The sequence below is a fragment of the Quercus lobata genome, chromosome 5, assembly GCF_001633185.2.
Source record: "Quercus lobata isolate SW786 chromosome 5, ValleyOak3.0 Primary Assembly, whole genome shotgun sequence".
NCBI lineage: Eukaryota > Viridiplantae > Streptophyta > Magnoliopsida > Fagales > Fagaceae > Quercus > Quercus lobata.
In genome coordinates this window covers 18,727,369-19,015,726 of record NC_044908.1, presented here as the reverse complement: position 1 = coordinate 19,015,726, position 288,358 = coordinate 18,727,369, and the positions used below count along the sequence as shown (strand labels likewise).

The following is a 288,358-nucleotide window of genomic DNA, read 5'->3' as shown; positions in this document are numbered from 1 at the left end:
GGACTTGGGTTCTGTTTAACACTTATTGAAAATCGTTTCGTGATTAATTTCTCCCAAGTCTGTGATCCGAGGAGCCATGCAGGACTTGGGTTCTGTTTAACACTTATTGAAAATCGCTGTACAGTAACACGGCGTCAAGTATGGTGTCTTTCATTAATAACAGTACCTTTTCAGGTTATTTACATTCCATGGACGTGGTACTACATGTTCGTCCAAGTCTTCCAAAAAGTATGCCCCAGTGCCGGCTACGGAAGTGATACGGTATGGGCCCTCCCAGTTTGATCCAAGCTTTCCCCATGCAGGGTTCCTCGCGGTGCCCAAGACTTTCCTCAGCACTAGATCCCCGGGTGTTAAGGGCCTTGACTTCACCTTGGCGTCGTAGCCCTGTTTGAGCTTTTGCTGATAATAAACTAGGTGAACCATCGCATTTTCCCTTTTTTCTTCGAGGAGATCCAGGCTTTTTTCCAGAAGGCTGTTATTAGCAATGGGGTTGAAGGCAGTAGTCCTCTGGGTTGGGAAGTTTATCTCCAGTGGGATGACAGCCTCGGCTCCGTAGGTCAATGAAAAGGGGGTTTCTCCTGTGGACTTGCGAGGCGTGGTGCGGTATGTCCACAAGACGTGGGCTAACTCTTCAACCCACCTCCCTTTCGCGTCGTCCAACCTCTTCTTCAGTCCATTCACTATGGTTTTGTTGATGGCTTCCGCCTGTCCATTACCCTGTGGGTAGGCCGGTGTGGAGTATCGGTTGATAATTCCCAGCTCATTGCAGTATTCTCTAAAGGCTTTGCTGTCAAATTGGAGGCCGTTGTCCGAGATCAGGGTGTGCGGGGTCCCGAACCTAGTGATAATATTTTTCCAAACAAATTTCTTGACATCGACGTCCCTGATGTTTGCCAGCGCCTTAGCTTCGACCCACTTTGTGAAGTAATCGGTGCCTACGAGAAGAAATTTCTTGTTCCCAACCGCTTTGGAAACGACCCTAGTATGTCTAGGCCCCATTGTGCGAATGGCCAAGGGTTGGACAACGGGTTAAGTTCTCCGCCCGGCTGATGTATGTTCGGGGCGAACCTTTGGCATTGGTCGCACTTCTTCACATATTCCAGAGCCTCTTTATGCATGCTCGGCCACCAGTAACCCAGCGTCATGGCCCTGTGGGAGAGGGACCTGCCCCCCGTATGGCTTCCACAAATCCCTTCATGTAACTCCTCCAGGATGAGTTCCGTAGCCCCTGGGTGCACACACAGCAAGTATGGCCCCGAGAACGAGCGTCTGTAAAGTTTGGAGTCCTCGGACAACCAGAATCGAGAAGCTTTCCTCCTGATTTTGTCAGCCTCAACCTTATCGTCCGGTAAGGTGTCATGCTTTAAGAACAGCACCAGAGGGTCCATCCAGCTAGGTCCTGCCCCGACGTTGTGTACCCGAATACCGTTGGCCTCCTCTGTTGTTGGGCGGCAGAGATCTTCAACTAAAATAACCCGCAGAAGGGGCAGAGCCGAGGAGGTGGCCAGTGTTGCGAGAGAATCAGCATGAGTGTTCCCACTCCTAGGTACATGTGTTAAACAGAAGTCATCGAAATGGGTCTGTATGTGTTTAACCCGAGCAAGGTACCCTTGCATTCTTTCATCCTTCGCCTCCAATTCCCCATTTACTTATCCCACAATGAGTCTTAAATCCGAGAACATGCTTGCGCATTTTTCACCCAATTTCCGGATCATCGACATCCCCTCCAACAGTGCCTCATACTCGGCTTCGTTATTCGTGGCCGAGAATTCGAGCCTCAACGACTTTTCTATGGTTATCCCTTCGGGAGAGACTAGAACGAGCCCCACCCCTGAGCCCCTTTGGTTTGCTGCACCATCGATGTGTGCTCTCCATCTATTGTGCTCATGCTGAGAGACCGTGCTGACCAGTTTCCCATCAGCACTTGGTGACCTTGACATTTCCATCCCTTCTAGGGTGGGCTCTGCAAATTCAGCTACTAGATCGGTGAGGACCTGACCTTTTATGGCGGTGCGAGGCATGTATCTAATGTCGAAGGCGCCCAGGATTGTTCCCCACTTAGCTATTCTACCTGTGTAGTCGGCGCTGCGGAGGACTGATTTCAGTGGAAGTTGAGTTAGCACAACTACTGTATGTGCCTGAAAATAGTGGGGGAGCTTTTGCGTGGCTTGTACGACGGCCAATATAGCTTTTTCGAGGGGGAGATACCGAGCCTCTGCCTCCTGCAGCGATTTGCTTACGTAATACACGGGTCGCTGCGTGCCGTTGTCTTCTCGAATTAGCACTAAGCTTACCGCATGAGAGGCTACTGCGATGTATGCGAACAACACCTCGTCGGCATCGGGACTGGACATGATCGGTGGTCGGGCGAGGTATTCCTTGAGCTGTTGGAAAGCTAAAGCACACTCTTCAGTCCACTCGAAGCCCTTCCACTTGTGCAATAGGAGGAAAAAAGGCTTGCATCTATCCGCTGAGCGGGAGATGAAACGGTTTAAAGCAGCTATCATGCCGGTAAGCTTCTGGACCTCTTTAGGATTCCGAGGAGGCTGCAAGCTATGAATGGCTTTTATTTGGTCAGGGTTAACTTCAATTCCTTGGTGGGTCACCATATAGCCCAAGAACTTTCCTGATCCCACCCCAAATGAACATTTGGATGCGTTCAGTCGTAGTTTGTACTTTCTCAGAATTCGAAACACTTCATCGAGATCTTTGATGTGGTCGGCCACCAATTTGCTCTTTACTACCATGTCATCTATATACACTTCAATGGTTTTACCCATCTGCTGTTCAAACATCCTAGTCATCATCCTCTAATAGGTCGACCCGGCATTCTTCAGGCCAAAGGGCATCACCTTATAATGATAGTTGCCAACTGGGGTGACAAAAGCGGTTTTTTCTTGGTCTTTGGCAGCTAGGGATATCTGATGGTAGCCCTGGAATGCGTCCAAAAAACTCATTCGGGGGTGTCTGACAGTCGCATCTACCAATCGGTCTATCCGCGGCATTGGGAAAGGATCCTTCGAGCAGGCCTTGTTTAAGTCCGTGAAGTCTACGCAAACCCGCCATTTCCCGCTCTTCTTCTTTACCACGACTGTGTTTGCTAACCATTCGGGGTAGAATACTTCCTTGATAGCCCCAGCTTTCTTCAATTTTGCGACCTCTTCTCTCACAGCGTCTGCATGTTCTTTTGACGGCCGCCGAGGAGGTTGCTTCTTTGGTGTTATAGCCGGGTTAACATTAAGGTGATGGCATATGAGATCTGAGTCAACCCCAGGGGCTTCATAGGGATCCTAGGCGAATACGTCCTCATTCCGTCGAAGAAAATCAACTAGCGCTAACTTCTCCTGTGCTGGTAATTCCGAGCCAATCTGAAAAAACTTCTCAGGGTCTGATCCGACAAGTATTTTCTCCAGCTCCTCACAGTTCACCTCCATGTCCGGTCCTCCACTACCCGCAGTTTGGACCGGGGTCATTGATTGCTATAAGCCGCTCTCGACTGGAGTAGAAGGTTCCCTATTTGGTCGTTGTGAGATTGCCGACACCATGCATTGCCTAGCCATTCCCTGATTCCCTATTATTTCTTTAACTTGACCTCCTGACGGATACTTCACTTTTTGGTGCAAGGTTGATGACACAGCCCCCAGTGCATGAAGCCACGGCCGGGCCATAATAGTTGTGTAGGGGGAGTATGCATCTACGACAATGAAGTTCACCTCTACCATGTCCGAGTCTGTTTGCACAAGCAGCCTAATCATGCCTTTCGAGATGATGATCTTTCCTTCAAAGCTGACCAGAGGGGAATCGTATGGCGACAGGTCTTCTGGCTTCAAGTTCAACCCCTTATACAAATCGGGGTACATTACCTCCACGGCGCTGCCCTGATCAACTAACACCCTTTTCACGTCATAACCTCCTATTCTGAGCGTAACGACTAGGGCATCGTCATGGGGTTGAAGGGTTCCTTGCTTGTCTTCCTCCATGAACCCGATCAATGGCGTGACACTCACTTTGGCTCTCTTGGATTCCCTTTCGTCTGGCTCAGTCGGGAACCTGCCCACTGACATTACTCTGAAAGGGCTAGAACCGGTCCTCCCAGGTGCAGCAAGAATGACATTGATTGTGCCAATGGGTGGCCTCAATGTGCCTTGTTTGGTTTCGACATTCGACTGTTCAGGGCGGTGCAATAGATGCCTCAACTTTCCTTCTCGGACAAGCCGATCCAAATGGTTCTTCAGATTCCTGCAATCGTCGGTGGTATGATTGGGCTCCTGATGGTACGCACAGTACAGATTCTGATTGCGTTTTGAGGGGTCGCCTGCCATCCTGTTCGGCCACTGAAAGAAGGGTTCGCACTTCACCTTCTCCAAGATCTTGTGCAATGGTTCTCGGAACACAGCGTGGACTGCCTGAGCCCCAGTAGGTCCGGGCTGTTCCACGTAGTCTCTTCTCGGCCTGTTACTGCTGTTAAACGGTCCGACCTGAAGTCCCTCCTCTCCTGAGGGACAACCTTCGCTTTACCCTTCCCCATCTGCTGGTCCTCCTCGACCCTTTTGTACTTGTTTATTCTGTCCATGAGTTGGCGCACGCTGGTGACTGGCTTCCCAGTGAGGGACTTTCTTAAGCCATGCTCCGTCGGCAGGCCCCTTTTGAATGTACTAATGGCGATGTCATCATAATTTCCTTTTATCTCATTGTACATTTCCCAGTATCTGTCCGAGTAGGCTTTCAGCGTTTCTCCTTCCCGCATGGACAAGGATAAGAGGGAATCGAAGGGTCGAGGGACTCTAATGCTGGTGATGAAGCGGGAACCAAAAGCCTGCGTCAGCTGTTTAAAGGAATCTATGGAATTCGGCTGGAGGGCATCAAACCATCTCATCGCCATGGGTCCCAAGCTGGATGGAAACACCTTACACGTTAGCGTCTCATCCCTGGAGTGGACGGCCATCCTCTGGTTGAATTGGCTTACATGTTCCACTAGGTTAGTTTGACCATTGTATATGGCAAACGTTGGTTGATTGAACCGTCGAGGAAGCACTGCCCTCTCTATTCTACGCGTGAATGGCGATTGGAAGATGTGATCCAGGGCCTTGCTCATGGCATCATTGGCCAAGCCTTGGTAAGACGGGCTTTTGTGGCCACGTTTGCGAGGCCGCTCTTCCTCATAGGAAAAAGTCTCGCTCAGAGGGGTTCTTGACCTTCGCCTGTATTCGCCATCTCTATCACTACTAGTGTCCGAGCCAGGTGAAGGACGTTTTCGCTGCGCTCGACGCAGCTTCTTCTTCAAATCATCAATCTCTTGTTGTAGAGCCTTTCACTCATTCTGCTTGTGGGATGCATGATCTTTCCCTTTTGAGCGGCTCCTACTCGTGTGAGAGGTGTTCACACTGCCCTCTCGTTGATTATCTTGGTCCTTCTCTCGTTCGAGATTCAAAAAGTTGTCCTGTCGTTGAGATTCTGCACGTTCGGTTTGGCGCGGACCTGATCCTTCCATCTCTTACTGTTTCACTTGTTGAGACACCAGTTCTTCCCACAGACGGCGCCAATTGTAGGGACGGTTTTTGGGGCCCAGGCCCAGCAAGTAAGTGGTTCTGGCCCAAAAGTCCCAAGACAATGAATTTGTAGAGAGTGGGTTACAGAGCTAGGACTAGACGAAGTGAACGTCAGTTAGATGTATGCCATGCAATACGTTGAACGTGAGAATATTCCATTTACGTTTAATAAGATATCGGTCCGAGGAGACGTATAAGTGCACCTCTTGCTTTGTTTACAGACTATAGAGTTCTTTAACCTTTCTCTCTCTCTTTTTTTCTTAATTCTCCGATCCCCTCTTCTTGGGGATTTCCTTCTCTTATATAGCCTCCTTGAATTGATAAGGACCTTACACTTGTTAGCCATCTGGACCTTCACTTGAGTGCCTGTCCCATCGGACATCTCCCTTATCCTTCTGTGAGTTGCACTGGCTAATGTAACACTGTTCGCCTGCCTTCTCCACATTAATGCGGCTGAAAAGGTAGCTCCCTTGCATTTAATGCGGCAGCTGTGGTTGCCTCCTGGACGCCTAACATTCTCCTCTTGTTCGAGATGGTTCCTTACTGTGTGTAGGGTGTACGTTGGACTCCCATCTAGCGTGTCCAAGGAGGCGCTCCTCCTCGGACGCCCCCTTAAATAAGTCCGGCCCAACAGGATTGGGCTGGAAATCTTCTGGCCCCGTTTTCCCTTCTTGTCATGGCTGGACTCCGCGCAGGGCCCAAAGCCCACTATTGGTTTGTAAATTTCACCCCTACATTAAGTAATAATTTTTTTTTTCTCAATGAGTTATAGAGAGATTTGTAGTTGCAAATGTTTTGGTACTTGATAAATTTTGTATTTTTATTCTAAATTTATAAGTGATTCTTAAAGAAATTTAAAATACTTTGTTATTAATATAAATAAAAGGGGAGGGTGTTAAAGGCTCAAGAAAGGGAAGTGAGTCCTATTCCTAAAGAGCCCCACTAATTTAGGGACCATTAAAACAAGTACAGAATGCCAATTTGGTTGACAGTTCAACAACAATTTTAAAAAAAAAAAAAAAAATTTCAGATGAGTTAAAATTTTAAACTCCATCTAATAAATTAATTGGACATTAAAAAAACGAAAAAAAAAAAGAATGAAAAACCAAATTTAATTTTCTATTTTCATTTATATCATAAAACAAATGTTTCTTGTTTAACTTCCGGAATTTCTTTATCCTATTCCTAAAGATAGTGATAAATGGAAGGAAATTTTTTTTTTTTAAATAATAATAATAAATAGCGAATAAATTGATTAGCCATTAGTTTTAGGTACCAAGGCCATCTAAAATTAACCCACCAAATTATCTTGATTATTTTTTTATGGGTCATGCTAACGAGTGCTCTTAGGACAATCGTTAATAATCCATTTTAAGAAAGTTTTGACATCACTTTTATGAGAAATGAAAAAAACTATCAAAATATTAATTTTTTTTTTCCCATAATAACTTTCTTTAAATGGATTGTTAAGTAGTGCCTTAAGGGAATCCATTAGCATTTCCATTTTTTTATTTATTATTTTTTATTAGTTTAACCCCTTTATCTTTCTTTGCTTCTCAACTTGGAATCAAAATCTTCTCCCTCTAGCTGGGTTTGGATTGCGATGAAAAGGAAAAAAATGCGTGTTTGTGTTTTTTCTGTGGGTACCGTGCACTGTTCACGGGAGCCGCAAGTACGGATTTCAGCAAATTTTTCTTTAAAATTGGGTTTCACAGAACTATTCACACATTTAAAAATTATTTTATTACAGTGTTTTTCAGTTTTTAGCAATAAGCGGTATCCAAACAAACCCTCTGTCTATAACCAAATTTTCGCAATTTCTATGTACCAATATTTATATATTATATATTTCTCTCTCTAGCACACCTACATTTTGTACATCATATTAAACATGACATGTAAGACAAATATCTGTGGCTAGTGTTTGTTAATACTATCATAACAACGACCCAAGATTTGTGTTCACACCCAACTGTCTTTTTCCATCAAACTTATGAAACATGCCTAAATAAACAAACAAACTCTTTTTTTTTTTTTTTGAAACTGAACTTGGATATTTCATTAACCTGAAATTGGCTTACAACAAAGGCCCAAAGAGAGGCAGATACATGGAAGACAAATCCAAATTTAACATTTAGCCCTATCCACTAGAAGAACCCTCTGAATCATTGGGGGCTCTAAACCTCTCCACTGTTGAGATATTCCAGTTGCCTTAGCAGCTTGTGCCAAATCATGTGCTGCCTTGTTGTATTCCCTTTTCAGGTGCCTCACTTTCCAACTCTTAAAGGAACGCAGAAGCTCTAGAGAACCTTGAACGATCGGACCCAGCTCTCCATTACAATTGCCTGCACTAATGGCTTCAACCACCATGACTGAATCGGACTCGATAATCACTTGGAGAAGCTCCAACTCCTTTGCCAAGCGGATTCCTTCCACTACAGCAAGTGCTTCCGTGACATCTGCAACATAAGCTCCAATCAAGACTTTGCTACCCGTAGCAATCACCAAGCCCCTGCTATCTCGGATAACCACACCCCCACAGAACATACTCCTCTCCCCCGCAGTAGCACCATCAACATTTATTTTATAGTATTCAGGCGGGGGAGCCACCCAACCCACATCAGGTGGTTGTTGTTTCAAAATGCAACACGCAACAGCATCTCTATAATCATCATAGGTGCACTTTGCAATGTTCCAAATCTGGGAGGGGGAAAAGCCACCTGACTCATGAACCACCTTATTCCGGTTATGCCAAGCAGACTAGGCAGTTGCAAAGAAGGTTTCCAGGTCCTGTGGGGTACCTGCATCCAGAATTTCCAATGCTAAATCCACCAAGTTGATGTTCCTCCCCAATAGGTTCACCGAGCAAGTATGCCAATTCCACCAAACCCCCCTAAGCTTATCACAGTGTATTAGAGCATGGCTAGTGCTTTCAAAGGCTTTCTCACAAAGGGGACACTTGGCTTCAATATTCAGTGCACGCTTAGCCAAATTAAGCTTAGTAGGCAGTCCGTCCATGCAAGCTTTCCAAGAAAAAATTCTGATCTTGGTAGGGAGCCTTAGCTGCCACATTTTCTTCCACAAGCGAGTCCTGTAGTCACTAGTTGAGCACTCCCCAGCCTCAAATTTTTCTACAAGGGGAAGAGCAACATAGTATGCACTCTTGACAGTGAAAACACCACGCTTATTCGCCATCCACATAATACTAGCTTCCGGTAGACTGTAGCTAAGGGGCATGTTCAGAATGGTTTCAGCTTAAAAGGGGAGGAAAAACCTCATCACTTTGTCCACCTTCTAGCACCTTGTATCCTCGTCAATTAGTGATGATACCATTGGAAAATCTTCAATATCTTGTTGGGGGAAGCAGATTTTGTGGGTGGTTGGGGTAGGCAACCACCTATCTTCCCATATGTGAATCATTTTACCATTGCCTACCCGCTATCTTGTACCCCTCTTAACTACTGCTAAGCTATTGTATATGCTCCGCCACGCATAAGAAGGATTGCAACCAAGCTTTGCTCCTAAGATATCACTGTAGGGAAAGTACTTAGCTTTGTATATTCTTGCGATCAGGGAATGAGGATTCGTGAGGATTCGCCATGCTTGCTTAGATAACATTGCTAGATTGAATGCTTGTAAGTTACGAAAGCCCATACCCCCTTGTGCTTTTGGTTTACACATTTTTCCCTAACTAACCATAGCCATTTTAGCTTCTTGATCTCTTTGCCCCCACCAAAAATTCCTTTCCATCCTTTCCAAGTCCTCACATAACTCTTTTGGGAGTTGAAAACAACTCATGGTATAAGTAGGTATAGCCTGTGTAACCGCTTTGATTAAAATCTCCTTCCCTCCCATTGAGAGCATTTTTTCCTTCCATCCGGAGAGTTTTTTCCCCACCTTCTCTTTTATTTCTACAAAGACTTGATTCTTCAACTTGCCAATTACTGATGGGAGGCCGAGATACTTCCCTCACCTTGAGTCTTGCATTGGTCCCAAGGTGCCCAGGACCTCATTTCTGGTTTCAAGAGAGGTATTGTGGCTAAAGGTCACTGAGGACTTCTCTGTGTTGATTTTTTGCCCTGGAGCTGCCTCATAGAGATCAAGGATTTCCAAAAGCTTGCTAACTTCCCTCCTATCAGCCTTGCAAAAAAGCAGGCTGTCATCCGCAAAAAATAAATGTGTGACACTAGGGCAGCCCCTGCATATGGAGACACCATTGAGCTTTTGTCTGTTACTAGCATCATCTATAAGGGCAGAAAAGGCTTCCGTACAGAGGAGAAACAAATAGGGGGAGAGGGGATTCCCCTGTCTTAGTCCCCTAGTTGGAGAGATGTTGCCATGAGCCTCCCCATTAATTAGAATAGAGTATGAGACAGTTGTAATACATTTCAACACCCATCCAATCCATTTTTCATGAAAACCCATCCTCCTCATTACCTTTTCTATAAAATCCCATTCGACCCGATCATAGGCCTTGCTCATATCTAGCTTAACCGCCATATAGCCATTATTTCCACTCTTCTTATGCTCCAAGTGATGCATTAGCTTGAAAGCAACAAGCACGTTGTCAGTGATTAGTCTCTCTGAGAGGAAGGCGCTTTGATTTTCAGAGATTATTTGGGGCAGCACAATTTTGAGGCGGTTGGCCAGCACTTTAGATAGCAGTTTGTAAGCTACATTACAGAGACTGATGGGACGAAAATATTTCATTCTATTAGGCATTTTCACTTTAGGAACAAAAGTTATGTAAGTGTTATTGATATCAGTTATATATGCATTCGAGTTAAGTACATTTAACACCATATTAGCAACATCAAGGCCTACAATATCCCAATATTTCTGATAAAATAAAGCTGACATACTATCTGGGCCAGGCGCTTTGGTCGGGTGCATTTGTCCTAAAGCTGTTCTGACTTCCTTGACAGTGAACTCCTGAGTAAGTGTAGCGTTTATTTCCGTGGTCACTTTGGTAGGGATCAGGTCAGTTACCTCCTCCACACGTGTTGAGTGAGTGGAAGTGTAGATATCTTCAAAGTAGTTAATTGTTGTCCTGATTATACTCTCCTTACTTTCACACCATGCACCTTCATCATTCCACAAACCGACTACTGTATTCTTGTGCCTTCTCTCTGAAGCATGATGATGAAAGTAATTTGTATTACGATCACCTTCCCCCAACCATTGCACCCTTGACCTTTGTTGCCACCACAACTCCTCATCATCCAACAAGGTATTAATTTCCTTCCTTAACCTATTGATTTCAGCCCCATTTTGCCCTGCCGTATCCTTTTTGGGTAGCTCACTTAGAGTAGCTTGCTTTTCTTTTATCTTTCTCGGAATCTGACCAGAGGCAGACTTACCCCACTTAGACAAAGAGTTTGCACAATTCTTAAGACCAGTACTGAAGCTGCTTGGATCATGGAGGTTCGTATTTGCCCTCCATACCTCTTCAATCAACTCCTTACAATCAGACCGTTTGGCCCAAATAGCTTCAAAAAAGAATCTACGTTTTCCATGCCCATGAGAGCTGTTTGAATCGGTAAGAAGGATAGGACAATGATCAGACGTTGTATCTTCTAGATGCTGCACTCTTACTCTTGGGAAGTGCTCTAACCAATCCTGAGTAGCTAAAGCCCTATCCAGCCTCAAATAAATTCTGTTATTCCCCTCTTGTTGGTTACACTAGGTAAAATTAAAACCAGAATAACCCAAATCTATAAATTCGCACTTATTGACAATGTCTCTGAAAGCTTCTATCTAATGTTGTGGCCTTGAAGCTCCTCCCAACTTTTCTTCTTGAGAGAGGATTTCATTGAAGTCACCAAAACAAAGCCAAGGCAGCCGAAATTGACTATTCAGCGTGTTCAGGAACCGCCAAGATTCTTTCCTCTAATGTGTTTCAGGATGACCATAAAAGCCTGTTATCCTCCATTTGAAACCAAAAGCTTCCTCTGTTACTACTACATCGATATGGTACTTCGAATAACTCTTAATCTCTAGATTGACTTCTTTCCTCCAAAACATGGCCAATTCGCCTCCTCTCCCTTGTCTTTGAACATAGAAACCATTAACAAAACCCAATTTCAGCTTTACCTTCTTCATACCAGCAATCTTCTTTTTTGTTTCCATTAAGAAGATCACCTCGGGATCCCAGCGCTGCACCAGATTGTGTAGCGCTCCAACTGACCGGGGGGTCCCAAGCCCCCGACAGTTCCAGCATAAGGCCATCATGGCTCTCGGCGGTGCTGCTCAGCAACCACCACCATTTCCTTAGTGTTTTGCTCATACTTCTTCTTAGTCTTCCTGTTTTCCTCCGCTTCTAATTTCTCCAGCTCTCCAACTCTCTTAATACCAACTATTCTTTCCTGGCCCGTCATAATCACATCAACTAGACCTTTCTCCCTTGCAAGCTTTTTTAAATTTCCTTCGGCCTTGGGTTTTATATTTTTCTTAGAGCCCACGTCCAAGTAGCCCTCCTCTTCATGTGCCGAAACTTCTATAATAGACTTAACTGGGCTTGTGACTTCAGGCTCCTCAAGCCCATTTCTTGCTTTAAAGCCCACCACTAAGTGCCCATCTTTTGACGTGTTATCCTTATTGTGAAGTTTTTTAAAATTCAAACTCTTCCTAGTGGGTCGTGAAGCTTCTTCCTTCTCTGTAATTGCCGAGCTTACCTCAGTATTGTCACATCCACTCAGGCGACTAGCTGTCTAACTCCCTAATCTGTCATCATCGCCTACGTCACCCCAGGACCCCTGCTTTTTTGCTGCCTTGCCCCCTTCATGCTTTTTGCTTCCGTCACATTCCTCAAACCTTGCTTTCTCCGCCGTCGCCGGTGGAATATTGGTTCGTCCGCTCTCATTGCTCGATGGTCGGCGCTCTTCCCTTCCCGGTTTTGTTATATTCTGACCTCCCTTGTATCCTCCAGCAACTCTAATCCAGTCACCATATTGATATTCTGTCACCTGCCTCATCTCCATGGCCACGCAGTGCCTATCATCATGGCCAAGCCTACCACAAATGTAGCACACCATAGGAAGCCTTTCGTATTTGAAAGTAACCCACAACTTCTCCCCTTCCGTACCCATCAAGGTAGCCTCCTCTGCGAAGAGGTTTGTCCAGAGGTAACTCAGCCCTAACCCTCATGTACTTAGCTTGATCAGCTTGCCAAGATCTTTTGTCTACCTCCAGAAAAATGCCTATCCTATTCCCAATATCTCTTGCAGTATCCTCTGTCATCAGCTCAAATGGGACACCCCATACTTGAACCCAAAAAGGTGAGTGTGAGAACACTATATTTGCAGCTGACATACCTTTTTTCCATCTGCACAGCAAGAGAAGATTGTTAGCAAAATTCCACGGGCCGTTCTTCTCCACCCACTCCATTTGATATCTAGAACTGAACTTGAACTGGAGAATATCATTCCCAACATCTACTATCCTTAAATCAGATCCTATTTTCCAAGCAGATCTTAAGGTGCTTTTTAGAGCACGTTGATTTTGCTGTCGGTTTGATAAAAGCTTACCAAACTGACTAAGATGACACTCCTCTAGCAGATCGGCTCTACTATAAGCTGAAATCTGGATGCTCTCTTCTTCTTCTTTGGTTAACTGCGAGTTCTGTAAACCATCTAATATAGCTTGTTCCATGACTAACGCTCAGTACTTGACCATATTCAGACAAACACTTCTGAATAGCCAAAGAGAAAACCCCACAACTTAAAAGCTATGGGAGAAAGACGCACTCACATGAGAGAGGTAAAGCTCCTACAGGGGAGAGAAAAGTCAGTCAACTTACCGCAATTACTTAATAGAAACAGAAACCAAAGACAACATCAAAACGTTACTGTTCTGTTGTTCCACCCTGGTTCAATGCTTTTTGTAACGGTCTCTTTTTGGTAAACCCTCTCTCTCTCTCTATCTAGAATCAGCATAAACTGAAAAGGGTCTTCCTTACTTTTTGTTTTTATTGGATTATATTTTGTTAGTTTGAAATGGGTTTTATATATGTTCTTGTTTCTTGGAATGTATAATCTATTTCTTTTGTCTATTATTAGCATAAGCTAAAATTAGTTCTTAAATTTGATGTTTATATTTCTTTCTTATCCTATTTGGGTCTAACCTGTTTTTTATTGTTCTTATTGGATTATTTTGGTGTTAATTGGAAATGGATGGTAGAGATGTTGTTGCTGGGTATGCATAATCTTTTTATTTATCTGTGATTAGCATGAACTGAAATTAGTTGTGTGTAAATTTGATTTTTGTTTTTATCCTTTCTGGGTCTAACTTGTATTGGTTTTAAGGAATCTTTCTAATTTTGGTCCTTGAATTTAACATAAACTAGTAAGGTTTTTTACTAAATTTGATATTTTTTATTCATTAATGGTTTAGTAATATGGGTCACATGGATTTTCTTGATTTGGGTATGTGGACTAATCTGACATAGGTCATATGGTTTTGTTTTGAGCATATAGATGGATGATGATGAAGAAGAGGACCTGTGATCTCTGTGTTTGTGTGGGGATTCATGAATTTAGCTATAGGTAGAGGTTTTTGAATGATGATGGTGAAAGAGCAGAGGGATATAAAACCTCTTTTATTGAAGTTTGGAGTAGCTTTAGCCATCTCTTTTGCTGGATTTTTCTACTCTCGCCTCAGAACCAAAATGATCAAACGTTAATGTTTTGATTATAATGCCCATCTTACTAGATCATGGGAGTGAAGTTTATTTAAAAGGTGGACGAGCTTGGCATAAAGATGATCTTCATGCCATAAAAACAACATCCAGAGGTTGGCATAAAGTTAATTTAATTAATTTCTTGTGTGTGTAATATTGTTTGATTGGGGGAGAATCTGTTGATGAAATTGCTCAGTCTGGATGTTGATAAAGCCAAGTGTTTGCATACTATATGAATAAAAGGCGCCAAAGGACAGTATTTTAAAAAATTACACCAATGACAACAACAAAATCACCACAGGGGCATTTGCTTTAAAAAACAAAAATCGTGTGATTGAATACTTCTACTGGCTATCTAAAATATGAAATATCTTAAAATTAGTTTCTGTATGACATTAACAATAGAATCAGTTTTTATAATTAACAAACAAACACATAAATCTATAAGAAATCTCAGTTTACAATAACATTCAAATTATTTTTGGAAGAACTTAAGTATATGCCATTTAAAATTTTGAACACATCACTAGAGATCTTGATAAACCATACTTGTCCTACACTCATACTTGATCGCCATGACATATATGGCTGATCTAAGAGACTAGCACATTAAGACTGAAAATTTTGACACCAGACCATTATTCTTACAAAAATTTTTTATTGAAAAATCTGCAAATGTCAACTCAAACTGCTAAAAACTATAATTAGTTTTTACATTAGACTTGCTGCTGATAAAGATGTCCAGCACGCTAAAAGCATAATGTGTTACCCTCATTGTGCTGCATATGAATAGTTCTGCATTTTTTTTCCAGTAATTCATTGTGTTTTTAATTCCCTCGTTTTTTTTTTTTTTTTGGGTAGAAAGTGGAATTTCATTAAAACTAAACAGAGAAAACAGATTCAGTACACTGCCTCTAGCAGTACAGCCCACGGCAATCAGCCTCCAAAATAGAAAAAAGATCCACAGGTGGATTAGCAAAAAACTCAAAATCAGAATCTAACATGAGGCCTAATTTAGCAAGCCAATCAGCACTCCTGTTTGCTTCCCTATATATGTGTCTGATGCTCATTTGAGGGATTTGAGTAGCTAAAAACCTGCAGTCATCCATAATTGAAGACACAACAGTGTTGGCTCTAGCTTGATGATTGAAAACATCCACAATAGCTCTAACATCAAGTTCAATAATCACAGCTTGGACATTCATTTGTTGACATAAAAGTAGGCCATCTCGAAGGGCCCAAAGCTCGGCAGTGAAGCTGTTTGTTGTACCAATTCTTCTAGCAACACCCCCCATCCAGTTGCCATTTGCATCTCGTAAGAGTCCTCCACCACCAGCTAATCCCGGATTCCCCATGGATGAGCCATCAGTGTTTAGTTTGAGCTAGCCACAACAAGGTTTATCCCATCAGTGTCCTAAAATCAATAATGTTTTACCTAATTTTTTTAGTTGAAAACCTGAGTTCTGTAAAAAAATTCAAATCAAATTAAATGATAAACAACCCAATTATAAGACACATAACTACAGAGGAGAAAACTAAATTGGGAGCGCATCTATTATGGAAGGACAAAATTCTCCCCCAATCCATATGTGGCAATCCAATGACAATCCACGTACACTTTTATTCACATTACTTTTTTTTTTTTTTTTTTTGATGTGATTTATTCACATGACTTATTTACTAGTCATGTGACTTATTTAATTCAATTAATGAGTTACGAGATTAAATAACACCAATTCGGGCGCTAAAAGCATAGATGATGAAACGAACATCATCCATGAATGGGCCCAATTTTTAGGCAAAAGACAATGCCGACCTTGTAAAGAAGGTCACTTGCCAACTGGGTTTCCTAGTCCTTTGAAGTTCAAGGGTAATGATCTCCGGACTCCAGGGCAGGTAGTCCCACGATTCAAATGCCTATATACATCTTGGAGATGTGGGGGCATTCTTTAAGTGTTTTTTTTTTTTTTTTCCTTTCTTTTCAATAATTAATAAATTCTTTTAGATGCATTTTATGTTTTGGATTTTTTAGAGGGAGAAATTTTGGAACTTGATGTGATATTGTTTTTCTTTTTTAATTTGAATCATGGGTTTGTTAGGTTTTGGGCCATAAATTGTTTGTTTCATTTTTTTTTCTTTTCCTTGTTTTATAATTTTTGGAAATATGGTTTTTGTGTTTTAAATATTAGAAAAAGAAAGTATGTATTTTAACCTAGCTCCGATTTTTTTTCCTTCTTTTCTTTTTAATTTTGAATCATGGTTTTTGTTGACTTTTGAATCCTTAAAGTGTTTGTTTAACATTTTTTTTAATCTTTGATCTGTACATTTTTTTTTTGGGATAAATATTGTTGTATTTTAGATAATAAGAAAAGGTGATTATGTTTGGTAACAGTTTTTGTTTTCTATTTTCAAAAACTTATTTTTGGAAATATAAAGAAAAAACAATTTCTTGTATTTTTGAAATAAAAAACATGTTTGGTTAGCTGAAATTAAAAAGATAGTTTTTAAAAAAAAAAATAGAAAATATTAAAATATATTGTTACTAGGATTTGAACTCTAATGCTAACTCATTAAATGAGACAGGTTCATTAAATTAAATGCGTGTTTTCATTGACTTTTGAAAATTAGAAATTGAAACAGCCTTTTGCATGTTTTCAGTTTCCTTCACAAATTGAGTTTTGAGAACAGTTTTTGTTTTCTGTCCATTTTAAGTTGCCAAACAAGTTATTTAGTCTCAAAAATAGAAATTTTTTTTTGAAAACAAAAAATAGGGGAAAAAACAATTACCAAATGGAAAAAACAATTACCAAACATACCCTTAGATTTCGGTGTATTGTTTTTTCTTTCTATTTGGTTTAAATCCTGGTATTATTGGGGTTTAGGCTTTTAGCCCTTGAAAGTATCTGCCAAAAGTTTTATAGTTCAACTAATACTTTCTAATGTTTTCAACGAACACATATAGGGTTCAACTCTTTCCTATCCATTGATGTAATCATCAAATTATATTAACTATCAAATTGTCTAACTTTATACAAATGAATGAAGAATATGTAAGACCTTGTTCAAGCAAATTAAGTACTTTCATTTGGTCTCTTAAAATTAACATTTTACAATTTGAGATCTTAAGTGCAGGTAAAATTAAAATTTGAAAGTTTTAGCTAAAAAATAACTACTCTTCAAGATCTTAAGCAATACATGCGTTTTAAATCCTACAACCCCAACTATTAAATTATAAAAAAATAAAAATAGAATGCAAGGGTTTGGAATAAAGTTTGAACATCAATAAACAAATTTAAGGCTTTTTTTTTTTATTTTTTTTATTTTTTTAAGAATAATTTTAAGGCTTTTATAGTTATGGGCCTTAGGGCTACCTTGATCAATCCTTAAGAAAAAATTAATAGTAAGTTTAATGCAATTGGGAAGCTAGTTCTTTGTAAACTTCTCACAAGACTTTGAATTATTGCTTACCATTTCCCCATAAACTCATCATTTTTCCTTCCCTCTCAAAATTTCTAGACAAAGTTGTGGTGAAAAATAAGTTTGTGAACCTATATTTTATTTATAAATTTTTTGTACATTGTGGGTCTAAATGAAGCTCTGCGTAGTGGGACTTTCGCGTAGAACACATCATTGAATTAGATAGTCAAGAACAGGATTGATGCAATTGCTCTCAAGAAAGTTCGAAAAAGAACCATTCAATTTCAACCGTTGAATAAAATAAGAGAAAATTATAAGTGAAAATAGTAAAATTTTTGTTTGAGAGAGAATTGGGGTAATTGATTGAGACTTCTTGATAGTCTTTGTAGACTTTTTGAATTTTAATTTCTCCATCGCCAAGCGTACGTTGTCCTAAGAAAAACCAACCTGGAGAAATTGTTAGCCCTCCTGGGTGGACAAATGAGGTGGTCCTCAAATAGCACCCAATTATAAATACATGCCAACTATTAAAAAAAATGACTCAGCATATTTAGTCATCAAACCAAACCGGATGAACCAAATTATCTAACCCAAATACATTTTGGTTCTAACTTCTAAACTAATCTATTTCTAAAACCCAAATCTCAGATGCTTTCTCTCTGTAAGATTGAAAATCTAGAGAGGTCTTTCTCTCTCAAAACTCTAGATTAGCTTTCTTCTTCCTCTCCACAACTACCATTCTCTCTCAGATGCTGCACGAGATGATGTCAGAGACTTTAGACAATGTGAACACATCAGGCTTTAGACTACCAACAAGTAGCAACAAATATCAAATAATCTAGCTCCACTGCTGCTAGAACTAATTATGAAAGCTGCAAAGACTGAAGAGGTTAGACATGTGATATTAATTACCCCATAAATAATAGGGAGCGGACCTTAATACAACAAACAAAAATACACAAGAGTCTTTTTTAATGTCTGATTAATGTACATCCTTAAAGTACTCATTAATCATCTATTTTTGGAAACATTTTAAGGGGAATAGAAAAAAAATGTCAAAAAAGTTGGTAACTTTTTTATTTTTCCATAAAAAGTTTAAAATAATTAAAAAAGAGAGAATTCTGATCTTAGATTTTGCAAAAGTGAGAGGGAGAGTTTTTGAGAGACATTAAGAGATGTTCTCTTTATGTTAAGGTCGTATTTTATGTAATTGGTTAATCCTTTGACAAAATGCACTGTACTTGTAATTGGATAGATCTAAGATGGGTTTAATACATCAAAAATTATGTTGTTCAAAACATATCAACTGTTCGTATTAAAAGACATGAAGATTAATCTAAGAAACAAGTAAAAAAAAAACTGTTCACTAAGTTTCAACAAATAGCTCAACAGATGCATGCTATTGAGACTTAATGTAAAACTTGATAGATAGCTCGACAGCAGCTCGATCTATCAAGAATTACGATTTTCAGTTTTCCAGATCTAAAATCCGGCCCAAGCTTGTGTATTTGTTTAGGGTTTTTTTTCTCACAACGCTAGACATATGTAAGGCTTATTTTAAGAGCCATCATATACGGATATAGAGACCTAGAGATTTATTTTCTTTGTGAGAAGCTACTGCATTTGTACGCCATAGGGTTTTGTAACCAAGTGCTTCCTAATCTTCATTGTTAATGAAGTGAAGAACTTTGCAGCCAACAACATCGTTCAATGTTGCTAGAGTGATCCATGCAAAGCGTTAGTCACAAATTGGAGATTTGTGCATCAAGGAAAAGAAGGCTACTACAAGATCAAGTTCAATATGGTATTGAAGTAAAGGTTCAATTGTAGGTTGGTATTTTAGAATAGGCCAGGGTAGTGGTAAGATTCCTTATACTTGTAACCGCTTAATTGTTGATTAGTGTATTCTTAGGATTGGTGAACTTAAAATCACTCTGTGGGGTTTTTGCCTTGTGAGAGGTTTTCTCCATTTGTCAACAAATCACCATGTCAATTTAATTTTCGTTGCATTTAGTTTATTTGGTGATTTGTTAGTGCTTTCACGATTTGCATGCAATTAAACCTAATAAATCAACTTGGGTAATTGAATTAATTAACTGGGGTCAAGCTATTTTAACCCAACACTTTAGAATTGAGATGATGAGTTTTTGAGTTTGGTTGGGATTGATGTAAAAAGAAAAAAGAAAAAGAATGTCAAATTACAATTTACCCACTTGTGGTTTGGCTGAAATTTAAGTTGCCTATCTGTGGTTTGAAATTTGACACTTTAGCCACCTAAGGTTAGCTCAATTAGAGTTCCGTGACCCACTTCTGTTAAAAATAAGGTTAAATATATAATTTTGCACCACTTTTATGTCTCTCTCCTCCAAAAACACAAAAAACATAAGAATACAAAATCAAATAAGATCAAAAAAAATCTAGCAGAACACTTGCATCATGATTTAGAATCTAATTGGATCTAGATTGTTCGTTTTTTGCACTCAATAATTCACTTGCCACAAAAATTAAAAAATTTGATAAGACACAAGGCGCAAAATTGAACTCTAATTAAAATTCAATTTAGAATCTAATTGAATTTAAACTCTTTAATTTTAGCACCTAATAATTCACTTAATACACAAATCTAAAAAATTAGCTGAGATATGTGGCGTAAAATTAGACTCCAATTTAGAATTTAATTTGATTTTCACTCAGCTTTGGCTATATATATATAGATAATTCCCGTGTAATGCATGGCTTGATGAGGATTCATATTTAAGCTAAAAAAATTTAAAATAATTAAAACTAAATTATTAAATAAATAGTAATAATAAATTATACTAAAATAAAAGCGTGTCTTGTGTAAGATTTAAGTTTACAAATTTTTTTATAATAGTCTTCTATTTTGAATAGAATTTTAATTTATTTTAAATTATTGTTAAAACATGCAACTTGAGGGAAAAAATCAAAATAAAAAATATGATTATTTTTAAATTTTATCCCTTAGTCAAAACGTGAGTTTCTTTAAGAAAGAAAACGTGGGTTTTTGTGTGAGATTTAAATTTATAAATTTTTTATAAAAGACTTTTAGTTTGAATAGAATTTAAATGATAAAATTTTACCTACTTTAAATAGTTTTTAAATATTATCCCTTAATTGAGGAAATATATCCTAACAAAAGATATATAATTAATTTATTGAATGTATATAAGTTTTAAAAATTTTGGTAATAGGCTTTTAGTTGGAGTAGAATTTAAATTTCTAAAATTTAGATGATAAAGCTTTATCTAAATTAAATTATTGTTAAATCTTACCCTTAGTTACTACCGCACACCCTTGGTGCGATGGTCACTCCATAAGTATAAGTGCTTGTGGGGTGTGGGGGATAAGCGTCGGGGTTCAAGTTTCCAGAAGGGAGTTTCACACACATATATATTTAGATTAGACTAAAGTAGAAATTCTATCTTATATCAAAAAAAAAAAAAAAAAATCTTACCCTTAGTTAAGAGCTTTGTAGCTTAATATACTAATAAAAATAATTCAGATCTTCTAGAGTTCCTAGGATACTCTACCAGGTAGAGTTTTTTAAATCTCCACCATTCTTTTAAAAATAAATGGCTAAGATGTCACCATATCATTAATCCATTAATAAATCCCTAAATTTATCTTTCAAAAAAAAAAAAAGAAAAAAAAAAAAAAAAAAAAAAAAAAAAAAAAAAAAAAAACTCCTATTAACGTTAAACTACCAAGCTGCAAAAACTCAAAATTCATCAATGCTTAAGCACTCCTATTTGAATCCAGATTCTCCAAAGTTTATCTCTTCAAAATTAAATCGTATGTGGATAGTTGTTAAGCACTTGTTGCTTTGATCAACTTGGCTCTCAAGAATCCACCTTAAAAAAAATAATAATAATAAAATAAAATAAAATTATGGTTACAGTTCCATCTCTTGATTTCAAGAGAAGGGAAAATGAATCAAAAGCCCCCACATATGGGTTTCTTTCCTCTTTTGACAAACAGCCATGGATGATTTGATTTTACTTATATGGTTTATTTGCTCTTCCAATAAACATACATGGATGATTTGATTTTGCCCTTGATTCAAGTAGGACTGTAGGAGAGCTTTTGTTTTTGAAGATTTAAATAAAATAAAATAAAAAAAAAGAAAAAGAAAAAAGAAGAAGGAGATTTTATTAGACTCGTATAGTAGTCCTACATGGATAGTAGTACTTTTTTCTTTTCTTTTCTCCCATTTTTTTTTTTTTTTTTGAAAGACAAATTTAAGAATGTAATGGATTGATGATGTGGTATAATCTCAACCATTTATTTTTAAAAGAATGATGGAAATTTAAAAAACTCTACCTGGTAGAGTACGCTAAGAACTCTAAAAGATTTGAATCCTAAAATATTAATTTAATAAGATGCATCTTGAAGAAAAAAAAGTGTGGGTTGTGGGGGATTTAAGTTTAGAATTTTATTTAATAACTTTTAGTTTGAATATAATTTAAATTAGTTTTAAATTATTGTTAAAGTTTTGAAATTTTTGATAATAGACTTTTAGTTTGAATAGAATTTAAATTTGTTTTAAATTATTGTTAAATCTTATTTCATTGTCAAAACGTGAGCTACTTTTATTTTTTTTAATAAAATTAATTTACTAATTAGTGAGAGTAGTCACTTGACCCAACCCTGACTTCTAAACTCAACTTTCATTATACTTGAAGAAAAAAAAACAAAAACAAAAACGTGGTGTAAGAACGCAATTCGGATCCTAAGCCCAAATGATAAAAGGATTTAGATCCAAAAGGCCCAGTACAATGAATTTGTAGAGAGTTGGTTGAAAAACTAAATTCTAATGAGTTGGATGACAGTTACAATGGATCCAGATGACAACAAATTGAAAGTAGATTGGATTTATCTAAGGAAAATTGTCCTCGGCATAGTCCGAGGAGATCAGTTCTTGTATATATCACTTGAAGTTGGTTACAAATATAGCTCTAATTGCTACAGTGTTTCTTTCTCAATTCTCCGATCCCTTTCTCTCAAGGTATCTCTTCTATTTTATACTATCTTCCCCTTTCATCTCTACCCTCCACGTGCAGATCAGATTGTTGGTGTTGATCCTTGTCCCATCAGCACCTTCCTGAAGTCTTTGGGTAGTAGCTGTAAGGCTGAAAACTACTATTCAGGTATCACTTCCTCATTAATGCAACCAGAGAGTTAACTGCAGAGCATTCAATGCGGTGGGTTGCAGCTTTCCCTTAGATACTTCATAGCTTTCCTCTGTCCTGTTCCTTCCTGATACTTATCCTCTTTCATAGAATGGTTTGGAACATTGCTCTTGATGGCAAACCACATTTTCTGACCTCGTCTTTGTTCAGTCGATGTAACATTCCTCCTCGGACCGCCCTTTAAGGTGATCATGATTAGACTTCACCTCTTCACTTACTAACATGGATTCCTATGAAAGTGTTTAATCGTCTTCGGATTACTTGCTGTCCTTGAATTGGGCCCCTGGCCCAATATATACATAGATAGGGGCCCTTGGGCCTTTCACCCCTACACGTGGGTTTTGTAGGATTTAAGTTTAGAATTTTTTGCTAATAGACTTTTAGTTTGAATATAATTTAAATTTGTTTTAATTTATTGTTCAATCTTATTTTAAATTATTGTTAAATCTTATATCCTTTAGTCAAAATGTGAATTGTTTTTTTTATATATAATTAATTTACTAATTAGTAAGAGTAGTCATTTAACCTAACCACGGTTTCTAAGTCCAAAATTTATTATACTTCAAGAAAAAAACAAAAACGTGAGTTGGGTAAATTTAAGTTTAGAAAATTTTAATAATAGACTTTTAGTTTGAATAGAATTTAATTTTTTTATAAATTATTTTAAAATATTATCCTTCAGTCAAAACGTGAGTTTTTTTTATTTTATATATATATAAAATTAATTTACTAATTAGTGACGGTAGCGATTTGACACAATCTCGACTTCTAAACCCAACTTTTTTTTATATAGTATTATATGTAAGACAAAGTCACATTATATGCTCCTTAAAACTTTAAAAACATTCTTAGTAATATATAAAATTTTACACACACACACACACACACACACACACATATATATATATATATATATTATAGATTGAGCTCCCAAAAATCCCAAAATTTGAGCTAAACCAATAATGACCACAATTTTTTTTTTTTTAAGGGAACAATAATGACCACTTAAAAATGAATATTAATCCCACATTGGAAAAAGAGTGTGAGTTAAAGAGGTTTAAAGTATATGCTGTGTATCCAAGAGTTAGGCCCTTTTGGATATACACCACTATAAGTTTCTTTAATAAACCATCTCCTCTCTTCCCGTGTGTGTGTTAAAAATACTTAGTATTCTAAAATAAAAAAAATTAAGTAATTAATCTTGTAGTCACGTAAAATATAATTGGCTTACTTGGTCCATTATAAATAGAAAGTTCTACTCCTTTCTTAATCCAAAAAAGGGCTTTCGACAATATAATCTTTTTTACTTTCTGTGGGGTCAGAGAATTTATGACCCCGGTCCATTTTATATTAAGGCCCATGGCCTGGGCCGAGGAGAGATATTGCCGAGGGCGCACAATGGAAGTCCAGAACGGCCTAAGGATATGGCCGAGGACGATCTTGTGCTCGGCATCTCATAGTGCCCCTAAAAGAAAGGGCGAGCACAGTGCAGGAGTGGCCCGAGTAAAAAGCTGCCAATACTGCAATAAAGCATTTTGCACCTGACAGGACCATACTCTTCAGCTTTACAACTACCCCCAACCACTTTGGGTATGGGCTGATGGGACAAGTATCAGTCCTGGAAAGTCGAACCTACACGTGGACATTGGATGAGGGGTACAGGCTAATATAAAGGGAGAAGTAAGCAATCCAAAAGGAGGTGGCTGGGAAAAAGGCTAAGGACCAGAGCCTCCCAGGCCGTACCGAGGAGAGAGACTTCTCGAGAGAACATGGATTATTTCCGTATGAACACCACGACCAACCATCGTCCAGTAACCAAGGCCTAGCCTTACAAACCCACGCTCTACAAATTATATTGTTTGGGCCCTTAACGTACGAACCCAATATCATTTTGGGGTCGTTACGAATTGAGTCCTTACACTTTCTTATGAGGAGTGATTTTGCTTTAATATTTAAGTTATTTAAAATTCTTAGCAAATTTATTGGTAATGTTTTGGCTGGATGACACGCATCATAGTATTATTTTAAAATTAGCCTCATCACATCAGATTATTTTTTAATTTCAGGTTTAGTGTCATAATGTTTAAAAGTGAGACAAAAATAGTGTCCTAGTTTTTAGGATCTTTCTTTGTGTGAAAGTTGATAAAATTTTGAAATTTGAGTTTAAAATTAAAAGTAGTAGTTCAGATTGTAGAAGATAAAAAAAATAGTAAAAATAAAAACTCAAAACATAGAAATTTTTTTTAAAATAGTAAATTACTCTTTTAACCAGTTTGTGTTTTCAAATTTAAGATTATAGTATTTAACTAAAAAATAGGGGTATTTTAGAGAGTTTAAGAATTTGTGTAAGGATATTTTAATACATAAAATGTTGGAATCCAAATATAGAATTCTATTATTATTATTTTTTTGAGCAGATCGAAGGGGAATCCTGTTATTTTTTATTTTTGAGAAGTGGGAATCCTGTTAATGTTATTAATATTATAGACTAGTTAAAAACCATTGCGTTACACATATTTAATCATAGACTTAAAACAGATAATTTTTTTGACAGTATTTGATTGGAATAGAGTTGTTTGGGTCATGAAACGGTTCACCTGGAGAAAAAGGGAATGAACATCCATTTGCAGCTAGATATCATTTTTGCCACAACTTATATGTAGAGTAGTCCCTTTCAATGAATTAATGGGAAAAATTCGAGATAATGTAATCGCAAAGATCTATAGAATTGCCAATATGCTACCAAAAAAAGAAATAGAAATGACAATAACTTTCATGGAAAAGGACTACTTCAAATAGCAACTTTGTGCCATCCTCATTAGTTTATTCATATCTTGTTCGTCATCCTTTGCGTTCGATCTAAACTGAGAAATTCATCCTCACCTAAGGACAAGGACTGCATCTTTATAAATCAAGCAAGAAGTACTGCACGGGCTTTTACACCACAAAGTAACAAACTGGTCTCTTTTAGTTTGTTGTAGTTATTTTTATCCAATTTCTTTCCATTAATTGCAAAAAGAAAGACATGGCTGAGGCCCTAGTGGGAAAAGCAATTCTGAATGCAACCCGTCGCGTGTTGTTTGACAGATTGGCATCTCGAGAGGTTCTGGACTTCATCCGGGGAAGAAAAGTCTCTGATACACTGCTAAAGAAGTTGGAGACGTCTTGTCTTTCCCTTAACGCAGTGCTCAATGATGCAGAGGAAAAAGAAATCACTAACCCAGCTGTGAAAAAGTGGCTTGATGAGCTCAAAGATGCTGTCTATGATGCAGAGGACCTTTTGGATGAGATTGCTACAAAAGCTTTGCAGTGCCAGTTGGAAGCTAAGAGTAAGGTACATAATTTTATCTCTACTTCATTTAATTGGACTGGGATGAAACTAGAATCAAACATAGAAAAAGTCCTAGATAGGCTGGAATCTCTAGTTACACAAACAAATGTTATAGGCCTGAGAGCAGGTGTTGAAGGGAAATCTTCCCAAAGAGTTCCCACAACTTCTCTACTCAAAGAAACTAGAATTTATGGTAGGGATGATGATAAAGAGCCAATAGTCAACTTGTTAATCTCAAATGATGCAAAAACCAATGACCACCCGTGTGATTCCCATAGTGGGCATGGGTGGGATTGGCAAGACCACCCTTGCTCGACTTATCTACAATGATCAAAGAATCACTGAACATTTTCGCCTTAGATATTGGGTTTGTGTTTCTGAAGAATTTGATGTGCTTAAGATCACAAAATTAATTCTTGAGGCTGTCACTTTACAAATATGTGACACTACAGACTTTAATATGATTCAAACAACATTGAAGGAGAGTTTGATAGGAAAAAAGTTTTTACTAGTTCTTACAGGTCATTCAGCACATGGACAGCTGCTCTTGGATTTGCTCAATGAGGCTGCTGCCATATGAGCTGAGCTTGCTGCCACTAGAGGTGCCAGCTCCACCCTTGGATCAGCCATGATTGCCCTTTGGCAATACGCTACAAAAAGGGGAGTGCATAGTGATAGGGGGAGATAACTTTTTTTTTTTTTTGGTATGGAGAGTTCTTTTATGGAGATGTATATTTTTTTTTTATGTATGTATTTTATTTCTTTTATTTTAGTTTTTGTTTCACAAACTTTGATACATTATGATTATATTGTGATGTTTATACATTATATGATGGTTATTCTTTATAATATATGTCTTTTATTTTATGTTTTGTGAAATCAAGAATTTCTATTTTGGTTTACTTGTATATTTCACACATGCATTTATGCTTTGTTTAGTGTTTTAGGAATTTACAGATTGATTCATTCAAAACTACTGTCTACACTTGCAACTGATAGGTATGTATGTTTTTAGACCCCTGTAAAATAGATTGTTTAACCTAATTAATTAACCAAGTGAATACTTAGATTTATTATTCAGGTCTAGGTTAAAACAAAACAATCAAATCATGTAAAGCAACGGATAATTAAATAACACAACAATATGATGACCTAGGAAAACCAAATCGGTAAAAAACTTAGGGAGAATTTAATCTAGCTATCCTTAAGGTAAAATAGATTCACTATGAAAGAATTGAAGTTTGTATAATAGAACTTAGACCACTAACATCCTATTGCTACCTCGAGTAGAAAACTTACTATCAAGATCTCATGATAGCTCTGAGTTCACGGACTACTTCTTTCCTTGGCTTTTGTAACACAAGCACCCACACTTGTGATAAAAAACACAAACTCTCCTGTTTGTGACTCCAATACCACTCTTGAAAGTTTAGATTATCAGCACCTTCGATGACTAGAGAAGGCAGCAACTTCTACAATATCGGATCTTGAGATTTTTCAAGGAATAACACCGGTAGAAGATATGAGAGAGCTTTTTGGGTACAAAACCCTAGATACAAAAGAAGCACACTCTTCTCTCTCTGAAAAGTATTATAAAAACGTGCTTAGGGTTTCCTTTATATACTAGTAGTGTTTTACTTGAAACCCAATACGTTTAAATAGAGTTTGGGCTGAAATAGAATTCTGCAGATACGTGTTTCGATCGATCGAACCAGGCAATTCTTCTTTCTTCTTTCTACAGCTTGCTTGTTCTTGGATCTTGACTTGAATCACCTTGAACATTGTCTAATAATACCTATAGACTCTAGGATCTATATCTAGACAAGTTGTGTTCACGATTTGCCAATTGTTCTAAACTTTTAGAACCTAACAATCTCCCCCTTTGGTAATTTGTGACAAAACTTACATACAAAATGAAATGCTCAAATACAAGAACAACCCAATACAATAAAATGCCCAAATACAACAAAAATTCTAATCTAAGACTCCTAACCTAGAAGTTACAAGAAGAGGTAGAATGTCTTAATCAAAATGTACCTGTCTTTCCTGAAACACTCAAAAGAACACATCACCGCATGTGTGGAAAGAAAGACATATAAACAATAATATAAAACACAATATAAAAACAAAAGTAGATTCTAACTCTCCCCCTAAGTTAGATACATCAAAAAGTTTTTATATTCTCCTCCTTTCAAAAACAATTTTATCTCTCCCTAAACAAAACATTTTAAAAACTTTTTTAAACAGGATTCCCACATTTCATCTATTTCTCCCCATTATTGTTACGTAATGACAAAAACAACTCAAATAAAGAGTAAACAGAAAACATACGCAATAAAAGTTAAGAGAAAATAGAGAATTAAGGAAATAAATGAATCCAGTTCTATAAAGAATAGAGGTAACTCCCCCTATGAAGAGCAATAACTCCCTTTAAGAACAACAAAGGTTAAAAAAAAAAAAACTTTTCTCCCCTTATAAAAATAGGAAAAACAAAACAAATTTTGGAAAAAAACAGTTTTGGGGAAAATTTAGGAGGTGGGGAAAATAAAGATGCACAAACCAGACTTAAAAACTAAGTTAAGGATACACATAAGGAAAAATATTATCTCTTTCAATAAATGCAAACTTGACACTATGTGGCCCATAAACAGAAGGTGTTTGAACTCAAATCAAGTAGAGAAAATATTTGCACATTGATTATCTATCATATCTCTTAAGAAAAATATTTTCTGCAGTTCACACATAAAAATAGCATATACTAAAAAGTACATAACTCAAAAATTAATCAATTAATTTTTAGATCAAGTTGAGTACCCAATTTAGCAAAGTGTATCATGTTATGTGTGAAAATAATGAGAGATATGACTGCAAAACTGCAAGATGGATACAGAAAACAATGCAATACATGTAAATCCTAACACATAAATGATGCATGAAAAAAAAAATTTGGTCAAAAACTTAAAAACTGAAAATTTTCCAGTTTCAATCGATCGAGCATCGATCGAGTATCGATCGAGCATCGATCGAGTATCGATCGAGTTAGGCAGATTCAAACCAAAATTTTAATTACAATTTCGATCAGTTGAGAAACAGCTTCGATTGATCGAAAATCTGGAAAACTTAAATTTTTGAAAAGCAGAGCAATTTTATGCAGAAACTCCTCAAAGAACAGTATTTCATGAATGAAATGCATGAGTATGAGTTTAAAAGATTTTCAAAAACACTTGAATTCAACCCAGATCTTCCAAAAACAAGTTTTTCCAACTAATTTGTCCTCAAAACTCAAACATCAAACACATTTTGCATTAAAATCAAGGAACATATAATATTGGATGGCCAAAACAAATTCACACATAATATCATGTACTAAGTTTAGCAAATAATAACTTGTGCAGTGTGTGCAACTAGCAATAGCTTGAGATACATGTGAGGTGATATGTAGATAGTAAACAATCACAGTGTCAACAAAATTCATCACATAAGTTTGAAAGTGATTATCACCTAAAGATTTACATCATATAACTCTCACATCTCCTAGAAAACAAGCTTGCAATCATGTAATTTTTTTTTTTTTTTTTTTTTTGCCTCACAATGTACACACCAATTTTATTTATTTGTGTCATCTTTATTATAGCCTAATAATGTACACACCAATTTTATTATTAATCCGAGGCTACATCTTATGTTCTTTTTGTGCATGTGCTATACTTTTTCGAGCACAAAATCTTATGATATGCACTAAGGTGTTCATGATTGGCTAGTAAATAGTGGTGAGATTGTTATTTATGCATTTCTCATCAAGTTCAAGTCCTAACAATAAAAAACATGTGACTTCAAAATCAAGATCATGTGATAAAAAATTATAAACAATTCTCACACAACATGCACTACATAACTAAAACTAGCAAAGTGTAATAAGATACGCTCATCCAAGCTAAACAAGGTACACAAGCATGTTATGTAAAGATAATAGGGCAACCTTGATTACAAATCCATGATATGTAATACAAAACACAAAAATCTTTTTGGTTTTAAAAAAGTTTTATAACCAAAAACAAAAAGCACACATTATGCTAAATGAACAATGCAAAGCTATGCATGATAGTGTTTAACTAAGCTATAGAGGGTATACAAACAAAAAATATCAATTTCTTAATTAACCTACGAGTACATATACAAACTAGTACATACTCATACAAAATCATAAATAGCTTAACACTTATATAACACATACTATTCAAGTTTCTCTACAATGTCAAGCATGTTCTAAATCAAGAGAGAGATCTTATAACTCATGTAACCCTCAAAACAAATAAAACTAGACACAAAATAAAATATTTTTGTCTTTTTGAAAATTTTTAGTGTTTAAAAAAAAAAAAAAAAACCAAACAAACAAACAAAACAAAACATATCCATAAACAATTGAAAGAATTAAATCATGGACAAATAAAAAACACTCACCTTAGAGAATCTTTTCTCATCCATATAGCACGAGATTTCGGCTTTATAGGTGAAAATCCACGTGAAGCAGGGTGTATTTGAGGGATTACACCAATCTTCTTTGAAAGACTGAAATCCTGCAAATTCCTTTCACAAGCCTCAAAAAGATCGACTGAAACAATAGTGTCCTTTTTATTCAAAACATCACAATCAAAAACAGTAAGACACTTAAAATTATCCATGATAACAGGGATCAAAGATCAACTCTAGGTATAATAACCTAAATCAAGAGCTAACCCGCTCTGATACCACTTGTACATTTTTAGACCCCTGTAAAATAGATTTTTTAACCTAATTAATTAACCAAATGAATACTTAGGTTTATTATTCAGATCTAGGTTAAAACAAAACAATCATATCATGTAAAGTAGCGGAAAATTAAATAACACAACGATATGATGACTCAAGAAAACTAAATCGATAAAAAACCTGAGGAGAATTTAATCTAGCTATCCTCAAAGTAAAACAGATCCACTATGAAAGAATTGAAGTTTGTACAATAGAACTTAAACCATTAACTTCCTATTGCTACCTTGAGTAGAATACTTACTACCAAAACCCCATGATAGCTTCGAGTTCATTGACTACTTCTTTCCTTGGCCTTTGCAACACAAGCACCCACACTTGTGATAAAAAACACAAACTCTCATGTTTGTGACTCCAAGACCACTCTTGAAAGTTTAGATCATCAACACCTTTGATGACTAGAGAAGGCAACAACTTCTACAACATCGGATCTTGAGATTCTTCAAGGAATAACACCAGTAGAAGATATGAGAGAACTTTTTGGGTACAAAACCCTAGATACAAAAGAGGCACACTCTTCTCTCTTTGAAAATCCTTATAAAAACATGCTTAGGGTTTCCTTTATATAATAGTAGTGTTTTACTTGAAACCCAATACATTTAAGTAGAGTTTGGGCTGAAATAAAATTCTGCAGATACGTGTTTCGATCGGTCAAGCTTGTCTTTTGATCTATCGAACCAGGCAGTTCTGAATTCTTCTTTCTATAGCTTGCTTGTTCTTGGATCTTGACTTGAGTCATCTTGAGCATTGTCTAATAATACCTATAGACTCTAGGATCTATATCTAGACAATTTTGTATTCACAATTTGTCAATTGTTCTAAACTTTTAGAACCTAACAAGGTAGTAGTTAGTTTGAATTGTATTTTGGGCAACAATGTGTAATTGGGCTGTTTTCACTTTGAGCATTTTATTTACTTGTAATGAGTTTTGTCACGGATTGCCAAAGGGGGAGTTTGTTAGGTTCTAAGAGTTTAGGAGCTAAATATATTAGAACAACATCTTGTATTGTATTGGCAAACCATGATCAAAACTATGAGTCTAGATTTAGGCATAATCAATGTTTATTTAAGTGTAAGTTTGAATCGAGTAATTGCAGTAATTTACTGTGCAAATCTGCAAGGCTTGATTGATCAAGAATTAGGTTCGATCGATTGAAAATCACAGATCCAGAAATTCTGCAGAAACTTCAAACGTAACCCAAGCCCACGAAATGTGTAGAGTTAAGTGTTTTACTCCAAGTGTAAAAGGAAAAACCCTAACTACACTTTAGTAGTCTCTGAATAGTTGTGTGTTTGCTCTATTGTGAGATTTGAGAGGTGTTTACCTTAAAACACACAAAAAGCTCTACCAAGATCAAGATTTAGTGGTGATTCGGTTGCTACATAAAGAACCTTTAAAGAACAACAAAACCTTTGAGTGGAGGCTCAAAGTCACAAGTAGGAGAACTTATGGTTGCAGCAGATTCAAGAAAGAAGTAGTCCGTGGACTCGGAGCTAGCACGTGGCCATGGTACTAAGTTTTCTACTTGAGGTAGCAATAAGATGTTAGTGGTTTAAGTTTTATTGTAAAATTTCAATTCTTTCATAGTGGATCGGTTTTTACCTTGATGATAGGTAGGTTAAATCCTCCTCAGGTTTTTTTTTACTGATTTAGTTTTCCTGGGTGATCAGTTCTTTGTGTTCTTTATTCTTCCGCTTTATGAATGTTTAACCTTGATTTTAATAAGTGAATTGTTAATCAACTTGACTTAGTAAAATAAGTTAAACATATTGTGTTAAGGGGTCTAAAAACTAACAAAAACAACATTGCTTTCTTCTACCTAACTAATAAACTTTTGTGCTATTTCTTTTGATATCATTTTTTTTATAAAAAATTTCATGCATTTTTTATTACTACTCCAACTCTTTTTTTTTTTTTTTTTTTTTTTTTTTTTTTTTTTTTTTTTTTTTTCTGAAACTCATCCAGTAACTATTCTCGTGCATCGCACGAGTTAGTAACTAATTTTTCATAAAGTAAAATCATTCTATCTAACTAACTTGCATAATATAATTTGAACTATAATATAGTAATTACAAGTATTGATTTTTAATGGGTAAAATTTTCTCATAATTTTTATTATATATATAAAAATTGAGTTAGTTAAATAGCTCTTAATTTTATTATTTCATAAGACCTCCAAAAGATGGTAAGGGTAAAGCAGACACGTGTTTTACTTCCCCCCCCCCCCCAAAAAAAAAAAAAAAAACTAATGAGAAAGCAAGAATAGATAAGCCAACAGACTCAAAAGATAGGAAAGCAGACAAAATACAGTGTTTTTAACCTTTTTCCACCAACTTGCATCAAAAGCAGACGAAACACTTTCCTCTACATCGAAAGCAAACAATGGCAAAGTGTTTCTCTCCATTATTGAAGCTTAAAGCAATGGCCCGGCATATATACCTGGTACAGGATATACCACCTCCTTGTTATGATAGTTGTATATGAAAGCAACTGTATATGAAAGTTGCAGTCTTTCATCAGCTCTTTTTTTTTTTTTTTTTTTTCAAAAGAAACAAACATTTCTCTCCTCGACTAAAGCTGAAATTAAATTGAGTGGGTCAGACATGCCCGAATTCTATAGATGACAGATGGAGTTTAAATTTTTTGTCTCATTCCACCTACTTCACTTTATGCTCAACAAATAAAAATTTGTCACATATCTATTTATTTAATTAAATTCTTATTTTATGTCTGTATATTATTTCAGTTACCTAAATTAGATAAATAAAGAAAATGAAAATGGTAAATTGTAAAATACACCCTTAAAGTTTAAGGGTGTTTGAATTTTACATTATAAAGTTTTTTTTTTGGGTAAACATAAAGTTTCAAATTTTGAATTTTACAACTTGATATTTTATACTTTTTGAATTGTTAGTCCCCCATCCATTTGTTGCTGATGTGTCCGTTAAGTGACACATTAGCTAGCCATATATATTTCATTGGCCCAATGAAAATATGACACGTCATCTTAATTATTTCATATAAATTAAATAAATATTAAAATTTATGGAAAATAAAAAAATTTTGTTCTAAAATTTTAAAAATTGCATAAACATAAATTTTTTTTTATATAAAAAATCACAGAATAACAGATCTAAAACACACAAAAATGAAAAATATACAAACTCCCATCGTACAAATAAACTATTACAAATCCACAAAACTTCAAAACACTAAAAAAAAAAAAAAAACTTTAGGGCATGTTTGATAACTATTTTTTCCCCTTATTTTTTGTTTCCAAAAACAATTTTCTATTTTTAAGACTAAAAAACTTGTTTGGTAATCCAAAATTCGCAGAAAACAAAAACTGTTATTAAAACTCAATTTGTGAAGGAAATTAAAAAATGTAAAAAACTGTTTTCAGTTTTTAGTTTTCAAAAATCAATAGAAACACGCGTTTAATTTAATGAATCTATCTCATTTAATAAGTTAGCAATAGAGTTCAAATCCTAGTAACAACATATTTTAGTATTTTTTTTCCCTCAAAGAATTGTTTTTTTAATTTTAACTAACCAAACATATTTTTGATTTAAAAAATACAAGAACTTTTTTTTTTCTTTATACTCCCAAAACAAGTTTTTGAAAATTGAAAACAAAAACTGTTACCAAATGTAACCTTAATCTTTCATTATATTTTCTTTTCTCTCACTCGCACTCTGTTTCCTCTCTCTTTCATACTCTGCCCCTCTCAAAATTGGCTCAAACCTGAATGGAAGTGGGTTATTCTTTTCAATCTAGTCGGTCTCAGATCCGAGTGATTTCTTCAACTGGGTATTTTTGTGGGTGGTTTCAGATCGAAGAAGGGTTTGGTTTAGTGGTGTTGTTTTGTTATGGGTCGGGTAGGCTTGATTTACTTTTGAAGATGGCATAGGAGCCATGGGAAAGAAAACCCAGATAGAGAGAGACCCAAAGAATGATTTGAGAATTTTTCTAATGGTAACGATGCATCTCTTGCTCAAATAGGGCGGCAATGATTCATCTCATTCTTTCTTACCCTTTCATTTTCTGGGCTTCTTAATGAAGCTGGAGAATTTGGTTTTAAAATTTTTTAAACAAAATAATATTGTTCTTACCCAACAACGCACACATTAAAAACCCACAAAAAAAAAAAAAAAAAAAATCCCTTAGCAACTAAGAAGCAGCAAAGTCAAAGGCCAGAGCTACTACACATAACCAGCAGCAAAGCCGCCCCTAAATCTAAGGTCTGACTCCGTCCTTGAACACACCCACAAATTCATTTGTTTTTCTTAAGAAACAGATACGAAAATAAGCACAAACCCATAAAATTCATCAGCAACCTAAAATTGGTTGATTAAACTTAATTTTTTTTTAGTTTTACTATTGGTAATTTTTGTTGTTGGATTAATTTTTTTGGGCTTGTATATTTTGTTTTAAATTTTAAATCTATAAATTTTTTATAGTCTTTAAAATTAGGAAAATGCTAGAGTTACAAACTTTGCCCATAATTGCTGATATGATGAGTGGTTATTGGTAAGTAAAAAAATAATATAAGTGGTGGGTCCAAATGCGAACCAATAAGAATTTACTACCTTAACAGTTTGTAAAATGTTGTAAAAATTTTTGTGACTATAATAATACTCTTAAGAGAATCAATGATATTGTTAAGGGGAGCAAAGTGTAATCGTATAAAAACAAAATTGCTAAAATTAATACCCATATATAATAATAATTATAATATTTATAATAAAAAAAAATTTGGGCCGTCCAACAGTGGCTCCGTCCATGGTTCTAAGTGGGTACAAGTAGAGCATAAGACTTATAAATCAAGTGGTATGATTGAAGTTATGAAGATTATTCAAGCTTCAGTGCAAAAAAGACAAAACATAAAGTCTAGATACATAGCTCGACAACTCTTGATCTATTAAGATTTAATGAATCGCAATACTTACCTTGATACCTCTCAATCTATCGAAAAATGTAGATTTCAACTATTTAGATATGTTTTTGGCCAATGATAACCAAAGCCTTCTGGGGTTTCGTGCCTAAGGTTTTCAAAGATATAAAAGACTTATTTTATAGTCGTCATCATATAGAAAGATAGACACAGAGACATATACAGTTATACACACTCTTGTGAAGTTGTTGCGACTTTTGTGTGCCTTAGGGTTATGTACCAAGCAGCTTTCAAATCTATAAGCGTGGATTGAAGAACTTTGCATCTAACAACAAATCTCAAGTTGCTGGTGTTAGTCACGTACTGGGAGTTATGCAAAGGAAAGAAGCCTTTTACAAGATCAAGTCCAATTCGGGATTGGAGCAAAGGTTCAACTGTAGGTTGATATTTTGGGATAGGGTGGGCAATGGTAAGATTCTTTATATTTGTAATCACTTATTCTAGATTAGTGGATTATTGGGAATGATGATTTGAAATTCACCCGATAGGATTTTTGACTTATGAAAATTTTCTCCATTTGTTAACAAATCGCCATGTCAAATTTAATTTTCGTTGCATTTGTTTTAGATTGGTTTAGAAACCTAGAAGCAGCATATTTGACCACTATTCAAATCTACTGACATTTTTTAACACTAACATTTTTCTACTTGAACTTACCCTTCACGTCAAAGGAAACAGAATAACAAACTCCACTAACTTACATTATATACATAGTGTTTTGTCAAATGCATACCATAGGTTACATTATTTAGAATAAAATACTCATACTTGTAATTAAATTTTTTTTTTTGACAAAGTCTGTAAAACTTATTTAGGATCGGTTTAAAAAGGGCTTATTTTATTAAAATTAAAATTTTCTTGTTAATAATACTATAAATAAAGGTAAATTTTTTTTTAAAAACTAAATAAAGATAAAAATTAATTAAAACAGTACCGTAAAATTCATAAATAATATCAAAAGATATAATTAAACACATAATTAATATAAAAAATAAACTAAATAATAAAATAAACTAAAATTTTAATTTATATACAAATCTACACTTAATTACTTGTGAAATTTTTATTTTTTCTCTCTCCTCGACCTTTAATAACAAAGCTGGGGCCTGAGCGGACCTTCCCTATCACCTATTCACCTCCACGTTAGAGGTTTGCAGAGACAGAAGGACAAAAACACACTCCACCGACATAACTTGTAAGAAACTTATTTATCGATGTGACAATGAGACCTGACAACTATTTTATCTTTTTCCATCCCGACAATATACACTCCACCGACAATATATATTATAGGGTGAGATTAGGCCATATATTAAATATCTATTTAAGAAATTTAAAAAAAAAATTGAAAAAATTATAAAAAAAAAGTCAGAATCTTTGGAAGACAGGACCACAGAGATTGGGGGGATCTCCAACGAAGAATGGATAACTCTTTGGAAGAGGAAACCTCCAGCAATATCACACCTCACCTCCACGTTAAATGCTCTTTACTTACTGTTAAAGAAAAGACTCTTAAACAGTACTCCTCAAGCTAACACTACCTTTTCACACTTTCGGCAGGACACAAAGGAGGAAATATCTCATCCAAAACTCTGAAATCCAACACCTGGATGGTCAAGATGTAATGGGAGAAGGTATTTAAATAGAATTTCCCCATTGAATTAGGAGAGGATGAAAATCTGTAAACAAGAGAGAGAAAGACAGAATTGTAAGAGCATCTGTAGCAGATGTTCTAAATATTATGTAATTTTACCACATCAAATACTTACTTTATTATTTTACCACATTATTTTACAACATCCCATTTATCAAATGTTCTATAATTCAATTTTATACATTAAAATAATATTTACTACCTATTAAAATAATATTTTCTACCGATCAACATAACCAACAGCTCTCTGCCAACAACCAACAGCCACCACCACACAACCCCCACATCCTCCGCAACCAAAAACACAACTCAAAGCAAACCCCAGCCAAACCCCAACCCAAACAAATTCCAGCCAAAACCCAACCCAAACAAATCCAGCGCTGCCGCAACAAACAAACCCCGACAAACCCACCGCCTCCACACCCTCACCCACAACCACTTCTAAACCCAAACCCATCAAACAAACAAACTCAAGTAACCACCTAACCCATCAGACCCCAACCAACCTATTAACAAACAATTCAAGTACTTCCTTGAAGAGCCTCGTGTAAAGTGCTTCCTCTAAGTACTTCTTCGACCTCTTCGCCACGCTCTTTGAACGCCCCAGATGTTGAAGAAGCGCCATTGTTCTTGCTTCTTGCAAAATGGCCTCCCTTTCCCAAGTCTCCGATTCCGAACTAGCAAGTAGCAAGTGTGGGTTTTTGTTGGGTTTTACTGAAAGTGGATCGAGCGCTGCCGCAACAAACAAACCCCGACAAACCCACCGCCTCCACACCCTCACCCACAACCACTTCTAAACCCAAACCCATCAAACAAACAAACTCAAGTAACCACCCAACCCATCAGACCCCAACCAACCCATTAACAAACAATTCAAGTAACCCACAACCCATAGCCCACCAACACCAAATCGGAAGCCCCACCACCACCACCTCAAACACAAACCCCAACAAACCCACCGCCTCCACACCCTCACCCACACCCACTTCTAAACCCAAAACCTTCATAACCCAGACTCCAAACCCACTATCTTCATCGCCGTCACCGTCATCGTCGACCCACACAACAGACCCACACCGACATCGCCGACCCATAGCCTAGCCCATCCGAACCCACCCACCTCCATCGGAACCGAACCCATCAAACCACAGCCAAAAAAAAAAAAAAGAAACAGAAAAACCATTGTTAGAGAGAGATCGGCGTCGGCGTGGAAGTGATCGTCGGCGTGGGCGTCGGCGTGGGTGTGAAAGAGCAGTGAGGATTGGGGTGAGAGAGAGAGGAGAGGATTGGGTTTGAGAAAGCTGAGACCGACGGAGAGATGAGAGAGAGAGAAATAAACAATCAATAAATATTATACCACATTTGTTCCGTACCGTGGCAAATTTGTCACGGTACTGTTCAATGTTGCAAAAAATATAACATATCCCACATCTGATAATTGGGCTTAAAATGAGTTTGGTGTGGGATATGTGCCAAAAATATTTAGCACATATCCCACATCTACTGTAGGTGCTCTAACCTAGTCAAACTTTTTAGAGCCTTATAAATACAAGTGTTGAACCGCGTACTGAGTCCGAAGTACACTTCCAATGCCATTATCATTTATGTCATAGTGAGACGAATCTCTCTTTTCCTGTGTCCCGCAAGATTAATTGATAATAGGACTCTACCTCTACAAAATCCTTTGTATTGGACCCAATCCCAAATTTTGGGCTCTTACATGACTCTTTTTCTTTTTTTGGCTGAAAGTTACATGACTCATTTTATTTCACTTTCAAAATTATTCTATATCGTATTTTGTCTTATATTTTAGGCTTAATTTTGGCATTGATTATTAACATGTTGGACTTATTAGCATTTTTTGTCGCCTCCTATTGCCGTCATTTCCTCATTTATTTTACCCAGCTAGCTTCCCTCTCTTCTCTAGAGCCCAAACAAAACGAAGGGAAGCCACCATTAAAATCAAATCCCCCCGGGGGGGGGGGGAATTGAAATCACCATTAAAATACCATACTAACCGAAATAAAACCCACAAATACTAAAACAAATAAGCCCGTAGAAAGTACAGACAAAACCACAGATCTTGAAAGAAGAAATAAAGAAAGAGAAAGAAACAAGATGAAGTTGAGAGAATAAAGAGGCGAGGAAAGAAAGAAGAAGAAGCTGGAGAAAAAAAAGGCGTGAAGAAGAAAGAGAGAAGAAGAGAAAGAAAGAAAGACAAAAGGAAATTAAACAAAGAAAGAGGATGAAGCTGGAGAAAAAAAGGCGTGAAGAAAAAATAGAAAAGAAAAAGACAGAAAAAGGAAAAAGCTAGAGAAAAAAAGGTGTAAAGAAATAAGAGAAAAGAAAAAGGAAGAAAGAGCAAAGAGGAAAGAAGAGAAAAAAAATATTAAAAGAAAGAAAGAGGAAGATGCTGAAGAAAAAGAGGCTCTTTCTTTGGAGGTCACGAGTTTTGAGTAATGAGGAAAAACTGTGATATGACTTATGAGTGATGATTTTTAGTGAGATATAGTGGACCCCATGCATGTGAAAAAGAGGACTCGTGTATTGATGCATGGTATATTTTTCCGAAGCACGGGAGGTCTATTTTTCCGAAGAAAGTGAAAAAGAAGAGCTACCCGTGACTTTTGACTGTGACAAGTCTTTCCACACATGTGAAAAAAGAAAACTCAGCATTAACGCATGGAATATTTTTCAAGGGAGTTAATATTATGTTGGAGGTCTGTATCGATTTGGTAAGTGATACGATATATTTTAGATATTGGTCAATATTTGTATATTATTTTGAATTTATTATTATTTTTTATATTTATAAATAAATAAATAAATATATGTATGTATGTATATATATATTATAATAAATATAAAAGTTTACTATAAAATATTTTCTCAATTTATAACTAATTATTTATGGTTTTAGACTTTAATATTAATTAAAAGAAAAAAACAGAATATAAAAAATAGAAAGCTTAAAAGTTATCATTGCATACTAAGAAAACAAATAATACTAATAAGTTAATGCAAATAAGTTACCATTCTGTCCTAACAAAAATTCAAAAATTACAAAACTTAAAAAAAAAAAAAAATTTGTATCAATCGGTACGGCCGGTACCTACCGGTATTGTACAAAATTGGTCGGTATGATCGGTACACTCGGTATTTAAATCGGTACGAAACATTGATGTTTCGATACTGGTATATATATTGGTACGGTACATACGACCGATACCGATATAGTATTAACTATCTTGATATTTGTCCGGAGTACGAGATCTATTTAAGAAAACGAAAGAAGAGGAAGAAGAGCTAGCGGTGACCCTTAAAAAAAAAAAAAAAGAGCTAGCGGTGACTTTTGTGTGACAAGTCTTGTTATCTCACTAGTGAGTATGCTCAAAAGAGATGACCTTGAAATGCTTATCAATTAAAAAGACAATTATGGAAACACTCCTTTGCATTTGGCCTCCAAGGAAGGGCATCCTAAGGTAGTGAGCATTTTAACATGGGACAAAAGAGTAAGCTTGTAGCCGTTGAATAATGTAGGCAAGACAGCTCTCAATGTTGCTGGGGACTATAGTATTGTGGGGCTTCCCTCATTTCGAGAGGTATGTTAATGTGATCCTTATTCTTCATACAATTACAAATCATGTGACCCTTGATCTAAACCCATTTTCTAGTAGCAAATTTTGTTTTAGACACATTATACAATTATTACAGGGATTTTTCCTGTCCCAACTATTGTCTAGTGCTAGAATTAAACCAAACAACGTTCATTAAATAGAGTCTAAAATCATATTTAGGATCTATTTGAAACCCGTTTATTTTGTTGAAATTGAAATTTTTTTGTTGAAAATACTGTAAATGAAGGTAAAAGTTAGCAAAAATAGTATAATAAGACCCATAAATAGTACCCAAAAATGTAATAAAATCCATAAATAATAATAAAAATAAACTAAATAATAAAATAAGTTAACAAAAATAATTTTTACAAAACGGATACTTAACCCTTATTTAAAAAAAAGAAGGAAAGTGAGAAGAAGAGCTGGCACTAACTTTTTAGTGTGACAAGTCTTGTTAATGGGTCTCACTAATTGTGTCTCCTTTTTCACATGGGAGTATACTCCACACAGGTGAAAAAGATGATTCGCATTGACGCATGGTATATTTTTCCGGAGTACGGGAGGTCTATTTAAGAAAAAGAAAGAATGAAAGAAAGGAACAAAAGGTAGCCGGGACTTTGAGTGTAACAGGTCTTATTATTGGGTCTCACTAGTTGTGTTTTAATACTAAATTGTCATTTAACTCATTAATCAAGAATCAAAGTGCACCATAAGTTTTTTTCATTTCATACTACTCTTTTTTTTTTTTTTGGTTAAAACTCATTCTCAATATATATTTTAAGTAATAAAAGATGAGATTAGAGTAATGAAAATCAAACCAAATAAATGTTATATAGGTGGGGCTCACGATTTTTGAGTAATGAATAAAAACTGAGATAGGAGGGATGATTTCTAGTAAACCACACCCACTAATTGTCTCCTTTTTCACATGGAGTGGGCTCCACACAAGTGAAAAAGAGGACCCATGCATTGCTCCCGGAGGTCTATTTAGGCACGGATTCTAGCGTGGAACCACCCTATTCAGTCGTATACAAAACTGTAATTCACTAGCTAGAGCTTCTTTACTTCTGAAAATCATTAATGGCAAGTAAAATCTCCAGCACCCCCGATGAGATCCCACAGAGAAAGGTGCCAATGGACGATGTTACCATTGATGCTGGAATGAAGAAAGATCTCCCGGAGGTTCATGTAGCTAAAAAGCCATCGGTGATGCCAGTGCCCAAATTTTACCTTCCTCCGAAACCAATGGGGTACATGGCACAAAACGGTAGGCGCGCTGGGTTGCAAATGTCCGATTCTTTTGATGATGATGATGAATTTGATGATGAATTTGATGATGATGATTATTCCGATGATGATGAGTTCTTCACAGCTACAAACATGAATCCAGAATTGTTCAAGGCTTTAAAAGGTGGTAACATTGCTTTCATAGAAAAAGCACGAGATATGGAATCTTGTCACCTCTTCGACACAAGCCCCAAGTTAAATACAATCCTTCATGTTGCAGCAAGCTCGGGCCATGAGAAGGTTGTAAAAGTGATTCTCGAGACCAAAGGGTGCCAACAACTTGTCATGAGAAAGAACTCCGCTGGTGACCTTGCTCTGCATGTTGCTGCAAGTGCTGGGCATCTTCCTATAGTTAAACTTCTGCTTTCAGCATCATACCAGCATCTGGAGGAATCTCAATGTAGTTTCGAACCACTGAAGGAGCAAAACAAGAGAGGGAATACTCCACTGCACTTGGCCTTGATAAACAAGTACCAAGAGGTGACCTTCAAAACCAAGTACAATGAGGTGGCCAGATTCTTGGTTGAGACAGAACCAGTGGTGACCTGTTCTTCGATAAATAAGGAAAACAAGTCTCCTCTATATATGGCGGCCGAAGCAGGAGATGTTGAACTTTTGGAGATCATGTTGAATAAATTCCCTTGCCTGCAAAATGTGGCTGGCAAATCGATTGTGCACCCTACCATTTCTTGTGCCTTTACTACAAAGAACATAGGTAATTTTCTTTCTTCACTAACACTACTTTTTTGTTTATTCTGTTTTTTTAGGATGAGAGATTCAAACCCAAATTTATTTTTAAGAATAGAGCCTAAAGGCTTTTAGCAAACAATATATGGTAAAACCTGCATGTTATATTTATGCCAAGTAGTTAAATGTAAATGTCATATTTGGTACCTTATTATTAACATAATTTATTTTCTTCACTAATACCAAAATTTCAATTCGCTCAATTCAATTATATTCTTCTTATTATTTGTGTACCAGGTATAATAGATACTGTTTTGAGAAAAATGCCACATCTCATCACGAATCAAGATATTACAGGGATGACTCCCCTTTCCCATGCGGCATCAATAGGATTCCTTGACGGGGTTCAGTGCTTATTAGAAAAAGCATCAGACTGCGGATATAAAATGGACCTGAATGGCTTTTTTCCAATTCACACAGCTTCCAAAAAAGGACATATCGAGGTAATTGAATTTTTTCTAAAACAATATCCGGATATGAGTGAGTTGCTCAACCAAAACGGTCAGAACATTTTGCATGTAGCTGCTGTGAGTGGGAAAGCCAAAGCGGTAGCTTATATGCTCAAAAGAGATAACCTTGAAATGCTTATCAATGAAAAAGACAATTATGGAAACACCCCTTTGCATTTGGCCTCCAAGGAAAGGCATCCTAAGGTAGTGAGTATTTTAACATGGGACAAAAGAGTAAGCTTGAAGTCGTTAAATAATGTAAGCAGGACAGCTCTCGACGTTGCTGGTGACTATAGTAATGTGGAGTTTCCCTCATTTCGAGAGGTATGTGATCCTTATTCTTTATACAATTGCAAATCATGTGACCCTTGATCTAAACCCCTTCTCTAGTAGCAAATTTGGCTAGACACATTATACAATTATTACAGGAATTTTTCCTGTCCCAACTATTGTCTAGTGCTAGAATTAAACCAAACAACGTTCATTAGTGTCTTTCTCTTTCTCTTTCTCTCGCTTTTTTTTTTTTTTTTTAATTGTGTGTGTCACATGGTGGTGCCATGCTAGGACACGCCCCCCCCCCCCCCCCAAAAAAAAACAAAGTTTTGAAAAAAAAAAAAAATACTGAAATATGAATTATGAGAATTATTTTAAAAATTTTCAAGGAATATATCTGCTTCCCACCCCCCCAATCCAATAAACAAATATATTTTCTATATATATAAAAAAAAATTGGTGTCTAAACTCAAATTTAGAATTTGGTTCGGATTCGTTTATTTTGTTAAAATTAGAATTTTTTTACTGAATATACAGTAAATAAAGGTAAAAGTACTAAAAGTTAGATGAAATAGATCATAAATTGGATCAAAAAATATAGTGAAACTCTTAAATAGTAGTAAACATAAGTTGAATAGTAAAATAAGTTGGTAAAAATAATTTTTGTGAAACTGTGCATTTAGGAAGTAACGAAAATTATAAATTATTTCACTATTCAGCTTATTTTTACCACTATTAATAAATTCATTGTATTTTTTAATACTATTTATGAGTTTTACTGTACTATTTTAACTAACTTTTACTTTTATATACAAACAATAAATTTTTAATTTTAACAAAATAAACAGCATTCAAAATAAACTCTTAGGGGGTGTTTGGTTTGTGTTTTTAAACAACCATTTTCAGTTTTTAAACAACATTTTACGCATTTCAACACACTTTTTCACCCACACGTATTTCCACAAATATTTTCAAATAACAATTTTCAGTTTTTAAACACATATACCAAACGGCCCTTAACCTTCATTTATACTAAGTTACAATCTTTCTTTTTCTTTTTCTTTTTCTTTTTTTTAGAAGAAACTACGTTATAATCTGATTAGCGATAAATTGATAGAAGTATATATCACTAGATTAAAATAATTGGATCTTCACAACCTTATGATAAATACATAATTATTTTAACAACTATCTCAACAAATAAAAGAAACAATCATTTTCTAATTTTTCCTCCTCCATCTTATAAAACTTCTATGCTTAGTTTGGACTAACTGCAGAAGGAGGCTACGAACAGCAATCCTTGTAACTCTACTTTTTATCCTAATAAAATTACAATAATACGTTACTGCAAACTATTCTACCTGGTTCTCTCTCTCTCTCTCTCTCTCAACTCTAAACTCACTGTGCTAAGGTTAAGTTTGATTTGCTCTTTCTTTTTAGCTGTTTATGATGCAGACAACTGGTCTGCATTGCTCCAATTTCCAAGATACCGTGCACCACGTGTATGGTTAAAATTAAGTTTTCACTTTTCATCAACGAAAGTAGTGGCCAGCTATGACTTTATTTTCTTCTTTATTTCTTATTAAAATAATAAATAATTTTTTGCTGAGAAAAAAATAAATATATTATATTATACAACATAACATTATAATGTATATATAAAAAACTAATATTATTAAACTATAATACATCATATAATATAGAAAAATAATAGTATAGCGTTATTTTTTGGCTAAGCAAATAATTGATCGTTATTTAAAAAAATGTAATTGATTATTTGATTAGATTTTTTTCATATATATTAATATTTGAATAATTATTTATCGACTTTCTAACAAATCTTTAATCTATTAGTATTTTTTTATGAATTAATGATTTTTTTTATCTTAATAATTATATTTAATGAGTTATATAATTTAATTTAAAAACTAGATTTATGGAAAGTTAAAAACTATTAATTCTTTTTTTAAGAAGAAAAACTATTAACTCATTGTTCTAAAGAAAAGAAGAGAATAATCTAAGCAATATACCTTTAGGTTATAATATTGAAACTTCAACTTCTAATGAGCCTTTCCAAATCTCCAAGGATTGAACTCAAAAAAATTATTTTGAATCGATAAATGGTGAGTGTACTTTAATTTGTGTATTAAATATATTTACAATATTGTTTTAGACTATTGTACATAATAGGGATGTACTTAAAATATGTACTGAAAAAAAAATTCTCATTTTTATCTAGCCCTTAAAAGTCAAATCCATTGATCACATAAACATTTGGTATTGGAGAAATTATCATATGACACCGTCAAATATATACAATTACCCCTCAAATTTGTGAGACCTGTATGCTGTCCCACATATCATATATGCAGCTGTTCTCGTACATAATCCTTTCTAGTATTTACAATTTGGACTACATCATATCTGAGAGAGAGAGAAGTGCTATTCATTCCAAGAAATGAACAGTATGATCATAACAAAAAGTTTCTTGTTCACCATGTAGCAATTGACACGGCAAGCCTTGAGATATGCCGGCGCCCCACGAGCTCCTCGAAGCACTACGAGCAAGAACATGCCAATTATGATGCCTCCTTTGAAGCTACACAACGAAGACAAATACAAGGACAGAGCTGGCACTCTCTTGTTGGTTGCAACCCTCGTGGCTACTGTAACCTTTGCAGCGGCTTTCACCGTGCCCGGTGGTTACAACGGCTCTGGAGGTGTGGCAACTTTTCGAGAAAAGCAGATGTTCCAAGTGTTCGTAATTTGCAACACCATAGCTATGTATAGTGCCATTGCTGTTGTTGTCACTCTCATCTGGGCACAACTCGGTGATCTTAACTTGGTTATTGCTGCCTTTAAGTTCGCTGTGCCAATTTTTGGGTTAGCTCTAACAATGGTCTCCGTAGCATTCATGGTAGGTAATTATCTAGTATTAAGAAACCTCAACTGGCTTGCCTATCTAGTTTTAATCATTGGCTCATTCGTCCACCTTACTCTCTTGATACTATTTTCTCCACTTTGTTTTCCCGGTTCCTTACACCATCGTTTTCTTCGCTATCTCCTTTACTACCCATTTTGCCTTTTGATAAAAGTTACTAGGAGTGACACTGATGATAGGAAAGAAGAATAATCTCCTTTACGTATGTTATATGTAGTTTGCCATTGTGTATGCCTTTGGCAATGCATTCCAAAAAGGGGGAGTTGGTGTTTTATGGGGGTTGAAGGTTTTAGGGGTAGAACTTCTATGTTGTTGTTGTTGTTGTTTTTTTTTTTTTGGTCTAGTCTTGATACGCTATGCTTTCATTTGTTTTGAGCTGTGTTGTAACTCTATATTTGGTATCAGACTTATTATGTTATGTTCACTTGCTTTACTGCTTAAATGATTCTATCTTTATATTATTGCATTGTGATACAATTATCATCTCCAATCACCCTTTGAAATTTCATGGTTGCCTTTGCTTCTTGCCTAGTATGATTGCACAAATTTATTATCCCACCTGCATCCATATTAAGGCACATAGCAAACAAAAGCAAACATACAAACACATAATCTTCCATGTAGTTGTTTAATTTCCCTAAACAAATGCCAAGTTAATGTTAGAGTCTCAAATTCAATTAGTAAACACTATGATATACACCTATTCCAAAATTAAACACGCCACCAATTCTACCAATACATGTAACTTTGCATAACTCATGTTTGTGTCCATAACTCACAACTTTCCTGGCCCTAAAACCCATCCCAACAATTTTTAAAAAAACAATCACCACCCAAAAAAATTTTCTATTATTAACAAAATTTTTCCAAAATTTCTATCTAAAAGAAGCTTCCACCATTACCATGTACTAGTGTGTAATCCCGTGTATATACACAGATACATTTAAAAATAATCACAATTACATATATATAATTTAGAATCTAATTACATCTAGGCTCTTCTGTTTTTGTATTCAATAATTTACTTGCCACAAAAATTAAAATATTAGATAAAACACATGCGCAAAATTGAATTCTAATTAAAATTCAATTTAGAATCTAATCGAATTTAAACTTTTTAATTTTTGCACCTAGTAATTCACTTGAAACACAAATTTAAAAATTAGATGAGATACGTGTCACAAAATTAGACTCCAGTTTAGAATTTAATTGGATTTTCTCCTAGTTTTAGCTATATATATATATATATATATATATGACTTGTAAACTTGAATTGTTTTAAGTTATATAAAAAAAAAGCTCATATATATAAAATCATTCAAAAATTATATTTTTTTATAGTTTACTTATGTTGGACTCCTCAATTTTTTCACTAAATTAATTCATTTGACACAAAAATTAAAAAACTTAGATTAGATGGGACACATGGCACAAAATTAAACTCTAATTGAAATCCAATTTTTACATTGAATTAACTCACTTGGCACAAAAATTTAAAAACTTAGATTAGATGGGACACATAGCGTAAAATTAGACTCTAATTTAATTCAAATTTGAAATCTAATTGGATTTTCTCTCAGTTTTATCTATTATTATTATTATTATTATTATTATTATATATATATATATATATAGATTTCCAAATAAGTTCTAACGCAACTTGTAGGCTTACTAATCAACAATTAGCTTGTAAGTATTGGAAATAACAAAATCTACCTATATTATTGAATTCTTTCAACCTAGCAACTATGATAACACATAAATAGTAAGAAATCCCACCTAATTATGCTGCTATTTGAGGGAGTACAGATAGTCATAGATCTTGTGTGACTTCCATGGAGAACTTCTTTAGCATTCTTCAAAATGCTCTTCCAAATTCTTAGATGTGTCTATGACATGAACGTTACTCCAAATAGGTGAGTGAACAAAGCATCATAAACAATATTATTATGAGTAAGACTTGTCATTTTTCTTACATTAGAACAAAATGTGACACATCAAAGAAGTTTTGAGGCTTTGAACAAAGTTAAGCATTTGCGCACCTTCCTTTCATTAGAATTGTACAAAGTAGATTTGGACTTATACATAACAAAGAAGGTACCACATGATCTATTGCTAATACTAAGATCCTTACGTGTGCTCTCTCTTTGTCATTATGCTAATTTGATAGAGTTACCTAAGTCAATTGGAGATTTTAAACATCTACACCATCTAGTTGTCTTTTGCACTAAAATTGAGAGGTTGCCCAACTCTATATGCAAGTTGTGTAATTTACTGACATTGAATCTATCAAGATGTAAATTTCTCGTTATGTTTCTAACACATATGCAAAAGCTCATTAATTTGGGTCATCTTGATATTATTGGAACCAGTATAAAAAGGATGCCAATACAAATAATCAGATTAAAATGTCTTTGGACTTTGACTAAATTTGTTGTCAACAAGAATATTGGATTCCAAATTGGAGAGTTAGGGAAGCTTCCAAATCTCAGAGGAGCCATTTTGATAGCAAAGCTTCAAGATGCGATAAACCCAACAGATGCTTTGTATGCAAAGTTGAAGGCTAAGAGACAGCTTAAGGACCTAACATTGGAGTGGGATGCCGATGATATTATTTCTCAAAGTGAAAGGGACGTAATGAACAATCTCCAACCTCATACAAACTTGAAAAGGCTTGCTATCAACGACTACAGTGGCACAAGCTTTCCTAATTGGGTAGGAGATTATACATTTTCAAATGTTAAAGTTGTTCATCTAAACTCTTGCAGATTTTGCCTCTATTTACCACCACTTGGGCAACTCCCCTCTCTTCAAAACCTCAGCATTGTTGGGTTTGATGAAGTTGTTAAAGTCGGTCCTGATTTCTATGGTGGCAGTTCTTCCACAATAACACCATTTCAATCACTAAAAATATTGAATTTTGAGAGAATGTGAAAGTGGGAGGAATGGTTTTCTTATGAAGGAGGAGCTTTCCCGCGTCTTCAAGAGCTTCGTCTTGAGGATTGTCCCAAACTAAGCAGAAGCCTACCCAAGCACCTTCCTTCTTTAACCACACTTTGGATTCTTAAATGTTTAAAGCTTGGGACTTCTCTCCCAAGGGCTCCTGCCATTTGTGATTTGCGTGAAACCCATTATAATGACATGCTGTTGCAAATGTGAAAGAACACAGAGAAGCTCTAAAACTCACACACCAGACTGTAACAAACACAAGAGGAAGAGAGAAAATCTTCTAACAGAAAATGTAGTTTATCAAGAATCGTTCACAGTAAAATTACAGAGGAGCAATCTCTAATATATACCCAAATACAAGACTGATCTATTCTAACTACTTCACACATGTGCACACGTGTCTGCACTTAAAATAAATAAGGCTAAACGACATCGTGTTGTTGCTTATGGCTATAGTGAAATGACATCATCTGGTGGCTTGCCCTGTTTCTTCTTGACCATTGGAACAGGACTTGAATCATCTTCAAGTTCTTCAAGTACACAACTGCTGCTACTGCTTTCATCCCCCCTCAAACGAAAGGGGAATTTCCACATGAGTTTGGAAGTTAACCAATGAAACCGAGAGGAAGGCAACCCTTTAGTAAAAATATCAACGAGTTGATCATTGGAGGAAATGAATTTCACCAGAAGATCCTTTCTAAGAACTTTCTCACGAACAAAGTGGTAATCCATTTCGATATGCTTGGTACGAGCATGGAAGACAGGATTAGATGCAATAGCCAAAGCACTCACATTATCACACCATAACAAAGGAGGAGTGGAAAGAAATAAGCCCAAATCACGAAGGAGCATCCTAAGCCAAAACAACTCAGCAGCTTTAGAAGCCAATGCTCTATACTCAGCTTCAATGGAAGATCGGGAAACCGTTGACTATTTCTTGGCTGACCAAGTAATAGGACAATTGCCAAAGAAAACCACAATACCAGAAATAGACCTACGATCAACTGGATCACCAGCCCAGTCAGCATCGCAAAAGGCAGATAAGGAAGGAAAACTCGGAGTAAAAGCTAAGCCATAGTGTAAGGTACCCCTAAGATATCTGAGGATATGTTTAGAAGCTTGCAAATGATTCTCTGTAGGCTCACTCATAAATTGACAAGTTTGCTGGATAGCAAAAGACAAGTTAGGCCTTGTAAATGTAAGGTATTGAAGGGCACCTACAAGACTTCTATAAGAAGTAGCATCAGATAAAGAAGGACTATCATGAGGCAGAAGATGTTGATTAGAAGGGCAAGGGGTCTTGCAAGGCTTACAATCAGACATAGCAAACCTGGACAGCAAATCAGTGGCATACTTTGTCTGATGTACAAAAAGACCGGAATCAGTATATTCAATTTGCAGTCCAAGAAAATAATGGAGTAGAACAAGATCCTTAAGATCAAAGGCAGAACTTAAGAGCTGAATAATTGAAGCAGTGAAGACCTTATCATTCCCAGTAAGTATAATATCATCCACATAGAGCAAGAGGAAAACCAAATGACAACCATGCCTATAGATGAATAAATTCCCATCAGCACCAGAGGCAAAGAACCCAACATGAAACAAATGTGAGGTAAACCTCTCAAACCAGGCCCTAGGTGCTTGCTTAAGACCATAGAGAGCCTTGTGAAGGAGACAAACATGATGAGGAAATTGAGGATCAACATAGCCTTGAGGCTGTCTCATATAAACTTCTTCCTTTAAGATGCCATGAAGAAAGGCATTACTCACATCTAGTTGCCGTAACTCCCAACCATTGTTCACAGCCAAAGCCAAAAGAAGCCTCACAGTAGCAGGCTTAACCACAGGGCTGAATGTCTCATCATAATCAAGCCCAAATTGCTGAAGGTAACCTCTAGCCACTAACCTGGCTTTGTACCTAGCAATAGACCCATCAGCATGCCTTTTCAATTTATAAACCCATTTACAAGTGACCACATTCTTGTTAGCAGGCAAGGGAACCAAGGACCAAGTTATCTGTTTCTGAAGAGATTGAAACTCAGAGTCCATGGCAGCCACCCATTGAGAGTGTGTAGCAGCAATAACATAGGAAGGAGGTTCAGTCTGTGTATAATCATGTTAAACTGATAAAACTTTAGGCTTATATATCCCATGTTTAGATCTTGTTACCATAGGATGAGAATTATGAGAGATAGGATTGGAAGAAGAATTAGGAGTAGATTCAAAAGCAGAAGGAACAACAGAAGATGAGATAGGAAGAGAAGAAGCAGCAGGAGCAGAAATAGTGGAAAGGGAAGAAGGAAGACTAGAAGGAGGTGGAGGTGGAACCATAGGAATAGGAGTAGAAGTATGAAGTAAAGAAGGTAACAAAGATGAAGTGAAATCCAAAGAAGTGGAAGAAGGACCAAAATCAGAAGTGGAAAGAGGAATAGATGTAGAGGGAGAACTAACATTATCAGAAGAAGAACCTGATATGGAATTGGGAAACCAAAGAGAGATAGTAGTAGTAAAAGGAGTATTAGGATTAGTAGAAAAAGAGGACTGAGCAAAAGGGAACAAGGATTCATTGAACACAGCATAACAGGCAATGTAAATTTTATTGCAAGTAGGATCAAGACAGATGTAGCCCTTTGACAAAGGAGGGTAACCTAGGAAAATACATTGTTGAGACCTGGGTTGAAGCTTATTTTTATTATAGGGCCTAAGATAGGGATAGTAAGCACAACCAAAAGCCTTAAGGGCTTGAAGAGGAGGTGGTTTAGAGTATAGAAGTTCCCAGGGTGATTTAAAGTTCAGGACAAAAGAAGGTAATCTGTTAATAAGAAAAACAGCAGTGGCAAAAGCATAAGACCAGTAGTTATAGGGTAAATGAGACCTGTAGAGAAGAGTAAGACCTGTTTCAACAATATGCCTATGCTTCCTTTCAGAAACACCATTTTGTGAAGGAGAATGTGGGCAAGAGGTTTGATGTAAAATGCCATTAGAAGAGCAGAAGGCATGAAAAGCAGTGTTGGTATATTCAGAACCATTATCTGTCCTAAGCACTTTAATTTTAGTGGAAAATTGATTCTCAACAAGTGCCTTAAAGTGCTTAAACATAGATAAGACTTCATGTTTATGCTTGAGCAGAAATAACCAAGTAAATCTAGAGTAATCATCCACAAAGATTACATAATAGGCAAAACCAAGAACAAAAGATAAAGGAGCTGGTCCCCATACATCACTATGAACCAAATCAAGCACAGAAGTAGACACAATATGAGATTTATTCAAAGGGTACTTGTGCATCTTAGCACTTATACAATATTCACAAGAAGCGCAACAAGCTTCAATTTGAGACAATGAAACAGATTGAAAGAAAGGTTTAAGAGCAGAATATAAAAGCCTAGAACTAGGATGACCAAGCCTGTAATGCCAAAGCAGAAGAACATCAGACTTGATGGATTGAGAAGCAGACACAGTTGAGGTAGAGTTAAAAGCAGTGGAAGATGAGAGTGAGGAAGATGGTGGAATAGGATAAACACCATCCTTACTCAACCCTTTGTAGAGGATCTTCCCCGAAGGTAAATCCTGAATTAAGAACTTATGAACATCAAAATAACAAAAAGCATTATTTTGGAGACACAACTTATGAACAGACAAAAGATTAGAAGCAAGATCAGGAACTCTAAGTATATTATTAAGCCTAAAGTTATGAGTAGAAGTTTTAAGCTCACCATGACCAACATGTGTGACTGGAAGTTCCTGTCCATTGCCTACTGTAACAGTTTCATTGCCCAAAACAGGTTGTTGATGAAGAGACAGCTGAGACAGATTAGGAGTAACATGGTCTGAACAACCTGTGTCAGTAAGCCAAACATTGCAGCCTTGCACTTGAGAAGAATTAGCTACCATTGAAGCCAACTTAGCTGGTGGATGTCTACCTGGGTATGCAAAGTCCATTCTATGATAACAATCAAGAGTTGAATGACCTCCTTTACCACATATTTGACAATACACCCTATTAGATGAAGGCTGACTTGGAGGTCCTTGAGAACCTTGTGGCTTAAAGTACTGTCCCGGATTACCAGAATTAGTAAATCCTCCATTGTTGTTGGTAAAACTATTATGATTGTTGTAATTTCCTCTTCCACCTCTTCCTCTTTGATTAGAATACCTACCTCCTCTACCTCTTTGATTAGAAAAACCATGATTTTGAGATTGAAAATTCATATTCATAGCCATTGAAGGAGAAGAGCCATTATTAATCCTTTTCTTGATCACTCTCTCCTCTGCATTAACCAAAGTATTCAACTCTTCAACTGACAAAACATCACTCCGAGTCCTAATTGCAGAACTAATGGAATCATACTCTGAGGGCAAACCATCAAGAGCAATGTGAAGAAGTTCTTCATCATCCAAAACAACAGAAACAACAACCAATTTGTCACGAATTTGCTTAATCTTTTGGAAATAACCATCAATTGAATCAATACCTTTCTTCACTGCACTCAGTTCATTTCGAAGACTCATCACATGAGACCTTGAAACTGAGGCAAACCTCTTTTCTAACACCTTCCACACTCCCTTAGCAGATCTTTGCCCAACAGTAAGAGCAAGAATAGAGGGAGACAAAGTAGAATTGATAAAAGTGAACATTGCTTGTTCACGATTCTTCCAAGAAATGAAATTAGGGTTAATCTTAGTAGTGAGATTACTAGAAGAATCCTTCAAAAAACGATCTGGAGTAGCAATTGAATCATCTAGGATATCAATCATTGAGTAAGTTTCAAGAATTACCTCAATTTGATGCTTCCAAACAGTGTAATTGCCATGGTCAAGCTTGACAGTCATCATTGAAGACATATTGGATAAGAGAAGTAACGAGGTATTTGCAGGTAGAGCTATATTAGTCACAGCAGGAGTTGAACCAGAGGTAGAAGATGAAGTCGTGGAAGCCATTGATAAGGATCAATGCTCTGATACCATGAAAGAACACAGAGAAGCTCTAAAACTCACACACCAGACTGTAACAAACACAAGAGGAAGAGAGAAAATCTTCTAACAGAAAATGTTGTTTATCAAGAATCGTTCACAATAAAATTACAGAGGAGCAATCTCTAATATATACCCAAATACAAGACTGATCTATTCTAACTACTTCACACACGTGCACACGTGTCTGCACTTAAAATAAATAAGGCTAAACGACATCGTGTTGTTGCTTATGGCTATAGTGAAACGACATCATCTGGTGGCTTGCCCTGTTTCTTCTTGACCATTGGAATAGGACTTGAATCATCTTCAAGTTCTTCAAGTACACAACTGCTGCTACTGCTTTCAAAATGAATGTATTGCCACCTACATTGCACATGCTCAGAATGGGCGGATTTGATAACTTAAGAGTCTCTGCCAAACCAAATGCAGTCTGGCAACAATTGTCTCTTGATCTTAAATGTGGTAGTCTACCCACTACTAAAAAAGCTTAGTATCTTGAATTGTAGGGAATTACAGTTTCCGACGTACCCATGCTACTCTTCCCTTGAGTCATTGTACATATCCTATAGCTGTAATACCCTCAAGTCATTTCCTTTACACATCTTCCCAAAGCTTCGTGTTCTTCGAATTGAGACTTGTGGCAAAATGGAGCCCCTTTCAGTTTTGGAGGGACATCACCTAATTGATCTGATGTCCTTGAAAATTGAGGATTGTCCTAATTTTGTAGCATTTCCAGCCCCCAATCTCATACGGTTAGTAGTCAATAAATGCCAGCGTCTTAATTCCATGCCTACAAACATGCACAGGCTTCTCCCATCTCTTCAACATTTGGAAATCAGAAATTGTCCACAACTAAAGTCTTTTCCAAAAGGTGGTCTGCCATCCAATCTAGTTCTTTTCAGAATTGATGTTTCGGAAAAACTCTTTGCCACTAGGATGGACTGGGGATTGAAAAGATTGCACTCTTTTACCACATTGATATTATACAATCTTGCTAGTGATTTCCGGGCTGTGGAGTTCTGGAGGAGAATTTACCACCCACAAGTCTTACCACTCTTTTCATTGGCGGATTTCAAAATTTGAGATCATTGGACAACAAGGGACTTCAACACCTTACCTCTCTTCAATAATTGTCGATCGTAAACTGTCCCGAGTTGAAGCACATGCCAAAAGTGGGGTTGCCTGTCTCTATTTATTACCTACGGATATATTCATGCCCTTCTTTCAGTAAACAATGCAAAGAGAAGAAGGGTAAATTCACATTGATGACGATGTTGTTATAAGAGCCAAAAGTGGTGTAGACCAAATCTAACCCCATTTGACGATCAGTTGTTCTGCTTGACCAGCTAAGTTTTAGTCTTTACTCTTCATGTTACTTATGTTTCTTTTAAATTTTAAATTTAGAGACAAATACATTTTTGACAAATAATAAAGAATCTTCTATTATTATTTGAATTTATTTACTAATACTGATAGTTAAAACAATACTATTTAATTTCAACATGAGATTTAACATTTGGTTTCTGTGCCTATTTCCTTTCTTTTTACGGATGTCTACAAGTCCTTTTAATCAATCGTATAATATAATGTCATGAGAAAAAATATTAGAAACTATGAATTTTATATTTCTTACAAAATCATCCAAGTGCAAATGTTGTCGTCAAAATTCTTCACAAGAAAAAGTTGAAGCATTTAAGAAACAAAAGGGAGCATTTTTTTTAAGGCTTTTAATGCTTTGGTCCTACTTTAGAATGTATCTCCTGTTTTCATTTTTTTCATTATTCTTTCTGTTTATCTAAACACACAGGATTTATACAATCACATGGGGAAGGATACATTTACAATCTCATATTCCCCAGTCTAAATTCAAATTACATCATGCTACAAACTGCCTGTGGGTGCAGAATTGCCGGTCTCTTTTACATTTTGTAATTGACAGTGGATGCGAAGCCTCTCCAGACAGCTCAAGAGGCTCAGCATGTCACAGCTCCTTCTGTCCATTTTGACCTCACCAGTATGAGCAGCCCAACTCCCGTTTTTACCATCAAGATTATTAAACTAACAAGACAATGGTCCAGAGGCACAGGGGGGGAAGCTGGCCCAAGATTGCTCAGGTGCTTAAGGCCAATTTGACGCTCTCTCATGTCAAGACCAGCGAGTACTAATACATTTTCTCAAACCAAGGGTGCTCTGTGGTTGTCAGGTTTGTTCAATTGATTTATGTTTCTTGGTATAAAGTATAGACTTTGGGACCTACAATCATGGACTATTTTTAAATCTTTGTGAACTCTTCTATAGATGTACTTAGACACAACATGTTTGAGGTTTCTAAAAAAAGTATATAAATCAATGTTGAGGGAGTTGTTATATGAGCAAAAATGTCCAGACGAAGACAGAACTGTGAATTCCATTCTCAACTAAACAGTTACATTAAGGTACCCTTTTCTTCCCAATTTGCTTACTCTCATTTGATTTTTCTGTTTCTCTTCTTTTAATTGTTTCTTTTGCGAGGTGTAGATAAACATATCTAAAGAAACTGTTAACACTGATAAATAAATAAAAATACACACACACACACATTTTTCGATCTTTGTATACTCAATCGTTCTCAGCAATTTCACAAGTAGATAAATTTGCAGAAGTAAAGAACTCCTCAGGCTTTTTTTTTTTTTTTTTTTTTTTTTTGTGGGGGGGGGGGGGGTGGGGGGGGGTGTGACGGCATTCTTCTACTAAGTCACTCCAGTATTAGATTCTTGTGATTGCTGCAGAATTTCTTAAAGTTGGTCTTTTTTCTTTTTTACGTAAATTCTAGCTGGCAAGTTCTTTGGTTTTGACACTTGAGTTGAGGAGGCTCAATAAGATATCAATGCAGCCCATGTTGAATTGGAAAGCATTGAGAATGGGAGTTGTCAAGTTGATGGGCCACTACAGTGGTAAACTTTATTCTTTTTAATGGCTATTGAAATTTGTTAGTTGATCTGAAATTGTGCTTAATTTTCTAGTGAAATGAGCTTTCATTGAAAAGAGAGCTAAAGATTTCCCTTTGTAATGAACATTGAACCTTCATGGCTAAAAGGGAAACTATTTAGGATTTATCTTTATTCTTTTTCGTTGATTCATGATAGCTATCTAAGCATGGGGATGAGCTTCATAGTTTTGGAGAAGTTTCTTTATCCCCCCTCCCAACAAAAAAAAATCCAGTATTTTGAACTCTTTTCTTACTCGTTATGCGCTATATTTAATTTGCTACTGTTTCTTTGATTTACTATTAATTGATAAGACAAATCTTAGCATCTGAGTAAAAATGTATGTTTGCATTAGTCATTTTGTGAAATAGAAATTCTAAATTCTAAATCTTTTTCCTGCTAATCTGTGCCAATTCCAATCCCCCCTTTCCTTTTCCTATTTAGGTCTTTTAGATTTAATTTCTCACTTTTTTCTGTGGTCTTCTTTAACTCGGCATTCTCAAATGATCATGTTGATCAACCTAGGGTGTTGAATGGGGCATGGCCATCTAGTATTAAGTACCCAGGTCAATCAGTGTTCTCACTAAGGGTTTTTTTTTTTTTTTTGGTGTGGCTGCTCTCTTGCATTTACTCTTCTTAATAAAATCAGCCATTATAAAGAGAAGCAAAGTTTCTTGCATTAGCTTCAGCTAATTCTTGTAGCCGAGATATTTTCAAGCAGGATTACTAGCAAAGTATGCTACTCTTGCTAGCCGAGATGTGGACTATTGCTTGATTCCTGAGTCCCCCTTTTTATCTTGAAGGACCTGGTGGCCTATTTGAATTCATTAAGAAAAGACAGAAAGAAATGGTTATAGTAATGCAGGACAAGGGCTTCTTTCTGAAAGCATGGGCACCAGCAACCAGTAGGATGCTTCTGAAAATAAGTTACTCCAGGATGTGGGTGTATGGATATCTAAAAAGATTAAGGTATGGATTAGTGTTAATTTTTTTCCCCATGCCTTGCAAATTGCAATTGTGAGCATATCAGCTTTGATTTAGAAATGAAACAACTCGAAGAGTCTTATTAGTGTAATGACTTCTAACTTAAGGCTTTGCCAATATCCTTCAATTGTCTTATGGACATGATGCCAAAGAGAGATTTGTAAAGTAAATTCAACTGATTAAGGTGCCCCTTTTCAGTTCGACAAATAGTTAAGCTATTGGCACTACAACATGGTGAATTGGGTGTAACTTCCATTGATTTGATTATAAGAAATAATGTGGGGGTTTATACTTTCTTTTTTGCATTTTCAGAGAAATGCTGTTAATTTCCAGTAACTAGATTGCAAACATAGATAGTTCTTCCATATTAATCATAGGTTTTTGTTGCTAGAATCACTTCACGAAATAGTCGAAATGGAAGAAGATGGCTATAAATCTTAAATATATAGGTTGGTTGATTGAAATAACGTCTTCATGTTTTTTTGTCTCTTCTTGGATATGTCCTTCAATCTGAAGGGAAATAATAAGACATTGTTTGCTTGTAGATCCCACATAAATGATCGGTGCTGTTCCGAGCAATGCATCTGATAATGTGTACTACACCCTCCTTTCACAGTGCCATTCATGGTGCAATGGCAGGGTATATAGGCTTGACAGTTGGCCCTGTTAATGAAGACATGCTTACATACCATTCCATGTAAGTTTTTTATGTTTGGAAAGAAATTGCGTATCTTCCTTTCATCATTTTTAGCTGTCTCTGTGGTCTATATGTATGTGTAGCCCTACTGCATGAATGCAATTTTGAAATTATGCTTGCTACATGATTCGTCTTCACAACGCCCAATTTAACAAAATTCCAGTTTATGATGTCATGTTAATTGAACCGATTTAATAGACCTGTAATAAAATATCCGGCCAAATTTTCCCCTCTTTAAATATAACTTGAGGGAACTTGTAACTTATCAAAAATAAAAAATAAAAAAACAGTGGATTAAGTGAGTGATGTGCTCTTTCAACTGAAGCTAGATCATTATCAGTTTTATTACTTGCAAGTAGCAACTACAGCTGAAACTTTTTTTTTTCTTTTAACTCGTGGACTAGTTTGTTCAAGTGACAAACTTTCCCTGCAGCAGGTGATTGAGACACAGAAGAAGGTTCAAGGTTGTGATAACTGAGAGGATGTGGACAAGGCTTACTAACTTCAACCAATCAGACAATCGACCATAATGATGTCAACAGGGAAAAAAACAAAAAGCCACCCCAACAACGGGTAAGCATAGAGATCCGAAAGATGTCAATGAAGACAAGAGAGGAAGAACCAAAGATCTTGTTACCATTAGTAAATGGGAACAACCATTCAGAAGCCACGATGGATGAGCAGAGTGACTAGCAGCACAATCCAATTTGAGCAACTGCTAATTTGAAGTTATCTATGTCATTGATTGATGGTATCTCTTTTATTTTTATTTTTGCTGCATGTGGATATATAAAAGTGTCACCAATTGAACCCTATACCCAGTTGTGATTCATAAGGTTTTAGCGTGAAATTACCCTACCACAGATGGGGCTAAGGATGCTAGTTAAGTTTACACAATACTTTCATATACATCCACTGTATATTATTCTGAACAATGGTTATGACATTATTATCCGAAGAATATATAAGAAACTTCGGAGCATTTTATAGGCAATAAAAACATTATATTTGTACATAAAATTATACACGTGTCTGCAGCAGGACGCTTCTCCAATATATTATAGACCATTTAGCTAGTTTCTAATAATTTCTTAAATCAAGCTAGGTTGCACCATTGCCTCACATTGACACCGCCAAATAATACCATGTTTAAATCCCATTTCCAACCAAAACTTAAAACCAACATCATGATAAGAGAACAAACGCTAGGTTCACTCAAATCAATGTAATCAAAAGAAGAAAGTGGATTCTGGGAATCACTAATAGCATGAGACTAGAACATCGCAATTGCAACGAGGAGCATTTGAAAACTACAATTTGATAAGGGTGGAGGTGTCAGAGGACATGACAAAGAGATTATTTAATTTAATTACTATTTCTCAACGTCCAAGGATATAATCTGAAACATTGCAAAAAAAAAAGCAAAGAGATTTGTATATAATAGATATATTGCATGAGCATGTATCTATATATTACTAAAAGCTGAAGTGTAACATTTAATATTGTTACGCTCCCATTGAGCCAAGTCAATAGCCATGTCATTATCAATTTTTTTCCAATTTTTTTATACAATTTTTTAACATTTAAAGTGAATTAAAAACTCTATTATATTACAATCAAAATATCATATTTAATTTATCTTATTTTTAATTATTCTTATTTATTATTAAATTTTCAATTCCATTTTATCTTTTCATATCCCCACTACTCTCTACCTTAACTTTCTTCAACCTTTCTCATTTCATTTCAACTTATCATATCCCCACTACTCTCAGTATTAATATTATTCTATCTTTTTATCTTCCTTTATTTTTTACTCTTCTTATTATTATCCTCATGCTATAAAATTGTCATTCTCCCTCTTATTCCATGCATAATTTCTATTTTTCCACACACAAAAGCCCCTCTCTCTCTCTCTCTCTCTCTCTCTCTCTCTCTCTCTCTCTCTATATATATATATATATATATATATATATTTCCTTCAATTTTTGGTATATACATATTTGTTTCAATTTTTGTGTAATACGTTGACCATCAAAACATACTGATGCAGTATTGAAAGCTCCACCAAATGCATCGCAGAAATTAGTTTTAGACTACTAGAAGTCAGTTAGTTTGCCAAAATTGGAATTGATAGGTAATCCAGCTTGATACGATTTAGTTTTATATTTTATGTTTTTATCTTTTTTATTCTCATTGGTTGTTAAATGTTATATTATTGCATTATAAAGAAAGTATATAAAAATATAATATTATTTTATTACATAGCATAACTAAAATAATATGGTGTTTATTGCTATACATTTCATTTTTATTATTTTATTCTCATATTATTTTATTCAACATTTAAATTTAGCAACATCCTCCATATCATAATTATTTATATTTTGTCTCATTTTTAAAAAAAAAAAAATTTAAACGTATAATATTTTATTCAATAAATAAAAATTGTTCTTATAAAGTCTTCCCATGAAATGTTACAATGCATCAATGGAAAAATGAAATACAAAACAAATTTCAATTTAGAAACACTCAATTTAAAAAAAAAAAAAAGAATAAACAATTTTCTTATAAAGTATTCCCATAAAACGTTACAATGCATTAATAGAAAAAGAGAATACAAAACACATGCTATTTTAGAAACACTAAATTTATAATAATAATAACAATATCAAACCAAACATATCATAAAATAATAAACTAATAGTTATGGATGTACTAACTTCATGGCAGCAAAATGGAGTAAAATAAAAATAAAAATAAGCGTTACAATATGCATATTCAGTACATTAGAATTATCATCAAATTTGGGAAAACAAAAGGATGTTAACAAAGAGGGAGAGAAAGAGATTAGTAAAAGAAATCAAACGTCAATTAAATAAATTAATTAGTAACTGTTAATTGGAAAACAAAGAGACCGACGGCTAAAGGAGTAAAAAATTAATTAAAGATGACCTTACGAATGTTATTATAAACTTTACAACGCAAATAAATAAATCGTTAAATTCACTTAATTAAATCATATAATCAACAATTAAATAAAATCATACAAAATTTAAACTTGAAACTAATCAAACTCTAATCTAGAAAATCATATTTATTATCAAAACTAAAAGGAAAAGGTTCTTCAGTAATAATAGAAATATATAAGAAATAAAGATGAAAATTTTCAAAATCTTTTTCTTTGACATTTCATTTAACATTATTTATAAATAATAAAATATATAAAATAAAAAAAAAGTCCTTAAATGCTTATATTCTTCACACACCATGACTTTTAAAATCTAATGAAAGGTTCTAAGAATTTAACTCTCATTTAATACCTCTATTATGAAAATCAACAACCAGTAAAATATGATAATAGTAAGAAACGTTATAAATGAGAACATGAAAAAACTAATTAGCCACTATTATTATGGAATAGATGTCTTTTTTTTATTCATCTAAGAAAATGAAATGTATAGGGTTTATTTATTAAGGTATATGTAAATATTCACGTTAAAAAAATTATGTAAAGGTTTTTTGAAAAAAAAAGTAGATGTAAGGTTTTTATTAACTTAAAAGACAATGAAAAACCAATTTTTAATTACTACAACTGTCGCTACTCTATAAATCACACACAACACTATATTCAATATCATAAACAACATAGTTAGGCCCTTTTGGATATACACCACCACATTCAACTTATAAATTACAACCCAAATCAATCATACAATTATACAATCAAAGCATGAACATGTAACATGTATTACCTTCTGAATTATTGCTTGGAATTTTCACAATTATTGAAAGAGAATCTCCAAATTTAATTTTTAGAAAACATCAAGATAAGGTGAATTTTATTCTTTTTAACTTCCATAGAAAAAAAATATTACACACATTATTTCAACCCTTATGGAAAAGAAGGTTTACATGTAGTATGCAAAACGTGTTTAATTGACTTAGGGAAGTAAAAATTAGTCAACCAACTATGGTAGAATTAAGGTTTCAAATTTTAAATAAAAAAATTCTACAATAATAAAAAAAAATATTTTGTGATAAATATGATTATGAAATGCATTACTTTTCATTAAATTAGTTCAAATTACAAATTAATAATAATAATAATGAGATTACCATAAAAAATAATCACGCGTAACGCGCGGGTTTGTGACTAGTGTTAATAAAAGAAGTCGAAAGAGCACTGCTTACAAAAATACTAGCATATATCATCTCAGCTCTGCTTTCTTCAACTCGCTGATTCAACTCATTTAATTTGGAATGGATTTAAAAAGTTGTAATTTATTTATTTTATTGATTTAATTAACATTTATGACAAATAATAAGTGTCTTTTGAAATAGTTTTAGTAGTAGTTTCTTTACTTTTTTAGTTTAAAAATAATTTAGATAAAAGTAAAATTATATGAAAATAAAATAAAATAAACCAAATAAAGCTTTTATTATTGATTAATAAAATAAACCAAATAATTTTTTTTTTAAAAACCTTAATCCTAATTTTGTGTTCTTTGATGTGGGCTTAAAAGAGGACCAAGTACCAACCCATTTTGGTGCTAATATGAAGCGATGATGGAACAAACATTATCCATGCATGGGCCTAATTTGAAGACAATAGCAATTTTCGGCCCTGTAAGCTGAAGTAGTAACAATGATCCCGGGGCAGAGAGTTAGTAACAATTGAATTCCTTTGTGTTTTTTTGGTTGAATGAATACAGAATACTTTTATTAGACGCAACAATCAAAGCAAAACAATGGGAATTGGGCCTTCACCTATCTTCATATATGGCTTTAACAATGGCAAAAATGGCCCATTAGCATTAATTTTTGAAATATTTAGCAACAGAGCACTGTTTCGGAAATAATTAGGGAAATACCACTTTTTCCGAAAACGCCGCTATAGGGCCTGAAAACGTCACTATAGGGCTTAAAAAACGCCACTATAGGGCCCCTTGAACCTGTTATGGGGACTTATAAAAAATTTTTGCAGGAAAACGCCGCTATAGGGCCCAAAAACGTCACTATAGGGCTTAAAAACGCCACTATAGGGCCCCTTGAATACTGTTATGGTACTTAGAAAAAAATTTTGCATTAAAACGCCGCTATAGGGCCCAAAAACGTCACTATAGGGCTTAAAAACGCCACTATAGGGCCCCTTGAACCTGTTATGGGACTTATAAAAATTTTTTTCAGGAAAACGCCACTATAGGCTCGAAAAAGTGGTACATTGCTATATAGTTCGGAAACAGTGTTTCTGAGCAAATTATTTCCAAAATTGATGGTAATGGGCCATTTTTGCCACAGCACTAAAAAGATTTCAAATGGGTACAGGCCCAAAAATGTTACAAGAGCTTGCCCATTGTGCCCAAAAGAGGGCTGCCATGTTATAATTTCTATTAACAACCTGAGCCTTCCAGCCAACAAAATAGGACTTATGATGACCCACATCAAAAAAAAATTACAATCGCCTAATCGACGAATACAATTTCATGGAAGCCACCCCCCCCCCCCCCCCCCCCCGTTTTTCTTCAAAGCAAAAAAAGAAAGACTTTGAATTTGCCTTTTTTGAGCTTTGCCTAATGCTTTGACTTAATGCAGGAAGATAGATTTCACATTATATCCCGTCAAGTCTTTTTTTTTTTTAAGTGAATTTTTCTAAATTTTAATTAAAAAAGTTATTTTTGAATTCAAATTATATTAAATTTTCTACGTAGGTTCATATACATTAACGAAGAATATATCAGAAATTATTTAAACATCTAAAAAAAAAAAAAAAAAAAAACTTATTCAAACCTAGTACTTTCACATTGGGCTCTTATAATTTTTTATTTAATTGTTTTTATGGAAGGGCTCTTATAATTAACATTTTACAATTTGCTTGTAAAATTAAAATTTGAAAGGGTTTTCCATTGAGATCAGTCGGAAAAAGTAGCTGGCCATGAATATATTATAGTCTTTTCCAATAAACTCTATAGCAAAAAAACTTTCCATCTAAAACTCTGCAGTCAAAACTCTACTTCTAGTGTCAATACCAAACGGACAGAGTGTGACACAAGTGTAAAAAACAAAACAAAAAAGGGTCATTTCTCGAGTCATGCAATTAACAAATGAAACCAAAAATCACACGCATACCATGCATGACACATTTTTTATATATGAAAAGAAAATAGAGAAATAAAATGCCTAATCGGTAGAATCTTGAATTTTAAAACGATTAATGATGCCCCCTATTTTTGATAGACTTACCCCCACAATGATTAGCTTCCCAGTAAGAATGAGGAAGCTCATTATGAGAGTTTTTTTTTTTTTTTTGTGAGAAACATTTTGAGAGTTGAGTCATGACAATTAGTCAATCACTAATAATGCAACTCATATATAATATCATTCGTTAAAGTTGAATTATTGATAATGTATATTGTATAACTGACAACTTCAAAATCTAATACATGTATAAAAGTATGGTTTCACTCAGCTTAATTGCTGTGTAATATGATTAAGAATTGTGCTTATTACACACAAACTATTATGTATAGTTTTACACATATCCATGTTGAGTTTGGTATAAGTATCTTAATTGTGTATGTTGAATTTCTTTTACCATTGTGAACTTGCTTTTTTATAGATTAGATGGTCAAAGTACATAGTTAGTGTCCATGTGTTATTATAATGATCGCAAATGAGAGTGAAAGAGAGAAGTTAACCCGGAGAACAGAGAATCAGTGAATTTTGAATATCTAGTGAAAATCCTTTTGGAATTGCATTTTTGGGAGGAAAAAAGAGAGAGACTAGACTAGACTTGAGAGGCAAAAGAGGAGGCAAAGTGGTTGAGCATCATTTTCTTTTTGATTTTGCCATTTCTTATAACCGATCAAAGCCTATTCCTTTGTGATATATTGTGAAGGCCGGTCCCTCCTATATATGTGATGGATGCCAACCCGTATATAGCTTATGTGTTATGGCATAGAAGGAAAAAATAGTAATAGAAGTGATTGATGAGTGTTGAATCCTACAGAACAACAAATCACTTTCAAGCCAAAATTTAAATAATAATAATAAAAAAAATCAATATTACAATTATATATTATAAATCAGAACATGTTCTTTCACACTGTTCTCTTAAAATTAGCAATTCACAATTTGGGATTGTATTTGTACGTAATTATTGCTTGTAAAATTAAAATTTGAACGGGTTTGCCCTTGAGGTTTGCTGGAAAAAGTACTCATGAACATATTATAGTGTTTTTTAAGAGAGTTTCAACCTATAGCGTTCGTTTCTGATAATAACTTTTTATAATCAGACCAAGACACCAATCAGTTTTTGGTGTAGGCATAGATTGAACTCCAGATCTTTTATTTAACCATAAAAAACTTTACCAATTAAGCTAACTAGAACCTACGAAAATATTCTAGTGTTAGGTGGGACAAAAAAGAAATAAACAAAGGTATATGTAACAGTAAATGCAAGTGGGTAATAAGCTTTTTTGCACATTTTGGGTCTTGAAGATGAGTTTCAATTTGACGTGGCTAAAGCAAAAGACTATTTTCTTACGATTCCATACAAACGGATACGGACAAACAAACATATAGAGTGGGACTTTTCTACTAAACGCATCATTGAATCAGATAGTGGGTATAATGATACTTTAGGTGGGAACTGAATAAAGTCATTTTCTCACTTAGGTAGTGGGCATAATGATAAGTATTTAGAATTATGAGAAATTATTAAGTCCATTGGGGGATTGTTGAAATCGGCTTTCTAGTCCTTCTAACAACTAAAACGCTGCTATTTATACAAATATAACCTAGTGAGTTTTTACTTTTAATTCTTGTGCTGATCAGAATCTAACTCACACATTTGCATAAGTGGCATTATTTCGTTGATTAGGAGGACCATTTCAATAATCCTTCCGATGGACCTAATAATTTCTCCAGAATTAAAGTGACCAATTATTTTTTTAATTTTTTTTTTGAGAAGAAAAGTGACCAATTATTGAAGATTAAATGTAGGTTGTAACTGAAATAAGGAATTGAACCATCTATACCGTCAATTATAGTTGATGATTTATCAAACATGATGATTGCGTTTGGAAACTTAGATGTGGATTTTAAATTAATAGATTTGAAATGCCTTGATTTTAAAGGCATTTCAAATACATTGATTTTAGGAGTTATTTCAAATCCAAGCATTTTGAAAGTTTAAAATCCTTGGTGGATTTGTTAAATCCGAATTATTGATCTTTTTTTAATCACCCAAATTGAAATTCAAATGCCCAAATCATATCATCCAAACACACAGGCGGATATTGTTTTTGTTCTTAAGCTTCATCCAACTCCAAAAGAATATTCATATAAAATTATTGTGGGGTGGTTATAATATGATTTTTGCTAAAGTCAAATTATGTCATTGCTCATGAAGTGGATTGGACCTACTTTAAATCCAACCAATACTAGTCTAAAGTTAGTCATGTAGGCCAGGGATTTTTTTGCCATTTAGCATGATTTTAGCAACTATTTTGTTAGTTGATATGTTTTTGAAATATTTTAGTAAACTAGCATCTTGAGAGGCTCGAGTTTAGTGAGGAAACTCAAGTCTTAGAGATTTGAGTTCAAAGTTGATGTGGAAGAAAAAATCCAGGTGACAAAAATTAAGCTTGCATGGCAATTCCTTTTATTCGAATTATTGGGCTAATAGGAAAGCATTTTTACAGGGTTAAAATAAAGAAATAAACACACTTCAAGTAAAAAATACCAATATAAAGTACTAGCATTAGATGTGTTAAATGCTAACTTTTTTAGCATTTAGCGTACCAAACACCCAAAAACAAGCTACAAAAGAAGTTTCAATTCGCGAATTTCAAATTTTAGTTTTGTTCGCTACTTTCCTTTATTCTCTAATTTGATTCTTGATATTTATCATGTTGCAATCAAATTTGAAACGTATTTTTTTTGAGATAAATTTGAAATGTATTTAAAAAGTCGTAATTAAGTTATTTTCTTCATTTAATTATAATTTAAGACAAATAATAATAAGTGTTTTTTTAATTTTTTTTTGGGGTATTTTTTTTACTTGTTTGGTTTAAAAATAAATTATATAAAAGTAAAATTACATGGAAAAAAAAAAAGATAAAAAGTTATGCACTACTCAGTAAAAATGAAAATACAAAATAAAAGCTATGCTTAATATATATATATATATATATATATATATATATATATATATATAACCACATTCTTCTAAAAATAAACCACAAATTTTGTATGAAAAAAAATTAAAAATTAATCAAACTAACACTAATATATAATCTAATGTGGGGCCAGAGAATTTGTGACCCCAGCCCACTTTACATTAGGGTCCAAGGCCCGAGCCGAGGAGAGGCATTGCCGAGGACATACAATGAAAGTCCAAATAGCCTTGAGACATAACCGAGGATGATTCTGTCCTCGGCATCTCAAAACACTCCTATAAAAAAGGGCAAGAACGGTACAGGAACAGTTTAGGGAAAAACCAAACACATCCACGTTGATGGAGAAATGACCCCTGGACAATTTGGCTACAAAGGACAAAGGAAAGGCTGTCATTACTGCAATTAAATACTCTGCACCTGACAGAGCAATATTTTTCAGTTTTTACAACCACCCCCAACCACTTTAGGTATGGGCTGATGGGACAAGTATCAGTCCTGAAATGCTAAACCTACACGTGGACGTTGGAGGAAGGAAAAAGGCTAGTATAAAAAGGAAAGAGAAGCAATTCAGGTGGGGTGGGGTGGGGTGGGGTGGGGTGGGGGGGGGGAGGGGGGGACAAATCGTCTCCCAAACCGTGGAGCCCTAAAAAAAGAGAATAATAAGAACATGAACCTCCTCGGACGAGGTCTATGGAGCGGAGCCACTCAGGATGTATCGGAAAAAAGTATTGTCAGACATGCCAGGTTCACCCTTGTGCAAATTGCTATAGAAATCATGACAAACCACTGTCCGGTGACCAAGGCCTAGCCTTTCAGCCCACGCTCTACAAATTATATTGTTTGGGCCCTTAACATACGAACCCAAGATCAGTTTGGGATCGTTACGAATTGAGTCCTTACATATAATGTTTTGTACAAGCAATTATCTGAAAACCTACCCATTTGCTTGGTTTTACAAAATAATAATGAGTAATAATCCTTTATGATGATTTTTTTTATTAAATGCAATAAAAATATTGCTTATTATGAAATTTTATATAATTTGTCACAAAGAGAGAGAGAGAGGGAGGCCAAATATCTTGATGATTTTGATTTTGGTTTAGAGCTTCTTAATTTTATGTTATTTGGTGCGGATTTCAAGTTGAACAACCCATTCGCGTAATAATATGCAGAAATGACGAAACGATCATCATCCATGTAAGACATTTTATGTTATCTGGTGCGGGCTTCGGGTAGAACCAACCCATTCGGGTGCTAATATGCAGAGATGATTAAACGATCACCATCCATGAATGGGCCCAATTTTAAGACAAAAGGCAATGCCGACCTTATAAGCTTAGCCACTAAAGAAAGTCCCTTGCCAACTGGGTTTCAAGGGTAATGATCTACGGACTCAAGGGCAGGCAGTCCCACGATTCAAATGCCTGTATACTTTTTACTTTTCAATAATTCGTAAATGAAATTTTGGAACTTAATTTGATTTTTTTTCCCAATTGGAATCATGGTTTTGTTAGGTTTTCGACCATAAAAGTTTTTTTTTTTTTTTCCTCTTGATTTATAAATTTTGGAAATATTGTTTCTGAGTTTTAAAAATTAGAGGAGGAAAGTATGGATTTTAACGTGACTCCGTTTTTGTTTTTTTAATTTTCTTTTTAATTTCTAATCTTGGTTTTGTTGCCTTTTGAATCCTGAAAGTGTTTGTTTCACATTATTTTAATCTTTGATTTATACTTTTTTTTTCAATATGTATTGTTGTGTTTTAGATTATAAAGAGAAAATGTTTAGATGTTGATGTATTGTTTTTCCTTTCTATTTCGTTTAAATCCTAGTATTGTTGGGCTTTAGGTTCTGAAAGTAGTTGTTAAAAACCTTATAGCTTAACTGACATCTCCATTCTCTCTCATTAATGCAATTATCAAATTATTTTAAATTAAAAAAAAAAACTAAAAGTATTTACTTCAATTTGAAATTTTATTTTCTTCAATTGATAAATTTTGTTAGATTTTTTTTTTTTTTTTGATAGGAAAATTTTGTTCGATTTGTTTTCATTGTTTTGGATATGCATAAATATACTGTTAATCTCTAAAGTTTAGTTTATTAACAATTTATTTAGTCCTTAAAATTTAAAGTGGTCGCTTTTAATTCTTTTCACATTGTATCCTATTAAGTCCATTTTTCTATTCATTAAGTTAAGTTTAAATGTCAAATTATTTCTACTTGTCTATGTAGCTTTACGTACATGAGCGAAGAATCTCTTTAAGAGATTGAAGCCCTCTACGATTGACGAATTCCACACATTAGTATAACAGAACTTCTATTTTTGTGACTTTTCCCCTTAAGGATATAACAACTTGATTGCAACGTCGTGTGGTATAAGCTAATTTTGCACTAATAGCTTACCCCAAAACTCCACCAAAAATAACGACATTTCTTTGTCCAACTATTCTATCATTGTTAAATATTGCACTTCAATTGATATATTTATATAGATAATGTATGTTGCTATATATATATATATATATATATATACTAGTATTATGCCCGTGCGATGCACGGCTTAATAAAAAATATTTTGATAATATAATTAAATTTAAAAACAAATAAAAAAATAATTAATTCAAAATTTAAGATTAAAAAATAAATTGTACTTGTACACTTAAAAGAAATTTAATTTTTATTTCTTATTTTGATATTTAAATCATTTGTTTTAGTGTTAATTTTATTCAAATGATTATAAGTTATATTAACCCTAAGCCAGCATATGTATCTATATGTAACATTCTAAATTAATAATAAATAAAAATATAATACTCAAACTTAATGTAACATTCTAACTTACTAATAAATAAATATAACACCCTAACTTAAAGTAATGTTAATTGTATTGTGTTTTATCCTTTAAGAACACACACACACACACACACATATATATATATATATATATATTTTTTTTTTATCATTAAAAAAAAACACATATATCAATATTACACATGAAAAAATAATGAATTCAATAATTGAAACGGTTGAAAACAAAATTAAGCTAAAACCTCAATTCATTAATGAAAAAATATCCAGATTTTTGAAATTAAAAAAAAAAAAAAGGAGTTAAGTGAAGATATACTTACATAGAAATTTGCACGAATGTATTCTCTTGTATCCAATTTCATGTTTGACAGAAAATTTTGCTTTTAATTGAAGAATATAGATTGCATGGCACACGGCACCAAACAAAAGCCATAACAAATTAAATCTATTATAAAATATTGATGTCAACAACAAATGATCAAGTAATAAGAAATTAAAAAATACAAATATATTGCTTGCATATTGACTTCTAAAAAAAACACTAAAAGTTGTGATCAAATATAAAATTTCAGCCTATTTCTAAAACTTATTGATAAAAATCATATTATATATAATAAAAGGCAACAAATACACAAAATCTATTCAATTTGATGAAAGAAAAAAAATTACCTGCAAGGTTGTAGGTAGGGCAAAGAGGAGAAATGAAGAATATAACAAATAATTGTAAAGTACGTAATGAAACTCAAATAATGAAACACCAAAAAATGCTATATATATAGCGAGAATTTTAGGTTGTGAAGAAGATGATATGAACAAAAAGAAGTAGTTTAGTGAAACTCAAATACTTTTTTTTTTTTTATTAGGAAAAAGATGATATAAGATGCAAATTTATCCCCTCAAAAAAAAAAAAAACGTAAAAAAAAATGCAGGAAAAGAAAAATGCATGTTCTATCTTTCTTTTTATTTATTTATTTATTTATATTTTTACCTTTTTTAAAGAAACGTAGGAAAAGGGGATTGATTATACTAACTGAAAAGTGAAAACCAAAATAGAAAATATGGGATGGAATGGATTAAAATATTAAGTGCTTACCAAGTTTGGCCTTCTCAATGAAATGCTTCGGATATAGAATCCAGCCCCATGGATGATGCCATGTGATTGTGTTGTGATTCTTCCGAAATGGGCAAAGCTTAGCACCACCAAAAAAGCATCTAGATGAAAGAATCTCCTTTTTTTTTTTTTTTTTTTTTAAAATTCTATCCTTAAGTAATTCCATTCTATTGATTTTAGGGTTTGTTGATAACATTTTAGATAGACACAATTGTTATAGTTGTAAATCAAATACTACTTTCTTTCATTACTTGATTTGTCATATTTATCCAAAAAATATGTATATATCTATTCTTAAAATCTAAAAATTTATTAAAATTTCTGCAATTTGGTGAAGTGACATGGCGTAACCACGGTGTCTAAGCCCAACTTTTATTATATATAATATATAATATGATATATATATATATATATTTATTTATTTATTTATTGGGGAATGATGCACATAGGCCAATTTATAGACCCGTAGTATTTAATCGAATCCAAATGAATAGAAATTATAACTCATTTATTCAAATAAATGAAATACCTATTATGTTATGATGAGTATTCTAAAATAAAGATTGAAACTGATTCTCAAAAAAATAAATAAATAAATAAAGATTGAAACTAACTTGTAACTCATGCATTCTCATGGACACATTTAAAAATAAAAAAAAAAATTTAATAATAAAAACATACATAATTAATCGAATTATTAGAAAAAAAATAAATGTAATTAGATGCATGTTAAAATTTATGCATAAGTTTAATATTATTTATGATTATTTTTATTCTAATTTTTGGTAAGATAGAATGTGTGGTGAAATTTGTTGAGAAGATATATAATTGGTTTCTTTTAATTAGATTGGACATATGGCCCAAAATTAAACACAAATTGAAATCCAATTTAAAATCTAATTGGATTTAGACTTTTCGATTTTTGCACCTAATAATTCACTTAACACAAAATTTTAAAATTAAATGGGACACATGACAGAAAATTGGACTCCAATTTAAAATTTAATTGGACTTTTTCTAAATTTTGGCTTTAACTATATATAAAGCACTAAATCTCTATTAAAATTTGAAACTCCTACCTTTCATTTATCAACAAAATCCAATACAAATAAACTGTATAATAATAAGAATTTAATAAATTATTTTTAATTAATATTAAAACGCTCCTCCCCTCAAAAAAAAAAAAAAAAAAAATATATATATATATATATATATATATAGTTAAAATGCTCCAATATTGTGCCGGTATATATTATACCAAAACTTAAAAGAGTAGTCTATCGGTTAGATAGAAAGTCTTTTATAATACCTTTTGTTTATTAAATACAAGTGGATTCCATAATGCCAAAACTTAGGATAGTTTATTGGTTAGGTAACAAAACTTTTTCTTTACTTAATGAATGTGGGTGTCGTGATCAGCCAAACAGGGGGAGGAGGAGCTTCAATCATAGTATATATATAGTGCCAAAAATTAGGATAGTTTATTGGTTAGGTAACAAAACTTTATCTTTACTTATTACTTAATGCATGTGGATGTGCTAAAAGAGTAGTCTACCTTCCGGTTAGGTGGAAAATATTTTTATTTATAATACCCTTTGTTTATTAAATACAAGTGGATTCCAAAATTCCAAAACTTAGGATAGTTTATTGGTTAGGTAACTACTTAATACTTAATGCATGGATGCCTTTAGTTTCTTAATAATACCACACGTTCTTGATTCTCAAAAAAAAAAAAAAATGCATGGATGTCCTGATCAGCGAAACAGGGGGAGGAAGAGGAGAAGGAGTTTCAACCATAGTGTTTATATATATATTATATATATATACTAGTCACAAATCTGTGCTACGCAACCGCAAGAGAACCTACTTGTTTATGTGATAGACTAAAATAATTTTATAAAATCTTGAATTGATTATGAAACTACACTATTCCATGAATTGCTCACTTCTGACTCCAATTTGTGTTACAATTTGATGAAGAAACCATAGCTTGAATATGCAATGGCTTACAAAAAATAGAGAATTTGAAGATTCATATGCCTAGAAATTATTGAATATATATGACTACACAATAGAAAAAAAAGAAAAGAAAAAGATTGGTTACCTTCAAAAGAATAATCCAAGACCATAATTGTTGTAAATTAAAAAGTCAAAAACATTAAAGAATCAAATGATTCAAAGCCTACAAATTATAGGGGGAAAAAGACTACACAATATAGAAATATAAGTGAAAGATGTGTTAACCTCAAAAGAATAATCTGTGGCTATAGTCATTGAAATTTTGCCGATAGTTTTAGATATTGCAAAAAAATAAATAAATAAATAATTCAAATGTTAAAACTTTCGAAAGGCCAAAAAATTTTAATGAATATATTTGAAAATTCACTTCCTATAAATTATTGGAACAAATATATATATATATATATATATATATAACTACACTATCGAGAAATATAAGAGAAAAATAAGTTACCTTCAAAAGAATAATCCATGGCATATTCATTGAAATTTACCAAACATGTTTAGATATTGCAAAAACTGAAGCAAAAATTTAGATGTTAAAACTTCCAAAAGGCCAAAAAAAAAAAAAAAAATTAAAGAATCAAAAGATTCAAAGTTTGTAAATTATTGAAACAATTTAAAATATACATGATTACTCAAAAGAGAAATATATGAAAAAGAAAAAGAAAATACATGAATCCAAAAAACAATAAGTTTTTATGGGTCTAAACTTTAAACAATGAAAAAAAATCTTAAATAGGAATAGGCATAGGGTTTGGTGGTTCCTAAAAAACAATAACACAATTTTTTCCCCTCACCTACTAAGATGTGTTCATAGCAACCTTGCAAAAACAAAAGAAAAAAAAAACATGAATAACCATAAAATAATAAACAACATAAATGCAAGGTTTGGTGCTTTATGGTTGTATATTTATAAAGCAGACCAAGCACTAGAATTAGAAAATTCCACATGAAATAAAGAAAAAGATGAAAAGGACGTACGATGGTTGTAATACCCAAGATTGGTACCTAACAAACACCCACTATAGCAAAAGAAAAAGAAAAAGAAAAAGGGAAAGGATGTAGATGTATTGGGTTTTTTTTTTTTTTTAATCCAAATGTGAGTCTCTTTAATAAATCATGATTCTCTCTCATATTGTTGTAGATGCATTAGCAAAAAATGTTATGAACAATTGGGAGCCACAAAATTAAGGATAACCCATGTTTACTAGGCTTTAGACCTGTGGCTCCCAATTGTTCTTAAAATTTTTTGCTAATGCATCTACAACAATTTTTAATTAATATTAAATTGCTCCTCCCCTCAAAAAAAAAAAAACAAAAAATTAATTAAAATGCTCCAATATTGTGCCGGTATATATTATACCAAAACTTAAAGAGTAGTCTATCGGTTAGATAGAAAGTCTTTTATAATACCTTTTTTTTATTAAATACAAGTGGATTCCATAATGCCAAAACTTAGGATAGTTTATTGGTTAGGTAACAAAACTTTTTCTTTACTTATTACTTAATGAATGTGGATGTCGTGATCAGCCAAACAGGGGGAGGAGGAGCTTCAATCATAGTATATATATAGTGCCAAAAATTAGGATAGTTTATTGGTTAGGTAACAAAACTTTATCTTTACTTATTACTTAATGCATGTGGATGTGCTAAAAGAGTAGTCTACCTTCCGGTTAGGTGGAAAATATTTTTATTTATAATACCCTTTGTTTATTAAATACAAGTGGATTCCAAAATTCCAAAACTTAGGATAGTTTATTGGTTAGGTAACAAAGCTTTTTCTTTACTTTATACTTAATGCATGGATGTCCTGATCAGCGAAACAGGGGGAGGAAGAGGAGAAGGAGTTTCAACCATAGTGTTTATATATATATATATACTAGTCATAAATCTGTGCTACGCAAGAGAACCTACTTGTTTATGTGATAGATTAAAATAATTTTATAAAATCTTGAATTGAATATGACACTACACTATTCCATGAATTGCTCATTTCTAACTCCAATTTGTGTTACAATTTGATGAAGAAGCCATAGCTTGAATGTGCAATGGCTTACAAAAAATAGAGAATTTGAAGATTCATATGCCTATAAATTATTGAATATATGTGACTACACAATAGAAAAAAAAATAAAAGATTGGTTACCTTCAAAAGAATAATCCAAGACCATAATTGTTAAAAATTAAAAAATCAAATGATTCAAAGCCTACAAATTATAGGGGGAAAAAGACTACACAACATAGAAATATAAGTGAAAGATGTGTTACTCTCAAAAGAATAATCTGTGGCTATAGTCATTGAAATTTTGCCGATAGTTTTAGATATTGCAAAATAAATAAATAAATAAATAATTCAAATGTTAAAACTTTCGAAAGGCCAAAAAATTTTAATGAATATATTTGAAAATTCACTTCCTATAAATTATTGGAACAAATATATATATATATATATATATATACTATCGAGAAATATAAGTTACTTTCAAAAGAATAATCCATGACATAGTCGTTGAAATTTACCAAACATGTTTAGATATTGCAAAAACTGAAGCAAAAATTTAGATGTTAAAACTAACAAAAGGCCAAAAAAAAAAAAATTAAAGAATCAAAAGAGAAATATACATTGAAATGTGTTCATAGCAACCTTGAAACAATTTAAAATATACATGATCACTCAAAAGAGAAATATAAGAAAAAGAAAATACATGAATCCAAAAAGCAATAAGTTTTTATGGGTCTAAACTTTAAACAATGAAAAAAAATCTTAAACAGGAATAGGCATAGGGTTTGGTGGTTCATGAAAAACAATAACACAATTTTTTTCCCCTCACCTACTAAGATGTGTTCATAGCAACCTAGCAAAAACAAAAGAAAAAAAAAATGAATAACCACAAAATAATAAACAACATAAATGCAAGGTTTGGTGCTTTATGGTTGTATATTTATAAAGCAGACTAAGCACTAGAATTAGAAAATTCCACGTGAAGTAAAGAAAAAGATAAAAAGGACGTACGATGGTTGTAATACACAAGATTGGTACCTAACAAACACCCACTATAGCAAAAGAAAAAGAAAAAGAAAAATAAAAAGGGAAAGGATGCAGATGTATTGGGTTTTTTTTTTTTTAATCCAAATGTGAGTCTCTTTAATAAATCATGATTCTCTCTCATATTGTAGTCTAATTAAAGAAATTAAAAAAAAAAAATTATAATGAGGTGAAATTTGTGAGGCTTACAAAGCCAATGTGTTAAAATTTTAAAAGGTCAAAGACTTCGATTTTATATTGCATATAAAATATAGATAATATGCCAAAACTTAGGATGGTTTAATTGGAATCATGTGTTTGTTAGGTTTTGGACCATAAAAGTTGTTGTTTGGGTTGTTTTTTTTTTATTTTTTTTATATATACCTTGATATATAAATTTTGGAAATTAATATGGTTTCTCTATTTTTAATATTGGAAAAGAAAGTATGGAGTTTTAACTTGACTCTTTTTTTTTTTTTTTACTTCTTTTCTATATAATTTTGAATCTTAGTTTTGTGTTGGGATATGGTCGTGGTGGCGATGAGGGTGGGTTGTGTGGGTCGCAATGGTTTTGTGGCTATTTGTGGTAGTTGGTGAGGTGGGTTTGTGGTGGTTGGTGCGGTGGTTGTTTTTTTTTAATTAGAGTTGCATTGGTTGTGGCGACATTTTTGTGGGTTTATATTTTATATTTTGTTAATTGGTGTTTATATTATTTTAATAGGTAATGTGTTAAAGTAAGAAATGAGATATATGGTATATTGTTAAATGAGATATTAAAATAAATAAAATAGTTATTTTTGGGTGCTGAAAGTTAAATTTTCTAGTACCACAGATGTAAATGCTCTTAGACTATAGAGTATAGATCACATAGAGCCAAATAAATATAAACCAATAACTCTAGTAGTACAAAAATTTCACAACTGTTGATGTGATAAATTGTTAGTAGGTAAAACAATAATACAAGTAATGTTCTTAGATAAAAACTAATAAAAACTTTTCAATTCAACTATTGTAAAAATTGTTGTATGTTTAGTATTACATTTATATTGGTCTCTTAAAATTAGCATTTTGCAATTTTGGATAGTAATTGCTTGTAAATTTAAAATGTGAAAGAGTTTTAGTGGAAAAAAGCAGCTCGTCATGAAGATAGTCTAGCCTTCAGCAATGCATGGTTTTTAAATAAAACTTGATCATGAACATCAAAAAAACAAATTGATGCCTTTTATGGTTATGGCTGCCCAGATCAATTTTGCAGATTGTAATTTATATCCATATATATTAGTTTTTTTTGGTAAACCATATATATTAGTTATTACCATAGAACTTGCAGCTATTGTTCCATCCAACTTTTTAAGAAGTTTGGTAGATGGAACGGTAGATGCAAGTGATTCTTAAAAAAAATAAAGTGCATTGATAGATAATTAATTTTACTCTCCGACAAACAGCAGAAGGTCCTTTGGCTTTTCCTATTACTCTTTTTTTTTTTTTCCTTGCTTCTCTCTCAAGGGCGAGTTCATTATAAAAGCAGGAAAGAAGAATACCAGTACCACCTCTAATTTGCGTTATCTTTTTTCAGTTTCATCTATTATCTATTAAACTTCCGACTCCAACTGCAAGTATGGCCGGGGTTCTAGTTTCTGCTCTCTTGGAGCAGTTGGCTTCAATTGCTGTTGGGGAGGCGGAACAAGAGATAAAGTTGGTCGTGGGTGTTGACCAAGAAGTCCGGAAGCTCGTAGACAATCTCCAAATGATCCAGGCGGTGCTCGAAGATGCTGAGGAAAGACAAATGACCGAAGCAGCTGTGAAGCTTTGGTTAGGAAAGCTCAAAGACACATTCTACCTGATGGACGACGTGTTGGATGAGTGGAACACTGAATTGATCAAAGCAAGGATCCAGGAAGAGGAGAAAGAAGAAGAGATTGCTGAAAGCTCTCATTCTCGGAAGAAGACGAAGGTAAGCTTCTCTATGATCCCTTCCCCTTCATCATGGCTCCGTCCAGTTCATAAACTTAGTATGCGTTACAGCTTTGCTCACGAAATAAAAGACCTGAGTGGAAAGTTAGATGAGCTTTTTAAAGAGAGAGTCGGTTTCGGGTTTGAGTTGAATAGGGGTACTAAAGTAGTTGAGCGACCAACAACTACCTCCCTTGTTGATGTGTCTAAAATTTGCGGTCGTGGTAAGGAAAGGGAGGAGCTAGTGAGCAACCTCTTGGGCAAGGATAGCCAAGAAGAAAAGAGCCCCCATGTCATCTCCTTAATAGGCATGGGAGGTATGGGAAAAACGACTCTTGCCCAACTAGCTTACAATAATGATGATGTGCAGGCCCATTTTGAAATGCGAATATGGGTATGTGTTTCTGATCCTTTTGATCAGATTAGGGTTGCCAAGGCAATTGTTGAATCGATTGTAGGTCAATCCCCTAACATTACCGAATTGCAAAATCTAGTAAATAGAATTTGTTATTTGATAAGAGGAAAGAAGTTTTTTCTTGTCTTAGATGATGTGTGGTCTGAAAAACCCAATGATTGGGAGCCATTCGAACTTGCACTCAGACGTGGGGCTCAAGGTAGTAGAATTTTGATCACCACACGTAAGGAGGGAGTTGCAAAGATGGTAAATAGTGCTTATACCATGAATTTGGAGGTACTGTCTAACGAAGACAGCTGGTTGATATGCAGTCAAATGGCATCTGTTGACAAAGACGATGAGCAACTAGGAAAACTTGGTCGAGAACTAGCAAATAAGTGTAAGGGCTTGCCACTAGCTGCAAAGATTCTAGGGAGTGTCATGGGCAGCCAAAGAAGTAGGCAAAAATGGAAGACTATTTTGGACAGTAATTTATGGGAATTAGATGAAGTTAAAAATGGCATTTTTTTAGGACCATTATTATTTAGTTATAATGAGTTGCCATCAGCAATAAAACAATGCTTCTTGTATTGTGCTAACTTTCCAAAGGATTATCGCTTTTCTAGAAATGAGTTGGTCTACCAATGGATGGCACATGGATATTTGGGCTCAGAATCTAATATGGAGGATATGGGAGAAAAGTACTTTGAAAAATTAGTTATGCACTCCTTCTTCCAAGATTTTGAGAAAGACGACAATGATGATGATAAGATAATAAGATGCAAAATGCATGATATGGTGCATGACTTCGCTCTATTAATGACAAAAAATGAATGCTTCACAATTGATGTTGACAAAGTGTTGGGGATAGATTGGAAAAGTGCTCGCCATTTGACATTAGAATTGAATGAGGAAACACAATTTCCAATATCTATCTATAATGTAAAAAATCTACGGACTCTTTTTCTACGATCTCTTCCTTATTTTGGAAGAATGGTCTTCTCATCTGATTTATTCCAGCATTTGACATGCCTCCGGTCATTGAATTTGAAAGGACCTTCCTTTGAGAAAGTTCCAAATGAAGTGGAAAAATTAAAACATTTAAGATTGCTCAATTTATCAAATTGTTTTAAAATTACAGAATTACCTGAAACGTTGTGTAATTTATGTAATTTACAAACTTTGGATATTAGTGATTGTGGTGAAATTAGGAAATTACCCCAAGGAATGAGTAAATTAATTAAATTAAGACATCTTCTTATTGATGGGTGTGATGGATTGACCGAACCCTTTCCAAAAGGGATTGGAAGATTGAGTTCTCTCAAAACATTAGAGAAATTCAAAATAGGGGGTATAAACCATATTGGGGAATGTAAACTTGGAGAGTTGAAGAATCTAGTCCACCTTAAAGGGTCTCTTGAGATAGGAGGCCTGGAAAACGTAACAGATGTACAAGAGGCTGAAAATGCACAACTAAAAAATAAGATACACCTCCGTAAGTTGAGATTACGGTTTGGTGTGCTAGATAAGAATAGAAGAGGGGAGAATGATGAATTAGTTCTTAATGCGTTGGAGCCACAGCCAGACTTGGAGAGTTTATCGATTCATTACTACAGGGGTACAGGGTATCCTAATTGGGTGATGTCTTTGACCATTTTGAAAAAGCTTGAGCTTGAGTCGTGGGATAAGTTAGAGCAATTGCCTCCTCTGGGGAAGTTGCGTTTCCTCGAATCATTAGATATAAGGCATTCGAATAGTATGAAAAAGGTGGGTGTTGAATTTTTGGGAATAGAATCCAATGGGAAGAAGGATGAGGAGAAGGGATCAACATCATCACTTATCTTATTCCCGAATTTGAAATCTCTCTATTTTTGGGGAATGGAGGAGTGGGAAGAATGGGATGGGATGGGAGAAAGTGGTGTTTCAGAATCAGTTTTAATTATGCCACGTCTTCAGGTTTTGAAAATTCAATATTGCCCAGAGCTAAAGTCACTGCCCAACTACCTTGAGAAAACTTCGTTAAAGGATTTGAGTGTCAATTGTCGAATTTCCAATTGGATGACGTTTGCAACATTATCCGGATTGAAAACACTTAGTCTCTGTCTGAATAACGACGTAGAGCATTTGCCCCCATTGGGGAAGCTGCTGTTGGTCGAACCATTAGATATATAAGGTGGTGCCGGTAGAGTGAAAAAGGTGGGCGTTGAATTTTTGGGAATAGAAGAAGAATCCAACAACAACAACAACGAGAAGGGATGGACATCATCATCTTCTTCTTCTTCGCTTGTCTTATTCCCTAATTTAAAGTCTCTCACATTTGTGGATATGAAAGAGTGGGAAGAATGGGATGGGATTGGAGGAACAATGAGAGAAGAAGAAGCACAAGAAAGTGGTGTTACTATCACTATTATGCCACGTCTTCAGTCTTTGACAATTAATGATTGCCCCAAGCTGAAGTCGCTGCCAGACTTCCTTCCTACAATTCCATTGAAGACACTGACGATCGATTTTAGTCCAATTCTCAGGGAATGTTGCAAAGCAGAGATAGGAGATCAATGGCCCAAGATTTCTCACATACCCAACATCTGGATTAAACCTCGGTACGATTGGGGGCGCTGCAAGCCCCACTGTTAAGGTAACTTCTTTCACCTTGTTCTTCAATATGTTATCTTGTTTTGTGATTATCAGAAAAATAAAATTTTATCTTATTTTATTGTATTTTTATTTTATATGTCTTTTCTTCTTCATACCAATGACAAGAAGACTCTACTTTTTTTAAGTGTTTTCTCTGTGGTAAAATCGAACGGGAAGCATGTTTTGTGCTGGAGAAAATTTGTGCCTATGGATGCATGTTTGGAAACTTATTTTTCATTTTAAAATTGCAGTAAGGCTTGCATTTTGTATCGCATACTGACAAATGAAAGGTCAGCAAGGTATGTGATAATTTGCAACTTATGCAATCTTCTATCTATTAAATTTCTAGAATAAATATTTAGCATGAGGATTTAGCTCATAATTGTTAGCTTTAACGTCGCAGGTTCAAGAGTTTGAATCCGGAGGAGTGCATGTGGTTTTCTTGTCCTTTGGATTGAAGTGTTTCATGCAAATAAAGAGGGAGAGAGTGGAATGTTAGCACTGGGATCAGAGGGAATAAGTAGATAAAAGTCTGTTGTTTGTTTGTCTGTTTATGCCATCCATAGTTGGCTAATTTTGGAATGACAAAGTAAAAGGTGAAGAGTAGAAAAGTGGACCAGTCCAGAAATTCCCCAAATTCTGGAATCAAGGCCGTTCAACTTTTGGTTTAATATGGGCACTTAGATTATAGTTCTCCTACAGGTAACTTCTTGTGTTTTTTTTAGCCCCTTTTTGCTATTGTTGCATTTGCTTCTTTGTACATTTTTAACAACTATAATGTCCAACCTATCAAGGGTTTAGGTATGTTTCACTCTCAGTTAGTCCAGACATAATGCAAAAGTGTTACATGCTCCTGGGGCCTCATTCAATCTGATTTGATTTGGTGATACATGTAATTTTTTAATGGATATCATTGAGTATATTATTTTAAAAGTTTAAAAATCCTATCACATAGCACAGGGTTTTTTTTTTGGGTAAAAATCTCTATTATCAATTCAAAGATAATTAGATAATTTGCATCTTAAGATGAAAGAGAATGGCTCTTTAGGCTCCCAAATAATTTTGCTGATGATCAAGTTTTATAGATACAGGGTAGATGCTTGCATGTTATCAAGTTTTATATCAACATCGTATGTTTTGTTTCTTGTCTCAGAGGCTGAAGTGATTCTTTACATTGAAGAGTGCGAAGTATAAGAGGTGACCACCGGTCAAGAATAAAAAATTACAAATACCTTGGCTTTGTTAGTTGGATAGAAATAGTTGGATACTCTTTTTTGGAGCAACATTCGTGGAATGGTGGAAGTGAATAACATTTTCTTAATAGTCTATTACAACTTCTTTGCTGCCTCAATCTTATCCTCACTCAACAAGTTTCCTCTATGGTTATGGTTTATTTCCTTCATGATAGAGGCAATTACAGAAACACTACACATAGATGTACTCTCTCTCTCTCTCTCTCTCTCTCTCTTTGCTTTTGGCTGAGGCAAATTATAATTTCTTGCCTCTATTCTTTCACTTGTCATTATGCCTTTTCAACTTTCTAATAAAATCAAGAACTGTTTAATCATGCTTCATATACTTCCCCCCCCCCCCCCCTTTTTTTTTTCTGAGTTTGTATTTTTCCCAACTATTACATTTTTTTTTTCAAATGGGTTGTGGTCTTATGTCAGTTCTTTCTCCTAAGCAATTAACCTTTACCTTAAAGATTGAGTAGTTTCAAAGCAGAGAATTTAGTTTTGTAAAAAGACAGTTGGCAGTCATTTTTCCTGATTACAAATTTTGTGAGGAGAAGTACAATAAGAAAGGATATGTGTCCAAAATCCATTGCTTAGATATGACTAATAAAAAAAGAAAAGAAAAATCCGTTGCTAGATATGATTTTTAGTTTTTATCTTTATTTTCATTTTTTAAGGGGTAGTAATTCTAGAAGTTTCACTAGAATTCACGTTTGGTACCACAAAATAACCTCAGTTGCAAAGCTTGACAAAATTTTCTCAGCTCATGCTTTGTGTTTCATTCTCTCATTCCGTCATCTTGTTCTATTGTGCAGGGTGAACTCCAAACTATGTGTCATTTGGGAAAGCACATCTTGCACAAGAGGGAATGGTTATGCAAAAGATTTTGCACCATGATTGGAACATCTCGAGGGGTCAGTTGCATCTCCAAAGCTGTCTGCAGAATTCAGGAGCAGAGCATGTTGCATAATGTTTGACATTAAACTTTAAAACTTGAATTTACATAGTTGTCTTTGCCTTGGGAAACAGCTCCAACTTATATGTTTAGTAATTGTTAACTCTTGCATCTTAGCAGTTGTACTTTCGTGGAGTAGATGGGACTTGGAAAGAACTTCTGTGATATTAATATGAGGTAATGCAATTTGATTCAACAAAAATATTGGTTTGTTGTACTGTGGAGGTGAAATTGGATTATTTTAGGATCCCTGATTTTGTTAGGACTGGGTTGTGTAATATTAAGAGCCTTTTAGCTCAACATCTCATGGTGTTTTCAATGGAGACATCCAGGTTGTAACTATATATATATGAATTTTTGGAATAGAAGAAGAATCCAACAACAACAAGAAGAAGAAGATAGACGACGAGAAGGGATCGACATCATCATCATCTTCTTCTTCGCTTGTCTTATTCCCTAATTTAAAGTCTCTCACATTTGAGAGTTTGAGAGAGTGGGAAGAATGGGATGGGATTGGAGGAACAATGAGAGAAGAAGAAGCACAAGAAAGTGGTGTTACTATCACTATTATGCCACGTCTTCAGTCTTTGAAAATATATTATTGCCCCAAGCTGAAGTCGCTGCCAGACTTCCTTCCTACAATTCCATTGAAGAAACTGATGATCAGTTTTAGTCCAATTCTCAGTGAATGTTGCAAAGCAGAGATAGGAGATCAATGGCCCAAGATTTCTCACATATCCAACATCAGCATTCATTGAAGAACTGTGCGAATAGATGGTCGTCCAATGCAAACTTGAATCTCAGTTCGATTGGGGCTCTGCAAGTCGCATCCATTCAGATAATGTAACTTCTTTCACTTTGTCTTCTTCGTTTTTTACTTTCTTTCTTATTATATCAATTATATATTCTATTTTTCTAGGAAAAGAAAATTAAATTAACAACATTCATTGATAAATTCATCAGATTTGTGATTAAATAGTTCAATTTCATTTGCCCACTAATACTATTCACAAAATTACAAAAATGTGTTGGAGATTTTACTACTGTGTCTTAATTATTTTCATAATCCCTTGTTCTTCATTATGTTGTCTTGTTTTATGATTATCAAAAAAAAAAAAAAGTTACCTTTGTTTATTGTATTTTTATTTTATATGGTTTTTCTTCTTCATTACCAATGACAAGAAGACTCTTCTTTGTTGAAGTGTTTTCTCTGTGGTAAAATCCTCATGCTTTATTTTCTAGGCCTTATTAAACCAGAAATCAAACGACAAGCATATTTTGTGCTGGAGAAAATTTGCGCGTATGGATGCATGTTTGTAAAACACCCACAAAAGAAAGGCTTGCAGTTTGTATCACATACTGACAAATGAAAGGTCAGCAAGGTATGTGATATTTTGCAACTTATGCAATCTTCTATCAATTAAATTTCTAGAATAAATATTTAGCATGAGGATTTAGCTCATAATCATCAGCTTTAACATTGCAGGTTAAAGAGTTTGAATCCTGAGGAGTGCATGTGGTTTTCTTGTCCTTTAGATTGAAGTGTTTCGTGCAAATAAAGAGGGAGAGAGTGGGATGTTAGCACTGGGATAAGAGGGAATAACTAGATAGAAGTTTGTTGTTTGTTTGTCTGTTAATGCCATCCATGGTTGGATAATTTTGGAATGACAATGTAAAAGGCGAAGAGTAGTAGACTGGACCAGTTCAAAAATTCCCCAAATTCTGGAATCAAGGCCATTCAACTTTTTGTTTAATATGGGCACTTTGATTATAGGTCTCCTACAGGTAACTTCTTGTTTTTTTTCAGCCCCTTTTTGCTATTGTTGCATTTGCTTCTTTGTACATTTTTAACAACTATAATGTCCAACCTATCAAGGGTCTAGGTATGTTTCACTCTCATTTAGTCCAGACATAATGCAAAAGTGTTACATGCTCCTCGGGCCTCATTTAATCTGATTTGATTTGGTGATACATGTACTTTTTAATGGATGTCATTGAGTATATTATTTTAAAAGTTTTAAAATCCTAGCACATAGCACAGGTCTTTTTTTTGGGTAAAAATCTCTATTATCAATTCAAAGATAATTAGATAATTTGCATCTTTTATCTATATTTTAATTTTAAGATGAAAGAGAATGGCTCTTTAGGCTCCCAAATAATTTTGCTGATGATCAAGTTTTATAGATACAGGGTAGATGCTTGCATGTTATCAAGTTTTATATCAATATCGTATGTTTTGTTTCTTGTCTCAGAGGCTGAAGTGATTCTTTACATAGAAGAGTGCGATGTATAAGAGGTGACCACTGGTCAAGAAGAAAAAATTACAAATACCTTGGCTTTGTTAGTTGGATGGAAAGAGTTGGATACTCTTTTTTGGAGCAACATTCGTGGAACGGTGGAAGTGAATAACATTTTCTTAATAGTCTATTACAACTTCTTTGCTGCCTCAATCTTATCCTCACTCAACAAGTTTCCTCTATGGTTATGGTTTATTTCCTTCATGAGATAGGTAATTATAGAAACACTACACATAGATGTACTCTCTCTCTCTCTCTCTCTCTCTCTCTCTCTCGGCTGAGGCAAATTATAATTTCTTGCCTCTATTCTTTCACTTGTCATTATATCTTTTATCACACATTCATACATGGGGGCTTTCAACTTTCTAATAAAATCAAGAACTGTTTAATCATGCTTCATAACCCCCCCCCCCCTCTTTTTTTTCTAAGTTTGTATTTTTCCCAACTGTTACATTTTTTTTTTTTCAAATGGGTTGTGGTCTTATGTCAATTCTTTCTCCTAAGCAATTAACCTTTACTTTAAATATTGAGTAGTTTCAAAGCAGAGAATTTAGTTTTGTAAAAAGACAGTTGGCCGTCATTTTTTCTGATTACAAATTTTGTGAGGAAAAGTGCAATAAGAAAGGATATGTGTCCAAAATCCATTGCTAGATATGCTTTTTAGTTTTTATCTTTTATTTTCATTTTTTGAGGGGTAGTAATTCTAGAAGTTTCACTAGAATTCACGTTTGGTACCACAAAATAATCTCAGTTGCAAAGCTTGACAAAATTTTCTCAGCTCATGCTTTGTGTTTCATTCTACCATTCCGTCATTTTGTTTTATTGTGCAGGGTGAACTCCAAACTATGTGTCATTTGGGAAAGCACATCTTGCACAAGAGGGAATGGTCATGCGAAAGATTTTGGCACCATGATTGGAACATCTTGAGGGGTTAGTTGCATCTCCAAAGCTGTCTGCAGAATTCAGGAGCAGAGCATGTTGCAAAATGTTTAACATTAAACTTTAAGATTTGAATTTACATAGTAGTCTTTGCCTTGGTAAACAGCTCCAATTTATATGATTAGTAATTGTTAACTCTTGCATCTTAGCAGTTGTACTTTCGTGGAGTAGATGGGACTTGGAAACAACTTCTGTGATATTAATATGAGGTAATGCAATTTGATTCAACACAAATATTGGTTTGTTGTACTGTGGAGGTGAAATTGGATTATTTTAGGATCCCTGATTTTGTTAGGACTGGGTTGTGCAATATTAAGAGCCTTTAAGCTCAACATCTTATAGTGCTTCCAATGAAGACATCCAGGTTGTAACTATATATATATATATATATATATATAGTAATACTAAGAAGCTTTTGCAAAATGATAAGTAAAAATTTGAAACTTGTGTAAAAGAGCACTCTTCTTTGCAGGAAACTAGAAGGTGTGCTCTCAAAGTTGTTATGGATGGACTTCCTAAAACCATTGATAAAGACATATTGGAAGTCTGGGATGCTTTGAATAATTTGTGGTGGGTTTTAGATCACATCGACCTTATCTCCTAATGAAATCATATGTTTTAATCTCATATAATCAAAATCTGGTTGCCACTCATAATTCAGGCCACAGAAAAAGGTCCTTGCTGTTTACATACCATAAACGAGGCTTATTAAGCCTGTGTTTGAAGTTCTATACATAGAGAATGGTGTTGTGCACTACAGGTAGGCTTTGTACACATCTTTTTACTAGAAGTTCCTAGTTTTTGAATGTTCCGAAGTGATAATGATCTAAAAGATTGGCTTTTTCCAAATGCTTCATTGTAGTCTTAGCATTGTCTGATTTCTTCCTCTTATCAGCCTTACTTTGAAGGTCTGTATTTTGTTTCTTTAGTAAAGTAGATAAATTTTCCCATATGAGGACCAACTAGATTCTTGAATGGACAGTGTTTTCTACTAGATTCTTATGACTTTTTGGTCTTTACTGCCTCAATCCCATCATGTCTTTCACTCCTGGAGTTTCCTCATTAATTTTGGTTTATTTCCTTCATGATATAGATGATTACAGAATGCTGAAGATAAATGTACTTTGTAACTACTCCCTCTCCCTCCATTTCTGGTTGAGGCAAAGTGTGATTTCTCTTCCCTCTTTCTCTTTTCACCTCTTTTTGGAGCCATAGCTCTCTTGTTTGATCACACATTTATTTACTAGGTACTTCCAGCTTTTCAAACAATCAAAATAGTTAAAAATGCTCCATAAATTTTCCTTTATTTCTTGTATGAGTTAGTTGATTGATTTAGTTTCTAAGCATAAAATTAAGACTGTTGAAAAGCCAATTGGACATCAATATTTTGTATTATAAAATTTAAATAATAAAGGGGGCAATGAGGAAAGATAAAGAGACCAAAACAATACGTAGTTTCTTAGACACCATTTTGGTGGCTATGATTTTAGAATTTGCACTTGAATGCACAGTTAGTACCACAATGGCAACAACAAAAACAAGAACAATTCAAAGGCTTAGAATGCACAATTATAAGTACAAAATAATTTATGTGAATGCACAATTATAAGTACAAAATAATTTATGTGGCAATCTTTAAAAATGATTTTTTTTTTTTGATAAGTAAGAAAGATGTTTATTAAAAAAACTGCTTTATGCAAAGTAGCACAAAGCAAAAGAAAGATTACAAAAAAGGAAAGAAAAGCAGAAACATAAAGGAAAAACTAATTACAAAGAAAAAGAGAGCTAAGGAACAACAAGAGAGAATCACTAGATGTTATTATTTTTCTTTTATTTATAATTCATTTTGTCTTATTTATTATGCAAGGTGAACTTGAAACAATGTTCCTCATGGAAGAAAATCTTGTGCAAGAGGGAAACGTCATGCAAAAGGTTAAATTTTTTTTGTAGCACCATAATCTGGACATCACATGGCTTAGTGACACCTCCAAAGTAGTTTAACCATTCAGGCCCAGGGAATATACTAAATATATATTGTTTGCCATAGATAGCTTTATAATTTCATTTTCATAGTTGTCATTAACTTGGCAACTCCAGTTTATATGTTCAGTGGTTATTGATCTATGCATTCCAACCAGTTGCACTTGCTTGGAGTAAATGGAACTTGAAGAGGGACTCTATGATCTATGTGGTAATGAATTCGGGTTAGCGCAAATATTGGCTTTCTTGTTGCAGAGGTAAAATTGGATTCATTTTATGATCCCTTATTCTGAGAGGCATGGGCTATGCAATGGAACATTACTAAGTTGCTGTGAAAATGATAATTTACAAATGTGTAACTTGCATAAAAGAGTATCCTTCTCTGTAGGAAACTAGAAGGCGTGCATTCAAAAATATTGTGGCTGGAGCCCCATAAAACGTTGATAGTGGAACTCTGGTAATCATACGCTTTGTTTAACCTGTGCATTGTGAGTCTGATCTTATCTCCTGATGCATATAATTTAATCTCAAAATTGTCTCAAGTTGGTTATTAATCCTGATTCAGGTTACAAAGTCTTTTGGTTCTGACACTCACATGGATGAGGCCTAACATGCTGTATTGATGCCCATGTTTGAAGTTGTAAGCATTCAGAAGGATTTGCACACTGCAGTGGTGAGCTTTACCTTTATCTTATAACTAGAAGTTCCTAGTTCATGATTGTTTATATTGATGGTCCAAAAGATTGGCTTCCAGTCTTGTGCTTTGTAGCCTTAACATACTCTGATTTCTCTCATTTGATAGACTTACCTTGATAATTTGATTTTTGTTCCCTTGAATTCAGCATATTTTGAGAAAGGGACTCGATGGGGCATTTTGTCATATAAATTTGCAAGCAATGTTATCCTGTGTATTTGTGGCTAGAGAATTCAAGGTAGTGAGGGATATATTGAAAGCTTTTTTCATTGATCAATGTCGTTTTTGTAATCCTTTTACAATACACTAAATTTAAATTTTTTAATTTGCTCTTACAGTCTGAGTGTCCACAAATTTTACAATTAGCCACTTATTTGCATATACGTGAAATTAAAGGCCATAAAGTGCAGGCTGTGGTATTGTGTAACTCATTCAACATATAGGTAACTATTTATCCTTATTCTTCTTTATCATCTTGCCTTTTTCATATTATCTAAGAACTTAAACAATAAAATTTGTAATTATAATTTCCATTTTTCTTATTATAACCAACACATTGCTCAATATTATTATACTATGTTATTGTAGGGGATTAAGAGGACTAGTTGCTACCTTATTTTCCAATGCTCAACTCCAGCCAGATTAAAACTCTTCCTTTTCTGCCATTGGGAATGGCATAATTTTCTGAATCTTGCACGTTTTGTATACTTACACCAAATACTTGTGATTTTCTTTTGGTGTTAAATCCACTAAAATTTTCATAGCAACGATGGTCTTACATCCAATGTTGGGAAAATTTATCATGATGTTCAATATGGTTTAAAAAACAGTTAATTGTGAAAGCACCTGATTGATTGTTCAATGGAGTTTACAAGTGCTTAAACGTTGGAATTATTCTCATATTCTTTACACTTAATAAAATTTGGAGTGGTGAATTTCATCAAAATTCACTTCTGGTTCACACTTTCACAAGAATGATTTTATAGTCAGTTAATCCACCAATACCATAACCTACAAATCAAAGGGTGATTAAGAGGATTTACCATTATTGTGAATTAATAAAATGATCTTGGTATTAAAGCTAAGGTTTCCATGGAGTTGTCTAAATGCGCCTTAGTTTGGATATTTTCGTTTATTGGCTTTGCTTATGAGTATTTTTAACAATTTTTTCCCGTTATTACATCTTTGGCTGTGCAGTCTTAAACATTTGATGAAGCACATTTTAAATTGGTGGGAATTAATAAGCAACGATGTACCTCAGAAAGCCATTTCTTACATTCTGGTACAAGTACAGTTGATTGATAAAGCTCTACACAGTCAAATGACAGATCTCCAAAGGGCAAAATGGAAAATCTCTATGCTTGATTTGTAGACACAACAGTGTTGGTTGATGAAGCTCCATTAACATATCATAGGCGCATCAATGTAGCATGTCATGGAGTTCAAGAAACAATATTGTGAAGCAGTGGCACACAGCACACCAAGGAATTTATGACCAGTGAACTCAGTTTTTCAATTTCGAGCCTAGAATTTGCATCCAACATTTACATGTAATTCCAGATTTTTGAACCTTTTGTGTGCTGTGACTTGTGTATAGCCATGAAGCTTTCGGGAGTATGCATTTTTTTTTCCCATCATCCTCCTTTGACATGCATGTGATGCTACTAATGGAAATTTTTTTGTAAACTTGCTTTCATCTGGATTGTTGATGGTGTCCAATATGGTTCTGGTTTTACTGCGGTGAACTATTTAATGTTCAGTCCCTACTGCTATGATTGGAAATCAAGTAGGAGATCAAATTAAATTAGCTTTGGTATTTGGTGGGCGATCAATTCCAAGTAAAACTGGAACATCACTAACCTTAGATTCTATCAGCTACAATGTATGTTTTAGATGCCATCAACTACAATGCATGTTTTAGATGCCATCAACTACAATGCATGTTTTAGGTGCCTCACTGTGTTAAGGTTAAGTTTGATTTGTTCTTTCTTTTTGTCCCCTTATCTTTTCTCTTTAGCTGTTCATGATGCAGACAACTGGTCTGCATTGCTCCAATTTCCAAGATACCGTGCACCACGTATATGGTTAAATTTAAGTTTTCATCAACGAAAGTAGTGGTCAGCTATGACTTTATTTTCTTCTTTATTTCTTATTAAAATAATAAATAATTTTTTGCTGAGAAAAAAATAAATATATTATATTATACTACATAACATTATAATGTATATAAAAAACTAATATTATTAAACTATAATACATCATATAATATAGAAAAATAATAGTATAGCGTTATTTTTTGGCTAAGCAAATAATTGATCGTTATTTAAAAAATAAAATAAAATGTAATTGAATATTTGATTAGATTTTTTCATATATATTAAGATTTGAATAATTATTTGTCAACTTTCTAACAAATCTTTAATCTATTAGTATTTTTTTATGAATTAATGATTTTTTATCTTAATAATTATATTTAATGAGTTATATAATTTAATTTAAAAACTAGATTTATGGAAAGTTAAAAACTATTAATTCTTTTTTTAAGAAGAAAAACTATTAACTCATTGTTCTAAAGAAAAGAAGAGAATAATCTAAAAGCAATATACCTTTAGGTTATAATATTGAAACTTCAACCTCTAAATGAGCTTTTCCAAATCTCCAAGGATTGAACTCAAAAAAATTATTTTGAATCGATAAATGGTGAGTGTACTTCAACTTGTGTATTAAATATATTTACAATATTGTTTTAGACTATTGTACATAATAGGGATGTACTTAAAATATGTACTGAAAAAAAAAAAAAAAATCTCATTTTTATCTAGCTCTTAAAAGTCAAATTCCTAACTCCGCCATCGATCACATCAACATTTGGTATTGGAGAAAATATCATACGATACCGTCAAATATATACAATTACCCCTCAAATTTGTGAGACCTATATGCTGTCCCACATATCATATATGCTGTTGTTCTCGGAAATAATCCTTGCTAGTATTTACAATCTGGACTACATTATACTCTAGAGATAGAGAGAGAGAGAGAGAGAGAGCGAGAGAGACAGAGAGAGACAGAGAGAGAGAGAGAGGTTTTATTCATTCCAAGAAATGAACAGTATGATCATAACAAAAAGTTTCTTGTTCACCATGTAGCAATTGACACGGCAAGCCTTGAGATATGCCGGCGCCCCACGAGCTCCTCGAAGCACTTCGAGCAAGAACATGCCAATTATGATGCCTCCTTTGAAGCTACACAACGAAGACAAATACAAGGACAGAGTTGGCACTCTCTTGTTGGTTGCAACCCTCGTGGCTACTGTAACCTTTGCAACGGCTTTCACCGTGCCCGGTGGTTACAACGGCTCTGGAGGTGTGGCAACTTTTCTAGAAAAGAAGATGTTCCAATTGTTCGTAATTTGCAACACCATAGCTATGTATAGTGCCATTGCTGTTGTTGTCACTCTCATCTGGGCACAACTCGGTGATCTTAACTTGGTTATTGCTGCCTTTAAGTTCGCTGTGCCAATTTTTGGGTTAGCTCTAACAATGGTCTCCGTAGCATTCATGGTAGGCAATTATCTAGTATTAAGAAACCTCAACTGGCTTGCCTATCTAGTTTTAATCATTGGCTCATTCGTCCACCTTACTCTCTTGACACTATTTTCTCCACTTTGTTTTCCCAGTTCCTTACACCATCGTTTTCTTCGCTACATCCTTTACTAACCATTTTGCCTTTTGATAAAAGTTACTAGGAGTGACACTGATGATAGGAAAGAAGAATAATCTCCTTTACGTATGTTATATGTAGTTTGCCAATGTGTATGCCTTTGGCAATGCATTCCAAAAAGGGGGGAGTTGGTGTTTTATGGGCTTGAAGATTTTAGGGGTAGAACTTCTATGTTGTTGTTGTTGTCTTTTTTTTTTCTTTTTTCTTTTTTTTTTTTTTTTTTTTTTTTTTTTTTTTTTTTTGGTCTAGTCTTGATACGCTATGCTTTCATTTGTTTTGAGCTGTGTTGTAACTCTATATTTGGTATCAGACTTATTATGTTATGTTCACTTGCTTTACTGCTTAAATGATTCTATCTTTATATTATTGCATTGTGATACAATTATCATCTCCAATCACCCTTTGAAATTTCATGGTTGCCTTTGCTTCTTGCCTAGTATGATTGCACAAATTTATTATCCCACCTGCATCCATATTAAGGCACATAGCAAACAAAAGCAAACATACAAACACATAATCTTCCATGTAGTTGTTTAATTTCCCTAAACAAATGCCAAGTTAATGTTAGAGTCTCAAATTCAATTAGTAAACACTATGATATACACCTATTCCAAAATTAAACACACCACCAATTCTACCAATACATGTAACTCTGCATAACTCATGTTTGTGTCCATAACTCACAACTTTCCTGGCCCTAAAACCCATCCCAACAATTTTTTTAAAAACAATCACCACCCAAAAAAAATTTCTATTATTAACAAAATTTTTCCATAATTTCTATCTAAAAGAAGCTTCCACCATTACCATGTACTAGTGTGTAATCCTGTGCATATACACGGATACATTTAAAAATAATCACAATTACATATATATAATTTAGAATCTAATTACATCTAGGCTCTTCTGTTTTTGTATTCAATAATTTACTTGCCACAAAAATTAAAATATTAGATAAAACACATGCGCGAAATTGAATTCCAATTAAAATTCAATTTAGAATCTAATTGAATTTAGACTTTTTAATTTTTGCACCTAGTAATTCATTTGGAACACAAATTTAAAAATTAGATGAGATACGTGCCACAAAATTAGACTCCGATTTAGAATTTAATTGGATTTTCTCTTAGTTTTAGCTATATATATATATATATATATGACTTGTAAACTTGAATTGTTTTTAGTTATATAAAAAAAAGCTCATATATATAAAATCATTCAAAAATTATATTTTTTATGGTTTACTTATATTGGACTCCTCAATTTTTTCACTAAATTAATTCATTTGACACAAAAATTAAAAAAATTAGATTAGATGGGACACATGGCACAAAATTAAACTCTAATTAAAATCCAATTTTTACATTGAATTAACTCACTTGGTACACAAATTTAAAAACTTAGATTAGATGGGACACATAGCGTAAAATTATACTCTAATTTAATTCAAATTTGAAATCTAATTGAATTTTCTCTCAGTTTTATCTATTATTATATATATAGATTTCCAAATAAGTTCTAACGCAACTTGTAGGCTTACTAATCAACAATTAGCTTGAAAGTATTGGAAATAACAAAATCTGCCTATATTATTGAATTCTTTCAACCTAGCAACTATGATAACACATAAATAATAAGAAATCCTACCTAATTATGCTGCTATTTGAGGGAGTACAAATAGTCATAGATCTTGTGTGACTTCCATGGAGAACTTCTTTAGCATTCTTCAAAATGCTCTTCCAAATTCTTAGATGTGTCTATAACATGAACGTTACTCTAAATAGGTGAGTGAACAAAGCATCATAAACAATATTATTATGAGTAAGACTTGTCATTTTTCTTACATTAGAACAAAATGTGACACATCAAAGAAGTTTTGAGGCTTTGAACAAAGTTAAGCATTTACGCACCTTCCTTTCATTAGAATTGTACAAAGTAGATTTGGACTTATACATAACAAAGAAGGTACCACATGATCTATTGCTAATACTAAGATCCTTACGTGTGCTCTCTCTTTGTCATTATGCTAATTTGACAGAGTTACCTAAGTCAATTGGAGATTTTAAATATCTACGCCATCTAGATGTCTTTTGCACTAAAATTGAGAGGTTCACTACAAAAAAAAGGTCCTCTGGCCGCGTTTTTAAAACGCGGCTATATGTCAAAAAAACGTGGCTATAGTCTATAGCCGCGTTTTTTTAGGCCGCGCTTTCTAATGTGACCTAAAACCTGTGACTATAGGACTAATGGTCCTATGGCCGCACTTTTTAACCGCGACCCAAGCCTAGGTCCTATAGCCCGGTTTAAAACGCGGCCTAAAGGTCTGGTCTTAAGCCGCGTTTTAAACACGGCCTAAGGTTGTGGTCTTGGGCCGCGTTTTAAATGCGGCCCAAGGTTTAACCTTAGGCCATGTTTAAAATGCGACCTAAGACCAGACCCTTAGGCTGCGTTTAAAAAGTGCGGCCATAGCTCCCTTGGTGACGGCCTCTTAGACATCTTTTAGCCGCATTTAAAACGAGGCTATAGGTGATAGCCGCATTTTTAAAATGTGGCTACAGGACATATTTTTAGCCGCGTTTTTAAACGCGGCTATAGACCTTTTTTTTTTTTTTTTTTCCTAGCCTAGATGGCTTAAGGACCTCCACACCTGAGTTTAAGTTATGTGGAAAATCTATTATACTAGTACAATCACCACAAACCAGGTCCTCATTATACAGTTTTAATCTTGCATTAATCTCACATTTACTAAAAAAACTCTGAAAGTACATACATAGTAATATCTCTTGCAAAGATAAAATGCAAGAGAGGAGGGCAATTAACTCACAATGCACTTAATTTAGATAAAATTTGTGGTGAGGACTATAAAATTTGACGTACCAAGTTTCTTAATTCAAGTTTCTTGATTAGTATCTAATCCATCCTACATGGCAGATGTTAGGCATATATTTTGCTACAACATAGTCTACAAATGCATAATTAAGATTTTGGACAATTCTCTCTACCTACTAATAGAGAAAGAGGGATCTAAGGAGCTTCCTAGACCTAATCTCTGATGATTTCATGTCATGAAAATGCCATGAGAGCATGGAGAAACATATTATCAAGACCCACTGGCAAATGGACCCCAATTTGTAAATCATGTTTGTCATTATTTTTCCATTCAAACGTTATGATTAAACAAGTAGCATTTACGAGAGCATTGTAAAGAAGACGGTCATGCTAGATTTGTAGACACTTTATACTAAAAGTAGTCCACTAGATATGTGTCCCTAGAAAACAGAGGTTGAAAAATTATTTCAAGACATTTCAAGCATGTAATAAATGGTATTCATATCCAGTATTTTTCACTCTTTTATGGTGCAAACATCATATCTACTCAAACCCATAACAATTTAAGATTTACGAAATGGATAGTTAAAAAGAGGACAATTAAATGGCCCAAAAGAAAATTGAACTTAATCACTCATTTGATCCTTCAAGCAGCAACACCCTTAAGCTCTCCCTAACCCTTCCCCATTAATTCCCCCATGTGATACAATTTACAATTAAAAGAAAAGAAAGAAATTGTGCTATTCCATCAATATATCTTATTACTTATCAAAAAAAAAATAAAGAAACTAAATTTTGGATTTCATGGAAAAGGAAATTGGACTACTACCTTCGACATTGCCGTATCTGCTCACAATGGGGATCAAGTGTGTCCTGTATGAGTAGAAATATTATGTGATGTTAGTGACATGGGGATCAAGTGTGTCTTGTATGAGTTACTTGATTATATGGTTTTAACTAAACAAATAGAAGTTGAACCAATGTATCTTATTAAATGATTGGTCATATATAAAGAATAGAATGTACATTCAATTGATCATGTATATCGTGTGCCAAGTGCCAACCTGTAGATGCATTCAATGCATTAACAGGTCGTAAGAAAACTAAATAATTGATTTATTAGTCCAAGTAAAATTTCTATTCAGAAAAAAAAAAATCCATGATATTATTTCATTATCCATGATAAATTGAGCCATCTCAATTCAATGCTCTTTTGTAAAAAAAAAAAATGTAATGCCACAAAACCCCATCTACTAAACATGATTACTGAGTCATAGCAGTAATACAAAAGCTCCAAATTTCAAGAATTGGAGAATTGGAAAACACTAGTACATTTAGTAGTCTACATAACATCAAACCGCAAACTTAGCCAAACATAGGTGAAGACAACCGGACCAAGGTATCCAACCTGAACTCTAATTGCAAAAAAAAATTGTACTAAAAAAATTATCCACTGAACTTTGTCTAATAACTTTCCAGCATTTCAGTTCAATCGCACAAAAAAAAAAAAAAAAAAGTAAAAATAGGAGCAGCAATAACAGATTGTATAGCAACAGTGTAATAATTATTATAGTATAATAGTAGCCCATAAATTGAATGCTAGTGGTACCCCTCAGCAGCAAGTGATCATATATATCCTAGCAACCTCCTATGGCAATAAATCTGAGTTGTTAATCTAAAAAACATGTAAGAACAACATAAATGAGCTAAAAGCCCAATAAATACTAGTAATTCATACACTACCATCAGGTTCAGGTATAACAAAATGTCACAGGTTTCAAATGAAGCAAGAGGCAAAATAGAATAACAATAGTTGATGAGTAATAAATGTGATTAGTATCATATAAACAATATAATAAGTAATTTTCTTAATTACTTTTTTTGTATATTAGTTGATATATTAGTTTATAAAACTTATGTAGTTAAACTTGTAATATTTCAAGCATCACTCTATTTGCTAACCAGTTAACGCACATCATTATTTTTCTTCACTATAACTATGTAATGATGAGATCCCACTAGCTATAAACTCATGTGTAATTTTGCATTAGTTGCTCAAAAGATGTAAAGGCTAAAAGTTGATGGCACCCTCATCAAAATAGTCCCCACTAGCTAATGTTTAAACGTGTTCTATGGCCGCATGTTTAAAACGCGGCTTTAGTCTATGCTAGAGCCGCATTTTAAAAATGCAGCCACAGTTAAGGAAAAAAAAAAAATTTTTGCCAAAAAATAAAATACGGAGGTCCTTAGGCCGCGTTTTTAGCTCAAAAAAACACGGCCTAAGAACCTGTCTATGGCCCCGTTTTTATGAAACGCGGCTTTAGTCTATCTTGGGCCGCGTTTTTTATAGCCACGGCTTAAAAAACGCGGCCCAAGGCCCCCGCGTTTTGTAGTGGTTGTCCAACTCTATATGCAAGTTGTGTAATTTACTGACATTGAATCTATAGGATGTAAATTTCTCGTTATGTTTCCAACACATGCAAAAGCTTATTAATTTGGGTCATCTTGATATTATTGGAACCAGTATAAAAAGGATGCCAATACAAATAATCAGATTAAAATGTCTTCGGACTTTGACTAAATTTGTTGTCAACAAGAATATTGGATTCCAAATTGGAGAGTTAGGGAAGCTTCCAAATCTCAGAGGAGTCATTTTGATAGCAAAGCTTCAAGTGTGATAAACCCAACAGATGCTTTGTATGCAAAGTTGAAGGCTAAGAGACAGCTTAAGGACCTACACTTTGGATTCTTAAATGTTTAAAGCTCAGAATGGGCGGATTTGATAACTTAAGAGTCTCTGCCAAACCAAATGCTGTCTGGCAACAATTGTCTCTTGATCTTAAAAGTGGTAGTCCACCCACTACACTAAAAAAGCTTAGTATCTTGAATTGTAGGGAATTACAGTTTCCGACGTACCCATGCTACTCTTCCCTTGAGTCATTGTACATATCCTATAGCTGTAATACCCTCAAGTCATTTCCTTTACACATCTTCCCAAAGCTTCGTGTTCTTCGAATCGAGACTTGTGGCAAAATGGAGTCCCTTTCAGTTTTGGAGGGACATCACCTAATTGATCTGATGTCCTTGAAAATTGAGGATTGTCCTAATTTTGAAGCATTTCCAGCCCCCAATCTCATACGGTTAGTAGTCAATAAATGCCAGCGTCTTAATTCCACGCCTACAAACATGCACAGGCTTCTCCCATCTCTTCAACATTTGGAAATCAGAAATTGTCCACAACTTAAGTCTTTTCCAAAAGGTGGTCTGCCATCCAATCTAGTTCTTTTCAGAATTGATGTTTCGGAAAAACTCTTTGCCACTAAGATGGACTTGGGATTGAAAAGATTGCACTCTTTTACCACATTTTGATATTATCCAATCTTGCTAGTGATTTCTGGGCTGTGAAGTCCTTTCCTAGTGATTTCCGGGCTGTGGAGTCCTTTCCGGTGGAGAATTTGCTACCCACAAGTCTTACCACTCTTTTCCTTGACGGATTTCAAAATTTGAGATCATTGGACAACAAGGGACTTCAACACCTTACCTCTCTTCAACAATTGTGGATCGTAAACTGTCCCGAGCTGAAGCACATGCCAAAAGTGGGGTTGCCTGTCTCTATTTATTACCTACGGATCTCTTTCAGTAAACAATGCAAAGAGAAGAAGGGTAAAGAGTGGCGCAAAATTGCTCAAATTCTCCAGACAGCTCAAGAGGCTCAGCATGTCGCAGCTCCTTCTGTCCATTTTGTCCTCACCAGTATGAGCAGCCCAACTCCCGTTTTTACCATCAAGATTATTAAACTTACAAGACAATGGTCCAGAGTCACAGGAAGGGAAAGCTGGCAGCTGGCCCAAGATTGCTCAGGTGCTTAAGGCCAATTTGACGTTCTCTCATGTCAAGACCAGCAAGTACTAATACATTTTCTCAAACCAAGGGTGCTCTGTGGTTGTCAGGTTTGTTCAATTGATTTATGTTTCTTGGTATAAAGTATAGACTTTGGGACCTCCAATCATGGACTATTTTTAAATCTTTGTGAACTCTTCTATAGGTGTACACATGTTTGAGGTTTCTAAAAAATGTATATAAATCAATGTTGAGGGAGTCATTATATGAGCAAAAATGTCTAGACAAAGACAGAACTGTGAATTCCACTCTCAACTCAACAATTACATTTAAGGTCCCTTTTCTACCCGATTTGCTTACTCTCATTTGATTTTTCTGTTTCTCTTCTTTTAACTGTTTCTTTTGCGAGGTGTAGAAAAACATATCTAAAGAAAATGTTAACACTGAAAAAAGTACACATTTTTAGTTCTTTGTATACTCACTTGTTCTCAGCAATTTCACAAGTAGATAAATTAGCACAAGTAAAGAACTCCTCAGGCATTTTTTTTTGTGTGTGTGTGGGGGGGGGGGGGGGGGGGGTGGGTTGTTGTTGAGGGCGTTCTTCTTCTAAGTCACTCCAGTATTAGATTCTCGTGATTGCTGCAGAATTTCCTAAAGTCCGTCTTTTTTTCTTTTTTAAGTAAATTCTAGCTGGCAAGTTCTTTGGTTTTGACACTTCAGTTGAGGAGGCTCAACAAGATATCAATGCAGCCCATGTTGAATCGGAAAGCATTGAAAATGGTATTGGAGTTGTTAAGTTGATTGGCCACTACAGTGGTAAACTTTATTCTTTTAATAGCTAATGAAATTTGTTAGTTTGATCTGAAATTGTGCTTAATTTTCTAGTGAAATGAGCTTTCATTGAAAAGAGAGATAAAGATTTTCCTTTGTAATGAACATTGAACTTTTATTATTTTTCGTTGATTCATGATAGATCATGGGGATGGGCTTCATAGTTTTGGAGTGGTTTCTTTGTCCCCCCTCCCCCCAAAAAAAAAAAAAATCCAGTATTTTAAACTCATTTCTTACTCGCTATGCGCTATATTTAATTTTCTACTGTTTCTTTGATTTACTATTAATTGATAAGACAAATCTTAGCATCTGAGTAAACATTAAGGGGTTTTTTTTTTTTTTTTGGGGGGTAGGCTGTTCTCTTGCATTTACTCTTCTGAAGCAAAGTTTCTTGCATTAGCTTCAGCTAATTCTTGTAGCCGAGATATTTTCAAGCCGCACTCCTAGCAATGTATGCTACTCTTGCTAGCCGAGATGTGGACTGTTGTTTGATTCCTGAGTCACTCCCTTTATCTTGAAGGACCTGGTGGCCTATTTGAATTCATTGAGAAAAGACTGAAAGAAATGGTTATAGTAATGCAGGACAAGGGCTTCTTTCTGAAAGCATGGGCACCAACAACCAGTAGGATGCTTCTGAAAATAAGTTACTCCAAGATGTGGGTGTAGGGATATCTAAAAACATTAAGGTATGGATTAGTGTTAATTTTTTTCCCCATGCCTTGCAATTGTGAGCATATGAGCTTTGATTTAGTAATGAAACAACTTGAAGTGTCTTATTTGTGTAGTGACTTCTAACTTAAGGCTTTGCTAATTTCCTTCAATTGTCTTTTGGACATGATGCCAAAGAGAGACTTGTGAAGTAAATTCAACTGATTAAGGTGCCCCTTTTCAGTTTGACAAATAGTTAAGCTATTGGCACTACAACATGGTGAATTGGGTGTTACTTCCATTGATTTGATTATAAGAAATAATGTGGGGGTTTATACTTTCTTTTTTTCCTTTTCAGAGAAATGCTGTTAATTTCCAGTAACTAGATTGCAAATATAGATAGTTCTTCCATATTAATCGTAGGTTTTTGTTGCTAGGATCACTTCACGAAATGGAAGAAGATGGCTATAAATCTTAAATATATAGGTTTGTTGATTGAAATAACGTCTTCATATATATATATATATATATATATATATTTTGTTTCTTCTTGGATCTGTCCTTCAATCTGAAAGGGAAATAATAAGACTTTGTTTGCTTGTATATCCCACATAAATGATCAGTACTACACCCTCCTTGCACACAGTGCCATTCATGGTGCAATGGCAGGGTATATAGGCTTGACAGTTGGCCCTGTTAATGAACACATGCTTACCTACCATTCCATGTAAGTTTCTATGTTTGGAAAGAAATTTCGTATCTTCCTTTCATCATATTTAGCTGTCTCTGTGGTCTATATGTATGTGTAGCCCTACTGCATGGATGCAATTTTGAAATTATCATGTTGATTGAACCAATTTATTAATTGACCTGTAATAAAATATCAGGCTAAATTTTCTCCTCTTTAAATATAACTTGAGGGAACTTGTACGAACTTATCAAAAAGAAGATTAAAAAAATATCAGTGGATTTAAGTGGGAGATGTGCTCTTTCAACTGAAGCTGGATGTATATCAGTTTAATTACTAGCAAGTAGCAACTACAGCTGAAACTCTTTGTTTTCTTTAAACTCGCGGACAAACTTTACTTGCAGCAGGTGATTGAGACACAGACAAGGTTGTGATAACTGAGAGGATGTGGGCAAAGGCTAATACTATCTTCAACAAATCAGCCAATCTGATAAGACTACATACCAAATCAAGACGAGAGGAAGAACTACAGATCTTGTTACCATTAGTAAATGGGAACAACCATTTAGAAGCCACGATGGATAAGCAGAGTGACTAGCAGCACAATCCAATTTGAGCAGCTGCTGATTTGAAAGTTGTCTTTGTCATTGATTGATGGTATCCCTTTTCTCTTTATTTTTGCTGCATGGAAAGTGTTACCGATTGAACCCTATACCCAGTTGTGATTCATGTGGTTTTAGCGTGAAATTTCCATATACCACAGATGAGGCTAAGTGTGCTAGTTAACACAATACTTTCAAAAGAACCACTGTATATAATTCTGAACAATGGTTTTGGCATTATTATCCGAAGAATATATAAGAAACTTCTGAGCATTTTATAGGCAATAAAAACATTATATTTGTACATAAAATTATACATTACGCGTCTGCAGGACACTTCTCCAATCTAATATAGACCATTTAGCTAGTTTTAATAATTTCTTAAATCAAGCTAGGTCGCCCCATTGCCTCACATTGACACTGCCAAATAATACCATGTTTAAATCCCACTTCCAACCAAAACTTAAAACCAAAATCATGATAAGAGAACAAAGGCTAGGTTCACTCAAATCAATGTAATCAAAAGAAGAAAGTGGATTCTGCGAAGCACTAATAGCATGAGACTAGAACATCGCAATTGCAACGAGGAGCATTTGAAAACTACAATTTGATAAGGATAGAGGTGTCAGAGGACATGACAAAGAGATTATTTAATTTAATTTAATTATTATTCCTCAACATCCAAGGATATAATCTGAAACATTGCAAAAAAAAGCAAAGAGATCCGTATATAGTAGGTAGATATATATATATTGCATAAGCAAGTATGTTAATAAAAGAAGTTCAGAGAGCATTGCTTACTGAAATACTAACATATATCATCTCAGCTCTGCTTTCTTTTATCGTTTAATTTGAAATGGATTTTAAAAGTCGTAATTTCTTTATTTTATTGATTTAATTAACATTTATGACAAATAATAAGGGTCTTTTGAAATAGTTTTAGTAGTTTCTTTACTTGTTTAATTTAAAAATAAATTAGATAAAAGTAAAATTATATGAAATAAAATAAAATAAGCCAAATAAAGCTTTTGTTATTTATTAATAAAATAAACCAAATAGTTTTTTCTAAAAAAAATCTTAATCCTAATTTTGTGTTCTTTGATGTGGGCTTAAAAGAGGATCAAGTACCAACTCATTTTGGTGCTAATATGAAGCGATGATGGAACAAACATTATCCATGCGTGGGCCCAATTTGAAGACAATAGCAATTTTCGGCCCTATAAGCTGAAGTAGTAACAATGATCCCAGGGCAGATAGTTAGTAACAATTGAATTCCTTTTTCTTTTCTTTTTTTTTTGGTTGAATGAATACAGAATACTTTTATTAGACGCAACAATCGAAGCAAAACAATGGGAATTGGGCCTTCACCCATCATCAAATATGGCTTTAACAATAGCTCTAAAATGATTTCAAATGGGTACAGGCCCAAAAATGTTACAAAAGCTTGCCCATTGTGCCCAAAAGAGAGCTGCCATAGTGCCATGTTTTAATTACTATTAACAAACTGAACCTTCCAGTTCCAGCCAACAAAATAGGACTTATGATGACCCACATCAAAAAAAAATTACAATCGCCTAATCGACGAATACAATTTCATGGAAGGGCCGCCCCACCCACCCCACCCCCCGCCCCCCCTCTCTCTCAAAGCAAAAAAGAAAAAAGAAAAAAATAAAGACTTTGAATTTGCCTTTTTTGAGGTTTGCCTAATGCTTTGACTTAATGCAGGAAGATAGATTTCACATTATATCCCGTCAAGTCTTTTTATTTTAAAGTGAATTTTTCTAAATTTTAATTAAAAAAGTTATTTTTGAATTCAAATTATATTAAATTGTCTACGTAGGTTTATATACATTAACGAAGAATATATCAGAAATTATTTAAACATCTAAAAAAAAAAAAAAAACTTATTCAAACCTAGTACTTTCACATTGGGCTCTTATAATTTTTTATTTAACTATTTTTTATGGAAGGGCTCTTATAATTAGCATTTTACAATTGGCTTGTAAAATTAAAATTTGAAAGAGTTTTCCATTGAGATCAGTCGGAAAAAGTAACTGGCCATGAATATATTATAGTCTTTTTCAATAAACTCTGTATAGCAATTTGCTCTTGGTTTATGTTTGTTGATCACTTGATGTTGTTTAGTTTATGTTTGTTGTTATTTAAACTTTTTCTTTTTAATTCTATAAAAAGGATTAAGAATTATTTTTGGTGGCAAAATTAATTTTGGAATAATGTTACGTACACAACATTGACCCACCCTCCCCGTCTGTGTCCAGATTGGTCCATTAGCACTGTTTTAAGTAATGTCCTTAGCTTAGCTTTCTCTTTTAATAGGTGCTCTTTGTCTTGGGTTAGAAGATCTGGTAACTCCGCTGCCCACATAGCAGCCAGAATAACTATGAACTCTAACTTGCCTTTATGTTTAAATAATGACAATCTGCCTGTGGCTCTTCAGTCCCTCTTGTTGCAGATTGTCCCCACGTACATCATTCCTTTTAATATATATCATTGAAGCTTATAAAAAAATTAAAAAAATAAAGAAAATTACATCCAATGTTGGGAAAATTTATCGCGATGTTCAATATGGTTTTCAAAACATTTAATGGTGAAAGCACCTGATCGATTGTTCAATGAAGTTTAGAAGTGCTTAAACGTTGGAATTATCCTTTTATATTCTTTACACTTTCACAAAATTTGGAGCAGAGAATTTCATCAAAATTCTTTTGTAGTTCACACTTTCCTGGGAATTGCCTAAATGCCCCTTTAGTTTGGAAATTTTTGTTTATTGGCTTTGCTTATGAGTACTTTTAACTATTTTTTCCCGTTATTACATCTTTGGCTGTGCAGTCTTGAACGTTTTGATGTAGCACATTTTAAAATGGTGGAAATTAATAAGCGCAAGGATATACTTCGGAAAGCCCTTTCTTACATTCTGGTACAGGTACAGCTTATTGATAAAGCTCTACACAGTTGAATGACACAGCTCCAAAGTGCGAAATGGAAAATCTCTATGCTTGATTTAAGACAACAGTATTGATTGATGAAGCTCCATTATCATATCATTGGCACATAACTGTAGTATATCATGGAGTTCAAGAAACAATATTGTGAAGCAGTAGCACACCAAGAAAATTATATTACCAGTGAGCTTGGTTTTCAATTTCGAGCCTATAATTTGCATCCAACATTTACTCGTATTATTCTAGATTATTTGAACCTTTTGTGTGCTGTCACTTGTGTATAGCCATGAAACTTTTGGGAGTATGCATTTAATTTTTTCTTTTTTATTTTCATCATCCTCATCTGACATGCATGGGATGCTACTCATTAGAACCGTGGAAATTTTTTTGTTAACTCGCTTTCATCTGGAATGTTAATGATGTCCAATGCGGTGAACTACTTGATGCATTGCCCCTCGTGCTATGATTGTAAATCAGGTTGGAGATTAAAGGGAAACCAAGTAATGCAATAATGTATTCAGTTTTGTTATTTGGTGGGCGATCGATTCAAAGTGACAACTACAGTGTATGTTTTAGATGCCATCAACTACAATGCATGTTTTAGGTGCCTTATACTCGAGATTATAGAAGTGGCATTGCTATGTACTTCTATCTGTAACTATCCTATCAAAGAATTAAATTTTTGTGTAACATTTTCGTATGCAATAATAAATCATTTTTTTTCCCTTAAAAGTCACATTTGATATCTATCTTTCTAACACAGAATAGTCTTGCAGCGAACCTACTTTCATAATAAGGATGTCTTTATTACTTCATTTTAGTTTCTACGATGCAACTATAGATTAGTACATAAAGATTTATGAAGGCTAACTTTTGAGCGTGTTAGGCTCTATACCATCCATTTGTTTACATTTTTTAGGCAGTTAGCAATTATGGCCACGATAAAGCCACAACCATGTTATATTGTTAGCAATTAGGCTCTATGTTATTGTTATGACTTTTATGGCGGAATTTAATAGATGTGAAGGTAATGGCATTAGCCAAAATCTAAAATTTCAAATCTATTATATCTGCATACAAACATATAATTTTATATAACTTAGATTGAGTCTCATATTTTGATATTCAATAACTTGTTCATGAATATACTATTATGTTTGAATTTAAATTATTTAATAGTCGAACTTTAACTTGAACCTGAACTTAACGTATTTAATAAATTAACAAATATACACATTTTTTTAGGGGTAATTACATTCTCCTTTCTTGAAGTTTGGAGAAATGACACTTCACCCTAAATTTAAACTTGAACCTGAACTTAACATATTTAATAAATTATCAAATATACACATTTTTTTAGGGGTAATTACATTCTCCTTTCTTGAAGTTTGAAGAAATGACACTTCACCCTAAACTTAAAGAAACATTTTCCCCTTTACATCTGTTTGACCAAACTTTGTTAAATTAATATTAAAATATTGTGTACTAGCTTAGTGCTTAAGGGTAGGTTTCCAAAATTAAAAGCCCTTATTTTTAAATTTTAAATTAAAGTGTAATTTAAAATATTAAGTAATAAATTTTTCTTTTTTTCCCCTTTTTTTCTTAATGAGCTATAAAGAGATTTGCCATTGCAAATATTTTGGTACTTGATAAATTTTGTATTTTTATTCTAAATTTATAAAGAAAATCTTAAAGAAATTTAAAATATTTTGTTATTAATATAAATAAAAAGGAAGTGTTAATTGTTTCAAACCTCAAAACTCAAGGAAGGGAAGTGTTATTACTTTTTTTTTTTTTTTTTTTAAGTCAAACCCAAGTTGTAAATAAACAACTTGGTTCATTTACAAACCAATCCACGAATTAATACATTCCACCCCCTTCCTACCTCACTCCAATCTGTTTTGTTCTAGCTTAGAGAAATAGAAAAGGAAATGAGTCCATGCATATTTTTCAAAAAAATAAAACAAAGGTATGAGTTTGCTCTTCTACTACTATCATTGGATCAATCTATTTTTCCATATAATTTCCAATTCAATAATGTTTTTTTTTTTTCCTCAAGGGAAAAACAATAAATAAAAATATGGTAGAAACTATGAAGATCTTTGATTATGAGTTTGGTTCTCGAAATGCAAATCCTCTGTACCACTTTTTGTGTATCACTCTATACTCCATCAATCACCACTTACCATGTGTATGACTGCTTTCCATTTTAAACTTTAGTTATTTTACAAGAAAAGTAAAATCAAAACATGGTAATTAGTAATTGGTAGAAAATAGAGTAGTACACGAAAAGTAATATAGAGATTTGTATTCAAGTTCTCGACGTCTCATCCTTATGGCCTAGAATAGCCCCACTAATTTAGGGACCATTAAAACAAGTGCAGAATGCCAATTTGGCTAACAGATCAGCAACAATTTTTTTTTTTTTTTTTTTTTCAGATGAGCAAAAATTTTAAACTCCATCTAATAATTTTTTTGGATATTAAAAAAATGAAAAACCAAATGTAATTTTCTGTTTTCATTTATATCATAAAACAAATGTTTCTTGTTTAACTTCCTGAATTTCTTTATCCTATCCCTAAAGATAGTGATTAATGGAAGGAAATTTAAAAAAATAAATAAATAAATAAATAGTGATTAAATTGGTCAGCCATTAATTTTAAGACCAAGGCCATCTAAAATTAACCCACCAAATTATCTTGATCATTTTTTTATTAGCTTAACCTTTTATCTTTCTTATTCAGCAAAAAAAAAAAAAAAAAAAAAAACTTTTTATCTTTCTTTGCTTCTCAACTTGGAATTAGAATTTTCTCAAAAAAAAAAAAAAAAAAAACTTGGAATTATAATCTTTTCTCTCTCTGTCTATAACCAAATTCCCACGATTTTTATGTACCAATTATATATTATATATTATATATTCCCATAAAATTTTTTTATATATTTCTCTCTCTAGCAAACCTACATTTTGTACATCATATTAAAGTATAAGACAAAAAATCTTCGTATCAAAAAAAAAAAAAAAAAAAAAAGGACAAAAAATCTATGGCTAGTGTTTGTTAATTAGGGTTGTCCACCGATCCGTTCAAACCGACCCGCCCATCCGTACTAGCCTGAACCGAAGGTTCACGGGCTGCTCCGAATCCTAGTATGGGTCGGTCACGGGTTCCGACAGGACCATGAATGTTGGCTCCGGTGGTACTACAACGGCTGGCCTGGTTCCATCCTATAGGTCCGTTTGGATTGAACTTATTGTTACTGAAACTGAAAACTGAAAACTGAAAACACTGTAGCAAAATAATTTTTAAATGTGTAAATAGTACCGTAGGGCCCATTTTTAATATTTTTTAATACGTGAACAGTGTATGCACAGTGCGTAAATAGTGCATACACTGTTCATAACAGTAAATTCTGTCACCCAAAGTCAACAAATGCGGAAAAAAAAAAAAGAAAAAGAAAAAGAAAAACGTGAAACTTGTAAAACGCAGATGCCAGATTCAGTGGAATCCAAATGGCCTCTATATCTCTCAAATTGGTCCTGCAAACAATTGATTGTTTGGTTTTTTTTTTTTTTTTTTTTTTACACGTTTTCGTTGTTGAGTGTTCACGTGAGTACGACGTTAGATTACTAAACAGCAATAACAGATGTAGTAATTTGAAACATGTGTGAAATTGAGGTATTAAATTAGCTAAAATAAAAGTTTAGGGGAGTGTCAAGGCAACTAGCCCAAAGTTTACGGGGGTGTTAGGATATTTTTCCCCAATTGTTATATATTACAATAGATAAGCATTCATAGTAAGTAGGGATTACTTTTATTCGAATTATTGGCTAAAATTAGAAAAGTAAAGACTATGGGTAAAAAAAAAAAAAAACCAATATAAAGCAAAAGAGATTCTAAAAGTAAAAGTTCTATTATTGGGCTTATCAAAAGTATACTAGTTAGAGTAACGCAACTTTCTTATACATAATAATAATAATAATAATAATAATAATAGTAAGGTTATAATGAAAATTTAAACATTAAGTGATTAGATTATAGATCACCCCAAACATCTAAATAGGATCTCTGCAAATAATCGTAGGAGAGAATGTCGATTGATATGGAAGAAATAAGTTAATAACATGGGTAGTGGGTGTAATGTACCGATACATGTTCAATTACTTTTTCTTTATACTGTGTTCTCTTTTGTTCATGAATTTTAAATATTTGTTATTATTGATAACAGGAGTGAGACTTGTAGGCGAAAAACTTGACCATTTTAGAAATTGAAACTACGTTCTGATATTATGCAAAAGCAATCGGGTCCATTAACAACCAATAATTAATTCAAGGAGTTTATCAAAAAACCAATAATTCAAGGAAAAGATACTCCTTTCTCAAAAAAAAGGAAAAAAAGAAAAGGAAAGACACTAGAGGCGTAGAGGGTGAGTGCGAAGCTATTTATTAGTTCAGAGCAATCAATCATGGTAGGGACATATATTTTTTTTGTTGTTGGTTAGAAATGGCATCCTATAAACAAATGAAACCAGAAATATTGATAGAGAAAGAAATAACAAACTTTATTGAAATAGAAAAATATCTATATATACAGCCCCAATAATAGTCTTAGCCATGTGACAACCAAATAGCTAAATTATGCTAGTTTAAATAAACTTCTATATTACATTCATAACATCTTAAACCAATTAGCTCTCAGCAAAAAATTAACCTTGGCTATAGATGGCTTTGGTTAGAACTAACAAAAGCCACAAAACACCTTTGAAAATGATGCAACTTTAGGCATATCTTAAAAGCTTGTAGGGATTTCCTCTGCCACTTAAATTCAAAACTTCAGGGCTAGGGAAGCTAGCATGAAAATCACCTGTTTCATGGCTATAAAACAGAGTGTATTTTCCAACTTTTGAAACTTTGCAACAACAACAACTTGTTAACCCAAAAAACCCATGGATCAGCTAGTTGAGATTCCCATGAAAATATTGAATTTCAATTATCGTAAAGCACCGAAAGTGCCTTGAGACTTCTAATAATTATTATAAAACAAAAACTATTGTGAGTTCATTATTAAGTTATCTGTTTTTTTTTTTTTTTTATTTAATAGAGAGGAAAATAATCTAAAAATATGGTAAGGGGGCAAAATAAGCGTTAGACTCCTGTATTGAAGGAGTTTGGGGGAAGGTCAGAGGGGGCATTTGCCCCCCACGTGCCCCCTTGGCTCCGCCCCTGGGCCTAACCTTAATATGGGATAAGCCATTAGGGGTTGGTAAATGGAAAGCATGCCTACTTGCCATAAAACCCTATCCCATGTTAAAGTCACATATTCTAATTAGCTCAACTAATAAAACCTTTTATTATAGACTTAGAATTTGAATCCCGCTTATACCAAAAACTAATTAGTGTCTTAGTTTGACGTTAAAGAAAAATCTTAATAGAGCAGACGATAGAGTTCAAATTATATTGTATCTAATAAATAAAATAAAATAAATGGCCAAAGTCGTATTGAATAAGTTATGCTTAATCATTGTCTACTCTGATCCCCATCTTGGTTTACCACGTGTTTTCTGTGATCTTATGCATTGATCTCTTTCTTATCAAACTAATCGTTCTACAACTTGGATCAAAGAAAACAAAAATTCCACGAAGACAATTGAGTAAGTTGTCAATATCTCATATTCATTTTCTATCAATCATGGCAAAGACAATTCTACAAGCATCTTTTTTTCCTTCTCTTTTTAATTTTTATTTTTTAAAATTTTTTATGTGTGTTTATTGTAAGCATAGAGAATTGTAATATCTAATGGGAAAGATCTCAAGAGAGTTGCATTAATTCCTATAAAAGATGTAATATTGTATTTTGTTAGAGATATATTATACATATTAGCACAATGTTATAGGCCCAAGGTTACCTACTTTGTGTGAAAGGCAAGTCTCCTACTTATACTAGAAGTTTAGAGTTTAGTCTACTACATATACTGATGTGGGGGCCAGTTAGCCAGAAGGTACTGTTAAAATTGTATGTATTGGGCCTATGACCCAGTCTGAGGATGTCTATTAGTCCGAGGATGGTCAAATAAAGGATATTATGGGAATAATAGAATAAGAAGAAATAAGGATTGTATATGATAGTTCAAAATGTGTCTGAGGAGAAAAGTCATATCGGAAATATAGATCCGAGGTCAGTAGGAATGTCCTATCATCCTGAACATCTTTTAAGATTGCATCACAGTTAGAAATCAGACATTGGATAAGAGAAGAGTATAGGGAGGCAACAAATATCCGCAAAAACTGCTACCTCTGCATTAAATGCATCTCAGCTAACTTTCTGGCCGCATTAATGTGGAGGTGATAACTGAATAGCGGTAAAGCAGCCTTACAGCTGCTAATTGAGAGTTCTGGGAGGTGTTGGATAGGACAAGAAGGATTTCCTAGAAACTAACCTACATGTTTATGGTGGGGATGATACCAAAATTATAGTATATAACATGGAAAGGTGGCCAAAGGAGAAGGAGATGGAAAAACCAAGAAATCTTTGTAATAATCCTTTGAACTCTTGTAACCTTGATCAAAAACTTGACATTATAACATATCTCCTCAGACTGTGCCGATGACAGATTTTCTTATCTTACTTGTGTTTGATTCTCTTACATAAACAATTGTTATTGTCTTTCTTACCAAATAGAACTAATTCTTTCACCCACGCTCTACAAATTTGTTATTTGAGCTCATTGGGCTAAAACGCAATCCTATATTGGGTCCAATCCAAATCCAGTCCTTACAACTGATATTATGATTCATTCTAACACATACTTTGTACTACACTCTCATATAACAAAGATATAGCTGTTAAGGGTTTCCTTCGTAAACACTGGCCGTCATGGTTGCACCACATAATCTCATGTTCTAATGTTCCTATTCTATATTTCCTCTTCCGCATCTACTCTATCATATACAACATAGTATACACGTCAATGCTAATATTTAACATATTTGATGCTACCTTAAGAATTGAAAATAAACCGAGAAGATTTTGTAACTTATTTTATTATTATAATGAATTTGTTTAAAGTTGGTTCTATGATTTATTCCTAATGGGATTTCTTAGTGCTTTTGTTAAAGATTAATATGTTTTTGTGAGTTTAAGATCTTGGCCTCGTAATTCTGATTATATTATTTTTGAGGACAGATTAGAATTATTTGTTAAATTTCTTACTTCAAGTGTCCGTTTAGCAAAAATTATTTTTGTCAACTTATTTTACTATTTATCTTGTTTTTCTACTATTTATGAGTCTCACTGTACTTTTTGATACTATTTATGGGTCTTACTGTACTATTTCAGGCTCAGCTAACTTTTTTCTTTATCTACAATACTTTCAGTAAAAAATTTTCAATTTTAGCAAAATAAGTAGATCTCAAACGAACCCCAAATAAAATTAGATTGTGGCCCAACAAAGTCTTATCAAAGCTTGGCTCATTAAGATGGATGACATTTGGTGTGATAGTTATATAATTATATTGGTACGACTGATCAATGGAATTTATGAGAAAATAATATTTATTACAAGTTTGCAATTAGTTTAATAAAGTGCACAAGAGCATGGATTTAGTTATGGAGACAATGATTATCTTGTTCAAGGAAATTTTCCTCTTATTAGGGTGGAATTATCATGAAATGAAGATGGCTTGATATAATTTGTGTGAAGTAAAGATTGTTGAGTATGTAATTGTCTCAAATTCTTATTATGACTTGGATAGTTGTTTGAGTTTTCTAAATTAAGGAAACTTCACTTGGTTGTCATTATTTATTTATTTTTTATAGGAACTTGGCTATCATTGTTTTTCCTTGATGTGGAAGAAAATTTTATTCCTAGCTAAATAAATTTTATAGATCACATACATGGAATAGATATAAACTATCACCAAACATCTAATAGGATCTCTGCAAATAATCGTATGAGAGAATGTCGATTGACATGGAAGAAATAAATTAATAACAGCAGGGGAAAATATATAAGACTCTAGATGGGAAACGCAAAAGTCACTATGGGTTCGTTTGGATACAGCTGAAAACTGAAAACTGAAATTGAAAACTGAAAAATACTGTAGTAAAATAATTTTTAAATGTGTGAATAGTACCGTGGGACCAATTTTTAATGAAAAAGTTGTTGAAAAGTAAAATTTGTGGGTCCATGAACAGTACACGATGTGCACTGATTGGCTGAAAAAAGTTTGAAAAGTCAAAATTTGCGGTTACTGTTCATTGAACAGTGCATGAACAGTAACCGCAAGTCTAAAAAACGCGTAAAAAAAAAAAAAAGGGGAAAAAACTCAAACGCGCTGGAATCAGCGCAATCCAAACGTAGCTTATATATGGCGGTTGCGTTTTGCTCCTTTTTTTTTTTTTTTCCACGTGTTTCAAGACAAAATTTAGCTGAAACGGCTACTATGCATGAACAGTAGCCGAAATTTTTGACTTTTCAGCACATTAGTGGGTCCATGTACTGTTCACAAGACCTATAAACTTCACTTTTCAGTAACTTTCATTAAAAATGGGTCACACGGTACTATTCACACATTTAAAAATTATTTTGTTACAGTGTTTTCAGTTTCAGCAAAATAAGTTTATCCAAACGGACCCTATATATCCATATATGGAAATATTGCAATATACTATTATCTGATTCTTATGCTTGCTGTTGTGATTTATTTGCTGCTGGAAATATTATTTGTTGTGTGATTGGTAGGTTTAATAGGTGTTAAGATTGGCTTTTATGCCTACTTGTGTTGAGCTACTAGCTTACTACCTAGGTGCTTATTGTGTTGTTTCACAGATCACAAATGGTAAACTTGGTTTTGTGTGTGTTGTGTTGTGCTATTTTGTCCAAATTTAGTCTATTTTGTTGTGTTTATTTTTTTGTATTTAATGTGGAAAAGATTATATGTTTGGATTGATATGTATTGCCCAGGTGCTTCTATTGTGTTGTTCACTTTTAGAGATCACATGAGGTAAAAATAGGCTTTTTTGTGTGTTGTGTTGTGTTATTTTGTCCAGATTTAAATTTATGTTATTCTGTTATGTTTATTTTTTGTAATTAATTTGTGAGAAACAAAAGGATTATATTGGGATTGATATGTATGTCCTGAAGGCCCAACAAATCTAGTGTAGTTCTTAATATAAGTTAAGCTTGAAGCCCTATTTTAAAATAAATTAAGTAAACAAGAGGCCCAATCTAAAATGTATAGGAGATTAAAAAAGTATGAAATCCAAGTGATTTAGAAAACAGTTAAACCCCTTAATTTGTTCTAAAAGGCCAAAAAAATGAAATTACGAAAATTTTAATCAAGTCCAAAAATTTGGACCAATCTGAGACCCCAGACCCAACTATCTGACAACTCTGACCTGTACCTGAAATGTCAGATCCAACCCAAACATTTGGTAGAATACGAAAATTATTAGGGAAAAATGCGCTTAACACCCTCTTAAACTTTTGGGGTAGTTGCTTTGACACCCCTTAAATTTTTATTTTAGTCAATTTAGTACCGGAACTACACTTGTGTCTGATTGCTACTTCTGTCAGTGCTATTTAATAAGCTACCGTCGACTCACGTGTGGACAAAATGCAATTACCAAAATCAATTGTTTGTTGGTTCTGTTTTGAGCAAAAAATCTTGGAGAGAGGATCAAACCATACCAAATAGGGAAAATCAAACCAGATTTCTCTAGAGACTGAGAACCAAATCCTATGGTATGGTACGGTACGGTACGTTTAAACAACAGTTTTTTTGTTTAAACAATAGTTTTCAATTTTTTTGAAAAAATAATAGTTTTTAATTTTATAGTTTTATGTTTTTTAGAAAATTTGTGTGGGTACGGGTGTGGGTGAAAAAATGTGAAAATATGTGTAATGTTTAAAAACTAAAAACATGTGTTTAAATTTGCAATACTAAACGAGACTTAAATTACTCTGTTTTTTAGGTCTCGGTCTCTGTTCCCCTTTTTTTTCTTCTTCTTTTTTCTCTTTCCAAGCCATCGAATCTAGGAAACCCAAAAGGATTGTCTCCAAGTCATACTTAAGGTGAGTTTGGATTCACGTCCACGTTCTGGACATTTGCGTTTGGGGCTTTTTTTTTTTTTTTTTTTTTTAACCAGCATGTTTAGCACTGTTCATTGGTAATGAACAGTAAATTTAAGCCAATGAACAGTGCTAAACAATAAAAAACAGAAAAAAAAATATTTTTTTATTGTTTTTTAATTTTCAGTTTTCCAAGTGTCCGTTTGGTTTGCGTTTTGGAGAGTAGCGTCTACGTCTGGCTTTTTTTTCATTTTTTTTTTTATCAGCGCCTCTTGCACTGTTTATGGGACATTAACAGTGCAGCATTAAAGTAAATAAACAGTATTTTTTGTGTGAACAGTAATTTAGAAATTATTTTTTTATTATTTTCAGTTTTTAGTTTTTAAATTTCAATAAAATAAGCAGTATCTAAACGTACCTTAAAGTGAGTCGGAAAATGATGTAGCCAATATATATATATATATATATATATATATATATATATTTAGGCTAGCCCTGCTTTCGGTTATATCTCTGCTTTAGGGTTTTTTTTTTTTTTTTTTTTTTTTTTTTTTTTTTTTTTTTTTTTTTTTTTTTTTTTTTTTTAAGAAAGAAGTCCTTGAAGAGGCGATATAGCACATTTGCTGGATTTGAAGAAAAAGGGGTGGGAATCTTTTTTATTATGTACTATTCCATACTTCTTTTTTCTTATTTATTTTATATCATTTGATGATGTTCTGGGTAAAATTTATTCCATTATTATTGATATTATTTTATTATTTATATTGTCAACATTTTAAAATATTTTTTGTGGAAATTTTTGTTATTATAATAAACTTATTGTCTACCATTTTGCTTGGAAAGCTCAAACGTGAAATGTTTGACCGTAATGACCGGTTTGGTTCTTAGAAAATTCAATGACTTCTTTCAAGGTTTCACACAGTAACTTCCTTGATATTGCAATGATCCTAGCTTTTCTTCAACCCACCGACAAGTAAAATGAATTTCCACACTTGCACTCACTAATGCATGGGACCCTAACGAAAAGACATTACAAAGTTTAGAACCCAGTAGTGGAAATACCATTAATCACTTGTCAGTAAGAAAAACTTGGGAGATCTTTTTATTTTTCACAGTTGGGATTTTAAAATTTTCCTCCAAATATATTATTTCATCATTAATGGAAAATTTTCTCAGTTCTTTCCCTAACAAATCAGTGATCCTCATTTGAAAAAGTCATCACCTCTTAGTAATGTGTTAGGTTCTATGAGATCTAAATGTATTAGAACTTTAATGTGTAATGTTAGCAAACCATGATCAAAACTTAGAGTCTAGATTTAGATTGCTCAAAGTGTGTTTATTTGTAAAGTTGGAATCGAGTGTACAGCAGGATTTATTGGACTAAATCTGCAAGGCTCAATCAATCTAACCTCATGTAGATTGTTTTTTCTATAGAATTTTCAATTCAGCCAAAGCCCATATGACATGTAGGGTTTTACATTTTACTCCAAGTATAAAAGGAAAAACCCTAGCTACATTTTAAAGGTCTTTTGATGTGCTGTGTGTTGAATCTATTGTGAGATCTAAAGGTATTTACCTTCATACACATTTAGGGTTATCAAGATTAAGATTAATGTCAAGAACTTGGTGATCTCTTCAGTTGTTGTTTCAAGAACTTAAAGAAAAACACAAGTGGGAGTACTTGTGGTTGCTATGGATCAAGGAAAGAAGTAGTCTGTGGACTCGGAGCTGTCTCGTGGTCGTGGTAATAAGTTTTCTACTCGAGGTAGCAATAGGATGTTAGTGGTCTAAGTCTTATTGTAAAACTTCATTTCTTTCATAGTGGATTTGTTTTACCTTGAGGATAGCTAGGTTAAATCTCCTCCAGGTTTTTTATCAGTTTGATTTTCCTGGTTTATCATATCGTTGTATTCTTTATATTTCTGTATTATTTACATGATATGTTTTACTTGTGTTAACCTAGGTCTGAATAATTTATCTAAATAATCACTTGGCTAAATAATTAGGTTAAACAACTTGTGTTTTAAGGGGTCTAAAAACGTACATAATGTTTGTAGAGATAAGCCTAGATTCAGGTATTAGAAAATGCAAATGCATGCAAATTGTAAATTGAAGATTTGATCCCCTACTCGTGAATTATAAGTTATAATAAAGAATATCTTTTAGATCAATTACCTGTTCCAAAAATCGCATGGGCAAACCAAATTATCATAACCACAGCGAAAGTACTTATAAACTACTTCCATGTAACTAAATACTTCAAACTCTGAGACAAGAAATAAGTATACAATATTACTTTATAAATAGGTAATTATTAACAAGCACCTAACCCTATAACTTTAAAACTGATAACTACCAACAACTTTTTTAAGCTTTGAAAGCTCCTCTAAAATTTTGTTTATAAATTTTTTGGGATTAGCAAACTTTTCTAAAATTTTATTTTAAATTTTAGTTTATAATTTTTTTTATGACCTTTAAAAGAGGAAAATGCTAACTACAATTTTTTATTTATTATAAATTGTTGATGTGATAAGTGATTATTAATAAGTAAAAAAATGATGTAAGTGTTGCGCTCAGATGTAAATCAATAAAAATTTGCTACATCAACAATTTGTAAAAATATTTTTAAAAAGTTCATGGCTATAACATTCTCTTAAAAGAAGCAATGATATTGTTAAGGGGAGACAAAGTGTAATTTATAGAACAAAATTACTAAAATCAGTACAAATGTACATGCTAATATATATATATATATATATATATTGAAATCCCCCCCCCCCTCCATGACTCCCTCCATCCCTAGGTGCGACGCTTGCTCTCTTTAAAAAGATTCAAGCTCTCAATTGTCGAAACTTTTTTTTTGGTGCACAAATTTAATTACCTAAATTAATCTAATTAATTAGGTCTATTAATTTGATTTAGTGGGAGTTTCAATATTCATGTTTGGACATAATGCATAAATATGACCATTAAATCACCAACGGCTAGGTTATTTATTTTGATTTGACACCACCTCCACATATCTGACCCAATTTTAGCTCCAATAAATTTTAGTCCGTTAATCATCACATGTATAAATAATTAAGGAGTTTCTCTCATCAATGTGAGATTCCACATTTGGCAAACTCGAAGGAAATTTATTTTAGATTTAGAGAGCTGGGTGAGATGAGTTAAGGAGGTGGTTGAGGTTGTGATGGCACTAAAGAAAAATTAGAGGAAGAGGTGGGTGAGATGAGTGAATGAGGTGGTTAGAGTTGTAATGGCTTTAGAGAAAAATCAGAGGGAAAGGTGGGTGACATGAGTGAAGGATGTGGTTGGAGTTGTAATGGCTCTAAAGAAAAATTAGAGGGAGAGGTGGGTGAGATGAGTGAATGAGGTGGTTGGAATTGTAAGAGCATTCGCATTTGATATTGCAAATGCTATATGTAAGAGAATTTTAGCATTAATGCACTAAACAAGCCCAGCATCAGGACTTGCAAACACCAACTATTGCAAAAAAATTTGCAATAGTGCTACAGTGCAATTCTACCTTTAGGTAGAATTGCACTGTAGCACTATTCTTTTAAAAAAAAAACTAATATTTTATTCACTTTATCAATTTTAGGATATATTATTTTATTGTGTAGAAATATTATTTTAATATGTTGTATTGTAAAATAAAAGTTGGAATGCTGAGAATATTGTAAAATGGTATGGTATAATTAATAAAATAGATTTTTGAAATGGTAAAATAGAATGTGATAGAATTTTGGAATATGAATGCTCTAATGGGCCTAGAGAAAAATCAAAGGGAGAGGTGGGTGTTTGTAGTTAAGAGAACTTGTGAAGTTGGAGGTAAACCCAAAGGAGAAAAAGCTTGCAACCGAGCTTGGATTTGACAAGTCACTGACTTGGGCCCACACACTTGCATCTAATTACAAACATGCCATCAAAACTTATATCTTAAAAATTGGAAACAATGGGGTTTATTTGGTAATGTGCTTTGAACAACAGTTTTCAGTGTTTAAACAATATTACACTTATTTTCACACATTTTTTCACCCACACGAATTTCCAAAAAATACAAACAACGTTACTAGAACAACATTACCAAATAGCCCAATCACTTGAACTCAGTTTTCATTACTCTCACTCAAAATTTTGAGTTTGGAGTTATGAAAACGTAACCCAAAAACCAGACCAAACAACTCTAAATTCACTGGATCCCACGTTTTTTAGGAAAATTATTAGGTATTTTCGGAGTACTATAAATACGTAGTCCTCCCTCACATGAATGATAAGTCTTACCATGAATTTAATTAATGGGATCTCCTATTTATGTGAGAGGAGGAAATACATATTTATGGTACTGCGGGAGTACATAATAATTTTTCCGTTTTTTAAGTTTTGGGTGATGAGTTTTGAGTTATATAACTCAAAACAACTCCAACCAAACACCCACTTATTATTTTTACAATAAATTTCCCAAATTTTAATTAAAATATTAAAAGTTTGATGAAGACATTTTTGGTTTCCATCAAAGCTTTTGAGATTTTGCAATGTGAAAGTTTGACCGCAACGATTGTCGATATGGTTCTTAGAAAGTTCAAAGAGTTATCTCCATGGTATTGTTGCAATGTAAAGAGCGTAATTGGTATCTAGAAGGTTCAAAATGTAACTGGTCATAGTTCACACAGAAAGCAAGACTACGCTTAAGTCTCTTCTTCCTTATTATGGGTTCTTAGAAGAAGGCTTTTGCAGTTTCTTTTCATCGAAATTGAGGATTTTATATTTTTATTATTACTTTTTATAAAGGTTTTTAATTAATTTACAATGAAAATTATTTTTGAGCATGTTTTTATTTTGTTTGGATCTGATAGTTGTGATGAAAAGTAAACAACTATAGTACTCAAATTTGGTCTGTCTACTTTGTTATCAAAATCAAGCTTAACACAAAGCTCGGTTTTTATTTTCAAACTTCATTTTTTTTTTTTTTTTTTACATTCTTAGTTGAAATTAAACTTGTTCAAGAGCTTAGTTATGTCCATTAAATTTTATTTAACATAGCATAACTTTTACTTATAGTTACTGCATTGCAGCAGCATAATAGTCAACGTAATTTTTATTCAAAATTTTCTCTTTAAATTTAAAATTACACATATTAATTAATTAAAAAAATATTACTTTTAAATTAGATTCACAAATAACCAAATAAAAAAAATGGAAAAAAAAAAAATCAATCTCTCTCTCTCTCTCTCTATATATATATATATATATTTCGCGGTAATATTTAATGTTGCTATAATTTTGTTGTGCCACCTCATTCAACATGTCATATATTATTTTTTAGATTGTGTTTTGGTATTATGTTTCTTTCATTTCCCATTACAAAGTCTTCTCCCTTCATTTTATAGCTTTAATTGAATTTTGGTTTGGGTTAATACTTAATTTTATTTTGAAAATAGGAATTTGAGTTTATATCAAAACACAATCTACATGATTATGAATTTGAATATGTTTACCAATTGTTTGAGTTATAAATTATTATAAAGTTTATCTTTTATTCCTTTAGTTTCATTTTAATTTTTGGTTAAGATAACCTTATGATTTTGTGATGAATTTTGATTACTATGATAATATACTTATTCTTTAAGAGATGAAAAACTTAAATAACACATTTGAAATTTATAAAGTTTAGTTGTATATTAGGAAAATATAACACACTACAACAAAAGTTAAAAAATATAGTTCATCTTAAAAAATATTAATCAAACGGACAAAAAATAATAAAATTATATATTTGTAGAGATAAAAAAAATTGTAACGCCTATTTTTTTTATAAAAAAAATAGGCAATACTTGAAATAATTTTTGCTGTAAAAGAGTACGTAGGTAGATGGTGAAATGGTTGATTATTGAGGAGGAACCAAATAGCAAATAGTCTAGTAGCTCAAAGCCTCAAAGTGCAAGCAATAAAGAAGTTGAGGGCCCACGTTCTGATATCTCAAAAGCAAGGCCTCCTCTGGTCAATATCAATGAATGAGTCCACATTGTACATCACCAGTTCACACTGGAATCCACCCTGTAATCTAAAACGCAGAGCCAGCCGAGTTTGGCGTGCGTTTGGCCAGAAACGCGTGCGTTTGGGAAGCGCGTTTGCGTTTCCCAAATGCACGATTTTGCGTTTTCAGCTCTTTTTCTTTTTTTTTTTTCACGCGTTTCTGGGCCATTTTTTTTACTGTTCAGTCACCGGGCCAGTTACTGTTTATAAACAGTAATTGCAAAATTTTTTCGTGAATAGTGCATGATGCATTATTTACGAACCCACAAATTATACTTTTTAACTATTTTTTTATTAAAAATAGGTCCTACAGTATTACTCACATATTTAAAAAATTATTTTACTACAGTATTTTTCATTTTTCAATTTCAATTTTCAATTTTTCAGTTGTATTTAAACGGACCCTGAACCTATTTTGTAAGGTATTTCAAATATTTATTTTTAGTTTTCAAATAATATTATACTTTTTTTTACTAATATATATTTCAAAAAATTACAAATAATATTATTTAAACTTTTCTACTAAATGGGTCCTTAGTTTTTAGTTTTCTTCAGTATTATTTATAAATTTTATTACACTTTTTATTTTTAATATTATTTATGAGAATAGTTACATCTATAATATTTTTATAATATTTTTACAATAAATTATATATGTTTAGTTGTTATTGGTTCAAATTTAAATTTACTATTAAATTTTTTTTTTTTGTTCCAATAATAACAACCCATAACAATTTATCATTTAAAATTTGTTATAAAAATATTGTAAATATAGTATTTTTTATTATTCATGAGACTTATTATTCAATTAACTTTTTTTTTAAAACTTTTAACAAAAAGTTTTTCATTTCAACTAATTTAGTTGTTTCTAAACCAACCTAAAATCTAGACCATACGTCATCAGTGTACACTGATCTATTTACAAAGTGAATTTCTCTACTTATTTACAATGCCCAAGGTGAATTTCTCGGATTCTTCACAAAGTAATGAACTTTTTAAAGTTCTAGTACTAGTGGACTGTGGACCAAGATGAAGAGAAAAATGAAATATTTTCTTATCTAAGCCAAACACTTCTTGAATAGTTTATTTAAATGGAATTGAATTTTTTTTGTTAAAAATATTATAGATAAAATTAAAAATAGTTAAAATAGTACAGTAAGACTCACAAATAATACTAAAAAGTGTAATAAAATCTATGAATAACATTAAAAATAATTTGAATAATAGCAAAAATAAAATAAATAATAAAAAACTGATTTTTTAAACCAATGCCAAAAGACATAACCTAATTCTATGTATATCTTTGTATTTAATGTAAAATTTAAAGTTTTAACTATTAAATTATATGTTTTCTATATTTTTAATACACATAAAATTTTTCTTAAATTAGATATTATTTATCATTTAATTAATAAACCTATTTTTTATGTAAAATTTTATGGATTTTATTGCACATTTTCAAAGAAGGGACCAAAGAGGAGATTAAAAGTTCAAGGCCCCACATTAAAGTTAAACGAAAGTTAGTCGAAAAATGACGTAGCTAATGTGCCCGTTTGGGTAGAGCTGAAACTTGCGTTTCAGCTCTACGTTTTCCTACCCTTTTTTTTTTTTTTTCCTCTCTGCACGTGAACAGTAAAAGCACTGTGCAGGAGACAAAAAATACTATTCACGCACTGTTTATATACTGTTCACATACTATTCATGGGTCCCACGACACTATTTACACATTTAAAAATTATTTTGTTATAGTGTTTTCAGTTTTCAGTTTTCAGTTTCAGCAACAATAAGCTCAATCCAAACGGACCCAATATATATATTTTTGGGCTAGCCCTGCTTTCGGTTATATGGCCCACTTGACTCCACTATTCCATATTTCCCCAAGTCATGCATTTTTTTTTTCTTTTTTTTGGGGGGGGGGGGGGGGTTGGGAAGAAGTTCTGATCTTTTTTCTAATGTACCGTTCTATCCTTTTTTTTTCTTATTTATTTTATATCATTTAATGATGTTCTGGGTAAACTTTATTCCATTATTATTATTTTTCGGATTATTATGGATATTTATTGACAACTGGTTGTTTCAACATTTTAAAATATTTTTTGTTAAAATTTTTGTGATTATAAACTTATTGTCTACCATTTTGCTTGGAAAACTCAAACATGAAATGTTTGACCGTAATGATCGGTTTGGTTCTTCGAAAGTTCAATGACTTCTTTCAAGGTTTCACACAGTATTTCTCCAAAAAAAAAAAAAAAAGTTTCACACAGTAACTTCCTTGATATTGCAATGTAATAAGCATTAATTGTCACTTGGAAGAACCGAAGAAGTTTAAAAGGTTTCATGTGCATTTTAATAATTTTTTCTGAAACTTTTATTCGATTATTTACTGTAAGTTAACAAAAATATAGTGCACCTAGAAAAAGTAGGTTACTTATTTATTAAAATGATAAAATAAATAAATAACCTAATCCTTTGCTTTTTTTTTTAAAGATAATTACAATATGATGCAACACCGTAGGTCAAATTGTTTTCTCCCTTAAACACCTAATTACTTTGTGTATGTGAAGATGCCAATTCATTTAATACTCCAAAACTTAGTCTAGACTTACAATTTTTTTTCAAACTATTAATGTCGCTTGTTGTAATTAGTAAATAATAAAAATGATATTAAAGATGAAGCTTATAAAAATAATGTTACTTCTATCACGTTTTAAATATGTTATGAAGTATCTCTAACAGGATTAAAAAGCAAAATCAACACCAATAGTTGGAGAAAGCAAAGGCAATATAATTGTATTCCAGTACAAATTTTCAAAGGTAGCCCATCTTCATTTACTGCAATCCACTATTTTAGTATTTTTGATCTAAAGGCCAACTTTGGTTTAGTCCACCATCATTTCACATCACGATTTTCAAAATCAAAATCTAACATAGGATGAGAGAGAATCACGTGGATCGGATTGTAGGATTGAATTGAGAATCAAAAATCGCTGCAGACTATATCTAATTATCAAGATATGTTAAAGAAAAAAATTTAACAAAAATTTATTATAAAAGGTAATAACTGCTACGTTACAAATTACTAATATATAGACAAATTTGAAACTCCAAATTTCAAAATTACAGCCCTATTTGGTGAGCAAGTTTTAACACACATTTTCACATTTTAAACAACTTTACACACTTTTTCACTTATACGTGTATCAAAAATACCTAAACAAGATTACTCAAATTCTTCTACTAAACAGGCCCTACATGTTCCAACACCCAAAACATACTTAACGTTCTAAATTAACAATATAGCGCAAAGAACAATGTTTCTAACTGTAGGGACTCGATTTGGGGGCCAAGCCCAAAATGTATGGGTCTTGATCCAATGAGCCCGATGCAATGAATTTGTAGAGAGTGAGTTGAAGAACGGGGTTTTAATAAGTTGGACAACAACTAGTATGGGAATAAAAGACAATTAAGCACGAATAAGAGATATTGACATCAATGGACTTTCAATCCGAGGAGACCAGTTCTTGTATATTCATCATCGTTAAACTTTTTTAGATAATTGTGATTGCTACAGTGTTTTATCTCCCCTTCTCTCGATCCCCATCTCATGAGGATCTCTCCCATTGTATACCCCTATTTGGGTCATCTTGATCCTACATTTGTTAATCATCTGAGTTCCCACTTGAGTGCCTGTTCCATCAGATACCCCCCTTCAGTCTTTTGTGAGTTCTGGTAGTCAAGGCAACATTGTTCAGAGGTCTTCTCCACATAAATACAGCTAGAAAAGTAGCTGCAATGCATTTAATGCAGTGATAGCAGCTTTTCTTTAGATATTTTCTATTTCCTCCTTCCCCGTATGTTCATGTGAAACATTCCTATTTCTAGGATCTTTCGGAGGGGCGCTCTAATTGTTAGAGTTATGCATTTGAGCTACTTTTGTCGCGTTCGAGGAGGTGTTCCTCCTTGGACCATCTCTCAAATGTTCCCTGTTTATGAGACCTTAATCAAGAGTTCCTTTAGAAACCTTTTTTCTCTCCTCGGACTTGTCAATTGTCCCAGATGAAACCCAAAGCCCAATACATGATTTTGGGCCTTCATCCCCACACTAACCATGTACACCATGGTAATAAGTTAACACAACCATATAAGAATGAATATTTTCTAAATGGTTATTGCTCACTCACTCTAAATACAAATGGTTCAAATTTGTATTCATTTTGTAGTCTTGGATATATACTACTTTATAATGGATTAAGTAGCACTCAAATTTTTTAAAAGTTAGTCCAACATTCAGATGAAGACCACACCGTCACTATCTAAAAAAACTTGAGGCCAACTCTGGCTGATGAAGACCACACCAGACTTGATCAGATCTCAGTTCATACTGATCTTTTCTCTCTAACCCACCGACAAGTAAAATTAAATTTCCCCACATACTACAAAGTCATAAATTTTATTTATTTTGGACTATAGTTTTTTTTTTCTTTGACGAAAATGTACTTTTAGTCCCTACATTTTGGTCTCAAAATTAATTTCATTGCTAATATGGTTCCTAAAAAAAAAAAATCAGTTTTAAAATGGTCTCTACCGTCAACTTACTAACAAAAATCTTCTACGTGACAGACAGAGTGCCCTACTTGTTGATATGATGCTAATGTTACCATTAAAATATTATTAAAAATAATTATTTGGCATTTTTAAATACCTCATCAGCATTTTAATTAATACTTCCAACTTAGCAAGTGAGAATGGAGTCTTTAAACCTCAAGCTTTAGATTGAAATTGAGCTTATAAGACTCGAAATATTAGTTCTCAAAATTCTTTCATACACATGCTAAAATTCTTTCATACACATGCTAACTTATTATATTCTTTTTCCTCGTTATGCTACCATGCAAATTTCCCATGAATAATATGCTAGCCTGCGAATTTTCTCCATTTTTGGGAGGGCCTACTCTGGCCAATGAAGTCCACACGGTGCATTAGCAGATCACAATTCACAGTCACTGATATATCCTAGATTTTCTTCAACCACCGCCAAGAAAAATGAATTTCCACACTTATTATTCTATAGTTGGGAAATTTTTTATTTTCTTACTAAGGATCTATTTGGATATAATTTATTTTTATTGAAATTAAAATTTAAAAATACTGTAGTAAAATAATTTTTAAATATATAAATAATATCGTAAGATTTATTTTAAATATATTTTTTTGAATAAAATAGTTATGGGTCATAAATAGTACATGAAGAGTAACCCTGTCTTCCGTACAGTGTGGATGAACAGTATCTATTACTGTTCATCAGCGCTGAAAAAAAGATACAAAGAAAAAAAAAGGCAGCAGCAAAACGCAAACGCCACAAACGCAACGTATATCACTTGGGTAGTGGGTTGTAATGTAATGTAAGTGTTCAATTACTTTTTCTTTTTACTGTGTTTTCTTTTGGCCATGACTTTTAAATATTTGTTGTTATTGTAGGCGACAAACTTGACCAGTAGAAATTGAAACTACGTAGTACTGATATTATTTATGCAAAAGCAGTTGGGTCCATTCTTTTTTTTTGCCATGAGCAGTTGGGTCCATTCACAACCAATAATTCAAGGAAAGGACACTAGAGGCATAGAGGGTGAGTGCGAAGCTATTTATTAAATCAGAGCAATCATGGTACAGACATGGATTTTTTTGTTGTTCGTTAGAAATGGCATCCAATAAACAAATGCCATGCGTGACACATTCCTGATATATGAAAAGAAAATAGAGAAATAACAATCATGATCGGTAGAATCGAATTTTAAAACAATTAATAACACCCTAGTTTTTATAGCTTCCCAGTATGAATGAGGAAGCACGTTGGGAGAGAGTTGAGTCATGACAGTCAGTCAATCACCAATAGAGTAACTCATATATAATATCATTAGTTAAAGTTGGATTATTGATAATGTATAGTCTATAACTGACAACTTCAACATCTAACACATGTATAAAAGATGGTTTCACTCAGCTTAATTGTTATCTAATATGATTAAGAGATGGATTTATTATACACAAATTATTACGTGTGGTTTTACACCTCCTCATTTTTTAACTTAAAACATGACTTGAAGTTATGATTTTTATGTTCAAAATTGTGATTTTAAGTTGCAGTTTAGTTCAAAAATAAGGCGAGTTTAATACTGAATAACAGTTTGTGAAACAATGCAACAACTATTAGCCTATGGTTAAACTAGGTTTCTATGGTTTGGTAGAAGTATCTTAATTGTGTAAGTAATGTCTTTTTACTATTATGAACACACTTTTTTATTGATTAGATAGTCAAAATAGTTAGTGTACATGTGTTAGAGCATTTGTAACAGTGTAGCTATAATGCTATAATGTTAAAATTTAGTTCCACAAACACAAAAACCTTGTTGCAGCAGTGGAGTTAAATCTAAAAAATTTAGCTCCATTGCTACAATGCACATCTATAAATAGATGTGCACTGTTCATACCATCTAAAATAAAAAAAATATTATTTTATTATATTTCTCTCTCCACTTCTATTAAAAAAATATTTTTTCCTTTTTCTTTATTTTCTCTCTCTCTCTCTCTCTCTCTCTCTCTCTCTCTCTCTCTCTCTCTCTCTCTCTCTCTCTCTCTCTCTCCGGCTTCTCTTCTTTCTTCCTCTTTCCTTCTCATTTTTTTCTTCTTTCCCTCGTCTACTCTTTGCTTCACCATCGGCGATCTTCATCATCGATCTTCATCGTAGCCAATCTTCATCATCGATCTTCATCGTCGTCTCCCAGTTGCCATCCCACGCCGCTGACCCATCTTGCCTTCATCGAACTCAAGCGCGCCACGAACGCATCGAAGCTCTATGCTCTGTCAATATTTTTGGGTTCATGGGTTTGTGGGTTCACGGACCCATCGAACTCAAGCGCGCCATAGACCCACGGACCCATGATCGGCGACGGCGGGAATTCTGGGTTCATGGGTTTGGATTGCTGGGTTTGTGGGTTTTTGGGTGTTTTATTATTATTATTTTTTGGTTGGGTTTGGTTGTGATTGTGATTGTGGTTGAAATGGCGGTTTGGTGGCTATGTTGGTGGCGGTTTTGTAGCTGTGGTTGTGTTTGCCGTGGGCTGTGTTAGTGGTTATGGCTGTGTTGGTGGTGGTTTGATTTTTTTTTTTCCTTGCCGTGGGCTGTGTTGGGTTATGGTTGTGGCTGTGTTGGTGGTGGTCACATGAAGGTTTTTACCGTGGGCTGTGGTTGTCACATGAAGGTTGTTGCTGGTGGAGTGTGTGGCTGTGATAATTGTGGGTAGTGAATATATTATTTTATTATAGTGAGATGGATTATTTTATTGTAGTAGTTATATTATTTTATTATGATGTTTATATTATTTTATTATGTTGAAAGCTAAAATAGATCTACTGCTGCAACATGTGTGTAGGTAAAATAGATAAAGTAACTTTTGGTGGAGCTAAAAAATTAAAATTTTAGCTCCATTACTGTGAATGCTCTTATTATAATGATCGCAAATGAGAGTGAAAGAGAGAAAAGTTAACTGGGAGGACAGAGAGTGTGTAAAAAGTTAACTGGGAGACAGAGAGTGTGTATTGTGAATATCCAGTGAAAATCTTTTCGGAAATGTATTTGAGAGAGAGAGAGAGTAGACTAGACTTTTTAGAGGCATAACAGAAGGCAAAGTGGTGGAGCATCCTCTTCTTTTTTATTTTGCTATTTCTGATAATCAATCAGACCTTATTCCTTTGCGATAGATAGTGAAGGGTGGTCCCTCCTATATATGTGATGGATGCCAACCCGTACCTAGCGTGTGTGTTTTGGCATAGAAGGAAAAAAAAATAATAATAATAATAGAAGTGATTTCAAAACAAAATTAAAATTATATATTATATATCAGAACATGTTCGAGCCATGTACTTTCACATTAGTCTCTTAAAATTAGCATTTCACAACTTGGGATTGTTATTGCTTGTAAAATTAAAATTTGCAAGGGTTTGGCCTTGAGGTTTGCTGGAAAATGTATTCATGAAGATATTCTAGTGTTAAGCAAGGAATGCATGGGTTTTGATTAAAGTTTGCACATACCATAGAAAGTTCGCGTGACCAAAAAGAAACAAAGGTCGGTCCGTATATTTAACAGTAAACACAAGTGGGTAAGCTTTTTTGCACATTGTGCTGTGGGTCTAGAAGATGAGTTTCAATTTGACGAGGCCAAAGCATCAGACCATTTTCTTCGAATTCTATAAAAAGGGACAAACAAACATATAGAGTGGGACCCTTCTACGTACTGAGCGCATAATTGAATCTGATAGTGGGAAAAAAGAGACTTTAGGTGGGAATCGAAAAAAGTCATTTTCTCACTTGGATAGTGGGTATAATGATAAGTATTAATTCGGTTATTTTTTCTTTATGATCATGTGAATCACCATGAATTATGATAATCACGTGAGTGGCCAATTATTTTTGATAATAGGGAATTGAACCATCTATATCATCAGTTACATTTGTGGACGCAAGTTGCTGAAAATTAAATAGCAACGACAATCTTTCCCTACATAATGATAAACTGTTTTGAGCTGGTCCGGTGAGTAGAATTTTTTATTTTACTTTATTATTTTTTTTTAAAGTATTTTTTAACTTTTCGAATTCATGATTATTCATTATTTTCACAGGTGTGTATACAAGAAATTGTATTTATTTATTTATTTTTGTAAGAAGAAGAAGTCAGTATTTCCTAATATTTGTTTTTCCTTTCATCAAGTAATTTACCTTCCTCTTTTTCAGATAATTTTATTGTTTTTTGTAATGATGACAATTCATGTTCACATGTGGTGATTGTTTACGAGTATTCGACTTTATAGGTCAATAAAAACATGATAAATTTATTAATCATGTTAGAATCACTCGACTTTTACAGAGTATGTTTATTAAATAGGTTGACACGACATGACTCACATAACTTGTTTAATAAACAAATCGTGTTAAGGTTAACATGACCTTGTGTGATCACTATAACTAGAAGCATAAATATTCCATCAAGACAAGAATCAATGTGTATAGACTTTTTTTTTTCCACAATTTATTGTGTTAGCAAGTTGTTGTGAATGACAAAAAATAAAAAGAGGTGTCATTGATAGATTCCTATAAAAACAACCATCCACCAATCATAACTTACCATCTGGATAGGCATTTATATTATTATTGTGAAGTAAGTTTTCATAGCAAATTTGATTCTTACGTAGATTTCTTCATGTGTTAACACAATAACAGCAGCCAACAAAGCCTGAGCCTAACAAACAGGAAACAGCAGAAGGTCATTTGGCTTTTCCTTTAATTATTATTTTTTCCCTTTCTTCTGCTTTCTCTCACACTCATGGGCTGTGCTTTTCTTTGTCCCCCACATTTGGCTTTAATCATGTTGAGTGCCCATGTGGGAAATTGGGAATCTTTGGGCCTTTCGGTTCATTAATAAAGCAGGAAAGAAAAATATAGCATCACCTCTTTTTCTATCTCTTCTTCTTCTTCTTGAAGACATTCAGTTTAACTCTACATCTTCCTCTCTTTTTCGTCTACTTTCGTGTTTAGTTTCTAAACAATTTAAACAGGCACTATCAAAGGCTCCAACAACTTTTCAGATTCTATCTTTTGTAAGTTTCTCTTTGTTTTCTTTTCTTTTATTTTGTTTATTATTGACTTTCTTTGAATTCTTACCTGCCATGGCAGCCAAGTATTTATAATTTGAGGAGTACTTACCTGTGGGTCAATGTAATTAAGGATTCAAGGGGGTTTGTGCTTGAACTGAGTCCTTGAAAAAAGATATTGGTAAGGGTTCTTTCTTTTATTTTTGGCCTAGAATTAAACACAAACTTTTTTTTTTGCGTTTTTTTTTTTTTTTTTGGAATTTATGTTTTTTTTTTAGAGGATTACGTGACTTGGTTTGGTTTTTTTTTATTTTTATTTTTTTTAATTAAAGAAATTTACTCTTCTTTTCTTTTCTTATATAGTGGGAATTGATGCTTCTCTTTGTAAAATAACGTGACAAACTAAAACTCACCTTTAGTGTAATCCTATTTTATCAATAGCATGTTACAATGTGATCCATAAGAACAAAATTTTCTTGCTATAGTGCTATCCATTCATCATTATTAATCCAATCAATAAATACTGCATGAATCTTTTTTTTATATGAATTTACTTTCTTTGTAAAATAACGTGACATAACACACCTACTACTTGGTTTAGTGTTTTTTTTTTTTTTTTATAGGAATTTTTTGAGGGGATTATGCTACTTAATTGGTTTCTCAATTTAAAACAAACACAAACACTTTTTATTTATTTATTTATTTATATATATATTTTTACTAAAGTTTACTTTTTTTTTCTCAAGTTGATGTATGCACAAATTTATTGGATTGCATTAAAGAGATATTGGAATGAAATATTAATTAAGATCGAGGGAGAGACTTTACAAGAATTATTGTATAATTCAAACCTCACATGAAGTGGTTGTTATCTAAAAAGTTATCGTAAAAAAATTTCTTTTGCAACATAAATTATATTTATCATTTGTATAATTTTATGTGAAATTCAATTTACCTTTTTTCATAATTATTAATATATTACTCCATCAAAAATGTTATGTACCCTTTCTCATTTTTAGAGGTTTTTTTAATGGATTTGTAGTAAGTGGCTAACTTTTAGGATTAAAACACTACATTTTAGGATTAAAATTGAGCCTTTTACTGTAAAAGAAATATATTTGACATTTTAATTCTTTTTAACTTTTGTTATGAATGTGTAGTAAGTGGCTAACTTTTAGGATTAAAACACTACATTTTAGGATTAAAATTGAGCCTTTTACCGTGAAAGAAAAAAAAAATGTTAGTTGCTAAATTTCAAATATAAAAGCTCTTTTAACTTTTTATTATGGATGTATAGTACATGGATAAATTTTAGGACTAAAACACAAACATTTTAGGATTAAATGCAACTTGATATCTGTCCTAAATAAAATAAAAACAGCAACACCACTAAAAAGAAAAAAAACGTGGATGCACATTTGAGCCTTTCCTTAACACCCCCCCCCCCCCCCCAAAAAAAAAAAAAAAACTAAAACAACAAAAGTTTGAGCCTTTTACCATAAAAGAAAAAAAAAATGGTAGTTGCTAAATTGTAAATCTAAGCTATTTTTAACTTTTTGTTATGGATATTTAGTACATGGCTAACTTTTAGGATTAAATACTACTTGATAACCATTAAAAAGGAAAAAAAAATGTGGATGCACATCTAGAGCCTTTCCTTAACCAAAAAAAAAAACTATAACAAATTTTTTTTTTTTTTTTGAGTCTTTTACCGTTAGGCCTTGTTTGGGAGGATAGAATGAAATGGATGGAAAAGAATGAAAAAAATAATTTTAGAATATTCTTCCTTAATGAAAAGAACAATTTTAGAATATTCTTCCTTCCCTTGTTTGGGAGTTTTAATGGAGGGAATGGAAAGTCCATTCTCTTGTTTGGGAGTTTAAGTGAGGGGAAATGAAATAGGTAGGAGGGAACACTTATTCTTCTCTATTTCCTTTAAACTTCAAATTTTTATTTCCCCTGAAATTGGGAGAAATGGGAGGGAATGAAATTAGATTTAATGATTCTTTTACTAAAACTCCCAAAATACTCCTACATATTCAACCATTTATTTTAAAATAGGGGTCTAATTATAATATTATCATAAAATGATTTCATTCCATTCCCTCCATGTTACTTCCAAACAAGATTACTTACATTCTATTCATTCCTTTTCATTCATTAATTTTAAAACATCCAATCAAGGTTACTTAATTCTATTCCATTAAATTCTTTTCTATTCCTTTCCCTTACTTAAATACATTCGATTTGATTTCATTCCTTTCCATTCCCTTATTATCATTTCATTCCATTCCCTTATGAACCCCTAAATGAAGCCTAAAAGGAAAAAAAAAATGTTGGTTGCTAAATTTTAAATATAAGCACTTTTTAACTTTTTGTTACGGGTATGTAGTACATGGCTAAATTTTTGGATTAAAATGTACTACATTTTAGGATTAAATACAACTTGATAACTGTCATAAATAAAACTAGCCTTAGACTCTTATATTTTTTTGGGGAAAAAGTTAATAATTTGTATATATTGTAATTTGGAATTACAACATTTTTTAATCACAACAAAAAAACCTAGGGTGTAATGAAAAATTATTTCACTTGCAAACACATAGTACTCATCACACTCTTAGGTTTTTTTTGTTGTGTTTGGGAAATGTTGTAATCTCAAATTATAATAGATGCAAATTATTAATTTTTTCACAAAAAATAGAAGACCCTCTCGCGTGCTTAGAAGCTAGTATTATTTCAATAGGTAATGTGTTAAAGTAAAAAAAGAGATATATGGTATATTGTTAAGTGAGATGTTAAAATAAATAAAATAGTTATTTTGAGGGCTGGAAGTTAAAATAGTTATTTCGAGGTTTTGTGGCGGTTGGTGCGGTGGTTGTTTTTTTTTTTTTTTTTTTTTTAATTAGAGTTGCAGTGGTTCTAGCGACATTTTTGTGGGTTTATATTTTATATTATGTTAATTGGTGTTTATATTATTTTAATAGGTAATGTGTTAGAGTAAGAAATGAGATATATGGTATATTATTAAGTGAGATATTAAGACTGTGTTTGAATCGACTGAAAATCATTTCCGGAAATGGTTTTCCGTAAAACTCACGCGTTTGGCAGTGATGGAAAATAAATTTTCCAGAAAATCATTTCCGTTTGACCAAAATTTACACTTGTTGACCCGGAAATCATTTTACATACTTGTTTTACCTTCAAACGATTTCCGTAGCACGCGCAAAAGAGAGAAACAAACTCAGTCAAAACGCAACAAAACACAAGAGGCGAACAAACGCAGCGAGAGAGAGAGAGAGAGAGAGAGAGAGAGAACGATCCAGACACGTCGATCGGGATCGGCGATCTCGATTGCCGATCGCGATCTCGCCTTCGTTTGTCCGGATTTGATGATTTTTTTTTGGGTTTTGTTTGTGTTTTGAGGAATGAATGATATTATGTATTCGTTTGGTAACCGAGAAAATGTGAGAAAATGTGAGCAACAAGTATAAAATGTGTTTTCTAAGGTATTTTCAAGAACACAACCAAACATCAGAAAATATTTTCTGAAAATTTTTTTGAAATACAACCAAACACATGAAAATATTTTCTTTTCGGGAAAATAGCATTTCCAGAAAATATCTATTTTTCGGAAATACTTTTACACGAACCAAACGCAGCCTAATATAAATAAAATAGTTATTTTGGACGTTGAAAGTTAAATTTTCTAGTACCACAGATGTAAATGCTCTTAGACTATAGAGTATAAGTCGCATAGAGCCAAATAAATATAAACCAATAACTCTAGAAGTACAAAAATTTCACAACTGTTGATGTGATAAATTGTCAGGAGGTAAAACAATAATACAAGTAATGTTCTTAGATAAAAACTAATAAAAACTTTTCAATTCAACTATTGTAAAAATTGTTGTATGTTTGGTATTATATTTATATTGGTCTCTTAAAATTATCATTTTGCAATTTTGGATAGTAATTGCTTGTAAATTTAAAATGTGAAAGAGTTTTAGTGGAAAAAAGTAGCTCGTCATGAAGATAGTCTAGCCTTCAGCAATGCATGGTTTTTAAATAAAACTTGATCATGAACATCAAAAAAACAAATTTATGCCTTTTATGGTTATGGCTGCCCAGATCAATTTTGCAGATTGTAATTTATATCCATATATATTAGTTTTTTTTGGTAAACCATATATATTAGTTATTACCATAGAACTTGCAGCTATTGTTCTAACTTTTTAAGAAGTTTGGTAGATGGAACGGTAGATGCAAGTGATTCTTAAAAAAAAAAAAAAAAAAAGTGCATTGATAGATAATTAATTTTACTCTCCAACAAACAGCAGAAGGTCCTTTGGCTTTTCCTATTACTCTTTTTTTTTTTTCCTTGCTTCTCTCTCAAGGGCGAGTTCATTATAAAAGCAGGAAAGAAGAATACCAGTACCACCTCTAATTTGCGTTATCTTTTTTCAGTTTCATCTATTATCTATTAAACTTCCAACTCCCACTGCAAGTATGGCCGGGGTTCTAGTTTCTGCTCTCTTGGAGCAGTTGACTTCAATTGCTGTTGGGGAGGCGGAACAAGAGATAAAGTTGGTCGTGGGTGTTGACCAAGAAGTCCGGAAGCTCGAAGACAATCTCCGAATGATCCAGGCGGTGCTCGAAGATGCTGAGACAAGACAAATGACCGAGGCAGCTGTGAAGCTTTGGTTAGGAAAGCTCAAAGACACATTCTACCTGATGGACGACGTGTTGGATGAGTGGAACACTGAATTGATCAAAGCAAGGATCCAGGAAGAGGAGAAAGAAGAAGAGATTGCTGAAAGCTCTCATGCTCGGAAGAAGACGAAGGTAAGCTTCTCTATGATCCCTTCCCCTTCATCATGGCTCCGTCCAGTTCATAAACTTAGTATGCATGACAGCTTTGCTCACGAAATAAAAGACCTGAGTGGAAAGTTAGATGAGCTTTTTAAAGAGAGAGTCGGTTTCGGGTTTGAGTTGAATAGGGGTACTAAAGTAGTTGAGCGACCAACAACTACCTCCCTTGTTGATGTGTCTAAAATTTGCGGTCGTGGTAAGGAAAGGGAGGAGCTAGTGAGCATCCTCTTGGGCGAGGATTGCCAAGAAGAAAAGAGCCCCCATGTCATCTCCTTAATAGGCATGGGAGGTATGGGAAAAACGACTCTTGCCCAACTAGCTTACAATAATGATGATGTGCAGGCCCATTTTGAAATGCGAATATGGGTATGTGTTTCTGATCCTTTTGATCAGATTAGGGTTGCCAAGGCAATTGTTGAATCTATTGTAGGTCAATCCCCTAACATTACCCAATTGCAAAATCTAGTAAATAGAATTTGTGATTTGATAAGAGGAAAGAAGTTTTTTCTTGTCTTAGATGATGTGTGGTCTGAAAAACCCAATGATTGGGAGCCATTCGAACTTGCACTCAGATGTGGGGCTCAAGGTAGTAGAATTTTGATCACCACACGTAAGGAGGGAGTTGCAAAGATGGTAAATAGTGCTTATACCATGAATTTGGAGGTACTGTCTAACGAAGACAGCTGGTTGATATGCAGTCAAATGGCATCTGTTGACAAAGACGATGAGCAACTAGGAAAACTTGGTCGAGAACTAGCAAATAAGTGTAAGGGCTTGCCACTAGCTGCAAAGATTCTAGGGAGTGTCATGGGCAGCCAAAGAAGTAGGCAAAAATGGAAGACTATTTTGGACAGTAATTTATGGGAATTAGAAGATGTTCAAAATGGTGTTTTAGGACCATTCTTATTTAGTTATAATGAATTGCCGTCAGCAATAAAACAATGCTTCTTGTATTGTGCTAACTTTCCAAAGGATTATCTCTTTTCTAGAAATGAGTTGGTTTACCAATGGATGGCACAAGGATATTCTGGCTCGAAATCTAATATGGAGGATATGGGAGAAAGGTACTTTGAAAAATTAGTTATGCACGCCTTCTTCCAAGATTTTGAGAAAGACAACAATGATGATGATAATAAGATAATAAGATGCAAAATGCATGATATGGTGCATGACTTTGCCCTATCAATGACAAAAAATGAATGCTTCACAATTGATGTTGACAAAGTGTTGGAGATAGATTGGAAAAGTGCTCGCCATTTGACATTCAAATTTATTAAGGGAACACAATTTCCAATATCCATCTATGATGCAAAAAATCTACGGACTCTTTTTTTTAGAAATTCAAGTATGGTCTTCTCATCTGATTTATTCCAGCATTTGACATGCCTCCGGTCATTGAATTTGAAACATACTTCCTTTGAGAAACTTCCAAATGAAGTGGAAAAATTAAAACATTTAAGATTGCTCAATTTATCAGGTTGTTCTGAAATTACAGAATTACCTGAAATGTTGTGTAATTTATGTAATTTACAAACTTTGGATATTAGTGATTGTGATAAAATTAAGAAATTACCCCAAGGAATGGGTAAATTAATTAAATTAAGACATCTTCTTATTGATTATTGTATTGAATTGACCGTACCCTTTCCAAAAGGGTTTGGAAGATTGGGTGATCTCAGAACATTAAAGAAATTCATAATAGGTGGTATAGACAATATTGGGGAATGTAAACTTGGAGAGTTGAAGAATCTAGTCCACCTTAAAGGGTCTCTTGAGATAGGAGGCCTGGAAAACGTAACAGATGTACAAGAGGCTGAAAATGCACAACTAAAAAATAAGATACACCTCCGTAAGTTGAGATTACATTTTGGTGGGCGAGCTAAGAATAGAAGAGGGGAGATTGATGAATTAGTTCTTAATGCGTTGGAGCCACATCCAGAGTTGGAGAGTTTATGGATTTATGGGTACGGGGGTACAGGGTATCCTAATTGGGTGATGTCTTTGACCATTTTGAAAAAGCTTAAGCTTGAGTCATGGGGTAAGTTAGAGCAATTGCCTCCTCTGGGGAAGCTGCGTTTCCTCGAATCATTAGTGATAGAAGGTGCGAAAAGTATGAAAAAGGTGGGTGTTGAATTTTTGGGAATAGAATCCAATAGGAAGAAGGATGAGGAGAAGGGATCAACATCAACATCATCACTTATCTTATTCCCTAATTTGAAATCTCTCTGTTTTGAGATTATGAAAGAGTGGGAAGAATGGGATGGGATGGGAGAAAGTGGTGTTTCAGAATCAGTTTTAATTATGCCACGTCTTCAGGTTTTCATAATTGTTGGGTGCCCAAAGCTAAAGTCACTGCCCAACTTCCTCGAGAAAACTTCGTTAGAGAAATTGACTGTCGATTGTGGAATTTCCAATTGGATGACATTGGCAACATTATCTGGATTGAAAACACTTAGTCTCGATCTGAAGAACAACGTAGAGCATTTGCCCCCTTTGGGGAAGCTGCTGTTGCTCGAATCATTACACATAGGGTTTGGCGATAGAGTGAAAAAGGTGGGCGTTGAATTTTTGGGAATAGAAGAAGAATTCAACAACAACAAGAAGATAGACGACGAGAAGGGATGGACATCATCATCTTCTTCTTCTTCGCTTGTCTTATTCCCTAATTTAAAGTCTCTTCAATTTTGGGAGATGGAAGAGTGGGAAGAATGGGATGGGATTGGAGGAACAATGAGAGAAGAAGAAGCACAAGAAAGTGGTTTTACTATCACTATTATGCCACGTCTTCAGTTTTTGTATATTTATCAATGCCCCAAGCTGAAGTCGCTGCCAGACTTCCTTCCTACAACTCCCTTGAAGAAACTGAAGATCTGGTATAGTCCAATTCTCAGTGAATGTTGCAAAGCAGAGATAGGAGATCAATGGCCCAAGATTTCTCACATACCCAACATCGACATTGATTAGAAATCTGTGCGAAGACATGGTCGTCCAATGGAAGAAACTTGAATCTCAGTTCGATTGGGGTCTGCAAGTCGCATCCATTCAGATAAGGTAACTTCTTTCACTTTGTCTTTTTTTTTTTTTTTTTTTCTTCTTCTTCTTCTTTCTTTTTATATCAATTATATATTCTATTTGTCTAGGAAAATAATTCCCACCATAAATAACAAATTTAAATTAACAACGTTCGTAGATAAATTCATCAGATTTGTGATCAAATAGTTCAATTTCATTTGCCCACTATTCACAAAATTACAAAAATGTGTTGGAGATTTATCTATTTGAAAAGAAAAAGAAAAGGGTCAGATTGAAGTTTAACTATTTTTTTTAATGAGAATATTAACGTTTTTTTACTACTGCGGTAAAATCAAAGAAAAGACTCTACTTTTTTTAAAGTGTTTTCTCTGTGGTAAAATCAAATGGGAAGCATGTTTTGTGCTGGAGAAAATTTGTGCGTATGGATGCATGTTTGGAAACTTATTTTTCATTTTAAAATTGCAGTAAGGCTTGCATTTTGTATCACATACTGACAAATGAAAGGTCAGGAAGGTATGTGATAATTTGCAACTTATGCAATCTTCTATCTATTAAATTTCTAGAATAAATATTTAGCATGAGGATTTAGCTCATAATTGTTAGCTTTAACGTCACAGGTTCAAGAGTTTGAATCCGGAGGAGTGCATGTGGTTTTCTTGTCCTTTGGATTGAAGTGTTTCATGCAAATAAAGAGGGAGAGAGTGGAATGTTAGCACTGGGATCAGAGGGAAGAAGTAGATAAAAGTCTGTTGTTTGTTTGTCTGTTTATGCCATCCATAGTTGGTTAATTTTGGAATGACAAAGTAAAAGGTGAAGAGTAGAAAAGTGGACCAGTCCAGAAATTCCCCAAATTCTGGAATCAAGGCCGTTGAACTTTTGGTTTAATATGGGCACTAGATTATAGTTCTCCTACAGGTAACTTCTTGCGTTTTTTTCAGCCCCCATATACTTCCCCCCCACCCAACCCCCACCTTTTTTTTTTTTTTTTTTTTCTGAGTTTGTATTTTTCCCAACTATTACATTTTTTTTTTCAAATGGGTTGTGGTCTTATGTCAGTTCTTTCTCCTAAGCAATTAACCTTTACCTTAAAGATTGAGTAGTTTCAGAGCAGAGAATTTAGTTTTGTAAAAAGACAGTTGGCCGTCATTTTTTCTGATTACAAATTTTGTGAGGAAAAGTACAATAAGAAAGGATATGTGTCCAAAATCCATTGCTTAGATATGACTAATAAAAAAAAGAAAAGAAAAATCTGTTGCTAGATATGATTTTTAGTTTTTATCTTTTATTTTCATTTTTTAAGGGGTAGTAATTCTAGAAGTTTCACTAGAATTCACGTTTGGTACCACAAAATAATCTCAATTGCAAAGCTTGATAAAATTTTCTCAGCTCATGCTTTGTGTTTCATTCTATCATTCCGTCATCTTTTTTTATTGTGCAGGGTGAACTCCAAACTATGTGTCATTTGCGAAAGCACATCTCGCACAAGAGGGAATGGCTATGCAAAAGATTTTGGCACCATGATTGGAACATCTAGAGGGGTCAGTTGCATCTCCAAAGCTGTCTGCAGAATTCAGGAGCAGAGCATGTTGCATAATGTTTGACATTAAACTTTCAGACTTGAATTTACATAGTTGTCTTTGCCTTGGGAAATAGCTCCAATTTATATGTTTAGTAATTGTTAACTCTTGCATCTTAGCAGTTGTACTTTCGTGGAGTAGATGGGACTTGGAAAGAACTTTTGTGATATTAATATGAGGTAATGCAATTTGATTCAACAAAAATATTGGTTTGTTGTACTGTGGAGGTGAAATTGGATTATTTTAGGATCCCTGATTTTGTTAGGACTGGGTTGTGTAATATTAAGAGTCTTTTAGCTCAAGATCTCATGGTGTTTCTAAAGGAGACATCCAAGTTGTAACTATATATATATATATATATATATAAAGTAATACTAAGAAGCTTCTGCAAAATGATAAGTAAAAATTTGAAACTTGTGTAAAAGAGCACTCTTCTTTGCAGGAAACTAGAAGGCGTGCTCTCAAAGTTGTTATGGATGGACTTCCTAAAACCATTGATAAAGACATATTGGAAGTCCAGGACGCTTTGAATAATTTGTGGTGGGTTTTAGATCACATCTACCTTATCTCCTAATGAAATCATAAGTTTAAATCTCATATAATTGAAATCTGGTTGCCACTCATAATTCAGGCCACAGAAAAAGGTCCTTGCTGTTTACATACCGTAAACGAGACTCATTTAGCCCATATTTGAAGTTGTATGCATAGAGAATGGTGTTATGCACTACAGGTAGGCTCTGTACACATCTTTTTACTAGAAGTTCCTAGTTTTTGAATGTTCCGAAGTGATAATGATCTAAAAGTTTGGCTTTTTCCAAATGCTTCATTGTAGTCTTAGCATTGTCTGATTTCTTCCTCTTATCCACCTTATTTTGAAGGTATGTATTTTGTTTTTCCCCTATGAGGACCAACTAGATTCTTGAATGAACAGTGTTTTCTACTAGATTCTTATGACTTCTTTGGTCTTTACTGCCTCAATCCCATCATGAGTTTCCTCATTAATTTTGGTTTATTTCCTTCAGGATACAGATGATTACAGAATGCTAAAGATAAATGTACTTTGTAACTACTCCCTCTCCCTCCATTTCTGGTTAAGGCAAAGTGTGATTTCTCTTCCCTCTTTCTCTTTTCACCTCTTTTTTGGAGCCATAGCTCTCTTGTTTGATCACACATTTATTTACTAGGTAATTCCAGCTTTTCAAACAATCAAAATAGTTAAAAATGCTCCATAAATTTTCCTTTATTTCTTGTATGAGTTAGTTAATTGATTTTCTTAGCAAAAAGCCATATAACTACATTATATGATTGTTTATAGTTAAGAAATAGGTACACGTGAAATGAATTCTTGTTTTTATGTTCTTTGTTTTCGCTTTCGCTTTCCAACAAATTTCTTGAAAAAAGGACTTGTTCTTATGTCCATTCCTTTTAAGCAATTATGAGTTGGAACATTTTACAGTTTCTAGCAAGAGAAGAACTTGTCATAAAGAAGCAACTAGCCCTTCTATTTTTTTGTTATAAAAATTGTATAGTTGAGAAAGGGTAATGACAATGGTTTTTTAGGCCAAAAATATTGCTCGACATAATTATGGTATCTGTAATTCTAGAAGTGAAACTAGAATGCCCCTTTAGTAACACCCAAAAAAAAAAAAATTCTTATACATTAATTCTCTCATTCTTTCTTCTTGTTCATTAAGCAGGTTGAGTTGGGAACTGTGATGTGTTTGGATAAAACATCCCATGCAAGAGAGACCGGTAAATGCTCCTTTTTAAAAAAAAAAAATTCCTACCTTTTGTTACCATCCATAATTTCCTAATTCTGGAATGGCTTAATAAAAGGTGGACAAGAGAAGATTGGACCAAGTAAAGAAAAAAAAAATCCAAATTTGTCATCAGAATGAGCAAAAAATATAGGTATTGAAGCCATATAACTCTTGCCTTTGATATGGGTACCTCAATTCTAATTTTCCTACAGGTAACTTTTTATTCTTCTCTTTCCATGATGTTGCTGCATTTTCTTTTTGCTCCATAGTTAGTAACAATAATTTCCAACCTATTAAGGGTCAAGGAATACTTTGCCCTTATTCTGGCCAGACATCATCCAAAATGTTGCGTTCCCTTGGGCCTCAGACATTGTGAGTAAATTTCTAACTACAAAGCTCTGTTATCATTTCAAAGATGCAGCAAAAACAATCTTGACTTCAAATGCTAGTGTTCTGTAGGGGCCAGTCTATTTGGTGACACATAAAAAGCAACCGAGGTAATTGGCCAGCAAAATCTTTATGTTATCTCTTATCCATATTTTTGAATGCTCGTAACTATTACATTAAAAATATATATATTGACTTTTTAATCAATGTCATATGCTTGTTTCTTGTCTCAAGGCTAAAGTGTTCTGTGGCATGCATGGGAAGCAACCACCAGGTAGAAGAAGATATTACAAACATCTTGGAACAACATCCCAACTGGAAGAGTGTGGGCATGGGAGGTAACAATCGGATACTGCTTTTATGAAACCAACATTAATGGAAGTGAATAAGAGTTTCTTGTTGGCTTATTACGATTTCTTCGCTGAAGGAGATTTTTACTTTCCTTTTTTGTTTTGGTTCATTTCTTTTATGATACAGGTAATCACAGTATTCAAGAAATCTTTATGTTCTTTTTCTCCCTCCTATTTTGGTTGAGGCAAAGTAAAATTGCTTGTGACTCTTCTTGCCTTTCATACTGTTCTAGTGTTGATGTATCACATATTCATTTATGAGGGTTTTCAGGTTTCTAATACAATCAAGAACTAGATACTCATGTTTCATAAATTCAATTCACTTTTTTTTCTTAACTAGTTGTCAATTATTCCTATTAGATTGCCCCAAACCATTGCATTGAATAATTGCTGCATCTTCTCACCATTGATTAGAACTAAATTTCAACATGTTATCGCTATCAGAATTTTTTATGTACAAGACTAAGTAATTGTAAATAGCACTGAAGCCACACCATAACAAGAGTTCAAGGCTACCTTTCTTTTGGGCCAATGTCTGCTTTGCTACTATTAGTTGCTTAGCTTTTATCTGATTAGCATTCTGAAGCACTATAGTTCACCTTGATATCTTTTACTAATGAAAAGAAATTTCTTTAAAATTGGTCTGCAAGCCTATATTGATTCCTTTCTCAATAAATTATAATGAGTTGGAAGATTGTTTAGTTTCTAAGCATAAAATTAAGATTAGTTGAAAAGCCAATTGGACATCAATATTTTGTATTATAAAATTTAAAGAAGAAAGGGGGCAATGAGGAAAGATAAAGAGACCAAAACAATACATAGTTTGTTAGACACCATTTTGGTGGCTATGATTTTAGAATTTGCACTTGAATGCACAGTTAGTACTTCAATGGCAACAACAAAAACAAGAACAATTCAAAGGCTTAGAATGCACAATTATAAATACAAAATAATTTATGTGGCAATCTTTAAAGATGATGTTTTTTTTCCGATAAGTAAGAAAGATGTTTATTAAAAAAAAACTGCTTTATGCAAAGTAGCACAAAGCAAAAGAAAGATTACAAAAAAGGAAAGAAAAGCAGAAACATAAAGGAAAAACTAATTACAAAGAAAAAGAGAGCTAAGGAACAACGAGAGAGAATCACTAGATGTTATTATTTTTCTTTTATTTATAATTCATTTTGTCTTATTTATTATGCAAGGTGAACTTGAAACAATGTTCCTCATGGAAGAAAATCTTGTGCCAGAGGGAAACGTCCTGCAAAAGGTTAAATTTTTTTGTAGCACCATAATCTGGACATCACATGGCTTAGTAACACCTCCAAAGTAGTTTAACCATTCAGGCCCAGGGAATATACTAAATATATATTGTTTGCCACAGATAACTTTATTATTTCATTTTCATAGTTATCATTAACTTGGCAACTCCAGTTTATATGTTCAGTGGTTATTGATCTATGCATTCCAACCAGTTGCACTTGCTTGGAGTAAATGGAACTTGAAGAGGGACTCTATGATCTACGTGGTAATGAAATTTGGGTTGGCGCGAATATTGGCTTTCTTGTTGCAGAGGTAAAATTGGATTCATTTTATGAGGCGTGGGCTATGCAATGGAACATTAATAAGTTGCTGTGAAAATGATAATTTACAAATGTGTAACTTGCATAAAAGACTATCCTTCTCTGTAGGAAACTAAATGGCGTGCATTCAAAGATATTGTGGCTGGAGCCCCATAAAACATTGATAATGGAACTCCGGTAATCATATGCTTTGTTTAACCTGTGCATTGTGAGTCTGATCTTATCTCCTGATGCATATAATTTAATCTCAAAATTATCTCAAGCTGGTTATTAATCCTGATTTAGATTACAGAGTCTTTTGCTTCTGACACTCACATGGATGAGGCCTAACATTCTGTATTGATGCCCATGTTTGAAGTTGTAAGCATTGAGAAGGATTTGCACGCTGCAGCGGTGAGCTTCACCTTTATCTTATAACTAGAAGTTCCTAGTTCATGACTGTTAGTATTGATGGTCCAAAAGATTGGCTTCAAGTCTTGTGCTTTGTAGCCTTAACATACTCTGATTTCTCTCATTCGATATGCTTACCTTGATAATTTGATTTTTGTTCCCTTGAATTCAGCATATTTTGAGAAAGGGACTTGATGGGGCATTTTGTCATATAAATTTGCAAGCAATGTTATCCTGTGTATTTGTGGCTAGAGAATTCAAGGTAGTGAGGGATATATTGAAAGCTTTTTTCATTGATCAATGTCGTTTTTGTAATCCTTTTACAACCATGCATTAAATTTAAAATTATTAATTTGCTCTTACAGTCCGAGTGTCCACAAATTTTACAGTTAGCCACTTATTTGCATGTACGTGAAATTGAAGGCCATTAAGTACAGGCTATGGTATTGTGTATCTCATTCAACATATAGGTAACTATTTATCCTTATTCTTCTTTTTCATCTTACCTTTTTCATATTATCTAAGAACTTAAACAATAAAATCTGTAATTATAATTTCCATTTTTCTTATAATAACCAACACATTGCTCAATATTATTATACTATGTTATTGTAGGGGATTAAGAGGACTAGTTGGGAGTGGCATAATTTTCTGAATCTTGCACGTTTTGTATACTTACACTAAATACTTGTGATTTTCTTTTGGTGTCAAATCCACTAAAATTTTCATAGCAGTGATGGTCTTACATCCAATGTTGGGAAAATTTATCATGATGTTCAATATGGTTTTAAAAACATTTAATTGTGAAAGCACCTGATTGATTGTTCAATGGAGTTTACAAGTGCTTAAACGTTGGAATTATTCTCATATTCTTTACACTTCCATAAAATTTGGAGTGGAGAATTTCATCAAAATTCACTTCTGGTTCACACTTTCACAAGAATGATTTTATAGTCAGTTAATCCACCAATATCATAACCTACAAATCAAAGGGTGATTAAGAGGATTTACCATTATTGTGAATTAATAAAATGATCTTGGTATTAAAGCTAAGGTTTCCATGGAGTTGTCTAAATACCCCTTTAGTTTGGAGATTTTGTTTATGGGCTTTGCTTATGAGTATTTTTAACAAAATTTTCCCCTTCTTACATCTTTGGCTGTGCAGTCTTGAACATTTGGTGAAGCACATTTTAAATTGGTGGGAATTAATAAGCAACGATGTACCTCAGAAAGCTATTTCTTACATTCTGGTACAAGTACAGTTGATTGATAAAGCTCTACACAGTCAAATGACAGAGCTCCAAAGGGCAAAATGGAAAATCTCTATGCTTGATTTGTAGACAACAGTGTTGGTTGATGAAACTCCATTAACATATCATAGGCGCATCAATGTAGCATGTCATGGAGTTCAAGAAACAATATTGTGAAGCAGTGGCACACAGCACACCAAGAAATTTATGACCAGTGAACTCAGTTTTTCAATTTCGAGCCTAGAATTTGCATCCAACATTTACATGTAATTCCATATTTTTGAACCTTTTTTGTGCTGTGACTTGTGTATAGCCATGAAGCTTTCGGGAGTACGCATTTTTTTTTCCATCATCCTCCTTTGACATGCATGTGATGCTACTCATTGAAATTTTTTTGTAAACTTGCTTTCGTCTGGATTGTTGATGGTGTCAAATATGGTTGTGGTTTTACTGCGGTGAACTATTTGATGTTCAGCCCCTAGTGCTATGATTGGAGATTTGGTATTTGGTGGGCGATCAATTCCAAGTAAAACTGGAACATCACAAACCTTAGATGCTATCAACTACAATGTGTGTTTTAGATGCCATCAACTACAATGCATGTTTTAGGTGCCTTATACTTGAGATTATAGAAGTGAGATTGCTATATACTTCTATCTGTAACTATCTTCTCAAAGTAACAAATCTGTGTGACATTTTCTTCTACAATAATAAGTCATATTTCCTTAAAAAGTCATTGAACAATGCTGGATATTCAAGGTGGGGTGACTTGCTAGTATTAGTGAGCATAACATTTACATTTGATATCTGTCTTGCTAACACAAAAAAGTCTTGTATCGAACCTACTTTCATAATAAGAATGTCTCTATTACTTCATTTAAGTTCCTACAAATGCAATTCCAGATTTGTACATAAAGATTTATGAAGGCTAACTTTTGAGCGTGTTAGGCTCTATACCATCTATTTGTTCACTTATTAGGCAGTTAGCAATTATGGCCATGATAAAGCCACAACCCTTTTTTTTGAGAAAAAAGCCACAACCACATTATATTGTTAAAAGGTCAACACGATATTATATTATAGTCCTATTCATTTTTTTTAAGCAAAAAGCACATTTTCGACCTTACATTTTCAAACGGTTTCCATTTTAGTCCCTAAATTTTATTTTTACCGTTTTTAGTCTTTATTTTCAAAAACGCGTTCTATTTTAGTCTCTATCGTCATCTCAATAACAGAAATATCCTATGTGGTGGACGGAATGTACTGTTGACATATAAAGTGCTTACATGATCATTAAAATAATAATAAAAAGTTTTAATTAACATTTAAAAACTCCATGTCAGCATTTAAAATGAATTTAAAATCAAAACCATTTTCTTTTTAAATTTGTCAATTTTAAAAATAAATAAAATAATTTAAAAAATATGTATAGATTTTCTTACAACTCTCTCTAATCTCAGACTTCCTCCCTCTCACCTTTAATCAAAACCATCTCAGATTCTTACACCTCAAACTTCCATTTCTTGATCTCACTCTCTCTCTCTCAGTACCCCTTGGTCGAAGCTCCCACCATTCATCTCCTTTAATCGCCGCCGCCGCCGCTGCCGCAGCTATCAAGTTGGTAAGATCCTTCTAGTCAATGGGTTCGGCAAGGTTCCCAGGTGGTGGGATCGGTAAGGTTCATCGGTGGTGGGTTCGGCAAGGTTCACCGCTGGTGGGATCGGTAAAGTTCATCGGTGGTGGGTTCGACAAGGTGGTGGGTCAGTTTTTGGGTCGTATGTGGTGTGTGGTATGGGTTTCCAGCAGATCTGAAGGCCCACGTTTTCCTCTCTTTCTCACTTTCTCATCTCACCCTCTCTATCTTGGGATAGAATTTGAAGAGGATCTGAAGCCGATCTTGGTTTATTTTATTTGTTTCTGATTTTTGAAAATTTTGAAAAACTCATTTGCTGTATGTGTTGAGAAGGGATATTCTGGGTTTGTGAAATGACTATTTGCTGCGTGTGTTGAGAAGGAATCTTCTGGGTTTGTGGGTTTGTGAAAAGGACTTTTTGCTGTGTGTGTTGAGAAGGGATCTTCTGGGTTTGTGAAAGGGAGTTTTTTGGGTTTATGAATGAGAATTTGTTGGGTTTGTGAAAAGGGGATTTTCTGGATTACCAATTAGGAGAGAAAAATGTTCAAATCTTGAGATTGACGTTGCCAAGAAAATGCTTAATTAAATTTTATTTTGTTTAACTATTATTGATCTGAGTTTTGATGTGTTTGGCTCTAAAGAAAGTACAAGAAAGACAGATAAATGAAAAGAAACTAAGAATTAATTTGCTAAGAATATGAATATGAACAGTCATGTTCTTGGGGAAGAACACAAAAAACATATATGAATATGTTCTTCTGAAGAAAATAATGAAAGGAAAAGAAAATTTTATTTTAATTATTTTATTTAATTTAGTTTTAAAAATCACATGTTTTAGAATTTTATTTTAATTATTTCTGACGTGGCTTTTTTTAATATTTAAAATGTTGATGTGGTATTATTTAAATGTTAATTAAAACTTTTTATTATTATTTTAATGGCCAAGCACTTTATATTCTAACAGTGCATTACATTTGCCACATAGGAAATTTTCGTTACAGAGATGACGGTAGAGACCAAAATAGAACGCGTTTTTGAAAATAAGGACTAAAAACGGTAAAAATAAAATTTAAGGACTAAAATAGAAATCGCTTGAAAATATAGGGACGAAAATGTGCTTTTCGCCTTTTTTTTATGCCACAAACCGTAAGCTAACTACGTTAATGTTATGACTTTTATGGCATAATTTAATTGATGTGAAGGTAATCGCATTAGCCAAAGTCTAAAATTTTAAATTCTATTATACACGCATATAAACATATAATATTATATAACTTAGATTGAGTCTCATATTTTGATAATCAATAACTTGTTCATAAATATACTATTATGTTTGAATTTGAATTATTTAATAGTTGAACATTAAGGGTACGTTTAGTACACTGAATGAGAATTATGACAGGAATTGTAATCTTTATTACTAGTAATAAAGTGTGTTGTAATGTAATAACTAAACATATTCATTAGTTTTGTTGTGAGTTATAACATTAGAATGAAATTTAACATTTATTTTAGGAAATATCTTACTTATACAATTATATCTCCTTAAAAATTGTTATTTTTAAATTTAAAAAAGATATGTGTTATTTTTTATGATTTTTTATTTTTATAATTGTTAGATGTATATGAAAAGTTTGCTTATTTTGAAATATATTAAGTTTTGAAATTATTGTACTTACTTAGGAATAACTAATACAACATTTTAAAGAGGAATAGTTATTCCTCATTTTGAAGAATAGCTATTCATAAGGAATCACTACTCCTTGTAATAAAAACATAACCAAACTAAAGAATAACTAAACCATAGGAATAACTATTACATTACAGTGCCTATTACAGTCTACCAAACATGCCCTAACTTAAACTTGAGCTTAACTTCTTTAATAAATTAACAAATATACACGTTTTTTTTTTTTTTTTTTGGGTAATTACATTCTCTTTTCTTGAAGTTTGGAAAAATGACACTTCACTCCAAACTTGAAGGGAAAAAACATTTTTCCTTTTACATTTGTTTGTCCAAATTTTATTAAATTAATATTAAAAAATTGTGTACTAATGTGGTGCTTAAGGGTAGGTTTCCAAAATTATCCTCAATTTCAAAATTAAAAACCCTTATTTTTAAATTTTAAATTAAAGCGTAATTTAAAATATTAAGTAATAAAATTTTTTTTTCCTTTTTTTTTTCTCAACAAGTTATAGGGAGATTTGTAGTTGCAATCATTTTTTTTTTTTCTCAATGAGTTATAGAGAGATTTGTCATTGCAAATGTTTTGGTACTTGATAAATTTTGTACTTTTATTCTAAATTTATAATTTTGTACTTTTATTCTAAATTTATAAAGAGATTCTTAAATAAATTTGAAATATTTTGTTATTAATATAAATAAAAGGGAAGAGTGTTAATTCCTTCAAACCTTAAGGCTCAAAGAAGGGGAGTGTTATTACTTTTTTTTTTTTTTTTTTTCCCTTAAGTCACACTCAAGTTATAAACAAAGAGCTTGGTTTATTTATAAACCAATCCACGAATCAGTATATTCCATCCCCCTCCCTACCCCACTCCAATTTGTTTTGTTCTAACTTAGAGAAATAGAAAAGAAAATGAGTCCATGCCTCTCGATATTATTCAAAAAAATAAAACAAAGGTTTGAATTTGCTATTTTGCTACTGTCATTGGATCAATCTATTTTTCCATACAATTTGCAATTCAATAATGTTTTTTTATTTTTCCTCAAGGGAAAAACACTAAAACAAAAACATGGTAGAAACTATGAAGATCTTTGACTTTGAGGTGGGTTGTTGTGCTTATGGCCTAGAAGAGCCCCACTAATTTAGGGACCATTAAAACAGAATGCCAATTTTGCTAATAGATCAACAATTTTTTTTTTTTTTTTTTTTTTTCGATGAGCAACAATTTTAAACTCCATCTGATAATTTTATTGGATATTAAAAAAAAGAAAAAAAAGAATGAAAAAAAAAATTTAATTTTCTGTTTTCATTTATATAATAAAACAAATGTTTCTTGTTTAACTTCCTAAATTTCTTTATCCTATCCCTTCTCTAGTGATAAATGGAAGGAAATTTTTTTTAAAAATAAAAAAATAAATAGCGATTAAATTGGTCAGCCATTAGTTTTTAGGCACAAAGGTCATCTAAAATTAACCCACCAAATTATCTAGTTCATTTTTTTATTGGCTTAACCTATATATCTTTCTTTGCTGCTTAACTTGGAATCAGAATCTTCTCTATCTGTCTATAACCAAATTCCCACGATTTCTGTTATATATCTCTCTCCAGCACACCTACATTCTGTACATCATATTAATCTTGACATGTAAGACAAGAGTCTGTGGCCAGTGTTTGTTAATACTATCATAACAACGACCCAAGATTTGTGTTCACACCCAACTGTCTTTTTCAATCAAACCTATGAAACAGGCCTAAATAAACAAACAAACTCTCAATAGAAACAGAAACCAAAGACAACATCAAAACGTTACTGTTCTGTTGTTCCACCCTGGTTCAATGCCTTTTGTAACGGTCTCTTTTTGGTAAACCCTCTCTCTCTCTATCTAGAATCAGCATAAACTGAAAAGGGTCTTCCTTATTTTTTGTTTTTATTGGATTAAGTTTTGCTAGTTTGAAATGGGTTTTATATATGTTCTTGTTTCTTGGTATGTATAATCTATTTCTTTTGTCTATTATTAGCATAAGCTAAAATTAGTTCTTAAATTTGATGTATATATTTCTTTCTTATCCTATTTGGGTCTAACCTGTTTTTAATTGTTTTTATTGGATTATTTTGGTGTTGATTGGAAATGGATGGTAGAGATGTTGTTGTTGCTGGTATGCATAATCTTTTTATTTATCTGTGATTAGCATGAACTGAAATTAGTTCTGTGTAAATTTTATTTTTTGTTTTTATCCTTTTTGGGTCCAACTTGTGATTGGTTTTAAGGAATCTTTCTAATTTTGGTCATTGAATTTAACATAAACTAGTAAGGTTTTTTACTAAATTTGATATTTCTTATTCATTAATGGTTAGTAATATGGGTCACATGGATTTTCTTGATTTGGGTATGTGGACTAATCTGACATAGGTCATATGGTTTTGTTTTGAGCATTTAGATGGATGATGATGAAGAAGAGGACCTGTGATCTCTGTTTGTGTGGGGATTCATGAATTTAGCTACAGGTAGGGGTTGTTGAATGATGATGGTGAATTTAGCTACAACTCTCTCTGTGTTTGTGTGGGATATAAAACCTCTTTTATTGAAGTTTGGAGTGGCTTTAGTCGTCTCTTTAGCTGGATTTTTCTACTCTCGCCTCAGAACCAAAATGATCAACCTTAATGCTTTGATCATATCGCCCATCTTACTAGATCATGGGAGTGAAGTTAATTTAAAAGGTGGAAGAGCTTGGCATAAAGATGATCTTCATGCCATAAAAACAACATCCAGAGCTTGGCATTAAGTTAATTTAATTAATTTCTTGTGTTTGTAATATTGTTTGATTGATGGAGAATCTGTTGATGAAATTGCTTAGTCTGGATGTTGATAAAGCCGAGTGTTAGCATACTATATGAATAAAAGGCGCCAAGGGACAGTATTTTAAAAATTACACCAAAGACAACAACAAAATCACCACAGGGGCATTTGCTTTAAAAAACAAAAATCGTGTGATTGAATACTTCTACTGGCTATCTAAAATATGAAATATCTTAAAATTAGTTTCTGTATGACATTAACAATAGAATCAGCTTTTATAATTAACAAATAAACACATAAATTTATAAGAAATCTCAGTTTACAATAACATTCAAATTATTTTTGGAAGAACTTAAGTATATGCCATTTAAAATTTTGAACACATCACTAGAGATCCTGATAAACCATACGTGTCCTACACTCATACCTGATCCCCATGACATCATGGCTGATCTAAGAGACTAGGACATTAAGACTGAAAAATTTGACACCAGACCGTTATTCTAACAAAATTTTTTTATTGAAAGATGTCAAGCACACTAAAAGCATAATGTGTTACCTCATTGTGCTGCATATGAATAGTTCTGCATTGTTTTTTTTTTTTTTTTTTTTTTTTTTTTTTTTTTTAGTAATTCATTGTGTTTTTAATTCCCTCATTTCAATGTCCTAAAAACAATAATGTTTTCCCTAATTTTTTTAGTTGAAAACCTGAGTTCTGAAAAAAAAATTCAAATCAAATTGAATGACAAAAAACCCAGCTATAAGACACAACTATAGAGAAGAAAACTAAATTGGGAGCGTGTCTATTATGGAAGGACAAAATTCCCCTCCAGTCCATATGTGGCAATCCAATGACAATCCACGTGCACTTTTATTCACATGACTTATTTACTAGTCATGAGACTTATTTAATTCAATTAATGAGTTACGAGATTAAAATACACCAATTCGGGCGATAAAATGTAGAGATGATGAAATGAACATCATCCATGAATGGGCCCAATTTTTAGACAAAAGACAATGCCGACCTTGTAAAGAAGGTCACTTGCCACTAGTCCTTTGAAGTTCAAGGGTAATGATCTCCGGACTCCAGGGCAGGTAGTCCCACGATTCAAATGCCTATATACATCTTGGAGATGTGGAGGCATTCTTTAAGTGTGTGTGTGTTTTTTTTTTTTAATAATTCATAAATTCTTTTAGATGCATTTTATGTTTTGGATTTTAGGGGGAGAAATTTTGGAATTTGATGTGATTTTTTTTTTCTATTTTAATTTGAATCATGGTTTTGTTAGGTTTTGGGCCATAAATTGTTTGTTTCATTTTTTTTTTTCTTTTCCTTGTTTTATAAATTTTGGAAATATGGTTTTTGTGTTTTAAATATTAGAAAAAGAAAGTATGTATTTTAACCTAGCTCCGATTTTTTTTCCTTCTTTTCTTTTTAATTTTGAATCATGGTTTTGTTGACTTTTGAATCCTTAAAGTGTTTGTTTAACATTTTTTTAATCTTTGATCTATAAATTTTTTTGGATAAATATTGTTGTATTTTAGATAATAAGAAAAGGTTTAGATTTCGATGTATTGTTTTTTCTTTCTATTTGGTTTAAATCCTAGTATTATTGGGTTTTAGGCTTTTAGCTCTTGAAAGTATCTGTCAAAAGTTTTATAGTTCAATTGACGCTTTCTAATGTTTTGAATGAACACATCTAGGATTCAACTCTTTCCTATCCATTGATGTAATCATCAAATTATATTAACTATCAAATTGTCTAACTTTATACAAATGAACGAAGAATATGTAAAACCTTGTTCAAGCAAAATAAGTACTTTCATTTGGTCTCTTAAAATTAAATTTTGCAATTTGAGATCTTAAGTGCAGGTAAAATTAAAATTTGAAAGAGTTTTAACTAAAAAATAACTGCTCTTGAAGATCTTAAGCAACGCATGCGTTTTAAATCCAAAACCCCAACTGTTAAATTATAAAAAATAAAAACAGAATGCATGGGTTTGGAATAAAGTTTGAACATCATTAAACAAATTTAAGGATTTTTTTTAAAGAATAATTTTAAGGCTTTTACAGTTATGGGCCTTAGGGCTACCTTGATCAATCCTTAAGAAAAAATTAATAGTAAGGTTAATGCAATTGGGAAGCTATTTCTTTGTAAACTTCTCACAAGGCTCTGAATTATTGCTTACCATTTCCTCATAAACTCATCATTTTCCCTTCTCTCTCAAAATTTCTAGACAAAGTTGTGGTGAAAAATAAGTTTGTGAACCTATAATTTTTTGTACATTGTGGGTCTAAATGAAGCTCTGCGTAGTGGGACTTCTGCACAGAACACATCATTGAATTAGATAGTCGACAACAAGATTGATGCAATTGCTATCAAGAAAGTTGGAAAAAGAACCAATCAATTTCAATCGTTGAATAAAATAAGAGAAAATTATAAGTGAAAATGGTAAAATTTTTGTTTAAGAGAGAATTGGGGTAATTAATTGAGACTTCTTGACAGTCTTTGTAGACTTTTTGAATTTTAATTTCTCCATCACCAAGTGTACGTTGTCCAAGGAAAAACCAACCTAGACAAATTATTAGGCCCTCCTGGTGGACAAATGAGGTGGTCCTCCATCAAATAGCACCCCATAAATACATGCCACCAATTAAAAAAAAAATGACTTAGCATATTTATTCATCAAACCAAACCGGATGAACCAAATTATCTAACCACATTTTGGTTCTAACTTCTAAACTTCTAAACTAATCCGTTTCTAAAACCCAAATCTCAGATGCTTTCTCTCTCTAAGATTGAAAATCCAGAGAGGTCTCTCTCTCTCAAAACTCTAGATTAGCTTTCTTCTTCCTCTCCACAACTACCATTCTCTCTCAAATGCTGCACGAGAGGATGTCAGAGACTTTAGACAATGTGAACACATCAGGCTTTAGACTACCAACAAGTAGCAACAAATATCAAACAATCCAGCTCCACTGCTACCATAACTAATTATGAAAGCTGCAAAGATTGAAGAGGCTAGACATGTGATATTAATTACCCCATAAATAATAGGGAGCAGACCTTAATACAACAAACAAAAATACACAAAAGTCTTTTTTAATGTTTGATTAATGTATGCCCTTAGGATGCTCATTAATCATCCATTTTTGGAAACATTTTAATGGGAATAGAAAAAACTGTCAAAAAAGTTGGTAACTTTTTTATTTTTGTATAAAAAGTTCAAAATAATTAAAAAAGAGAGAATTCTAATCTTAGATTTTGTAAAAGTGAGAGGGAGAGTTTTTGAGAGACATTAAGAGATGTTCTCTTTATGTTAGGGTTGTATTTTATGTAATTCGCTAATCCTTTGACAAAATGCACTTTACTTGTAATTGGGTAGATCTACAATGAGTTTAATATATCAAGAAATATGTTGTTCAAAGCATATCAAGTGTTCATATTAAAAGACATGAAGATTAATTCAAGAAACAAGTGAAGAAAAACTGTTCACTAAGTCTTGACAGATAGCTCAACAAATGCATGCTATTGAGACTTAATGTGAAACTTGATAGATAGCTCGACAATAGCTCGATCTATCGAGAATTATGATTTTCAGTTTCCCAGATCTGAAATTCAGCCCAAACTTATGTATTTGCTTAGGGTTTCTTTTCTCACAACGCTAAACATATATAAGGCTTATTTTAAGAGTCGTCATATATGGATACAGAAACCTAGAGATTTATTTTCTCTGTGAGAAGCTATTGCGTTTGTATGTTGTTGAGGTCTAAAAAAGTCATAGTACCCAGGCCCAAAGAAATAGAGGCTTGGAGCCTGAAAAACATCAAGAAGGAAAAAGGGCAAGCCTAGAAGCTTATGAGAAAAGAAGAAAGAAAAAAAGAAAAGAAGCCCATGTCAGAGGATTGAAGAAGAAAGCTGAGCCGGGATCCTCAGAGACTGCCAAAAAGGCTTAGGATCCCCCAGGCGTGTAAGCACAATCAAGAAAAGATTAAGACAGTTCAAAAGAAAAAGACAAAAAGAAACACAAGAAATAGAGGAGAGGCCACGTCCTTCTCAAGTGTCAAACGACCTAGCAAGAAAAAGAGGAAAAAATCAGCGACTTCTCATAGTGCAAGTGGGTAGCACCTCGGGAAACCAGAATGAAGAAATATAAAAAAGGGAGTAGCAGCGAAAGACTTTCAAACCGGCAGAGTGGGATTTCGCCCGCTTGAGAAAAAAGATAAAGAAGAAGGACGGCCAAAAGTTGGATCGTGAAGAGCGTGATCTCAGCATATTCCGAAATAGGTAGTCAGCCATGGACTTTTAAAAAAACAAAACTAAAAGGAAGGAAAGAATGAAGAATAGGGAAATTGAACCTACTGGGCGATGGGCACAACACATACTCTGGTACTTAGAGGGCAAAACAAGGGAATCAACAATTCCCCTAGGACTCCAAAATAACACTATAAAAAGGGGGAAAGGATTGCGAAGAAAGGCAGAAAATTTTGGGACGGGAGAATCATTGATAAAATTCTGTCGAGAAGAAAAATTCAGAGAAAATTAGCAAAATTACTTCCCTGTATCCTAGAGAAAGCCACTATAGCACATACTCGGATTAAAAAAGAATCAAACTTTGCAAGTCTTAAAGGTTAGAATAACCATTTAAGACTGTAATTTTTGAGCTTGCTTGAACCTTGTATCACGTTTTAGTGAGCGTACTGTAATCATAATAAAGAAAATTCAATGAAATATTCTTTACTGATTTGAGGATCCCTAATCATTACTTTGTGCTTTTACTATTTTGTTCTCTGCATTACTTTGCTGTTTTGATTTGTTGTTCAATACAAATATCCTTGTTTGTTAGTTTATATGTATTGTAGGACGCATGCCCTGTGCACCACTTGATTCTTAAACAGCCCTTTAACTACGATGAATCAAAGCCCGGTCCACCAAACTACAACTTCTCGGCCCGGGATCCTTGGGCCTGAGTGCTAGAGAAAAAGCACTCTCACATACGTCATAGGGTTTTGTAACCAAGTGCTTCATGATCTTCATTGTTGATGAAGTGAAGAACTTTGTAGCCAACAACATCGTTCAAAGTTGTTGGAGTTAGTCACGTACTAGAATCCATATAAAGGGTTAGTCATAGATTGAAGATTTGTGCATCAAAGGAAAGAAGGCTACTACAAGATCAAGTTCAATATGGTATTGAAGCAAAGGTTCAATTGTTAGTTGGTATTTTGGAATAAGCCAGGATAGTGGTAAGATTCCTTATTCTTGTAACCGCTTGATTGTTGATTAGTGAATTCTTGGGAGTGGTGACCTTAAAATCACCCGATGGGGTTTTTGCTTTGTGAGAGGTTTTCTCTATTTGTCAAAAAATCACTGTGTAAATTTAATTTTCGCTACATTTAGTTTATTTGGTAATTTGTTGGTGCCTTCACACTTTGCATGCAATTGAACCTAATTAATCAACTTGGGCAATTGAATTAATTAACTGGGGTCAAGCTATCTTAACTTAACACTTTAGAACTGAGACAATGAGTTTTTGAGTTTGGTTGGGATTGATGTAAAAAAAAAAAAAAAAAAAAAGTCAAATTAAAACTTACCCACTTGTGGTTTGCTTGAAATTTAAGTTGCTTACCTGTGATTTGAAATTTAACACTTTACCCACCTAAAATTAGCTCAGCAAGAGTTCTGTAACCCACTTCTCTTAAAAATAGGGTTAAATATGTAATTTTGCACCACTTTTATGTCTCTCTCCTCTAAAAACACAAAAAACATAAAAATACAAGATCAAATAAGATCAAAAACAATTAGCAGAATACTTGCATCATGATTTAGAATCTAATTAGATTTAGATTGTTCGTTTTTTGCACCTAGTAATTCACTTGCTACAAAAATTAAAAAATTTGATGGCAAGGCGCAAAATTGAACTCTAATTAAAATTCAATTTAGAATCTAATTGAATTTAGACTTTTTGATTTTTGCACCAAATAATTCTCTTAATACACAAATTTAAAAAATTAGCTGAGACACGTGGCGTAAAATTAAACTTCAATTTGGAATTAAATTTGATTTTCTCTCAACTTTGGCTATATATATATATATATATAATTCCTGTGTGACGCATGGCTTGATGAGGATTCATATTTAAGCTAAACAATTTTAAAATAATTAAAACTAAATTATTAAATAAATATTAATAATATATTACACTAAGTGAGATTACAAATTTTTTTATAATAGTCTTTTATTTTGAATATTATTTAAATTTATTTTAAATTATTTTTAAAACATGTAATTTGAGGGAAAAAATAAAAATAAAAATATGATTATTGTTAAATCTTATCCGTTAGTTAAAATGTGAGTTTTGTTAAGAAAGAAAACATGGGTTTTCGTGTGAGATTTAAATTTATAAATCTTTTATAAAAGACTTTTAGTTTGAATAGAATTTAAATTTGTTGAAATTTAAATGATAAAATTTTACCTAATTTAAATAGTTGTTAAATATTATCCCTTAATTGAGGAAATTTATCCAAATAAAAAATATATAATTAATTTATTGAATATATATAAGTTCTGAAAATTTTGATAATAGACATTTAGTTGGAGTAGAATTTAAATTTCTAAAATTTAGATGATAAAGTTTTATCTAAATTAAATTATTGTTAAATCTTACCCTTAGTTAAGAGCTTTGTAGCTTAATATACTAATAAAATATTGGATTTAGATCTTCTAGAGTTCCTAGGGTAGTCTACAAGGTAGAGTATTTTAAATCTCCACCATTCTTTTAAAATAAATGGCCAAGATGTCGCCACATAATTAATCCATTAATAAATCCCTAAATTTATCTTTCAAAAAAAAAAAAAAAAACTCCTATTAACGTTAAACTACCATGGATGATTTGATTTTACTTATATGGTTTATTTGCTCTTCCAATAAACATACATGGATGATTTGATTGTGCCCTTGATTCAGGTAGGACTGTAGGAGAGCTTTTGTGGTTGCTGATTTAAATAAAATAAAATTAAAAAAAGAAAAAGAAAAAAGAAGAAGGAGATTGATTAGACTCATTTAGTAATCCTACATTTGATAGTAGTACTCTTTTTTTTTTTTTTTTTTTGAAAGACAAATTTAAGAATGTAATGGATTGATGATGTGGTATAATCTCAACCATTTGTTTTAAAAAGAATGGTGGAAATTTAAAAAACTCTACCTGGTAGAGTACTTTAAGAACTCTAAAAGATCTGAATCTTAAAATATTAATTTAATAAGATGCAACTTGAAGGAAAAAAAAGTGTTGGTTGTGTGGGATTTAAGTTTAGAATATTTTTTAATAGAATTTTAGCTCGAATATAATTTAAATTTGTTTTAAATTATTGTTAAAGTTTTGAAATTTTTTATAATAGACTTTTAATTTGAATAGAATTTAAATTGGTTTTAAATTATTGTTAAATCTTATTCTTTAGTCAAAACGTGAGCTACTTTTATTTTTTTTAATAAAATTAATTTACTAATTAGTGAGAGTAGCCACTTGACCCAATCACGACTTCTAAGCTCAACTTTCATTATACTTGAGGAAAAAAAACAAAAACAAAAATGTGGGTTGTGTAGGATTTAAGTTTAGAATTTTTTGCTAATAGACTTTTAGTTTGAATATAATTTAAATTTTTTTTAATTTATTGTTAAATCTTATTTTAAATTATTGTTAAATCTTATATCCTTTAGTCAAAATGTGAATCTTTTTTTATTTTTATTTTATATATATATATATATATATATATATATATATAGTAAGAGTAGTCACTTAACCCAACCACAGTTTCTAAGTCCAAAATTTATTATACTTCAAGAAAATAACAGAAACCTGAGTTGTGTAGATTTAAGTTTAGAAAATTTTAATAATAGACATATAGTTTGAATAGAATTTTTTTTTAATTATAAATTATTGTAAAATCTTATCCTTTAGTCAAAACGTGAGTTGTTTATATATATATATATATATATATATATTATAAAGTGAGATCTAGTCAGAGGCGAAGTCACATTATATGCTCCTTAAAGCTTTGGAAAACATTCTTAGTAATATATAAAATTTTACACACACACACACACACACATATATATATATATATATATATATGTATATATATATATATATATATATATTAGATTGAGCTCCCAAAAATCCCAAAATTTGAGCTAAATCAATAATGACCACTTAAAAATGAATATTAAGTAATGAATCTTGTAGTCACTTACTTGGTCCATTATAAATAGAAAGTTCTACTCCTTTCTTAATCCAAAAAAGGGATTTTCGACAATATAATCTTTTTTACTTTCTTATGAGTAATGATTTTGCTTTAATATTTAATTTAAGTTATTTAAAATTCTTAGCAAATTTATTGGTAATGTTTTGGTTGGATGACACGCATCATAGTATTATTTTAAGGGGGTAATTACAACAAACTTTCTTGTGGTTTAGCCTGAAATCACTTTGTCTACCTGTGATTTAAAACATATCATTTTACCCACAAGGTTTACTTTGTTTATCTCCCGTAACCCACCTCTGTTAAAAATATGGGCAAATATGTATTTTTGCTCTAATTTTATGTCTCTCTCCTCCCAAAACAAAACAAAACATACAAAAACAAGGAAAACAAGATCAAAAAAATGTTATTTGGTAAAAAAAAGTTTGTGAAATGTTTTTGCATTTCAAACTTCATAACGGCACAAGAACCCAACCCCCTTTCTTGGTGAATTTTCTATGATTATTACATAAGTTTTGATGAAGTGGGTAATAATGAAAATTAAGAGATTGCATTGTTTCGGAGAAAAAATAAAAATGTGGAAAATTAAGAGATTATTACATACAACCAAGACTAAACTGGGGTTTGAGCGAAGAAAGACAGAGGGAGAGATCTGGGACAGAGAAAGAGCAGAGAGATTTCTTGCAGCTTCGTTGCCGATCTCGTACTCTTTCGTTTGAGGAGTTTGCATAGCGATCCTAAAGACATTTCCAAACTTCTAGTGTTGTGTCGAGGTCAATAATGAGACTCTTTATGAGTCCATCTTCTTGCTTCCAAGTCATGTATGTAGGGTTGACTTTCTCTTTTCCTCCCTGAGTGGTCAAGACAACTTTTGGTTGTTGAAAACCTTCTGTTTTGTGATTGAGCATTTGGATGCTCTCAATGAGTGGCTGAGTTTGGTCACGCCACATGACATAATTCATGATTGAGAGCTTATCACCTACCATTGTCGCAATCTGTGCAATGGTGGTAATATTGATTGAAATGGAGGTGGAAGCCATGTTTCAGATAAGAATTTGAGAAGGAAATACCACTTTTGTTGGTGGAATGCCCTGAGTGTGTTACAAAGACATTTTGTGATTTATTGGAGTTCTTAGGCCAGTATTAAATTTTTTACAAATAACATTTTTTTGATCTTGTTTTCCTTGTTTTTGTATGTTTTGTTTTGTTTTGTCTTGGGAGGAGAAAAACATAAAATTAAAGCAAAAATACATATTTGCCCACATTTTTAACAGAGGTGGGTTATAGGAAACAAACAGATCAAACCTCAGGTGGGCAAAGTAACACTTTTTAAACCACGGGTAGGTTAAGTGATTTCGAGCCAAACCACATGTGGATTTACTACAATTACCCCTATTTTAAAATTAGCCTCGATCATTGCATTATATTATTTTTTTAATTTCGGGTTTAGTGTCATAATGTTTAAAAGTGAGATAGAGATAGTGTCCTAATTTTTGAGATCTTTCTCTATGTGAAAGTTGATAAAAGTTTGAAATTTGAGTTTAAAATAAAAAGTAGTAATTCAGATCGTAGAAGGGAAAAAAAAATAATATAGGGGAATTTAAATAGTAAATTATTTTTTTAACCGGTTTGTATTTTTAAATTTAAGATTACAGTATTTAACTAAAAGATAGGGGTATTTTAGAGAGTTTAAGAATTTGTGTAAGGATATTTTAGTAAACAAAATGTTGAAATCCAAACAGAGAATCCTATTTTTTTTTTTTTAAATTTTTTTAAGCAGAAGGGAAATCCTGTTATTAATATTATAGTCTTATAGACTAGTTAAAAGCCATTGCGTTACACAGATTTAATCATAGTAATTTTTTTGACGGTATTTGGAATAGAGTTGTTTGGATCATGAAACGGTTCACCTGGAGAAAAAGGGAATGAACATCCATTTCCAGCTAGATATCATTTTTGCCACAACTTATCTGTAGAGTAGACCCTTTCAATGAATTAGTGAGAAAAATTCGTGATAATGTAATCGCAAAGATGATTAACATAAGATTTATAGAATTGCCAATATGCTACCAAAAAAAGAAATAGAAATGACAATAACTTTCATGGAAAAGGACTACTTCAAATTGCAACTTTGTGCCATTCTCATTAGTTTATTCATATCTTGTTCGTCATCCTTTGCGTTTGATCTAAACTGTGAAATTCATCCTTACCAAGCAAGGTCAAGTCAACCTCGACGGCTATGAAGGCATGGCATGCACCTCACCTAAGGACAAGGACTGCATCTTTATAAATCAAGTAAGAAGTGCACGGGCTTTTACACCACAAAGTAACAAACTGATCTCTTTTAGTTTGCTGTAGTTATTTTTATCCAATTTCTTTCCATTAATTGCAAAAAGAAAAACATGACTGAGGCCCTAGTGGGAGGAGCAATTCTGAATGCAACCCTTCGCGTGTTGTTTCACAGATTGGCATCTCGAGAGGTTCTGGACTTCATCCGGGGAAGAAAAGTCTCTGATACACTGCTAAAGAAGTTGGAGACTTCTTGTCTTGCCCTTAACGCAGTGCTCAATGATGCAGAGGAAAAAGAAATCACTAACCCAGCTGTGAAAAAGTGGCTTGATGAGCTCAAAGATGATGTCTATGATGCAGAGGACCTTTTGGATGAGATTGCTACTAAAGTTTTGCAGTGCCAGTTGGAAGCTAAGAGTAAGGTACATAATTTTATCTCTACTTCATTTAATTGGACTGGGATGAAACTAGAATCAAACATAGAAAAAGTCCTCGATAGGCTGGAATCTCTAGTTACACAAACAAATGTTATAGGCCTGAGAGCAGGTGTTGAAGGGAAATCTTCCCAAAGAGTTCCCACAACTTCTGTACTAAAAGAAACTAGAATTTATGGTAGGGATGATGATAAAGAGCCAATAGTCAACTTGTTAATCTCAAATGATGCAAAAACCAATGACCACCCCTGTGTGATTCACATAGTGGGCATGGGTGGGATTGGCAAGACCACCCTTGCTCGACTTATCTACAATGATCAAAGAATCACTAAACATTTTCGCCTTAGATATTGGGTTTGTGTTTCTGAAGAATTTGATGTGCTTAAGATCACAAAATTAATTCTTGAGGCTGTCACTTTACAAATATATGACACTACAGACTTTAATATGATTCAAACTACATTGAAGGAGAGTTTGATAGGAAAAAAGTTTTTACTAGTTCTTACAGGTCATTCAGCACATGGACAGCTGCTCTTGGATTTGCTCAATGAGGTTGCTGCCATACGAGCTGAGCTTGCTGCCACTAGAGGTGCCTCTCCACCAGCTCCACCCTTGGATCAGCCATGATTGCCCTTTGGCAATACGTTACAAAAAGGGGGAGTGCATAGTGATAGGGGGAGATAACTTTTTTTTGGTATGGGGAGTTCTTTTATGGAGATGTATATATTTTTTTTGATGTATGTATTTTATTTCTTTTATTTTAGTTCTTGTTTCACAAACTTTGATACATTATGATTATATTGTGATGTTTATACATTATATGATGGTTATTCTTTATAATATATGTCTTTTATTTATATTTTGTGAAATCAAGAATTTCTATTTTGGTTTACTTGTATATTCCACACATGCATTTATGCTTTGTTTAGTATTTCAAGAATTTACAAGTTGATTCATTCGAAGCTACTGTCTACACCTACAACTGATAGGTATGTATGTTTTTAGACCCCTGTAAAATAAATTGTTTAACCTAATTAATTAATCAAGTGAATACTTAGATATATTATTCAGATCTAGGTTAAAACAAAACAATCATATCATGTAAAGTAGCGGAAAATTAAATAACACAACGATATAATGACCTAGGAAAACCAAATCGGTAAAAACCTGGGGAGGATTTAACCTAGCTATCCTCAAGGTAAAATAGATCCACTATGAAAGAATTGAAGTTTGTACAATAGAACTTAGACCACTAACATCCTATTACTACCTCGAGTAGAAAACTTACTATCAAGACCCCATGATAGCTTCGAGTCTACGGACTACTTCTTACCTTGGCCTTTGCAACACAAGCACCCACACTTGTGATAAAAAACACAAACTCTCCTATTTGTGACTCCAATACCACTCTTGAAAGTTTAGATTATCAGCACCTTTGATGACTAGAGAAGGCAACAACTTCTACAACATCGGATCTTGAGATTCTTCAAGGAATAACACCGGTAGAAGATATGAGAGAGCTTTTTGGGTACAAAACCCTAGATACAAAAGAGGCACACTCTTCTCTCTCTAAAAAGTCTTATAAAAACGTGCTTAGGATTTCCTTTATATACTAGTAATGTTTTACTTGAAACCCAATATGTTTAAGTAGAGTTTGGGCTGAAATAGAATTCTACAGATACGTGTTTCGATCGATCAAGCCTGTCTTTCGATTGATCAAGCTTGTCTTTCGATTGATCGAACCGGGCAATTCTGAATTCTTCTTTCTACAGCTTGCTTGTTCTTGGATCTTGATTTGAATCACCTTGAGCATTGTCTAATAATACCTATAAACTCTAGGATCTATATCTAGACAAGTTTGTGTTCACGATTTGCCAATTGTTCTAAATTTTTAGAACCTAACAATCTCCCTCTTTGACAATTCCTAACAAAACTTACATACAAAATGAAATGCTTAAATACAAGAACAACCCAATACAATAAAATGCCCAAATACAACAAAAATTCTAATCTAAGACTCCTAACCTAGAAGTTACAAGAAGAGGTAGAAGGTCTTGATCAGAATGTACCTGTCTTTCTTGAAACACTCAAAAGAACACATCACCGCATGTGTGGAAAGAAAGACATATAAACAATAATATGAAACACAATATAAAAACAAAAGTAAATTCTAACTCTCCCCCTAAGTTAGATACATCAAAAAGTTTTTATATTTTCCCCCTTTCAAAAACAATTTTATCTCTCCCTAAACAAAACATTTTAAAAACTTTTTTAAACAGGATTCTCACATTTCATCTATTTCTCCCCATTTTTGTCACGTAATGACAAAAACAACTCAAACAAAGAGTAAACAGAAAACATACGCAACAAAAGTTAAGAGAAAATGGAGAATCAAGGAAACAAATGAATCTAGTTCTATAAAGAATAGAGGCAACTCCCCCTATGAAGAGTAACAACTCCCTCTAAGAACAACAAAGGTTAAAAAAAAACTTTCTCCCCCTATAAAAATAGAAAAAACAAAACAAGTTTTGGAAAAAAACAGTTTTGGGGAAAATTTAGGAGGTGGGGAAAATAAAGACGCACAAAACATACTTAAAAACTAAGTTGAGGATACACATGAGGAAAAATATTCTCTCTTTCAATAGATGTAAACTTGACACTATGTGGCCCATAAATATATAGTGTTTGAACTCAAATCAAGTAGAGAAAATATTTGCACATTGATTATCTATCATATCTTTTAAGAAAAATATTTTCTGCAGTTCACACATAAAAATAGTATATACTAAAAAGTACATAACTCAAAAATTAATCAATTAATTTTTAGATCAAGTTGAGTACCCAATTTAGCAAAGTGTATGCATGTTATGTGTGAAAACAATGAGAGATATGACTGCAAAACTGCAAGATGGATACAAAAAACAATGCAATACATGTGAATCCTAACACATAAATGATGCATGAAAAAGAATTTTGGTCAAAAACTTAAAAACTGAAAATTTTCCAGTTTTAATCGATCGAGCATTGATTGAGTATCGATCGAGTTAGGCAGATTCAAATCAAAATTTTAATCGCAATTTCGATCAGTCGAGAAACAATTTCGATTGATTGAAAATCTGGAAAACTTAAATCTCTGAAAAACAGAGTAATTTTATGCAGAAACTCCTCAAATCACAGTATTTCATGAATGAAATGCATGAGTATGAGTTTAAAAGTTTTTCAAAAACACTTGAATTCAACCCAGATCTTCCAAAAACAAGTTTTTCCAACCAATTTGTCCTCAAAACTCAAACATCAAACACATTTTGCATTAAAATCAAGGAACATATAATCTTGGATGGCCAAAACAAATTCACACACACTATCATGTACTAAGTTTAGCAAAGAATAACTTGTGCAGTGTGTGCAACTAGTAATAGCTTGAGATATATGTGAGATGATATGTAGATAGTAAACAATCACAATGTCTACAAAATTCATCACATAAGTTTGAAAGTGACTATCACCTAAAGATTTACATCATATAACTCTCACATCTCCTAGAAAACAAGCTTTCAATCATGTAATTTTTTTTTTTTGCCTCACAATGTACACACCAATTTTATTTATTTGTGTCATCTTTATTATGGCCCAATAATGTACACACCAATTTTATTATTAATTCGAGACTACATCTTATGTTCTTTTTGTGCATGTGTTACACTTTCTCGAGCACAAAATCTTATGATATGCACTAAAGTGTTCATGACTGGCTAGTAAACAGTGATGAGATTGTTATTTATACATTTCTCATTAAGTTCAAGTCCTAACAATCAAAAGCATGTGACTTCAAAATCAAAATCATGTGATAAAAAACTATAAACAATTCCCACACAACATACACTACATAACTAAAACTAGCAAAGTGCAGTAAGATAAGTTCATCCAAGCTAAATAAGGTACACAAGCATGTTATGTAAAAATAATAGGCCAACCTTGATTACAAATCCATGATATGTAATACAAAACACAAAAATCTTTTTGGTTTTAAAAAAATTTTATGACCAAAAACAAAAAGCACACGTTATGCTAAATGAACAGTGCAAAGCTGTGCATGATAGTGCTTAACTAAGCTATAGAGGATACACAGACAAAAAATATCAATTTCTTAATTAACCTACGAGTACATGTACAAATTAGTACATACTCATACAAAATCATAAATAGCTTAGCACTTATATAACACATACTATTCAAGTTTCTCTACAATGTCAAGCATGTTCTAAATTAAGAGAGAAAAATTATAACTCATGTAACCCTCAAAACCAATAAAACTAGATACAAAATAAAATATTTTTGTCTTTTTGAAAATTTCAGTGTTTTTGGATTTTTTTTTTTTTTAAAAAAAAAAACAACCTTAAAAAAAAAAAAAAAAAAAAAAAAAAAAAAAAAACAAAAACAAAACAAAACAAAACAAAACATGTCCATAAACAATTGAAAAAATTAAATCAAGGACAAGTAAACAACACTCACCCTAGAGAATCTTTTCTCACCCATATAGCACAAGTCTTTGGTTTTGTAGGTGAAAATCCACGTGAAGCAGAGTGTATTTGAGGGATTACACCAATCTTCTGAGAAAGACTGAAATCCTGCAAATTCCTTTCACAAGCCTCAAAAAGATCAACTGAAACAATAGTGTCCTTTTTGTTCAAAACATCACAATCAAAAATAGTAAGACACTTAAAATTATCCATGATAACAGGGATCAAAGATCAACTCTAGGTATAATAACCTAAATTAAGAGTTAACCCGCTTTGATACCACTTGTAAGTTTTTAGACCCATGTAAAATAGATTGTTTAACCTAATTAATTAACCAAGTGAATGCTTAAGTTTATTATTCAAATCTTGGTTAAAACAAAACAATCATATCATGTAAAGCAACGGAAAATTAAATAACACAACAATATGATGACCCAGGAAAACCAAATCGGTAAAAAACTTGGGGAGGATTTAACCTAGCTATCCTCAAGGTAAAACCCACTATGAAAGAATTGAAGTTTGTACAATAGAACTTAGACCATTAACATCCTATTGCTACCTTGAGTAGAATACTTACTACCAAAACCCCATGATAGCTTTGATTCTACTAACTACTTCTTTCCTTGGCCTTTGCAACTCAAGCACCCACACTTGTGATAAAAAAAACACAACTTTCATGTTTGTGACTCCAAGACCACTCTTGAAATTTTAGATCATTAGCACCTTTGATGACTAGAGAAGGCAACAACTTCTACAACATCGGATCTTGAGATTCTTTAAGGAATAATACTGGTAGAAGATATGAGAGAACTTTTTGGGTACAAAACCCTAGATACAAAAGAGGCACACTCTTCTCTCTTTGAAAATCCTTATAAAAACATGCTTAGGGTTTTCTTTATATACTAGTAGTGTTTTACTTGAAACCCAATACGTTAAGGTAGAGTTTGGGCTGAAATAAAATTTTGCAGATACGTGTTTTGATCGGTCGAGCTTGTCTTTTGATTGATCGAACCAGGAAGTTCTGAATTCTTCTTTCTATAGCTTGCTTGTTCTTGGATCTTGACTTGAATCACCTTGAGCATTGTCTAATAATACCTATAGACTCTAGGATCTATATCTAGACAATTTTGTGTTCACAATTTGCCAATTATTCTAGACTTTTAGAACCTAACAATGTAGTAGTTAGTTTGAATTGTATTTAGGGCAACAATGTGTAATTGGGCTGTTTTCACTTTGAGCATTTTATTTACTTGTAATGAGTTTTGTCACGGATTGCTAAAGGGGGAGTTTGTTAGGTTCTAAGAGTTTAGGAGCTAAATGTATTAGAACAACATCTTGTATTGTGTTGACAAACCATGATCAAAACTATGAGTCTAGATTTAGGCATACTCAAAGTTTATTTAAGTGTAAGTTTGAATCGAGTAATTGCAGAAATTTACTGTGTAAATCTGCAAGGCTCGATCGATCGAGAATTAGGTTTGATCGATTGAAAATCGCAGATCCAGAAATTTTGCAGAAATTTCAAACATAACCCAAGCCCACGAAACATGTGGGGTAAAGTGTTTTACACCAAGTGTAAAAGGAAAAACCCTAGCCACGCTTTAGTAGTCTCTGAATAGTTGTGTGTTTGCTCTATTGTGAGATTTGAGAGGTGTTTACCTTTGAACACACGGAAAGCTCTACCAAGATCAAGATTTGGTGGTGATTCAGTTGCTGCATAAAGAACTTTTAAAGAACAACAAAACCTTTGAGTGGAGTCTCAAAGTCACAAGTAGGAGAACTTGTGGTTGCAGCAGATTCATGAAAGAAGTAGTTCATGGACTTGGAGCTAGAACGTGCTCGTGGTAGTAAGTTTTCTACTCGAGGTAGCAATAGAATGTTAGTGGTCCAAGTCTTATTGTAAAAATTCAATTCTTTTATAGTGGATCGGTTTTTACCTTAATGATAGCTAGGTTAAATCATCCTCAGTTTTTTTTTACTGATTTAGTTTTCTTGGGTGATAAGTTCTTTGTGTTCTTTATTCTTCTGCTTTATGAATGTTTTACTCATGAATGTTTAACCTTGATTTGAATAAGTGAATTGTTAATCAACTTGACTTAGTAAAGTAAGTTAAACATATTGTGTTAAGGGGTCTAAAAACTAACAAAAACAACATTGCTTTCTTCTACCTAACTAATAAAACTTTGTGCTATTTCTTTTGATATCATTTTTTTTACAAAAAATTTCATGCATTTTTTATTACTACTCCAACTCAAATTTTTTTTTTTTTTTTTTTTTTTCTGAAACTCATCCAGTAACTATTCCGTGCATCGCACGAGTTAGTAACTAATTTTTCATAAAGTAAAATCATTCTATCTAACTAACTTGCATAATATAATTTCAACTATAATATAGTAATTACAAGTATTGATTTTAATGGGTAAAATTTTCTCATAATTTTTATTATATATATAAAAATTGAGTTAGTTAAATAGCTCTTAATTTTATTATTTCATAAGACCTCCAAAAGATTATTTTTAAAAAAAGACCTCCAAAAGATGGTAAGGGTAAAGCAGACACATGTTTTACTCCCCCCCCCCCCCCAAAAAAAAAAAAAAACTAATGAGAAAGCAAGAATAGATAAGCCAACAGACTCAAAAGATAGGAAAGCAGACAAAACACAATGTTTTTAACCTTTTTCCACCAACTTGCATCAATAGCAGAGGAAACACTTTCCTCTGCATCGAAAGCAAACAATGGCAAAGTGTTTCTCTCCATTATTGAAGCTTAAAGCAATGGTCCGGCATATATGCCTAGTACAGGATATACCACCTCCTTGTTATGATAGTTGTATATGAAAGCAACTGTATATGAAAGTTGCAGTCTTTCATCAGCTTTTTTTCAAAAGAAACAAACATTTCTCTCCTCGACTAAAGCTGAAATTAAATTGAGTGGGTCAGACATACCCGAATCCTATAGATGACAAATGGAGTTTAAATTTTTTGTCTCATTCTACCTACTTCACTTTATGCTCAACAAATAAAAATTTGTCACATATCTATTTATTTAAATAAATCCTTATTTTATGTCTGTATTATTTTAGTTACCTAAATTAGATAAATAAAGAAAATGGTAAATTGCAAAATACACTCTTAAAGTTTAAGGGTGTTTAAATTTTACACTATAAAGTTTTTTTTTTTTTTTTTTTTTTTTTTTGTGGTAAACATAAAGTTTCAAATTTTGGATTTTACATCTTGATATTTTATACTTTTTGAATTGTTAGCCCCCCATCCATTTGTTGCTGATGTGTTTGTTAAGTGACACATCAACTAGCCACATATATTTCATTGGTCCAATGAAAATATGACACGTCATCTTAATTATTTCATATAAATTAAATAAATATTAAAATTTATGGAAAATAAAAAAATTTTGTTCTTAAATTTTAAAAATTGCATAAACATAAATATTTTTTTAAAAAAATCACAGAATAACAGATCTAAAACACACAAAAATGAAAAATATACAAACTCCCATCATACAAATAAACTATTTCAAATCCACAAAACTTCAAAACACTAAAAAAAAAAAACTTTAGGACATGTTTGGTAACTATTTTTTCCCTTATTTTCTGTTTCCAAAAACAATTTTCTATTTTTAAGACTAAAAACTTGTTTGGCAATTCAAAATTAGCAGAAAACAAAAACTGTTATTAAAACTCAATTTGTGAAAGAAATTGAAAACATGCAAAAAACTGTTTTCAGTTTTTAGTTTTCAAAGATCAATAGAAACACGTGTCTAATTTAATGAATCTATCTCATTTAATAAGTTAGCAATAGAGTTCAAATCTTAGTAACAACATATTTTAGTATTTTTTTCCCCTTAAAGAACTGTTTTTTTTTTTTTAATTTTAACTAACCAAACATATTTTTGATTTCAAAAATACAAGAGTTTTTTTTTCTTTATACTCCCAAAACAAGTTTTTGAAAATTGAAAACAAAAACTGTTACCAAACGTAACCTTAATCTTTCATTATATTTTTTGTTCTCTCACTCGCACTCTGTTTCCTCCCTCTCATATTCTGCCCCTCTCAAAATTGGCTCAAACCTGAATGGAAGTGGGTTATTCTTTTCAATCTAGACGGTCTCAAATTCGAGTGATTTCTTCAACTGGGTATTTTTGTGGGTAGTTTTAGATCGAAGAAGGGTTTGGTTTGGTGGTGTTGTTTTGTTATGGGTCGGGTAGGCTTGATTTACTTTTGAAGATGGCATAGGAGCCATAGGAAAGAAAACCCAGATCGAGAGAGACCCAAAGAATGATTTGGGAATTTTTCTAATGGTAACGATGCATCTCTTGCTCAAATAGGGTGGCAATGATTCATCTCATTCTTTCTTACCCTTTCATTTTTTGGGTTTGTTAATGAATCTAGAGAATTTGGTTTTAAAATTTTTTAAACAAAATAATATCGTTCTTACCTAGCAACGCACACATTAAAAACCCATTAAAAAAAAAAAAAAAAACAAAAAAACCCTTAGCAACTAAGAAGCTGCAAAGTCAAAGGCCAAAGATACCGCACATAACCAGTAGCAAAGCCGCCCCTAAATCAAAGGTCTGACTCCGTCCTTGAACACACCCACAAATTCATTTGTTTTTCTTAAGAAACAAATACGAAAATAAGCACAAACCCATAAAATTCATCAGCAACCTAAAATTGGTTGATTAAACTTAATTTTTTTTAGTTTTACTATTGGTAATTTTTGTTGTTGGATTAATTTTTTTGGGCTTGTATATTTTGTTTCAAATTTTAAATCTATAAATTTTTTATAGTCTTTAAAATTAGGAAAATGCTAGAGTTACAAACTTTGCCCATAATTGCTAATGTGATGAGTGGTTATTGGTAAATAAAAAATAATGTAAGTGGTGGACCCAAATGCAAACCAATAAGAATTTGCTACCTTAACAATTTGTAAAATGTTGTAAAAATTTTTGTAACTATAATATTACTCTTAAGAGAATCAATGATATTGTTAAGGGGAGCAAAGTGTAATTGTATAAAAACAAAATTGCTAAAATTAATACCCATATATATATATATATATATATATTTTTTTTTTTTTTTTTAAAAAAAAAATTTGGGGCCATCCAACAATGGCTTCGTCCATGGTTCTAAGTGGGTACAAGTAGAGCATAAGACTTATAAATCAAGTGGTATGATTGAAGTTATGAAGATTACTCAAGCTTCAGTGCAGAAAAGACAAAACATAAAGTCTAGATACATAGCTCGACAACTCTTGATCTATTGAGATTTAATGAATCGCAATACTTGCCTGATACCTCTCAATCTATCGAGAAATGTAGATTTCAACTATTTAGATATGTTTTTGGCCAATGATAACCAAAGCCTTTTAGGGTTTCGCGCCTAAGGTTTTCAGAGATATAAAAGACTTATTTTATAGTCGTCATCGTATAGAAAGATAGACACAGAGACATATATAGTTATACACACTTTTGTGAAGTTGCTGCGACTTTTGTGTGCCTTAGGGTTATGTACAAAGCAGCTTTCAAATCTATAAGCGTGGATTGAAGAACTTTGCATCTAACAACAAATCTCAAGTTGTTGGTGTTAGTCACGTACTGGGAGTCGTGCAAAGGGAATAAGTTTTCTACAGGATCAAATCCAATTTGAAATTGGAGCAAAGGTTCAACTGCAGGTTGATATTTTGGGATAGGGTGGGCAGTGGTTAGATTCTTTATATTTGTAATCGCTTGTTCTCGATTAGTAGATTCTTGGAAGTGGTGATTTGAAATTCACCCGATAGGTTTTTTGGCTTCTGAGGGTTTTCTCTATTTGTTAACAACTCACCATGTCAAATTTAATTTCCGTTACACTTTGGTTTAAATTGGTTTAGAGACCTAGAAGCAGCATATTTGACCACTATTCAAATCTGCGGACATTTTTTAACACTAACATTTTCTACTTGAACTTACCCTTCACGTCAAAGGAAACAGAATACCAAACTTCACTAACTTACATTATATACATAGTGTTTTCTCAAATTCATCCCATAGGTTACATGAATAAAATACTCGCACTTGTAATTAAAAAATTTTTTTGACAAGGTCTGTAAAACTTATTTAGGATTGGTTTAAAAACGGCTTATTTTATTAAAATTAAATTTTTTTTGTTATTAAAAATACTATAAAAAAAGGTAATTTTTTTTATAAACTAGATAAAAATAAAAGTTCACTAGTAAAATAGTACAGTGAAATTTATAAATAATATTAAAAAATATAATTAAACACATAATTAATAACAAAAATAAATTAAGTTTTTAATTTTTATCCAAACTCACACTTAATTACTTTTGTAATTTTTATTTTTTCTCTCTTCTCTTCCTTAACGGAGCTGGGGCCTGAGTGGACCTTCCCTATCACCTATTCACCTCCACGTTAGAGGTTTGTTGAGACAGAAGGACAAAAACACACTCCACCGACATAACATGTAAGAAACTTATTTATCAATGTGACAATGAGACCTAACAACTATTTTGTCTTTTTCCATCCCGACAATATACACTCCACCGACAATATATATTATAGGGTGAGATTAGGCCATATATTAAGAATTTTTTAAAAAAAATTGAAAATTTTTTAAAAAAAAAGTCAGAATCTTTAGAAGACAGGACCACAGAGATTGGGGGGATTTGCAACGAAGAATGGAACCCTTTGAAAGTGGAAACTTCCAGCAATATCACACCTCTCCCTCCACGTTAAATGCTCTTTACTTACTGTTATGGTCGCATTTACAAAGAAAAGACTCTTAAACAGTACTCCTCCAGCTAGCACCACCTTTTCACACCTTCGGCAGGACACAAAGGAGGAAATATCTCATCCAAAACTCTGAAATCCAACACCTGGATGGTCAAGATGTAAAGGAAGAAGGTATTTAAAGAGAATTTCCCCATGGTGTTATAGTGTGACGAATCTCTCTTTTCCTGTGTCCCGCAAGATTAATTGATAATAGGACTTATTAGCATTTTTTGTAGCCTGTTATTGCCGTCATTTCCTCATTTATTTTACCCAGCTAGCTTCCCTCTCTTCTCTGGAGCCCAAACAAAACGAAGGGAAGCCACCATTAAAATCAAATCAGGGGGGCTTGAAATCACCATTAAAATACCATACTAACTGAAACAAAACCCACGAATGCTAAAACAAATAAACCCGTAGAAAGTACGGACAAACCCACAGATCTTGAAAGAAGAAATAAAGAAAGAGAGAGAGAAACAAGATGAAGTTGAGAGAATAAATAGGCGAGGAAAGAAAGAAAAAGAAGCTGGAGAAAAAAAGGCGTAAAGAAGAAAGAGAAAAGAAGAGAAAGAAAGAAAGACAAAAGTAAAACAAAGAAAGAGGATGAAGCTGGAGAAAAAAAGGCGTGAAGTAAAAATAGAAAAGAAAAAGACAGAAAAAGGAAAAAAGCTAGAGAAAAACAGGCGTAAAGAAATAAGAGAAAAGACAAAGGAAGAAAGAGAAAAGAGGAAAGAAGAGAAAAAAATTATTTAAAGAAAGAAAGTGGAAGATGCTGAAGAAAAAGAGGCTCTTTCCTTGGAGGTCACGAGTTTTGAGTAACGAGGAAAAACTGAGATATGACTTATGAGTGATGATTTTTAGTGAGATATAGTGGACCCATGCATGTGAAAAAGAGGACTCGTATATTGATGTATGGTATATTTTTTCGAAGCACGGGAGGTCTATTTAAGAAAAAGAAAGAAAGTGAAAAAGTAGAGCTACCCGTGACTTTTGACTGTGACAAGTCTTCCCACACATGTGAAAAAGGAAAACTCGCATCAACGCATGGAATATTTTTCAAGGGAGTTAATATTATATTAGAGCATCTCCAACAGGGCTGGCCATCTTCAAATTTTGGAGAGAAAAGCCACTGTTCACACTAAAAATGAAGTCCAACAGCCTCTCCATCTCTAAATTTTTTTTTAGATTTGCTACAGTAGCTCTCCAGGTCTGGCGAGTACTGTAGTAATCACTGTAGCTTTTGCAAAGATTATTTCTCATTAAAATAATACCGGATGAATTAAAAAAATAATTTTTTCTCTTTCCACCCTTTATCTCTCTTCTCACGGCTACAAACACAACGGCTACAAACCCATCCATCTTTCTCTCAAACATCTCTAAACTCAAGCATAATCAAAATACAAACTCAAAAACATAATCTTAAAATTAATCAAACCATAATAATAAAAGCAAAATCCAATTCTTAAAATAAAGTTGAATCAGAACAAGCAAATATGAAAAAAAAAAAAAAAAAACAAGCCGATCTGACCCAGCATGGTGGTGGGGAGGAGGACGAGCGGCGGACGTGGTAGTGCTGCATGGTGAACGCCGATCTCCACCGGCGGTGGGGCGGCGGACAATCTGACCCAGTCTTTCTCCCCTCTCTCTCTCCCTCTCTCTCTGATGTGAAGCAAATGTGAGGTTGTTGGAACGTTCTTGAGGTGAAAAATAAAATAAAAGAAGATGGGCTGAACAGTTGTGTGGAGGAGAAAAACAAGAAAAAGAAAAGAAAGAGAGAGCTTCTTGAATGTTGTAGAGTAGACGAAGAGAAGAAAAGAAAAAAAAAAAAAAAAAAAAAAGTGAAGAGAACACCAGTGGAGTAGACGAAGAGAAGAAAAGAAAAAAAGGTAAAGTGAATGAGCTCAGAGGAAGTGCCAGAGAACAAAAGAAAAAAGAAAAGTGAAGATAGAGATAAGGGAAAGGTGTGGAGGAAAAAAAAAGAGGAAAAAAGAAAAGAAAAGAAAAGAAACGTGTGGAGGAAAAAAATGAGATAAAGGGTCCGTTTGGATTGAGCTTATTGTTGCTGAAACTGAAAACTGAAAACTGAAAACTGAAAACACTGTAGCAAAATAATTTTTAAATGTGTAAATAGTGTCGTGGGACCCATGAACAGTATGTAAACAGTGCATGAACAGTGCGTAAATAGTATTTTTTGTTCCCTGCACAGTGATTTTACTGTTCACTGCAGAGCCAAAAAAAAAAAAAGGCATGAAAACGCAGGGCTGAAACGCAACTTTCAGCCCTGCCCAAACGCTCACAAAGGAAAAATAAAAAATCCTAATTGAAAAATACTACCACAATATTTTTACAATATTTTTTCAATAAATTTTAAGTAATAGATTTTTATTAGTTAATATTGGTGAGTAAAAAAATAATTTTAGTGATGGGTTCAAATTAGAACTAGTAATAACTTTCCACATAAATTTTGTTGTGAACGTATTGCGTAAAATGTTGTGAACATAGCAATTCTTATTGAAAAATATAGTTGTTAAAAAAAGAATAAATGATGATTAAAAAAAGAATAAATAATAAATGATGAAATAATATTTAAATGAAATAGAGAATGGGATAGAGAATCTGTTGGAAAGTGTATTTGAAAAAGTGGGTAGCTAAAAGCTAAATGTCACTGTTCATTCTCCAAACAGGCAAAAATTAGGCAAAAATTTGGAGAGGCTGCTGGAGATGCTCTTAGAGGCTTGTATTGATTTGGTTAGCTATATAATATATTTTAGATATTGGTCAATATTTACCTGTCATTTTAAATTTATCGTTATTTTTTATATTTATAAATAAATAAATATATGTATGTATATGTATATATATTATAATAAATATAAAAATTTATCATAAAATATTTTTTCAATTTATAACGAATTATTCATGGTTTTAGACTTTAATATTAATTAAAAGAAAAAAAACAGAATATAAAAAATAGAAAACTTAAAAGTTATCATTGCATACTAAGAAAACAAATAATACAAATAAGTTAATGCAAATAAGTTACCCTTCTGTCCTAACAAAAATTCAAAAATTACAAAACTTTAAAAAAAAAAAAAAATTGTATCGGTCGGTACGGCCGGTACCTACCAGTATTGTACAAAATTAGTCGGTATGACCAGTACATCCGGTATTTAAATCGGTACAAAACATTGATGTTTCAATACTGGTATACATATTGGTGCGGTACATACGACCAATACCGATATAGTATTAACTATCTTAATATTTGTCCAGAGTACGAGATCTATTTAAGAAAACGAAAGAAGAGGAAGAAGAGCTAGCGGTGACCCTTAAAAAAAAGAAACAGCTAGTGGTGACTTTTGTGTGACAAGTCTTGTTATCTCACTAGTGAGTATGCTTAAAAGAGATGACCTTGAAATGCTTATCAATTAAAAAGACAATTATGGAAACACTCCTTTGCATTTGGCCTCCAAGGAAGGGCATCCTAAGGTAGTGAGCATTTTAACATGGGACAAAAGAGTAAGCTTGTAGTCGTTGAATAATGTAGGCAAGACAGCTCTCAATGTTGCTGGGGACTATAGTATTGTGGGGCTTCCCTCATTTCGAGAGGTATGTTAATGTGATCCTTATTCTTCATACAATTACAAATCATGTGACCCTTGATCTAAACCCATTTTCTAGTAGCAAATTTTGTTTTAGACACATTATACAATTATTACAGGGATTTTTCCTGTCCCAACTATTGTCTAGTGCTAGAATTAAACCAAACAACGTTCATTAAATAGAGTCTAAAATCATATTTAGGATCTATTTGAAACCCGTTTATTTTGTTGAAATTGAAATTTTTTTGTTGAAAATACTGTAGATGAAAGTAAAAGTTAGCAAAAATAATATAATAAGACCCATAAATAATACCCAAAAATGTAATAAAATGTATGAATAATAATAAAAATAAACTAAATAATAAAATAAATTAACAAAAATAATTTTTACAAAACGGACACTTAACCCTTATTTAAAAAAAAGAAGGAAAGTGAGAAGAAGAGCTGGCACTAACTTTAGTGTGACAAGTCTTGTTAATGGGTCTCACTAATTGTGTCTCCTTTTTCACATGGGAGTATACTCCGCACAGGTGAAAAAGATGATTCGCATTGACGCATGGTATATTTTTCCGAAGTACGGGAGGTCTATTTAAGAAAAAGAAAGAAGGAAAGAAAGGAACAAGAGGTAGCCGGGACTTTTGAGTGTAACAGGTCTTATTATTAGGTCTCACTAGTTGTGTTTTAATACTAAATTGTCATTAACTCATTAATCAAGAATCAAAGTGCACCATAAGTTTTTTTCATTTCATACTACTCTTTTTTTTTTTTTGTTAAAACTCATTCTCAATATATATTTTAAGTAATAAAAGATGAGATTAGAGTAATGAAAATCAAACCAAATAAATGTTATATAGGTAGGGCTCACGATTTTTGAGTAATGAATAAAAATTGAGATAGGAGGGATGATTTCTAGTAAACCACACCCACTAATTGTCTCCTTTTTCACATGGAGTGGGCTCCACACAAGTGAAAAAGAGGACCCATGCATTGCTCCCGGAGGTCTATTTAGGCACGGATTCTAGCATGGAACCACCCTATTCAGTCGTATAGAAAACTGTAATTCACTAGCTAGAGCTTCTTTACTTCTGAAAATCATTAATGGCAAGTAAAATCTCCAGCACCCCCGATGAGATCCCACAGAGAAAGGTGCCAATGGACGATGTTACCATTGATGCTGGAATGAAGAAAGATCTCCCGGAGGTTCATGTAGCTAAAAAGCCATCGGTGATGCCAGTGCCCAAATTTTACCTTCCTCCGAAACCAATGGGGTACATGGCACAAAACGGTAGGCGCGCTGGGTTGCAAATGTCCGATTCTTTTGATGATGATGATGAATTTGATGATGATTATTCCGATGATGATGAGTACTTCACAGCTACAAACATGAATCCAGAATTGTTCAAGGCTTTAAAAGGTGGTAACATTGCTTTCATAGAAAAAGCACGAGATATGGAATCTTGTCACCTCTTCGACACAAGCCCCAAGTTAAATACAATCCTTCATGTTGCAGCAAGCTCGGGCCATGAGAAGGTTGTAAAAGTGATTCTCGAGACCAAAGGGTGCCAACAACTTGTCATGAGAAAGAACTCCGCTGGTGACCTTGCTCTGCATGTTGCTGCAAGTGCTGGGCATCTTCCTATAGTTAAACTTCTGCTTTCAGCATCATACCAGCATCTGGAGGAATCTCAATGTAGTTTCGAACCACTGAAGGAGCAAAACAAGAGAGGGAATACTCCACTGCACTTGGCCTTGATAAACAAGTACCAAGAGGTGACCTTCAAAACCAAGTACAATGAGGTGGCCAGATTCTTGGTTGAGACAGAACCAGTGGTGACCTGTTCTTCGATAAATAAGGAAAACAAGTCTCCTCTATATATGGCGGCCGAAGCAGGAGATGTTGAACTTTTGGAGATCATGTTGAATAAATTCCCTTGCCTGCAAAATGTGGCTGGCAAATCGATTGTGCACCCTACCATTTCTTGTGCCTTTACTACAAAGAACATAGGTAATTTTCTTCCTTCACTAACACTACTTTTTTGTTTATTCTGTTTTTTTAGGATGAGAGATTCAAACCCAAATTTATTTTTAAGAATAGAGCCTAAAGGCTTTTAGCAAACAATATATGGTAAAACCTGCATGTTATATTTATGCCAAGTAGTTAAATGTAAATGTCATATTTGGTACCTTATTATTAACATAATTTATTTTCTTCACTAATACCAAAATTTCAATTCACTCAATTCAATTATATTCTTCTTATTATTTGTGTACCAGGTATCCTAGATACTGTTTTGAGAAAAATGCCACATCTCATCACGAATCAAGATATTACAGGGATGACTCCCCTTTCCCATGCGGCATCAATAGGATTCCTTGACGGGGTTCAGTGCTTATTAGAAAAAGCATCAGACTGCGGATATAAAATGGACCTGAATGGCTTTTTTCCAATTCACACAGCTTCCAAAAAAGGACATATCGAGGTAATTGAATTTTTTCTCAAACAATATCCGGATATGAGTGAGTTGCTCAACCAAAACGGTCAGAACATTTTGCATGTAGCTGCTGTGAGTGGGAAAGCCAAAGCGGTAGCTTATATGCTCAAAAGAGATAACCTTGAAATGCTTATCAATGAAAAAGACAATTATGGAAACACTCCTTTGCATTTGGCCTCCAAGGAAAGGCATCCTAAGGTAGTGAATATTTTAACATGGGACAAAAGAGTAAGCTTGAAGTCGTTAAATAATATAGGCAGGACAGCTCTCGACGTTGCTGGTGACTATAGTACTGTGGAGTTTCCCTCATTTCGAGAGGTATGTGATCCTTATTCTTTATACAATTGCAAATCATGTGACCCTTGATCTAAACCCCTTCTCTAGTAGCAAATTTGGTTAGACACATTATACAATTATTACAGGAATTTTTCCTGTCCCAACTATTGTCTAGTGCTAGAATTAAACCAAACAACGTTCATTAATGTCTTTCTCTTTCTCTTTCTCTCTCGCTTTTTTTTTTTTTTTTTTTTTTTTTTAATTGTGTGTGTGTCACATGTGGTGCCATGCAAGGACACGCTCCCACCCCCCCCCCCCACCCCAAAAACAAAGTTTTGAAAAAAAAAAAAATACTGAAATATGAATTATGAGAATTATTTTAAAAATTTTCAAGGAATATATCTGCTTCCCCCCCCCCCCCCCAATCCAATAAACAAATATATTTTCTATATATATAAAAAAAAATTGGTGTCTAAACTCAAATTTAGAATTTGTTTAGGATTCGTTTATTTTGTTAAAATTAAAATTTTTTTACTGAATATACAGTAAATAAAGGTAAAAGTTAGCTGAAATAGATCATAAATTGGATTAAAAAATATAGTGAAACCCTTAAATAGTAACAAACATAAGTTGAATATTAAAATAAGTTGACAAAAATAATTTTTGTGAAATTATGCATTTAGGAAGTAATGAAAATTATAAATTATTTCACTATTCAGTTTATTTTACCACTATTAATGAATCCATTGTATTTTTTAATACTATTTATTGATTTTACTGTACTATTTTAATTAATTTTTACTTTTATATACAATATTTTCAGTAATAAATTTTTAATTTTAACAAAATAAACGGTATTCAAATAAACCCTTAACCTTCATTTATACTAAGTTACAAACTTTCTTTTTCTTTTTCTTTTTTTTTTAGAAGAAACTACGTTATAATCTGATTAGCGTTAAATTGATAGAAGTATATATCACTAGATTAAAATAATTGGATCTTCACAACCTTATGATAAATACATAATTATTTTAACAACTATCTCAACAAATAAAAGAAACAATCATTTTCTAATTTTTCCTCCTCCATCTTATAAAACTTCTACGCTTACTTTGGACTAACTGCAGAAGGAGGCTACGAACAGCAATCCTTGTAACTCTACTTTTTATCCTAATAAAATTACAATAATACGTTACTGCAAACTATTCTACCTGGTTCTTGCAAAAGATCTGCATCTCTCTCTCTCTCTCTCTCTCTCAACTCTAAACTCACTGTGCTAAGGTTAAGTTTGATTTGCTCTTTCTTTTTAGCTGTTTATGATGCAGACAACTGGTCTGCATTGCTCCAATTTCGAAGATACCGTGCACCACGTGTATGGTAAAAATTAAGTTTTCACTTTTCATCAACGAAAGTAGTGGCCAGCTATGACTTTATTTTCTTCTTTATTTCTTATTAAAATAATAAATAATTTTTTGCTGAGAAAAAAATAAATATATTATATTATACAACATAACATTATAATGTATATATAAAAAACTAATATTATTAAACTATAATACATCATATAATATAGAAAAATAATAGTATAGCGTTATTTTTTGGCTAAGCAAATAATTGATCGTTATTTAAAAAAAATGTAATTGATTATTTGATTAGATTTTTTTCATATATATTAAGATTTGAATAATTATTTATCGACTTTCTAACAAATCTTTAATCTATTAGTATTTTTTATGAATTAATGATTTTTTATCTTAATAATTATATTTAATGAGCTATATAATTTAATTTAAAAACTAGATTTATGGAAAGTTAAAAACTATTAATTCTTTTTTTAAGAAGAAAAACTATTGACTCATTGTTCTAAAGAAAAGAAGAGAATAATCTAAGCAATATACCTTTAGGTTATAATATTGAAACTTCAACTTCTAATGAGCCTTTCCAAATCTCCAAGGATTGAACTCAAAAAAATTATTTTGAATCGATAAATGGTGAGTGTACTTTAATTTGTGTATTAAATATATTTACAATATTGTTTTAGACTATTGTACATAATAGGGATGTACTTAAAATATGTACTGAAAAAAAAAAATATCTCATTTTTATCTAGCCCTTAAAAGTCAAATCCATTGATCACATAAACATTTGGTATTGGAGAAATTATCATATGACACCGTCAAATATATACAATTACCCCTCAAATTTGTGAGACCTATATGCTGTCCCACATATCATATATGCAGCTGTTCTCGTACATAATCCTTTCTAGTATTTACAATCTGGACTACATCATACTTGAGAGAGAGAGAAGTGCTATTCATTCCAAGAAATGAACAGTATGATCATAACAAAAAGTTTCTTGTTCACCATGTAGCAATTGACACGGCAAGCCTTGAGATATGCCGGCGCCCCACGAGCTCCTCGAAGCACTATGAGCAAGAACATGCCAATTATGATGCCTCCTTTGAAGCTACACAACGAAGACAAATACAAGGACAGAGCTGGCACTCTCTTGTTGGTTGCAACCCTCGTGGCTACTGTAACCTTTGCAGCGGCTTTCACCGTGCCCGGTGGTTACAACGGCTCTGGAGGTGTGGCAACTTTTCTAGAAAAGCAGATGTTCCAAGTGTTCGTAATTTGCAACACCATAGCTATGTATAGTGCCATTGCTGTTGTTGTCACTCTAATCTGGGCACAACTCGGTGATCTTAACTTGGTTATTGCTGCCTTTAAGTTCGCTGTGCCAATTTTTGGGTTAGCTCTAACAATGGTCTCCGTAGCATTCATGGTAGGTAATTATCTAGTATTAAGAAACCTCAACTGGCTTGCCTATCTAGTTTTAATCATTGGCTCATTCGTCCACCTTACTCTCTTGATACTATTTTCTCCACTTTGTTTTCCCAGTTCCTTACACCATCGTTTTCTTCGCTATATCCTTTACTACCCATTTTGCCTTTTGATAAAAGTTACTAGGAGTGACACTGATGATAGGAAAGAAGAATAATCTCCTTTACGTATGTTATATGTAGTTTGCCATTGTGTATGCCTTTGGCAATGCATTCCAAAAAGGGGGAGTTGGTGTTTTATGGGGGTTGAAGGTTTTAGGGGTAGAACTTCTATGTTGTTGTTGTTGTTGTTTTTTTTTTTTTGGTCTAGTCTTGATACGCTATGCTTTCATTTGTTTTGAGCTGTGTTGTAACTCTATATTTGGTATCAGACTTATTATGTTATGTTCACTTGCTTTACTGCTTAAATGATTCTATCTTTATATTATTGCATTGTGATACAATTATCATCTTCCATCACCCTATCTTTGAAATTTCATGGTTGCCTTTGCTTCTTGCCTAGTATGATTGCACAAATTTATTATCCCACCTGCATCCATATTAAGGCACATAGCAAACAAAAGCAAACATACAAACACATAATCTTCCATGTAGTTGTTTAATTTCCCTAAACGAATGCCAAGTTAATGTTAAGAGTCTCAAATTCAATTAATAAACACTATGATATACACCTATTCCAAAATTAAACACACCACCAATTCTACCAATACATGTAACTCTGCATAAATCATGTTTGTGTCAGTAACTCACAACTTTCCTCGCCCTAAAACCCTTCCCAATAATTTTTTTAAAACAATCACCGCCCAGAAAAATTTTCTATTATTAACAAAATTTTTCCATAATTTCTCTCTAAAAGAAGCTTCCACCATTACCATGTGCTGGTGTGTAACTTTGTGCATATGCACAAATACATTTAAAAATAATCACAATTACATATATATAATTTAGAATCTAATTACATCTAGACTCTTCTGTTTTTGTATTCAATAATTTACTTGCCACCAAAATTAAAATATTAGATGGAACAAATGCGCAAAATTGAATTCCAATTAAAATTCAATTTAGAATCTAATTGAATTTAGATTCTTTAATTTTTGCACCTAATAATTCACTTAAACACAAATTTAAAAACTAGATAAGATACGTGCCACAAAATTAGACTCCGGTTTAGAATTTAATTAGATTTTCTCTTAATTTTAGCTATTAATATATATATATATATGACTTATAAACTTGAATTGTTTTTAGTAATATATATATATATATATATATATATAAGCTCATATAAATAAAATCATTCAAAAATTATATTTTTTATGGTTTACTTATATTGGACTCCTCATTTTTTACACTAAATTAACTCATTTAACACAAAAATTAAAAAAAAAAAAAAAAAACTTAGATTAGATGGGACACATGACACAAAACTAAACTCTAATTGAAATCCAATTTTTACATTGAATTAACTCACTTGGCACAAAAATTTATAAACTTAGATTAGATGGGACATATGGCGTAAAATTAGACTCTAATTTAATTCAAATTTGAAATCTAATTGGATTTTTTCTCAGTTTTATCTATTATTATATATATAGATTTCCAAATAAGTTCAAACGTAACTTGTAGGCTTACTAATCAACAATTAGCTTGTAAGTATCGGAAATAACAAAATCTGCCTATATCATTGAATTCTTTCAACCTAGCAACTATGATAACACATAAATAGTAAGAAATCCTACCTAATTATGCTGCTATTTGAGGGAGTATAGATAGTCATAGATCTTGTGTGACTTCCATGGAGAACTTCTTTGCTAGAGTGCTAGCATTCTTCAAAATGGGCTTCCAAATTCTTAGATGTGTCTATAACATGAACGTTACTCTAAATAGGTGAGTGAACAAAGTATCATAAACAATATTATCATGAGTAAGACTTGTCATTTTTCTTACATTAGAACAAAATATGACGCGTCAAAGAAGTTTTGAGGCTTTGAACAAAGTTAAGCATTTACGCACCTTCCTTTCGTTAGAATTGTACAAAGCAGATTTGGACTTATACATAACAAAGAAGGTACCACATGATCTATTGCTAATGCTAAGATACTTAAGTGTGCTCTCTCTTTGTCATTATGCTAATTTGACCGAGTTACCTAAGTTAATTGGAGATTTTAAACATCTAAGCCATCTAGATGTCTCTTGCACTAAAATTGAGAGGTTGCCCAACTCTGTATGCAAGTTGTGTAATTTACTGATATTGAATCTATCAAGATGTAAATTTCTCGTTGTGTTTTCAACACATATGCTAAAGCTCATTAATTTGCATCATCTTGATATTATTGGAACCAGTATAAAAAGGATGCCAATACAAATAAGCAGATTAAAATGTCTTCAGACTTTGACTAAATTTGTTGTCAACAAGAATTTTGGCCGGATTCCAAATTGGAGAGTCAGGGAAGCTTCCAAATCTCAGAGGAACCATTTTGATAGCAAAGCTTCAATATGTGATAAACCCAACAGATGCTTTGTATGCAAAGTTGAAGGCTAAGAGACAGCTTAAGGACCTAACATTGGAGTGGGATGCCGATGATATTATTTCTCAAAGTGAAAGGGACGTACTCAACAATCTCCAACCTCATACAAACTTGAAAAGGCTTTTTATCAACAATTACAGTGGCACAAGCTTTCCTAATTGGGTAGGAGATTATTCATTTTCAAATGTTAAAGATGTTCATCTAAACTCTTGCAGATTTTGCCTCAATTTGCCATCACTTGGGCAACTGCCCTCTCTTCAAAACCTCGGCATTGTTGGGTTTGATGAAGTTGTTAAAGTCGGTCCTGATTTCTATGGTGGCAGTTCTTCCACAATAACACCATTTCAATCACTGAAAATATTGAATTTTGAGAGAATGATAAAGTGGGAGGAATGGTTTTCTTATGAAGGAGGAGCTTTCCCGTGTCTTCAAGAGCTTCGTCTGGAGGATTGTCCCAAACTAAGCAGAAGCCTGCCCAAGCACCTTCCTTCCTTAACCACAAGTTGGATTCGTAAATGTTCAAAGCTTGGGACTTCTCTTCCAAGGGCTCCTGCCATTCATGATTTACGTGTAACACCTTATAATGACATGCTGTTGCAAATGAATGTATTGCCACCTACATTGCACATGCTCAGAATGGGCGGATTTGATAACTTGTCTCTGCCAAACTGAATGCTGTCTCGCAACAATTGTCTTGAAGAGTTAATGATTGATAGTGGTCCTCTGTTCAAGTCTCTTGATCTGAAAAGTGGTGGTCTACTCAGTACACTAAGTATCTTGAATTGTAGGAAATTACAGTTTCCGATGTACCCATGCTACTATTCCCTTGAGTCATTGTACATATCCTATAGCTGTAATACTCTCAACTCATTTCCTTTACACATCTTCCCAAAGCTTCGTGTTATTCGAATCGAGACTTATAGCAAAATGGAGTCCCTTTCAGTTTTGGAGGGACATCACCTAGTTGATCTGATTTCCTTGAAAATTGAGGATTGTCCGAATTTTGTAGCTTTTCCCAGTGGAGGATTACCAGCCCCCAATCTCATACCGTTACTAGTCAATAACTGCCAGCGTCTCAGTTCCATGCCTACAAACATGCACAGGCTTCTCCCATCTCTTCAACATTTGGAAATCAGAAATTGTCCACAACTTAAGTCTTTTCCAAAAGGTGGTCTGCCATCCAATCTAGTTCTTTTCAGAATTGATGTTTGGGAAAATCTTTTTGCCACTAGGATGGACTGGGGATTGAAAAGATTGCACTCTTTTACCACATTGATATTATCCAATCTTGCTAGTGATTTCCAGGCTGTGGAGTCCTTTCCCAGTGATTTCCAGGCTGTGGAATCCTTTCCGGAGGAGAATTTGCTACCCACAAGTCTTACTACTCTTTTCATTGGCGGATTTCAAAATTTGAGATCATTGGACAACAAGGGACTTCAACACCTTACCTCTCTTCAACAATTGAGGATCGTAAACTGTCCCGAGCTAAAGCACATGCCAAAAGTGGGGTTGCCTGTCTCTATTTATTACCTACGGATCTATTCATGTCCTTTCAGTAAACAATGCAAAGAGAAGAAGGGTAAAGAGTGGCACAAGATTGCTCACTTCCCCTTCATTCACATTGATGACGATGTTGTTATAAGAGCCAAAAGTAGTGTAGACCAAATCTAACCCCATTTGACAATCAACTCTTCATGTTACTTATGTTTCTTTTAAATTTTACATTTAGAAACAAATACATTTTTGACAAATAATAAAGAAACTTCTATTATTATTCGAATTTAATTACTAATACTGATAGTTAAAGCAATATTTAATTTCAACATGAGATTTAACATTTGGTTTCTGTGCCTATTCCCTTTATTTTTACGGATGTCTACAAGTCCTTTTAATCAATCATATAATATAATGTCATGAGAAATAAATATTAGAAACTATGAATTTTATATTTCTTACAAAATCATCCAAGCGCAAATGTTGTTGTCAAAATTCTTCACAAGAAGAAGTTGAAGCATTTAAGAAACAAAAGGGAGCTTTTTTTTTAAGGCTTTTAATGCTTTGGTCCTACTATAGAATGTATCTCCTGTTTTCTTTTTTTTCATAATTCTTTCTGTTTATCTAAACACACAGGATTTATACAATCACATGGGGAAGGATACATTTACAATCTCGTATTCCCCAGTCCAAATTCAACTTACATCATGCTACAAACTGCCTGTGGGTGCAGAATTGCCAGTCTCTTTTACATTTTGTAATTGACAGTAGATTTGAAGCCTCTCCAGACAGCTCAAGAGGCTCAGCATGTCACAGCTCCTTCTGTCCATTTTGTCCTCACCAGTATGAGCAGCCCAACTCCCATTTTTACCATCAAGATTATTAAACTTACAAGACAATGGTCCAGAGGCACAGGGAGGGAAAGCTGGCAGCTGGCCCAAGATTGGTCATGTGCTTAAGGCCAATTTGACGCTCTCTCATGTCAAGACCAGCAAGTACTAATACATTTTCTCAAACCAAGGGTACTCTGTGGTTGTCAGGTTTGTTCAATTGATTTATGTTTCTTGGTATAAAGTATAGACTTTGGGACCTCCAATCATGGACTATTTTTAAATCTTTGTGAACTCTTCTATAGGTGTACTTAGACACAACATGTTTGAGGTTTCTAAAAAAAGTATATAAATCAATGTTGAGGGAGTTATTATATGAGCAAAAATGTCTAGACAAAGACAGAACTGTGAATTCCACTCTCAACTCAACAGTTACATTTAAGGTCCCTTTTCTACCCGATTTGCTTACTCTCATTTGATTTTTCTGTTGTAGAAAAACATATCTAAAGAAAATACTAACACTGAAAAAAATACACATTTTTAGTTCTTTGTATACTCAATTGTTCTCAGCAATTTCACTAGATAAATTAGCACAAGTAAAGAACTCCTCAGGCAGTTTTTTTTTATTGGGTTTTGGGTGGGGGGGGGGGGGGGGGAGGAGAAGGGGAGGGGGGTGTTGAGGGCGTTCTTCATCTAAGTCACTCCAGTATTAGATTCTTGTGATTGCTGCAGAATTTCCTAAAGTCCGTCTTTTTTTCCTTTTTAAGTAAATTCTAGCTGGCAAGTTCTTTGGTTTTGACACTTCAGTTGAGGAGGCTCAACAAGACATCAATGCAGCCCATGTTGAATCGGAAAGCATTGAGAATGGTATTGGAGTCGTCAAGTTGATTGGCCGCTACAGTGGTAAACTTTATTCTTTTAATAGCTAATGAAATTTGTTAGTTTGATCTGAAATTGTGCTTAATTTTCTAGTGAAATGAGCTTTGATTGAGCTAAAGATTTTCCTTTGTAATGAACATTGAACTTTTATTATTTTTCGTTGATTCATGATAGCTATGCACGGGGATGGGCTTCATAGTTTAGGAGTGGTTTCTTTGTCTCCCCTCCCAAAAAAAAAAAAAAAAAAAATCCAGTATTTTAAATTCATTTCTTACTCGTTACGCGCTATATTTAATTTGCTACTGTTTCTTTGATTTACTATTAATTGGTAAGACAAATCTTAGCATCTGAGTAAACATTAAAGGTTTTTTTTTTTGGCTGTTCTCTTGCATTTACTCTTCTTAATAAAATCAACCATTATAAAGAGAAGCAAAGTTTCTTGCATTAGCTTCAGCTAATTCTTGTAGCCGAGATATTTTCAAGCTGGACTCCTAGAAATGTATGCTACTCTTGCTAGCCGAGATGTGGACTGTTGTTTGATTCCTGAGTCATTCCTTTTATCTTGAAGGACATGGTGGCCTATTTGAATTCATTGAGAAAAGACTGAAAGAAATGGTTATAGTAATGCAGGACAAGGGCTTCTTTCAGAAAGCATGGGCACCAACAACCAGTAGGATGCTTCTGAAAATAAGTTACTCCAAGATGTGGGTGTAGGGATATCTAAAAACATTAAGGTATGGATTAGTGTTAATTTTTTTCCTCATGCCTTGCAATTGTGAGCATATCAGCTTTGATTTAGTAATGAAACAACTTGAAGAGTTTTATTTGTGTAGTGACTTCTAACTTGAGGCTTTGCCAATTTCCTTCAATTGTATTTTGGACATGATGCCAAAGAGATATTTGTAAAGTAATTTCAACTGATTAAGATGCCCCTTTTCAGTTTGACAAATAGCTAAGCTATTGGCACTAAAACATGGTGAATTGGGTGTTACTTCCATTGATTTTATTATAAGAAATAATGTGGGGATTTATACTTTTTTTTTTCCTTCTCAGAGAAATGCTGTTAATTTCCAGTAACTAGATTGCAAACATAGATAGTTCTTCCATATTAATCGTAGGTTTTTGTTGCTAGGATCACTTCACAAAATGGAAGAAGATGGCTATAAATCTTAAATATTTAGGTTAGTTGATTGAAATAACGTCTTCATATTTTATTTTTTTGTTTCTTCTTGGATCTGTCCTTCAATCTGAAAGGGAAATAATAAGACTTTGTTTGCTTGTAGATCCCACATAAAAGATCAGTACTACACCCTCCTTGCACACAGTGCCATTCATGGTGCAATGGCAGGGTATATAGGCTTGACATTTGGCCCTGTTAACGAACACATGCTTACATACCATTCCATGTAAGTTTCTATGTTTGGAAAGAAATTTCGTATCTTCCTTTCATCATATTTAGCTGTCTCTGTGGTCTATATGTATGTGTAGCCCTACTGCATGCATGCAATTTTGAAATTATGCTTGCTACAAGATTCATATCCACAATGCCCAATTTTAACAAAATTCCAATTTACGATATCATGTTGATTGAACCGATTTATTAATTGACCTGTAATAAAATATCAGGCTAAATTTTCTCCTCTTTAAATATCAGGGTTCAAGTGTTACCAATTGAACCCTATACCCAGTTGTGATTCATATGGTTTTAGTGTGAAATTTCCATGTACCACAGATGAGATTAAGTGTGCTAGTTAACACAATACTTTCATAAAGAACCACTGTATATAATTCTGAACAATGGTTTTGGCATTATTATCCGAAGAATATATAAGAAACTTCTGAGCATTTTATAGGCAATAAAAACATTATATTTGTACATAAAATTATACATTACGCGTCTGCAGGACACTTCTCCAATTTAATATAGACCATTTAGCTAGTTTTAATAATTTCTTAAATCAAGCTAGGTCGCACCATTGCCTCACATTGACACCGCCAAATAATTCCGTGTTTAAATCCTACTTCCAACCAAAACTTAAAACCAAAATCATGATAAGAGAACAAACGCTAGGTTCACTCAAATCAATGTAATCAAAAGAAGAAAGTGGATTTTGCGGAGCACTAATAGTATGAGACTAGAACATCACAATTGCAACGAGGAGCATTTGAAAACTACAATTTGATAAGGGTAGAGGTGTCAGAGGACATGACAAAGAGATTATTTAATTTAATTTAATTATTATTCCTCAACATCCAAGGATATAATCTTAAACATTGCAAAAAAAAGCAAAGAGATCCGTATATAGTAGGTAGATATATATATTGCATGAGCAAGTATGTTAATAAAAGAAGTTCAGAGAGCATTGCTTACTGAAATACTAACATATATCATCTCAGCTCTGCTTTCTTCTACTCGTTTAATTTGAAATGGATTTTAAAAGTCGTAATTTCTTTATTTTATTGATTTAATTAACATTTATGACAAATAATAAGGGTCTTTTGAAATAGTTTTAGTAGTTTCTTTACTTGTTTAATTTAAAAATAAATTAGATAAAAGTAAAATTATATGAAATAAAATAAAATAAGCCAAATAAAGCTTTTATTATTTATTAATAAAATAAACCAAATAGTTTTTTCTAAAAAAACATCTTAATTCTAATTTTGTGTTCTTTGATGTGGGCTTAAAAGAGGACCAAGTACCAACTCATTTTGGTGATAATATGAAGCGATGATGGAACAAACATTATCCATGCGTGGGCCCAATTTGAAGACAATAGCAATTTTCGGCCCTACAAGCTGAAGTAGTAACAATGATCCCAGGGCAGATAGTTAGTAACAATTGAATGCCTTTTTCTTTTCTTTTTTTTTTGGTTGAATGAATACAGAATACTTTTATTAGACGCAACAATCGAAGCAAAACAATGGGAATTGGGCCTTCACCCATCTTCAAATATGGCTTTAACAATAGCTCTAAAAAGATTTCAAATGGGTACAGGCCCAAAAATGTTACAAAAGCTTGCCCATTGTGCCCAAAAGAGAGCTGCCATAGTGCCATGTTTTAATTACTATTAACAAACTGAACCTTCCAGTTCCAGCCAACAAAATAGGACTTATGATGACCCACATCAAAAAAAAATTACAATCGCCTAATCGACGAATACAATTTCATGGAAGGGCCGCCCCACCCACCCCACCCCCCGCCCCCCCTCTCTCTCAAAGCAAAAAAGAAAAAAGAAAAAAATAAAGACTTTGAATTTGCCTTTTTTGAGGTTTGCCTAATGCTTTGACTTAATGCAGGAAGATAGATTTCACATTATATCCCGTCAAGTCTTTTTATTTTAAAGTGAATTTTTCTAAATTTTAATTAAAAAAGTTATTTTTGAATTCAAATTATATTAAATTGTCTACGTAGGTTTATATACATTAACGAAGAATATATCAGAAATTATTTAAACATCTAAAAAAAAAAAAAAAACTTATTCAAACCTAGTACTTTCACATTGGGCTCTTATAATTTTTTATTTAACTATTTTTTATGGAAGGGCTCTTATAATTAGCATTTTACAATTGGCTTGTAAAATTAAAATTTGAAAGAGTTTTCCATTGAGATCAGTCGGAAAAAGTAACTGGCCATGAATATATTATAGTCTTTTTCAATAAACTCTGTATAGCAATTTGCTCTTGGTTTATGTTTGTTGATCACTTGATGTTGTTTAGTTTATGTTTGTTGTTATTTAAACTTTTTCTTTTTAATTCTATAAAAAGGATTAAGAATTATTTTTGGTGGCAAAATTAATTTGGGAATAATGTTACATACACGACATTGACCCACCCTCCCCGTCTGTGTCCAGATTGGTCCATTAGCACTGTTTTAAGTAATGTCCTTAGCTTAGCTTTCTCTTTTAATAGGTGCTCTTTGTCTTGGGTTAGAAGATCTGGTAACTCCGCTGCCCACATAGCAGCCAGAATTACTATGAACTCTAACTTGCCTTTATGTTTAAATAATGACAATCTGCCTGTGGCTCTTCAGTCCCTCTTGTTGCAGATTGTCCCCACGTACATCATTCCTTTTAATATATATCATTGAAGCTTATAAAAAAATTAAAAAAATAAAGAAAATTACATCCAATGTTGGGAAAATTTATCGCGATGTTCAATATGGTTTTCAAAACATTTAATGGTGAAAGCACCTGATCGATTGTTCAATGAAGTTTAGAAGTGCTTAAACGTTGGAATTATCCTTTTATATTCTTTACACTTTCACAAAATTTGGAGCAGAAAATTTCATCAAAATTCTTTTGTAGTTCACACTTTCCTGGGAATTGCCTAAATGCCCCTTTAGTTTGGAAATTTTTGTTTATTGGCTTTGCTTATGAGTACTTTTAACTATTTTTTTCCCGTTATTACATCTTTGGCTGTGCAGTCTTGAACGTTTTGATGTAGCACATTTTAAAATGGTGGAAATTAATAAGCGCAAGGATATACTTCGGAAAGCCCTTTCTTACATTCTGGTACAGGTACAGCTTATTGATAAAGCTCTACACAGTTGAATGACACAGCTCCAAAGTGCGAAATGGAAAATCTCTATGCTTGATTTAAGACAACAGTATTGATTGATGAAGCTCCATTATCATATCATTGGCACATAACTGTAGTATATCATGGAGTTCAAGAAACAATATTGTGAAGCAGTAGCACACCAAGAAAATTATATTACCAGTGAACTTGGTTTTCAATTTCGAGCCTATAATTTGCATCCAACATTTACTCGTATTATTCTAGATTATTTGAACCTTTTGTGTGCTGTCACTTGTGTATAGCCATGAAACTTTTGGGAGTATGCATTTAATTTTTTCTTTTTTATTTTCATCATCCTCATCTGACATGCATGGGATGCTACTCATTAGAACCGTGGAAATTTTTTTGCTAACTCGCTTTCATCTGGAATGTTGATAATGTCCAATGCGGTGAACTACTTGATGCATTGCCCCTCGTGCTATGATTGTAAATCAGGTTGGAGATTAAAGGGAAACCAAGTAATACAATAATGTATTCAGTTTTGTTATTTGGTGGGCGATCGATTCAAAGTGACAACTACAGTGTATGTTTTAGATGCCATCAACTACAATGCATGTTTTAGGTGCCTTATACTCGAGATTATAGAAGTGGCATTGCTATGTACTTTTATCTGTAACTATCCTCTCAAAGAATTAAATTTTTGTGTAACATTTTCGTATGCAATAATAAATCATTTTTTTTCCCTTAAAAGTCACATTTGATATCTATCTTTCTAACACAGAATAGTCTTGCAGCGAACCTACTTTCACAATAAGGATGTCTTTATTACTTCATTTTAGTTTCTACGATGCAATTATAGATTAGTACATAAAGATTTATGAAGGCTAACTTTTGAGCGTGTTAGGCTCTATACCATCCATTTGTTTACATTTTTTAGGCAGTTAGCAATTATGGCCACGATAAAGCCACAACCATGTTATATTGTTAGCAATTAGGCTCTATGTTATTGTTATGACTTTTATGGCGGAATTTAATAGATGTGAAGGTAATGGCATTAGCCAAAATCTAAAATTTCAAATCTATTATATCTGCATACAAACATATAATATTATATAACTTAGATTGAGTCTCATATTTTGATATTCAATAACTTGTTCATGAATATACCATTATGTTTGAATTTAAATTATTTAATAGTCGAACTTTAACTTGAACCTGAACTTAACGTATTTAATAAATTAACAAATATACACATTTTTTTAGGGGTAATTACATTCTCCTTTCTTGAAGTTTGGAGAAATGACACTTCACCCTAAACTTAAACTTGAACCTGAACTTAATGTATTTAATAAATTAACAAATATACACATATTTTTAGGGGTAATTACATTCTCCTTTCTTGAAGTTTGGAGAAATGATACTTCACCCTAAACTTAAACCTAAACCTGAACTTAACATATTTAATAAATGATCAAATATACACATTTTTTTAGGGGTAATTACATTCTCCTTTCTTGAAGTTTGGAGAAATAACACTTCACCCTAAACTTAAAGGGAAAAAACATTTTCCCCTTTATATCTGTTTGACCAAACTTTGTTAAATTAATATTAAAATATTGTGTACTAGCTTGGTGCTTAAGGGTAGGTTTCCAAAATTAAAAGCCCTTATTTTTAAATTTTAAATTAAAGTGTAATTTAAAATATTAAGTAATAAATTTTTCTTTTTTTCCCCTTTTTTTCTTAATGAGCTATAAAGAGATTTGTCGTTGCAAATATTTTGGTACTTGATAAATTTTGTATTTTTATTCTAAATTTATAAAGAAAATCTTAAAGAAATTTAAAATATTTTGTTATTAATATAAATAAAAAAGAAGTGTTAATTGCTTCAAACCTCAAAACTCAAGGAAGGGAAGTGTTATTACTTTTTTTTTTTTTAAGTCAAACCCAAGTTGTAAATAAACAACTTGGTTCATTTACAAACCAATCCACGAATTAGTACATTCCACCCCCTTCCTACCCCACTCCAATCTGTTTTGTTCTAGCTTAGAGAAATAGAAAAGGAAATGAGCCCATGCATATTATTCAAAAAAAATAAAACAAAGGTATGAGTTTGCTCTGTCATTGGATCAATCTATTTTTCCATATAATTTCCAATTCAATAATGTTTTTTTTTTTTTTTTCCTCAAGGGAAAAACAATAAACAAAAATATGGTAGAAACTATGAAGATCTTTGATTATGAGGTTGGTTCTCGGAATGCAAATCCTCTGTACCACTTTTCGTGTATCACTCTATATTCCATCAATCACCACTTACCATGTGTATGACTGCTTTCCATTTTAAACTTCAGTTATTTTACAAAAAAAGTAAAATCAAAACATGACAATTAGTAATTGGTAGAAAATAGAGTAGTACACGAAAAGTAATATAGAGATTTGTATTCAAGTTCTCAACGTCTCATCCTTATGGCCTAGAATAGCCCCACTAATTTAGGGACCATTAAAACAAGTGCAGAATGCCAATTTGGCTAACAGATCAGCAACGATTTTTTTTTCTTTTTCAGATGAGCAAAAATTTTAAACTCCATCTAATAATTTTATTGGATATTAAAAAAATGAAAAAAAGAATGAAAAACCAAATTGAATTTTCTGTTTTCATTTATATCATAAAACAAATGTTTCTTATTTAACTTCCTGAATTTCTTTATCCTATCCCTAAAGATAGTGATTAATGGAAGGAAATTTTAAAAAAAATAAATAAATAAATAGCGATTAAATTGGTCAGCCATTAATTTTAAGACCAAGGCCATCTAAAATTAACCCACCAAATTATCTTGATCATTGTTTTATTAGCTTTACCTTTTATCTTTCTTATTCAGCACCAAAAAAAAAAAAAAAAAAAAAAAAAAAAAAAACTTTTTATCTTTCTTTGCTTCTCAACTTGGAATTAGAATTTTCTCAAAAAAAAAAAAAAAAAAAACTTGGAATTAAAATCTTTTCTCTCTCTGTCTATAACCAAATTCCCACAATTTTTATGTACCAATTATATACTATATATTATATATTCCCATAAATTTTTTTATATATTTCTCTCTCTAGCACACCTACATTTTGTACATCATATTAAAGTATAAGACAAAAAATCTTCGTATCAAAAAAAAAAAAAAAAAAAAAAGACAAAAAATCTGTGGCTAGTGTTTGTTAATTAGGGTTGTCCAGCGATCCGTTCAAACTGACCCGCCCATCCGTACCAGCCTAAACCGAAGGTTCACGGGCTGCTCCGAATCCTAGTATGGGTCGGTCACGAGTTCCGGCAGGACCATGAATGTTGGCTTCGGCGGTATTACAAACGGCTGGCCTGGTTCCATCCTATCTCTCTCAAATTGGTCCTGCAAACAATTGATTGTTTGGTTTTTTTTTTTTTACATGTTTTCGTTGTTGAGTGTTCACGTGAGTACGATGTTAGATTAATAAACAGCAATAACAGATGTAGTAATTTGAAACATGTGTGAAATTGAGGTATTAAATTAGCTAAAATAAAAGTTTAGGGGAGTGTCAAGGCAACTAGCCCAAAGTTTATGGGGGTGTTAAGATATTTTTCCCTAGTTGTTATATATTACAATAGATAAGCATTCATAATAAGTAGGGATTACTTTTATTCGAATTATTGGCTAAAATTAAAAAAAGTAAAGACTATGAGTAAAAAAAAAAAAACCAATATAAAGCAAAAGAGATTCTAGAAGTAAAAGTTCTATTATTGGGGTGATCAAAAGTATACTAGTTAGAGTAACGCAACTTTCTTATACATAATAATAATAATAATAATAATAATAGTAGGGTTATAATGAAAATTTAAACATTAAGTGATTAGATTATAGATCACCCCAAACATCTAAATAGGATCTCTGCAAATAATCGTATGAGAGAATGTCGATTGATATGGAAGAAATAAGTTAATAACATGGGTAGTGGGTGTAATGTACCGATACATGTTCAATTACTTTTTCTTTATTCTGTGTTCTCTTTTGGTCATGAATTTTAAATATTTGTTATTATTGATAACAGGAGTGAGACTTGTAGGCGAAAAACTTGACCATTTTAGAAATTGAAACTACGTTTTGATATTATGCAAAAGCAATCGGGTCCATTCACAACCAATAATTAATTCAAGGAGTTTATCAAAAAACCAATAATTCAAGGAAAAGACACTCCTTTCTCAAAAAAAAAGGAAAAAAAGAAAAGGAAAGACACTAGAGGCGTAGAGGGTGAGAGCGAAGCTATTTATTAGTTCAGAGCAATCAATCATGGTAGGGACATAGATTTTTTTTTGTTGTTGGTTAGAAATGGCATCCTATAAACAAATGAAACCAGAAATATTGATAGAGAAAGAAATAACAAACTTCATTGAAATAGAAAAATATCTATATATACAGCCCCAATAATAGTCTTAGCCATGTGACAACCAAATAGCTAAATTATGCTCGTTTAAATAAACTTCTATATTACATTCATAACATCTTAAACCAATTAGCTCTCAGCAAAAAATTAACCTTGGCTATAGATGGCTTTGGTTAGAACTAACAAAAGCCACAAAACACCTTTGAAAATGATGCAACTTTAGGCATATCTTAAAAGCTTGTAGGGATTTCCTCTGCCACTTAAATTCAAAACTTCAGAGCTAGGGAAGCCAGCATGAAAATCACCTGTTTCATGGCTATAAAACAGAGTGTATTTTCAAACTTTTGAAACTTTGCAGCAACAACAACTTGTTAACCCAAAAAACCCATGGATCAGCTAGTTGAGATTCCCATGAAAATATTGAATTTCAATTATCGTAAAGCACCAAAAGTGCCTTGAGACTTCTAATAATTATTATAAAACAAAAACTATTGTGAGTTCATTATTAAGTTATCTATTTTTTTTTTTTTTAATAGAGAGGAAAATAATCTAAAAATATGGTAAGGGGGCAAAATAAGCGTTAGACTCCTGTATTGAAGGAGTTTGGGGGGAGGTCAAAGGGGGCATTTGCCCCCCGTGCGCCCCCTTGGCTCCGCCCCTGGGCCTAAACTTAATATGGGATAAGCCATTAGGGGTTGGTAAATGGAAAGCATGCCTACTTGCCATAAAACCCTATCCCATGTTAAAGTCGCAGATTTTAATTAGCTCAACTAATAAAACCTTTTATTATAGGCTTGGAATTTGAATCCCGCTTATACCAAAAACCAATTAGTGTCTTAGTTTGACGTTAAATAAAAATCTTTATAGAGCAGAAGATAGAGTTCAAATTATATTGTATCTAATAAATAAAATAAAATAAATGGCCAAAGTCGTATTGAATAAGTTATGCTTAATCATTGTCTACTCTGATCCCCATCCTGATTTACCACGTGTTTCCTGTGATCTTAGGCATCGATCTCTTTCTTATCAAACTAATAGTTCTACAACTTTCTTTCTTATCAAACTAATCGTTCTACAACTTGGATCAAAGAAAACAAAAATTCCACGAAGACAATTGAGTAAGTTGTCAATATCTCATATTCATTTTCTATCAATCATGGCAAAGACAATTCTACAAGCATCTTTTTTTCCTTCTCTTTTTAATTTTTATTTTTTAAAATTTTTTATGTGTGTTTATTGTAAGCATAGAGAATTGTAATATCTAATGAGAAAGATCTCAAGAGAGTTGCATTAATTCCTATAAAAGATGTAATATTGTATTTTGTTAGAGATATATTATACATATTAGCACAATGCTATAGGCCCAAGGTTACCTACTTTGTGTGAAAGGCAAGTCTTCCACTTATACTAGAAGTTTAGAGTTTAGTCTACTACATATACTGATGTGGGGGCCAGTTAGCTAGAAGGTACTGTTAAAATTGTATGTATTGGGCCTATGACCCAGTCCGAGGATGTCTATTAGTCCGAGGATGGTCAAATAAAGGATATTATGGGAATAGTAGAATAAGAAGAAATAAAGATTGTATATGATAGTTCAAAATGTATCCGAGGAGAAAAGTTATATTGGAAATATAGATCCGAGGTCAGTAGGAATGTCCTATCATCCTGAACATCTTTTAAGATTGCATCACAGTTAGAAATCAGACATTGGATAAGAGAAGAGTATAGGGAGGCAGCAAATATCCGCAAAAACTATTACCTCCGCATTAAATGCATCCTAGCTAACTCTCTGACTACATTAATGTGGAGGTGATAACTGAATAGTGGTGAAGCAGCCTCACAGCTACTAATTGAGAGTTCTGGGAGGTGTTGGATAGGACAAGAAGGATTTCCTAGAAACTAACCTACATGTGTATGGTGGAGATGATACCAAAATCATAGTATATAACATGGAAAGGTGGCCAAAGGAGAAGGAGATGGAAAAAACCAAGAAATCTTTGTAATAATCCTTTGAACTCTTGTAACCTTGATCAAAAACTTGACATTATAACATAGCTCCTCAAACTGTGCCGATGACAGATTTTCTTATCTTACTTGTGTTTGATTCTCTTACATAAACAATTGTTATTGTCTTTCTTATCAAATAGAACTAGTTCTTTCACCCACGCTCTACAAATTTATTGTTTGAGCTCATTGGGCTAAAACGCAATCCTATATTGGGTCCAATCCAAATCTAGTCCTTACAACTAATATTATGATTCATTCTAACACATACATTGTACTACACTCTCTTATAATAAAGATATAGCTGTTAAGGGTTTCCTTCGTGAACACTGGCCGTCATGGTTGCACCACATAATCTCATGTTCTAATGTTCCTATTCTATATTTCCTCTTCCACATCTACTCTATCATATACAACATAGTATACACGTCAATGCTAATATTTAACATATTTGATGCTACCTTAAGAATTGAAAATAAACCGAGAAGATTTTGTAACTTATTTTATTATTATAATGAATTCGTTTAAGGTTGGTTCTATGATTTATTCCTAATGGGATTTCTTAGTGCTTTTGTTAGAGATTAATATGTTTTTGTGAGTTTAAGATCTTGGCCTGGTAATTTTGATTATATTATTTTTTAGGACAGATTAGAATTATTTGTTAAATTTCTTACTTCAAGTGTCCGTTTAGCAAAAATTATTTTTGTCAACTTATTTTACTATTTATCTTGTTTTTCTACTATTTATGAGTCTCACTGTACTTTTTGGTACTATTTATGGGTCTTACTGTACTATTTCAGGCTCAGCTAACTTTTTCCTTTATCTACAATACTTTCAGTAAAAAAATTTCAATTTTAGCAAAATAAGTAGATCTCAAACGGATCCCAAATAAAATTAGATTGTGGCCCAACAAAGTCCTATCAAAGCTTGGCTCATTAAGATGGATGACATTTGGTGTGATAGTTATATAATTATATTGGTACGACTGATCAATGGAATTTATGAGAAAATAATATTTATTACAAGTTTGCAATTAGTTTAATAAAGTGCACAAGAGCATGGATTTAGTTATGGAGACGATGATTATCTTTTTCAAGGAAATTTTCCTCTTATTAGGGTGGAATTATCATGAAATGAAGATGGCTTGATATAATTTGTGTCAAGTAAAGATTGTTGAGCATGTAATTGTCTCAAATTCTTATTATGACTTGGATAGTTGTTTGAGTTTTCTAAATTAAGGAAAATTCACTTGGTTGTCATTATTTATTTATTTATTATAGGAACTTGGCTATCATTGTTTTTCCTTGATGTGGAAGAAAATTTTATTCCTAGCTAAATAAATTTTATAGATCACGTACATGGAAATAGATATAAACTATCACCAAACATCTAATAGGATCTCTGCAAATAATCGTATGAGAGAATGTCGATTGACATGGAAGAAATAAATTAATAATAGCAGGGGAAAATATATAAGACTCCAAATGGGAAACGCAAAAGTCACTATATATGGCGGTTGTGTTTTGCTCCTCTTTTTTTTTTTTTCCACGTGTTTCAAGACAAAATTTAGCTGAAACAACTACTATGCATGAACAGTAGCCGAAATTTTTGACTTTTCAGCACATCAGTGGGTCCATGTACTGTTCACAAGACCTATAAACTTCACTTTTCAGTAACTTTCATTAAAAATTGGTTCCACAGTACTATTCACACATTTAAAAATTATTTTGCTACAGTGTTTTCAATTTCAGCAAAATAAGTTTTATCCAAACGGACCCTATATATCCATATATGGAAATATTGCAGTATACTATTATCTGATTCTTATACTTGCTGTTGTGATTTATTTGCTACTGGAAATATTATTTGTTGTGTGATTGGTAGGTTTAATAGGTGTTAAGATTGGCTTTTATGCCTACTTGTGTTGAGCTATTGGCTTACTACCTAGGTACTTATTGTGTTGTTTAATGGTTCACAAATGGTAAACTTGGTTTTGTGTGTGCTGTGTTGTGCTATTTTGTCCAAATTTAGTCTATTTTGTTGTGTTTATTTTTTTGTATTTAATGTGGAAAAGATTATATATTTGGATTGATATGTACTGCCCAGGTGCTTCTATTGTGTTGTTCACTTTCAAAGATCACATGTGGTAAAAATAGGCTTTTTTGTGTGTTGTGTTGTGTTATTTTTTCCAGGTTCAAATTTATGTTATTCTGTTATGTTTATTTTTTGTAATTAATTTGTGAGAAACAGAAGGATTATATTGGGATTGATATGTATGTCCTCAAGGCCCAACAAATCTAGTGTAGTTCTTAATATAAGTTAAGCTTGAAGCCCTATTTTAAAATAAATTAAGTAAACAAGAGGCCCAATCTAAAATGTATAGGAGATTAAAAAAGTATGAAATCCAAGTGATTTAGAAAATAGTTAAACCCCTTAATTTGTTCTAAAATGCCAAAAAAATGAAATTACGAAAATTTTAATCAAGTCCAAAAATTTGGACCAATCTGAGACCCCAAACCCGACTATCTGACAACTCCGACTTGTACCTGAAATGTCGGATCCGACCCAAACATTTGGTAGAATACGAAAATTATGAGGGAAAAATGCGCTTAACACCCTCTTAAACTTTTGGGGTAGTTGCTTTGACACCCCTTAAATTTTTATTTTAGTCAATTTAGTACCGGAACTACACTTGTGTCCGATTGCTACTTCTGTTAGTGCTGTTTAATAAGCTACCGTTGACTCACGTGTGGACAAAATGCAATTACCAAAATCAATTGTTTGTTGGTTCTGTTTTGAGCAAAAAATCTTGGAGAGAGGATCAAACCATACCGAATAGAGAAAATCAAACCAGATTTCTCTAGAGACTAAGAACCAAATCCTATGGTATGGTACGGTACGTTTAAACAACAGTTTTTTTGTTTAAATAATAGTTTTCAATTTTTTTGAAAAAATAATAGTTTTCAATTTTAAAGTTTTATGTTTTTTAGAAAATTCATGTGGGTGCGGGTGTGGGTGAAAAAGTGTGGAAATATGTGTAATGTTTAAAAATTAAAAACATGTGTTTAAATTTCCAATACTAAACGGGACTTAAATTACTCTGTTTTTTAGGTCTCCGTCTTCGTCCCCCTTTTTTTTCTTCTTCTTTTTCTCTTTCCAAGCCATCGAATCTAGGAAACCCAAAAGGATTGTCTCCAAGTGATACTTAAGGTGAGTTTGTATTCACGTCCACATTTTGGACATTTGCGTTTGGGGCTTTTTTTTTTCTTTTTTTTTTCTTTATTTTTTTTAACCAACGTGTTTAGCACTGTTCATTGGTAATAAACAATAAATTTAAGCCAATAAACAGTGCTAAACAATAAAAAACAGGAAAATTTTTTTTTTTTTATTGTTTTTCAGTTCTCAGTTTTCCAAGTGTTCGTTTGGTTTGCGTTTTGGAGAGTAGCGTCTCCGTCTGGCTTTTTTTTCTTTTCTTTTTTTTATCAGCGCCTCTTGCACTGTTTATAGGACACTAACAGTGTAGCATTAAAGTAAATAAACAGTATTTTGTGTGTGAACAGCAATTTAGAAATTATTTTTTTATTATTTTCAGTTTTTAGTTTTTAAATTTCAACAAAATAAGCAGTATCTAAACGTACCTTAAAGTTAGTCAGAAAATGATGTAGCCAATATATATATATATATATATATATATATATATATATGTATGTATTTAGGCTAGCCCTGCTTTTGGTTATATCTCTGCTTTAGGTTTTTTTTTTTTTTTTTTTTTTTTTTTAGAAAGAAGTCCTTGAAGAGGCGATATAGCACATTTGCTGGTTTTGAAGAAAAAGGGGTGGGAATCTTTTTTATTATGTACTATTCCATACTTCTTTTTTCTTATTTATTTTATATCATTTGATGATGTTCTGGGTAAAATTTATTCCATTATTATTGATATTATTTTATTATTTATATTGTCAACATTTTAAAATATTTTTTGTGGAAATTTTTGTGATTATAATAAACTTATTGTCTACCATTTTGCTTGGAAAGCTCAAACGTGAAATGTTTGACCGTAATGACCGGTTTGGTTCTTAGAAAATTCAATGACTTCTTTCAAGGTTTCACACAGTAACTTCCTTGATATTGCAATGATCCTAGCTTTTCTTCAACCCACCGACAAGTAAAATGAATTTCCACACTTGCACTCACTAATGCATGGGACCCTAACGAAAAGACATTACAAAGTTTAGAACCCAGTAGTGGAAATACCATTAATCTCTTGTCAGTAAAAAAAACTTGGGAGATCTTTTTATTTTTCACAGTTGGGATTTTAAAATTTTCCTCCAAATATATTATTTCATCATTAATGGAAAATTTTCTCAGTTCTTTCCCTAACAAATCAGTGATCCTCATTTGAAAAAGTCATCACCTCTTAGTAATGTGTTAGGTTCTATGAGATCTAAATGTATTAGAACTTTAATGTGTAATGTTGGCAAACCATGATCAAAACTTAGAGTCTAGATTTAGGTTGCTCAAAGTGTGTTTATTTGTAAAGTTGGAATCGAGTGTACAACAGGATTTATTGGACTAAATCTGCAAGGCTCGATCAATCTAAGCTCATGTAGATTGTTTTTTCTGTAGAATTTCCAATTCAACCAAAGCCCATATGACATGTAGGGTTTTATGTTTTACTCCAAGTATAAAAGGAAAAACCCTAGCTACGTTTTAGAGGTCTTTTGATGTACTATGTGTTGAATCTATTGTGAGATCTAGAGGTCTTTACTTTCATACACATTTAGGGTTATCAAGATTAAGATTAATGTCAAGAACTTGGTGATCTCTTCAGTTGTTGTTTCAAGAGCTTAAAGAAAAACACAAGTGAGAGTACTTGTGGTTGCTATGGATCAAGGAAAGAAGTAGTCCTTGAATTCGGAGCTGTCACGTGATCTTGGTAGTAAGTTTTCTACTCAAGGTAGCAATAGGATGTTAGTGATCTAAGTCTTATTGTAAAAATTCATTTCTTTCATAGTGGATTTGTTTTACCTTGAGGATAGCTAGGTTAAATCCCTCACAGGTTTTTTATCAATTTGATTTTCCTGGTTTATCATGTCGTTGTATTCTTTATATTTCTGTATTATTTACATGATATGTTTTACTTGTGTTAACCTAGGTCTGAATAATTTATCTAAATAATCACTTGGCTAAATAATTGGGTTAAACAACTTGTGTTTTAAGGGGTCTAAAAACGTATATAATGTTTGTAGAGATAAGCTTAGATTCAGATATTCGAAAATGCAAAAGCATGCAAATTGTAAATTGAAGATTTGATCCCCTACTCGTGAATTATAAGTTATAATAAAGAATATCTTTTAGATCAATTACTTGTTCCAAACATCTCATGGGCAAACCAGATTATCATAACCACAGCGAGAGTACTTATAAACTACTTCCATGCAACGAAATACTTCAAACTCTGAGACAAGAAATAAGTATACAATATTACTTTATAAATAGGTAATTATTAACAAGCACCTAACCCTTTAACTTTAAAACTGATAACTACCAACAACTTTTTTAAGCTTTGAAAGCTCCTCTAAAATTTTGTTTATAAATTTTGTTTATAAATTTTTTGGGATTAGCAAACTTTTCTAAAATTTTATTTTAAATTTTAGTTTATAATTTTTTTTATGACCTTTAAAAGAGGAAAATGCTAACTACAAATTTTTATTTATTATAAATTGTTGATGTGATAAGTGGTTATTAATAAGTAAAAAAATGATGTAAGTGTTGCGCTCAGATGTAAATCAATAAAAATTTGCTACATCAACAATTTGTAAAAATATTTTTAAAAAGTTTGTGGCTATAACATTCTCTTAAAAGAAGCAATGATATTGTTAAGGGGGGACAAAGTGTAATTTTATAGAACAAAAATACTAAAATTAGTACATATGTACATGCTAATATATATATATTGAAATGCCCCCCCCCCCCTCAATGACTCCCTCCATCCCTAGGTGCGACGCTTGCTCTCTTTAAGAAGATTCAAGTCCTCAATTGTCGAAACTTTTTTTTTGGTGCACAAATTTAATTACCTAAATTAATCTAATTAATTAGGTCTATTAATTTGATTTAGTGGGAGTTTCAATATTCATGTTTGGACATAATGCATAAATATGACCATTAACTCACCAACGGCTAAGTTATTTATTTTGATTTGACACCACCTCCACATATCTGACCCAATTTTTACTCCAATAAATTGTAGTCCGTTAATCATCACACGTATAAATAATTAAGGAGTTTCTCTCATCAATGTGAGATTCCACATTTGGCAAACTCGAAGGAAATTTATTTTAGGTTTAGAGAGGTGGGTGAGATGAGTTAAGGAGGTGGTTGAGGTTGTGATGGCACTAAAGAAAAATTAGAGGAAGAGGTGGGTAAGATGAGTGAATGAGGTGGTTAGAGTTGTAATGGCTTTAGAGAAAAATCAAAGGGAAAGGTGGGTGACATGAGTGAAGGATGTGGTTGGAGTTGTAATGGCTTTAGAGAAAAATGAGAGGGAGAGGTGGGTGAGATGAGTGAATGAGGTGGTTGGAATTGTAAGAGCATTCGCATTTGGCATTGCAAATGCTATATGTAAGAGAATTTTAGCATTAATGTACCAAACAAGCCCAACATCAGGACTTGCAAACATCAACTATTACAAAAAAATTTGCAATAGTGCTACAGAGCAATTTTACCTTTAGAATTGCACTGTAGCACTATTCTTAAAAAAAAAAAAAAAAAACTAATATTTTATTCACTTTATCAATTCATCTCTCTCTCACGGGTTTTGGGTTTTTGTTTTTATTTGGGTTTTAGCCTTTTAGGATATATTATTTCATTATGTAGAAATATTATTTTAATGTATTGTATTGCAAAATAAAAGTTAGAATGTTGAGAGTATTGTAAAATGGTATGGTATAATTAATAAAGTAAATTTTTAAGATGGTAAAATAGAATATGATAGAATTTTGGAATATGAATGCTCTAATGAGCCTAGAGAAAAATCAGAGGGAGAGGTGGGTGTTTGTAGTTAAGAGAACTTGTGGGGTTGGAGGTAAACCCAAAGGAGAAAAAGCTTGCAACCGAGCTTGGATTTGACAAGTCACTTACTTGGGCCCCACACACTTGCATCTAATTACAAACATGCCATCCAAACTTTAATCTTAAAAATTGGAAACAATGTGGAGCTATTTGGTAATGTGCTTTGAGCAACAGTTTTCAGTGGTTAAACAATATTACACTTATTTTCACATACTTTTTCACTCACACGAATTTTTAAAAAATACAAACAACGTTACTAGAACAACATTACCAAATAGCCCAATCACTTGAACTCAGTTTCCATTACTCTCACTCAAAATTTTGAGTTTGGAGTTATGAAAACGTAACCCAAAAACCAGACCAAACAACTCTAAATTCAGTGGGTCCCACGTTTTTTAGGAAAATTATTAGGTATTTTCGGAGTACCATAAATGCATAGTCCTCTCTCACATGAATGATGGGTCTTACCATGAATTTAATTAGTGAGACCTCCTATTTATGTGAGAAGAGAAAATGCGTATTTATGGTACTACATGAGTACATAATAATTTTCCTGTTTTTTAAGTTTTGGGTGATGAGTTTTGAGTTATATAGCTCAAAACAACTCCAACCAAACACTCACTTATTATTTTTACAATAAATTTCCCAACTTTTAATTAAAATATTAAAAGTTTGATGAAGACATTTTTGGTTTCCATCAAAGCTTTTGAGATTTTGCAATGTGAAAGTTTGACCGCAATGATTGTCGATATGGTTCTTAGAAAGTTCAAAGAGTTATCTCCATGATATTGTTGCAATGTAAAGAGCGTAATTGGTATCTAGAAGGTTCAAAATGTAACTGGTCATAGTTCACACAGAAAGCAAGACTACGCTTAAGTCTCCTCTTCCTTACAAATTATGGGTTCTTGGAAGAAGGCTTTTGCAGTTTCTTTTCATCGAAATTGAGGATTTTATATTTTTATTATTACTTTTTATAAAGGTTTTTAATTAATTTACAATGAAAATTATTTTTGAGCAAGTTTTTATTTTGTTGGGATCTGATAGTTGTGATGAAAAGTAAACAACTATAGTACTCAAATTTGGTCTGTCTACTTTGTTATCAAAATCAGGCTTAACACAAAGCTCAATTTTTATTTTCAAACTTGATTTTTTTATTTTTTTTTACATTCTTAGTTGAAATTAAACTTGTTCAAGAGCTTAGTTATGTCCATTAAATTTTATTTAACATAGCATAACTTTTACTTATAGTGACTGCATTGCAGCAGCATATTAGTCAACGTAATTTTTATTCAAAATTTTATCTTTAAATTTAAAATTACACATATTAATTAATTAAAAAATATCACTTTTAAATTAGATTCAAAAATAACCAAATAAAAAAATGGAAAAAAAAAAAATCAATCTCTCTCTCTCTCTCTCTCTCTCTCTCTCTCATATTTAATGTTACTATAATTTTGTTGCGCCACCTCATCCAACATGTCATATATTATTTTTTAGATTGTGTTTTGGTATTATGTTTCTTTCATTTCCCATTACAGAGTCTTCTCCCTTCATTTTATAGCTTTAATTGAATTTTGGTTTGGATTAATATTTAATTTTATTTTGAAAATAGGAATTTGAGTTTATATCAAAACACAATCTACATGATTATGAATTTGAATATGTTTACCCATTGTTTGAGTAATAAATTATTATAAAGTTTATCTTTTATTCCTTTAGTTTCATTTTAATTTTTGGTTAAGATAACATTATGATTTTGTGATGAGTTTTGATTACTATGATAATATACTTATTCTTTAAGAGATGAAAAACTTAAATAATACATTTGAAATTTATAAAGTTTAGTTGTATTTTAGGAAAATATAATACACTGCAACAAAAGTTAAAAAAATATAGTTTATCTTAAAAAAATATTAATCAAACAAAAAAATAATAATAAAATAATATATTTGTAGAGATAAAAAAATAAAATAACAAATTTTTGTAAAAATTTTTTTATAAAAAAATAGGCCGTACTTGAAATAATTTTTGCTGTAAAAGAGTACGTAGGTAGATGGTGAAATGGTTGATTATTGAGGAGGAACCAAATAGCAAATAGTCTAGTAGCTCAAAGCCTCAAAGTGCAAGCAATAAAGAAGTTGAGGGCCCACGTTCTGATATCTCAAAAGCAAGGCCTCCTCTGGTCAACATCAATGAATGAGTTCACATTGTACATCAACAGTTCACACTGGAATCCACCCTGTAATCTAAAACGAAACGCAGAGCCAGCCGAGTTTGGCAATTGGCAGCCCACGTTCTGATATCTCAAAAGCAAGGCCTCTTCTAGTCAATGTCAATGAAAGAGTCCACATTGTACATCACCAGTTCACACTGGAATCCACCCTGTAATCTAAAAAGCAGAGCCAACCGAGTTTGGCAATTGTTATGAGGTTATTTCCTCTTGCTTATTTAGAGCCTGTTTAGAGCATCCACATCCGGATCTCAAATCCTATCTTATTTTACCATCTCAAAAAACTACTTTATTATTTATACCATACCATTTTTTAATATACCTAACATCCCAACTTTTATTTTCCTATCCTACTTATTAAAATAATATTTTTACACAATAAAATAATATATCCTTAAACCCAAATAAAAACAAAAACTCAATACCCAAATAACCTCTGCAACCAACTGCTGCTACCACCACCACGAAGAACATACCCAAACTATTCGTTTTCTTGAAACCCCAGAAACACCAACCACAAACTCATGGCCATCCAAACCCAGAAACCCATAGATTAACAAAATTAAAATCAAAATCAAACCCATAGATTAACCCAAAACTCCAAACCCGCTGATCCTCAGCCCCAGAGCCACCACAACCCACCACGACCCGCCACGATCCACACCGATTCAAAAAAATCCAACGCCAACCACCGGACCTAAATCCAACCACCGGACCTAAATCCAACCACCCAACGCCAACCCAAACACCACCCAAACGCCACCCAAATATTTAGTAGGGTATTTCAAATATTTATTTTTAGTTTTTGAATAATGTTATACATTTTTTTATTAATATATATTTCAAAAAATTACCAATAATACCATTTAAACTTTTTTTATCAAACAGGTCTTTAGTTTTTAGTTTCCTTTACTATTATTTATAAATTTTATTATACTTTTTATTTTTAATATTATTTATGAGAATAGTTACATCTATAATATTTTTACAATAAATTATATATGATTAGTTGTTATTGGTTCAAATTTAAATTTACTATTAAAATTATTTTTTTGCCCCAATAATAACAACCCATAACAATTTATCACTTAAAATTTGTTGTGAAAATATTATAAAAATGTTGTAAATATAGTATTTTTTATTATTTATGGGTCTTATTATTCAATTAACTTTTTTTAACACTTTTAACAAAAGGTTTTTCATTTCAACTAATTTAGTTGTTTCTAAACCAACCTAAAATCTAGACCATCCGACATCAGTTTACACTGATCTATTTACAAAGTGAATTTCTCTACTTATTTACAATGCCCAAGGTGAATTTCTTGGATTCTTTACAAAGTAATGAACTTTTTAAAGTTCTAGTACTAGTGGACTGTGGACCAAGATGAAGAGAAAAATGAAATATTTTCTTATCTGAAGCCAAACACTTCTTGAATAGTTTATTTAATTGAAACTGAAATTTTTTTATTAAAAATACTATAGATAAAATAAAAAAATAATTAAAATAGTACAATGAAATTTACAAATAATACTAAAAAGTGCAATAAAATCTATGAATTACAGTAAAAATAATTTGAATAGTAGCAAAAATAAAATAAATAATTAAAAAAACTGATTTTTTAAGTCAATACCAAAAGACGTAACCTAATTCTATGTATATCTTTGTATTTAATGTAAAATTTAAAATTTTAACTATTAAATTATATATTTTCTATATTTTTAATACATATAAAATTTTTCTCAAATTAGATGTTATTTACCATTTAATTAATAAACCTATTTTTTATGTAAAATTTTATGGATTTTATTCCACAATTTCAAAGAAGGGACCAAAGAGGAGATTAAAAGCTCGAGGCCCCACGTTAAAGTTAAACGAAAGTTCGTCGGAAAATGACGTAGCGAATGTATATATTTTTAGGCTAGCCCTGCTTTCGGTTATATGGCCCACTTGACTCCACTATTCCATATTTCCCCAAGTCAGGCCAAAATGGCCCTATACCACCTTTTTTTGAAATTTTTAGCAACAAAACACTGTTTCGGAAATAAATGGCAAAGTACCACTTTTTCCAGAACTCGAGTTTCAGAAACTCGAGTTCGTCAAAAAAATTATGTGGTACTCGAGCTTGGTAAACTCGAGTACCATTTACACAATACTCGAGTATACCAAACTCGAGTACATTTTATAAATAAATAATATAAAAAAAAAAATTTACACAGTACTCGAGTTTGTTAAACTCGAGTACTGTGTAATTTTTTTTTTTTTTTTTTCCTGTTTTGTTTTGTTTTTTTGTTTGGGGATATACAAAAAATAAATATAAAGATAAAAATAAGAATTTTATTTATTTAAATAGAAGCATTGTAAAATATAGAGATTTTAATTTCGAAATATGAATTTAATTTTTACATTAATTAAAATTGTTCACTATTTTCCGTATAAACAAATTCTACGATTTTGCATAAAATTATTTTTTGTTCAGCATTATTTATGAAATTATTCGCTCTCTTTTTTGCATAAATTATTTTCTGTTCACTATTTAAAAAAATTTTCACTGTTTTCTCATAAAACACCAAGTGAAATCGTGTTTTCTAAATTTAAACGCCAAATCTGAATGCTTTTTCATGTTTGAATTTCACAATAATCGAATATATTTTTTTGCTTTGATAAAATCTGTTTCTACATTAATAAAATTTTCTCTCTACACATCATATTTACTGTATATTCAAATCTGCTTACACAGTACAGTGTAAATTTTTTTTTTTTTTTTTTTTTTTTTTGTTATTTTTGTATATTCGAATACTTATTTTTATCTTTATATTTATTTTTTGTATATCCCCAAACAAAAAAACAAAACAAAACAGAAAGAAAAAAAAAAAAAAAATTTACACAGTACTCGAGTTTACCAAACTCGAGTACTGTGTAAATTTTTTTTTTATATTATTTATTTATAAAATGTACTCGAGTTTGGTATACTCGAGTATTGTGTAAATGGTACTCGAGTTTACCAAGCTCGAGTACCACATAATTTTTTTGAGGAACTCGAGTTTCTGAAACTCGAGTTCTGAAAAAAGTGGTACTTTGCCATTTATTTCCAAAACAGTGTTTTGTTGCTAAAAATTTCAAAAAAAGGTGGTATAGGGCCATTTTGGCCCCCCAAGTCATGCTTTTGTTTTTTCTTTGGGGTGGGGGGGAAGAAGTCCTGATCTTTTTTATAATGCACTATTCTATACTTCTTTTTTATTATTTATTTTATATCATTTAATGATGTTCTGGGTAAACTTTATTCCATTATTATTTTTTTTCGGATTATTATGGATATTTATTGACAACTGGTTGTTTCAACATTTTAAAATATTTTTTGTGAAAATTTTTGTGATTATAAACTTATTGTCTACCATTTTGCTTGGAAAGCTCAAACATGAAATGTTTGACCGTAATGACCGGTTTGGTTCTTCGAAAGTTCAATGACTTCTTTCAAGGTTTCACACGGTAACTTCCTTGATATTGCAATGTAATAAGCATTAATTGTCACTTGGAAGAACCGAAGAAGTTTAAAAGGTTTCATGTGCATTTTAATAATTTTTTCTGAAACTTTTATTTGATTATTTACTATAAGTTAACAAAAATATAGTGCACCTAGAAAAAGTAGGTTATTTATTTATTAAAATGATAAAATAAATAAATAACCTAATCCTTTGCTTTTTTTTAAGAGATAATTATAATATGATGCAATACCGTAGGTCAAATTGTTTTCTCCCTTAAACACCCAGTTACTTTGTGTATGTAAAGATGCCAATTCATTTAATACTCCAAAACTTAGTCTAGGCTTACAATATTTTTTCAAACTATTAATGTCGCTTGTTGTAATTAGTAAATAATAAAAATGATATTAACGATAAAGCTTATAAAAATAATGTTACTTCTATCATGTTTTAAATATGTTATGAAGTATCTCTAACTGAACTAAAAAGCAAAATCGACACCAATAGTTGGAGAAAGCAAAGGCAATATAATTGTATTCCAGTACAAATTTTCAAAGGTAGCCCATCTTCATTTACTGCAATCCACTATTTTAAATCTAAAGTCCAACTTTGGTTTAGTCCACCATCAATTCACATCACGATTTTCAAAATCAAAATCTAACATAGGATGAGAGAGAATCACGTGGATCGGATTGTAGGATTGAATTGAGGATCAAAAATCGCTGCAGGCTATATCTAATTATCAAGATATGTTAAAGAAAAAATATAACAAAAATTAATTATAATAGGTAATAACTACTACGTTACAAATTACTAATACATAGACAAACTTGAAACTCCAAATTTCAAAATTACATCCCTATTTGGTGAGCAAATTTTAACACACATTTTCACATTTTAAACAACTTTACACACATTTCAACACATTTTTTCACTCATACGTATATCAAAAATACCTAAACAAGATTACTCAAACTTCTCTACTAAACAGACTCTACATGTTCCAACACCCAAAACATACTTAACGTTCTAAATTAACAATATAGCGCAAAGAACAATGCTTCTAACTGTAGGGACTTGATTTGGGGGCCAAGCCCAAAATGTATGGGTTTTGGTCCAATGAGCCCGATGCAATGAATTTGTAGAGAGTGAGTAGAAGAACAGCGTTTTAATAAGTTGGACAACGACTAGTATGGGAATAAATGACAATTAAGCACGAATTAGAGATATTGACATCAATGGACTTTCAATCTGAGGAGACCATAGTTCTTGTATATTCATCATCATTAAACTCTTTTAGATAATTGTGATTGCTACAGTGTTTTATCTCCCCTTCTCTCGATCCCCATTTCATGGGGATCTCTCCCATTGTATAGTCCTATTTGGGTCATCTTGATCCTACACTTGTTAATCATCTGAGTTCTCACTTGAGTGCCCGTCCCATCAGACACCTCCCTTCAATCTTCTGTGAGTTGTGGTAGTCAAGGCAACATTGTTCAGAGGTCTTCTCCACATAAATGTGGCCAGAAAAGTAGCTATAATGCATTTAATGTGGTGGTAGCCGTTTTTCTTTAGATATTTTGTATTTCCTCCTTCCCCGTATGTTCATGTGGCACATTCCTGTTTCTAGGGTCTTTCGGAGGGGCCCTCTAATTGTTAGAGTTATGCATTTAAGCTACTTCTCACATGTTCCCTGTTTATGAGACCTTAATCAAGAGTTCCTTTAGTAACCTGTTTTCTCTCCTCGGACTTGTCAATTGCCCCAAATAAAACCCAAAGCCCAATACATGATTTAGGGCCTTCATCCCCACACTAACCATGTACACCATGGTAATAAGTTAACACAACAATATAAGAATGAATATTTTCTAAATGGTTATTGCTCACTCACTCTAAATACAAATGGTTCAAATTTGTATTCATTTTGTAGTCTTGGATATATACTACTTTATAATGGATTAAGTAGCACTCAAATTTTTTAAAAGTTAGTCCAACATTCAGATGAAGACCACAACGTCACTATCTAAAAAACTTGAGGCCAACTTTGGCAGATGAAGACCACACCAAACTTGATCAGATCCCAGTTCATACTAATCTTTTCTCTCTAACCCACCGACAAGTAAAATTAAATTTCCCCACATACTACAAAGTCATAAACTTTATTTATTTTGGACTATAGTTTCTTTTTCTTTCACGAAAATGTACTTTTGGTCCCTATATTTTGGTCTCAAAATTAATTCCATTGCTAATATGGTTTCTAAAAAAAAATCGGTTTTAAAATGGTCCCTATTATCAACTCACTAACAAAAACCTTCTACGTGACAGACAGAGTATCCTACTTGTTGATATAACACTAACGTGACTATTAAAATATCATTAAAAATAATTATTTGGCATTTTTAAATACCTCAGCAACATTTTAATTAATACTTCTAACTTAGCAAATGAGAATCGAGTTTTTAAATCTCAAGTTTTAGACTGAAATTGAGCTTATAAGACTCGAAATATTAGTTCTCAAAATTCTTTCATACACATGTTAACTTATTATATTCTTTTCCCTCGTCATGCTAGCATGCAAATTTCCCATGAATACTATGCTAGCCTGCAAATTTTCTCCATTGTGGATGGTGGTGGTGGGGGTGTAAAACTCAAAATAATTGAGCCCCACCTAACCAATAAGTGAAAAAAGCAAACGTACCCTATGCAGTGAGCAGTGAGCAGTGAGCAGTGAGCAAAGCATTTATTGCCCTTTGGAATCCAATATCTCAAAAGCCTGAGGGCCTACTCTGGCCAATGAAGTCCACGCGGTGCAGTATCAGTTCACAATTCACAGTCACTGATATATCCTAGCTTTTCTTCAACCACCGCCAAGAAAAATGAATTTCCACACTTATTATTCTACAGTCGTGAAATTTTTTATTTTCTTACTAAGTATTTGTTTAGTTATAACTTATTTTTACTAAAATTAAAAACTAAAAATATGGTAGTAAAATAATTTTTAAATATATAAATAATATCTTAGAACCTATTTTTAATATTTTTTTAATAAAATGGTTGTGATTCATAAACAGTAAGTTTGTCTTCCATGCATAGTCTTCACGTGGATGAACAGTATCGATTACCGTTCATCAGCACTGAAAAAAAAAAAATAAAAAAAAAATGAAAAATTCAGCAAAACGCAAACGCCACAAACGCAATGTATATCACTTGGGTAGCGGGTTGTAATGTAATGTAAAAGTGTTCAATTACTTTGGATCCATTTAGTTTGAATTTATTGTTGTTAGAACTAAAAATTGAAAACATTATAGTAAAATAATTTTTAAATATATAAATAGTACCGTAAAACTCATTTTTAATATTTTTTAATATATGAACAATGCAGCTACAATGATAAACAGTGCATAAACAATAACAGAACAGTATATTAATAGTAAAATTTATCTCATAAATAATAAATTTTAGGGTAAATTCCAGAAAACTACCCTGAGGTTTGGGGAAATACCGCTCAGGTCCAACACATTTCAAAATTGACCAATTAGGTCCCTAAAAGACATATTAGTCCCTAATACCCTTAACACCGTTAAACCCTCCGTCATTTTTCTTTCCCTCACTCAGAATTATGAGTCTCTTCTCTCTAGTTCCTGTCCCTCTTTCAATCTCAGCCAAAGCCATAACAAAAAAACCCAAATCTTACCACAAAACTCAAAGCCAAAAAGATATAGAAACCCTTTGAAGAAAAGAAGAAAACTCATTTGACACAATTCAAAGATTAATCATTTGCACACTTAAAAGCCAAAAATAAGATGTAAAAACAAAAACCCAGATCCAAAAACAGCTCCAAAACAAGAAACAACACAAAGATCCACTGATTATTGAAGCTGGGGTCACACGGTGGGATTTGGGGTAAGATTTGGATAGCCATCAACACCATCCAAACCATCAAGTGAGCTCACAAGTCCTCCTCCACCACACTCGATTACTCCCCCATCCTCTCTCGCCTCCTCAAATCCGACCTCCTCGCTACCCTACGTGAGCTCCTACGCCAAGACCACTGTGCCCTCGCTCTCCACGCCTTCTCCGCCGTCCGATCTGAATACAAAAATCCGGACTTGTCTCTCTACGCCGACGTGGCCCCCGCTCTCGCCAGGAACAGAATGGTGGAAGATCTCAACCATCTGATCTGTGACTTAGAGACAGATTGTGGTGGTGGTGGGATCCAGTGTGACGACAAGGGGCTCATCGGGTTGATCAAGGCGGTGATTGGTGCTGATAGGAGGGAATCGACGGTCAGCATTTACGAGAGTGTAGAGACGATATAGTTTTGTGTAAGATTTGGGTTTTTTTTGTTATGGCTTTGGCTGGGATTGAAAGAGGGAGAGGAACCAGAGAGAAGAGACTAGAGAGAATTCTGAGTGAGGGAAAGAAAAATGACGGAGGGTTTAACGGTGTTAAGGGTATTAGGGACTAATATGTCTTTTAGGGACCTAATTGGTCAATTTTGAAATGTGTTGGACCTGAGTGGTATTTTCCCAAACCTCAGGGTAGTTTTCTGAAATTTACCCTAAATTTTATTACTTTAAACGCGTGAAAGAAAAAAAAAAAGGAAACGGACGTGGGATTCAGAAGGAACTCTGAACCCAAACGCTCACTTTTTCTTTTTACTGAATTTTCTTTTAAAAGTCGCTGGATCCAAAACGCTCACTTTTTCTTTTTACTGTATTTTCTTTTGGCCATGACTTTTAAATATTTGTTGTTATTGTAGGCGACAAACTTGACCAGTAGAAATTGAAACTACGTAGTTCTGATATTATTTATGCAGAAGCAGTTGGGTCCATTCTTTTTTTTTTTGCTATGAGCAGTTGGGTCCATTCACAACCAATAATTCAAGGAAAGACTTCTCAAAAAAAAAAAAAAATAAATAATTCAAGGAAAGGACACTAGAGGCTAGAGGGCGAGTGCGAAGCTATTTATTAACTCAGAGCAATCATGGGTACGGACATGGATTTTTTTGTTGTTGGTTAGAAATGGCATCCAATAAACAAATGCCATGCATGACACATTTCTGATATATGAAAAGAAAATAGTGAAATATCAATCATGATCGGTAGAATCGAATTTTAAAACAATTAATAATACCCTATTTTTTATAGCTTCCCAGTATGAATGAGGAAGCACATTGTGAGAGAGTTGAGTCATGACAATCAGTCAATCACCAATAAAGTAACTCATATATAATATCATTAGTTAAAGTTGGATTATTGATAATGTATAGTCTATAACTGACAACTTCAACATCTAACACATGTATAAAAGATGGTTTCACCCAGCTTAATTGTTATGTAATATGATTAAGAGATGTATTTATTATACACAAATTATTACGTGTGGTTTTACACCTCCTCATTTTTGAACTTAAAACATGACTTGAAATTATGATTTTTAAGTTCAAAATTGTGATTTTAAGTTGCAGTTTAGTTCAAAAATAAGGCGAATTTAATACTGAATAACAGTTTGTGAAACAATGCAACAACTATTGGCCTATGGTTAAACTAGGTTTCTATGGTTTGGTAGAAGTATCTTAATTGTGTAAGTAATGTCTTTTTACTATTATGAACACGCTTTTTTATTGATTAGATAGTCAAAATAGTTAGTGTACATGTGTTATTATAATGATCGCAAATGAGAGTGAGAGAGAGAAAAGTTAACTGGGAGGACAGAGAGTGTGAATTGTGAATATCCAGTGAAAATCTTTTCGAAAATGTATTTGAGAGAGAGAGAGAGAGAGAGAGAGTAGACTAGACTTTTAAAGACATAACAGGAGGCAAAGTGGTGGAGCATCCTCTTCTTTTTGATTTTGCTATTTCTGATAATCAATCAGATCTTATTCCTTTGCGATAGATAGTGAAGGGCGGTCCCTCCTATATATGTGATGGATGCCAACCCGTACATAGCGTGTGTTTTGGCATAGAAGGAAAACAAAAAAAATAATAGAAGTGATTTCAAAACAAAATTAAAATTATATATTATATATCAGAACATGTTCGAGCCATGTACTTTCACATTAGCCTCTTAAAATTAGTATTTCACAATTTGGGATTGTAATTGCTTGTAAAATTAAAATTTGAAAGGGTTTGGCCTTGAGGTTTGCTAGAAAATGTATTCATAAAGATATTCTAGTGTTAAGCAAGGAATGCAAGGGTTTTGATTAAAGTTTGCACATACCATAGAAAGTTAGGTGTGACAAAAAAGAAACAAAGGTCGGTCCGTATATTTAACAGTAAACGCAAGTGGGTAAGCTTTTTTGCACATGGTGGGTCTAGAAGATGAGTTTCAATTTGACGAGGCCAAAGGATGAGACCATTTTCTTCGAATTCTATAAAAACGGACAAACAAACAAACATATAGAGTGGGACCTTTCTACGTAGTGAGCGCATAATTGAATCTGATAGTGGAAAAAAAGAGACTTTAGGTGGGAATTGAAAAAAGTCATTTTCTCACTTGGATAGTGGGTATAATGATAAGTATCAATTCGGTTACTTTTTCTTTATGATCATGTGAATCACCATGAATTATGATAATCACGTGAGTGGCCAATTATTTTTGATAATAAGGAATTGAACCATCTATATCATCAGTTACATTTGTGAACGCAAGTTGCTGAAAATTAAATAGCAACGATAATCTTTCCCCACATAATGATAAACTGTTTTGAGCCGGTCCGGTGAGTAGAATTTTTTTATTTTTTTATTTAAAAAAAAATATATTTTTTAACTCTTCGAATTCGTGATTATTCATTATTTTCACGGGTGTGTATACAAGAAGTTGTATTTATTTATTTTTTTTTTGTAAGAAGAAGAAGTCAGTATTTCCTAATATTTGTTTTCCCTTTTATCAACTAATTTACCTTCCTCTTTTTCACATAATTTTATTGTTTTTTGTAATGATGGCAATTCATGTTCACATGTGGTGATTGTTTACGAGTATTCGACTTTATAGGTCAATAAAAATATGATAAATTTATTAATCATGTTAGAATCACTCGATCTTTACATAGTGTGTTTATTAAATAGGTTGACACAACATGACTCACATAACCTGTTTAATAAATAAATTGTGTTAGGGTTGACATGACCTTGCGTGATCACTATAACTAGAAGCATAAATATTCTATCAAGACAAGAATCAATGTGTATAGATTTTTTTTTCCACAATTTATTGTGTTAGCAAGTTGTTGTGAATGACAAAAAAATAAAAAAGTAAAAAAAATAAAAAGAGGTGTCATTGATAGATTCCTATAAAAACAACCATCCACCAATCATAACCTACCATCTGGGTGGGCATTTATATTATTATTGTGAAGTAAGTTTTCATAGCAAATTTGATTCTTACATAGATTTCTTCATGTGTTAACACAATAACAACAGCCAACAAAGCCTGAGCCTAACAAACAGGAAACAGCAGAAGGTCGTTTGGCTTTTCCTTTAATTATTTTTCCCCCTTTCTTCTTTGCTTTCTCTCTCACTCATGGGCTGTGCTTTTCTTTGTCCCCCACATAATTTGGCTTTAATCATGTTGAGTGCCCATGTGGGAAATTGGGAATCTTTGGTCCTTCCGGTTCATTAATAAAGCAGGAAAGAAAAATATCAGTATCACCTCTTTTTCTATCCCTTATTCTTCTTCTTGAAGACATTCAGTTTAACTCTACATCCTCTTTTCTTTTTCTTTTACTTTCGGATTTAGTTTCTAAACAATTTAAACAGGTAATATCAAAGGCTGCAACAATTTTCAGGTTTTATCTTTTGTAAGTTCCTCTTTGTTTTCTTTTCTTTTCTTTTGTTTATCATTGACTTTCTTTGAGTTCTTACCTGCCATGGCAGCCAAGTATTCATAATTTGAGGAGTACTTACCTGTGGGTCAATGTAATTAGGGATTCAAGGGTGTTTGTGCTTGAACTGAGTCCTTGAAAAAAGATATTGGTAAGGGTTCTTTCTTTTAGTTTTGGCCTAGAATTAAACACAAACTTTTTTTTTTGGGTTTTTTTGGAATTTATGCTTTTTTTTTAGAGGATTACGTGGCTTGGTTTGGTTTGGTTTTTTTTTTTTTTTAATTAAAGAAATTTACTCTTCTTTTCTTTTCTTATATAGTGGGAATTTATGCTTCTCTTTGTAAAATAACGTGACAAACTAAAACTCACCTCTAGTGTAATCCTATTTTATCAATAGCATGTTACAATGTGATCCATAAGAACAAAATTTTCTTGCTATAGTGCTATCCATTCATCATTATTAATCCAATCAATAAATACTGGCATGGATCTTTTTTTATATATGAATTTACTTTCTTTGTAAAATAACATGACATAACACACCTACTACTTGGTTTAGTGTTTTTATTTTTTTTAATTTTTTTATAGGAATTTTTTGAGGGGATTATGCTACTTAATTGGTTTCTCAATTTAAAACAAACACAAACTCTTTTTTTTAATTATATATATATATATATATTTTATTAAAGTTTCTTTTTTTTTCTCTAACTTTTTTATTTCTCAAGTTGACGTATGCACAAATTTATTGGATTGCATTAAAGAGGTATTGGAATGAAATATTAGATAAGATCGAGGGAGAGACTTTACAAGAATTATTGTATAATTCAAACCTCACATGAAGTGGTTGTTATCTAAGAATTATCATAAAAAAATTTCTTTTGTAACATAAATTATATTTATCATTTGTATAATTTTATGTGAAATTCAATTTACCTTTTTTTTATAAATATTAATATATTACTCCATCAAAAATGTTATGTACCCTTTCTCAATTTTAAAGGTTTTTTTAATGGATTTGTAGTAAGTGGCTAACTTTTAGGATTAAAACACTACATTTTAGGATTAAAATTGAGCCTTTTACTGTAAAAGAAATATATTTGAAATTTAAATTCTTTTTAACTTTTGTTATGAATGTGTAGTAAGTGGCTAACTTTTAGGATTAAAATTGAGCCTTTTACCGTGAAAGAAAAAAAAATGTTAGTTGCTAAATTTTAAATATAAAAGCTCTTTTAACTTTTTGTTATGGATTTATAGTACATGGATAAATTTTAGAATTAAAACACAAACATTTTAGGATTAAATACAACATGATATCTGTCCTAAATAAAATAACAACAGCAACACCACTAAAAAGAAAAAAACGTGGATGCACATCTGAGCCTTTCCTTAACTCAAAAAAAAAAAAAAAAAAAAAAAAAAACCTAAAACAACAAAAATTTGAGCCTTTTACCATAAAAGAAAAAAAAAATGGTAGTTGCTAAATTGTAAATCTAAGCTATTTTTAACTTTTTGTTATGGATATTTAGTACATGGCTAAATTTTAGGATTAAATACTACTTGATAACCATTAAAAAGGGGGAAAAAAAATGTGGATGCACATCTAGAGCCTTTCCTTATCCAAAAAAAAAACTATAACAAAATTTTTTTTTTTTTTTGAGTCTTTTACCGTTAGGCCTCGTTTGGGAGGAGGGAATGAAATGGAATGGAAAAAAATGAAAATAATAATTTTAGAATATTCTTTCTTTCCTTGTTTGGGAGTTTTAATGGAGGGAATGGAAAGTCCATTCCCTTGTTTGGGAGTTTAAGTGGGGGGGAAATGGAATAGGTAGGAGGGAACACTTATTCCTCTCTATTCCCTTTAAATCTCAAATTTTCATTTTTCCTGAAATTGGGAGGAATGAGAGGGAATGAAATTAGATTTAATGATTCTTTTACTAAAACTCCTAAAATACTCCTATATATTCAACAATTTATTATCATAAAATGATTTCATTTTATTCCCTCCATGTTACTCCTAAAAAAGATTATTTACATTCCATTCATTTTCATTCCTTTCCATTCACTTATTTTAAAACATCCAATCAAGGTTACTTAATTCTATTCCATTCAATTCTTTTCTATTCCTTTCCCTTACTTAAATACATTCAATTTGATTTCATTCCTTTCCATTCTCTTATGATCATTTCATTCCATTCCCTTATGAACTCCCAAACAAAACCTAAAAAAAAAAATGTTGGTTGCTAAATTTTAAATATAAGCACTTTTTAACTTTTTGTTATGGGTATGTAGTACATGGCTAAATTTTTGGATTAAAACGTACTACATTTTAGGATTAAATACAACTTGATAATTGTTATAAATAAAACTAGCCTTAGACTCTTATATTTTTTTTGGGGAAAAAGTTAATAATTTGTATATATTGTAATTTGGAATTACAACATTTTTTAATCACAACAAAAAAACCTAGGGTGTAATGAAAAATTATTTCACATGCAAACACATAGTACTCATCACACTCTTAGGTTTTTTTGTTGTGATTGAGAAATGTTGTAATCTCAAATTATAATAAATGCAAATTATTAATTTTTTCACAAAAAATAGAAGACCCTCTCGCGTGCTTAGAAGCTAGTATTATTTCAATAGGTAATGTGTTAAAGTAAAAAAATGAGATATATGGTATATTGTTAAGTGAGATGTTAAAATAAATAAAATATTTATTTTGAGGGCTGAAAGTTAAATTTTCTAGCACCATTGATGTGAATGCTCTTAGATTATAGAGTATAGTATGGTCTATATAGATCCCATAGAGCTAGATAAATATAAACCAATAACTCTAGAGACACAAAAATTTCACAACTATTGATGTGATAAATTGTTAGTAGGTAATGTTCTTAGATGAAAACCAATAAAAACTTTTCAATTCAACTATTGTAAAAAATTTTGTATGTTTAGTATTAATTTTATATTGGTTTCTTAAAATTAGTATTTTGCAATTTTGGATAGTAATTGCTTGTAAATTTAAAATGTGAAAGAGTTTTAGTGGGAAAAAGTAGATAGTCTAGCCTTCAGCAATGCATGGTTTTTAAATAAAACTTGATCATGAACATCAAAAAATCAAATTTATGGCTTTTATGGTTATGGCTGCCCAAATCAATTTTGGAGATTGTAATTTATATCCATATATATTACAGTAGTTTCTTTTTTGGTAAACCATATATATTAATTATTAACTTATTACCATAGAATTTGCTGCTATTGTTCCATCTAACTTTTTAAGAAGTTTTTTTTTTTTTTTAAGAAGTTAGGTGACTTAGCTGTAACAAAAATTAAATAAAGGTCGATGGAACTGTAGATGCAAGTGATTCTAAAAAAAAAAGTGCATTGATAGATAATTTTAATTTTACTACCCGACAAACAGTAGAGGATCCTTTGGCCTTTCCTATTACTCTTTTTGCAGGTTTAAAAGCAGGAAAGAAGAATACCAGTACCACCTCTAATTTGCGTTCTCTTTTTACAGTTTCTTCTATTATCTATTAAACTTCCAACTCCAACTGCAAGGATGGCCGGGGTTCTAGTTTCTGCTGTCTTGGAGCATTTGACTTCAATCGCTGCTGAGAAGGCAAAACAAGAGATAGAGTTGGTCGTGGGTGTTGACGAAGAAGTCCGGAAGCTCGAAGACAATCTCCGAATGATTCAGGCGGTGCTCGAAGATGCTGAGAAAAGACAAATGACCGAAGCAGCTGTGAAGCTTTGGTTAGGAAAGCTGAAAGACATATTCTACCTGATGGACGACGTGTTGGATGAGTGGAACACTGAATTGATCAAAGCAGGGATCCAGGAAGAGGAAAAAGAAGAAGAGAATGCTGAAAGCTCTCATGCTCGGAAGAAGAGGAAGGTAAGCCTTTCTATCCCTTCCCTTTTATCATGGTTCCGTCCAGTTCATAATCTTGGTATGCGTGGCGACATTGCTCACAAGATAAAAGAACTGAGTGGAAAGTTAGATGACCTTTCCAAAGAGAGAGACAGGTATGGGTTTCGATTGTATGGGGGCACTACAGTAGTTGATCGACCAAAAACTATCTCCCGTGTTGATGTGTCTAAAATATGTGGTCGTGATAGGGAAAGGAATGAGCTAGTAATCAACCTCTTGGGCAAGGATAGTCAAGAAGAAAAGAGCCCCCAGGTCATCTCCTTAATAGGCATGGGAGGTATGGGAAAAACGACTCTTGCCCAACTAGCTTACAATAATGATGATGTGCAGGCCCATTTTGAAATGCGAATATGGGTATGTGTTTCTGATCCTTTTGATCAGATTAGGGTTGCCAAGGCAATTGTTGAATCTATTGTAGGTCAATCCCCTAACATTACCGAATTGCAAAATCTAGTGAATAGAATTTGTGATTTGATAAGAGGAAAGAAGTTTTTTCTTGTCTTAGATGATGTGTGGTCTGAAAAACCCAATGATTGGGAGCCATTCAAACTCGCATTCCAATGTGGTGCCCAAGGTAGTAGAATTTTGATCACCACACGTAAGGAGGGAGTTGCAAAGATGGTAAGTAGTGCTTATACCATGAATTTGGACGTACTGTCTAATGAAGACAGCTGGTTGATATGCAGTCAAATGGCATCTGTTGACAAAGACGATGAGCAACTAGGAAAACTTGGTCGAGAACTAGCAAATAAGTGTAAGGGCTTGCCACTAGCTGCAAAGATTCTAGGGAGTGTCATGGGCAGCCAAAGAAGTAGGCAAAAATGGAAGACTATTTTGGACAGTAATTTATGGGAATTAGAAAATGTTCAAAATGGTGTTTTAGGACCATTATTATTTAGTTATAATGAATTGCCGTCAGCAATAAAACAATGCTTCTTGTATTGTGCTAACTTTCCAAAGGATTATCTCTTTTCTAGAAATGAGTTGGTCTACCAATGGATGGCACAAGGATATTCTGGCTTGAAAAATGATATGGAGGATATGGGAGAAATGTACTTTGAAAAATTAGTTATGCACTCCTTCTTCCAAGATTTTGAGAAAGACAACAATGATGATGATAATAAGATAATAAGATGCAAAATGCATGATATGGTGCATGACTTTGCCCTATCAATGACAAAAAATGAATGCTTCACAATTGATGTTGACAAAGTGTTGGAGATAGATTGGAAAAGTGCTCGCCATTTGACATTCAAATTTATTAAGGAAACACAATTTCCAGTATCTATCTATAATGCAAAAAATCTACGGACTCTTTTTCTACAAACTCCTTACTCTAGAAGAATGGTCTTCTCATCTGATTTATTCCAGCATTTGACATGCCTCCGGTCATTGAATTTGAATAAAGGTTACTTTGAGAAACTTCCAAATGAAGTGGAAAAATTGATACATTTAAGGTTGTTGGATTTATCAAATAATTATAAAATTACAGAATTACCTGAAATGTTGTGTAATTTATGTAATTTACAAACTTTGGATATTAGTGATTGTGGTGAAATTAGGAAATTACCCCAAGGAATGAGTAAATTAATTAAATTAAGACATCTTCTTATTGATGGGTGTGATGGATTGACCGAACCCTTTCCAAAAGGGATTGGAAGATTGAGTTCTCTCAAAACATTAGAGAAATTCAAAATAGGGGGTATAAACCATATTGGGGAATGTAAACTTGGAGAGTTGAAGAATCTAGTCCACCTTAAAGGGTCTCTTGAGATAGGAGGCCTGGAAAACGTAACAGATGTACAAGAGGCTGAAAATGCACAACTAAAAAATAAGATACACCTCAGTAAGTTGAGATTACGGTTTGGTGGGCGATTTGGGCGAGCTGAGAATAGAAGAGGGGAGAATGATGAATTAGTTCTTAATGCGTTGGAGCCACATCCAGAGTTGGAGAGTTTATGGATTTATGGGTACGGGGGTACAGGGTATCCTAATTGGGTGATGTCTTTGACCATTTTGAAAAAGCTTAAGCTTGAGTCATGGGGTAAGTTAGAGCAATTGCCTCCTCTGGGGAAGCTGCGTTTCCTCGAATCATTAGTGATAGAAGGTGCGAAAAGTATGAAAAAGGTGGGTGTTGAATTTTTGGGAATAGAATCCAATAGGAAGAAGGATGAGGAGAAGGGATCAACATCAACATCATCACTTATCTTATTCCCTAATTTGAAATCTCTCTGTTTTGAGGGAATGGACGAGTGGGAAGAATGGGATGGGATGGGAGAAAGTGGTGTTTCAGAATCAGTTTTAATTATGCCACGTCTTCAGGTTTTGAAAATTGATGGGTGCCCAAAGCTAAAGTCACTGCCCAACTTCCTCGATTGTGAAATGTCGTTAGAGAGATTTAGTGTCGATTGTGAAACTTCGTTGGAATTTAGCCGGATTGAAAACACTTCATCTCTATCTGACTAACAACGTAGAGCATTTGCCCCCTTTGGGGAAGCTGCTGTTGCTCGAATCATTAGAGATATACGGTGGTGCCGATAGAGTGAAAAAGGTGGGCGTTGAATTTTTGGGAATAGAAGAAGAATCCAACAACAACAACAACAAGAAGAAGATAGACGACGAGAAGGGAAGCATGTTTTGTGCTGGAGAAAATTTGTGCGTATGGATGCATGTTTGGAAACTTATTTTTCATTTTAAAATTGCAGTAAGGCTTGCATTTTGTATTACATACTGACAAATGAAAGGTCAGGAAGGTATGTGATAATTTGCAACTTATGCAATCTTCTATCTATTAAATTTCTAGAATAAATATTTAGCATGAGGATTTAGCTCATAATCGTTAGCTTTAACGTCACAGGTTCAAGAGTTTGAATCCGGAGGAGTGCATGTGGTTTTCTTGTCCTTTGGATTGAAGTGTTTCATGCAAATAAAGAGGGAGAGAGTGGAATGTTAGCACTGGGATCAGAGGGAATAAGTAGATAAAAGTCTGTTGTTTGTTTGTCTGTTTATGCCATCCATAGTTGGCAATTTTGGAATGACAAAGTAAAAGGTGAAGAGTAGAAAAGTGGACCAGTCCAGAAATTCCCCAAATTATGGAATCAAGGCCGTTCAACTTTTGGTTTAATATGGGCACTTAGATTATAGTTCTCCTACAGGTAACTTCTTGTGTTTTTTTCAGCCCCTTTTTGCTATTGTTGCATTTGCTTCTTTGTACATTTTTAACAACTATAATGTCCAACCTATCAAGGGTTTAGGTATGTTTCACTCTCAGTTAGTCCAGACATAATGCAAAAGTGTTACATGCTCCTTGGGCCTCATTCAATCTGATTTGATTTGGTGATACATGTAATTTTTTAATGGATATCATTGAGTATATTATTTTAAAAGTTTTAAAATCCTATCACATAGCACAGGGTTTTTTTTTTTTTTTTTTTTTTTTTTTGGGGTAAAAATCTGCATTATCAATTCAAAGATGTAGCTAAACTAGCTACCTTGCCATGTGACACATGAAAGGAAAATTAGATAATTCGCATCTTTTATCTATATGCTAATATTATGATGAAAGAGAAGGGCTCTTTAGGCTCCAAAATGATTTTGTTGATGATCAAGTTTTATAGATACAGGGTTAGATGCTTGCAAGTTATCAAGTTTTATGTGAAAATCGTATGTTTTGTTTCTTGTCTCAGAGGCTGAAGTGATTCTTTACATTGAAGAGTGCGAAGTATAAGAGGTGACCACTGGTCAAGAAGAAAAAATTACAAATACCTTGGCTTTGTTAGTTGGATAGAAAGAGTTGGATACTCTTTTATGGAGCAACATTCGTGGAAGTGAATAACATTTTCTTAATAGTCTAATACAACTTCTTTGCTGCCTCAATCTTATCCTCACTCAACAAGTTTCCTCTATGGTTATGGTTTATTTCCTTCATGATATAGGTAATTACAGAAACACTACACATAGATGTACTCTCTCTCTCTCTCTCTCTCTCTCTGCTTTCGGCTGAGGCAAATTATAATTTCTTGCCTCTATTCTTTCACTTGTCATTATGCCCTTTCAACTTTCTAATAAAATCAAGAACTGTTTAATCATGCTTCATATACTCCCCCCCACCCCCACCTCCCCTTGTTTTTTTTTTTTTTTTTTTTTTTTTTCTGAGTTTGTATTTTTCCCAACTATTACATTTTTTTTTTCAAATGGGTTGTGGTCTTACGTCAGTTCTTTCTCCTAAGCAATTAACCTTTACCTTAAAGATTGAGTAGTTTCAAAGCAGATAATTTAGTTTTGTAAAAAGACAGTTGGCCGTCATTTTTTCTGATTACAAATTTTGTGAGGAAAAGTACAATAAGAAAGGATATGTGTCCAAAATCCATTGCTTAGATATGACTAATAAAAAAAGAAAAGAAAAATCCGTTGCTAGATATGATTTTTAGTTTTTATCTTTTATTTTCATTTTTTAAGGGGTAGTAATTCTAGAAGTTTCACTAGAATTCACGTTTGGTACCACAAAATAATCTCAGTTGCAAAGCTTGACAAAATTTTCTCAGCTCATGCTTTGTGTTTCATTCTATCATTCCGTCATCTTGTTTTATTGTGCAGGGTGAACTCCAAACTATGTGTCATTTGGGAAAGCACATCTTGCACAAGAGGGAATGGTTATGCAAAAGATTTTGGCACCATGATTGGAACATCTCGAGGGGTCAGTTGCATCTGCAAAGCTGTCTGCAGAATTCAGGAGCAGAGCATGTTGCATAATGTTTGACATTAAACTTTAAGACTTGAATTTACATAGTTGTCTTTGCCTTGGGAAACAACTCCAACTTATATGTTTAGTAATTGTTAACTCTTGCATCTTAGCAGTTGTACTTTCGTGGAGTAGATGGGACTTGGAAAGAACTTCTGTGATATTAATATGAGGTAATGCAATTTGATTCAACACAAATATTGGTTTGTTGTACTGTGGAGGTGAAATTGGTTTATTTTAGGATCCTTGATTTTGTTAGGACTGGGTTGTGTAATATTAAGAGCCTTTTAGCTCAACATCTCATGGTGTTTCCAATGGAGACATCCAGGTTGTAACTATATATATATATATATATATATATATATAAAGTAATACTAAGAAGCTTCTGCAAAATGATAAGTAAAAATTTGAAACTTGTGTAAAAGAGCACTCTTCTTTGCAGGAAACTAGAAGGCGTGCTCTCAAAGTTGTTATGGATGGACTTCCTAAAACCATTGATAAAGACATATTGGAAGTCCGGGACGCTTTGAATAATTTGTGGTGGGTTTTAGATCACATCTACCTTATCTCCTAATGAAATCATAAGTTTAAATCTCATATAATTGAAATCTGGTTGCCACTCATAATTCAGGCCACAGAAAAAGGTCCTTGCTGTTTACATACCGTAAACGAGACTCATTAAGCCCATGTTTGAAGTTGTATGCATAGAGAATGGTGTTGTGCACTACAGGTAGGCTTTGTACACATCCTTTTACTAGAAGTTCCTAGTTTTTGAATGTTCCGAAGTGATAATGATCTAAAAGATTGGCTTTTTCCAAATGCTTCATTGTAGTCTTAGCATTGTCTGATTTCTTCCTCTTATCAACCTTATTTTGAAGGTATGTATTTTGTTTCTTTAGTAAAGTAGATAAATTTTCCCGTATGAGGACCAACTAGATTCTTGTATGAACAGTGTTTTCTACTAGATTCTTATGACTTCTTTGGTCTTTACTGCCTCAATCCCATCATGAGTTTCCTCATTAATTTTGGTTAATTTCCTTCATGATACAGATGATTACAGAATGCTGAAGATAAATGTACTTTGTAACTACTCCCTCTCCCTCCATAGCTCTCTTGTTTGATCACACATTTATTTACTAGGTACTTCCAGCTTTTCAAACAATCAAAATAGTTAAAAATGCTCCATAAATTTTCCTTTATTTCTTATATGAGTTAGTTAATTGATTTTCTTAGCAAAAAGCCATATAACTACATTATATGATTGTTTATAGTTAAGAAATAGGTACACGTGAAATGAATTCTTGTTTTTATGTTCTTTGTTTTCGCTTTCGCTTTCCAACAAATTTCTTGAAAAAAGGACGTGTTCTTATGTCCACTCCTTTTAAGCAATTATGAGTTGGAACATTTTATAGTTTCTAGCAAGAGAAGAACTTGTCATAAAGAAGCAACTAGCCCTTCTATTTTTTTGTTATAAAAATTGTATAGTTGAGAAAGGGTAATGACAATGGTTTTTTAGGCCAAAAATATTGCTCGACATAATTAAAGTATCTGTAATCCTAGAAGTGAAACTAGAATGCCCCTTTAGTAACATCCAAAAAAAAAAAATTCTTATACATTAATTCTCTCATTCTTTCTTCTTGTTCCTTAAGCAGGTTGAGTTGGGAACTGTGATGTGTTTGGATAAAACATCCCATGCAAGAGAGACTGGTAAATGCTCCTTTAAAAAAAAAAAAAAAAATTCCTACCTTTTGTTACCATCCATAATTTCCTAATTCTGGAATGGCTTAATAAAAGGTGGACAAGAGAAGATTGGACCAAGTAAAGAAAAAAAAATCCAAATTTGTCATCAGAATGAGCAAAAAATATAGGTATTGAAGCCATATAACTCTTGCCTTTGATATGGGTACCTCAATTCTAATTTTCCTACAGGTAACTATTTATTCTTCTCTTTCCATGATGTTGCTGCATTTTCTTTTTGCTCCATAGTTACTAACAATGATTTCCAACCTATTAAGGGTCGTGGAATACTTTGCCCTCATTCTGGCCAGACATCATGCAAAATGTTGCGTTCCCTTGGGCCTCAGACATTGTGAGTAAATTTATAACTACAAAGCTCTGTTATCATTTTAAAGATGCAGCAAAAACAATCTTGACTTCAAATGCTAGTGTTCTGTAGGGGCTAGTCTATTTGGTGACACATAAAAAGCAACCGAGGTAATTGGCCAGCAAAATCTTTATGTAATCTCTTATCCATATTTTTGAATGCTCGTAACTATTACATTAAAAATATATATATTGACTTTTTAATCAATGTCATATGCTTGTTTCTTGTCTCAAGGCTAAAGTGTTCTGTGGCATGCATGGGAAGCAACCACCAGGTAGAAGAAGATATTACAAACATCTTGGAACAACATCCCAACTGGAAGAGTGTGGGCATGGGAGGTAACGATCAGATACTGCTTTTATGAAACCAACATTAATGGAAGTGAATAAGAGTTTCTTGTTGGCTTATTACGATTTCTTTGCTGAAGGAGATTTTTACTTTCCTTTTTTGTTTTGGTTCATTTCTTTTATGATACAGGTAATCACAGAATTCAGGAAATCTTTATGTTCTTTTTCTCCCTCCTCTTTTGGTTGAGGCAAAGTAAAATTGCTTATGACTCTTCTTGCCTTTCTGCTCCTCTCTGTCATACTGTTCTAGTGTTGATGTATCACATATTCATTTATGAGGGTTTTCAGGTTTCTAATACAATCAAGAACTAGATACTCATGTTTCATAAATTCAATTCACTTTTTTTTCTTAACTAGTTGTCAATTATTCCTATTAGATTGCCCCAAATCATTGCATTGAATAATTGCTGCATCTTCTCACCATTGATTAGAACTAAATTTCAACATGTTATCGCTATCAGAATTTTTTATGTACAAGACTAAGTAATTGTAAATAGCACTGAAACCACACCGTAACAAGAGTTCAAGGCTACCTTTCTTTTGGGCCAATGTCTGCTTGGCTACTATTAGTTGCTTAGCTTTTATCTGATTAGCATTCTGAAGCACTATAGTTCACCTTGATATCTTTTACTAATGAAAAGAAATTTCTTTAAAATTGGTCTGCAAGCCTATATTGATTACTTTCTCAATAAATTATAATGAGTTGGAAGATTGTTTAGTTTCTAAGCATAAAATTAAGATTAGTTGAAAAGCCAATTGGACATCAATATTTTGTATTATAAAATTTAAAGAAGAAAGGGGGCAATGAGGAATGATAAAGAGACCAAAACAATACATAGTTTGTTAGACACCATTTTGGTGGCTATGATTTTAGAATTTGCACTTGAATGCACAGTTAGTACTACAATGGCAACAACAAAAACAAGAACAATTCAAAGGCTTAGAATGCACAATTATAAATACAAAATAATTTATGTGGCAATCTTTAAAGATGATGTTTTTTTTCCGATAAGTAAGAAAGATGTTTATTAAAAAAAACTTCTTTATGCAAAGTAGCACAAAGCAAAAGAAAGATTACAAAAAAGGAAAGAAAAGCAGAAACATAAAGGAAAAACTAATTACAAAGAAAAAGAGAGCTAAGGAACAACAAGAGAGAATCACTAGATGTTATTATTTTTCTTTTATTTATAATTCATTTTGTCTTATTTATTACGCAAGGTGAACTTGAAACAATGTTCGTCATGGAAGAAAATCTTGTGCCAGAGGGAAACGTCCTGCAAAAGGTTAAATTTTTTTGTAGCACCATAATCTGGACATCACATGGCTTAGTAACCATTCAGGCCCAGGGAATATACTAAATATATATTGTTTGCCACAGATAACTTTATTATTTCATTTTCATAGTTATCATTAACTTGGCAACTCCAGTTTATATGTTCAGTGGTTATTGATCTATGCATTCCAACCAGTTGCACTTGCTTGGAGTAAATGGAACTTGAAGAGGGACTCTATGATCTACGTGGTAATGAAATTCGGGTTGGCGTGAATATTGGCTTTCTTGTTGCAGAGGTAAAATTGGATTCATTTTGTGATCCCTTATTCTGAGAGGCGTGGGCTATGCAATGGAACATTAATAAGTTGCTGTGAAAATGATAATTTACAAATGTGTAACTTGCATAAAAGACTATCCTTCTCTGTAGGAAACTAAAAGGTGTGCATTCAAAGATATTGTGGCTGGACCCCCATAAAACATTGATAATGGAACTCCGGTAATCATATGTTTTGTTTAACCTGTGCATTGTGAGTCTGATCTTATCTCCTGATGCATTTAATTTAATCTCAAAATTATCTCAAGCTGGTTATTAATCCTGATTTAGGTTACAGAGTCTTTTGGTTCTGACACTCACATCGATGAGGCCTAACATGCTGTATTGATGCCCATGTTTGAAGTTGTAAGCATTGAGAAGGATTTGCACGCTGCAGTGGTGAGCTTTACCTTTATCTTATAACTAGAAGTTCCTAGTTCATGACTGTTTGTATTGATGGTCCAAAAGATTGGCTTCCAGTCTTGTGCTTTGTAGCCTTAACATGCTCTGATTTCTCTCATTCGATAAGCTTACCTTGATAATTTGATTTTTGTTCCCTTGAATTCAGCATATTTTGAGAAAGGGACTTGATGGGGCATTTTGTCATATAAATTTGCAAGCAATGTTATCCTGTGTATTTGTGGCTAGAGAATTCAAGGTAGTGAGGGATATATTGAAAGCTTTTTTCATTGATCAATGTCGTTTTTGTAATCCTTTTACAACCATGCACTAAATTTAAAATTATTAATTTCCTCTTACAGTCTGAGTGTCCACAAATTTTACAGTTAGCCACTTATTTGCATATACGTGAAATTGAAGGCCATTAAGTACAGGCTATGGTATTGTGTATCTCATTCAACATATAGGTAACCATTTATCCTTATTCTTCTTTATCATCTTACCTTTTTCATATTATCTAAGAACTTAAACAATAAAATCTGTAATTATAATTTCCATTTTTCTTATTATAACCAACACATTGCTCAATATCATTATACTATGTTATTGTGGGGGATTAAGAGGACTAGTTGATATCTTTTTTTCCAATGGTTATGCTCAACTCCAGCCAGATTAAAATTCTTCCTTTTCTGCCATTGGGAATGGCATAATTTTCTGAATCTTGCACGTTTTGTATACTTACACCAAGTACTTGTGATTTTCTTTTGGTGTCAAATCCACTAAAATTTTCATAGCAATGATGGCCTTACATCCAATGTTGGGAAAATTTATCATGATGTTCAATATGGTTTTCAAAACATTTAATTGTGAAAGCACCTGATCGATTGTTCAATTGAGTTTACAAGTGTTTTAACATTGGAATCATTCTCATATTCTTTACGCTTTGACAAAATTTGGAGTGGAGAATTTCATCAAAATTCACTTCTGGTTCACACTTTCACAAGAATGATTTTATAGTCACATAATCCACCAATACCATAACCTACAAATCAAAGGGTGATTAAGAGGATTTACCATTATTGTGAATTAATAAAAATATGATCTTGGTATTAAAGCTGAGGTTTTTATGGAGTCGTCTAAATACCCCTTTAGTTTGGAGATTTTTGTTTATGGGCTTTGCTTACGAGTATTTTTAACAATTTTTCCTCTTCTTACATCTTTGGCTGTGCAGTCTTGAACATTTGGTGAAGCTCATTTTAAATTGGGAGTAATTAATAAGCAACGATTTACCTCAGAAAGCCATTTCTTACATTCGGGTACGAGTACAGTTGATTGATAAAGCTCTACACAGTAAAATGATAGAGCTCCAAATGGCAGAATGGAAAGTCTCTATGCTTGATTTGTAGACACAACTCCATTGATTGATGAAGCTCCAAATGGCAGAATGGAAAGTCTCTATGCTTGTTTTAACAATATTTTATAGGCGCATCAATGTAGCATGTCATGGAGTTAAAGAAACAATATTGTGAAGCAGTGGCACACCACACACCAAGAAATTTATGACCTGTGAACTCAGTTTTTCAATTTCGAGCCTAGAATTTGCATCTAACATTTACGTGTAAATCCAGATTTTTGAACCTTTTGTGTGCTGTGACTTGCGTATAGCCATGAAGCTTTTGAGAGTATGCGTTTTTTTTTTTCCATCATCCTCCTTTGACATGCATGTGGTGCTACTCATGGAAATTTTTTTGTAAAGTTGCTTTTCATCTGGATTGTTGGTGGTGTCCAATATGATTGTGGTTTTACTGCGGTGAACTATTTGATGTTCAGCCCCTCGTGCTATGATTGGAAATCAAGTAGGAGATCAAATGAAATTAGCTTTGGTATTTGGTGGGCGATCAATTCCAAGTAAAACTGGAACATCACAAACCTCAGATGCTATCAGCTACAATGTATGTTTTAGATGCCATCAGCTACAATGCATGTTTTAGGTGCCTTATACTTGAGATTATAGAAGTGAGATTGCTATATACTTCTATCTGTAACTATCTTCTCAAAGTAATAAATCTGTGTAACATTTTCTTCTACAATAATAAGTCATTGAACAATGCTGGATATTCAAGGTGGGGTGACTTGCCAGTATTATTGAGCATAACAGTCACATTTGATATCTGTCTTGTTAACACAAAATAGTCTTGCATCGAACCTACTTTCATTATAAGAATGTCTTTATTACTTCATTTAAGTTCCTACAAATGCAATTCCAGATTTGTACATAAAGATTTATGAAGGCTAACTTTTGAGCGTGTTAGGCTCTGTACCATCTATTTGTTCACTTATTAGGCAGTTTGCAATTACGTGCATGATAAAGCCACAACCATATTATATTGTTAAAAGGTCAACACGACATTATATTATAGTCCTATTCATTTTTTTGATTCCACAAACCGTAAGCTTGCTGGACCATGTTGATTACTTTACTGGACTATTTTATGATTTTTTATTTTTTATTTTAAAAGGACTATGTTAATGTTATGACTTTTATGGCATAATTTAATAGATGTGAAGGTAATGGAATTAGCCAAAGTCTAAAATTTTAAATTCTATTATACACGCATACAAACATATAATATTATATAACTTAGATTGACTCTCATATTTTGATATTCAATAACTTGTTCATAAATATACTATTATGTTTGAATTTGAATTATTTAATAGTTAAACATTAACTTAAACTTGAGCTTAACTTCTTTAATAAGTTAACAAAACGTTTTTTTTTTTTTTTTTATAGTTATAATTACATTCTCCTTTCTTGAAGTTTGGAAAAATGACACTTCACTCCAAATTTGAAGGGAAAAAACATTTTTCCTTTTACATTTGTTTGTCCAAATTTTATTAAATTAATATTAAAAAATTGTGTACTAATGTGGTGCTTAAGGGTAGGTTTCCAAAATTATCCTCAATTTCAAAATTAAAAACCCTTATTTTTAAATTTTAAATTAAAGCGTAATTTAAAATATTAAGTAATAAATTTTGTTTTTTTTTTTCCTTTTTTTTTTTCTCAACGAGTTATAGAGAAATTTGTAGTTGCAATCTTTTTTTTTCTTAATGAGTTACAGAGAGATTTGTCATTGCAAATGTTTTGGTACTTGATAAATTTTGTACTTTTATTCTAAATTTATAAAGAGATTCTTAAAGAAATTTGAAATATTTTGTTATTAATATAAATAAAAGGGAAAAGTATTAATTTCTTCAAACCTTAAGGCTCAAAGAAGGGGAGTGTTATTGCTTTTTTTTTCCTTTTTTTTTCTTAAGTCACACTCAAGTTATAAACCAATCCACGAATCAGTATATTCCATCCCCCTCCCTACCCCACTCCAATTTGTTTTGTTCTAACTTAGAGAAATAGAAAAGGAAATGAGTCCATGCCTCTCAATGTTATTCAAAAAAATAAAACAAAGGTTTGAATTTGCTCTTTTGCTACTGTCATTGGATCAATCTATTTTTCCATACAATTTGCAATTCAATAATGTTTTTTATTTTTCCTCAAGGGAAAAACACTAAAACAAAAACATGGTAGAAACTATGAAGATCTTTGACTTTGAGGTGGGTTGTTGTGCTTATGGCCTAGAAGAGCCCCACCAATTTAGGGACCATTAAAACAAGTACAAAATGTCAATTTTGCTAATAGATCAACAACAATATATATATATATATATATATATATATATTTATATATATATATATATATTGTTGTTGATCTGTTAGCAAAATTGACATTCTGTGTGTATATATATATATATATTTTTTTTTTTCAGTTGAGCAAAAATTTTAAACTCCATCTGATAATTTTATTGGATATTAAAAAAAAGAAAAAAAGAATGAAAAACCAAATTTAATTTTCTGTTTTCATTTATATAATAAAACAAATGTTTCTTGTTTAACTTCCTAAATTTCTTTATCCTATCCCTTCTCTAGTGATAAATGGAAGGAAATTTTTTAAAAAATAAATAAATAAATAAATAGCGATTAAATTGGTCAGCCATTAATTTTTAGGTACAAAGGCCATCTAAAATTAACCCACCAAATTATCTAGTTCATTTTTTTATTGGCTTAACCTCTATATCTTTTTTTTTTTTTTTTTTGATAGGAAACCTCTATATCTTTCTTTTCTTCTCAACTTGGAATCAGAATCTTCTCTATCTGTCTATAACCAAATTCCCACGATTTCTATGTACCAATATTTATATATTATATATCTCTCTCCAGCACACCTGCATTCTGTACTTCATATTAATCATGACATGTAAGACAAGAGTCTGTGGCCAGTGTTTGTTAATACTATCATAACAACGACCCAAGATTTGTGTTCACACCCAACTGTCTTTTTCAATCAAACCTATGAAACAGGCCTAAATAAACAAACAAACTCTCGATAGAAACAGAAACCAAAGACAACATCAAAACGTTACTGTTCTGTTGTTCCACCCTGGTTCAATGCCTTTTGTAACGGTCTCTTTTTGGTAAACCCTCTCTCTCTCTCTCTATCTATCTAGAATCAGCATAAACTGACAGGGGTCTTCCTTATTTTTTGTTTTTATTGGATTAAGTTTTGCTAGTTTGAAATGGGTTTTATATATGTTCTTGTTTCTTGGTATGTATAATCTATTTCTTTTGTCTATTATTAGCATAAGCTAAAATTAGTTCTTAAATTTGATGTATATATTTCTTTCTTATCCTATTTGGGTCAAACCTGTTTTTAATTGTTTTTATTGGATTATTTTGGTGTTGATTGGAAATGGATGGTAGAGATGTTGTTGTTGCTGCTGGTATGCATAATCTTTTTATTTATCTGTGATTAGCATGAACTGAAATTAGTTGTGTGTAAATTTTATTTTTTGTTTTTATCCTTTTTGGGTCTAACTTGTGATTGGTTTTAAGGAATCTTTCTAATTTTGGTCCTTGAATTTAACATAAACTAGTAAGGTTTTTTACTAAATTTGATATTTCGTATTCATTAATGGTTTAGTAATATGGGTCACATGGATTTTCTTGATTTGGGTATGTGGACTAATCTGACATAGGTCTTATGGTTTTGTTTTGAGCATTTAGATGGATGATGATGAAGAAGAGGACCTGTGATCTCTGTGTTTGTGTGGGGATTCATGAATTTAGCTACAGGTAGAGGTTTTTGAATGATGATGGTGAAAGAGCAGAGGGATATAAAACCTCTTTTATTGAAGTTTGGAGTGGCTTTAGCCATCTCTTTTGCTGGATTTCTCTACTCTCGCCTCAGAACGAAAAGGATCAAACCCTCACCTCCGCCCCCCTCGCCACGCTCTTTGGGTTTGCATTTTTTCCTTATATCAAATCTTTTTATTGTAGATTTATCTGGTCCTAGTTTCAAGTCCATGTTTTGATTATATTGTGCATCTTACTAGATCATGGGAATGAAGTTAATTTAAAAGGTGGAAGAGCTTGGCCTAAAGATGATCTTCTTGGCGTAAAAACAACATCCATTTCCTCCAATACCGTTTCTGTTGCAGCTGAATATGTAAGTTAGTAACTTAGTTGGATCTTAAATCCCATTCAAACAAGAAGAGTGTTTTAATCTTATATGTAATGAATTCAACTTTTTAATAGTGAAAATCATTATATACAGGTGGAGTGAATGTTGATTAATTTTAATTGATTTCTTATGTTTTTAATATTGTTTGATTGGTGGAGAATCTGTTGATAAAGCCGAGTATTTTTTTTTTTTTTTCACAAAATGGACACATTGAATGATTTTTTCAAGTATGTTCTGTGAAATAATTTACCAAATTGAACTCTATTTTCTGTGTTTATGAAACTGGAAAATGAAAGATCTAAACTTGTAGATCTATTTCCTCTCACTTTCTCTTCTATTCTGTGCAATCAAGCATTATAACATTGATGTGTGGATTATTTATGAAGTAATCATAGAGATTGTTGCAAATTGTAATGTGCTTGTTGAGAGATCAAGGAGAAAATAGAAGTGGTAATTTGAAGATTGCTGATGCAGTGACAAACTTAAATATTCCTTGTTTTTATCTCTGTCTCTTGATTTCCCTGCAATGACAGGGATTATTCTTTGATAGATTTGTATTTACTGTAAAATCTATTAGTTATGAGTCAATTCGGGGAATTAAATGACTTCATCTGCTAAATTTGCCAAATTTGCTGTAAATATTGGCTGTTCAAATGACTGGGAATGAGTGGACAACAGTCCCATTGGTAATAGTTTTCAGAGAACCAAACAAATGGATAATTAAAATTATGTTAGATTTTATTTTGCTGAATTAAAATTTAATATGATCTCTATTCATTAGGATGAGACATTCATACCGAAGGTCTGTGTTGACTCCATAGCTGGATTCTCTCCCAGCAGTAAAAGTAGTGGAGATAAAGAAGAGCTCCTCTTGCCAGAGTTTAATGATCTTGTGAATGAACTTGACTTTGCAGCTGCAAAGGCTGGCTTTTCTCCAAAGACTGATGTTGAAACACCCAGGTCAAATATAGATGCTTCAAAAGCCTTTAGAAGTACTGAAAATGATGAATATGAGCAAGAGATCTGGCACCTGAGGAACATGGTCAGAGTGCTTCGGGAGAGGGAGAGAAATCTTGAACTCGAATTGCTTGAGTATTATGGCCTTAAAGAGCAAGAAACTGCTTGCATGGAGCTCCAAAATCGATTGAAGATAAACAATATGGAGGCTAAGCTATTTACTCTCAAGATTAATTCCTTAAAGGCGGATAACCAGAGGCTAGAGGCACAATTGGCTGAACATGGGAAGGTGGTGGCTGACCTTGAGGCTGCAAGAGCAAAGATTAAACTGCTCAAGAAGAAACTTAGGTCTGAAGCTGAACAGAACAAGGAGCAGATCTTAGCCCTTCAACAAAGAGTTTTGAAGTTGCAAGACCATGAATACAAGGATGCTCCAGGTGATCCGAATATTCAATTAAAGTTGCATAGGCTAAAGGATCTGGAGGTTGAGGTTGAAGAGTTAAAAAAGTCTAATTTGAGATTGCAGAAAGAAAATACTGAATTGAGTCGGAGGTTGGAATCTACGCAAGTCCTTGCAAATTCTGTTTTAGAAGATCCAGAGGTATTAGTTCATTTTTAGTAAATCCCTTGTTCTACTTCTTCTCTTCTGCTTCCTCTTTTTTTTTTTTGGGTTAATTAATTAATTTATTTTAAATTATTATTTATAATTATTATTTTACATTTCACTATATGTGTATTCTTGCAGGCGGAAGCACTTAGGGTGGAGAGTGAGCACTTGAGACGCAAAAATGAGGATCTTGAAAAGGAAATTGAGCAACTTGAAACAGATCGATGCTCTGATGCTGAGGAATTAGTCTATCTGAAGTGGATAAATGCTTGCTTACGATATGAGCTTCGAAATTTTCAGCCTCCTGATGGTAAATCAGTGGCAAGGGACCTGAGCAAAACATTAAGCCCCAAATCTGAGGAGAAAGCCAAGCAGTTAATACTTGAATATGCACATTCTGAAGGGATGGGAGAAAAAGGGATCAGCATTATAGATTTTGATTATGACCAATGGTCAACTTCTCAAACTTCTGCTCTTACAGACTCTGGAGAGTTTGATGATTTTTCTGTAGATAATTCATCTGCAACCAAAACCAACAGCTCAAGCAAGCCAAAATATTTCCACAAACTTAGAAGAATACTTCTTCATGGATATTTATCATCAGAAAAGTCTGGATCTTTAGAAGATGCTGATTCCTCAAGAAGTTCAGGTATTTCAACAGGAATGTATGCTGACACTGTGGGGCATAGGAATAAATTCAAAAGTCTTCAGGGTTCATCTAGACTCTCTTTTGATCTCAACAGATTCAAGAGTAAAGAAGAAAACTTCAAGGATATAGATGGTGCCGAAAGAAATAGTGATGTGGGATCCTCTTATTCGTACAAGAGATTTGTTTTGGGTAGGGAGGGTTCTGATTTGGCTCTAAAAAGCACACTTGATCATCACTCAGATGACACCGAGAAGTATGAGTTGATGAAATATGCAGAAGTTTTAAAGGACTCTCTGCCTCAGGGTGGAAAACCCAGTGTTCATAGAAGAGCATCATCCTATAGTTCCTGTTAACAGATTGCCATTTGTATACTTAACCTAAAATATCACCGTTTGACAATAGTAGCTGCACCTTTTCCACACTTTTTCAACTGTTTATACATAGGCAATAAAACATAGTGAAGGAATTTACTACACAATGGGAAGGTACCATATCCTTTTGCTTAGAAACCAGTCAGAAGCTTAATTTTTCCGTTTGAGAATGCATGTTTGATGACTGACAAGTGTTCATGTAGAAGCTTAGTTCTATGTATGAAAACGAAGTTTTCTACTTTTTGTAGCTGAAATTCGTAGATGAATGGTTAATCTTTTCGTTTTCCTTCTTGTCCTTCTTTTCAACATTTTGTCAGCAATTGCTTAATATTTAATTGAAGTTTTGTCAAAACTCGCTAGTATTTGATTCCTATTGATCTCCTCTCTTCTAGCAAGGGTGCTTCAAGATTGTCAAGCTAATATTATCTTTCAATCTTAAGACATATTTTGTTCATTATCCAAGTTATTTCTCTATCTAAAGACAGACAAACCCATTTGGTCTGACAAATTAAAAGAACAATGACAATGAGTAACTTTGGTTTTCTTGGTTTTACTGTGGTAAGTACACGTGGTGAAATCCATATCTAATTAGTTTCATCCCCATTGTTACTATTGAATTATCATAAAATTAAGCTTCACTTCAAGACCATAGTTCATAGTTCATACAATTTCCAAGTACCGGATTTCTATTCCCCTTTCCACATCAATTCCACTGCTATTGGGGCCTGAGGGTAAGAGATACCAACTCGATCTTGCTACATCAGTAATGGGCTTCATTGATGGTTGGGTCCACACAGTCATTTGTAGGCTCAGTAGGTGAAATTCTACTATAGACTTATTCACCCAATTGCCAAAATGCAACCACAATTTTTTGTTAGAAACTACTTTTGCAGAATAAAGAAAGCATATGAAATAAATGATGTGTTTATGAGGTACTGGTTTATTGTATTGTATCACCACAAAGCATATATTTTTCTTGTTCTTATTATGCATCAGGGATGATATTAAAGCCAATGTTTACTCTTTGCAACAAATGAACTTTCTCGGTGTGGGTCATATTTATGTTGTGTTGCATCACGTCTTCATATTCTGACCCAAAATGGCTTTACTTTAAAACCACCTTAGCTTTTTCTATAAATTGGCGCTCACCAAATTCGTCCCACAGTACCACAGGTTACTTTTTCCTAAACTAGGCAACTTTTTTTCTTAACCCGAAAAGGAAAAAAAAAAAAAAAACTACAAGTGGTGTTGACCAAAAAAAAAAAAAAATTTCAAAATTGTGACAAATTATTATTCGTAGGTAATTAAGTGACTACAAATAAGAACATGTAAAAATTTATCGATTCAATTGTTATGAAAAGTATTTTCTTTAGTATTACTTTTCTGGTAAAATTTTAAAGTGAAAATGGTAAAACAATGCTAGAGGTCACTGACTCACTGAGTGGTGACGGGGTGAGCAAAGAGCACTCTTGTTTTTATTTTTAACGTTAAACTCTATTAGTAATGATCACTGAAATACGTTTTAGAGTTTTGTTTTATGTTGCTTATATTATATCTTTTACAAGCCTGAAAAATATTTTAATGTTACAACTTACAATTACCTCCACTTACAGTCAAAGATTATTGCTAAAGTTTTACAAATTGTGTCTCACTTTAAATATTTGATCGATATTAATAAGGATCAAAATTTACTAATCAATCATTCAATTTGTAATTTAAAAAAAAAAAAAGGTGATGAAATTTAATTCAATCCCACTTTTTCAGTATTCATGGGCCATGGCCGGCAAGATCAGCAGGAACAACACAACACCTCATGCAATGCAATGCAATACAACCAAGAAAGTATGACCTCATCAGCTGATGATGCTGTTGGTACCATACAATATGTTCCCCAACAACAATTTTATTTTTTGGTTAAAACCCCAGCAACAATAACTTTAGGAAAACACAGGAGTAATATTTTTCAATTATTTAAAAACTTTTATAACTTTAATATTCACAGTGATATGAGTATGACCGTCTGTGAGTTGTGTATATATATAAAAAAAGTGTCATCCAAATAAAAATAATATTACTTTAATGATAATAAGTTGTGAAAAATATTGCATACCCATCATCATTGACCAAAAATTAGTAGTTGATTAAAAAGAAGAGAAGTATTATGTTCATAATATTTTTACAGCACTTTTATAACAAATTCTTGGTGATTAGTGGTTATTTATGTTAATTTAAATTAACTATTTAAATTACTTTTTTACCCATCTGTAGTAGCCACTAATAATTTATCACTTAAATTTTATTATAAAAGTATCTTAAAAATGTTGTTAACAAAACAACACAAATAACATAACCCACAAGAAATATAATAATTTACTCAACTAATAACATCTTTTATTTTTATATTCAGAAGAGAATAATTTATATTATTAAATAAGAGATTTGTGTTAGAATTTTGTTATAACAATAATCAAAGATCAATGATATCTATCTCTAAACAATAACTATTAAAAAAAACAAAAAAAACAAAAAGCCGTCATAGCTTCATTTTCCCAAGTTTTCTTTCTTTCTTTCCACAGACAAAGGTACTCTCTACAAGTAGAATAAGCCCACCCACTGAAGGACAAGTTTAATCACAGACAAAATCACAAAATGTACACGTGTCAAAATCCCAGAGCGAGTACCCAAAAAAAAAAAATCACACAGCCCATGCCCATCTCAATCAAACCTCACTGTCCGTACAAACCCATATATAAATCTCTCATTCCCTTTCTCTCACTCTCACTCTCACTCTCATTCTCCACAACAAAAACCAAAAAAAAGCCCTGCTACTCCTGCAGATAGTACCACTACACACATTACAGTTGTAACAAACACCACTCTCTCTCTAAAACTTTCTCTCTCTAAAAAAAAAAAAAAAAGACTCTCCTCTGTTTCTGAGCTCTTGTGACTTAGCTCCCAAGAAAATGGCGGCCAAGACTGTGTCTCTTCCGCCACAACCACAGCCACAGCCACTTCCACTTCCACTTCCGCACTCACAACCACCACCCGGGTTTGCGAATTCGCAGTGTGCTTCTTTATACGTGGGTGACTTGGACCCACAAGTCACAGAGTCCGACCTTGTCAAGCTGTTCTCCACCGTGGGTCCCATTGCCTCCGTTCGTCTCTGCCGTGACATTTCGTCCCAGAAGTCCCTCCGTTACGCCTACGTCAACTTCGTCCATCACTACCACGGTATAAAACAAATATACCCCTGTTTCTTTCTCTGTTTCTTTTTTTGTGTGTAGTGTGTGTGTGTGTGTGTGTGTGTGTGCATGTTTCTTTTTCTGCTTCTTGCTTTGTTTTTGGGGTTTTCTTGGTGAATGGTGAAATGGGTTTGTCTTGGTTTTCTTGTTTCTCAAATGGTTTTTGAGTATTTCTGGTTTCTTGGGTTTTCTAACTCTGTTTTTCTTTGTCTCTGTGTGTGTGTTTTTGTATATGTTTATGCATTTTGTGTGTTTCTTGCGTTGTGTACGCGTGTATGTATCTCTCTCTCTGTACGTATAATTTTATATCTCTGTCTTTGTGTATAAGTATATATGTGTGTGTGCATGTAAGCTTTTGGGTTTTTTTGGGGGGTTTTCTTGGTTGATTGTGACTTGCGTACTTTTTGTTTGTGAAATGGGGTTGTAATTTCTAGAGTTTTCATGTAAATTAGGGCTCGTTTTCTTTTTTTAGCTTTTGTGGTTATCAAGTGGGGTTTGCTTATTATGTTCTCTTTAGGTTGTAATTTCTACCATGCAGAACTCTTTAAGTTGTTTACAAATGGTCATTTTGGTATTTCTCTGTCTTTCTTGAGAAACAAGTTATGTTTGCTTCATGTTTCTTTTCGCCTTTTCATTCTTGCATTACCATGTATTATGTAACTACTTGTGTTCTTCAACCACATCATTTGGTTTCTTGGGCTTGATATTTTAGTAACTAACCTCCGCTTGCTGAAGGAATTAGTTACCTTACAATTTATGTTGCTTTTGTTTTCTTAAAAATGATAAACTAACCAAGAATACCTTTGGACAGTTAGTAGTTAAGTCTTGGTTGAGCAGAGCATTTCCCTTTTTTGGGGAAGGATTACAAATTATGATACATACTCTGTACTAGACCTTCGATTTTCTATTATTCTTTTATTTCTTTCACTTTCTTGGCAAGCAAGCAATAGTGTTTGGGTTTCCATCTTTTGTTGGGGGCGGGGGACTCTTGGTTTGTGTAATTCCAGTGTTTAATTTATTGTTAGTAGCAGCAAGATTCTTTGATTCTTCCATTAATTTTCCCTCTGATTCATCAAGTAAATATCACAATGTACTTTTGTTCTTCTGTTCTGATCAGCATCTATGGCTCTGGCGCGTCTAAATCACACCTATCTGAAGGGATTTCCAATGAGAATAATGTGGTGTCAAAGAGACCCTCTTTCAAGAAAGACTGGTTATGGAAATCTCTTTGTGAAAAACCTACCCCCTTCGATCAATAGCCTTCAGTTGCACTCTTTGTTCAGTAGATTTGGGACCATACTTTCTTGCAAAGTGGCTGAAGAAAATGGAAAGAGCAAGGGGTTTGGATTTGTCCAGTTTGATACTGAGGAATCAGCTATGAGTGCTCTTTATGCTCTCCATGATACCGTGATTGATGAGAAGAAATTGTAAGTATTCTGTTGCATATTGCTCTCTCTGTTATTTATCCTGTTTTATTCTCTTTTGCTATCTTGATTATATTTTTTAACTTTTGCAAGTTGATAAGTCCTTTTGTCTTCTGAAATCTCAGATTTCCTTGAGATAGTACTTTCTTGCTTATCCTGTTTGTCATTTGATAAATGGCATTGTCTCTGTCATAATGTGTTCATTTACAATCTGGTTCTTGAGTGGAGAGGGACAAAACTGAAGGACAAAGTTTGAAAACAACTAGCTCTTGTTGTGCCAAGAGCCTTGTAATTCTATGACATTGTCCATTTATCTCCCTGGGGGGAACTTGGGTTCAAATCCCCCACCCCCACATGTTGTAAGCAAAAAACCAAACAAAAGCATAAATTTTTTCATGTTCTCTCCAAAGTTAATCAGAGCAGGGAATTCTTGGCCCTCCTTATCTCTTTCTTGTTCTGCCTAAAATCTTTTCCTCCTATGTTTATTATATTAATTTGTGCCTTTTTTTTTTCATTGACAACAGTTTGTTCCCCAATATGATACTATATAAATTATGAACACTCCTTTTAAATTTTTCCTGTGAAGTGATTCTTAATTTTGTATCTGTTTTCATAAAATTGATCTCCAATGTGACCTCTGGATGGATACATGGATTTATTATGTTTGTTGGTCTCTTGTAATAATAATAATTATGTTTTTGCAATTAATTCTTCCCCTTTGTCTTCATTTCTCTTTAGATATGTGTCAAAGTTTATGAAGAAAAGTGAGAGGATGGCAGCACAAGAAGAACTAAATTTCACAAATCTGTATGTGAAAAATCTGAGTGAAGATACAACAGAGGAGCTCCTTCGAGATCAGTTCTCCAAGTTTGGAAAGGTTTCTAGTGTGGCCATCATGAAGGATAATCAGGGTAAATCAAGAGGTTTTGGTTTCGTCAACTTTGAGTCATCAGAAGATGCTAAAAATGCTGTTGGGGCTCTGAATGGTGCATTCATAGGTAAACATAGAACCTCTTCATTTCTTTTTTTCTTTTCTTTTTTTGATAGGAAGAACTTCATTTCTATTTCCTTTCGTTTTGAGCATTATTATGCAAAGAAAAGTTCATTGATAAGTGAAATCAATTTGTGAATCAGGATCAAAATATCTGTTTGTAGGAAGGGCTCAAAGGAAAACTGAGAGGGAAGAACTACTAAAACGTGAATGCATGGAGAGGTGCAACCATACCAATGAGCAGTTGAAGGCTTCAAACTTGTTCGTTAATAACCTCAGTACATCAGTAGATGATAAAAAGTTGAAAGAACATTTCAGTACCTGTGGACAATTAACATCAGTTAAAGTGATGCGCCTTGATAATGGGATTAGTAAAGGGTTTGGCTTTGTACGTTTCTCCAATCCTGAAGATGCTATGAAAGCTCTGCATACGCTTAATGGTAAAGTCTGTTTAATGAAAGTTCTGCTTCCACTTAGGGGTAATTGATTAGTAGCTTTCTTAATTGAGGTTTTTTTCTTTTTTTTTTTTTGGTAGGAACCACTTTGGAGGGAAAAACTCTATACGTGGCTATCGCTCAGAGAAAAGAAGATCGCATAAGGACATTGCAAACTCACTGTGCTCAATTCTCACCAGAAACTTTCTATAATTGCAACTGGAATGTCCACCCTTTCTTTTATCACTTTCCTCCTTGCCCTTCTTCAAACCAGCTCCTATCCCAACCAATCCTGTATCAAGATTGTCAACAATATCCTCTAGTGACACAAACTTATCACGACCGCTTCTCCATTTTTGTAAGGATTTTTCTTTATTCTGTAGCATGAATTTTGGGTTGAGCATTTCTATCTATTTCTCAAGTTATTCTTACATGACTGATGAAATTACAGGTTCCAAATGGGCCGAAAGAGTGGGATAACACCAGGGATCAGGTTTACCAGCAGCATGTATCTTCTGTATTCCCATTTTTTTTTTTTTTTCTTCAGAAACAAATAATGTATATCTCTACTTACCATCTGTCACAATTGATAGTAAATGACATCACATAACACACACCATCGATAAATTTATTATTTCTCTAACAAATACTTGGGATCCTTTAAAGGCTTACATGTATCTGATTATATCACTCTTATGATCTTTTTCTTAGCTTATTCTATGGTTGTCTTGTTTTTAAATTGAACTGTTAGGCTCTTTTGTTTTGTTCAATTTTTAATGTTTTTCTATTTTTATGGTCCCATGACAAATGCCTACCCTAACGTTTCTGCCAGCTTCTGAAGAACAATGGGACTCCTGGAGGTCAGAAGCTTGACTTCAGAAAGAAGGGGAACAAGCGAAGTGGACCTGGGGAAAGTACCTATACTGGATCAGCAGGTGCCAAAGGCAGAGCTCACGCTGCAGGAACATCACCTGGGAAGTCCAGGAGGAACTTAGAAAAAGTTCTTGCTGAGAATCTTCAGGTCTGTGACTCATATTCTTTCATCTTAGAGGGTCTTAGAAGTTATGTCATTCTCTAAGGACATTATATTTTGGGGGCAAAACCTACTAACCATGATGAGCTTGATATTGAATTGATTCTCTAATGCCTGAAAATGCTACACAGATAACAGGAATGCTGTTGGAGAACAACTGTTCTGATATAACCAAGCTGCTTAACCCTCCAAATGCTCTAGGCTGTTCAAGTTTTGGAGGAAAATGATAGAATCATCACAGAAGGCATTTTGTTTCTTGAAATACTAATCTGGCCTTGGACAAATCTAACAAGTTCACTAGTCTCTTCTCAAGTTCTCATCAGAAGGCGTTTTGTTTTTTGCTCTACTGACAAGGGACCGGCAGCGGATTTGTCAATATTGTCATATATCTGAAATAGAACATACAAACCTATTCTGACCCTGCTGCCGTTTTTCTTTTCCATCTTTTTTGCTTAGTTTTTTGTGAAGACAAATTGAGGTATTGAAACCGAAAATTGAAGTCTCATATGGCTTGCATGATGAACAAAGCATGGTTTCCATCTTTTTTCCTCTCTTTCTTAGCCAAATATATTCTGTCTAATACAATACTACATTTTCCTTTTTGTTTGCATGGTGAGCAAAGTATTATACTTTATTTTGGCCTTTTATTTTCCTTAATCTACTCTGCTATTATTCATGTAAAACGTCTTTTTTTGGATAGAAATAAGCCTAAGAAGGCAAAATCTATTACAAATAAACTGCATAATTTATGGATGGAGTGCTATGAGAGACAATAAATGTCCTCAGTTATAAGATTACTATTACAGCTGTTGCAACCTTTCCATGAAAGTAGCAGAATAGCACAGTATTGGTCTTCTTACATAATATAAAAAAGAAAGCATATATCAGTATCACCATCAGACGAGGGAGATGCCTTGGGAAATCAATGCATCAGCAAGGACCTGATTAGCAGCCTGAGATGGATGGACACTGTCCCAAAACACATACTGAGTTGCATTAGAACAAGTCCCTATTGACTTTGGATTGCACAAAAATGATGTTGTCTCTACGATCCCTGTACCACAGCAGCCTCTCCTTGCTTCAGCAAAACCTACAAAAAGGAAAAAAATAGGGAAAGATGATTACTATTAAAACGCTTAAAAGTAACCCAAGTTTTAATTCCTCAGACAGAGGCTTCCTAATCGGTAATCAGTTAAAAAAAACATATATGTTGCTTACCAAATTTGGATGGAGATCGAATAAGATCATAGAGGGGCTTATAAATGTCAAAGATAACTATCTTAAGACCAGGAAGTTGCTTTTTGAGACTTGTTGCAGCTGAGTTGATCTTCTTATTAAATGCTTGGGCATCAGTGTTGATCCTAGAGACGCACCCATTATCATGAAATCCAAATAAGGTGATGGCAAGAGGAAGGCAACCCAATGGAGGGAGTGAAGTCACCCCAAGTTTTCTGGCTCCCAGACCATACAATTCCTGTTTTTAATCATAGCCAAGTAATTATCCAGGGGAATTATATAATTTTCAGGCACATTTTTCACAACTTATGTAAGAAAGTTAGAAAACAATAAAGCATTAAAATTATAATTACTCCTTGAGCATAACCGTAATTTTCTTTTTTGAGTAAAAGAAAATCCATAATTAGGTAAACAAACAAATAATTTTGAAATTTCATATTTAATCATGTCAAGTACATAAAGGGGTCCACAATGAATTATATGATTTTAGTTAACATATATATATACACACACATACCATTTAAAAATATATATATATATATATATACATATATTTTTTCTCTTAGAGACTGAATATATTAGTTATCACAATAATAATAATTTATTTATTTATTAGTATGTGTTATATAAATTTCAAAATATATCTAATCATTTTAAATTTGCTAAGTGCCTTATGAGTAAACTAGCTGTTCTTGGTGTTTCTATAGAGACATCTAGAGTTTAAATCCCCTAATTATTCAAAGATAAATAAAAAATAAAAAAAGCTTTCCAACATGCATGTCAGCTAATTGTACCCTTTGTACTAAAGTTCAAAAACTGATACATGCAATTTCTACATTTTTTTCAAACAAAAACATTGGTCCAAACTGCGACCGATTCTGTTGAATTAGTTGGTTCAACCGAGTTTATTCGGCTCTTGAATTTTGTTAAAAGATCCGGTTCAATGAGATTAAAAAACTGTGCAGCCAACTGTTTATTCAACACTAAACGACTAAACATGGCATTTGAGGCACATATTTTCAGTCTAATTAATTTAGTGCGAAACGTGAAATTTAGCAACCACAATGATGTACCTTAACAAAGCTTGTGAATGCGCCAACAAGGAGGTTGGAATACTGATCAGGAGTGTAGACTTTGTTGACCAAAGGATTGACATAATAATTCTGAAGAAAGTCACTATTACCAGCACTCAAAATATATATTGCTTCCTTGATTATGGTTGCTGCTTTCTTACTACCAGCCACCTTTGCTAGCTTGGTTTGGTATTCCTTGTAGTATTTCAACTGCTGAGACAATGGGATTGCATGCTACCACAAACCAAAATTTCATTTGTATAAAGAAATCAATTCTTATAATCAAATCAAGTTTACTAATTTGAGACTGAGAAAAGTCTAGCATAAGATGAAATTCATTACACTAATGCGGGCAGCTTTTTCATCATAACCAGAGGCAGCTGAAGCAAAGTTAGCTCCAATTAGGAGGTTCTTTCCTGATGCTTGTGGGCTAAGATATGCTGGAGCGTAAGTCTTAAAACCCAGAGTTTCAGCTGCAAAATGTAAGATTCGAGTAAAGATTAAAGCTTATTTATATTATTCGAAGGACATAAATTTCTTTATAAAAAAAACTGAATTTGACTGCTATGTGTTCTAATTGCTTATATACCAATTGAAAATTCTTATTTAGACTCCAATAAATTATGCAGCGGATAAGTGAATTAACTAAACAAATTATTATTCCACACAAATAATGCAAACAGATATCAGACATTCCCTTTATTTCGTTGTAAGGTGTTTTACACTAAAATTTTCAACATTTTACCATGTTTGTTTTATTGTAAAATTTAGTTAAACTTGAAAGTATTTTTCGTTAACAGTAAAATCTTTTATAAAATGTTTTACTCTAAAAATTTGGTAAAACATTTTACAAAAACGAACTATAACTCTTCCAGTCTTTCCCCATTTGGTGACTAGATCCTCGGTTGGTTGGCTAGGCAGTTGGTGGGGCTGGTCCGGTCATCAGAGCCACTAGTGTTAGACCTCTGGTACATGCAATTCGGTCACCAGAGCCATTGGTCCGGTAACCGGTGACTTTGGCAGTTTGGATTGAAGAATTTTACATGTTGTGTCAAACACTTGAAAATATTTTATTGCAAAACAAATGGAGCACAAAACACATTTATTCTATCAAAATCAAAAAACATTATAATCAAAACGGTAAAAAATATATAATTGGTAACGAATTAAAAAACCAATGAAAGCCACTTTAATGGATTCACAAATTTGATTCATTACTCTGTTATGATCCCTATGCAGCCACTCTAGCATTGATGCTTTCTACTTACCAGTTATATCAGTGGCAAGTTTTCCATTGCAAAACCTGCCAGTAGGCTGGTGATTGATAAAGTCTCTCCCATATGGAGGGAAATTGGCCTTGAAAAGAGTGGGGAGATAGTCATTGTTCCCCACATCCACTGCAGAGTCACCAAAAGTTATAATTGCTGGTACAAGAGCACTTGATTCTTGCCCATCTCCGAATCTTGCTAGTGCAAATGAGACCAACAAAAGCAGTGCACTTCTGAAGTGGGTATTCATCTTTCACAACAATGGTGTTCTGAGGCTTTGAGCTGGGACTTGAACCATATATGAAGTATGAAACGGACCCCATTGAAGTTGGTCTTGAAGAAAAGAGGATGGAAGTTGAATTAATAGTCATTAAATGAGAAGCCTCGAGTGGCTTACCTTTTCTTGATAGATGTGACTTACATCCAAATTTTTTATTATACATTTGTTCTTTGTGCATGTGTTAAAGATTTTTTCTCTGTAGCTCACACGTTAAGGAGAAATCACAAATAGTGAGTTCATCTTCTTCATTAAGGCAAATGTAGTTGGGAAGATAGTTGGTGGCATTATGAGTTTAAAGGCACCAGAAAGTTGCATATGCTAGAGTTATTTCGGTGGTTGCAGCTACAAAACTAGCTGATTGGTGACTACTGGTTTGAAGTGTAGGGTATGGGTGGCCCTAATACTAATTAACAGTATTCTTAAATGAAAGATGTGAAATTATGCAATGTTGGTAAGATTGAATATCTATGTAAATTTTTTCAATGATAGTTGGGAAAATTTTGACCTCAAGAGTTGTTGAAGATGTGGAAAATCAAAGAGAATCAATGTGAATCCTCAAGCTCAGTAATTTTGGAATGTGAAATTAATGTAGATCAAAACTTGGCCACATCAAGAATTTGAAGAACTTGAACCTTGAAAGAAGTGGAGTAAGTAATTTGTGATGTGGGAATAGAAGGGACTGTAATTATTATTTTTTGTTGTTCTGTCTGCTGAGATGGACTTTCAACCATGGTCACGGATGGACCAATCATAGCTACAATTGTTTCAGATCAATGCTTCCATAGCTGCCTTTGTGGTTTATATATATATAGCTTCCACAGCTACGCTTTTACCCGGGCTACCCAAAGAGAAAAGAGTCAAAAGGAAAAATACCAAATTTGAAAATATTTAAAGGCCCGTTTGGTTTAGGACTGACTCAGTACTCCATTTTTATAACTCAAACTTAAAACCCATATTTCATTACCCAAACCCCATTATCACTCAAGAAAACCCAACACTTTTATCTGGATACAAAAGTCAGTAATATATCTCAGTTTTTATCTCCACTTTTTTCAAAATGGTGGACCCATCCACTGACACTACACAAGGTTATGGTTGCCACCCGCGTCCCTTTTCTTTTCTGTTCTTCATCCTCTTTCATATTCTCCCATCAAAGAAACCCATAAAATGCAGAGTAGCCGATACACCCAAACCCAGCTCCACCACCACCAACGGTAAACCCAGAAACCCACAACCACAACCACAACCTCCACCACCAACAGCCATCAACACATCCACAACCTCCACCAAAAAATCCGAATGAATCAAATATACAAACCCACCAACAACCCTTAACCAAAACCACTATCTTCACCAAAAAATCCAAACGAATGCACAGAAAACCCACAACCAAAAGCTCCACCACAGCCCAAGCCTCAAACCACCACAACCACAACAAAAAACCCAAACCCAAATCCTTAGATCAGAGACCCAAATCACCAAAATACGAAATTAAGGAGAGAGATGAACCGATCTGGTAAAGGGGAGGAGAGAGGGAGAGAAAAATTGCTTAGCCCGACGCGGTGTGAAAAAATGCTAGTGATAGAGCCCAGTCCGATGCGGTGAAGATTCTGCCACGCCTCGGTTGTTTGTCTTCAACCACGGAGTGTTCATCTCAGGCGGCTTTACAGCGTCGGTTCATCATCTCAGATGCCGCTGGGAATGGAGTGTAGACGAAATGCGAGGGAGGCGGAGAGAGGGACGTGAGAAAGAGGGATTCTGAAATATTTGGGGAATAAAAATGAACTGAATTGAAGCCTTTCCAACGGTGATATCAAAGGCTCTGGAAATGATTTGACAATTCACTGCAAACGAGTCCACAGTCACAATATTTACCATTATGCAACTGAAACTCAATTTTCAGCTTTTGAAAATGCCAATTTTCTGTTTTCGGTTCCATTACTCTTAATAAAAAATTTTGAGTTTTGAGCGATATGGAAACAACATTAGGAAATCAAACCAAACACAATTTTTTTGTGGGTCCTATGAAATTTGGATGATGGATGATGGGAATTAAGTGATATGACTCAGTTTCCATGTAATCCAAATGAGCCCTTAATAACTAGTTATCAAGTGCTTTGTACCTCAACTAACATCTCTTAGCATTTTTAGGTAAAGATATCTAGCATTTGAATTCCTTTCCTATAACTATTGAATTATCACCCAGGGAGAGGAACTGTCATTTGGTGGATGAAAAAGAGACATTACATTGATTTGTCACCGATTTTGATCTTTTTCACTACGGAAATAGCATAGGAAGATTAAAATTAAAAAAAATAAAAAACCCCTTTATAAAAAAATTACTCTTCCCAAAATTTTCTTTTTACTTCTTTAACTTAGAAAATAAAAAATAAAAATCATTCTTGCTAAGAGCTTTGTAAATTAATTGATTGACACACTTTAATATTTTGAAATAAGATATTTAGGATTCAAATCATCCCTTTCCCTTATACCTAAAGATGCATCGGTGTAAAAATTTTTTAAAAAAAAGAACAAAGTTTAGGAAAATTTTAGATATATGACCTGAATGCTAATGAATCAAGTTCAGGGGGGATTACCACACTTCGTGCACTCAATACATGCATCATTTATTATAGTTGATCGGATCCAATTTTGTTATGTATGAGTCCTTTGTTGTTATCCATTGGCAATAGGGGTTTAACCGTTTAAGACCATAGGTTGAGCCCCAAAGCTTCCAATTAAATGAATGATTTTTCCATTGATGGCAACATGCATAACATTGATTGGCATCACATCAACATAATAAATAAAACTTTCAAAATTATAATTTTATTTGTGTTAGAAAGTCAACACATAAGTTCTGTAAGGCATAATTCAAATATATATTAACAATTTTTTAAGGTATAATAATGAAATACTGAAATTCCATTTTTAACGGTAGTTTCAAATGATTTGTAATATTTTACAAATAAAATTTTTTTATCAACAAATAAATATCATCAATTATACAATGATTCAAGTGTTTCTTGAGAATTCAAAGTTGAATTAAGAACAACTCTATTACATGCTCACTAAATCGATGATTTAATTCTTATAATTAAGAATTTACTGGAACATATAAAATATCAAACCAACAATAATGTTCAATTGTAAAATCATCTTGTTGATGAAAAAAAAAAACAATTCTTTAGGTGGTTTAAACAACATAACAGGACCAAAATCCTGAAAATCCCAAGCTTTTAACTATGGGTCTCGAGAAAGCAAACAACCAACATATCATAACTCACAAGTAATTTGCATTCTCCTTAAGAGGAGGTTTTAATAAGAAAATTTTTCTTGCTTTGTTAGTACAAATGATTTTTTTTTTTTTTTTTTTGGAAGGTGGCTACAAGTACCAACCCTAGATATAGGTTAGGTGGTCACTCTAAATTTTTGGATTTTTTTTTTAGTCAACTTTCATTTTTTATTTTTTTTTCTACTAATATATATAATCTTTTTATAGTTCAATCGTAAAATCATCTTGTTGATGAAAAAAAATCTTTAGGTGGTTATTTTTTTGTTTTTTTGATAGGATTCTTTAGGTGGTGTATCTCAATCATGAAATTGATGAAAGTCCCAAGTTTTTAACTTTGGGTTTCGAGAAAGCAAACAACCAACATATCATAACTCACAATTCATTTGCCTTCTCTTTCAAAGGATTTTTATTTATTTATTTATTTTAAAGAAATTTGTTCTACTACAAATGATTTTTTTTGGAAGGCGGCTACAAGTACCAACCCTAGATATGGGTTCGGTGGTCACTCTAAATTTTTGGATTTTTTTGAGTCAACTTTCAATTTTGAGGATCAAAAATAAAAATTTTGAACTTAGCAATTTCAAATTTTTTCTACTAATCTATATAATCTTTTTATAGTTCTGCCTTTGACTGTGGATGATTAATTTGAAAAATCAATTACTATAAGAAAATTGAAAAATATTATTTCTCATACTATTTCGGTTGAATCTATTATGTTGTGGGCAGGCTAGGCTTTCACCCTAGAAAAATGTCCAGTGCACCTCAACATTTCTAAAGCTACTGATATATATATATATATATATATTTTTTTTTTACTACTTTGCCAAAAAATTTAGTTCGAAAATATACTATAAACATTTTAGATTTTAGGGTAAATTACAAAGTTGGTCTCTATTCTTTGCAGCATATTTCAATTTGGTCCCTAACTTTTTAATTGGGTTAATTTGGTCCTTAACGTTTTTAGTGTTGTCTCAATTTAGTCCCTGTCGTTATTCTTTGGATGAAAAAAGCTAATGTGTTAAACATAACAATAAAAAATTATTTTTCATGCCACATCAACTACTATCTAGATCGCCATATTAGCATAACTTAAAAAAAAAAAAAAATTGTGACCAACATCACATCCAAAATAAAATGATAATTAAAATTTTATTTTATTTAACATTTTAATATGTCACATCAGTATTTAAATGAAAAAATTCAAATAACCAAAATTTTTCATATTCTTTATACTTTCTTTTAATTTTTCCTGCACTTTCCCGATAATCAAACATATCTACGTTCAAAAAAATTCAAAAAGAAAAACTACTTTACTTTTTTTTTTTTTCTAATAAATATGTAGAACTTTTAATGAACCAGAGAACTTAAGAGAAGCCCATGTTAGAACCATGGCAAACCTCCTGTAAGAAAACGTCAGCCTTTGCTAGATCACCTAGCCAGTAGCCACACATGAGGAGATTTATTAGCTTCCTATACAAATCCAATTGAAAATACATACACCGAAAGCCTTTGCTAGATTACAAACTATATAGCTCCAACTTGAACTCCTCAATGGATAACTCTGACCCAGCCCTTGAATAGCCTCTGTGCAAGCTTTAGAATCACTTTCGATAATTTCGATTGAGTTGTAACTTGTTTTAAAAGAATCTTAAGCTTCCTTGAAACTTGCTGGGTTTTGGGGTTTCAACCACCGTATGTGGTACACTGGTACTCCAAAATGGGTTGTAGTTGGCTTAAGGAGACTAAGTTGGCTATATAGATTTGATTGGGTTTCGAGTCTTGACCACCTAAATTGGTGTTTTTCATTTCAAATCAATCTAAGATCTCTAGTTTTTTTTTTTTTTTTTTTTTTTTTTTTTTTTTTTTTTTTTTTTTTTTTTTTTTTTTTTTGTGGGTTTGATTACGAGTGTGAATGTTTGAATATGTTTTCATTTCCGTATGTGAAGGTTACATTTACATCAACTCAAATGAAATTTGTAAGGGTTGATTTTTGTAGGATTTGATTTCAGATTGTGTTTGGATGCCAAGAAATTGAAAGGAAAAAAATGCAGATTAAAATTATTTTTAATTATTTTTTCTTTTTCTTTAAAAATTGAGGAAGAAAGATTAATATTTTTTTTAAAAGGAAATGTAAGGACTCGATTTGTAACGATCCCAAACCCGTAATTGGGTTCGAACGTTAAGGGCCCAAACAATAAATTTGTAGAGCGTGGTTGTCAAAGAGCTTGATTAACCTCAAAGGAAAAACGATCAAATTCCATAGTTATAGATGTACTCGCACTAATATAACGATCAATTCCTTTTTGAAAACAAGTTTCGTTCTTAGTTTTTCAAGGTTTTCTCCTAATACTCCTGGTTTTGAAGTTCCGATCCTTTTCTCCATGCATTCTTTCATGTTATATATTGTCATCTTGGTGCCATCTTCACCACACACGTGTAGATTGGATTTGGGGGATCCCTTTCTGTCCCATCCAGCACCTCCTAGAAACCTCAACCAGCAGCTGTAAGGCTACTTTATCACTGTTTAGGCATCACCTCCACATTAATGCGGCCAGAGAGTTGGTTGGAAGACATTTAATGTGGAGGCAACAGCCTTATAGATATTTGTTTACCTCTCCCGTCTTTCCCTTGGTCCAATATCCCTTCCTTTGTTGTGGTGCAACTTTGACGTAAGTCGGCGATGGTATGACACTCAAATTGACCTCGGCTACCGTTTGCCGAGAACCCTTTTATCCTCGGACACTTATTCGACTCATCTCATGTGGTCTTTATTCCTCTCTTAGCTTTGCTCGTTTCACAGTTTCATTTGGGCCTCCTCGGATGGTCTAACATCCTCGGATTGGGCTTTAGGCCCAGTTGGCATGGCCTTAATAGTATCTCTTGATTAATTGGCCCCCACAATAGCCCTTCAAAATCTTGTCTTTCGACTCCTCGGGAGGAAGAATAATTTTGATATCCTCGGCTGATTTTGCTTGGGGTCCTATCCTGTATTTCTGACTTTTCATATGTCTCTTCACTTGCCCAAGGCACGTTCCTGACGTTTAGGCGTCCTGAGCGTGCCAGCATTAAATTTTGGTAACGCTCTTATCCTCCACGTTCAACGGCACGATGTGAATCCAACGGTGGAGGATTTCCCTCGTTTCACGAGCGGGAGTTTTCCCGCCTACAATTTATGGGTCGCTATAAATAGCTTTTCAATTCATCTCTCTCTTGCTTACTTTTCGCAATCTCATAATCCTAGAGCTCGTACATTGAACCTGTCTCTTTATCTTTCCTCTCTCCGTGCATCTACAAATACTAGAAATTCGTCAGAGGACCCTCTTCCAAACCTGTAAGTTTTCTCAAAACCTTTATCATTTTCATCTTAAACTCGCTAATATCTCTATTAAAATCTTTTAGGAAAATGGGGAAAAAGGAGGGTAAGTTTCGTAGTCTAGTTGAGTCCGAGGAAGGTATGAGAAATTTCTGCGCTAAGTATAAGATTCCCTCAACAGTGAGTATGAGGTATGCAGCCCAAGGGAAATTGTTCGATGTTAGAAGAACTGGGGAGGTGGTTATTCCCATGATTGCTTTCATAGAGGGCGGGATGACCATCCCCATGGGTAAGATTACTAGGAACTACCTTAGGTTCTTTAGGTTATCCCTAACTCAGTGTGCCCTAAATATGTTTAGGGTCCTAGGAAGTATAGAAGCTTTGAATGAGAGAATGGATCTAGACCTGACCCATCATGACGTGAATTGGGTGTACAATCTCCACCACTTGAAGGGCAAGGGTATTATCTCAAGTCGAGATATCCCGAGGTGAGGTTAATTTAGTGCCTACCCACCTCAAACAAGAACCTAAAGGAGGATTTCCTTATCTTCTTCGGGGAGTGGCATGATGGCTTGCCATGCCTTGTGGAGGAAGGAACACCAGGTGGGAATGCAGTCTTAGATTTATGATGTTCAGTTCATATGAATTTTCCCCCTTTTTTTTTTTGAGTCTTAGTATTCTAATCCCTATTGACGCTTCATTTCAATTCAATGGTTTTGCAGATAGACATTTCACCAAGCCTAACCTCAAATTGGTAAACCAAGCGAGCTTGGATAGGGTACTGAAGGCCGAGATATACGTGAACGAAGTTAACGACCAACTCCGGGTAGCCCATTTAATCCTCGGCTACACCTCCCTCTCATTTGCTTTCCAAGCGCCGAAGTGCGTGATCAGAGCCGGAGATCGTTGGCTTCAACGCATTAGCGTTGCCTATACGGGGTTCATCATCCTAGAAGGTATTCCACTTCCCAGGGATACAGCCCGTACCGAGCCCCTTTTTGTGGCTGCCATCTCATCAGGAGCCTCTTCATCCAAGCCTGCCCTCAGAGAAGAGGAGGCAAAAGAGAAAGAGGAAGACAAAGGAGAAGAGGAAAAAGAGGAAGAAGTTGTAGAACTCTCAGACTCCTCGGAGGATTTTGGGATTTTTGAACAACCGATACACTCCGAGGAGGATCTTGACGAGATGGGAGTACAAAGGAAGCCCCAAAGAAGTTTGTAGGAGTTGATTGAGAATCAGCCTGGGAAGAATGCACCAGCAAAATCAACGCAATCCCAGAGTCCTTCTCTTCCTACCAAGTCTCCTCCTCCTACTCCTCACCAACCTTCTCGTTAACCTCCCCAGCCAGCCAAATTCGATGCTGCCGAGTTAAAAAGGCGCAGGGAATAGAATAGGAAGGATGTGGTGGATGCAGGCAAGTCCCGTCCGACCTGCGAAGAGGATGCACAGCGAGCTGCAAAGCAGCAAAAGACTAGCCACCTAACTCAGCGAGACCGGGAGAGGTCTGCCATGTAGCTTCCTGAGCCACAAGCATGGTTGCCAGCACCTATGCATGGTGGGGAGCCCCTACTGGATGATGCATTTATTAGGGACTTCAACGATGGCGTTGGGTGTCACATAGCCTCGGCTATAGAGGAGTCTTTGTTGCTCCCAAAAGATATGGCCGAAATAAAGAACACGAGGAAGAATGAGCTCATCCTCAATAATAAAAGATATTTGGCCATGGTATGGTGCAAACTTCTTTCTTTTTCTTTTTGTGATCATTCCTCACTGATATATACTTATTACTGACTATAGTGTTATTCTTTCCCTTTTAGGTTATCCAAAACACGTTTAGGCTGGATGAGATGTTCAATGTCTGCTACAATCAGCTGGACGATGAAAAGAAGAAACGGGCATCGGCTGTACAGTCTTTGAAAATTTCCGAGCAAGATTTGGCGGCTGAGAAGAAGAAATTACTTGCTGAGGAGCAAGCTCGCAAAAGCGCTGACTCGGCCTTGGAGGGCTATCAGAAGCAAGCCGAGGACCAAGGAAAGCGCTTGTGCGAGGAAAATGCCGAACTAAAAGCTGCCCGGGAGCAAGTTGCAGTCCTCAAGAAGCACTTGGAGGAAACCCAAAAGCTAAGGGAGCAAGCTGAAAAGTCCAAGGAGGAAGCTGAGAGGGCAAAAATCGAGGCTGAACAGGCAATAAATGAGGCCGAGCAAAAAGGCTATGATCTCGGTGTGGCTGAGACGGAGGAGACACTAAGGGCAGAGGTGCCAATGGTGTGCCGCATCTACTGCGCCCGAACTTGGGATGAAGCCCTTAACCGAGCTGGGGTTGAGGCTTCATCCGAGTTAAGGAGGCCAGAGAAGGTGTTTTACCCTGAAGCAATTCGGGCTTTAGCTCCTCCATCCAGTCAAAGTAAATACACTCCCTCAACCATCAATCCTATTGAGGATGTTTTGCCTTCAAATCCTCCCCCTCCGGGCCAACTAGAACCAGCTAAAGAGAGTAATGACCCTTTAGAAGCCTCCTTGGACAAGACTGCAGTTGCTTCCGAGGCAGAGGTGGCTTCTCAGGGCTTTCAACAAGATTTGGCTTCCACAGTCATGCCTCCTGGTGGAGTTACTAAGGATAAAGAAGGAGTCACCACCTCGGAGGAAGACCCATCAACCAACCAAGCTCCAAAGCTCCAAATTAAGTTGAAAAAATAGGACTTACTTTGTAATTTGGTTAGGGCTTTTGTAAGGATATTTATGTTTACTTGCTTATTGTTGTTGCCGTTTTATCTAATTTTTGTACTTGTTCACTGTGTTATCTTAATTTGAATGGGTTCATTTTGACTACCTTTCGTTTGCAAGAGAAGGACTAACTTATAAATATTAACAATTGGCAATTAAAAATGGGTGATAAGCATTAATACTATGTGGTCTAAGGGAGTCATTTTAGATACATACGCATTCTTTCTAATCAATTGAAACCTTATAGAATATTCAAAAGTTGGATAAAGCCGGATCCACAGTACTTCAATCGTACATTAGATGATGTTCATAGGCTTTTGCTTAGTACTTCAGTGGATGCAATAAGGTGTTAATTTCCACTAAGTTTGTGGTCCGAGGACCTGACATAACTTAGTTTCTGTTTAACACTTCAGAGATGTCATAGTGTATTAATTTCCACTAAGTTTGTGGTCCGAGGACCTGACATAACTTAGTTTCTGTTTAACACTTCAGAAATGTCATAGTGTATTAATTTCCACTAAGTTTGTGGTCCGAGGACCTGACATGACTTAGTTTCTGTTTAACACTTCAGAGATATGGAAACACATCGTATATGGTTGACATAAATTAAAGAGAATTCAAACTAGATTACTTTCATTAATAATAATATCTCCTGAGATTGTTTACATTCCAAGGGTGGAGTATAGCTCTTTCATCTAGGTCTTCCAGGTAATAGGCCCCTATCCCAGCTACTGAAGTAATCTGATAAGGTCCTTCCCAATTAGGCCCCAATTTTCCCCAAGCTGGATTCTTAGTGTTTTCCAGGATTTTCCTCAGTACCAGGTCTCCTACAACTAACGGCCTCAGCTTTACATTAGAATCATAACCTTGCTTGAGTTTATGCTGGTAATAAGCCCATTGGACTATTGCATTCTCCCTTCGCTCCTCGATCAAATCCAAACTTTTTTTTAGTAGCTCGTCATTACCATCCGAGATAAATGTACTAGTCCTTAACGTTGGGAAATTGGATTCCAGAGGGATAACGGCCTCTACTGCATATGTCATTGAAAAAGGAGTCTCTCCTGTTGACTTTCGGGGCGTTGTTCGATAGGTCCAAAGGACGTGCGGCAATTCCTCCACCCATTTTCCTTTCGCATCATCCAGCCTCTTCTTAAGTCCATTAACTATTACCTTGTTGACGGCTTCAGCTTGCCCGTTCCCTTGAGGATATGCCGGAGTGGAATATTTGTTCTTAATACCTAAGTTTGAACAGTATTGCCTGAAGGCTTTACTATCAAATTGCAGGCCGTTGTCTGAGATAAGTGTATGTGGAGTTCCAAACTGCGTCACGATGTTCTTCCAGATAAACCTCTTAACATCAACGTCTCTGATGTTAGCCAGAGACTCAGCCTCGACCCACTTAGTGAAATAATCCGTGCCGACCAGCAGATACCTTTTTTTTCTTGATGCTTTAGGAAAAGGACCTACGATATCTAAGCCCCACTGAACGAATGGCCAAGGGCTAGAGAGGGGATTAAGAATTCCTCCCGGCTGGTGGATGTTGGGAGCGAATCTTTAACATTGGTCACACTTTCTGACATACTCCTGCGCTTCCTTCTGCATATTCGGCCACCAGTATCTTTGAGTTAAGGCCCTGTGAGATAGGGATCTTCCCCCCATGTGGCTACCACAAATTCCTTCATGCAGCTCCTCTAGAAGTGATTCTAACGTCTTGGGGTGCACACAAAGCAAATACGGCCCAGAAAAGGAGCGCTTATACAACTTTTTGTCCTCGGATAACCAAAACTGAGGAGCTTTCCTTCGTATTTTCTCAGCTCTACTTTCTCTTCAGGCAAGGTATTACTCTCGAGGTATTTCATTATGGGGTCCATCCAACTCGGCGCTAGGTTAACTTGATGGACCTGAAGCATATCACTCCGTGTTGGCATGGGAGTGCACGAATCCTCGACGATTATTACCCTGGGAAAATTCCGTGCCGAAGAGGTGGCAAGGGTCGCCAAGGAATTGGCATGAGTATTTTCACCCCTAGGAATATGCGACAAATTAAAAGATTGAAATTTTGCTTGTACGCACCTAACTTGGCTCAAATATTCTTGCATTCTTGCATCTCGAGCTTCCAGTTCTCCTCTCACCTGGCCGATAATCAGTCTTGAATCCGAGAACACTTCCACTACTTTTCCTCCCATTTTTTGGACCATACTCATCCCCATCAACAAAACTTAATATTCTGCTTCGTTGTTTGTGGCTGAGAATCCTAGTCTCAAGGATTTCTCAATGATGATATTTTCGGGGGACACCAGGACTAGCCCCACTCTTGCCCCCCATTGATTTGCTGCACCATCCACATATACCTTCCAGGATGGATCGCCCTGTGTGTAAATTAGGCCAACCGATTTTTCATCCATGTCATATTGCTTCACCTCAACTTCTTCTAGGAGCTCGGCGAACTCTGCTACTAAATCGGCTAGGACCTGGCCTTTCACGGAAATATGGGGCATATACTTGATGTCGAAAGCTCCTAGGATCATGCCCCAATCCTTCCCGTATAGTCTGCACTTCTGAGTATGGATTTGAGGGGTAGTTGAGTTAGGACCACCACGGTGTGCGCCTGAAAATAATGCGGGAGCTTGCGAGTTGCATGCACTATTGCCAAGATGGCCTTTTCTAAGGATATGTATCTCACCTCGGTCTCATGAAGTGACTTGCTTATATAATAAACTGGCCTTTGAACGCCATTGTCCTCTCGTATCAGAACAAAACTCACAGCATGAGGGGTCACCACCAAGTAGGCAAACAGGACTTCGTCCACCTTAGGGTAGGGGGCCGAGCTAGATACTCTTTCAATTGCTAAAATGCTACAGTGCATTCCTCGGTCCACTCAAATCCTTTCCATTTGTGCAACAAGCGAAAGAAAGGTCTGCACCTATCAGTTGACCTGGAGATAAATCTATTTAAAGCGGCAGTCATTCCTGTCAGTTTCTGCACTTCCTTCGGATTCCGAGGTGCTTGTAAATCCTGAATGACCTTTATTTGGTCTGGGTTCACCTCAATTCCCCTATGAGTCACCATGTACCCCAAGAACTTTCCGGAACCTACGTCAAATGAACATTTTGAGGCATTCAAGCGTAGCTTATGCTTTCTTAGGATTTCAAAAATGTTTGTAAGATCTTCCACATGCTCAGACACCACCTTACTCTTTACTACCATATCGTCAATATAAACTTCAATATTCCGGCCTAGCTGTGGTTCGAACATTTTAGTCATCATCCATTGGTAAGTAGACCCCGTATTTTTTAATCTAAAGGGCATCACTTTATAATGATAGTTTTCGATGGGTGTGACGAAAGCTTTCTTTTCTTGGTTGTCCACTGCTAATGGTATCTGATGATATCCTTGGAATGCGTCCAACAAACTCATCCAAGGATGACCAACTGTCGCATCTACCAACTAGTCTATCTTTGGCATAGGAAAAGGATCCTTAGGACAAGTCTTATTGAGGTCCGTGAAGTCCACGCACACTCGCCATTTCCCAGTCTTCTTTTTCACCACCATTGTATTAGCTAGCCATTGAGGGTAAAACACTTCTTTTATAGCCCCGGCCTGCTTGAGCCTGGCCACTTCACTTCTAACGGCCTCGGCGTGCTCCTTTGATGGTCGCCGAGGAGGCTGTCTCTTCTGAACAATGGAAGGATTCACATTGAGGTGATGACAGATGAAGCTCGGATCTACACCCGGTGCTTCATATGGACTCTAGGCAAACACGTCGATGTTCTCTTTGAGGAACTTGACTAGCTACTCTTTCTCTGGTAAATGCAATTTGACCCCAACTTGGAAGAATTTCTCAGGATCATCAGCAACAATTATCCTCTCTAGATTTTCACATCTTGCCCCATCAACCAGCGCGTTTAAGGGTAATGCCAGGGCAGTTAATTGCTATAAACTATTATCGGCAACAGCCGAGGTCTCCGCCTCTGGCCGATGTTGAATTGCTGTAACCAGACATTGCCGAGCAGTAGCTTGGCTTCCTACTATCTCCAAAACTTAGCCTCTGGACGGGTACTAGACCTTCTGGTGTAGGGTAAAAGAGACTGCCCCCGGAGTATGGAACCAAGGTCGGCCCATAATAGCTGTGTACGGAGAGAAAACATTCACCATTATGAAGTCTACTTCCACTACATCCGTACCGGCCTGCACAGGTAGTCGTATCTGGCCCTTTGGGACAACCATTCTTCCTTCAAAACTCACCAAAGGTGAATTGTAAGTTGTCAAGTGCTCGGGCTTCAAACCTAGCCCATTGTATAAATCAGGTTACATTATATCAGCCGCACTGCCCTGATCAATCATTACCCTTCTCACGTCATACCCGCCTATCCTCAGAGTAACCACCAGAGCATCATCATGCGGCTGTATGGTTCCCACTTTGTCTTCATCCGAAAAACCCAAAACCAGTGGAATATCCATCCTGGCTCTTTTAGACGTGGAACTGCACTCCCCAACTAAAGATTGGGTTACTGATAGTATCCTGAAAGGGCATGACCTAGTCTTCCCCGGGATAGCAAAAATAACGTTGATTGTTCCCAGGGGGAGCCTCGAGGAAGCATCGCCCCGCATCTTCGAACCAGCTTGGCCAGCTCGGCCACTAGAGTGGTGCAATAGTTGCTTCAACTTCCCTTCTAAGACTGACTACTCCAGATGGTCCCATAAATTCCTACAGTCATTAGTTGTATGTCCGTGATCCTGATGGTAGTGGCAGTAGAGATTCTGATTGCATCTCGCAGGATTCCCTGCCATCTTGTTTGGCTATATAAAAAATGGTTTGTGTCTGATTTTTTCCAATACCTACTGCACAGGCTCCCAAAACACAGCATTAATCGCCTGGAAGTTGGCAGGGCCTAACTGCCCAACAAAGTCCTTTCGCGGTCGGTTATTGTTGTAACGGTCCGACCTGAAATCCCTCCTCTCTTGAGGGATTATCTTAGCACCTTTCCTTTTCCCTGCAATTGGTCTTCTTCGACTCTTCTGTACTTGTCAATCCTATCCATCAGTTGATGCACACTAGTGACAGGTTTACCAGTTAAAGATTTCCTCAAATCATGCTCGGCTGGGAGACCAGTCTTGAAAGTACTTATAGCCACATCGTCATGCTCTCCCTCTATCTCATTAAACATCTCCCAGTATTTGTCCGAATAAGCTTTAAGAGTCTCATCCTCTCGTATGGACATAGACAGCAAAGACCCCAAAGGCCGAGGAACCCTGCTGCAGGTAATAAAGCGAGCGCCAAAAGCCCGGGTAAGTTTCTTGAAGGAGTCTATAGAATTAGCCCTTAAACCGTTAAACCACTTCATCGCAACCGGGCCCAAGCTTGATGGAAAGACTTTACACATCAGAGCTTCATCTTTGGAGCAGATAGCCATCTTTTGGCTGAAATGGCTAACATGTTCTACTGGGTCAGTTCGGCCATTATATGGTGTGAATGTAGGCTGATGAAATCGCCGAGAAAGATTCGCATCCTCAATATTCCTTGTGAAGGGCGATTTGGAAACCTGGCTTAAAGCTTTGTTCATGGCGTTATTCCCCAAGCCCCTACTCGGCAGACTTTTGTGCTTACGTTGGCGGTGTTACTCCTCTTCATAGGTAAAAGTCTCGCTGGGCGGGGTTCTAGATCTTCGTCTATAACTAGCACCATTTGTCTCCTCGGAGGAAGACCTGGAGTTGGGCGGTGAACCTCTTCGTCGAGCATGACGCAACTCCCTTTGCAATTCGTCTATTTCACGTTGCATGTCTCTATCGTTCTTTACATGGGAGACATGACTTCCCTCGAGACTGACTCTTGCTAGTATGAGTTGTGCGTACACTTTCCTCATGGCCCTCTCTCCTGTCGAGGCTCCGGCGTGGGTTGCCATGCTGGGAGCCCCTTGATTCTGCTTGGCGCGGGTTAGCATTTATCTGGTGCGGCCCAGCTGCTATCTGGTGTGGACCTACTTCCTACATTGTAAACGCTGTAATTGAATTTCCTTTGGCCTAAATCAAACTCTCCCCACAAACGGCGCCAATTGTAAGGACTCGATTTGTAACGATCCCAAACCCGTAACTGGGTTCGGACGTTAAGAGCCCAAACAATAAATTTGTAGAGCGTGGTTGTCAAAGAGCTAGATTAACCTCAAAGGAAAAACGATCAAATTCCACAGTTATAGATGTACTCGCACTAATATAACGATCAATTCCTTTTTGAAAACAAGTTTCGTTCTTAGTTTTTCAAGGTTTTCTCCTAATACTCCTGGTTTTGAAGTTCCGATCCTTTTCTCCATGCATTCTTTCATGTTATATACTGCCATCTTGGTGCCATCTTCGCCACACACGTGTAGGTTGGATTCGGGGGATCCCCTTCTGTCCCATCCAGCACCTCCTGGAAACCTCAACCAGCAGCTGTAAGGCTGCTTTATCACTGTTCAGACATCACCTCCACATTAATGCGGTCAGAGAGTTGGTTGGAAGGCATTTAATGTGGAGGCAGCAGCCTTATAGATATTTGTTTACCTCTCTCGTCTTTCCCTTGGTCCAATATCCCTTCCTTTGCTGTGGTGCAACTCTGACATAAGTCGGCGATGGTATGACACTCAAATTGACCTCGCCTACCGTTTGCCGAGAACCCTTTTATCCTTGGACACTTATTCGACTTATCTCATGTGGTCTTTATTCCTCTCTTAGCTTTGCTCGTTTCACAGTTTTATTTGGGCCTCCTCGGATGGTCTAACATCCTCGGATTGGGCTTTAGGCCCAGCTAGCATGGCCTTGATAGTATCTCTTGATTAATTGGCCCCCACAGGGAAAGATTAATATTTAATTTAATTATGATGCTGATATGGCAATCCAAATGGAAGTCTATACGGCAAAAAAATCATTTTTTATTTTAGCTGTTAGCCACATTATCATTTTCCATCAATCACTTAATTGTAGTGACTATTTTGACATAGTATCAAGGGACCAAATTGACACAATTGAAAGGTTAAGGACCAAATTAAAATATGGTATAAAGAATAAGGACCAACTTTATAATTTACCTAGATTTTAATTATGTGGTTATCAACAATCTTTTTCACTTTTCCACTTCTGAGGCCCTTCATTGCGCATTTTATTTTAAGACTTTTGAGGCCCTTCATTGCCACTTTTGAACTCAAGTCTTTACTTCAGCCCACAAGTTGCCTTATTAATGAGATTGTGATTTACTAAATGTGTGACAATGGCAAATATAAAATGGGCTGCCCACAGGTTCACCAGCCCAATAGGGCTCTACCTTGAGTTGAATCCATTCAAGTTATAATAATGTTGCGGGCATGATATTTTTTTACAATGAGTTCCACCATTTTTTAAGTGATTGATGTGGAATCAACTAATATTCATGAACTCACTGCTCTTTTTCCACAACTCATAGTTTATTATCTTAGCAGATGTGAAATTTTATTATGAATAAGAACTATGTCCATAGCATTATTATTCAAATTAGCTCAATTGATCAAATTTATTTTCTCTTAAATAAGAGATTTAGAATTTGAACTCTACTTATTCCAAAAACTAATTAGTGTCTTGGGTTTCATGATAAAGAAAAAAAAATCATGTAATGAACATTAGGTTGAAATTATATCGTATTTATATAATAAAAAAAAAATTGTATTCAAGTTGTGTACTAGTCTTAGAACCATTAGGGACTATGTTGTGCTTTAAAAAAAAAAAAAATATATATATATATATATATATATATTTTTATGAATAAAGAAAATGCGTTAAAAAGAAGAAGAAGAAGAAGAAGAAGGTAGAAGGAAGAGGAGGGCTGTATCCATCTCTAACCTTTGGGACAAATACCCCTTTATTGCAATCAGTGCACCTTTAGTGTAATCAAGTGCTCTGGGCGTGGTCCAGGCCCAGGCCTCACAGACAGGAGAAAAAAAAAACCGAAAAACTTTGGGCTAGGATAAAAATTTATGGGCCGAAATTTATTGCTAGGTTATAGCCTGTATCCATTGTTGCAAGTGCTCTTCTTTTACTCAAAAAGCTTAATGAGTAGTGGCCAATAATCTATGGTTCAATTGACGCTTTTTATATGTTTTCAACGGTCCAGGGTTTGAACCCCCTCCCTTACTTAAGATATATTTAGATAAAATAAAGAGAGCTTAATGAGTGGTGATTATAAAATATAAAATAAGAGAATTTGCAGTCTGAAATTGGCTTTAATAGGGACTTGATCTGTTCAAAATACAGAGCCACTGTAGTTGACATTCTAGAGCATTATAATCAGGGACGGAGCCAGAATTCTTAGTTGAGGGGGGCAGAAGTTTAAACCAAAAAAAAAAAAATCATAAAAATCCAATTAGTATTTTTAACAAATAAAACTACCGTTTCTTATATATTATATTTCAATCATCTATGAAAAGGGAACTAAACATTCTTTTAAATCTAAAAAATCATCAATGATTGTCATAGAATGAATAATTATTATTACAAAGTATACATGAATATAAGCACTATGCATAATGCATTAAGTATAAATTTTTTACTTTTCTAAAGGTATAAATTCATTACTTATCAATTTATAATTAATTGGTTTGCAATTTATGAATTTATATATTATCAATTTATTAGCTAGTTATAGCACTATGAGTCACTAAATGTGGGTAAGTGTCACAATTTATTTAGTTGAGTTTGTGTGACATTTTGCGTGGATTTGGATTCAGCGTTTGCTGAATCCTGCGTCCACCTTTTTTTTTTTTTTTTTTTTTTCCCTTTTTTCGCTTTCACGCGTTTAAGGAGAGAAGATTTTACTGTTTAGAGACAATTTTTACTGTTTATATACTGTTTTGTTACTGTTTATCACTGTAGCAGTATTGTTCATACATTAAAAAATATTAAAAATGGATCTCACGACACTATTTACATATTTAAAAAATTATTTTACTACAATGTTTTCAATTTTCAATTTTCAATTTTCAATTTCAGCAGAATTGTTCTGTCTTTGTTTTTGTTTAATTATTCAGCCACACTTGCCCATTGCCCCACAGCAACTGTTACCCCACTACCAATAGTGTTATCCAATCAACTGCTTCTGCCAACTTCCCACAGTCCCACTATTGACACCACACAATTTTACAGCATATCTCAATAGAAAAATATAGTCCACATAAAAGACAGTCTCTTAGACTAAGAGATACAAAAGTCAAAACACATAAATCAGTATGTAAAAAGATTCCAAGAGATAGACAAAACGCATAAATGCGTATGGAGTAAAAGAGAAAAATCAAATGAGTCACTGACTCGCTGGCTAGAGAGTCAAGCGTTGCAAAATGCAAAGAGAGAAGAAAGAAATACTTGCAATGATAATGGAGATCTGACTGGCAACGGTGAATGAGCGAAGTGTAAATGCGTGGCTGCTGGCGATGGCGATGGTGATGAGGCATCAGCCTGCAGATTCTCTTCGACTCTCCCTTCAACTGGTATTTGGGTTTTTTTTTTTTTTTTTTTTTTTGAGAATCAATTAAGTCTAAAAATGGGCTTACTTATTACTATTTTATTAAAATTTTTAATATTGTTTAGGCTGAAATTGATTTTATTTGAGCTAATTTATGGTGTTGTTTGGGCCATTTTGGGTTTAGAGTGCAAGAGTTTGGGGCTGATCTGTGTTATTGTTTGAGCTTTTTTTTGGTTTAAAGGGCCAAGATTTTGGAGGGGGCCAGGTTTAATTTTTCTTGAGCCTAACTTTTAAATCAAGCTCATTATATATATAATATATATTTTTTCAAAATATCAGGGGGGGCCATTGCCCCACAATGTCAAACTGTAGCTCCGTCCTTGATTATAATGTACTTGTTATTACATAACAATGTTTCTTAAAAAAATTAAACCCTTAAGCACATGCAGAATATAAATTATGCATAATTATAATTTACTTGTCCATTAGAAAATATATGAAACAAGTTATATAATACACGCTCATACTTTCATTGAACAAGAGACAAAACAAGGATATAGGAAAGTTCGTCAAATACTAATGCAAACTTGTCATATAGCATACAAAGAACAACTGACCACTAGTCTTTTATTTGATGACTACCTAATATGGGTCACAAGCTTTATAACTCAATTGACACTTTTTAGTGTTTTCAACAAAAATGTCCAAGTTCTAATGCGCCCTCCCCAACTATCAAATATCCAAAAATAAAATTCTACCTACTATGAGGCACAATATCTGATTCATACTTCAAATGGGTTATTTTAAATGGAATGTTTGAAGTTGTTAAATTGCCCTCAGTTGCCATCCTTTGAGTTCTTTCATGAGCCATCTCCAGAGCTAAACATTCTTTAAGTTCTGCCAACACATAACTCATGTCTGGCCTTTGGATAGCATATGATGGTATGCATGACATGGCTATCTCTATAGCTTTCCAGGCAGAAGTACTATTGAATTCTCCTTCTAATCTTGGATCAATAATGTTTTGAACATCACCCCTTTCAATCAAAGGATTAACCCAGTCAAGTATGTGATTGTTTCTCACAGGGCCTCGTACTATTGCAGTGCGGCCAGTGATTAGCTCAAACAAAATAATCCCAAAGCTATAGACATCACTTTTCTTATTAAAGTTTCCAGATGATTGAAATCTGCATGTAAAACACAAGTGAATAGATCAATGCTAGAAACTCGTAAGTTGATGTAATTTTTCTAGTAATTACTTCCATTATATCCTAGTTGTACTTGGTGATTAAATGGTTAATTGCTTGAACCTTAAATAATAGTTGTTGGCACTCTTATGCTTATGACAACTTCCACTGGTGTAGAATGTGAGCCAAGCATCGAAATTATAATAGTATGTAATTAAAAATCGCAAAATTTCACAAATTTTGTGCTATTAAAAGAAATTCGTATCTTTGATAGGTTTTAAATGCATTGGGAACTTAAAATTGAATGATGTGATCCTTATTATGTACAGATTTCATTTAAACGTATATACGTGATACTTGAAAAGTTAAATACGTTCTTGCTTCAATTGCAAACACTTACTCAGGATCAACGTATCCTAATGTACCAGCTGGGCGAGTTGACACATGAGAGTCATTTTCAGTTGCAAAGGCTCTAGACAGCCCAAAATCAGCTATCTTGGCTTGCATGTGTTCATTTAATAAAATGTTGGAGGGCTTCAAATCTCTATGAATTATAGGTGGCTTGCAACCATTATGTAGATACTCCAACCCTGCAACTCCATTAGAAAACCATTGCAAACCATTTCAAATTAAAAAAAGATATATATATATATATATAGTAGATGAATAATCATGTAATCAATTTGTTTGCAAACCATGTGCTGCATCCACTGCAATATGAATTCTCTCGTTCCAAGTTAATACATTTGTGTTCGTCACTGCAGCCAAAACATATCAATTTATCTTTTAGCTGGGTTGTTATAAAAATTAGCTCTGATTTCCCTATCATGTAAAGAAAATTAATAAAATTTGTAAGCTGTTAGTCAAACTAAACATTCCTAATCAGCTAATCCTAATTGTATGAAATAGAAATAGCACTTCAATTATATGAAGATTAGATTGGCTTGGCACCTCACCCTCCCCTTTTTGGTTGGTCTTTTGTTTTGAATCAGTGTATCATGAACAGATTAGTTGGGCCTCTAAGGGGCAAGACTTGGTTACAGTTTCATAGGCCGTGGTCGTTGTGTTGCATGATAATAGCAGGCAAGATGGGATTGCCCACTGGGAAATACTTGACACTTACTTGGCATGAGCTGCACCTGTAAGGTGCCCTGGTCTTACTCAAAGCCAACTGAATGCAGTTATGGTGCTCTATCCAAGCCTTGCCCTATACTAAATCTTGCTTTTGATTTGACAGAAATAACTTATAAAGGGTCATATGATAAAGAGCCTTTGGACACAAATGGTAACCAGTAAATAACTAAATACCTGATAAATGCTGGAGCAGATTGCCATTAGCCATATACTCATATATGAGTGCCTTTTTTGCACCCTCATCACAGTATCCAACAAGAGAAACCAAGTTTTTATGATGAACTATCATTAAAAGTTGTGCCTGTATTTCAAACCAATTCAACAATTTAATTGGATGAAAAACTTTTAGCTGCATGATATAATCAGAGTTTCTATTTAAAATTAAATACTCAAGTGGTTGAAAAGATTGGCTGCAATGTCCAATCTAACCTCTGCTTGAAATTCCTTATAGCCTTGGTTTGAAGAAGCAGAGAGCAACTTAACAGCAACTTGAGTTTCATCTTTCAGTTTGCCAAGGTACACTTTTCCAAATCCTCCTCCTCCAATGATGGTTCTAAAGTTATTAGTTATGCTCACAACTTCTGAGTAGCTATACTGTTGATTCTTTGATTTGATGTTGGATTTGTTAACCATATCTACAACAAGGAAGATTTTCACAATTATAACATGCACAATCTATTAAAAAAGGGCAAATTACAACCTTCCTAACTGTGATTTGGCTAAAATTTAAGTTGCTTACTTGTGATTTAACCCATGGGTTACAGAAATCTAACTGAGCTAATTTTAGGTGGGTAAAACGTCAAATTTCAAACCATAGGTAAGCAACTTAAATTTCGACCAAACCAAATGTGAGTAAGCTATAATTTGCCCATTAAAATTTTTTTTGAGGGATGTGGGGGAATATGTATAGTTTATGTTCTAAATCCCTCATGTTTGTGTCCACAAATAGATTTCATCTCACACAGTATGTTGAAGGTTAAATCCAGAGTCTACTATCCCAGACAGTAGATGCAAATAAACTCATGGGCTTGGGCCACTGAATCCATCTGCAGCGACATTTTAGCCTTCTACGGATAAAGCTAAAGGAAGTCCTAGATTGCATGCTCATCTATCTTTTTCATTTCATCTATCTTTGTCCAATTTTATAAGGTCAGCATGGGTTCAAGATTGTATGAAGTGACCTGCCTAAGTTTGCTGGCTTTATCATTCTGAATATCATGAATTGAAGATGACTGGAACAGGTTCTTTAACAAAACAGCAGGGGCTTGGGATGACATGGTTTTGGTGTATAGAGGGTAATAATATTTTTAATTCTATAGGACAGTGAACTCCATGAAGACTACGGTTGATAATCTCAGATTCTGTGGCACAGTAGTTGGATTGTTATTTACCTATTTAATTTTTTGGCAATGCTAGGTGACTATAGGTATGGACCTGGTGTGTCAAAGCATATATAGGAAATTGGTGGAGTTGTGGCTGCATTTTTGTGTATCTGGAGATCTTACATGAGTACTGAAAGCTTGCCTACTTTCCCATGGATGTAATTATTACTGTTATTAATATTTTGTCTTTGGTCGAGCAAAAAGGTTACCATTACAGTCCCAGGATGCCAATCCTGAGAAAAATACATCCCACTTAAACCATAAAGTAAGGTACAGGACAACTGAAACATTACTCAAGCAGGATTCATACCCAAGAATTGCATGAAGAGAATGAGTGCACTTACCACTTGCTCACATGTTGAATGGTCCATGGATGTATTCAAAATTGTTGATCAATTGCATAATTTACTGTCTTGACTCTTGATTATGTGATTGGCCACAATGGCCAGGGTTGAAATCTAATTAGGCGTTCGCTTTATTTTCTTGAATTTCTATACATATCTTTCATAACTTTCTTAAAGGCTTTGGTGTATCAAAGGAAAAATAGGACTAGCTGGGATTGGGTGATACATCTCTTGTAAACGATCTCACTTCAGTGAAAAGTGATAATGATTACACAAGCAGAAAATAAAGAAAGAAGTACCTCCTTTTCTTTTCCTTCTATAGATAACCAAAGCACTAAAGATGAACAGAAGGACCAGGACTGCTGCTATAGATGATGCAACAATTGGAACAACAACCTCCTTTTTCTTCTTTCTCTTGCATGGAACTGATGGACAAAGATCTGGATTTTCGCCAACACTTGCATAAAATGCATAAAGGTAATAAGCCATGGTAAGTTAGTCCTTAAACATAATCTACATGGATAGATAGTGCAGTCATCATGCAATACAAATTGATGTTTAAAATATAAATGACATCTATTGTACATATCAGTGAACAACATTTACTTACCTTTTTTTTTTTTTTGGCCGTATAAAAAGCAGTTATAAAGGGAAAAGATGGAAAACACAGGTAAGTGACAAAATGAACTTAGAATTATTAAGTAAATTAAAATATTGGAGAAAGGAAGATAAGCTAACCTCAAGGCCAATTTCCCATCCCTAAATTTCTGCAGAAGAGCCTCAGGAACTGAACCTGTGAGGTTGTTCCCACTTAAAATACTGCAAAGATATTGTTATGCAGATCACCTCAATTTCCTTCCCCAAAAAGTTATGTTTGTAATACCAAGATCAAAGCTCAACAACTTACAGGGTGTTCAAATTCGGTAGTTCTGACAAAAATTCTGGCAGTGGCCCAGTTAAGTCATTGTATGATAAATCCCTGAAACAGTAGTTAGCATGATTTTGAGAATAACATATCCACATATGTTAAGATGAAAAACTGTTTTCTTTTTGAAAAATTGATATGAAATTGCAGGACTTGCATATAGCATTTTTCAATTAAAAATCCCTGGCATTAAATCCCACAAATACACTCTCCAAGCATTGAATCCTTTGGTAATTAAGGGATCCACCATCTATCTGCCGATTGGTAATCTCAACCTAGCAGATGGAGTTGCTTGACCTGCCGGTGTCTAGTTGGGACTATTTTATATTAACTGAATGTTAAACATCAATCACAATTTAAATTAGAACTCACAAGGACTGCATTGCCTTGAGATTGGAGATCGAAGTTGCAATCTCCCCTGTCAAATTGCTTGAGCTCAAGTTCCTGCTTGTCATTAAGAAAGAAGGAAAAATTGTTGCAATTTTTTGAAAGATAATTTACATTTCAAACAAGATTTTTCTCATTTTTGGAGAGGTTCTGTGTTTGAACATTCCGTGAAAATTAAATAATTTCAATCAAATATCAGAAGGCATGACAGAACATTTTTTTTTATTGCATATGAAAGGAGTTTGTTCCATTGTCAAATGTCCTAAAATGATGCATCATATTTTCATATCAGTTAATATCAGGGTCCATTTTATGTGATCCTCCAAGTTAAGGTAGAGTTTTTCCTATAAGATGATATATTGATTGAAATATTACAACATGAGTCACCAAAAGTTTTGATGTTTTGGAAGTGCACTTACAGTGAGATGATCCTTGGATGATTGTCACCACTGCAGTTCAAGCCATCCCAAGAGTATTCACTTGGGACACATGGATCGCCTTGCCAGTTTCTAGTCACATTGTAAAGTTTCTTGATGTCTGTGATAGCCTCAACTATAATTTTTTTATTCAAAAAGAACGTGGGAATGAGAAAGTTGGGTGAATTCGTAATACAAAATCATATAGAAAGATGAAAAGTGACAGGTAGATCCAACATTTGCAGAAAATTGAACATATATGCCTTTGCTATGATGATGAATTGCCAGATTGTAGCATATATGATGTTCAAAGTGAACTTCCAACAGAAAATTCTATGGTGGCCAGCAACAATGCAAGTCATGATACCATGCCATTTCATCAAATCTGTGAAATAATTTGAAGATTTCTTTCACAGTAAATTAACGAACTTGTATCACCCTATTCTATGCAAGGTTTTCAGACCCGGACCGTTCATTGGACCGTAAAAGGGAGAGGTTTAAGGTTTTTGAGGTCGAACCGAGGTTGAACCGAGGTCGAACCGTGATGACATCATAATTAATTTAATAATTAATTAAAGCCTAAATATAGATATTAAATTTATAAAACTATTAAAATTGACAATATATCTATATATGTGAGGGAAATTTAATGATTTTCAAAAATTTTAAGCCTAAAGAGACTTGTTTAATGACAAAATTTAATTGATAGATGACAAAAATTTAATGACAAAATGGAGAGACTTGTTTATTTTAACTTTTTTGGAAAAAAAACAAAAACACAGATTTCATTGATACTGATAGATGACAAAAGTATTGACATGGCCAAAAAGTGTTGTGGTTCGGATAAAGGTTGTATAACAAGGATTTCTCAACTAAAACTGCTAGACAAAAAAATTTCATTTTCTATTTTGGCAATGAACAAAGGCTCATACGGAAAACTCTTCTTCTTGATGGCTCTGTCTTCTTAGTTATTGAAAGGACCATCACCGATATTTTAAAGCGGTATTGTATCAGCAGTTAAAGTATCTCTTATTCATATAAGTTAGCAGCAAACTGAGCATAATCCTTGCAAGGAAGATAGAAAAGAGAAGAAGACATACCATCATCTGTGGCAGTCGGTTTATTTGGGAGATCTTTCAACACAAAAATCTCAACAGCATTGAGGATTGGAGGAAGCTTAGTTCCCTTAGCTGCAGATATTGAAAAGTGAATCCGCTCTCCACTAATTGGCGGATCGTTTTGGGCTATGGTTTGTGGTTTTAGGTAATCCAGTTTAACAGATTCTGTCAGGTCGCGCTCACCGTTCAAATCAATTTTCAGTTCCCTCTGCTGGCCAGCTTCAAGCTTCTCAATCTCAACAAAGTGAAAGTAAACATAGTATTTTGAAAGAGAATCTGGAGGACTCCAGTATAAGCTCAAGGGCAAGCTTGAGTTCTGTGTTTTGGCAGCAGTCCTCAATACTACATCTGGTAAATTATAAGGGTTCTCACTGCTCTCACTGTAAATGGTTGAGCCTGTTGTAATTGGGATCCATCCATCAAATAGTACAGGTTGCCAAATGCGATCATAGGTATCTTTTGGATACCTAAAAATAGAGAGAAAAGGAGAGATCATATTTTTGTTGGATGGTACTAGAACAACCACATATATTATTTATGTAAGTAGGCATTCAAGTGCTTTTGTAGTTTATGAACATGAACAAATTAACTAGAAACTTAAAATACTGTCACCATGGAAAATTTACTAAATGCATCAGGGGTGTGAGCTCACTTTTCTTGACATATAAGTTTGAGAGCATATAACAGAAATGTGATAATCCTGAGTGATGTAAAAGTTATTGTAAAATGAAAGGCATGCAATAATTTTTTTTTTCATATGCAATGGAATAAGTTCAATAATTTTCTTCGTATGCAATGGATTAAGTTCTAGCCATGCCATTGAAGATGAATATTCAGTGATAGAGAAAAGTTCGGTTGTAAAAATGCAAGATAAATGAACATGAAATCAAATATGAGATCCAGAAAATTGTTGAATTTATTTGTTTCTAGCTCAGGAAGGTATAAAAGATTCACCTGACGCTGAAGTCAGAACTGTTCCTGCCAATGTCATATCCCATTCTTTTTGTAAGTGCCCCGCCTTGAGTTTGATAAATGGAATTTCCCAAATGCCGCAGTTCCAATGATGAAATGAAGGGTACCCCGCGGCCAGTGTTTATTAGACACACATCTATGTAATCCGTCAAGGGGACATGAATAACGTCATAATAGAAACCATGTGGACCAGCATTTGTTAAATTCACTGTTGTCCATTCATTAACCCCAAGATGTAGGTCGAATTCCGGTATCTGGTTTTCACCATCGTAATTCCCATAAACGAATATTGCCCTGATCAAATAATTATTGTTTTTGCCTTGCTCTGGTCTCAGGGTGTAACAATTCCTTGTTCCCTGGGGAAAACTTCTCAAGTTCTTGGCATTCCGTCGAAGATTTGCAGGTGAATCAGAGGACACCGTCTTAACTATTCCAGTGTCTATCAATCCTTTATCTGATATGTAAGGGATTTTGGTATCCTCATCAATGTAATCTTCATTGCTGCCACAATCAATGCTAATGAAACCTTGAAATTTTGAAAAAGAAAGAGGGAGTTAATTAGACATAAGCAATCTATAGTCTCCACAAATAAGGTACCAATGAGTTTCAGAACACCCTATGTTTTTCAGTGATAAAATAACCAAAATTCCTAAGACACAAATTTTCAAAAAGCTTAAGCTCCAAACATGGGTGAGACAATGTTGTTGCAAGTTGCAACACCTAACTTTTTGTGGCCTTGTGAACTCCCATGCTAAGACAAAACTGTATATGTATGTGAAAGCCAAAACGTTGGTTTCGATTTGTTTAAAGTTTCAGATGTTAACCTTTTTTTTATACCAAAATTGTAGCGTTTAGTGTTTACTAATTAAAAGCTACCAGCCTATTACACAAGTGAATAGGAATTAATTATTCATTTGATAGAACAACTTCCTGAACCGCCTAGTTGTGTTTAACAAATTTACACGGATTGAGGAACATAGTGACTCTCTAGTCAAAGAGACATACAATTGAACAGACAAGTTGTATTAAAGCTTGAGAAACATTAAAATGCTGAGGCAATAGTGACCGAGGAAAAAAAATGATGAATTGAACACGCACATGGGCAGCTATACTAATGAAAAGAATCAAAAGATAAGTGAATGAACCTCTGGAATCAATCTTAACTGCACAATGCTGTGCATAGGGGTCGTTGCATGCATGCTAACAAATTAACAAATAATAACATTAAGATATCCTAGATGACTTTAAAAGCAGTTCTGAACATGGAAACATGTTTGAAAAAAATTGCTATTCATAACATTTTGGAAATTGCAATGCTTTTCCATTGGACAAAAAACATTACAATATCGATTGGGCAATATCTTGAACTTAAACGTTTGTCTTGACAAGATTTCTTACAAATGCGTCAAACATTGACTTTGATAGTCTGGTACAATAATAAGTACGCATCATTGAGAAAAAAAAGTTTGGTTAACATGTACTATTAGGGCATTTGTTAATGGACAATTTGAAAAAAAAATTTAATATCACTTTTATAAAAAAAATATAAAAAGCTGTTAAAAAATCAATTATATTTTTCTTTTCCTATAAAATTTTTTTAAAAATATTTCAACCAATACTCGGGCAACCATTAACTTTTCCAAATAAAAAATTGAAAAAATAAAAAAAAAAACGTTCAAAAAGAGCATGTGTGTGCCAACTTTAAAAAGTCTCCTGGAAGCAATTGTGTACTCCAAAAAAGGAAGGTGTGAATTGGTACTAAGAAGGGCTGGAGAATGGAACGGGGTTGCTGTTATGAAACACATTTGGAACTTTTTTGCTGAAGTTGGTTCTCTTTGGGTTGCATTGGTCCATGAGGTTCTCTTGTAGGGTAATGTACTTTTGGAATGTTAAAATTCCACAACAAAACACTTTAGAGTTGGGGAACTTTGCTCAAATAAAGGAATGAGGCTAGGCAATTCTTTAAGTTTGAAGTAGGAGATGGTACTAAAAACATCATCCTCCAGCTGGATTGGTGGCATCTAGAGTGTGTTGACCAATGGGTAATGGGGTTGGTCCCCAGCTAGATGAATTTTAAATGAGTGGGATTTTACTTACAATCAAATCTAAGAAATAAAATATTAAGCATAAAATGAATTATCTCTATTTTAACTGAAATGGATAAAATCCTGTTCTCCCAATTTTTCACAATGAATTCAAGATATTCAAAAAAGATAGTGAAATAAAAAATATAGCAATAAGTTATAAGTCATTCTTGGAATCGGGCCATATGCTTGGGCCCAATAGGTACCCATGTGTACAGCCCAATATCAGGAAATCGTAACCCACTGCAACGCTTCTCCAAAAGAACTAAAAGAAAATTCTGTATTCAAAATAAATCCTCACCAAAACTAAATTTGAAGATGCCAGAAAAATTTGTACACATAAACCTATGCAAAGACTTTGATCGAAAAATAAGAAACAATCTCAAACTCCAGTCAAAGAAATAGAGAGAGAATGGAAGAATCGTGAGCCTTAGAAGAAAGAAGAAGAGGAAGAGGTGGTGAGAGTTTGGGTGAGAACTAAAAACATGGTCTCGGTCTTTGTATTGTATCCTAGACTCGAATGTGCAACTTCTTCGCTCTGGTCAGGAAGTTTTTAGATGGCTTCATGGCGGAAATTCCTTGTCTTTTTTCATTTTTTTCATTTTTTTTTTCTTATAAAAAAATATTTTGATTAGGGAGTGTGTGATTGTGTGGATTTAGCTTTCTTAAAAATGTAGGATAAGGCACCAATTTAGTTCAACTTGAACCGAATAATGCTACAGACACAAACTATTTTATAACATTTTTACAAACTGCTGATATGGTTTTAATATTTTTCAAATAATTATTAGTAAGTAAAAATATGATGTTAGCCAGATTAGAACTAATAAGAATTTGCCAACTTAATAGTTTGTAAAAATATTGTAAAATAGTTTATGTTTGTACTGTAGTAGTATTTACTTGCACCTCCAAATTATCAAATTATATATATATATATATATATATATATATGACTTGGTAGTATTTTATTTGAAGAGAACTTTTTAAAAGTTTTATCCAATCATAAAATAAAGTGTAATATTCACTTCTTTTACTTGACATCCTTATTAAAGCTAATATACTTAAAGTCTATTTGGATACTATTTATTATTGAAAATTAAAAATATTGTAGAAAAATAATTTTTAAGTTTGTGAATAGTACTGTAGGACTCAATTCTAAAAATAATTTGCTAAAATTCGTACTGACAGGTCTGAACAATGCACGAGAGCTACATAAAAAACGCCAGCACAAGCGTTTAAAAAGAAAAGGTACTAACAGAATATGTACGACTTGTCATAAACAAGCTAAAAAATTCAAGTATTTAAATAACACTCACGTCCAAATCTATTGGTAATAATCGCAAACACGGTTACATTCTCTTACTTGATATTGTATAAAAAAAGGCAAAAGGACAAGCGGAGTCATTTATGCTTCAGACTTTCAAGTCAACTTGAGGTTAAGAGGGAACAAAGCGAGTAAAAAAAAGAACAAAGAACAAAAAAAGAAGAAAAAGAAGTGGAGTAATTTTGATCATAGGAATACAGTTTCTAAAAAGAACAAAGCTCGAGTAAAAAAAGAAGGCTGTATAAACTATGAAAGCACAGCAACCTTCTCTACAACACATGAATTACTCGCTCCTTTGTAAGAGACTAAGATCTACAAGAAAGCATGCATATATGCACAACAACTTGGCAAGCACCAAAGAAGAAGAAGAAAGAAATGTTGGTTGACCAAAATTCGAAGAGGTACTCACCGGGAATTTCATCAAGTTTTCTTCCAGCGTTCTGATTATTTCCTGCAGCTAGTCTTGAGTTGCCAACAAAAGTTAAGGCTAAAACAAAGAGGAGCCGCGCTTTTAGATTTGATGCGCTATTCATTTTGGTCTTTCGCAGCAAACTTTTGCTCATGCTAGTATTTGTTATATTAGACGTACGAGAGTGCAAGGCACATATATATGGAACTAGCAATTGACTTGCTCTCGTTTATTTAGAAGAGTGACTAGTGAGTAGTAACATAAGACCGCATTGACATATATGAGCCCCACATGTCGAGAAGCCAAAATTTGACTTATTCTTTTTTTTTTTTTTTATAAGAAATTTGACTTATTCTTTGTTATAAGTTATTATTCCTACTATTAAAGGATTGAGTTTACCTTCCAACTCACCACATGGTGACTCAAAAGAATATTTTTGTTTACTTTTTAGTCATATAACTTACTTAAATAGTCATGTAATTTAGTGAATCGTGCACATAAATAGTTTTATAAATCGTTACGTAATGGGTATTTGGAGAAAAAACTTTTTGCATTATTAAATAAAATTTTCATTTAATTTATTCTTGTTGTTGTAGGTGGGGCGAAAGGATTGGAATTGAAATTTGTGACTTATTTCATGATGATTGCTCGTTACTATTAGGTCTAGAAATTAATGAGGGTCTTTTCTTCTTATTTATTTATTATTATTATTATTATTATTATTATTATTATTTATGTAGAGCAAATTTAAAGTAAGATCTCTTATTTGAAAATAAAAGATTTTACCAATTAATTAAACTAATTGAAACTCATGGCAGAAAACCTTACCTTTAGCCACATGACATAACATTTTTTTTTTTTTTTTTGAGGAAATAGTAATACTTATTAGAAGACATAAATACAAATGTAATGTATAGAGTTTTTTAAACAGGCTTACAATACAAGACATAACATTGATTCTTTATCTATATTAATTTAATGACATAACAAATTAAATCTTATTAAACTTTGAAATTTCAAAAAGTAATAAGTTAAACTTCCGTCTATAAAAATAAAAAACCCTAAGAAAATGTCATTCTACTAAAATGGATTGAAGTTAATTTGTTACTTTTTAAAGAATAGGGTTAAGATTAACTTTCCCCTTTATTTTTTTTAAATATTAAGAAAAAAAAAGAAAAAGAAAACCACCTTCAATTGTTTATATTTACTATACAGCGTGACCAATTGTGAATCATTAATAGGGGATTAAGATCTAAAATTTTTAGGGTAGCTCTACTGTGGGATTTATAAAATCTTATACATTCATTTTCAAACAAGTAAAATAAATTTTCCTATATCATCATAGTTTAAATAATTACCAAAATTGAGAATGTCAGCATCTATTTAAATGTTGATGCCTTGGTAAAATTTAATCAAGTCATTTCAATACGGATGAAATAATGGACAATTTTTGGGAATCCCATGGTGGAATTACCCAAAAAATTTAGAGGATTCACTTTGTATTGATAGTTTTTTTTTTTTTTTTTTTGGTGTAAACTGCTAATTGTATAATATTGAACCCCTTAGGGCTTTAATTAGAGTGTAACACAAAGCCCCCATGTGGTATTGTTTCTTATGAAAATATAACTCTAAATATAGGCATGTGACATCATATGAACAATTCATTAATTTGTTATCATATGAGCAATTCATCATTTTATTTTAATGGATGTTTAATGTAAACATAAAACAACATTACATGGGTTATGTTTTTTGCTTAAAACTTCAAAGAGTTTTTGTGTTTTAACAAGAAACCAATTTGGTGGGGCGGGGGGGGTGGGGGGGATGTACATTTTCTGATTTTTTGCTTTTTCCTTTTGTAAAAGTGCATTCCAATTCGTAACTCAACATTTAATATCCATAACCTATGCTAATAGAGCAACCATGACTGTTAACAACACACAAAAGAAATTGAACAAATTTTTCCTCCAAACACATTACATAGTGGTTCATAAGATCATCTATATGTATTTATATTATTTGAACAAGTCATATCACTATTAAGCATGTCATATATAAGTACAAATGAATAATTTTTTAAGTTATTGTGTGTTGTAGGTTGAAGGAACTTTCCTCCTAACTAACTTTATTCAAATAAAATTATTATCCAATTATAAATCAAGCTTTTCTTTCTAGAGGTGAATATGAGCATTTAGATGAATGTTATTTAAAGTTTGATTTGGTCAGTCCCTCGTGTAAGGCACGGCAGACTGATATAATCTAGCTACCTAAAAATTTTGACGGTCAGCTTTTGAAAAGTACTCCCAATAAAGTAGGTAGACCAAAATCAAAGCCAACCCTCACACAATAAGGGTCTTTTAAATGTTACCTGTACATGATTTAGGTCATTGGCTCCAATGAAATGCAAGGCAAGTTCCGTGAACAGAACTTTGGGTGTGGACTGATAAAGACTATTAAACTCTTTCGGGTAAGTCAACAGTCAACGACATATACATTAATGAAATTTTGAGCCCGTTTATTTGGTTGTGTTCATATTGTCTACGCGTTTGCTTGACGAAAAACGTTTTCCCAAAAAAGAAAATTTTTTTTTGGGTTAAAGATTTGACTAGTTTTGCTTGTGTTTTGGTTTGATTGTGATTTTGGAATAGGTTAAAAAAATATTTTATGTTATTTGACTCTTAGGAAAAATGAAAATCTATAACATTTGTTGTAATTTCAATAATTATATGATTAACAGCTTTCATTTACAAAAGTATATCTCAAATATGAAAATATACCTCAAATTTGGGAATTTAGAAGCCTCAAATGGAAAAATATACCCCAAATTTGAGGGGGGGGGGGGGGGAGACAGAAAATTGAGAAAGGGTATAGTCATCTGGATGCATGTGAGGAAGGGATGGACATGTGGATGTTTCATGAGTGACTAAACCACAGCTAAAACATAGTCGAAGAAGATTTTTTCATATTGGTGAAAACCAATCC

The 288,358-nt window shown here is 33.5% G+C and overlaps 11 protein-coding genes, 1 long non-coding RNA gene and 2 pseudogenes across 27 annotated transcripts; 11 read left to right on the top strand and 3 right to left on the bottom strand.

Moving 5' to 3' along the window:
• Nucleotides 1-3,479: 3,479 nt before the first annotated feature.
• Nucleotides 3,480-4,322, bottom strand: LOC115990115. Its single transcript, XM_031113974.1, has one exon. The coding sequence runs from the start codon at nucleotides 4,320-4,322 to the stop codon at nucleotides 3,480-3,482; it is 843 nt and encodes a 280-aa protein (XP_030969834.1).
• Nucleotides 4,323-42,116: 37,794 nt separating this feature from the next.
• LOC115989556 (protein ACCELERATED CELL DEATH 6-like) lies at nucleotides 42,117-47,374 on the top strand. The gene is made up of 3 exons (XM_031113317.1): nucleotides 42,117-43,218; nucleotides 43,488-44,023; nucleotides 46,476-47,374. Exons 1-3 carry the CDS (start codon nucleotides 42,297-42,299, stop codon nucleotides 47,103-47,105), a joined length of 2,088 nt encoding a protein of 695 aa, XP_030969177.1. The 5' UTR covers nucleotides 42,117-42,296; the 3' UTR covers nucleotides 47,106-47,374.
• A 7,812-nt stretch (nucleotides 47,375-55,186) lies between these two features.
• Nucleotides 55,187-60,179, top strand: LOC115990114 (annotated as a pseudogene).
• A 19,412-nt stretch (nucleotides 60,180-79,591) lies between these two features.
• Nucleotides 79,592-92,343, top strand: LOC115989555 (putative disease resistance protein RGA3). Its single transcript, XM_031113316.1, has 17 exons — nucleotides 79,592-82,222; nucleotides 85,198-85,645; nucleotides 86,045-86,184; nucleotides 86,289-86,587; nucleotides 87,055-87,311; nucleotides 87,930-88,086; nucleotides 88,191-88,247; nucleotides 88,511-88,608; nucleotides 88,700-88,798; nucleotides 89,132-89,203; nucleotides 89,906-89,970; nucleotides 90,177-90,275; nucleotides 90,407-90,475; nucleotides 90,584-90,691; nucleotides 90,861-90,950; nucleotides 91,051-91,155; nucleotides 91,910-92,343. Exon 1 carries the CDS (start codon nucleotides 79,598-79,600, stop codon nucleotides 82,148-82,150), a length of 2,553 nt encoding a protein of 850 aa, XP_030969176.1. The 5' UTR covers nucleotides 79,592-79,597; the 3' UTR covers nucleotides 82,151-82,222; nucleotides 85,198-85,645; nucleotides 86,045-86,184; nucleotides 86,289-86,587; nucleotides 87,055-87,311; nucleotides 87,930-88,086; nucleotides 88,191-88,247; nucleotides 88,511-88,608; nucleotides 88,700-88,798; nucleotides 89,132-89,203; nucleotides 89,906-89,970; nucleotides 90,177-90,275; nucleotides 90,407-90,475; nucleotides 90,584-90,691; nucleotides 90,861-90,950; nucleotides 91,051-91,155; nucleotides 91,910-92,343.
• Nucleotides 92,344-93,812: 1,469 nt separating this feature from the next.
• LOC115989559 (protein ACCELERATED CELL DEATH 6-like) lies at nucleotides 93,813-94,538 on the top strand. The gene has a single exon (XM_031113319.1). The coding sequence runs from the start codon at nucleotides 93,931-93,933 to the stop codon at nucleotides 94,429-94,431; it is 501 nt and encodes a 166-aa protein (XP_030969179.1). The 5' UTR covers nucleotides 93,813-93,930; the 3' UTR covers nucleotides 94,432-94,538.
• Nucleotides 94,539-101,003: 6,465 nt separating this feature from the next.
• On the top strand, nucleotides 101,004-104,062 carry LOC115989558 (annotated as a pseudogene).
• Nucleotides 104,063-132,164: 28,102 nt separating this feature from the next.
• Nucleotides 132,165-237,682, top strand: LOC115989551 (putative disease resistance protein RGA3). Of its 12 annotated transcripts, XM_031113277.1 has the most exons (22): nucleotides 132,165-132,592; nucleotides 137,054-140,509; nucleotides 141,109-141,406; nucleotides 141,930-142,086; nucleotides 142,191-142,247; nucleotides 142,511-142,608; nucleotides 142,700-142,798; nucleotides 142,901-142,946; nucleotides 143,098-143,252; nucleotides 143,766-143,820; nucleotides 143,905-144,040; nucleotides 144,127-144,200; nucleotides 144,288-144,325; nucleotides 144,450-144,553; nucleotides 144,693-144,836; nucleotides 145,768-145,832; nucleotides 146,038-146,137; nucleotides 146,254-146,353; nucleotides 235,668-235,768; nucleotides 235,938-236,027; nucleotides 236,131-236,235; nucleotides 237,000-237,682. In XM_031113277.1, exons 1-2 carry the CDS (start codon nucleotides 132,374-132,376, stop codon nucleotides 140,420-140,422), a joined length of 3,588 nt encoding a protein of 1,195 aa, XP_030969137.1. In that variant the 5' UTR covers nucleotides 132,165-132,373; the 3' UTR covers nucleotides 140,423-140,509; nucleotides 141,109-141,406; nucleotides 141,930-142,086; nucleotides 142,191-142,247; nucleotides 142,511-142,608; nucleotides 142,700-142,798; nucleotides 142,901-142,946; nucleotides 143,098-143,252; nucleotides 143,766-143,820; nucleotides 143,905-144,040; nucleotides 144,127-144,200; nucleotides 144,288-144,325; nucleotides 144,450-144,553; nucleotides 144,693-144,836; nucleotides 145,768-145,832; nucleotides 146,038-146,137; nucleotides 146,254-146,353; nucleotides 235,668-235,768; nucleotides 235,938-236,027; nucleotides 236,131-236,235; nucleotides 237,000-237,682. The 12 variants fall into 12 exon arrangements, 7 of the variants coding, with proteins under 7 accessions (XP_030969137.1, XP_030969143.1, XP_030969142.1 ...); XM_031113283.1 differs by lacking the exons at nucleotides 144,693-144,836; nucleotides 235,668-235,768; nucleotides 235,938-236,027; nucleotides 236,131-236,235; nucleotides 237,000-237,682 and adding exons at nucleotides 146,504-146,538; nucleotides 146,708-146,797; nucleotides 146,901-147,005; nucleotides 147,701-148,207 and having other exon boundaries at nucleotides 146,254-146,322; XM_031113282.1 differs by lacking the exons at nucleotides 144,693-144,836; nucleotides 235,668-235,768; nucleotides 235,938-236,027; nucleotides 236,131-236,235; nucleotides 237,000-237,682 and adding exons at nucleotides 146,438-146,538; nucleotides 146,708-146,797; nucleotides 146,901-147,005; nucleotides 147,701-148,207 and having other exon boundaries at nucleotides 146,254-146,322.
• Nucleotides 164,564-165,698, top strand: LOC115990113 (putative disease resistance RPP13-like protein 1). Its single transcript, XM_031113973.1, has one exon. The coding sequence runs from the start codon at nucleotides 164,564-164,566 to the stop codon at nucleotides 165,509-165,511; it is 948 nt and encodes a 315-aa protein (XP_030969833.1). The 3' UTR covers nucleotides 165,512-165,698.
• On the top strand, nucleotides 180,737-185,814 carry LOC115989557 (protein ACCELERATED CELL DEATH 6-like). The gene is made up of 3 exons (XM_031113318.1): nucleotides 180,737-181,797; nucleotides 182,067-182,602; nucleotides 184,935-185,814. Exons 1-3 carry the CDS (start codon nucleotides 180,891-180,893, stop codon nucleotides 185,562-185,564), a joined length of 2,073 nt encoding a protein of 690 aa, XP_030969178.1. The 5' UTR covers nucleotides 180,737-180,890; the 3' UTR covers nucleotides 185,565-185,814.
• Nucleotides 237,683-240,075: 2,393 nt separating the features above from the next.
• LOC115992390 (protein CHUP1, chloroplastic-like) lies at nucleotides 240,076-244,162 on the top strand. Of its 4 annotated transcripts, none has more exons than XM_031116573.1 (5): nucleotides 240,076-240,294; nucleotides 240,884-241,117; nucleotides 241,213-241,325; nucleotides 242,122-242,898; nucleotides 243,043-244,162. In XM_031116573.1, the coding sequence occupies exons 2-5, from the start codon at nucleotides 240,967-240,969 to the stop codon at nucleotides 243,904-243,906; spliced, it is 1,905 nt and encodes a 634-aa protein (XP_030972433.1). In that variant the 5' UTR covers nucleotides 240,076-240,294; nucleotides 240,884-240,966; the 3' UTR covers nucleotides 243,907-244,162. The 4 variants fall into 4 exon arrangements, with proteins under 4 accessions (XP_030972433.1, XP_030972436.1, XP_030972434.1 ...); XM_031116576.1 differs by having other exon boundaries at nucleotides 240,877-241,117; XM_031116574.1 differs by having other exon boundaries at nucleotides 240,856-241,117.
• A 2,575-nt stretch (nucleotides 244,163-246,737) lies between these two features.
• On the top strand, nucleotides 246,738-252,067 carry LOC115992255 (polyadenylate-binding protein 6-like). Of its 2 annotated transcripts, none has more exons than XM_031116355.1 (8): nucleotides 246,738-247,155; nucleotides 248,284-248,593; nucleotides 249,329-249,588; nucleotides 249,725-250,021; nucleotides 250,117-250,373; nucleotides 250,467-250,508; nucleotides 250,848-251,036; nucleotides 251,180-252,067. In XM_031116355.1, exons 1-8 carry the CDS (start codon nucleotides 246,888-246,890, stop codon nucleotides 251,273-251,275), a joined length of 1,719 nt encoding a protein of 572 aa, XP_030972215.1. In that variant the 5' UTR covers nucleotides 246,738-246,887; the 3' UTR covers nucleotides 251,276-252,067. The 2 variants fall into 2 exon arrangements, with proteins under 2 accessions (XP_030972215.1, XP_030972214.1); XM_031116354.1 differs by having other exon boundaries at nucleotides 250,467-250,523.
• LOC115992256 (GDSL esterase/lipase APG-like) lies at nucleotides 251,721-254,953 on the bottom strand. The gene is made up of 5 exons (XM_031116356.1): nucleotides 254,626-254,953; nucleotides 253,700-253,830; nucleotides 253,358-253,591; nucleotides 252,267-252,522; nucleotides 251,721-252,138 (listed from the first exon to the last, which is right to left on the bottom strand). The coding sequence occupies exons 1-5, from the start codon at nucleotides 254,873-254,875 to the stop codon at nucleotides 251,945-251,947; spliced, it is 1,065 nt and encodes a 354-aa protein (XP_030972216.1). The 5' UTR covers nucleotides 254,876-254,953; the 3' UTR covers nucleotides 251,721-251,944.
• Nucleotides 254,954-273,456: 18,503 nt separating this feature from the next.
• Nucleotides 273,457-277,915, top strand: LOC115988515. The gene is made up of 3 exons (XR_004091539.1): nucleotides 273,457-273,719; nucleotides 276,467-276,531; nucleotides 276,965-277,915. It is a non-coding gene; the product is annotated as an uncharacterized LOC115988515 (long non-coding RNA).
• Nucleotides 273,728-285,518, bottom strand: LOC115988512 (putative leucine-rich repeat receptor-like serine/threonine-protein kinase At2g19230). Its single transcript, XM_031112083.1, has 13 exons — nucleotides 285,377-285,518; nucleotides 281,542-282,085; nucleotides 280,570-281,054; nucleotides 279,473-279,605; nucleotides 279,039-279,110; nucleotides 278,649-278,720; nucleotides 278,480-278,560; nucleotides 278,041-278,198; nucleotides 276,445-276,650; nucleotides 276,190-276,316; nucleotides 275,577-275,639; nucleotides 275,282-275,471; nucleotides 273,728-274,881 (listed from the first exon to the last, which is right to left on the bottom strand). Exons 1-13 carry the CDS (start codon nucleotides 285,498-285,500, stop codon nucleotides 274,449-274,451), a joined length of 2,688 nt encoding a protein of 895 aa, XP_030967943.1. The 5' UTR covers nucleotides 285,501-285,518; the 3' UTR covers nucleotides 273,728-274,448.
• Between the last annotated feature and the right edge of the window lie 2,840 nt (nucleotides 285,519-288,358).

What these genes read in the sequence shown, in the direction of transcription:
- LOC115989557 (XM_031113318.1), top strand. Translation starts at nt 180,891, where the DNA reads ATGGCAAGTAAAATCTCCAGCACCCCCGATGAGATCCCACAGAGAAAG. An exon ending in CTTTACTACAAAGAACATAG is followed by an intron (nt 181,798 to 182,066) that starts GTAATTTTCTTC and finishes TTTGTGTACCAG; the next exon opens with GTATCCTAGATACTGTTTTG. An exon ending in AGTTTCCCTCATTTCGAGAG is followed by an intron (nt 182,603 to 184,934) that starts GTATGTGATCCT and finishes TTCACCATGTAG; the next exon opens with CAATTGACACGGCAAGCCTT.
- LOC115988512 (XM_031112083.1), bottom strand. Translation starts at nt 285,500, where the DNA reads ATGAATAGCGCATCAAATCTAAAAGCGCGGCTCCTCTTTGTTTTAGCC. An exon ending in CTCAAGGCAATGCAGTCCTT is followed by an intron (nt 278,721 to 279,038) that starts GTGAGTTCTAAT and finishes CTACTGTTTCAG; the next exon opens with GGATTTATCATACAATGACT. An exon ending in ATAAGGAATTTCAAGCAGAG is followed by an intron (nt 276,317 to 276,444) that starts GTTAGATTGGAC and finishes TTTGAAATACAG; the next exon opens with GCACAACTTTTAATGATAGT.
- LOC115990115 (XM_031113974.1), bottom strand. Translation starts at nt 4,322, where the DNA reads ATGGCAGGCGACCCCTCAAAACGCAATCAGAATCTGTACTGTGCGTAC.
- LOC115989555 (XM_031113316.1), top strand. Translation starts at nt 79,598, where the DNA reads ATGATCCCTTCCCCTTCATCATGGCTCCGTCCAGTTCATAAACTTAGT.
- LOC115989556 (XM_031113317.1), top strand. Translation starts at nt 42,297, where the DNA reads ATGGCAAGTAAAATCTCCAGCACCCCCGATGAGATCCCACAGAGAAAG. An exon ending in CTTTACTACAAAGAACATAG is followed by an intron (nt 43,219 to 43,487) that starts GTAATTTTCTTT and finishes TTTGTGTACCAG; the next exon opens with GTATAATAGATACTGTTTTG. An exon ending in AGTTTCCCTCATTTCGAGAG is followed by an intron (nt 44,024 to 46,475) that starts GTATGTGATCCT and finishes TTCACCATGTAG; the next exon opens with CAATTGACACGGCAAGCCTT.
- LOC115992256 (XM_031116356.1), bottom strand. Translation starts at nt 254,875, where the DNA reads ATGAATACCCACTTCAGAAGTGCACTGCTTTTGTTGGTCTCATTTGCA. An exon ending in ACTTGCCACTGATATAACTG is followed by an intron (nt 253,831 to 254,625) that starts GTAAGTAGAAAG and finishes TACATTTTGCAG; the next exon opens with CTGAAACTCTGGGTTTTAAG. An exon ending in AAAAAGCTGCCCGCATTAGT is followed by an intron (nt 253,592 to 253,699) that starts GTAATGAATTTC and finishes GGTTTGTGGTAG; the next exon opens with CATGCAATCCCATTGTCTCA.
- LOC115989551 (XM_031113277.1), top strand. Translation starts at nt 132,374, where the DNA reads ATGTGGGAAATTGGGAATCTTTGGGCCTTTCGGTTCATTAATAAAGCA. An exon ending in CTTTTCAGATTCTATCTTTT is followed by an intron (nt 132,593 to 137,053) that starts GTAAGTTTCTCT and finishes ATCTTTTTTCAG; the next exon opens with TTTCATCTATTATCTATTAA.
- LOC115989559 (XM_031113319.1), top strand. Translation starts at nt 93,931, where the DNA reads ATGCCAATTATGATGCCTCCTTTGAAGCTACACAACGAAGACAAATAC.
- LOC115992255 (XM_031116354.1), top strand. Translation starts at nt 246,888, where the DNA reads ATGGCGGCCAAGACTGTGTCTCTTCCGCCACAACCACAGCCACAGCCA. An exon ending in TCTGAATGGTGCATTCATAG is followed by an intron (nt 249,589 to 249,724) that starts GTAAACATAGAA and finishes TTTGTGAATCAG; the next exon opens with GATCAAAATATCTGTTTGTA. An exon ending in ACGACCGCTTCTCCATTTTT is followed by an intron (nt 250,374 to 250,466) that starts GTAAGGATTTTT and finishes ATGAAATTACAG; the next exon opens with GTTCCAAATGGGCCGAAAGA.
- LOC115992390 (XM_031116573.1), top strand. Translation starts at nt 240,967, where the DNA reads ATGATGATGGTGAAAGAGCAGAGGGATATAAAACCTCTTTTATTGAAG. An exon ending in CCCCTCGCCACGCTCTTTGG is followed by an intron (nt 241,118 to 241,212) that starts GTTTGCATTTTT and finishes GCATCTTACTAG; the next exon opens with ATCATGGGAATGAAGTTAAT. An exon ending in CTGTTTTAGAAGATCCAGAG is followed by an intron (nt 242,899 to 243,042) that starts GTATTAGTTCAT and finishes GTATTCTTGCAG; the next exon opens with GCGGAAGCACTTAGGGTGGA.
- LOC115990113 (XM_031113973.1), top strand. Translation starts at nt 164,564, where the DNA reads ATGACTGAGGCCCTAGTGGGAGGAGCAATTCTGAATGCAACCCTTCGC.